Source organism: Miniopterus natalensis, chromosome 18, assembly GCF_054644295.1.
Source record: "Miniopterus natalensis isolate mMinNat1 chromosome 18, mMinNat1.hap1, whole genome shotgun sequence".
Classification (NCBI taxonomy): domain Eukaryota; kingdom Metazoa; phylum Chordata; class Mammalia; order Chiroptera; family Miniopteridae; genus Miniopterus; species Miniopterus natalensis.
In genome coordinates this window covers 16,638,496-16,882,288 of record NC_142098.1, presented here as the reverse complement: position 1 = coordinate 16,882,288, position 243,793 = coordinate 16,638,496, and the positions used below count along the sequence as shown (strand labels likewise).

General features: G+C 49.4%; 5 protein-coding genes and 1 pseudogene across 7 annotated transcripts in view; 3 read left to right on the top strand and 3 right to left on the bottom strand.

Annotated features, from left to right (window-relative positions):
- The first annotated feature begins 12,223 nt into the window (after nt 1-12,223).
- On the top strand, nt 12,224-34,956 carry WFDC1 (WAP four-disulfide core domain 1). The gene is made up of 8 exons (XM_087826726.1): nt 12,224-12,415; nt 20,922-20,945; nt 21,867-22,035; nt 25,805-25,888; nt 26,913-27,056; nt 31,152-31,184; nt 32,397-32,467; nt 34,565-34,956. Exons 1-7 carry the CDS (start codon nt 12,293-12,295, stop codon nt 32,438-32,440), a joined length of 621 nt encoding a protein of 206 aa, XP_087682852.1. The 5' UTR covers nt 12,224-12,292; the 3' UTR covers nt 32,441-32,467; nt 34,565-34,956.
- A 16,109-nt stretch (nt 34,957-51,065) lies between these two features.
- ATP2C2 (ATPase secretory pathway Ca2+ transporting 2) lies at nt 51,066-103,167 on the top strand. The gene is given in 33 exon segments (XM_087827216.1): nt 51,066-51,180; nt 54,913-54,933; nt 62,390-62,411; nt 62,629-62,648; nt 64,200-64,310; nt 66,023-66,139; nt 68,604-68,693; nt 69,814-69,849; nt 69,954-70,015; nt 73,035-73,143; nt 79,664-79,813; nt 79,902-79,970; nt 80,316-80,391; nt 84,100-84,166; nt 88,547-88,671; nt 88,819-88,916; nt 89,762-89,863; nt 90,874-90,963; nt 92,814-92,915; nt 94,452-94,608; nt 95,835-96,005; nt 96,799-96,896; nt 96,994-97,044; nt 97,966-98,132; nt 98,368-98,436; nt 98,536-98,652; nt 99,926-100,073; nt 101,370-101,468; nt 101,599-101,744; nt 101,778-101,843; nt 101,927-102,007; nt 102,009-102,044; nt 103,101-103,167. Coding segments are annotated over 33 exon segments (3,039 nt in total). The 5' UTR covers nt 51,066-51,081.
- A 3,503-nt stretch (nt 103,168-106,670) lies between these two features.
- On the bottom strand, nt 106,671-120,320 carry MEAK7 (MTOR associated protein MEAK7). Of its 2 annotated transcripts, none has more exons than XM_087826736.1 (7): nt 119,530-120,320; nt 117,638-117,868; nt 117,154-117,298; nt 115,468-115,893; nt 110,843-111,001; nt 109,131-109,342; nt 106,671-108,662 (listed from the first exon to the last, which is right to left on the bottom strand). In XM_087826736.1, the coding sequence occupies exons 1-7, from the start codon at nt 119,680-119,682 to the stop codon at nt 108,549-108,551; spliced, it is 1,440 nt and encodes a 479-aa protein (XP_087682862.1). In that variant the 5' UTR covers nt 119,683-120,320; the 3' UTR covers nt 106,671-108,548. The 2 variants fall into 2 exon arrangements, with proteins under 2 accessions (XP_087682862.1, XP_016052582.1); XM_016197096.2 differs by having other exon boundaries at nt 109,131-109,310; nt 110,883-111,001; nt 119,530-120,319.
- Nucleotides 120,321-134,505: 14,185 nt separating this feature from the next.
- LOC107525396 (ubiquitin domain-containing protein 2 pseudogene) lies at nt 134,506-139,998 on the bottom strand (annotated as a pseudogene).
- Nucleotides 139,999-171,475: 31,477 nt separating this feature from the next.
- COTL1 (coactosin like F-actin binding protein 1) lies at nt 171,476-211,843 on the bottom strand. The gene is made up of 4 exons (XM_016197110.2): nt 211,614-211,843; nt 211,266-211,348; nt 185,788-185,945; nt 171,476-172,969 (listed from the first exon to the last, which is right to left on the bottom strand). The coding sequence occupies exons 1-4, from the start codon at nt 211,688-211,690 to the stop codon at nt 172,859-172,861; spliced, it is 429 nt and encodes a 142-aa protein (XP_016052596.1). The 5' UTR covers nt 211,691-211,843; the 3' UTR covers nt 171,476-172,858.
- Nucleotides 211,844-232,656: 20,813 nt separating this feature from the next.
- The window catches only part of KLHL36 (kelch like family member 36), a 15,243-nt gene continuing 4,106 nt past the window's right edge, over nt 232,657-243,793 (top strand). The window contains exons 1-5 of one of the 2 annotated variants that reach the window (XM_087827167.1): nt 232,657-232,715; nt 234,921-234,999; nt 239,011-240,084; nt 241,596-241,753; nt 242,557-243,793. The exon at nt 242,557-243,793 is cut by the window's right edge and continues 4,106 nt beyond it. In XM_087827167.1, coding sequence (XP_087683293.1) covers nt 234,937-234,999; nt 239,011-240,084; nt 241,596-241,753; nt 242,557-243,112 — 1,851 coding nt within the window. In that variant the 5' untranslated portion in view covers nt 232,657-232,715; nt 234,921-234,936 and the 3' untranslated portion in view covers nt 243,113-243,793. Of the gene's footprint in view, nt 232,716-232,774; nt 232,913-234,920; nt 235,000-239,010; nt 240,085-241,595; nt 241,754-242,556 lie in introns of those variants that run through there. The other variant, XM_087827168.1, reaches the window with a different exon arrangement.

Sequence of the window (243,793 nt, the reverse complement as noted above, 5' to 3'; positions counted from 1 at the left end):
TTTCTAGAGGTCACCCACATCCTCTGGTTCTTGGCTCTGTCGCCATCTTCAAAGCCAAGAAGTATAGCATCTTCAAATTAATCTCTTCTCTCCCTCTCCCCCTCTTTCTCTCTCCTTCCCTCCCTCCCTTCACTGTCACGTCTCCTGACTATAACTCTCCTGACTACGACCCTCCTGCCTTCCTCTTATAAGGACCCTTGTGATTACATTGGGTCACCCAGGTAATCCAGAATACCCTCCCAATCTCAAGATCCTTGACTGAATTCACACCTACAAAGTCCCTTTGGCCACATAAGGGACATTTCCACAGGTTCTGAGGATCAGGATGTGGACATCTTTGGGGGCCATTATAGGAAAGCAAAAAAGGGGGATTCATGATGCTGCTCCCAGAGAAAACAAATGTTGATGTATTAGTGTGTATTCTTCCACATTTTTCTATGTACACATACATAAAATACACTTTTTTTGCAAAAAAGTGAAATATACTACACACTTTGCTGTATCATTTATTTTTATTTCTTAGCAATATATTATGAGCATTTCCCCAGGTCAGCACATTATGCACCATTTCAACAGCGGCATGCTATTCCAGTCCCTAGATATATCTAATTCTCTAATTGATTCCTTACCTTTGGACATTTGCCCTCCTCCCCCATGTTTTACAGTTTTACTCAGTGCAGTAATGAGCCTCCTTGACTGTTCACCTTTCCCTGGAGTTGTCTTTGTTGTTACTTTGCTTAACAAATCAAATCAGACTAAAGTCAGACTGGCTCTAATCAAATTATGACAAATTTCATTTTAATAAGGTAGGAAATTAGTTAGCAAGGCCATTTAGCTTGAAAGTAGACATTGTTACTCTTCCTTAGGTGTAAATACCCAACTTCTTTCCTCAGCAGCACCTGGCTACTTCCAGCAGGGGGCATCGTGAGCCAGCCCTACAGCAGCACTTGACACCTGGCAAGGGCTTCATGGTGGAGCCAGTCCCCCCTGTATATTCCCCAGGGCCCCTAGTTTTCTCAGTGTCTGTTGGCAACTTCAGTTCAGATACATCTCCCTCCCTTTCTCCCTCCTTCCTTCCCTCCTTCTCTCTCTGCACAGGCGATTCCTTTCCATCGCTCCAGTCTTGACAGCTGCTCAGAGGCATGTCATCTGCTCAGAGAGGACTTCCCTGCCCACCACCCTGCACAACCCATTCTCACTGCTCATCACTGTTTTATTTCCTTCATACACCACCCCTTTGGGATTATCTCATTCATTCGTTCATTTCTTGTTTGTGGTGTGGCATCCCCACCCCACCCCATCAGAATGCAAGTTCTCCACATCCCAGGGCCTAAGATAATGCCCTGCATGTAGTAGGTGCTCAGTAAATATCTGCTTAAAAATGAATGGAAACATTTCTGCTATTGCTTTGGATTCTATTAGCTTTGATCTGGTTAGAGGAAGAAGAAAGAGGAAGGGAAGGGAGAAATGAAGTCACCATATGGGGGAAGGCAGGGGGCTCTTTTGCAATGACTACCTGTCTGGTCTTGGGCCTGTTTGCCCCTAGATCCACCCTCCTCTCCCATTCTGGAAGACATTACCAAGGGGTTGACCCCTGCAGACAGCACGTTCCCAGCTCTTGCTGACCCCAGATCCTGGACCTGAAAAACACCATCCTCTCTCTGTCCTCACCAACTTGGAGCTGGGGCAGCTGCTTCTTGCCCTTGATAACCTCTGGGTCCCTTGCTTGGTTCCCCAGCCTTTCCGTAGCTTGTATAACCACATCTCTGCTTCAATCCCCTCTGTTTTAAATATCCATCATTGTTTCGATGGTTCCTTCTGATACAGATCCTGTACCTTTGTAATAAGAAAAATAAATAAAAGTTAGAAAAGTATTTAAGGGCTGATCCTTGAGGGATGGATGAAGAGGAGGGTAGGGCTGGGCCTGAGCAGCAGGCTGTCACCTTTCTGACCCACTCACCAGGGCTGTGGCCCTGCGTGCCCAGCAGGCAGAAATCACTTTCTGAATTTACATGCCCAGCACACTGTGATTTACGGCGGGACAGCGTGTTTTTGCCAAGTGATAGATTTATATGCACCAGGCTCTGCACAGTGAGGGTCAAGGACTCTTTCTCTCTCTCTTTTGTAAACTCTTGCCAAGGCAAAGTGTTCTCCGAGGACCCTGCCAGGGAGGGGAGCAGGAAGCTCAGAGTGCCCTGCTGTCCCGTTGACCTCTCGCAGCCAAGTGGCCTGCCAGAATCCTTGTCCACCAGGAGGGAAGAAGGAAGGGCTCCAGAAGAATTATCTTGTGGGCTCTGGCAATGGTTTCCCCATAGTCAGGCTCCTAGTCTCTCTTGGGTGGGCTCTTGGCTCTGGGGGACTGCCAGCCGCCCAGCAGATCAGCATCCTCATCTCGTAGGCAATGATGGGTGTTTGCCGAGAATGATAGCACTGCCACTCACCCAGGAGGCAGGCCGGTCAAGTGCCACTGCAGACCTGGGTTCACATCCTGGTCCTGCCAATTGGGATCAGGCAAGTGTCTTCACCTCTCCGTCTCAGTTTGTTCTTCTGTTAAGTGGAGTAATTGTAGCTGCTTTAAAGGGCTGGTCTGAGGATTAGGAGGGACCTAAGTAAAATGCCTAGTGCAAAGTGTGGCATCTAGAAGGTGCTCAAGAAATGTGAGTCTCCCCATCATTTCCACCTTAGCCTCTGGTTTCATAGATGCTCATTAGCCAGGCTGGACTTGAATTTGTTGTGTATCAGTCAGGATGTATCTGGTGGTCGGTAACTAAAAGCTCCAGCTCAAGTAGCTTGACCATAAGAAAGATTAGTTGTCCTATGCAACAAAAAGCCCAGAGGCAGGACAGCTCTTGGACTGACTAAATTTAATAGCTCAGCAATGTCACCAAGGGCTCAGATTTTATTTTCCATGTTGCTATTTCAGTGTTGGCCTCGTTTTCCAACTGACTCTCTTCATGGTGGCAAAATGGCTGCTGTAGACCCTGGCATCCCATCCCGATGCTCAGAGGAACCATCACTTTCCAGCGTGGCTCTCAGGTGTGAGGGCCACTTTCCCAGAAGAGCCTCACCTGACTTCCCCTCACACTTCACTGGTTCAGATCAGATGACAGGTCTGTGTTTGAACCAGTCACCAGCGAGGGGGAATGGGAATACATGATTGGCTTAGGTCAGTCGTTGGGTGGCTAGGGCTGTGGGGGAACCACCCACCCTTATCGCTACTGGTCCCTCTTTAAAATCCTGTTCCCATCACCCTTTGCTCCAATCTCCTCTGGAGGCAATAAGAACCTTCTTTCTACCCCTCAATGCCCTCGTAACTTTACACTCCAGCAGGGATTAGGGGCTGCCTTATCCCCCCCCCGCCCCCAGACATTTGGGGCTGGATCATCCTCTGTTGTGGGGCTGACCTGTGAACTGTAGGAAGTTTACCAACATCCATAGTCTCTTCCCACTAGATGCAAGAAGTATTACCCCACATTCCTACCCCACCAAAAATGACTCCAGACATTTCCAAATGTCCCCTAGTCAGGGGGCAAAATCCATCCCCCCCAGCTGAGAATGCCTGCACTGAAGTCATGAAGCTGACCATCTTACGTAAAACAGGTGGAGTCAGGATGTTGGTTATAGTTGTTGTTCAACTGACCATATCTCTTCCACACACTTTCTGCGTGTAAAATATCACAAAAAGCACCCCAGACTGGAATAAAGTCCGCCAGGAAGCACGAACCCGAGGCTAAGGGCTCTGGAGTCTAAGTTCCATTCCTGCTTTACCCGTCTTCCCACGGCCTCTGCTCTTTGTCAGGAAAGTGGAGACCATAGCAGCCCCTTGCTCGCAGGGTTACTGTCCTCACAGTGGGGGACAAGTGTGACTTATCATTAGTGTCACCAACATAACTCCAACAACCCAGTTCTGAACGTATTGCCTGGAAGATTCTTCCCACCACACCTTCCCCCTGCACTTGTTGGCCTCATCTCTGAGTTTAGTTGTCACGTCCTGTCACAGCTCCTCGCCACTCTCTCTAAAGGGGGTTACCTCCCGCACGGTGCCCCATAATCACTTCTCAGACTTTTGTGTCCTTACAGCATTTAGCACAATGTACCTATTTTTTTGGTCTGTGTCTCCCCCCTACCCCAGCCCCCCTGACCATCCCCTTTGTGACAGAGGGGATCTCTCTCCCATGTTATCCAGGCCCCACTGTGTACCAGACCCATGCCAGGGTCCAAGAGCCCTGCCACCCCCCTCTGCACCATCACAGGGCCTCTGCGATCCCAGGTATTCCAGGAAAACACGAGATGAGGAGGGATGTGGGAAACGCTTACTTCCCTGGAAGGTTGACATTCCTCTGGGGAAAGATTGTGAAATCCCCAGCTCACCTCCCAGGCCGGACATCAGCAGAGGGGAATGTTTGCACATCCAGCTTTCCTGGAGTCAGAGTTTTTGTTGTTGTTTTTTTAAATGACATTCTAGGCAAACAGCGTCTTGTATGGTTTTACCTGGCTCAGGTTTTGTGGAGCTGCGTCAGCGTCTCCCTGGATGGCCTGACGCTGACCCCCATGAGGCTGACCTTGAGCCGTCAGCAGGACCACAAATGCAGGAGGGGATGGGGGGATGGTCTGAGGCTTAAGCAATCTGCCAAAAGAAGCAATTAAACAGGTGTCTTGGTGGCCGAAACTCAAATCAGTCTCCCCTCACCTAGTCTTTTTAAATTTTTTCTACTTTATTTTTTTTTCCCATAAAAATTAACCATTTTTCGATGTTCAGTTCAGTGGGTTTAGTACAGTCAGTGTTGCACAACCACCACCTCTGTCTAGGCCCAGAGCAATTTCATCGCCCGCGAGGAAGCCCCACACCCATCCTCACTCACTGCCCATCCCTATTCCCTCGCCCCCGAAACCTCTCATCTGCTTTCTGTGCCCTGGGGTCTGCCCATCCTGGCACGAATTAATTTCCATTCCTTTTCACGGCTAAGATTCTATCGCGCGGCTCTCTGAGACTTTTAATGGACATTTGGGGGCTATTGTAAACAGTGCTGCTATGGACATTTGTTTACGAGTTGTTTGAATACTTGTTTTCGGTTATTTCAATACCTCAGAGTAGAATTGCTGAGTCATGTGGTAACCCCATGTTTAACTTTTTTAGGAACCGCCAGACTGCTTTCCACAGAGGATACCCCATTTCGCGTTCCCACCAGCAGTGCACAAGGGTTCCAGTTTCCCACATCCTCTCCAACACTTCTTATGTCTCTTTTTTCTTTCCTTTATCTTTCTTTTCTTTTTTTTGTTTTGTTTGTTTAATTCTAGCCACTCTCTTGGGTGGGAAGTGCTGTCTATCTCACTGTGGTTTTCATTTGCATTTCTCTAACAGCGGTGATGCTGAGCATCTTTTTGTGTGCTTACTGGCATCTGTATATCTTCTTTGGAGAAATGCCTACTCAAGTCCTTTGCCCATTTTTAAATTGGGTTCTTTGTCTTTTTGTTGTTGAGCTGCAAGAATTCTTCATATATCCCGCCCTTCTAAATTTTTATGCCTCGATTTTGATATAATGCCAACTGAGATACTGCAAGGAACTGAGATGCTCTTTACCCAAGTCCACCAAGGGATTACATTTTGCCCCATTTGCTCATTGCCTGCTCTGTTTGAATGGCAGTTCTCTCTAACTACAGTATGTTCAGAACTGGGTTGTTGGAGTTATGTTGGTGACACTAATGATAAGTCACACTTGTCCCCCACTGTGAGGACAGTAACCCTGCGAGCAAGGGGCTGCTATGGTCTCCACTTTCCTGACAAAGAGCAGAGGCCGTGGGAAGACGGGTAAAGCAAGAATGGAACTTAGACTCCAGAGCCCTTAGCCTCGGGTTCGTGCTTCCTGGCAGAGTTTATTCCAGTCTGGGGTGCTTTTTGTGATATTTTACACGCAGAAAGTGTGTGGAACAGATATGGTCAGTTTAACAATAACTATAACCAACATCCTGACTCCACCTGTTTTACGTAAGATGGTCAGCTTCATGACTTCAGTGCAGGCATTCTCAGCTGGGGAGGATGGATTTTGTCCCCTGATTAGGTGACATTTGGAAATGTCTGGAGTCATTTTTGGTGGGGTAGGAATGTGGGGTAATACTTCTTGCATCTAGTGGGAAGAGACTATGGATGTTGGTAAACTTCCTACAGTTCACAGGTCAGCCCCACAACAGAGGATGATCCATCCCCGGATGCCTGGGGGTATGCGTGAAGGGCAGCCCTTGGGTACAGGGTGGTGGCAGAGAGGAGTGTGGTGTGTCCCCAGCCACTAGGACGCTGTCTAGCACAGGTGCGATTGTGGGATGACAACACCGCAGGGGCAGGTGATGCTGCAGGTGCTCTCATCAGTTCAACCAAGTCTGAGGACTTGGTGCCAGGCAGTGGTGACTCTAGGACCACTGGCTGGCATTAGGAAGGTCTAGCAAAGTCATCTGGGCAGGAGCCCTGGTGGGCTTGCAGAAGAATCCATTTAGCCACGCAGTGAATGTCACTGAGCTCCTATGTTCCAGGTGCATAGTAGGTGAGAAAGAAAAACCAAGAAACAGCAAAGACACAGTCCTGCCCTTAGAGTGCTTACCATCCATTGGGAAAGTCAGGAAATGTCAGAAGGAAATGTCACTCCCACCGTGGGTTGCGTGCGTCCTGTCAAGCAGAGGTCCCCGGGGCCATGACAACCTGACCTAGGAGAACTGAGCTGGACTGGAGAACAGGGAATGTTTCTGGGAGGAAGGGACTGTTGTGCAAAGTGCTGAGGGCCCAGAAAACCTCAGCATATTGTTCCTGGGTTCCCAAAGAAATAACCTGGAGGACTGGCTGTGAAAGACATGGGTTTATGGGTTTATTAGGACTTACATGTGTACTGATGGCTTTCAACCAGTGAAGTTGAACCACTAATTCCCACCCAGCAGCCGCACAGGACTAGGATGGTGGCAGTGCTGTTGTTTCACGGCCACCCAGACTTTCCCAGCGCAAGGTTTTTTAGAGTGTAGAAAACAGGGAAAAACAGGGCATGCAGGTGGAGGGGGACCGGTGCTGTGTGAGATCAAAATGCTGTTTTCTTGACTGAAGAGCTGGCCAGGCTCCCAAGGTCTCACAGTCCACTTACTGTTGGACTTCACTATGTTTCCCACAGGGTGGGAGGGGGTTGGAGCATGGGAAGGGACCCTGTTCTCGTTTATTATATAGGGGCCGACTGTTTTGCTGAGAGCTAAGATGTGAGGAAGTCTTAACAAGTTCACTCAGAAAATAGGGAAGAGTCAGGGAGAGGGAACAGCATATGCAAAGACCCCATGGCAGAGGGTGCATGGTGAGTTTGCACACAGGGAGTCCAGCATGCTGCCGCAGGGGGAGCGAGGGGGCTGGAGGGACATGAGGCCAGGAGAGGGGGTTGGAGGGGATGGAGTCTGGGGAGAGGCCAAATTTGTCAGAGCTCCTGGCCCTGGAAGTTCATTAGAATCATCTGGGGAACTTTGGCAACAGCTGAGTCTGACTTCATTGATCTGGCTTCTGATTCATTTCATCTGATCATTTGTTCCTGCTGCGTGAGTGTTGTTGAAACCCCTGCAGGCTGGCTGACCTGCAAGACCTGTAGGTTGTGCATTTTCCCCTTTGTCTCAGAAGGACCAAGGCAAGGTTTTCAGCTTGGGAGGTAGGGCAGGGAGGGGTTTCACAATCAGATTTGCTTTGGGAGAAAAAACAAAAACGAGTGGCCTACTTGCAAACCCTGCTTTGGAGGTGAATCCAAATCCTGGAAAGGAAAAACGAAACCCAGTAAAGTCCTAGTTCTGGCTGCTGGAGAGAAGCTGAGTAGGCTGACAGGGTGGGGCCTCAGCTGGGAGAAGAGCCAGGTCATCTTCAAACCTGACCTTTCCACCCATGAGAGGTCACATTGGCCAGAGCTGCGATGTCCGCTTCACCTCACTTGGCCTGGACTGTCAGGGCAGGAGGAGGCCAGCAGACTCATTGGAGTTGGAATTGGAGTTGGAGAGAAAAGCTGGGAGCTCCCTGGCTGGGAAGACATCTACTTTAAGGGGGAGCCAGACACTGAGTGGAGGTCAATGATAGGATGGCCAGGTGCACTGAGGTCAGGGTCTGGCTCTCCAAGAACAAGGCAGCCAGGGGACATCTGTTTTCATTCACAGCCTGGAGCAGAGCCGGGCTGCAAGGTTCTTAAGGCTGATTGTGCAACTTGAGGTCCTTTTCCACTCTGCTGTTGCAGAGGACACAGAGAGGAGGGAACTGCAAAGAACGGCACCTCCTATGTGCCCAGTAGGCTTACCTGTGCCATCCATTTAATGCCCCCCACACACACACATACACAGCTTACTGACTCAGAGAGTGCAAAGGCTTGCCTGAAGTCACACAGCAGTAATTGGACCCAGAGCTGTCTTCTCCCACAGGCATAGCAGACACACTGCCCAGGGCCCACAAGATTTTTAGAAGCCTAGGAAAATGTTTTAATTTCTCTTAGAATCAGAAGAAAAAAACATCATTCAGCTTGTATAATCACCTGAAAGGGGACTTGGCCCTTAGCGGGTCTGCCTAGGGCCGGCAGTAGTGTGTGGGTTCTTGACTTTGTGCACGAAAGATTTCACTATGCAAGTCCAGGTGATTTTGTGAGAACATTTATTAAAGCTGGGGACAGTGAAACAAGGAAGCGCTTAGGGTAGAGGAAGCAATGGAGAGAGCCTAGACAGTGCTCTGCTTTGGCTCCCTGGAAACGTTATGGGAAAGAAGCCACGGTGGGGCTGCTGTCAGCTCACTGGAAAGTCAGAGAAAAGGAGCCCTTGGAGACAGGATCAGGGGCTTAGCCTGGGATGAGCTGCTGCTGCCCACCACTCCCCTGGTTGCAAGTCTCGTGGGGCCTTTTAGAGTTTAGGAGGTCCATGCATGTAGGGGAATAAGAAGGGGGAGGGAAAGACGGGGCTGCTTCTTGGAGGGAGGGCAAGCACCAGGTCCTTTGTTTTCTTTGTTTGGAGGGTTTTTAAAGGCTGGGAGCTTAGGGGCAGACTTTGTGGAGATTTTAATAGAATATTCATCAGGTTTTCCAGCTGTGCCCTTTCAGGATCCTGGCTCCACTATCTGGTCAGTGCCAGGCTCATTTGGTTTTGCTACTTTTCTGGGCCTGGAGTTGAAATACAACTGAGGCCTAGATGTTATCTCTAGGTAAGAAAGGTCAGGTGGTCTGAACTGTTCAACCAGTGACCTGCTGGAGGAGGAAAGGCCAACCCGGGGTGAAGGCCAGAGCCAGATTTGCCCTTTGCTAGGCACCAGGGTTTTCCACCCTAGTGACCTTCTGTTTTTGGCTGTAAATTGCTCAGCTAGTTTGTTCAGCTATCTGTCTCAGTTTCCTCATTCCACTGGCCAAGGAATTTTCCTAGCTTCTTACTATCCTGCCTCAATATTACTTTTGTCTTTTTATCAATGAGCTATAATAGATCATTTTAAAATATTTTGTAATATTTTGTAATACAGAAAGGAGTCCAGGTAGGCAAAAGTGCTGAGGGCCTGTAAAAAGGAGTAGCTCGGTTTGGATGGTGGTACCACCGAGCCACTTGAGTTAGGCCCACACCTAGGGTTAGCCAGCCTGCCTCCCTCTCACTCCCCCACAGCAGGGTATTCTGCCCTGGTCTGTTGGAATCTAAAATCTATTCTCTTTCAGTTCTCAGGTATGGTCACCTCCCCAGGGAGACCTCTGTTGACCCCTGTGACTAGGTCAACTGCCCCGCTTATATGTCCTGTGGACTCATGGTGTAATGACTCTGAGCACAGGCGCTGAAAACGAATGTGTGGGTTTGAATTCAGGCTCTGCCAGTTATCAGCTATATATATTTGGGCAGGTTGTTCATCTGTCTGACCCTCAGTTTCCCTGTCTGTGAAATAAGGACAGTAAGAGTGCCTGTCTAACAGAATTGTGACAGATTAGGTGAGTGGATATTTTTAAAGCACCCCAAACTGTGCCTGGTACCAAAACAGTGCCAGCTAAGTGTTTATCAAACACTTTGAAGTCCCGTAAGTATAGAGGCTGGGCCTGGTTTTGCTCTCTCTGGTATTTCCAGGCCTTGCACCTAGTAGGCATTCAAATGTAGGAGTGAATGAATGAATGTACTCTGCTCCTCCTTCTTTGTCTGCATGGAATATAAGGTTTCTGCTGGGAGTCATTCACACGTTAGTGTGAAGTATAAATCAATGCCACCCTGTCCCCTTTCCTAGAGCACCCCATGGAAGAAAATGTTTTGCGTTCCTGGGGAAGGAACATAAAGCCTTAGAGGTCAGGTGGGGGAGTTTTATCAGGAGTGGAGGGGCAGGATTTATTCTTGGAACCTGTAACTGTGAGCCATGTCATCTGCTCCATAGAGCAAGGTTCCTAAGCACTTGTGCCCTTTATATTTTTCAAGGAGGCATTTTTCCCCCTTTTTCAGAGGGCAGGAAGCCTTGGGCAGACAGTAACTGTCAGACCCCAAAGCAGGCCTCACCAGCAGACCCCTCCGAACAGAGGAGATGAAAGGCCTCACCAGCTCCAAGGTTTTCCCAGAGGATTCCTTGCCCATAGATCTGCAGGAAGCCACACTCACAGGACAGCCCACTAAGCTTGGGATCAAGTCCAGGTCACCAGAGCTCAGATAAACTAGGGCCTCTGCCACTGGGAACATATAGTTCTGAGGCCTGGCAGGAACCTGGGGGAGCTGCTGGCCCTAAAATTGTGCTGGGCCCCAAGCCCTGGCTTCCCCCTCGACCCCTGCTGGGAGCCCCCAGGCTGGCTGTTTGACCAGATCCTGCTTGTCCCTGCTCAGAGAAAAGTGGCTGCTTTCCCGGGGAAATTTGTTCCATGTTAATGTCTCCTCTCAGGGCTTTTTCATTTTCCACATAAACCTCACAGTGTTGCCGTGTTCCTGGAGTAGCTACCCTTGCTGTCCTCCAGACTTTGAAGGGTCATTTTTATAAGTTAATGTTTGCAAGAAATTAACTGACAGGTCACTGCTTGGCACCCTGAGTCCCTGTCATCCAAATGCTGCTGCAGAACTGATATCTCAATGGTAGAACACTAATTGAGCACCTACTATATGCCAAGTCATGTACTGAAGAAAGCACTAACAGGGGCTTCATGTATCTAGCCAGTACTTACTGAGTGCTGATGCAGGCCGGGGCTTGTGGAAGGCTTAGGGGTGCAGACAATAAGGTGCAGATACTTGACCTTGTAGAGCCAACACCCCACTCCCCACTCCAGGTGCATGAGCTTCCTACTGCCACTGAAACAAATGACCACAGACTTAGTGTCCCAGACGAAAGAACTAAGGGGCAGTAGCAGAAGAAGATTTCCCAGTATCACATAGACAGAAGCTGAGCTGGGACATGGCCCAGGTGCATCTGAGTCTGGAGCTTGGGTCCCTTCCACTTCACCTGATGGTGTGTCACAGTGGTCAGAAGGGTCTGGGATTGAGCCCAGCTCTGCTACCGGCCGCCTGGGCTTTTTGTGAACAGGTGATGGAATATAAGGTTGGTGAAATATTTATCCCCATTTAAGACGCACAGGCCGACACACAGAGCACACTGACGATGTGTGTGAAATGCTTCTCATGCACAATTTCATTGAGCTCTCCCAAGAAACACATGCGGTAACTGTTCCCATGCCCACCTTAGAGAGGACACCCAGGTTCGAGGGCATAGTTATCTCCCTTCGGCCACGTGCTCAGCCAGCCCCGTTCAGCGATGTCTTCCAAAAAACCTTTATGGACAGACAGAGTTTGTCAGCCCAGTTCAAAATTTGAATGAGGTAGCAACTGGAATCCCCACGCATCCTACTTACTGGGCTGTTTCCCTTGTGTGCCCGCCCCCAGCCCTCGCAGCTGCCAAGAAGCCAGCATGCCGCCCCTGGGAGAGACGCCCCAGACTGCAAGGAAGTGCTCATTATTCCAGAGTGACAAGGCCACTCCCAGCCACGTCTCCCAGCAAGCCGGTGGGGGGGGGGGTGTACACACGCTTCCTCCTGCTGCTGGCCGGCTGACCACTGCCATCTGAACTGCCCGCTTGGAGTCTCTGGGGCCAGATGTTATAGGGCAAGCTAAAAATAACCAGGCGGCGGGCCACCACAGGGGGTGGGGCTAGGGGTGGGGGCATGTGCCGGGCGCAGACACACGATTGGAGGGACCCGGCTGGGCAGAGCTAATATAGTCTGGCAGACCCTGCACACTTCTGCTCCCCACCCCACGGACCCACCTGGCCAGAGGGCCCCCTTCTCTGAGCATCTGGGAAGAAACCCCTTCTACCAGCTGCAGGATGGGCAGCGGCAGAAGGAATGTCATCTGGGTTCTGTGCTCTCTGCTGCTTCTCCTCGAAGCCAGTTCTGCCAGGAGTGTCTGGAAACGGGAACTGCATGAGAGGCCGGCTGAGAAATTCTACGTAAGTGCCGGGGTGGGGAGGCTGGGAGGAGATGCCATCCCCAGACACTGTACTTTCTGTAGACGGTCCCCAGGGCCTGCGTCTTTCTTTATCGGTGAGTGTCAAAGTGGCGCGGTGGGCAGATGGAACTCGCGCCTTCAGAAGGCTCCTTGCCTGGGAGCAAAGAGAACACCAAAAGCGTGCAAGGGGCCCGGGATGTGCTTTGCCCACCAACATATACTATCTCCTGACAAACAGCACCGGAGTCCGAGGGCTTAAAAATGAGTCCTGCGTCAACAACCAATAACGAAAGGTGTAGGAAATAGAATTATGCATTCATGCAGTTATTTACTCATTCAGTAAACATTTACTGGAAACCACTCTGGGCCATGTGTTAGGAGGTCCAGTGGGTAAAAGATAGAGACACCAGCTCCCACCCTCAAGGGTGACATAGTAGAGTGGGGGAGGCAGGTGACAGGTGATGGCAGTACAAAAGGACCGCATGACAGAGCAAGTGACAAAAAGCATGTGCCCTGGAGGCAGGTGTCTGGGTTTGAATTCAGGCTCTGCTGTGCACCAGCTGTGTGACCTCAGGCAAGTTGTTTGGCCTCTCTGAGCACCAATAATCTCATCTGCTCATTTGAAAAAGACAGAATGATATGTTTCTTTCAACAACTGTGTTTGATCTCCACTGCTTAATAGGCACTCCCCTAGGCTGTGGGGATACAGACATCAGATCCCTGTCTTCAGGAATTCATGTTATAGTAGGAGAGGCGTAGAATAAGTGAGACAGAAAAGAAAACATAGTGTGTTTGGTGACAAGTGCTGAGGGGAGAAGTAAAGCAAGAAGGGGACCAGGAGAGAGGTTAGGGGTAGGGAGGAGGGTACAATTTTAGATCCCTCCTCCCCCTCCCCCTGGGAGCACAGGGGCGTAGAAGGGTCAAGGAGATAACACCAGCACTCTCCGCATATGTGTGAGCATTAAATGACTCACTGTGTATAAAGCGCTTACTTAGCACATAGCAAGTGGTCAGCACATCTGGGTGACAATTAAATCATTGTGGGATCAGTTGATGCTTGCCTCCCCAGGTGGAATATAGGTTCCTCAGGGTACAGCCTGATTCTGTCTCATTTAAGTGCAGTATTCCTGTTGCCTTGCCAGATGCCTCTCATTAGGTTGGTGCCCAATATATTCTTGTAGGGAAATTTTGGGCAAACACAATCGAAGTGCAGAAGAACTTGTGCAGCTGTGCCCTAGGAGAGTCAGGGAGAGTTTTCCAGGGTTGGGGGCATTCAACTTGGGGCTTTGAAGGATGGATAGGAGTTTGCCAGGTAAGAGCAAGGGAGAGAGGCTGTTTAATGAACCTAGGCACCATGGGGTGCACTAAACTGTACTGAGGCTAATCTTAGCCTCCAAGCATACATTCTGCAGGTCAGGCAGGAGGCCACTGGGAGTGGAAGAAAGTAGTAGCAAGTGAAATGATGGTAGGTGTTTAGAAAAGGGAGAGCTCATGTGAGATGGAGTCACAGAAGGCGTCTGGAGGAGGCGAGACCCTGGCCCAATCTTAAATTATTAAGAATTTGGAGAAAGGACATTCCTGGAAGAAGACTCAATGTGAGCTGAGGGATGGAGGCAGAAATAGGGTATCTCGGAACTCCCTAGGGGACAATCCTCTCTACAGGAGATGGTTTGTGTGTGCAAGGAGGGAGAGAGACCCTTCTCAGGTTTGACTGCTCCATGTTTTTTGCTGGCCCAAAAGGACAATTCCACCCTCCAGGTATTCAGCGCTTGGGACCACCAAGAGACTTCTGATACATCATTTGGTCTTATCTCCACCTTGCCCTGGGGTGCCACAGGAGCAGACACTGTGACATCTCACTGGAGGAATGGCAGGGCTGGGGGATGTTAAGGGGTGTGTGCACAGGGGATAAGGAGTCTCTTTACAAACACAGGCCTGGCCCTGACCATGTGGCTCAGTTGGTTGGAGCGTCAACCCATGCACCAAAAGGCTGCAGGTTCGATTCCCCGTCAGGGCACACACTCTGGTTGCAGGCTCAATCCCCAGCAGAGGTGGGGTGCAGGAGGCAGCCGGCTGATGTTTCCTCTCACATCGATGTTTCTCTCTCTCTCCCTCTCCCTTCCTCTCTTTCTAATAATCAATTTTAAAAATCTTTAAAAAAAAAAAACACAAAAAACTGGCCTGGGTGGGCCTTAATTGCTTCTAGCCACCATTTGTTAGGAGCAAGCACTTCAAGTGTGCCCCTTGCTGCGTTGGAACTCTCCCTGGTTATCAATAGTACCAGTGGCCCAGTGCTGAGACACAGGAGAGATGTGTACCAAGAACCTGCCTCAGAGAAAGCCCCTGGGGAAAGACAGGCTGTTGCCTTGTGGCTCAGAGCATAGGGGAGGCTGGACAGGGTGCCAGGCTCAGGAATTCATCTCAGCAGCATCTCTATGAGCTATGCAGCCTTGGGCTTCTCACTGCCTCTCTCTGAGCCTCAGGTTGTTACCTGGGAATTGAAGGCAGAGGACCATGTGGCTTCCAGGGCCCCTTACAGTTCTGATTCTAACTTCAAAGCAAATGTTCAACAGGGAAGTTAAGAGTCCTAGGAAATAGACCCCACACACTCAGAGACAAGACTTTCCCATGTGGCCCCTACTGCCCACCCCCCAAGCTGAGTCAGACCTTTAGCCTTGCCCCTGGACGCTTGAGGGCGACGGGGCAGGTCAGGGTGGGGCGAGGCCAGGGCTCCAATAGCATGCTGAAGCCAGGTTGGACCCACTTGGAGAGTTAAACAGAGTCCTTACTAAAAATCAGATCATATAAACTTATACTTACATGATTTAAATTTAAAAAGGAAGGAAGAACTCATTAGACATGTATCACGTCCCACTTATTTCACTGCATCTCACTCTTCCCTCCGCCCTTGAGATTGTTTATATCAATGGTGCCTGTATGGTGGAAATAGCAGGTATTGAGCTACTGCTTCTCTGCATTCAGCACCCTCCCGATGGCAGCTGGAAACCAGCCACAATGGGAGTTTCAGCCCACGGACCCTGGCGAAGGCTGCCCCTGAGAGCTGGTTGTTAATGCTGAGCAATCCTTGGCCGCCTGCCCCTGCGTCACCACCCTGTCTCACCTTCTCAAAGCCCTGACCCTCAGCAGAGTGGCCAATGGCCCTGAGGAATTTCCCGAACGCTGTGCGCGCCACAGCCCGGGGCTCAGAGACAGTGCCAGAGAAGACGACACTGCCTCCTATTCCCACAGGACCCCTCCGGGAGGTTTGTAAGGAGAAGGCCTCTCCTCTCTGAGCCTCAGTTCCGTCATCTGCAGCACTGGATTGCCTGCTCTGCTGTCCAAAGAGAAGACCACGGAGAGCCTTCAGCTCCGTGCCTGGCGAAGAGCCACCCTCTCCACATCTGCACTATTCAAAACAAAACAAAACGCAGAACCAAATATTTGTGAGGCTAGATAAGACAGAGTGAAATGTTTATAAGTAACCTAGTGGCCTTTTCTGGGGAGCTGGTGCTCGGGGTCTCTTTCCTGGCATTTAATGAAACTAAGAACAATTCTTTCCTGAGCATTTCCTGTGCGTCAGGCCAAGAGTTGGCCAGGGGTTACCTCTCAGGATCCTCTCAACACATCTACCAGGTGGGGCCCGTCGCCACCGCCACGTCAGCCTGGGAACTGGATGTCCCGATGATCTCGGCGTGTTGCCGTGGCTGTGGGGCTATTTTGCCCCCTTAGCTCCCCCCCGGGGCAGTGGGAAGTGGCTGTGCAGTTTGTGCCCTGCCCAGAGGGGCTGCAGCAGCCAGGAGCAAGGGGCACATCTTTGTCATGCATCCTGCTCACGGGGCACCCTTTGCACTTAGTCCACCCAGAGCTGCGTCTTTTGGTGATGAACCCAAAAGCGCTGCAGGAGCCCGCAGCCGGTGCATGTTCCTCAGTCTCCCAGAGCTAGTTCTCCTTACCCTTGTTATTTCTGTGAGCTAGGGAGCCTTCTAACGCATCTCTTTTATTTTTTGCTAAGTAGCAAGAGTGGGCGAGGCAGATGGCCTGGAACTGTACATACCTCCCCTCGGCTCTCATCATTCCCTGAGCTCCAACATCTTCACTTTCGTGCATTAAGCACTGGTGCCCGTTTACAGTTCCCTTAAACGTTTCCATGACATCCTCACTTCTCCTTCATAGCATGTAGCTCCATTATTATTATCTGCATGATTTGTTTAGGTGACTTGGTTTAGTTTTTCATGAACTACTTTTGCAAATGACCCCCCTCCAAAAAAAAGCAATTAGTTTGCATCATCTGTGTAACATTTTGTTTAGTGTTTGTCACTAGTCCCAGAGCAGAGGTACCTGAAGGCAATCACAACATCATCATCTGGTTCAGTTCAGCTCTCCTTGTTCCCAGCCCAGTGCCTGGCACGTAGTCAGCCTGGGAACTATGAATTTACCATTAAATGAATGAATAAATTATGTGAAAATGTTCCAGAACAGAATAGAAGGGATGGAAAGTTCTCAAAGACTTCCAGGTGCACAGCAGCGCTCAGCGGACACCAGTGAAGGATCAGTTGAGTTTGCAGGCCTGCTCTGGACCGGCACTGAGATGGGCTTGTCCCCAGTGTGAGATCCTAGTTTTTGAGTACCTCTCCGAGGAAGTCCTCTTAGCCCTGCACTAAATTCCGCTCTCGGAGCCCAGTGCTGAGGTCCCAAGGCATCGGGAAATGTCATTTGACAGCGCATGCAGAACTCTACGCCCTTTGTTCTAGGGAGAGACATATTTTTAGATCTTTGACGTTCAAATTCCAAAGGAAGAGCCGGTAATGCTTAGAGAAACATTGGCTTTCTTCCTATACCAAGCAAATGAGTCCTGGGGTGCACTTTTATTGGTCTGACTGTTAAGCTGCTGGAACATTCCAAAGAAGGGTAAAGTGCTTGCTAGCTGAATGAATGGGGTGGGAGGGCTGAGGGAGGGACTCGGGTAAACTGGGAGGGGTCTGGAGATTGGATTTTTTCTCCTTAAAAGGAAATGGTTTCCATTTCTTCCTGATTACAAAAATGATGTTTACTGCAAAAGAAACTCAGACAAAGACTGTTATAAATAAGTAAAAATAATTTAAATTCTTCCTCTAGGACATAAGCTCTGTTGACATTTTGGGGGGTGTTTGCTTAGACTTTTTCATGAAGCGGTGATACTCCACACACATTTCTTTCTTTCTTTTTTTTTTTAAATATATCTTTATTGATTTCAGAGAGAGGAAGGGAGAGGAAAAAAGAGAGACAGAAACATCAATGATGAGAGAGTCACTGATCGAGCCCGCAACCCAGGCATGTGCCCCGACCGGGAATCGAACCCCGATCGCCTGGATCCCAGGTCGACGCTCAACCGCTGAGCCACGCCGGGCCGGGCCGCACACATTTTTTTCTTAATGGGATTTTATTCGTATTGTTTTTAAAAGTTGTTTATAAGGATAACGTTCACATAACCATTTTAAAGTGAACAATTCACCGGCATTTAGTACGTTCACAATATTATGCAACCACCACCTCTATCTGGTTCCAGGCCATTTCCATCGCCCCAAAAAGAAACCCCAGACCCGGTTAAGCAGTCTCTCCCCAAACCCCAGCCCCCAACCCCTGACAACCACCAATCTGCTTTCTGTCTCTGGATTTGTTTGCTCCGGACATTTCATATAGATGGAGTCATGTAGCACATGGAATTGTGTCTGCCTTACTCTTCCTGTTTTGTACCTTGTGTGTTTCATTGAACGATATATGGTGACTATGTTAATATGCTAGATCTGTGTCCCTTTTTCAAAGGCTTCTGTGGTGTTCCAAGGTACAGATGTGCCATTATTTATTCACCCAGCCTCCTTTGGTTGGACATCCAGGCTGATTGCGTCAGTGGATTCGGACTTGTACTAGCAAGAATTGGGCTTCCTACCCAAGAAGCCAGAACTGACATTTTCCTAATCTGCTTGCTAATAGCAGCAGAATGGCTTTGCAGATCTACAGAGGCCTCCAACCTATCTCACTGAGGAGCAGAAAATAGCCACCAGGCTGATAACCTTAAGAGTGATTTTTATCCAAGTAAGGCATGCAGTACTGGGACGCTCCCATCCGAGTTGCGCTGTAAATGTGTGTCCAGCAGCTGTTTGGAAACAGACCTGCTATACAATCCCTTAGCGGGAATGGAAATAACGGATGAAGATCACTGGTTCCTCTGGGTTTTTCATGAAGGACATTGTCAGCCTGGGGCGAGCTGCCTCATTCTCAGAGGGATTTGACCTGCCATTATTTTATTTTCAACTGGGTGGCAATGGAGGGGTGGGCTGTCTGGGGCTGCAGAGAATGTAGGTGCCCGGGACACAGGTGGGAACAAAACTGAGCCCCAAGGACAGCACGTTGTAGGGGTACAAAAACAAGAAACTGATGAGTCTGTGAAACACAGTGCCCCCATAGTGACCAAGAGTTTGGAGCTACTGGTCACTATGGGAGCACTGTGGCCAGAGCGGGGCCGGTATCTTGGGTGAGAGGTCCAGCTGTGGGACTGGGCTTTATGTCCCAGGGACCTCAGTGAGGCCAGGGCACTGGACAGGAATGAACAAGGGGAGAGTGGCGGGAGGGAGGTCAGAGACATGGAGGGGTTGGGGGCAGCTCAGGTCTGATCTTTAGGCCAAGGACTTTGGCCTTTAGCCCTTCAACATCCACCCTCCCCTGTGGCTAGGAAGTCATTGGAGGGTGATCTATTTATTTCTTTGATAAAAGTCCATTCTTTCTCAGAACTCCAGGAAACATCCTTTGTTTCAGACCTTCTTTGAATATCACCTTGCAGAACATGAAATATTTTTCAGAACATTCTGTCCTTTGACCTGGGCCCCTTGGGGAAAATCAGTTCTTTATCACTCACTACCATCTGTTGTTTCCAAGGCACCCTCTAAATAACAGGGAGATCTGACTTCTGAGGGGCTTCTCTTTTTAGTTCTCTCCAAATTCTGAGGTATGTTTGAATTTCCCTTGGAGAGTAGTGGCACATTGAAAATTGAGCTCTGCACGCCCCCGTTGGGGTGCCATTAGGGAATCACTGGACTGGGAGGCATCGGAGGTGGGTGAAAAGTATTTCACTTCTTATCTCCAGTTTCCATTAAATCTCATAAATGAGGCTTGATATAAAACCAAGCTAAGCGGAAAAACCAACTGTTTCGTCCAGACCACGCATGGGCGTTCCCATCACCCTCCTAAGGAGGCCGGGGCAGCTGTCACCTTCGATCAGGGTTAAAAAGGTGGGGTCCCAACATGAGTCCAATGTCATTAATTCTGAAGAAAATGAATTAAAAGCTAATGGCGAAGGATTTTGTCCCCTGCTTGTGGCTTGAAAGTTATTCACGATGGCACTTGGAATTAGGGGGACTGGGCTGAGCAGGGGATAGTGAGAAGGCTGGGCCAGGAGTTAGAAGTCCCGTGTTCCTGTCTTCCCTTTGTTTTGGGGAAGAAGCACCAAGCTCCTGAAGCCTTCCTTTCCTTACCTGCAAACATTGGCTTTGTGTTCATTTTTACTTTTCACAAATTTAATAACCTATGTAAGGGAGAAAAGATGAATTCTCTGGGGGGAGCTCGGGTGGGGACCAGGAGACCCACCCTGCCCAGGCTCTTTTCCTTCCCACTCGCTCACTGCTTTCTTTTCTCCCTTGCCCTCCGTCTCTGCCCTTTGTGGGGTGGGGGCGTCCCCGGGAGAAAGTTTGAAAACCACTAGTCCTTGTGATTGCACCCATTGGAAGATGCCCTGCTCGGGACCTATTCTCAGCGATCCCACGCCCTCTCCAGGGCACTAGGAGCAACGCATGGGGTCTGTAGCCGCCAAGGCAGCTGCGTGGGAAGGATTTTTATGCCCTTGACCTTCATTCTTTTTAGTTGAGAGCAGATGGCATGTGCCATTTTGTATCTTGCCTTTCCTTTTTTTACTAACATACTATAAGTGTTTTTCCTGTCATTCAAAGTTCTTCATAAGTACTTCTACAGTTTTAAATTCTTTTAATTGTCTTCCTTAAGTTAAAAAAAACAAACATGTGCATGGCAAACATATATACTCTTTTGTGCTAGTGTTATATATACAAATAGTGAGCAATGGGGTGACATCACTCTTGGCTTCAGAGCCCAATTCTTCTTTCTAAAGGCAATTCTTGATAACAGTTTCTTGTGTATTCTTGTGTCTCCTTCCAAAAACTATTCTAGGCCCATACAAATGTATACATATTACATGTGTGCATATGTATATTTGAAAACATAGGTGCATAGTAAACAAGCTGTTCTTTACCTTAATTTCCTCACGAACCACGATATCTTGGTGATCTTTCATGAGTAGGTTCAGGGCCAGTTTTGATGGCTACATACTACTCCAGTCTGCGGACAGGCATTATTTATTTGGACAGTACGGGGGGGGGGGGGGGAGGTTGAAATATGTATGCAGGGCAATGAGGGGATTTAGAAATAGGAATATAGTTGGCAGGAGCAAGGCCAGGTGGCAGGGCCAGGAGGCAGGGAAAGCCAGTGTTTCTTCCCAGTGTACCTGTTCTATCTGTGTGTGTGTGTATGAGTTTGTAGAGATGTGTAAGACCTGCCTTCCACACACCCTGCTTTCAAGTCCAGAAGCAGAACAGTGTTCCCTGCATGGATGGGGTCTGGTGTCAGAGAGACCCAGAGTGAATTGCCTGGTGTGACAAACTCTCCCAAACTCCCCTTTAACATGCTTATTTATTAGTCGCATGCCTGTATGTCCTATACATTAAGTACTGTGTCTCATTAACTTTTATCGAAACATACTACCAGAAAGCACAAAAAAATTGTGTGTCCAGCTGCACAAATCTGCACTAAGTGAACCAGTAAGAAGCAGAGCAGGGCCAGCCTCCAGAGACCCCCAGTCCCTCCCACTCATCACCCACTAAGTGGCCACTTTCACCAGACAAGAGTTTTGCCTCTTTTTGAACTAAAAACATAAACAGACCGTGCGTTCTCTCGTGAGCTGGTTTTTTGGGGGGTTTTTGCTCAATAGTATGCTTGTGAGATTTACCCAAGTTGTGTGAATGTATCCATTCTGTGTATGATTTGTAAATTCTCAAAGCCCCATGTGGATTATAAGATATATATAGAAATATATGTGTATGTACATACACATGTGTGTCTTTATATATACAGGCACACATATATACCCTGTTATATATGTATAAAATGTATATATGTATCAGGATAAATGCTTAACATACAAACTTCACATCCGTTTCTCCTTTTTGCTGCTGATGGGCTTGCAGTCATTTCGGTTGGCAGCTATTTGCAAACAGAAACTCAGAGCGACCCGCTGAGGCTGCTTCTGCTGTGTTTCCGTGAAGACTCGGAGGCTCAGAGAGGCCCCTGGACGTGCCCCAGGGCGCACAGCTCGGGGCACCCCTGACGCCGCCCTCTCCCCGCAGGAGGAGCGCCCCTGGCGCGTCCGGGAGCCCAGCTGCCCGCCCGCGCCGCTCTGGACGCCCGCGGGGGCCTGCGAGGCGGCGCGCTGCCAGGCCCACGCCGAGTGCCCGCGGCGGCAGCGCTGCTGCTACAACGGCTGCGCCTACACCTGCCTGGAGGCCATGCCGCCCCCGCCAAGTAGGCGCCCCCGCTGGGGAAGGGGTGGCGGGGGGGGGGGGGGGGGGGGGGAGGGGGGAGGAGGGGAGCGCCCAGGGGAAGCGTCCTGCCCCGCCCTGCCCTGCAGATGGGCTTAAACTTGGGCCACCTGGGCCGGCCCACCTGTGACATGGGAAGACTGCAGCTCCAAGAGCAAGCGTCCAGCTGGGTGCACGGAGAGACCGCTCTGTTCCTGGACACGTGCATTCCAGGGAAAATGACCCCTCCTGTGAAGATTTATCATAAAAATCCAGATTTCTGGCTTTTCTTAAAACACTAGACCGCATGCCCTGGGCCACCTTCTGCTTGAGCCTCGTGTGTCCCTAGATGGCATTGGGGCCCTCCAGTTCTCCGCAGACCCCAGCAGGTCCCCTTGACTCATGATGCCTGGCCCTGGGGGCATTTGAGATGAGACCTAGGACTTTAGGAGTCCAGATGGGGTGTGGCCAGAGAGTCAGGTGGATGTAGACTCTTGGGTTCAAATTCCCAGGCTAGCTGGTCGCCTCCTTACCTCCCCACCCCCACCTGTAAAACGGGACTGAAGTGAGAGTGTGCAGCTCATGCGAGTCTGATCATTTGGAAGAGCTTGGGGCCCATCAGGGCTAGGAGCGGATCATCGGTAACATGTATAATCTTAAGGCAAATCCCTTTGGGAGACGCAGTTCTCAGGGACTCATCTTTGAAAGGAAGGAGTTTCAGATCCTTCTGGAGAGGTTTAGGACAGGATGGAAGGGAGCCCCTGGGGGACACTGATCGAGGCAGTGGATAGCTATCTCCCTCTGGATGGAGAAAAAGCGTCCCTAATTGGTTATAGGGGCAGTAAAGTTTCCTCCACTCTCAGTTCTGCTTGGGCTGAGCCTTAGACAATAACAGCTTGTGTGGACCGCACCTGAGGGTTCCATGGGCTTAATGACCAAACATGGCTCTGAGAAGGTAACCCCAACCTCTCCTCCCAAGGCCAAAGCAAGAGTGACCACACTTTGTTTTCTTTGGAGTGAGGTTACAGCAATGTCAGGGGACTCAGTACCCTTAATGATGCTCATAATTACAGTCTGCTGTGCGTTTGAGCACTGTCTCTTGTTCTGAGACTGGGTGGGTTCTCAGGACCAGGAGGCTCCTACGAGGCCCTTTATAAAAAGACAACATGGTGCCCCCTCCTGGTGGAAGAAGCACATAAAGATACTTCCCTCCAGGTGGGCAAGTAAAATAAGGTGCCCCTTCCTTTGGACTGAGACAGGGCACAGAGATTCTATCCTCACTTGCCATCTAGGCTAGATGCTTTTGAGCAGTGCACAAGCTGTACAACTTGTCCATGACATTCCTGATGGCCTTTCCATACATCATTTCACTTTATACTCACACAGTCCCAGGAGGTGGAGAGACTGTTATCAGCCCTATTTTACATGGAAGACACTGAAGCTCAGAGAAGCTGAGTCACTTGCCCAAGGTCACACAGCAGGCAGAGCTAGACTTTCAATCCAGTCTTCTGTGAAGTGTCCACTGCCTTAGGCCATGAGTGCAGGGATGTGGGGCCCCTGCTCCAGCACCTGGACCCATATATGGGGCCTCTCACTTCCTGAAACATCCTAACCCTAGACACCCACAGAGTTCACTTTCTCATCTCCTTCAGATGTTTGTCCAGAGATGGTCACTTTCTCAGGGAAGATTTCCCTCTCTAAATGGCAGTCCCTTCTCCAGCCATCTCTTACCCTCTTTCCCTGCTTAAGTTTTCTTTATAGCTCAATCCAAATATTGTTTTTTATTTGTTTGTTCATTGACTGTTTCTGCCACTTGAAGGTCAGCCCATAAGGCGAATTTGGTTTATTTCATTTACTGCGGTATCCCTACCATTTAAAACAGCCTCTGGACCCCTAAAAGTTATTCAATGAATCAGTGATTCATAAAATAATGAAACAACTAGCTTTCACTGGCCAGCAGGAAGAGCGATTAGTCATAATAACAATTGTAATAATAATATTTAACACAAGGTTTCTCACCCGTGGCACTCTTGGCATTTGCAGTTAGATAATTCTAACTGAGGTTGTGGTGAGGGGCTGGCCCTGGACATTGTAGGATATTGAGCAGCATTCTTGGCCTCTACCTGCTAGATGCCAGAAGTTCCCCCACCCCACACTCTGACAACCAAAAATATCTCTAGACTTTGCTAAATGTTCCGTGGAAAATAAAATTGCTTCGAACTGAGAACCATGATCTAACATGAGCAGATGACTTGAACTGCACCAGGCTCTATTCTAAGCAGCTCACACACTTCATTGCATTCCCAGGGGGTGGAGAGACTGTTTTCAAAAGCAGAGCTTGAGATAAGGACTGGGGTGCAGGAAATTTATTTAGTAGGTGAACCCAGGAAGATCTAGTGATGGAACAGAGAGGTGAGCTTGTGGGCTTCTAGGCCTTTAGGACTCTGCAAACTGATGGGAGGCCTTAACCAAGTTTCAATATTCCAAAAAGTATAGCAAAATGTGCACGTTTCCCTGCTGCTCAGAAGCCTTTGACCAATGCAAAGGAGAGTACAAGTAGTAAATATTAATATGTTTTCTATTTGGTAAAAGATAGCATTGAAAACATTTTTTATTGTGTGGTGGGAAGAAGGGAAAAACCAGAAGACTGGAAATAGTGGTTGTGGAATGTCGTGCCATGCCTCTAGTTCAGAAATTGCAAATTGTTGGTTTGTTCCCCCACCATTTCAATTTCCACACTGTGAGCAATCATCAGCATGTTTACCAATACCATCTATGTACTTTCACAGGCGCTAGACAACACATGAACCTCTTTAATTTTGTCATATTTCTGATTCAGACTAAAGCAGAGTTCAAAAGCAAATGTAATCCCAGACTAGTTTATTTGATCTCCAAAGTGCTTAAAAATGTTTTAATTACTAGTTGCCAACATTTAAAAACCAGAAGATTTATATTTGTTAAAATACAGATCTATAGTTTAAAACAAACATGAGCTTAGAAACACTGGGAATGGCTGGCCAGAGCTGACCAACAGCTGACCCACTGAGGCAGAAACACTCTCCAGGTTGCCATATCTGGTTGTCCTACCTGGTCTGCTTTTCTCCTCTATATTACCTATCTGCCTCCTGGAGGCATTTAGGCGTTCAACTCCTGCTTTGGATTTTTGAAGACCTTCCAGTCTACTGAGTGGATCACTCTTCTGGTAAAAAATGTATTGGTTATAGAACAAGCTGTGCTGCTGTAACAAAAAGGCCCATAAATCCAGGGGTCCAACCTATTAGGTGTTTACTTCTCCCTCAGTTAATAGGCCAGGGGTAGACAGATGGTCCATGGCAGACAGATGGCTCTGATCCATAGTCATCCAAGGACCCAGGTTCCCTCTATCTTGTTGCTCCACAAGTTCAAAATGGTCCCAGCCTGCAGGAAGAGGGAGAGAGAAAGGGAAAACAACAGGCATCGATGCAGGAGTAAGAACAGAAGTTACATCATTACTTCAGCTCATATTCCATTGGCCAGAACTCAGTCACATGGCCACATCTAGTTGGAAGGGAGGCTGGGAAATGTAGTCTCCAGCTTGGCCACCCAGTGGCCAGCCAAAACTCAAAGTTCTATTACTAGAAGGAAAGGAAAGTGCATGCTGGAGAATCACCATTGTTTTTCCCCCAGGGAGACTGTGTTTGGTCATGAAATGTAGGCTCCCCCACTCCCAGAGGCTGGGGCATTTCTCAGCTGCCTGAGGAGGGCTTCAATTTAACTATGTATTATTTTGTTAGTTGTAGATTGGCTGGTAGAGCCACAACGTCTGTGGCGTGCTGACGACGGCTGGCTCGTGGATGGCCCTGAGGAGGAGTTACAAGGTACCTACAGGGTCAAGCCCAGACCTGATGTCAGAGCCAGAGTCCCTCCTTCTCAGGCTGCCACCAGAATACTGATAACAGGGGCTGTGTCTGCTCCAGCAGGCTACCTGTCCCCCAATAATCAGACCTCTTGTATCCTCTCCCACAGAAGCGTGATGGTGGGGCTTGGCCACGCGCTCAGCATCTCCAGGACAGTATAGAGTTTGACTCTCCCTGGGAATGGGGCCTCCTTCCTGGTGCAGAATTAAGAGGGAGGGGCCTTGGGGCTGGTTTACAGATTCCTAAAATCATAAGGGATTTGCTCCTTCCTGATGATGAGGCCTCCTCCAGGGTGGGTGGAAAGCAGTTTCTGGAAAGAACCACGTGCAGGCCCGGGGCCTAGAGAACTGAAGGGGTTCAGGTGTGTACACTTACATGTGTGTTTTGTGCTTGTGATTCTGCACACTTCTGTGTGTGCGACTGTGTCCATTAAGGTATGCAGCTGTGCAAGACACTGTGTGGTCATGTATGTCTGAATACTTGTGCATCTGTGTTCATGCAAGTGTGTGTAACCATAAGTGTGAATGTGTATCTGTACAGGATTTTTATGCAAGTCAACATGTGTATGGATGGCTGTATGTGTAGTGTATATATGTGTGTTAGGATTTGTGGGGTGGTGAAAATATGTATGTGATGTGTGAACATGTTTGTGTATGTGCGTCAGGATTTCTGTGTGTGAATATGTGTGTACACATGTGACTATAAGCATGAGCATATGGGTTTCAGGGTGTGTAAGTGAACATATGTATGTATAGCACTATGCATGTGAGGGCATGTCTGGGGTCATGAGACTCTGGACTGTTCCCTGTGTGTGTGTATGTGCATGTGTGTGCATATGTGCATGTGCACACACAACACTGAGTGAGACCCAAAGCACAGCCTGGAACCTGGGGGGCACAGATGAGAGGTGGCCCCTCTAGATAATGCGTTCACTGCCTCCATAGAGGGGCCACTCCTGAGACCCTACCATGTGTCCTTCCTACAGCTGAGATCTGCAGCACCACAGACGACGGGGTGGAGGAGCCGCTCCTCTGTCCCACAGGCTATGAGTGCCACATCCTGACCCCCGGTGACATGGAGAAGGGCATCCCCAACTTCGGGGAGTGCATCAAGCAGAGCCCACCAGCAGGTGAGTGTGGGTGCCCAAGCCCGGCCCCTGGCCCCTCACCTAACCTCACTCTCCTATAACCCCCCACATGTTGCAGATAAAACCACTGGCCCCTGGAGCCTGCCTGAGGGCTCCTCCTGTCCTCCTACTGCCCTGCTTGTCCTTTCAAATCTTCCATCCTTTCCTCCTCACCTGCACGTGACTCAGGCCTTCAACCCCAGCTCCGCCACCTCCTAGCTGGTTGACCTTGGGCTCAAGTGCTTCAGTCTCTGAGCCTCAGGTTCCTTATCTGTAAAATGGGGCCACTTCATGCTGTTATGGGGATTAATTTAAATCACCCATGCAAAGCCCCCAGTAAACATCCGATATTTTATATCCATCTATATATCTATGTTTTTAATTGTCTGAAAACCCTTAATTTCTGCTAGGACCATTCAGTGTGACAGTCTTTATCTTTGGGGAGGAAGACCATAAATAGACCAGCAAGGGGCGTGAATGGCATCACTTTAGTTTGCACAGCTTTCTCACGAAGGGCAAGGACAACACAGCAAGGGCTGATGGTGGTACCTAGAGCCCACCTGTGCCTCATGCAAGGCGTAAGGTCCAGAGGTTTGGTGTGGGTTTGGAGGAAATGTGTGGCAAGCAAAGAATCTGGAGCTTCAGGGAGATGCAGGGTAGCTTATCAAAAGTGAGCTCATTGGAACCTGGAGTCCCCATACCCCAGGGCGCACGTCCCCACTTCTGCACCTCTGAGCTCACAGACAGCACCCTCAGTCAAGATCAATTACAGTGACCCCACTGGCCAGAAGAACACACCAGAATGCATGGTCTGCGCAAGCTTTTGTTTTTTCTGATTTGGGAATTTATTTCTCTGAAGTGTTTCAAGAAAGACATACACATTAAACCAGTTACACATTTAGCATCATTACCATGGCAAATAATAGAAGTGTGAGACCTTAGAACTGTCTTGCGAATCCTGATTCCTGGAATTCTGAGCTTTGAAAAAAATTGCCTATAAAAGGATTTGTACCAATTAAGCATAACTGTGATTTCTCCTACATTCCACTTGCTGTTTGGGGTTATATGTGGCTCTCCAGCCAATCTGGACTCCAGTGGCCACCTGGCCCCTCAGTGCTGTGTGTCCCAAATAGTAGAATCTTTCCAGGCCCCTTTTCCTTATTTGTAAAATGGGCTTATAATGGTTAAGCTACCAGGCCTTTTGCTTCACAAGCACAGAACAGAATCTTTAGACACCAAATCAAACCTTAGGTGGCTGGGGCATGCAGTCCATCCGATGCAAAGCCCCGAGCGCGGGCCAGCCTGTAGGGACAGCTGGAGTGTGGAAGAAACAGCCTTTATCAAAAGCGCTGCAGGGTGAGTCAGGAGCCCTTTGGACTGGAATGTCCTTTTCATACCTGGGGAGGCCTGGAACGACTTTGCCTTTCTCATCTCCTGATCTTGCTCATTTATGTGCGATCCGCTTCAGGGGTGGAGATAAAGAGATCCGTGAAATGATGCCTGCTGTTGACTGAGCACCTCAGAGATACTGTCTTTAAGCTTTATCACAAGCCTGTAAAAGGGAAAGTTTAACCAGAAGGCATGTCATGTATGTTTAAGAGTGCAGGCTCAGAACCACTGACATGGGTTCAAATCCCACGGCTTTCTTCCCTGCCGACCTTGGGCAGGTAACCTAACCTTTCTTAGCCTCAGTTTTTTCATCTGTAAAAGGAACTGGTGATGATCATGATAGTAATCACTTCATGGATAGTGACAAGGCTTGAATGAGATAGCATCTGTAAGGCGCTTAGAGCAGTGCCTGACACATAGTAGGTCCTCAAGGAATGTACGCCGTTGTGTCTCTGTCTTATGGAAAAGGGGGCACAAGTTCAAGACCTTGCCCAGACGGTGCACAGAGCTAATAAGGAGAAGAGTGGGAATTTTGAGCGGGTTCACATGCTCCAAAGCCCGTGTGTGTGTGTGTGTGTGTGTGTGTGTGTGTGTGTGTGCGCGCGAGCGCGCGCGCGCGCGCTCGCCCTCCCTCAGGAAGATCTGAGCCTTGCAGATAGAAATGCAAATGAAATTTCTACCCTTGGCCCCAGGGGGGCTGTCACTTAGCAAGAATTGTTGGTACTTATAGGGAGTTTGGAAACATGGATTCCAAAGACTTTTCTTGGAGCAAAGGTGTCAGGGAGGAGAGGGGCACTCCTGAACCTGGGCAATCAAGGAAGAAGCATTTCATTTAATTTTTTTAAACTACATATTTTAACTAATTGTAGACTAACAGAAAAGGGAAAAGAATAGTGCCTTGGACCCTCTGCCCCATTCATCAATTGTTAAAATATTGTCAAATTTGCTTTATCACTCTGTCTCCCTCTCCCCACCCCCTACTCTCTCCATAGAAATCTCCACATTTCTTTTTTGGGACCATTGGGGAATAAGTTGCAGGTCTCATAGCCACACCTGAGATGCCAGTCTCCCCTGAGAGCTAACTTCTGGAGGGACCTGGTGACCCTTAGGTTTTATCATGTGTCAGCCTGGAACCCAACTTTTGAGGGGTTCACGTCTTTCTCACAAGGAGAGCGAACACTGACACATGCAGTAGATCTGGCTTTTCGGAGAGCAGGGTCAGGAGGAATGGGTGCATTTTTCTGAGTGGGTTTGGGGTCACTCAGAGGCTAAGCACCCAAGGCCGAGATGTGGGAGGTGGGGTCCGGAGCTTGCCTCTGACAAGTGACTTGGCGGCTGTGTCATGAGAAGAATAGGTAAGGTCCAGTAGCCGTGAGCAGGCATTACTGGCCCACACTTATTTTTAACAAGAGGGAGGAGCAGGAATGTTTCCGAGAGCCTCCAGCCTGGAAAAAAATCCCAAGACCTGGCTTTTTGCAGATAAGCTGTCCACCCGAGGGTGCAGGTCGGCTCCTTGGCCTCTGTCACCTGTACACTAAATGTCAGTGCTGGCCCTAAACACCCAGATGATTTTTAGGATGGCCACAGAACAAAAGGAAGCAAAATGTCCAGCTGGGCACAAGGGTGATTTTTAAAATTGAGATGTAATTGACACATAACATGATGTGAGTCTCAGGTACATAAATGTGATCTGTTAACGTGGCAGCCATCAGACAAGGCTGAGGCGCAGGGGAGAAGTGAACTAACTGATGTAGGCATTGCCATGGGAAACATTGTGTTCCGGCCAGATTTCCACTCTCCCCCAAATGTTTTAGTGCTGGGGGGGCTGAGGGAAGAGGTGAGGTTAATGACAGTCAACCAGGAGAAGTCATTTGAGACATATGAAATTGCCCAGAGTTGACCACTTCTTACACACAAAAATGGCCATTTCTTATGGTCCCCCCTAGTATTTGCATATGTATGTTGTAAATTAAATTATTTCTTATAATCCTCACAATAATCGAAGAGGTACTGATTTTATGCCTATTTCCAGGTGAGAAAACTGAGGCTCAGAGAGGATTGGTGAAGCATTTTTAGTGGAGATTCATTCTCAGGTTACTTTGTCATTTGCAGTAATGACATCTGAATCTCTTTTGAAAGGACTCAAAAACATACCACCCCCACCCCCCAACGTATTTTGTAATGACATTTGCCGAACAATAGGCTGACATTTTGCTTCCAATTCATCTGTGAAGATTGTGGTTCCCAAACCTTTTGGTCTCAGGACCCCTTTATATTCAAAAAATACTGAGGACCCCCAGAGCTCTCCTTTGTGTGACTGTAGTTTTGACCATATTAGAAACTAAAGCTGAGACACTAAAAATATTTATGTATTAATCATTAAAATAACAATGATAAACTCAATCTGTAGTGAACAAAAATAACGTTTTTTAAAAAAAACTTTTTCAATGCAAAATATATGCTAGTGAGAAGAGCAGCGTGGCTCTGCATCTTCGCAGTTCTGCACACGGATTGAGAGAGCTGGAGTCTCATCTGCTTCCCCGGTGGGTCAGCTGCGGCATCGACGCCAACGAAGCCTCTGGAAAAGTCTCCTGTGCACTCTTGATCGAATGAGAGTGAAAGCCACAAACAGTTCTTTAGTATTATCGTAGGAATGGTTTGGGCCTTAGAAACGTCCTGAAAGGCATTTAACCCTCTCTTGTTTTCCAGAAGAGCCCCTCATAAGAGACACAGAATATCCAGGTAAGGGAAGAAGTCGTTCTTTCTTTGCGGAGAGTCCTGAAAAGGACAGCGAGCATTTCTGGGAAGGAAGAAAAACACAATCCCACTGACTATTAGGAGGACTACAGTTGGAAGCTGCTAAGAAGGGAAATGGCCACATTCTCCCCAGGTGCTTCTATGCCATCAGATGACACGTGGGGGTTGAGGTGGTGGGATGCCAAGATGTTCCCGTTGTGAAAATCTCTCCTCAAACCTGGGCAGTCCTCCAGGTGGCACCTGACATGGGCAGGAGCCATTTCAGCCTGCAGGCCGGGGAGGTTGCGAGGGTGTCTGGACAGGTGACTAAGACAGGGACTGAGGCAGCAGCTCAGGGTGTCTCATAGGAGACGAAACCGAAACTAGGGCTGGTGAGTAAAGTGAAAGATTTGTTGTCGCATGGTGGGCAGAGGAGATATGAGTCAAGAGGAGTTCACAGCAAATATGGTTTCGTGCTAAACATCAGAGCCTGGGATTGGAGATGCTTCGATCCCTCCTACTTTCACTCACAGAACTGGAAAATATGCCTGACACCATCATTCCATTCACCCAATAATTCAATCATTATCCATTCATCAGCCATTTAACCATTTATTCAATCACGCATCCCTCCCTCTATATCCATCCATCCATCACCCATCCATCCATCCATCCATCCATCCATCCATCCATCCATCCATCCAGTAATTTACTTAATCACCCCGCCCGCCTGTCATATCTCGATTAAGCATGTATCGGGCATTCTGTGCATTCATTCTCCATTCCATTCTTCCTTCTGTGCTGGAAGGAAGGCGCTGCATCTGTGAGTAAGGCAGACCCGTCCCTGCTATCAGGCAGCTAATATCAAACAGGAAACTCAAACAATAAGCCCGTCTGTTTTTTTAGTAGCAGCAAGTGTGAAAGTCCTGAGGTTGGAAGCAACCAAGCCATCACTGCAGCTGGACTGTCTACCAAGCAAGGGAGAGAGTGGCAGGAGATGAGGCCAGAACTGGGGACAGGGGCGGGGCCAGGACACGCAGGTGGTGGGACATGGTGAGGAAGGGGAGAGACTGCAGGTGGCGGCTGCAGGACCTCACGTGTGGCAGAAGGGGAGACAGGGCCAGGCCGACATGCTTGGATTTAACTTTAGCAGTGGCTGGTGAGCCTTTGAGCAGGAATCGACATGCCCACCCCAACAGAGCCCTGTTCTTTTTGCAGAGGGTAACACCAAGAACGTGGCGGAACATGGAAGAGGGCAATAGAGGCCCTTTCGGTAAAGCAGGCAGCTGGTAAGTGAGAGGAGCAATGAGTCAATGGCAGGGCCGAGCTTGTGCAGCCGGGCACCCCGGGTAGCTTTAATCACAAAGGTGACCAGTGGGGGAGTGACAGTGGGGCTTTCCCTGTGGGCAGGATTTTAAACATTTTGTGTTGTCAGAAGTGGAAGTTTCTGTACCCTTGAGATCTAAATCTAAAGACTCGACTAGGTCGTAACTTACCTTTCCGTGTCCTTTCCGTTCCTTTGCCCTAATGCATCCAGGAACAGCCAGATAAATCCTCCATTTCCATGAAGTCTGTCCCTCCCTCTGTCACACGATACTATTGGGTGCCAGCTCTGTGATAGGCATGTGCCAGGCAAGACGCCCAGCTGTCATTCATGGAATCTGTTGTAAGCCAGGAGCTGTGCTGAGGGTGACTCAGTGAACAGAGCAGACAGAGGCCCTGCTGTCATGGGTTTACATCTCCTACCCCCTTCAGCAGGGGACTAAACAGGTCAACAAGTAAATCAGCCAGAAGGTGACAGACTGCAGTGAGTGCTGTGAAGGAAACCGGCAGGCGACGTGGTGCCAAATAACGGGCTCGTGCCGGGAGCTGCTGCAGACGGGGTCGTGGAAGGCTAGGGCGAGGAGCTGACATTTGAGCCGAGATCTAAGGTGGGGAGGTGCAGCCGTAGGGAGGCCCGGAGAATGGGCACCCAGGCGAAAGGAGCGGGACAGAGAGACGTCCTAATGCGGGAAAGATCTTGGCTTAGAGCATCGATTTTCAACCTTTTTCATCTCATGGCACACATAAGCTAATTACTAAAATTCTGTGACACATCAAAAAATATATTTCTGGCCAATATGACAAAAACAAAACAAAACAAAACAGGTATAATTCTGATTCATTCTCACTGGATGTCTATTGTTGCGTTGGCTGTTGTCATTTTTTTTATTTGACAATCTAAGGGAATAGAGGTCAGTGTCCGTGACTAAATAGGCAGGTAGTGCATGTTTTGAAAATTCTTATGACACACCAGTGTGCCACAGCACGCCGGCTGAAAATCACTGGCTTAGAGGAACCACGGAAGCCCCTAGGTGGGAACGGGGTGGTGGCCGGGAGGCTGGCCCTGGAGGAGGTGATGGTTAGGCCCAGGCTCTGCTCTCAGACACTGTCCAAGGTGGGGCGCAAGCGGGTGGACGCAAAGGGCTGTGGCATTGCAGCAACTAGAGCGGGTCTTAGCAGGTAAAACCTAAATACCCACCATCCCCTGTGAAAGCTGAATGTCGACCCATGGTCAGCAAAAGCCCTTAAAAGCAGGCAGTTTCCCCCGATGTCCTTGAATCAGGTTTCAGATTCCAGAATGCTCAGGTGCGAGACCTCCTGGAAAACCTAGAGCCAGTGGGGGTTGATGCCAGCGTGTCTATTACCTGCTGATGACAGGAACAGTCCTTGCAGCTGGTCTGACCCACCAGGGGACTGTGAGCCTTTTTGTTGTTGTTAAGCCTCACTTGAGGATATTTTTTTCCATTGATTTTTAGAGAGAGTAGAAGGGAGAGAGGGCGGGAGAAAGAGAGAGAGAGAAACATGAATGTGAGAAAGACATTGATTGGTTGCCCCCCACACGAGTCCCGACCAGGGCTGGAGATCCATCCTGCAACTGAGGTACATGCCCTTGACCGAGAATCAAACCTGCAACCCTTCAGTGTGCAGGCCGATGCTCTAACCAATTAGGCCACACCAGCTAGGGAGAGACACTGAACCATAAACGTGGACATGCTGGGGGCCAGTGGGGAAGGACAGACTGTGAGAGGCAGCTTAGGGTGACTTTTAGGAGCCAGCCAGACCTGGCTGTAAATTCTTGCTCTGCTACCATGTGACCTAGGCAATGACTTCAACTCTCCAGCCTCAGCTTCATCTGTAAAATGGGAATGGTGGGAGGGGTGTGTTAGGAACTAAATAAGATGGTACCCGTAGAGACTTCTCAGTGAGCTAAGAATTTAGTCTTGGCAGAAACTGGCATCTCTCTGGTGCCTGGTGGGGCAGGAGGAAGAAGACACACAGATCTGTGACCCCGTGTTCTGCCTGAGCGGTGGCTCATAGTCATTTCTTCTTTGCCTCCCTTTCAGCGAATTTGGAAGAACATTCCTCACTCTCTGCTAAGCCTTGGAAACAGATGTGCAAAAAAATGCTTTGACCTCCAGAAGTCATGCCAAGCTCAGCAGAGCAGGACCTCAGAGATGCTGAGAGGACACCTGGCTCTCAACCCCAGTGTGGGTGACTCTGCGGGAGCCGCTGACCAGCGCTGGGTCCTATTCTGTTGTCTTGGAAACGCCTAGGATCTCCTTTGACCCTGCAGCTCTACAGATGCTAGGCTGAGATAGATAGAGTTCAATGTCTTGTTATTTACAGCTTTATTTCAGGTTTGACTCTGGTGGGCATGTACCATCCCTCCCAGAGTCTCAGAATGTACCCATGTTCTCAAAATATATTCACTCATCATAAAATGGAAATGAACTTACCTATTCATGCATGATTGTAGTTTTAACTGCCTGCTGATCTTAAATCAGATGTGCTGAGGCCATTGACTCCTGAGGGTGAGAGGGAGGGTGGGTGTTGCTGGGGTTTCAGCTCAGCTCCCCCCCCCCCCCCCCCCCCCCCGCCACATGTGAACTGTTCTAGTTAAGATCCCCCTGAAGCAGACCCTGGGGGGAAGATGCAGTGAAAGCAATGTATTGGAGAAGTTTCTAGGAAAAAACTGGGCAGGAGGTGGAGAAGTGAGACAACAGGCAAGAAGGTCAGACAAGGTGAGGTGTCAGAGTCCTGCAGAGAGTAACTTTGGTGCCAACCCCTGGGGGTCCTAGAGGCAGCCTGAATCCCACCAGGGCCAGCTCCGGGGGCAGGAACCCATGCAGTCACTCAGAAGGGCCCAGTGCTTGGTATAATGAAATTCTTAGCAGTTGGTGAGCCAGAGCCTGCATGTTCTCTGCAAATGATCTGTGGAGTCTGCCCATCAGGAGGAAGGGGCGCCCTCCATGATGGGGTAGGGCTGCCCATGGGGGAGGGGCTGTCAACTCCAGGGGCAGCCGCCTCATGTGCACAGGGACCCAGGAGGAATGGTCAGAGCCCTGAGGGCATCTGTTACACAATTCAAATCTCAACAGTGTCTGCACAAAAAATGGACAGGCGCATACATAGGTTTGTGGGGGAACTGATACAATTCACCCCGTAGCCCACTTTCAAAGCGGACAGTGGTGATTGGTATTAATAAATTGTTTGGCAGGAGTCATCCTTTTTAATTCCAAATGTGGAGACAACATTAGAGTACCGGTATTCAAAAACAAGCACCGCGCCTGCCCCCGGTCCCCCTTTGCCTCCCCCACCCATGCACACACTCTTATCTCCCATACAATCCACATGCCCTTGGAAAACAGTCCACGTCCAGTTTAAAGTGGAGAATGGTGGCCTTTTGTGTGTGTGTCATTTCTGAGCAGTGCATTCAAAAGAATTCTTATCTTACTGTTTTTGTGTGTGGAATGCGAGTGCAAAGCAGTCTAGTGATTCATGAAAAGGGTATATGAAGTGGGCATCTGTTTTGACCTTCTTGGGAGATTTTGACCTTCATGTTGGTGGAAAAGAAAGACAATGGATATCAAGTCCAATAGGGGGCATTTCAGAGAGTGAGGTTTATGTCTGTTCATTCCAGGCACAAGCCTCACCGTGGAGTTTATGTATGTAATTCCTGTGGGCCGAGGCAGGGGTCACAGCTTGCGTGGCCCATGAAGTGCCCAGTGCCCCACATGCCCGGGACGGTTGATCTCACTGGTCTGGAGGGGACCTGTGCCTGGGGTTGGCGGTATCTCCTGCTCAGAAAGGGGTCTAACAAGTAGCAAGTTCGTCAGGGCTGAGACCACAGGTCTAAGGGCCTGTCCACTCCATGGCTGCCACACATGGTGTAAGCAGACAGTTATAGCCAGCAGAGACTTGAGTGTGCCCAGCACTCCCTGTGCAGGTCTCAGTTGAGGAAATGGAGTGAGTGTCAGAAATCTGAAAGGACTCATCCAAAGTCACACAGCCAGTAAGTGCCAGGGCCAGGATTTCCAGCCAGGTCTGTCCTACCCACAGCTTGGGCTCCAGAGACCCAGCTATTCCGCTAGTTCTGGCCTATCAGAGCACATCCCTCTAGCCACTATGGCCCAGAAGGGGACACTGCTAGTGTATAATCCAACATAGGACACTGGGGACAGGGCTGAACTCATCCCTACTTCTGGGCAGGGGGGCTGCCCATGAGGTGGGGCAGAGAGAGCACAGACTGGTCAGTCTGGGTTCCAATCCTGAGCAAGGGGCTTACCTTCTCCGAGCCTCAGTTTCCTCCTCTGTGAAATGGGTGTGGTAAGAGTAGCTGCCATTCAGAGTTGCTAGGAGGGATTATGAGAAATGATGAATGTATGGTAAGTGCTCAGTGAGAATGGTTATAATCCCTTATTATTATCTTGGCTCAATAGTCTTCTGGGGGCACAGCTGCCCCAGATGAGAACCTCAGGATAAAGCCCAAATAATTTCTATCACTTCATCCATCGGTAAGTTCCACTGGAGCATTTTCTCTTAGGTTCTGGGTGATTAATTAACTTTCCCACTCACTCATCACTGATTCATTCATGCATTTATACACTCATTCTGTCAATACATATTTACCAAGCACACTCTGTATTATTTCATTACTCCTTGTGGCAACCTTAACACAGTAGCCAGCACCTTCTGAGCACAGACCATGTGCAGGGCCCTGTAAGCCCTTTACAGAAACTAACAACCCACCTGAGCTCTCCCAACCCACGAGGCAGAACTATCCACAGCCATCTTACAGATGAGGGGACTTGAAGCTGGGAGAAATCAAGTTGCTTGGCCAGGGTCGCCCAGCTAGTACGCCGCAGACTGAGGGTGCAGACCAAGTAGCCTGATTCCAGCGTCCCCGGGAGGTAGGGACTTCTTTTTTTTTAAACAGTGAGGAAAAGCATTGAATTTATGTAGTTACGTGAACACATAGAGGTATTGTCTGAATTTTTGATGGAGTATCGACTTCATTCTGACATCAGAGTAGCCAGATGTTACACAGTTGTTGGTATCCTAGGAAGTACAAATTACAGGAAGCCCTTCGGAAAGCTTGTAGAAAGGAAAGAACACATTTATTTATTTACTTATTTATTGCTATTCACTGTCAGAGTCAAGTTATGTCTCCTACTAAGGTCATCCACCTGCTTTTCTTCTTTTTAAAAATAATTTTTAGAAACATTTTATTCAAAACAATGGAACATTCACGGGACATGCAAGGAAACGAACAGCGAGTCCCTATCCCCACGGTGACACCTTATGTAACTGCAGCGCAGTATCACAGCCAGGAAGCTGGCACCGGCACTGTCACAGAGCGGATTCGGTTTCCTCCGGTTCCACAGAGGGAGCTGAGAGCGTGAAGCACTCACCCAAGGCCACCCAGCCTGGAACCAGCAGAGCAGGCCGCTGGGACACCATGGCCCCACCGCCCGTTGTCCCATGAGCTGGAGGAGGCCAGCCCGGCTTCTCCCAATCCCCAGTCTGGAGTTTTCTTTCTTGCCACACAAGACCTCCCATATTGAAGAGACAAAAGAAGCCATGGCTACCACCTCTGTGGCTGCCTTAGGATGGTGTCACAGCCATGGGGGTAGGGTGGCCCAGCCTTTGAGAGGGCTTCGTCCCTCCTCACGGGGCCTCAGAGCAAGGCCGTGACGAGGGGCACCAGAAAGCCAGGAAACAACGGACAGGCCAGTGGGCTGCTCCGGCCCTGCCTGCTGAAGACACAGGGCTTCTCCAGGGCCACTGAAAAGTGGCCCTTGGCTAAAGGCAGAGGCCTCACCCACTGCAGCAGCATTTTTATAGAAGGAGCTTAATTACACATCCTCTCTGATCCTTGGGTAAACGAACAGTTACTCTTTCCTGGGGCCATTTTCCATCTGAGCTGCCAGGATTAACTAATTGCCCAAGCCCGAGTCTTTTTCCAGAACTTTTGCACACAGGGCAGCAAGGTAGTCTAAAGGGAAAGTAGGTGGGGCTCTTCCAGAGGATGAAAGTGCAGGATAAACCCCATCTTATCACCCCAGGGAAGGAATCTTGCTTCCACTTGGGAGGAGGGGAATAGGCCCTGGGGTGAGAGGTGCCCAGTCCCCAAACAGACTTCTCCCTGCAGGCACCTGTCTGCCTGAAATTCCACCATTAATTAGTGTCATCCGTGGTGGACAGTGTTGAGGCTGCTAGACTGTGGACTCCTTTCCCCCAGGAGAGGCTGCTGGCCTCTAAGCCATTGGAGACCAAGATACCTGTCGTCTGGAGGAGAGACACGCAGGTGTGTGGGTTATCACAGGCACCATGGGAAGTGCTGGGGTAAAGCCATATCTGGGCTTTCTCTCCAGTCCAGGAGAGAAGTCAAGGAGGGCTTCTTGGGGGCGGAGCTATCTGAGCTAAGTTTCTGAGCGTGACAGTTCCAGTGGTTGCCATAGGCATGACCCTAACCTGGGTGGTTTAAAACAACAGGAACTTATTGTCCCACAGTTCTGGGGGCCACAGGGCCAAAATAGAGACTGATACAATAACCTGGGGAAGCTGGGATTTCCATAGGTGAAGGGGTGTGGCAGGGCATTCAGCTCAAAGTCATGAGCAGATGTGGAACTGGGTGCTTCAGCCCCACCTCATTTAAGCTCATTTCGGTCCGTCCTTAACAGCCCCGGCGGTGGGCATTCTTCTGTCCTCACCTGTAAGAAGTGAGGCTCAGAAAGTGGAAGGGGGGGACTCCCGGAAGTCAGTGGTAGGGTGAGAATTGGCTCAGAGTGGATTTCCCCCCTAAGTGTCTTTGCCAACCCTTCTGTCTACTGAAACCCTCCCCAGTCTCCCACCAGGTTCTCTCCCCTGCCTGACTTGTCCCAAAGTCCCATGGAAGCGTGTGAAGCTTCGGGCTCAGTGAACAGTGCTCAGGTGTGGGGCTCACGTGTGGGTACCAAAGACCCCCTCCCCCTGCAGGTCTCAGCAATAACAGCCCCCATCGGCAGCACCAAGCTCGTCCACCTGCCGTCTTTGTAGGGGTTCAAAAAGGGCGCCCCCCTCTGCCATGAGCACCTGCAGGTGTGTGACTGGCGCCCCTAGACCCCTGCCCGACCTGCTCAAACCTACCTGGCAGCCCTGCTGGATCCTACCCAGGACTCACGCAGGGCTAGGCCCTCCTCACATACCCTTCATGACCACCCGCACGGTGTGGGTAACTGTGCCCCTTTTAGAGAGGTAAGAGGGGCCCCGGCTGAGACGGTGAGACATACGGTTCAAGCCCCCAGAGAAGTGGAGAAGCCGTCAGACTGGAGCCTGGGGTCCGGCCCCGCAGAAGGGCCGATGCACGGCCACCTCTGTGGCTGTTTCCCCCAGAGCCCAGACTACAGCGTGCTGGCTGTGACTTCATGTCCGCCCCTCAGCTCCAACCAAGGGACTGTGATGTTGTGCAACTGCTCCTCTCCTAGACTGTGCGCCTCCACCCCCTCTCCCTGGCTGACTCCTCTGTTCCGTTTAGATTCAGATGTGTATCAGCTCCCTGCAGGCTGACATGTGCTCCTCTGCGCCCCCACTGGGTCCTGCATGCAGTGACATTGCGACACACACGGCACGTTTGTCCCTTCTCCACCCGACCTAGAGCTCTCGCAGGGCAGGGAGCATGTCTAAGTCCTTCCCCTCCCAACATCTAGCATGGTGCAGGCACACAGTAGGTCCTCAACACCGGATTATTGAATAGGTGAATGATCAGATGGATGGGGTTGAGTCTGCCTCCCTCAATAGGCTGAGAGCTTCAGAGGAGGGGCCTGAGAATCCCCTTGGCTGTCATCAGCTCTGAGCCTGGCAGCAGGCGATGGTCACAACAGGTCTGTGAGTGAATGAAGGAGTCCCTCAGGGGATGCAGAGCAGCAGGATGGGTAGGCACACAGGTTCCGGAATCCAGCTCCAGGAACACAACTCCTGGCTTTCCCTCTTAGCTGTGTGGCTGTGGTTAAGTTACTCAACCACCCTGTGCCTCTAATTCTGTCCTGGGCCAGATTCCCCGGAAGCAGACACTGAGATAAAACTCAAGGGCATGTGATTTGTTAAAGACGTCCTTCCAGCAGCAACTGGTAGGGAAGCGAAGGGAACAGGAAAGGCAAGTGTGGTTTCAGGTCAGGTCTCAGGCTCAGCCTGGCCAGCAGGAGGCTCTGGAGGGTGAACTTGACCTGAGTTGCCCCTCTTGGGGGCAAGGAGCTGGGCTTCTACCTTGGGCTTGCCAGTCATGGTGAAGGGAAGTTCTGTGGGTAAGAACATGTCCAGGCACTTTGGTCTTGGGCGCTGCCAGGTCTCGCCTCCAGAGACCCACAGGTGCTGGATTTTAGAAAGGGGAGTCCCTCAAGATGGGATCCTGGGGGATCTGGGTGGAGGAACACACCACCACTACATTCCCTCTTCACTGAAATGGGGGTACTGCTATCACCCTGCTGCAAGCAACCTCTCCTCTCTGCAGGCTCTCAATGAATATTTGTTGAATGAGTAAACCAGCTTTCCTACTGGTTAAACTAGGTTCACAGTCACCGCCCAAACTGGTTATCAGAAGTCTCTCTGTACTCAGGCTCCTGGGTACAAATGGTAGGAGACGCAAAGGGGGGAGGAAGCTATCCTGCAGGTGCAGCTGCAGCGTCCAGTCCTGCCCCTCCGGGAGGACCCGCCTTCCCAGAGGGCCCGTTGTGCTACAAGACGGCCATTGTCCCCGGTCTTGCCTCCCTTCAGTTTCCCTGTGGCCAAGGCACTCAGTTGCCTCTGGCTATGGCTCTCTTATTTGTTTATCAATTTGGTACCTACTATGTGCCAGGCGCTCCTCTAGGTGTTGGGAATAAAGCAGGAAAGATACTGACAGATTCTCTGCTTGCCGTCATGGGGATGACAGTCCACTAGGGGGCTCTGATGGTCCCCAAAAACACATCGATGGAGTCAGTGAATAAAAGCTATGGAGAAAGTATAAATCAGGAGAGGGGAATGTAAGGTGACCGAGAAATCCTATTCCTTTTACTTCTTAAACTTTTTATTTTGAAATAGTTCTAGAGTCACAGAAAGCAACAAAGATTGCACAGAGAGGCCTTGCGTGCCCGTCACTCAGCTTCCCCCACTGGTCACACCTTACCTTTCTACTGCGTGTTAGCAAAGCCCGGGAAGTTGACAGGCTGCAGTGTGGGTGTGTGGTTTCTATGTCACTTGATCATTTGTATAGATTCATGCGAGCGCCACCTCCATCAAAACACAGGGCTGTCCCATCACCACACAGATCTCACTACTTTCACAGTCACACCCATTCTTCTCCTTACATCGCCCCAACCCCTGCCCAGCAATAGGTTCTTCTCTATCCCTATAAACTTGTCATGTCAAGAATGTTATACAGTGGCCCGGCTGGTGTGGCTCAGTGACTGAGCTTCACCCCAGGATCCAGGAGATCGTGGTTCGATTCCTGGTCAGGGCACATGCCCCGGTTGCGGGCTCGATCCCCAGTCGGGGGCGTGCAGGAGGCAGCCCATCAGTGACTCTCTCATCATTGATGTTTCTCTCTCTCCCTCTTCCTTCCTCTCTCTGAAATCAAAAAAGAGATATATTTTTTAAAAAGAATGCTATACAGTGGAATCATACAATATGTAACCTTTTCAGACTTGCATACATACTTCATCAGATTCTCAAAGTCCGCTTACAGGTGCGCACTCTCTCCTCCCCTCCCTTTTTTTCTTTCAAAAAGGGACAGAACTAGAAGACACTGACCAAAATCAGAAAATCCACATTAATACAGGGGTGGGCAAAAGTAGGTTTACAGTTGTGAGTGCTCAAAACAGAGTTTATTCTTGTATTATTTATTAGTGATTGTATTGTTTTCCATACGAACAACTGTAAACCTACTTTTGCCCGCCCCTATATAATACTATTATCTACAGATATACTCAGATTCACCAGTTGTCCCACTAATGTTCCTTAGAGCAAAAAATAAAGATATTTTTTCTGGGTCCAGGATCTGATTCAGGATCACAAGTTGCATTTAATTGTTATGACTCTTTTGTCTCTTTCAATCTGGAACATTCCATGGCCTTTCTTTTATTTTCCTAATGATGACATTTTTGAAGAGCACAAGCTGTTTATCTCCTAGGATGCCCCCCAGGGTGGGCGTGGGGTTTCCTCTGATGAGATTTGTTAAGCCCTTTGCCAGGAGCACCCCCGATGTGTTCTCCTGGGCACATCGTCTCTGGAGCCACATGATGTCATTTGTTTCATTCCTGATCGCGGAGCTCTGCCTTCTTGGCTGATGTGAGGTCCTCCACGTTTCTCCACCGGAAAGCGACTGTTTCCCCTTTGTCATTAGTAAGTATCTCGTGGGACATACTTTAAGACTGTGCTAATATCTTTTTTCTCATTAAGCTTCCATTTGCTGTATAAAAACCAACTTAACAGATTTTTTTTATTGAAGCAGAAGTTGCCTACCGAAAAGTACACCAAGTACAAGTTCCACTCGATGAACCAGCACAAAGTGAGCACCCAGCAGCGCAGCATGGGGATGCGCTTAACGGGTGCGAAGGGAAGGCTTCCCTGGGGGGACCCTGAGGTCTAGGCCTGGAGGAATGGGGGGTTGGGCCCTGGGAGTTGCTGTGCAGAGAACAGGCTGGTGGAGGGAACTGTGAGGCTCCAAGGCCAGGAGGCTAGACCAGGCTGGCCTTTGACAAACAGCCAGGAGACTGGTGGGGTGGGCCTGGGGCAGGAGGAGTGGGGTTGACAGATGGGCCCGGATAACAGGGGACCTCCTGGGCCACTATGAGGAGTCTGACCTTACTGCATGGGCTCCCAGCTCCCAGGGTGAGATCCCAGGAAACAGAAGTAGCAGAGGAGTGGGGAGCGAGAGGGGCAATAAAGGATGTGTTCTCCCAACGATCATCCTCCCTGTGGGCGACTGGATCCTGATCCTTTGGGAGGGTGCTGGGACACAGAGTAGACCGTGCCTCAGTCTATTAACTTTCTGGCCCAGGGTGCCAGACCAAAATCCTCCAAGCCAAAGGCCACCTTCATTTCACATCAAGGTGAGTGTGGACAAGTGTGTCCAGCAGCACCTGCTGTGGGAAGTCATGGAGGCCTCGAGCTTGCTCGGCTTCCCCTGTGCAGGGTCACTCACCCCAACTGTTTCACAGCGGACTGGCGGCTTGGGGAGGGTGGAGGGAGACTGCTCCCCCTCTGCTTCTTTGCCTGAAGGGATTCCAAGCCCCTTCCCAATTCCTCAGCCCTGGGGAGGTGAGTCTGGGGTTGGCCTCACCAGACCCGGGAAAAGAAAGTCACGCCCATTCTACCAGCTCGGGCACTGAGACCTAGCTCTGCCCCTTCAGGCACGGCCTAACTTGGGAGCCTTTGGGCTCTAGCAACTTTCAAAGGGAGTAACTAGGAACTTTGACCTCTCTTAATGATATTAAAAAGCCCACAGAAATCGTACATTCAACTTCTGATCAGGCTTCCTGGTTTAAATAAAATATTAACCCTGGTTTAATTAAAATATTCACTCTCTACTGAACAAATATGTACTGAGTGCCTCCTTTAAAATATATCTCTGTTGAGATAAAATTCATCGTTTTGACCATTTTGAAGTGCACAATTCAGTGGGTTTTACTGTGTCACGAGGTCCCGCCACCATCCCCTTTAATTCCAGAACTTTGCCATCACCCCAAAAAGAAACTCCCTACCTCCCAATCCCCCCCCCCCCCCAGGCCCCGGCAACCACTAAGCTGCTTCCTGTCTTTAGGGATGTGTCTGGTCTGGACATTTCAGATGGATGGAATCATACAATATGTGGCCTTTGGTGTCCAGTTTCTTTACTTAGCATGGTGCTCCCAAGGCTCATCCACGTTGCAACATGATCACCGCTTCATTTTTTTGGCTGAGTAATATCTTACCACATGGATAGGCCGTGTCTTTTTTATCTAGTCACTACCGATAGACATTTGAGCTGTTTGTCCTCAGCACCTTTGTTTAAACTTGTAAATGTGATAAAGTGCCACAACTTTGTGGAAACCACAGGGATGGTAGGGATCCCTTTGCAGGACATCTCACTTGGTCCAAGGATCAGCAGGGGCCTCTCAAGAGAAGGGGCAATTCAGATAAAACCTGAAGGGTATGCAGGAGTTATCAGGGAAAGAGTTTGGACCAGGGGACCCTGGGGAGCAATGCAGGCAGAGGGAACAGCTCAAGCAAAGGGGAGGGGACAGAGCTTGCACCAAGGGCTTTTGGGAAGTGAAGGGGTTTGGTTTGGCTGGAAGAGGAAGGAGGTGGGGAGGGAATCAGGGGCCTGGGGTCTGGACTTTAACACGAGGAAAAGGGAGTAGCAAGCGGGTGGCATCTCAAAATCGTACTGGACTGAGAGGTTTTCCAGGATGCCAGGACTTTGAGTGCTAAAAGTGGGACCATCCCAGCCAAACTCCGTGGTTGGGCAGCTCCCAGGGACCGCGGGGAGCACAGGCTGGAGAGTTTAAATATGGAAAACCTTGGGCCTCTTTGCTTGGGACTGGAATTCTCTTGACCATGGGCAACAGGTCTGGATGCTTTTGAATGTTTAAAATAAGAGTAGATTTCGAAAGAGAGTCTGGAAAAGGCAAAACTATAGCGACAGTGAAAGGATCAGCAGCTGCCAGGGTTTGGGATGCGGGAGTGATGCAGGGCATTTTTAGGGCAGTGAAACTCTTCTGTGTAGCAAGGTAACGGTGGAAACATGGCCTCGGGCATTTGTCAAAACCCACAGAATATACGACACCAGGAGTAAATTCTCCTGTAAGTTATGGACTTTACACATGGAGATCTTCTCCTTCAGCCATACCACTTTCTAGAAGGTTCCATAACTTCCCCACACGCCGAGTCATTTCTTCCTCTCCTGAAACCTTTTGGTAAAACAGGTTTATTCAGGTACCAGCTTCGAACAATTGTTGGTATCTACTTAAAGTATGATAAGGAGGATTCCCAGGCCTGTCCCAGCCAGCAGGGAAATGTCACCCCCGATGCCTGCTGCAGTGCAAGAAGGAGGTGGTGGCATCTGTGCTAGGAGCTCACCTCCTGGGATTCAGCAAGTCCCAAGGCACATTCACTTGGCACCTGGTACCATGTTCCGCAGGGCTGGGCCCCGTCTCTCCTGGTGGAATTAAGCCTCTTAGAAGCCCAGAAATGCCCCCAGCTATAGGAAGTGCTCAGCCAATGATTCCCCATCATTGAATGCATCACTTTGACAGGAGTGACAAAGAGAGTATGACATGAATAGTGCCTGGAACAGGCCATGTGTGTGTGTGTGTGAACACAGTTTTGGTGCAAATGTATGAATTGTTGCCCATAAATCGGTTTCACTGTGGTGACACAAGCTAAGGGCCTTGGCTCTTTCCCTTGTCTCTGCTTGGAATACTGTCCCCCCAGATATCCACAAGGTTCACTCAGGTCTCCACTCAAATGCCACCTCTCCTGACTGCTCTAGCTACAGAAGCCCCACTCACTCTCCAGTCCTTATTTACGTTTCCTCACAGCATCGCTCACTCTACTGGTGTCCTGGGGCTGTAGCAACAGTGACCACACACCGGTTAGCTTAAATCTATTCTCTCACAGTTCTGGAGGCCAAAGATCTGAAATCAAGGTGTCAGCAGGGCCATGCTCCCTCCGAAGACTCTAGGGGAAGACCCTTCCTTACTTCTCCCAGCTCCTGGTGGCCTCATCACTTTAACCTCTGCCTCCATCTTCTCCCTATGTGTGTCTCTCTCCTCTTCTGTCTCTGATAAGGACACCAGTCATTGCATTTAGGGCCCACCCAGTTAATCTAAGATGATGATCATCTCAAGATCCTTAACATAATTATACTGTCAAAGATTGTTTTTCCAAATAAGGTTACACTCCCAGTTTCTGGGGATTAGGACATGAGCATATGCTTTTAGGGGGGCCATTGCTCAACCCACTACCTTCACTGCCCGGCACTGCATTACACATTGACTTGTTTGCAGCCTGTGGCACCCACTAGGAGATAAGATACAAAAGTGCAGAATAAAATCTGTTGTGTTCAGGGGTCTATCTCCAATGCCGCATAGCAGGTGCTTTAAAATATTTGCTGAGTGAATGCAAGCGGCTTACCTCCCTAAACTGCAATTTTTCATCTATGAAGTGATTATATTATTGGCTGTGAGCACAGCCACTTAAAAAACAAACAGAATCGAGGGTTTATATAAAGAGACATAACTTCATACTAAGTCCTAAAATTTTAAAAATATACATGTGTGCAAAATATGCCCCTTGCATACTATACCCCTTCTTAAAAGGGTGCCTTCAAATACCAACCTTATAATTTGTGAGTGAGGTTTATTACCAAATAAATTTCAGGTGCGTTGGGATTACATCCAGGCTTCCCAACAGGGTGTACTGTTGGGAGATGATTTATGGGAAGGGAAATGACACCATTTTCCTGTAGAGAGTGAATGGGAGTTGGAGAGCACGACCTCATTGCTCAAGGTGCCCAGAGCAGATATTCAAGAAAGGCTGCTTTTGACTGAGTCCCGCCCTTGACATTCAGTGCTGGTCGTGGCTCCAGGATCACTCTGAGCTGCAAAACTCGGAGAGTTTCCCAGCAAACTGTCCTGTATGAATGGACCCGTTGGGCACAGACTCTGGAATTCTGCAGTTTAAAGGCAGGAAAAAGACTCTTGAAGGAAAATATCTTGAAGTCAGTGGTGCTGACCATGGGAGCTTAAAAAGGATGTTGAAAACAAATGTAAATAGTAGGGTGTAATTCTGGGGGGAAAGTGGAGAACACACAACAAAAAGACTCAAAAAATCATAATTTGAGTGGTTAGATTAAGTTGCTAAGAATATATGCCCGGCCGGGCGCGGCTCAGCAGTTGAGCGTCGACCTAGGATCCAGGCCATCGGGGTTCGATTCCCGGTCAGGGCACATGCCTCGGTTGTGAGCTCAATCAATGACTCTCTCATCATTGATGTTTCTGTCTCTCTCTCTCTCTCCCTCTGCTTTCCTCTGTCTGAAATCAATAAAGATATATTTAAAAATATATATATATATATATATAAAAAGGAGCAAAAGTTAGAAAAAGAAAGAAGAAAATCACAAACAAAATTCCTTTCCATCTGCAAGAGGAAATCCAAAGAGATGCTATAAATATTTCCCTCTGTTTCTGAAATGCTTTCAGACAGTTCCTGGTAGAATTTTCGGCAGAATGTTTATCCTGAAATCAAAGTAAAAGATGACAGTCAGTAGTATCAAATACCTCAAAAAGCATAGGAGTGAGGATGACTGAAGTCAGTCTAATGGCAACGACTGTAACAATGTTGACACAATACACTTCCCCATTATAAGCAAGACAGCCGAAAAGAAGCTCAAGTAGAGATCACACAGAATTAAGCCATAGGGAAGAAACAGTGGCGACATTAACTCTACAAAGTAGAATTTAAGGAATACGTTTTAACGAGATGCAGATGGCCTTAAACAGTTATAAGAGTTATAGCAAACAGGTAAATCATATGCACTAACCAACAATGCAGCATAATACAAAAGGCAAAAATTCAGACATGCAAAGAAAAATATGGACAGGAAAGCAATTAGATTGGGAAGTGTTAAATCATTAGCTTCCTGCGTCAGAGCAAGTAGTCCAAAAAGGACATAAACATAACTAAAAATTAAGAATAATTAGCTGTAGAACTAATTTACAAAAGAGCACAGCTTACCAATACCCTTACGAAGAATATACCAACTAGCCCCGGCCAGTGTGGCTCGGTTGGCTGGGCATCATCCTGCGTGCTGAAAGGTCGCCAGTCCAATTTGCACTCAGGGCACGTGCCCGGGTTGCGGCTCGATCCCCGGTAGGGGGCGTCCAGGAGGCAGCCAACTGATGTCTTGCTCTCATGTTGATGTTTCTTTCTCTCCCTCTCCCTCTCCCTCTCTCTAAACATCAACAAAAATATATTTTTTTAAAAAGAATATACCATCTTTTCTAGTGCCATTGAACACTTACAAAATGTTGCGTACAAACCCGACACAAAGTCTCAATAAACTAAGAAAATTTAGTAGTAGATGGGTGCAGGCTACATTTCCTGATCACAGTGCGACAAAAACAAAAATCAAATAAACTCAAGCCTAAGGGTACCCATTCAGCTGCTTCCAGTCGCATAGCTTATCTCTTTAACTACTTTGTAGTCTACTCCATTTGTGTCTCCAACAGGGCCAGGTGTTTCACAATACCCACTACCCCGAGTTTTCCTCCTGAATAACCTGGGTGTTCTCAAGCCTGATCCATGAATTCCAGCCTTGGCATCTCTGAGGTGGAGCAGAGGCCACAGGGATTGGATCCAAGAGGCTGGGCTTTCAAGAGAAAGGCACTTGACCAACACATCACTCCCTGGATGCGTTGCACCACCTGAAGAAATGATACCCAATTAAACACCCTTGGGGAAGCATGAAGTTCTATGCCAACAAGGCATTTTTCTTCCCTGGATCCAACACTACCTTAAAATAACAGAATTCAGTTGGAAAGAACCTGAGAAATAACTAAGCTAAGTTCCCATGTATTCTTTTATATTAATAATGGAATTTCCCAAGAGCCTGCTAATGTCAGGTACTACTAACTGCTCTACCTATACAAACATTTGCTCAGATCCGTATACACAGGGCTGTGAGGTCAGTTCCGCATATCTCCCCTTTGCTCCTGCAGACCCACTCCCCACTCTCCTCCCTTCTTCTTTGGGTTTGTGGGCCAGGAGGCTGCATCCATGGCTTCCTTTCAGAGCCATTTCCCATACTAAGTTCTCAGCTCCACACAGATACCTCCTCCAAGTAACTGATTTCTTCTCTTTTCTTCCAGGCCCTGGGTGATAGCATTTTTTCACTCTTGCTAATCTTGGGAAATTGCAGAATCACTCTGGTTTCTCTACACCCCGCCCACACCTTTGTAAATAGTCTGTTTATCAAACTCTCCCCAAAACATTCAATTTGAGGGTGCCACCTGTTTTCTCCTGGGATCGTGACCAGGTAGGCAGTGTCATCCCCATCTTGTGGATGAGTAAACTGAGGTGGAGACAGGTGAAGAAAGTTGCTTAAGGTCACACATCTGAAAAGAACAGGCCTGAGATTCAAATCTGGACTAACTCACACCAGAGTTTTGCCTTTTCCATTATTCTTGGGTCTTTGTTGAAATTGGTGGACCCGGATGGCGCAATCCTGTTAGGCTCCTTTGTTTCTGTAAAGGGGGAAGAGGCAGGATAAACAAGAAGGGCCACCAGAACTTCCCATCAAGTTGAATGGGGCTGAGGCGGCCACTCCCTGCAGTTGAGGCAGGTGGCAAATATTTGCTCAAAAGAGGCAGCACAATTTAATTTAATGGGCAAACACACATGCCATGTCCTATAGTCCTTAAGTAACCCCACTCTATAGATGAGAAAATTGAGGCACAGATGAGAGGCACAGCCCTCCCCAAAGCCACCTCCCTACTAAGTAGTGAGCCTTTGTTATGGATTTTAGTCCCATATGAAGCCAAATCCCTTACATTTTTCTATACATGCCCTTGGGTGCTGTGTGCCATCTGCGCTACACATTCGCTCGCATACTTTGGGAGACCTTTGAGCCCAGCAACTTCCCTCTGATGATGCTAATACCACCAACATACCCCGTGCCAAGCCCTGCCCTTGCCCTGTGCCCTTCCTATGCAACAATGTCCATTACATCCTTTCCATTTTTACCGTGAAGGAGGCACTATCATGGTGACCATTTTACAGATCAGTAAACTAAGGCTCTGAAAATTTAAGAAACCTGCCTGAGGTCCCACGGTAGGCAAGTGCAGAAACCCATTCTGCAGATGAGAGTAAAAGGCTCAGAGATCACCCGAGATCACGCAGAGCACTGAGGCTGTGGGGGCCTCAGACTCCCCTCCCACTCCTGGGTTTCACTCCCAAGGCCCTCCCTGGAGGTGAGGTCTTGGCCTTCTTCCCTTACAGACTAGGGAGCCCCCGCTCAGAGAGGCCACGTGGCCCGTGCAGGGGCCACAGCAGCGGTCGGAGCCTGACTCAGCGCCTGACCACCGTGCGCCCAGCGCCTGGGGTTAACCACAAGGCTCCCCAGATGAATCACCTGGGCGCTTGTTAAAGTCCAGCTTTCCGGCCCACTCCAGACCCAAGGACTCAGGGCAAGAAGGGGCCTGGGAATCTGCATTTTGAACAAGCGTGTACTCGCTCCCTTCCTCCCCGTCCCGGGCTTCAGGTGACTCTCATGATCTGGCAGGTTTGGGAAACAGCCCGGGTTCTAGGGCGCAGCTGCAGCTCCCGGGCCTCCCTAGGCCAGGGCTCTCCAGAAAGTCTCCAGAGCTCGCGTGGCGGGGTGGGGTCGGGTGCGGGCGCGCAGCCCCGCCCCGGGGGCGGGGCCTCACCTGGGGGCGGGGCCTCACCTGCGGCGGGCAGGTAGGCGGCTCCCCGGTCACCTGGGCGCGCGCAGGCAGCCCCAGCCTCGCCTGGGATCGCGACACTCGCGCAGGGGTGGCCGCCGGCGGGACGCGAGGCCGGGCGAGGGGCCCCCCGCCCGCGCACCATGGCCCAGACACGCTTCTCCAAGTTCCTGCAGAAACTCGGCTTCTCGGGCGCGGGCCACCAGTACGAGCGGCTGGAGAGGGGCGAGCTGGAACCCTTGGTGAGTCTGGACAACAGGGCGCGGGGCGTGGGCCTGACCCTGCACCTGCGCACCCCCCCGCCCCAAAGTCCCGTCCGCGTGCTGCGCTCCGCCGACCCGCCCTGCACCCCCGGCTTCCGTGGAGAAGCCGTGCTCGTAGCGCGCCAGCTCGCGCCTCCGCTGCGGGCCGGGCCCTCGCCGCTTAACCCGCCGCCTGCGGCCCATTTTGCGGGTGCAAAACTGAGCGCGAAACACGTTAACCACGTCGCTCAAAGTACAGAGCTAGCGGAGGACCTCGCTGTGGACTGAACCTCGCTGGAATTGAAATTCCCGGGTCTCCACACCTAGGCTGCTCTATGGATTTTAAAAAAACTTAAAGCTACTTGAATTGGGGGTGGAGTTGGGGGGTGGGGGAGTGATGTGAAAAACAGCAGCAGCAGAAAACGGTTGCGCACATGTTTTAGCAATAATTACTTAATGGTGAAAATCAAGGTAACAGTAGCCAGGCCTCCCAGCTTCACCTCCCATGTCTCCAAAAAACTGCCCTTTGAAAAAACCACCCAGATTTATATGTTTACTTTGCAACCTCCAGGTGACCCTCTAGGATAAACCAACAGGATTCTCGGGAAGGGGGACGGTTATTAGCTGACAAACTATGACATGGCTGTTCCAACAAAGCCCTTCCACTTGGAGAAGCCAGAGGTGATAGTGGTGACTGGTGACCCTACAACTTTCTCCTTAGCGTGTGAGCAGAAGTCACAGCCAGATACCAGAGTAGAGGGCGCTGAATTTCTGCCGAAGCTTCTCTGGGACATTGCGTTTTCTTTCTTTTAAGCTTAATCAGTCCTTGAAAAAGAAAATCTTGAAATAGTCCCCTGGAGGAGCTCATGAGACTACAAACCTGCCTTTTGGCTGGTGAAGGGAAACCTCAAAGTTACATTTACTTTTCAATGAAACAGATCATCTGGAAAATCTTGATTTAAAATATCCCCTGTTCTCCCAAAGAATGACAAGAGTCAGAACATTTTGGGTGTAGGATTCCTGAATATTTGCGCATTTTAAATATAGCATTTGCATGTGAATTCTGGCGCTAGGGTGGCAGGCCACAGCGATCTCTACTTCTCTGAAGCAACGTGTGTGTGAAACACAGATTGGGCATAGAGTCCCATTATTTTGCCAAAATCCATTTCTCTACTTATACGCCGTGCAATGTGTCTTGTTGAAGGAGTTTGAAGTTGGTTTGCCAACACAGTTACCTCTTCTGTGTTCTTTTTTCTATTTTTTTCTTTCCCTCATTTGATCTTTGCGTTAAGCTTGGTATTTTTCCAACACTCCTTATGTGTAGTTGGTTACGATCAGGTTTTATGAGATGTCCGGGTGCCCCAGGTATCATCCAGGTGTGCCAGGTATGGGGATAAAATAACATGATTAGAGATGCTGGGGTGAATTTGATCTCTGCACCAAAGTGAACTTCATTCCCCCAGAGGTTTTAAAAAGGGCCTCAAGGGTGGGATAGGTCTTCATCTTGTCTGTAGGTATGGAGGGGGCAGGGGCTCACCCACCTGGTTGTGGACCTGTGTTCTCAGCTGCACCCTGTAGGTGGTGTGTGATGACTTGGCAGTGTAGTGTGACAGGCATACTGGTGACCCAGGCAGCCAGCATCAAAGGCAGGCTGAGAAACAAGGTGTCCTGTCTCTAAAAGTGGCCTTGTGCAAACCCAGGAAATTACAGTAAAGGTAAATGGGGAGGGCGGCCAGCCAGGTGAGGCGACCTGTTTACTGCCAGCTCAGCTCATAGCCCGGACACCTCCTTTGCTCTCTCACACTCAACATCCTCCAATTTGAACTATTTCTCAACAAACTTTGAAAAAAGGAGCAAAGTTAGCTACAGTGATTGTTTCCACAATAGTCCTAACTCTTTTATGAGCACATGTTGCATGTGGCTTCCTGGATCTCCCAACCATTTTGCCGAGTCACCCAGTTATAATAGTGGTGATTATCGAGAACTTGCTGTGTCTCTTCAGTTTGAGAGGTTTTATTGTAACCCTGAGAGATGGGGACCTCAAGGCTCACAGTGGGGCCAAGCACTAATGATACAGTTGTGTATAAAACAAAGTTCACCTGGGAGGCTGACAGTCAACAGAGAAACCAAGAGATGTTTAAGATCCAGAGGTCTCGGGTGTGACTGAGAATAAAGAACAGTGTGACTGGGCAGGCGACAGGTGGTTGAGACAGGGACTAGGGTGGATGGGCCCAGAGTTAGAGGCTGGAACTAAGCACAGTTCTCATGGCCCCCCCGAGGACACCTCATTCTGGCTGCATTTCCATTGCAATGAGAAGAAAGGTGTAGGAGAAACCCCCTTAATTACTGGGAAAAAGGCTTCTCTCTGCCGACCTGATTGTTGGGTAAGGAGAACGTTGGACCAGAAATTCCTGCTTCTAGGAGGACTCTGAAAAGTATCTTGGACCCTCAGGGCTCTCACCTCTTAACTGAGACTGCCATGGCTCCACCCTGGGCTACCTACCTTCCTGGTTGGTGAACTGAGTCATCTTCCTGAGGCTCTGCAGGGTGAAGACTGGGTTCCCACAGACTCGGGTAGTGGAAGGGGGAAGGACCAGCTTGCACGGTCACTCCAGTGGTGGTTTGCAGGCGATGGGCCTGGCTCGATGGGCCTCTCCGCAGGGCTGCCTCTGGATGCTTCCCCAGGATGAATGGTCTAGCCTGTTCTTAGGGGGAGGGGGTTACAAGGGTGTGACTACGGGGAGGCTCAGATGATTGGGGGCTGCCTTCCACAGTGGTAGGAAGGAAGAGTTTCTTAAATGAGATCATTCACATAAAAACCAGAAACCTGACACATGGTCTGTTCCAGAGGTACCTATTTTTGTTAGTACTTTTATTAATCTTGAGTTCTGGTCTTTATTTAGACTCTTTTTGACTGGATTTTAACAATGCTCTTGCTGTGAATGTCTAATTACATGTACAAAACGGTATTTGAGTATCTTAAGAATTTGTTTGCTAGTTTAGTTCAGGACAAGCAGCCTCGTACTTAAGCACAGCTGCCAGCAAGCAGCCTGTGAGCCAGCGTGAAAGGCTGCCAGTGGATAACCGAACAGGTCGGTTCACTCGAGGAGGAGGTGAGCATTGTGGAAAGAACATTCCTTCACTTGGTCTTGATTCCCATGCTTGGTGCTCATCAGCTGTGGCAAGCTGTGTACAAAGACTGGATTCACGTCAAGCCCCACTAGCAATGTGAGGACACTTCTCCCTGGTTCAGCACTTTAGTGTTGACTCCCTGATGCCTCAGCCCCGTGCTGTATGATGGCTCCTTTGTTTTTCTCTCTGAGCCACTGAGAAACTCTCATCTCTTCACTATGTCGTGTGATTATTGTTACCAATGCAATTGTCCCTCCCCCAAATACCAGCAATATTGACATTTGAACAACATTGTCACTGAATTATACTCCTATTAGTTGGGGTTATTTTTAATCTACTATCTTTTATGAACCAGGAACTGTACATATTTTTTCTTCCCTTTTTTCCCTTTCCCTTTCTCAACTTGTCATAATTATTTTCATAAGCCACAAGAAAAATGTGCAATATGAAATTTTCCTTCACTTCCCCACTTTACTCTCACTTCCCTCCTTGGTGTGTGTGTTGAGGGGGGTAGGTACTGTTTGCATCTAGTCAGTTTGCAGTAATCAGATTACTGTTTGCTTGGGTGGTCCTGGCCCCTTTTTATGCAGTTCTGGAAAGGCTGTGGTTAAGAGCACTGGAGCCTGTGGGCCAGGCCACCTAGATGCACATTCTGGTTCTGCCGCTTGCCAGCCCAGCCATGAGACCTTGAGCACAGTCCTCACTTTGCCATGACTCTGCTTTGTCTTCCATATGATGAGGTCATAATGGGACACACTTCAGAGATCAATCGTGGAGTGGAATTTAGGGCAGCACCTGACCACAGTAATTATGATTCACATCCAACTCTGTATGTTTTTAAAAACTACATAGGATCATTCTGTGCACTTGCACCCTCCCCATTCCTGCAGGATGTATAGTTCAGGAGCAGTTTCCTTGCTGTGTAGGCCTTTTTATTTAACCCACCCCCTACTGATGGGCATTTAGATGGTTTCCTGTTTGAATGACTAGAGCAATGTTCCAGTGGACATCTGTGGAGGCACCACGTTATTTTGAATCCTTACAAACATCCCTGCAGAAATCTGAGGCTTAGAGAGTGCAGTGACTTTTCCAGGGTCACACCGCTCTCCTAGGAATTCAAACCCAGGGCTGCCTGAATTCTATGCTGGAGTTTTCTCTCCTCTGACTGGCCAGGTTTCTCTTTTATAAAGTTGCTCTTTTCCCCACTGTACTTATAATAAGTATTTTCTGGAGAGACTTGTTGAAACTATGTCAGTAGCCTGTTTCTCATACAGTTTTCACTCTTTGGTTTTAACATCTGCTGATGATCCTTGCCCGAATTGATTACTCTTACAATGTCTGCGAAACGATGGTTTCCTATTCTGTCATTCGTTCCTGTTACTACTTGGTGTTCTGGTGTAAGGAAGAGCTGCCCCTTTCTTCTGTGTATTTGGTCATTTATTTATTCACTCATGTATCATTGTCAAGTCATGGATTCCTGTTTTATTAAGCATGTACATTTTGTTACTATCTTTTATTTCAGTGCTCCAGTGGTCTCAGATTTGGGCAACAGGAGCCCCCTCATGGTGACATCTTGAATTCTGGACTTTTTTTTTTTCCACCATTCTTTGAGAACATTCCTACTTTCTAGTATAATAAAAAATTCCAGCCTCGTTTGGTACTTTCCCTGCCCCAGCCCTGGATCAGCCATTTCGCCCAGGATTCTCAGCTCTTTTTACTGGAAGAATGGTATCAAGAACCAGATCTGGTGCGAGGTGTGCTCACTCTATTGGGTGTTACAGCTTCTGGGCCCTCTCAGAGGAGGCGTGTGTGTGTGTGTGTGTGTGTGTGTGTGTGTGTGTAAAACCATAGACTACAATCCAATAAATTTCACGGGTCAGTGCCAGCTCTCTATATTTGTAACTCCCTTCACCAACAGTGAGAAGAGCAACTCCCATTCTCCTCAGTATACTTACTTATTGCACAACCTCTCTGTGTGTAAGCAGTGTCCTCACCTTGCAGACCAACTGTTGGCTCCTGGTGAGACTGGCCAACACCTAGCTTGGCCATCTCCCTACTTGGCCCTTGACTGCACTAACCACCTGTTAAACAAGATATGTACTCTAGATGCCTCATTTTGTCCTATTGTAGTTCTTTGCTACCTGGGGTCACACCACCATTACACACACACACATACACACACACACAGATTACAGGCAGTACCTAGATGTAATTTCAAAGACTGGGAAACATCTCTGAACCCATCTTGACCTGAGACTGGAGTTCAAGAAACCCTGCCTCAGCAATCCTCAGTATGGGTCTCCTTATTCCCATTTTACAGAGGAGAAAACTGAGGCTCAGAGAAGTCGGGGGACTTGCTGAGGGTCACACAGCTGGTAGCCAGGGGAACTAGAATTAGAACCCAGATTAGTGAGATGTGGGCCTGGTGATGCTCCCTCCCCACAGTCTGCTACATTTAGGGGTTCACACCCCCCCTCACATTAAAAGGTGTTGGGCAGACCTTCTTGAGTTCATTTGTGATGCTGCTCTTGCCCCAGGATCCAGCCTCCTGTTTCCTGTGTTCCGCAGGTGCTGGCCTCCTCCTGGCTCCTCTAGGCACAACCTTTGCCGACGCTGTGCCCTGCCTGGGGTTTTCCTTTCCTCCACCTTCCTGAGTTAACATCTGCTCATCTGCTCTGTCTTTCATTTTCTGAGCATCCATTTTACTAGGAAGCCCTCTCCCCTCCTGCACTGGCTCTGCCCCCAGGCCTGATGAGGACAGGTTTTTCCCTCTTTGAATCATCAATCCTTACTATGGTTCAAGATTCAAAAAGGTACAAAAGGATGCTCAGTAGGAGTCTCTCGCTGCCTCTGTCTTCAGCCCCCGTCTGAGGTGTGCCGCAGCACCGAGCATTTGCTCAGCCACCACCAAAAGAAACAGTGTAGTGTTAAGAAGCAAATGCTCTCCCTGGCCAGGTAGCTCAGCTGGTTAGAACACCATCCCAACAGGCCAAGGTTGCAGGTTCAGTCTCTGGTCAGGGCACATACAAGAATCAACCAATAAATACATAAACAACAAATCAATGTCTTTCAAATCAATCAAAAATTTTTTAAAAAGCACATGCTCTGTAACCCATGCCTGAGCCTTCTAACTGCTGCCCCCTTAGGCTGTGCGCACAGTCACCTGTCTTTGGCAACATACCTATTACTCACCGCTCCCTCTAGTCCTTGTGTGGCTCCCAGCACGAGGCATTGAGAACTTCCAGGCAGCTCAGAACTTGCCCCGTCTTTCCTCCCTCCCTCCCTCCCTCCCCCCCCCCTCACTCCCTCCCACAAACATTTTTAAACACCTTCTATTTGCCAAGCACTGCGCTGGGCACTCAGGTTTGAGTTGGGTAAGACCAGCCACTTCCCGCTGAGGATGATGGTTTCCAATGCTGGAGGTGGGCAAGTGGAGCAGCAGTGAGTTGGGCAGAGGGAGGACTGGAGGTCTGGGTGCTCAGAGTGCTGGATTCCTTCCTGGGACTGATGGTGGATCAGTTTCCTTGGGCTAGTGCAACAAATAACCAGACTTGGCACATAAAACAACACACATTCTCTTACAGTTCTAGAGATCAGAAGTCTCACATAGGCCTCAGTGGGCTAAAAATCAAGATGTTAATTGGACTGCATTATTTCTAGAGCCTCTAGAAGACAACCTGTTTCCTTGCCTTTTTTCCAGTTTCTGAAGGCCACCTACATCCCTTGACTTGTGGCCCCTTCCTTTATCTTCAAGGCCAGTAACCATATCCCTCCAGTTTATGCTTCTGTTGATATATGTCCTTCTCGGACCCTTCCGCTCCCTCGTATGAATAAGGACCCTTGTGATGATATTGGCCCACCTGGATCATCAGGATCATCACCCCATTTCAAGATCCTCAACTAAGTCACATCTTCAAAGTCCCTCTAGCCATGTCAGGTCACATATTCACAGCTTCCAGGGCTTAGGATGTGGATGTTATTTGGAAACACTATTCAGGTTCAGCTTATCTCCTGCTCCCACCATCCTCTCCCTCTACTCTGCTTGGAAGACCCAGAAAGTCATGTTTCTCTGTTTTCTTCCATCTGCACAACACACAAAACACACAAAGAAGTTTTCCTGCATTTTTATAGAGCAGTGACTGGAGGTGCTGGCTGGGGAGTCGGCCAGTTCAGCCGTTTCTTCATCTGTAGACAGGGGTGAAAACCACAGCTACCTCAAAGGGCTGCCGTGATGATTAAATGAGATTGTACAAGTCAAGTGCTGGGCAGGATGTGTCTGTTATATCTGCTGAATCATTGGTATTGATTGCTGTAGCTGGGGCTGTATTGTTCTATCATCATCACGATCTGTTAGCTGGTTTTGGACGCCCATTCATTGTTCATTTCCCTCCCTTTACTGTCCAACTTCTAGAAAGACTTGGGAACACCTGCTGCCCCAGGCCTTACCCTCACCTCCTCCGGGAAGCGGAAGGAGCCTTCCTGCTTGGACTCCCACGGCTCTCTCTGGAGCCCCAGGAACTCCCTGCCTGATGCTTGGCCTGTGAGCCATGGGCTTTTCTGTCTTCCAACATGGTGGCCCCTTAAGACCCCCGTGGGGTTGCTCTTTGAATGCCTCTCCCAGCCAGGGGTCCTCTCAGAATCACCTGGGGCTTTTAGGAACCTTGATGGCTGGGCCCCCCTCCTCAGCTGGCCTGGGGATAGGCCACGGCAGGTATATTTTTACGAGATCCCAGTGGTTCTCCAACTTTGGAGTCCCTGCTGTCATAACCCTCGCTTTCAGGAGGGGGAAACTGAGGCAGCCAAGGGGTGGTGTTGAAGAAATATATGTTCGTATCAGTCGTTAAGCAGGGAAGCAATCATTGGAGTCTAACGCAGTCAGTGTTTGAAGTGAACTGGATCTTGGAGCCTGGTGGAAGGGAAGGGAAAGCCCAGTTCTGGCTCGGGGAGGCTGGTCCACTCCCAGTGCCACCTGCTTGTTTTCTCAGCCAGCTCATCTCTCAGCGATGTCATGTTTGCCCTGTGCCGTTCCCTCTGGAAGCCTCCGCTAGGTTAAATATTGGCGCCGAGCTGTCTTTGCTTGGTGAGAACACTCTAAGATGTTCTCATTCCAGACTATTTCCTCCGAGCTCAGGAAGGTCCCTGCCCTGGGACACCAGTGTGGGTCTGTTTGCCATGGACAAACAATACTTTGGGGATCACAAAGCAGGCACAAAAGGTCACGTATCGTGTGATGCCATTTGTATGAAATATGCAGAGTACTTAAATCCATAGAGACGGGCAACAGATTGGTGGTTGTCAGGAGCTAGGGGGTGGGGGAGCGACTGATAATGGGGATGTGGCCTCCTTCTGGGGTGATGGAAATACATTAGAACTAGATAGAGGTGGTAGTTGGACAACACTGGGAATGTGCTAATGTCCCTGAACTCTTTAAAATGGTTAATTTTATGTTATGTGGATCTTATCTTAATAAAAAAGAACTTTAAAAAAGGAGACACAAAAGAGAAGAGAGGGGTGGTTTCCTCTGAATCGGGTTTGGCAGGAAGCAAGAATCAGGGGTGCCCCAGAGGGCACCTGACCTCCATCAGGATGTGCCACTCGTTACCAACGGAACATGCTGTGATTCAAATCTGATACATCTACAAAGTATGTGTGCTTAAGGGAGTGAGAGGGCCACATGTGAGCATCCTGTGCAGAAGTCCTCCCCATGCAGGCAGGGCACAGAGGCTCCGAGCTCAGTCCTGGGCCCAAGGGGTCTGCCCGGCCCGCCCCACCCCCTTTACCACACAGGCCTCTTTCCCCCGCTTGGCTGGCTCCCAGTGCCCGGACAGCCCTGCTTTCAGAGCCCACGAATCCTGAGGAAGGGTGGGAACTCCTGCTAGTCTCCACCCACAAGGGCAGGGGAGTGGGCTCTTTCATATCCTTGTTGTTGTTCTGGATTTTATTAATGGTGGCAAAATATATATAACATTTACCATCTTAACCATTTTAAAATGTACAGTTCAGCATTAAGGACATTCACACTGTTGCACAACCATCACCACCGTTGGTATCCAGAAGTTTTTCATTGTCTCTAACTGAAACTGTCCCCATCATATATTAACTGCCCGCCCCCTCCCGCAGCCCCTGGAAGCCACCGTTCTACTTCTGTCTCTATGAATTTGTTTATTCTAGATACCTCATGGAAGTGGAATCATACAGTATGTGTCCTTTTGTGACCAGCTTGTTTCACTCAGATAATGTCCATGTTGTAAAGTGTGTCAGAATGTCCGTCCTTTTTAAGGCTGAATAATATTCCGGTGTATGGATAGACCACCTTTTTAAAAAAATGTTGTCAATGGACCTTTTCTAAAAAGTTAAAATATAGAGAAATTGAGATTAGTGTCAAATGCAAATCAAGGGGGATTTTTAAGAACAGAATTCACAATTTTCCTACCTGTAGTTACAGCATTTATTAAAAACACATAGATTCAAATATTTATGCATCTTCTAGACCCCCTTTGTGGAATCCTTAACCTCTCAGAGAGACGCAGGAAATATCAGTCCCCAGCGAGACAAGGTCACAGAGAGACGCTGTCTCCACTGGAGTGGGGACACTACACCCCCTGGGTCCCTCTGCTTCTTTAGTTGCTGGCATTTGTAGAATATTTACTGAACACACCTGTCACATGTGAGGTACATTTACAGAGTTGGGTTTTGTTTTTTTTTAAATTCTTCAAAACTACCCGGGATACACAGACTGTCATCCCTGCTTAGAGGGCTGGTCAGTGACAGGGCAGGCTTTGAACCCTGGTCTGTGCCATTCCAACCTCTGCACTCCCTTTGTTGCGCTCTGCTCCTTCCTGTTCTTGAGTTTCCTAAACATAGCTGAGCCACCCAGGCAATGTCACCATCACCGTGTTTCCAACCAAGTGCTGGAGGTCTGGTCCCCACAGCGCGCCCAGAGCCGGCATTTACTGGGAGGTCACAGTGGGTCTGGGCTGCATCACTTACAGTACTTGATTCTGCAAAAGCATGACCGGGTAGGCATTGCCACGCCCACTTTGCAGATGAGGAAATTACAGTTGGGTAAACTGAGGCTTGTGACTGACGGCATGTGTTCAGTCCGGCGGAACTGACCGGGCGTGCATTCCCAATGGTGTCCTGAGCTCTGATTGACAGAGGCCCGGGGAGCGGCCCTGGGAGGACCAGACACTGGTCCCACCTTCAAGAGCGGCTGCGCTGTGAGTGGATAAAGGCATTTCCATGATAACCACTTGCTGGCGACTGTGTAGGTGACATCAAGGGGAAGCTAGGATGCCGAGGGTAGAGCAGGCTGACGAGTCTGGTCGGGGGGGATGTCAAGGCAGAATAGCCCCTCTATCTTAAAAGCAGAGTTTCTCATCCTCAGTACTTCTGAAATTTTTGTTCCAGATCATTCCTCGTTGCGGGGGGCTATCCTGTGCATTGTGGGGTGCTGGGAAGCACGTCTGCCTCTACCCACCAGGTGCCAGTAGCACCCAGTTGTGATAACCAAACATGTCTCCAGACGTTGCCAAGGTCTCCTGGGGGTAGGGTCGCTCCTGGCTGAGAACCCCTGCCTTAGGGTGTGGGTGGCAGCCACGAAAACGTGCCTAGGACTACTTCAGGGCCACTGAAGGGGTGCATTTCTGGGGGACACAGGACTCTTCCAATGGACAGCATGTGTCTCATGGGCCTAGGAAGCAGGCTTTTAGCTAGGCGTGCTCCTGCCCCAAACAAGACCAGGGTTCAGGATTCTGTGACGGAGGCCATAGGGGACAGGCATGAGGTGGGGCCTGCTGGAGCCATATTGAAGGCTGCTGGGTTTCCTTCCTGAGAGCAAATGTAATCCCTCCATGTGTTTCAAGCATATATGTGTGTGTGTGTGTGTGTGAGAATGAGAGAGAAAGAGAGAGGTGGGGGAGGGGGAGAGAGGACTGGATTTAGATTTTCCAGGGTCCCTCGGGATGCTGTACAAAAAGTGAATCAGGTGTGGTCAAGGCCAGAAGAAATGGCAAGACCAAGACCAGCCGTGGGGGTAGGTCCTGGAAGCCCAGAACGCCTCCGTCTGTGGTGTGAGCGGGAATGGAGCGCTTTATCTGGTTCGATGGAACCAGCTCTGAGAACAGAAGAAACGTCTGTGTCATCCTGTGAGGCACGATTGTCTTCAAAGGGAATCTCATGCAGTGACCGTAACCGTGACTTAGGGAAAGCTCACAGCGACAGAGGCGCCTGTTGAATGGGCTGTGTAATCCCCGCTGTGTTTCCTGGTCACTGGCCTAAGTGAGCAGCAGCCCCAGGGACGGATGTGGTTAGCAGAGCATTTCTAAGCAAGTGAGGTGCTTGGGAGATGCCGTGGGGGGGGGGGTGTGGCAAGAAGAAAAAGAGGAATTTGCCACCTCTGTTCCAGCTAAAGGCAGCGGGAAGAGGTTGGCCGGTGCCCAACAACCTGGTAGAAAAGGAAATGATGATTATCATGTCCTAGGGATACTCAGAATAATTTTGCAAAAACACTTCATGTTTTCATGATCCTCAGGTCTCCTCTGTGTTATGCCCTCTCATGCCCTCCAGGTTTCATATGTCTTCTCCCCAGGCCCGTCAGACGCCCAGAGCTCAGTTGGGCTCCCCCTTTTTCTTGGGCTGTTCCAAAGGACTCATAGAACAGGTTGTGATACCCCCCTGTTGCCCTCAAGGTGCAATCTCTACAGTATGCTGCATGCTTGACTGAGAATCCCAGAAATTCAAGGTTCAGGGTTCTAAACATGTGAACTGTTGCCCTGCTCTGTCAGCGTTGCAAGTTCCAATTCTGTTAAATAAAATTGCTTAAGTATCGTAGCCAATGGAGTTTATCCGAGGCATAATTATTGCTAAATGATTGCTTAAAAAACAGATGCATCAGTGTTAGCCAACAACTGGAAACAACCCAAACATCCAACAACAATAAAACAGATCAATTGTGACATGCAGTAGTCCCCCCTTATCTGCTGGGCATGTGTTCCAAGACCCCCAGGGGATGCCCAAAACCTTGGATAGTACGAACCCTATAAATACTGTTTTTTCCTGTACATACATATCTTTTCACATAAAGGAGTCACTTTATGACTTTTTTGTTGGTGGTGGTGGGTTTTTTGGGGCATATCTGAGTTACTAGCATCACTACTTTTATGCTTTGGGGCCATTATTAAGTAAAATAGAAGTTCCTTGAATGCAGGCACTGAAATACAGTGACAGTCGATCAGAGAACCAAGACAGCTGTAAGTGACTAACGAGCGAGGAGTATACACAGTGTGGATACACTGGACAATCCGTGAATACACTGATTTATATCCCAGGTGGGATGGAGTGGGCTGGCATTATATTTCATCACACGACCTGGGACAGAGAGCAATTTGAAACTTATAAATTGTTTATTTCTGGATTTTTCTATTTAATATTTTTGGACCATGGTTAACTGTGGGTAAATGAAACCATGGATGGGAAGGGGGGGCGCTATGCTTATTCAATGGAATAGTATACAGCCATAAAAATAAGCAGACCATTGCTACCTACAACGTCCTGCATGTCTCTCACTAGCAACGCTGAATGAAAGGAACCACATGTGAAAGAGCATGTGTTACATGTGACCATTTATATAAAGTTCAAACCCGGGCAAAATTAATCGATAGTGACAGATGACGATGGCCGTCGCCTTCAGGGGGCGGTAGCATACAGGAGCCCCTGGGGGCTGGTAATGCCTGCTTCTTGATTTGAGGGCTGGTTCTATGGATCAGTCTGTGAGAGTGTGATCTGTACAGTCATGTGCGCTTCCTATGTGTATGTTATATGTTAAAAAGATGCGTCGGCACAAAACCTCAACTTAACCTTAACAGTGATCCTGCTTTTTTTTGCAGTTTGATGAACAATGTGAGCTGAAAGCCATCGAGAAAGAGAAGACGGTGGCAGCTCTGCCACCCAAGGAGGCGAGCAAGTACCGCAGAGAGGATTTGGCCGAAGCGTTTCTCGTGAGAATTGGATTTGCATTCGATGCTGGTTGTGGGAAAGTTTTTAGATGCACCTGAAAGCTGCTTTAGAATTCTGTGCTATGAGACATTTTTATTATCATTGTTATAAAGAAATACTGTCGACATTGAACTGTCCCCTTTCCCATGTGGAATATTATCAACACTGATGTCAACAGAGCCACCCTCATGCGGCCCTTCCCAGAGATGGGCGCCCCCAGGCACTCAGTTACATGTTTCTCTTGATCAGAGACACAGAGAAGCCGTAGCCCATGAATCTGGGTGTTTTGACATCAAAGCTCAAACTCTTAGCTATCCCCTATTCACACCCTTCATCTTTTATCATCCACAGTGTTGCTAATTCCAGAAACTAAATTCTCACAAGTTTCTCGAGTGAATTTGAATTCCAAGCCAGTGCAAAACTAAAAAACAAAAAAAAAAATCCCACAAAAAAACAAAAGACAAAAAAACACCCCTCTCCATGGAGCTCTCTTCGGAGGCTGAAGGATGTTGCCTGTTTCATGTTTTTAATTTTCCTTACCTAGAAAGCTGAGCAAACATGATGCTGTGTTTGTGTGTTCACTCGTAACCCACTACACTTGGGGAAAGCAAATAAAAATTCACTAATAAGAGGGCACGTGCTACAATTTCAAGGAAGTTGGATCTCAGTGTTTCATGCTCCTCTTTCCTTGAGAATAATTTAAAAGTCTGTTTAAATTCAAGTCCTGCTTGTTAGTATTAGGAGAGGGGAAGGAAATATTTTTTGCCCTATCTAGAAAATACGTTTGATTTTCTTTCTCTATTAAAAGGAACCTAGAGATCAATTCAGTTTTCCCTGTCACCTCTACCGCCTGGGAGAGCTGTCCTGTCAACTTTTTAAAAACAAGGATACCTTTGCTGCAACCAGAACAACAAACTTTCCTTACACAATTACTGACTCAAATGAGCTATTTCAACGTGAGTTTGGCTAAAGAGCTTGAAATTGTATCAGGCACAGTGTGTGCGCGATGTAATAATTTTAGCTAGTATTCTTTCTAGGAGCAGGCTTTTCTTCTGTTGGTTGGTTGTTGTCTTTTTTAATTTTATTTTTAACCGTGGTAAAATGCACAACATAAAATTTCCCATCATAAGCATTTGCAAGTGTAAGTTCAGTAGTGATGAGTGCATTCCCATGGTTGTGCAGCCAACCTCCAGAATTCTCTTCACCTTGCAAACCTCTGCACCCATTGAATAACAACTCCACACTGCTGCGGCTTCCACCTTTGGGCTCTCAAGGCTAATGCTGCTATAAACACACAGCACAAATATCTCTCCCAGATCCACTTCCAGCTCTTTTGCTGTATCTACACCCAGAAGTGAAATTGCTGGATCCTGTGATAGTTCTATTGTAATATTTTGGGGAGATTCCATCCTGTTTTTTACACTGGCCGTTTTTACATTCCCAAGGCCTGTGTTTTTCAAGTAGAGAATGTGTTTCTGCAATTCCCTGCGACAGTTGCACTTGTGGACATTTAGGCCCAGGGTTGTTTTTTCCCCGCTGTAATTGTAGGGCAGGAGTGCGGTCTAATTGAAAAAGAGCTGGTCTCTCTTAGCCCCTATGTGCTTGCAGCCTTTGATCATGCAGGTGGCTGCTCCCAGCGTGGGGATTCTGTGGCCCGGGCCCCTCGGTGTTTGCTGGCCCACCCGTGAGCTTGCTCTTGACCGTGTCCTTCCAGGTGGACTTGCAGAACGGGCTGTCGGAGTTCTCGGTGACGCAGCGCAGGCTGGTCCACGGCTGGAACGAGTTTGTCGCTGACAACACGGAACCCATGTGGAAGAAGTATCTTGATCAGGTAGGACCGTAGGCCTCATTCCTGCAACTGTAACGGGAGGGCGGCCAGTCCTTCATTCTTTGCATGTTCACTGAGGGTGGCCTTGGACCAGTCCCAGGGCGTGGGGTGGCTGTCCTACAGAGATAGGAGAGGCTCCCCTTCACGCAGGCTGCTCTCAGCCAGCAGAGGGACAGCCACGACTACATCACTAACCACCCAGGCGGCCATGATCAGCAATGGTAGTTACATTCATAGAGGGTTTTCCACCTGGTAGACACCATGCTAACTGGGTAAGTAAGTAAACATTAGCTCACTTTATCTCCCTCCTAATCTCCATTTTGACATGAGAAGGGAGACTGTAAAGGCATGGAAATATTTCTCCAGGCTGTGTAGGGTTGCCAGACTTAGCAAATAGAGACACAGAATGTCCTGTTAAATTTGAATTTTAGATAAACAAAAAATAATCTTTTAGCATAAGTAGATCCCAAATGTTGCATGGGACCTACTTCTACAAAAAAAAAAGGGGGGGGGGGTTGTTTATCTGAAATTCAGATTTTACTGGGTGTCCTGTTGTTTATCTGGCAACTGCAGCCCAAGGTCACACAGCCGTAAGTGGCAATGCTGGGCAGTGAGCCAGGCGCCTGGCTCCAGGGCCCCTGCAACTTGTTCATGTTGTGGTTGGTGCAGGCAGGGTGCTGAATGCAGAGTACACGAATCAAATGCCTGGAAGCCACTAGAAAGAGGAAAGAGAAATTTGAAATAGACACGGCTACAGGTTCCAGTCTAGAAGTGAACATCCCCATCGCCCACCAGTAGTAGTTCAGAAAGCCCCAGTTAGCAGGCAGAACTTCCCAGATACCTGAAGGCATTCAGATTGCCTTGGTTTCCCCTCCCTGGCCTTCTGGGCCCCTTCTCCGGTCCTGATACCCCCCACCCCATCCAGCCTGGAGCTGCCTTCTGTTGGCTCAGCGTTTAAAGCTTTCTTGATTGGTTGGCTCAAGGGCAGTCACAGCACTCCTGCAGCATCGCCGCCCTCCCCTCTCCTCCAGTCCCCACCGCCTCATTAGCTGGCTCTCAGTGCACTGGGGATGTCTGACATTGATCCATGTTGGCAGCAAAATAGTCTTCTGGGTGCAGGTGGCTCTGGTTAGCCCAGAAGCTTCCTGGAACCCCAGTGTTGGAAGGAGGCGGTGGAGGTTCCTGGAATTTGGAGTTCAGGGAATGAGGTTGACACACTGTCTGTGGAGCACACTTTCCTCCTCAGTTCTGCCCTGCCTGCCCCTTCCACTAGGACCCACTCCCACAGTTCCCCAGCCTTCCTCCTTCCTGCCTCTGCCCTGTCAACACCTCCCACCAAGGGCTCTCCTCCAGCCTCCAGCCAGGGCCTTTCCAGAAATAAAATCTCTTTATAAGAGGCGGGGATATGTTTACTCACCTTAACCTTCTCAGTTCAGGGGTCCATCTGTGGGAATCTTTGCACGATTAGAAGGCGGCTCCTAATGGCTGTGTTTCATTCCCACCCCCTTGATGAGTATAGAGAGCCCATCTGCCCTCGCTTATTAGCTCTTCACATCCGCTGAGCACCTGTCATGCACTGGACATTGTGCTTCTCCTGTGTGTCTCCTCCAGTGACGGGGAACTCATCACTTCACAAGGCAGCTCTACTTCTCTAGCTCAGGAGACTCACCGTTAGGAATTCTTACCTGAGCATGACCTAAGACATGCTGCCCTGGAGTCATGAGTCAGGCTGTCAGGGTTCAAATCCCTCTTTTCAGCCTCGGGACTTTGAGCAAGTTATTGAACTTCCTTGAGCCCCAATTTTCCCCATCTAGAAAATAGGACTAATAAGCACTGTTCTGAATTTTACATAAGAAGAAGCTTTGCCCGCACTAAGTTGCTCAATAAAAGTTGTCCCACCCCCGTTCCATAGCTATAAGTTGGCCCTGATTGGAGCGTAGCAGTTAAGTGCACAGTCTGACCTCCGTGAATCCTTGGGAAATTCAGTTTCTTTCATAGCCTCTGGTTGCTCGCATATCGAGCGGGAATAAGCACAGGTACATGCGCCTAATGGACATTGGTGGTTTTTATTGTTACTGTTTCTCCCATGAATGACCAGTTCCCCTGCACAGTGAGGTTGCAGCAAACCCCTTGCTGCTTGTCTCCCTGTGCCTGCGAACTTAGAAGGGGGTCCACGAGCCAAGAGGGGTCTGATTACCCATGGCCAGAGCAGCACTGCTGCCACATGGTGTGTTCTTCCCGCTGGGTCTGTCACCTGTTTGCCGTGGGACCCTCAGGAAGCCAATGTCAAAGAAAACCCAGTGGGGACATTTCAAGCGGAGAACCATGGGTGGCGATGGCCCTTCTCCCCCAGCCCTTGGCCCACTGTAGTTGTTAGCCTGGAATCCTGTCTGTAAGAAACTGCATCACACATGCTGCTGCACAGTAAGAAACCCAGAGAACCCAGGCACCTGCTTTAATGTTTCAGTTTAAGAACCCCCTGATCCTGCTGCTGCTGGCCTCCGCCTTGGTGAGCATCCTAACGAAGAACTACGAGGACGCCGTCAGCATCGCCATGGTGAGTGCGCCCCCCGGGGAGCAGCCCCGGCCCCCAGACCCGGCTGCTTGGGTTTGCCGAGTGTTTGCTTATTTCTTATGCAAGGAAAAAACGAGTTTGGCTGTAGAGAAAAAGGTAGAAAATGCAGCAGAAAGAAAGGAGAGCAAATCCACCTCCCTATGGAGGTGTCCTGGCTTATTTGGCCATTGCTCCTTGGTGGACACCCAGGGGGCTTCTGTTCTTTGCTGTTGGGACCCTGTTGCAATGAGTTCCCCTCCCAGGACTTGGGATGGAATTGGCTCGAGTTGCCTGTGCATGCGGTACAAAGAATAACTTTATAATCTGTTACCTAGAGAGGACCACTGAACACCTATTTAAAATAATAATTTTTTAAATTTCGGTGGAAAATCACATAATAAGAAATCAATGATTTTAAAGTGAACAATTCAGTGGCATTTAGTGCATCACAATGTTGCACAACCACCACCTCTATCTCGTTCTAAAACATTTTCATTGCCCTAAATGGAAGCCGCACACTCATTAAACAGTCACTCGCCCATTTCCCCGCCTTGGCCCCTGACAACCACGGGTCTGCTTTCTGTCTCTGTGCATCTACCAGTTCTGGATATTTTCTATAAATGGAATCACACGATATGGGACCTCTTATGTCTGGCTTCCACCGAACACCTTTGGATAGATGTCATCTGGCTTCCTTTTATCTGTCAAGCACTCTTTTAAAATACAAAAACAGAATCATTCCACGCTATGCAATTTGCTGCTTCTGTTTAAAGGCTGAGGTTAGATCCACATCTTCTGATGTGGACTCGTGTGTACAGTATGTTGTTGAGTGAAAGGGCAATTTATAAAAGAATATGTCTGTACTATAGGACCCTATGTTATAAATGTGTCTGTGCAGAGAAATCTAGAGGGCTGCCCCAAAATGTGAACCTCTCGTGGTGGGATTTGGGGTGATTTTTTCTTTTTTTTTTTTGCCTATCTCTTTTCTAAGTTTCTGCACAGTACACTTATTTTGCATGAAAAAAGGGAATATTTTGAAAGACAGTGACCTCCCCTCACCTCCCGTGGACACTCTCGCTAGCTGCGTAGATGGGTGTTAATGCCCTTCCCGTTTGATCCCTAGGCCGTGCTGATCGTGGTCACTGTCGCCTTCATCCAGGTGTGTACTTATTTCTGGAGGGCCGGGTTGGGGTGAGCCGGGCATGGTGGGAGCTCTGTGGAATTCCCACCTCTGAACAGCATGTTTGATGTGTTTCCTGTCAGGAGTACAGGTCGGAGAAATCTCTAGAAGAGCTGACCAAGCTGGTTCCTCCCGAATGTAACTGGTAAGTCAGAGACCCCCTGGGGCTTTTTGGTTCATCAGAGGAGCCAGTGGGCTGGTGGTTGGTTGAGTTGGGCAAAATTTGTATCCCTTGTAGTGTAACAGGAGAACCATGTGTTGCTGCAGTTCTGGCCTGGTCTCCATCCTGCCAGTGGATTACCTGTGTCCTTGGGCGTGCCGCTCGACCTCTCTGGGCCTGCATTCTGTCATTAGCATCTAATCAGGGTGCCTAGCCTGGGGGCCGTGGGCGATGGAAATGGCTTCAGGAAGAGGGTGGCCCGTGAAACCTGTCATACACTGCAAAACTGTGCGTTTTTCCAAAAGAAAGCACGTAGAGGTTTCAGGGGACTCCCAAAGGGTGGACTCGGGGCTGAGACGCGGGGCTTTAGCCGGCCAAGGCATCAGGACATTGGTTGGGGCGGGACGACATGAGGAATGAACTCTGGGTGTTTGCTCAGCAGCCCTCCAGCCTCTCTCCTGCGCAGACATTTCCACGTTGCTGCTTGTCAGCACGCAGCCCTTACCAAAGATGTTTAAAAAGGAAAAAGGCAAAAATACCTGTCAGTACCTCATGGGCATTTCTGCTTAGTGCAGTGCTACGCGGCAGAACTTTCTGGAATGTCCTGTACTCTGCGCTGTCCGGTACAGCATCACTAGTCACATATGGTTACTGGGGACTTCACGTGTGTCAGGGCAAGTGTTCCATGATCTGAGGTGTTTTGGAAGGACTTCAACATACAGGAACTATTTTTCTGAAGGATAATTCTTGGGAAAGAACCTTAGCATATATTTGAGTGTATGTGGCACCACTGAGCCACAGGTCTGGCGGATAGAAAGAGCTGGTGAGATAGAGTCCCACCTCTCAAGGAATCAGCAGGCGTGTGTGTGTGTGTGTGTGTGTGTGTGTGTAACATAGGCAGAGATGGTGAGTAACAAAACAGACAAAAAGAGCATAATGTGGAGGCGTGAGAGAGGCTGAGTCAATTCTAGAAGGGTCACTGGGGGCAGTAAAGATGTCTGGGCTTAATAATGGGATGACCAAGGCTGTCAGAAATCCAGGTGTGTGATGTGAGACATAGTCATGTGAGCAAAGGAAAGCGTAAATGATTGATGTGGTTTAACGATCTGATCTTAAGCTTAAATATCAAGTCTTGACCTTTTAGATGAATAGATACATTATTGATGTCCTCAGAAGTTTTGCTTCTAAAAGACATTTTATTTTCAAAAGCAGCAGTGGCAGGCAGCCTGGTAGAGGTGAAAGAGCACTGAAGATATACAGCCTCACTCTCTGAGTCTCCAAGGCCTGTTTTACAAATTAGGAGAAACACTTGCCATGCAGACCCTTCCTGTATTACCTCCATCCTTTGTGCAGTCATTAAGTATTTATTGAACGCCTACCGTGTGCTGGGAGAAATAGTGCTGGGGCTACAATTGGTGAATAAGATTTTGGAGCGCAGCAGGTGCATTAAAGCCAAAAGACTCCCCCAACACCCAAAGCCACACAAAAATGAAAACAAAAACCGCACAGAGATGCAGTAGTGACTGGTGGAGGGGTGGGGACAACTTTAAATAGCTGGCGATCAGGCCACCCTGATCTGACATTTAAGGAAAAGCTGATGCTTAAGTTGAGGCCTGAGAAAGAGAAGGAGCCAGCCATGGGAAGAGCTGAGGGAGCAGCAGGCGTATATCAGATAGGTGCTCTTGGCTACAAGGAACAGAAAACTCAGCTGCACAAACCACAAGGACATTGTATTATCTCATGGCAAGGGATCTGAGGTGGGAGGCAGTGGGGTTAATTAATTCAAGATGGCACCAAGGACCTGGCCCTTTTATTTCTTTACTCTGCCATCCTTAGCATGTTGACTTTGTTCTCTGGCTAGTTCCCCTCATGATTCCAAGATGACTGCCACAGCTCCGGGCATCACAGCCAGACATGAAAAGTCAAACAGAAGAAGAAGCTGTGTGTGTGTGTGTGTGTGTGTGTGTGTGTGTGTGTGTGTGTATTTACAGATACATGAACCCCTTCAAATGTCCACTCATGTCTCAGGCCAGTGTTATAGACTGTGCCTGTGCACAGGAGGCGAGATCACGCCAATGATCTCAGCCAGTTAGGGCCCATCCCTAGAGCACACAGTTGTGGGGGCAGGGTGGATACCTGAACAAGACTGAATTCTGTTATCAAGGAAGAAGGGAATGTCTGCTCCAGCATTCAGGGTCACCTGAGACCTTGAGACTAGAAAGAGTTGGGTGTGTTCAAGGGCTGGCTGGTGTGGGGAGGGAGCAGCAGGAGGTAAGGAAGAGGCAGGTCCAGGTCAAGAGGGCCTTAGCAGGGCTTTTGGGTTTGATTCCAAGGTCATTGGAAAGCCGTTGGACAGTTTGAAGCGGGAGGGAGTTCTGATCTGATTTGTGTCTTAAGAGCTGTCCGTCTGCCATGTGCAGGATGGATTGAAGGAGGCCAGAGGGGAGGCCGCTACAGCGTCCGCTGTGGTGGGGTTCCAGTTGGAACCTGTGCACAGAAGCACACCCCCTGTCTAAAGGGGGATGGCCATGAGGAAGGGTCATGGCCCTGTGGGAAGCTGGTCCTGGGCTTCTCGGACCCTTAAGATGCTCCTTCCAGCTCGGACAAGGCTCTGCCATTCCTGAGATCTCAAGCCAGCTCTGCACACCTGAGCGGTGTCTTTCCTGAGGGTACAAGCTACTGGCTCCACTAAGGGAGCTTTAGAACCGCTGACCTAGCCCTGCAGAAGCTTCTGGAGGCCAAGTGGCCCAGCCTTGTTTCCCGGCAGAGTAAACAGTGAAAGCCCCATGTTTCAGATGAGGGCCAGGGTCTCCCAGAAACCACACCCTTTTCCAAAAAATCTTTTAGGCTCCATGAATTTAAAAAAATAACACCACCACAAAGGCACAAAGGTTTGTCCATAACTGAAAGAGGAAGTGTGTTTCTATCTTTGCTCAAATTTATCAAAGTGCATAAAGATGGCATGTCAACACGGTGCTTTTGCTTTTTACCATGTCAAACACAGCATAAGAGAAGGGAAACTCCAGCACCTGCTCGCCCGAGACCTGGTTCCCGGAGACATCGTGTCTCTCTCAATCGGAGACCGGATCCCTGCAGACATTCGTCTCACTGAGGTGAGGGGTCCTCCACCCTGGTTGATGGGATAGGCACACACTTAGCTTACCAGAGGCAGACATTCTCTCACGCATGCACATGTGCACGTACACATGCATGCACACATGCACGCACATGAAACAAACACGTCAGGGAGTTAGCAAACAAGCTCATTTTGCCCTGGCTGGTTTGGGTCAGTGGTTAGAGCATTGGCCCGAGCACTGAAGGGTCACAGATTTGATTCCCAGTCAAGGGCATGTACCTGAGTTGCAGGTTTGATCCCTGGCCCCGGTTGGGCGAGTGTGGGAGGCAACCAATTGTTCTGTCTCTCTCATATCGATGTTTCTCTCTCTCTGTCTCTCTCTCTCCCCCTCCTTCCCTCCATTCCACTCTCTCTAATGGAAAAAATATCCTCGGGTGAGGGTTAACAAAAATAATAATAACAAATCTAATTTTAAGCACAAAGCTCTTCAAACTGTATTTCATAAATTAATTACTCTCATTTTAACTCTAACCCTAACAAATTTTGGTTGTTGACTCTAGTTGATAGCAGGCAGCATCAGCAAATGGAACTGGGGTGGGGTCAAGGAACGAGGCAAATGTTCCTTCTAGAAACAGCCACAGTGATGTCAGAAAGAGATGCTGTTAGACTGCTCAGGAACGAGAAGGGAGCCAGAGCCAGTGGAGATAAAAAGTAGCCCAGTTTTGGGGACACGGTTGCCCAGTTGGGGGACACGGGTGTGGGCAAGCTGCTTCCCCAGCCTCTGGGTGCCAGGCCACGCAGCTGCACAGCACAGCGCCCCAGGCGCTCCCCGATAACCCTGCACTCTCAGCAGAGGTTAAATCAAGTTCAGAGGGATCCGTTGACAGGAGCCATCTATTTTGTGATTCTTTTCAAGAATGCTTAAGAGTTGTTCAAAGCTTCTAGCGATAAAGGATTAAGCGCAGGTTATCTGCCCGATTTATTTATTTTCTCGGGAATGGCAGGATTAATGGCATGCTGTTAAAAGGGTGGCGGGGAGGGCAGGGGGTGGAGAGAGGTGAAGAGCCAGGAGCCAGTCCCTGGGCCTGTGTTTCCAGCATTCTGGCCAGGCTTTGAAGTGGAGGCGGGGGCCAGAGGGCCTCGGGCTTTCCCTCCCCTCTGCCCCAACTTTCAGATTTCCAGACAGGCCAGGGGTGGGGGGAATGGGGGGGCTGGGGGCATTCTCTCTCAGGCTCATGCGGGTGCCCCTTCCTGCACCAGAAGTGATTCCTCACCATCCACCCTTCCCTGTGCCAGCATTCAGTGTGCAGGTCTGGGGCACTTGGGGCCCATTAGAGAAACCATTGTCCCCTGGGAAAGCTGGGAGACTAGTCTGAAACATTGTTCACTTCTCCACCGAGAGGGGGCTCTGGCTCCCAGTGTGGGGGTTCCAGAGGGACAGGGTGGGTCCTGATGGTGGGCAGCCCAGCGGTAAGGAGGATTCTGCCACAGGTGCTATGGAGAGGCAGTGCTCCAAGTGGTCAGTGCCCTGAGGCTGGGTGTCAGCCTGGCTTCCAACCTGATGCCTCTCATTCACAAGCTGTGTGACCTGCAGCAAGTTACTTAGCCTCTCTGTGCCTCAGTTTCTGCCTCTGTAAAATGAGTGGGGCTGGGGGGGGGGGGGGGTAATGCCCAAAAGGTGGTTGTAAGGATTAATTGACTTCATAGATGCAGAGTGCTCAGAATGGTGCCTGGCATCAGTGAGTGGTGGGCACACGTTGGATGTCAGAGGGCCCTGGGTTTCAAATCCCTGCCCAGCACCTCCCAGTGTGTGACTTTGAGGGAGGGATTGGCCCCTCCAAGCCTCGGTTTTCTCATCTATCAAAGGGATTAATGTTCATTCCCACCTTGCAGGGTTATCATGAAGAAACAAGCTAAGACCTTCAGCCTGCTTGGCATGATGCCTGCTAGGGGTTACCAGTGACCAAATATTAGCTACTGATTTTATTGTCTGTCATTACTGGTCGCTCCAACAGTTCTTTGAAACAATTTTTTAGACCCCAGATAACGTCCTTATAACTCAACTGGTTTTCTTCCTGCCCTGCTTATATAAATTAAATTATATCTGGCTGTTGACACCACGAGGGTTTAATCCAAGCTGCCAGCTGCAAACACACTACCAGTTTCCTTTTTGGTATTTTGCAACTCTGTTGGACAATCAATAGCTTTGTGTATTCACCGTGGAATAGTTTTATCAGCTCTTAAGCTCTGAGATCCAGGAGAGCTTATATACATTTTGAAGCCACTTAGGGCCAGGAAATAGCAGGTTCAAGCAAGCTCTTAAAATAAGTAACCCAAACACCTGCCCTTTTTGCATAATGTGTGGGCGTCAGAGGGCATTATTTTCTCTTTCCAGAATTAAAACAAAGGCTGAGGCCTCTGTGAAGGGCTGACCTGGGGCAGCCAGTAGAGCAGGGCCACTGCTCTTTCTTTGTCCTGCCATTTCTAAGTGAAAAGGGAATTGAAAGGAACCTGTCAGGACTCCAAGTAATGCTTGTCTCCCTTATCTGCACCTGAGCAGGAAGTGACAGGGAGCTCCCGAGCCCTGTCTTCAGGCTGAGCCACCTCCTTGGTAGCCACTGGTATTATGTGATTCTCAAGAAATATTTCTTGAACACCTGCTCTGTGCCAGGGACTGTGCTGAGTGCTGAGGAGGCAGTGAAGAAAATAGACCTGATCCTTGTGCTCATGGGTTTATAGTCCAGACTGACAGACAGACTACATCTCCTCATGCCAGGTAACTTGTTCAGTGACTGCTAGGGGAACTTGAGGGAAAAGTACAGCAAGTTCTGGATTTCCTAACCAGAACAGACTGGCCTGGCCTGATGCAGTCACAGAGGGCTTCCTGGAGGCACTGGCTTTTGAGCCAACCTAGAATCAACACAAATCAGCTGTTTTAGGTAGAGGAGGCCCAAGCTGATGCCTAGGTCTGACCTAGAAGCCAGAGGTGGTGCTGCTTTTAACTGCCTATGGTGTGTCCATGCGGCGGGCCACCACACAGTAGGGCCATTTCTGCCACTTGAAACCCTCTCCCACCATCCTTTCTTGGCTCTTCTCATTCCTGAGGTCTCAGCTCAATGTCCTCTCTCTCCCTGCCCTTGTCCTTCCCCGACCTCTCTCCTAAGGGGCCTCCTCTGTGCCCTGCCTGCCCCGTGATTCATTCCGGTGTAATTCATCCCCTCTTCTCTCCCCCCCCCACCCCGAGACTGGAGTGTAGGCTCCCTGAAGGCAGGGGGTCTTCCTGACTTGTTCCCAGAGCCCAGAAGAAGACCTGGTCCATAGCAGGGGACGGATGGACAGATACCGCCTCCGGTCCAGGGTCTCCACACCCACACGCCCCTCCCCCTCATCTCCTGCTTCTCTGGCTAGCTGTCTGGAGGGAAGTCACCTTTGTCTCATCCCTCTCTTCCATTCCTCACTTTAAGAAAAATAGACTTTAACTTTCAGAACAGTTTTAGATTCACTGAATTTAAGAAGATAGTATAGAAGATTCCCCTATGTCCCACACCCAGTTTCCTCTGTTATTAACGTCATATGTTAGTATGGGACATTCCTTACAATTAATGAACCAATAGTGATACATTAGCATTATCAATATAATGACTACTGTTAACCATTAATATGGTTATTTTATTAATATATTAATATGATTGCATATTATGTTGTGATATAACGTATTTTTATATATAAATATATATAAGGGTCACACTTTTTTCAGATTTCTGCATTTTTTCCCTAATGTCATTTTTCTGTCCCAGGATCCCATAGTACATTTACTTGGTGTCTGTGACAGTTTCTCAGACATTGCTTGTTTTTGATGACCTTGACGGTTTTGAGAAGCACTGGTTAGGTGTTTTGTAGACTGTCCCACAATTGTGATTTGTCTGATTTTTTTCACGATTAGACGGCAGCTGTGGGTTTTGGGAGGAAGACCATAGCGGTAAAGTGCCCTTCTCCTCACATCGTGTCAAGGGTGCATGCAGTCACCATGGCTCATCACGGCTGGTGTTGACCTTGATCACCTGGCCGAGGGGTGTTTCCTCACGTTTTTACTATGTTGCCAATTAGTAGCAGTTCTTTCTGTGAAGCATCCTCATGCTTTGGCAACTGGTGTGGTCACTCCAGCTGAATCTCCCCCTATCTCATCCGCACAGCCTTCGTAGGGCCTCTTCCCAGGCTCCGTGTCCACTGAGAACAGTGGAACCTGCAATGGCTCCCTGTTCCCCGTGCATCAAGACTAAACTCTGCCTCTGACCGCTCATGACCGGGCCCCCCTTCCCCATCTCAGACTGTGCTAAAAAGAATGGAGGGTGCACCAGGATCCGTCTGACACACCTGAGCCTTTGGGCCTTGGGCAAGTTTCTTAATCTCCCAGAGCCTCAGTTTTTTCATCTATAAAGTGGGAATCAGAGCAGTCTTTTCCATGGGATAATTGTGAATGTTTCATGAGAGAATGGAAATACTCTGCGAATGCTCACTATTATGATGTCAGCAGTATTATTTCTTCTCCGAATTTCTGTTCCACTCTAATTTAGCACCGTCCTATGTAGTACCTTCCATTTGTCTCACCTACAGGGGTCTTTTTCTCCAAAGTTCTTGAAGCAGAGCCTGACTTAAAATTCTTTGGGCATATAATAGGCATCCATTGAAGTCTTATTGAATTGACCAGTTAAGAAACTGGGCAAGCAGGTCACATTTTAATTAGTCTTTCTTTAATTAGTCTTTCTTTAATTAACAGTGTTTCTTAAATGTGAACAAAGTTAGGTACAAATTCCATCTACTTCAAACATACATACAACTGTAAACCTGAGCAAATTTTCAAATCAAGTACGACATATCCAAATTATTGTCACTTCCCATTAAACAGTGTTTTCTGGGAGTGAACTCTCTGTGTGCCATTGGGCTACGGTGCCAATTTCTGCTGCCCAGGGCCTCTGGGTCAGCAGCCTATGGTGCCGGGTGGCTCAGTTCTCCCATTTTTTCTTTCATTGTAGGTTAGGAGCTGCCCCGATTGGTCATTTGACTTTCCCTTGATGTCCTGGGGATTTAAAAAAAACACACATGCAAACTCTAGATCCTTCCGTGGTTGTGCTTGACTAGATTTAGATAAATATGTATATTGGCTCCAACGGGCCAGGAATTTTTTGTCTCTCACTTAATGAGAGTTCGGAAGCGGGGTGTCCATGGAATGAAGGCCTGGCCTTCTCCAGCCCCATTCTGCCTTCCCTGGTGTGGTCATCCCCTTGATGCTTGGAAGGTGGCTTCTGGAGCTCCGGCCACGAGAGCGACAGGTAGGCAGAGAGAGCGAGGAAGGTGAGGAAGGCCAGAGGGGGGCCGTCAGCTCCACTATCTTCAAAGCTCTCCCCCAGGACTACGGTGACTTCTTACGTCTTGCTGTTGTCTCATTGTGGAGACACTGAGCTACAAGGGAGGCTGGGGAATGGGGTTGTGTGCTGGGGCACAGCCCCACTCCCAGACCGGGGGTTTCTGTTAGGGAGGAATGGGAGGTGGGCGCTCCATACGCAAGTGGTAGCCCCTGCCATCTCGGGGACTGGGACCCCAAGGCACTGGGCATGTTTTTAAAAGATTTATTGAATTCTAAAATTTTGAAATCATGGAGAACACCCAGGCTCCTATTTGAGAATCGCTGATCTAGCAGTTGGTGTCTCTAAGTTGGTTTTACATGCTCATGTAATAGGGTCCGGGAGGTGGGGCAGGGTCGGGCCCACCCTAGAACACTTATCTCCTCAAATGTATCTGTTCCAGTTCTGGCCACAGGAGACTCATCTCTTGAGTGATACCTGCTGGGTCTGTGGTCAGCTTGGAAGATGGTTGAGAGTGAAGTATTTGGAAGCAGAGCCTTGGTTCAACCTCTGCTCTGCCACTAAGGAGCTGTATAGCCTTCAGCAAGTTCCTCACTGTGCCTCAGTTTCCCCATAGGTAAAATGGAGAAAATAATAGCATCTTCCATGGGGGGAGTGAGGCTTAAGATAAGCCTTGTGACACGCTCAGTGTAGGGCTTGGTACATAGCAGGTGTTAAAGAAATGTTGGCAGCTTCCCCTTCTGGAGTGTGTGTGTGACCATGTTTCTGGTGTTGGCGTAACCTTAGACCGTCGCTGAACAACCTGCCTCAGTGATGCTCAAACCACACAGGTGATCTGGGCATCCCCCAAGGTGGGCAGCATATGGAATGTTAGGCAAAAAGCACAGTTGCTTTGAAGGGCATATTCTAAATTAACCATTGCCTAAGGTTTTTAAAAAACATTATATTAAAGTTTAAAATAATATAAAAGAAGGTACAAGATTTCATGCTTTTCTGAGAGGGGCCAGGCGTTCAAAGCTTTTCCGATTCTTGAGGCATCTCGGGTCGTGGTCTGATTTTTGTCCCCCGATTTCGAGGCATTCCATGTTCATGGTCTGTGGCAATTGACACGAAGGTGATTGACAGCATCGGTGCTGTTAAAACCGGCTCACGGGGGAGGGGACAGGTTCCACTGCCTTTCCCTCTGCTCCCCAGGTCACAGACCTCCTGGTGGACGAGTCCAGTTTCACAGGAGAAGCTGAGCCATGCAGTAAGACGGACACCCCGCTGACAGGCGAGGGGGACCTCACCGCCCTGAGAAACATCGTCTTCATGGGCACCCTGGTCCAGTACGGGAAGGGGCAGGTACGCCCTGGGGCGCCCGGAGGCCTCGGCTTCTATCGAAGCAGCTTTCCAGCCTCAGACCTCACGCTTCCCTCTCTCCTGAACACAGGGAGTCGTGATCGGAACAGGGGAAAGGTCTCAGTTCGGAGAAGTGTTTAAGATGATGCGGGCTGAAGAGGTAAGGGCGAGGGGGGGCTTTGGTTTGCTTGTGAGCTGGGGTTTGAGATTATTCTTGGGCAGTGATACCGGCCCTGTCCACCCATGAGGAATGAGGGTCATGTGGTTAATGCGAGTATGCTTTTTAAAAACTAATTTTTATTTTAAGACATTTGTTAGGATTTTTGTCAAGATACAACTTACAGACAGTAAGATGCACAGATATTAAATGGAGAAGTCAGTGAATTTTTGCATGTGTGTGCCCCTGTGTAGTTGTCACTCAGCTCAAGATGTAAACGAGCCAGGCAGGAGCTGTGGGACGCTGCTGGGATGTCATCTAACAAACCCATTGTTCCCATCCTTTCAGACACCCAAAACTCCTCTACAAAAAAGCATGGACAATCTGGGGAAACAACTGACGCTGTTCTCGTTCTGCGTAATTGGTGAGTGAAGCAGCTTCTGCACTCGGGCCTGGCGCCTGGGGAGAGCCGTCCCGGGCAGCCACGGCTGTTTCTCAAAGAGCCTGCTGCTCACCTGGGAGGGGATGGGGCTTGGGGATCGGAGACTCTCTGACAGTGACAAAAGGCTTCTGTATTAGTCAGACTAGACTAACTGTGGTAACAAGCAGCCCCTGCATTTTAATGACTTAACATGGTCGAAGTTCATTTGCTCACATCATAGTCCACGGGCATGTTCTCGGCCTGGTGGCTTTCCTGGACAGCTCACCTCCAGACGCCGGCTCGGGGGCCCAGGCCCCTGCCGTAGTTTTGCTCTCCCTTCCACTGGGTCCTTGGAGGCTGGTCATCATTGTTTAGCCATAGCTGGGGAAAAAGAACATGGGAAATTTTTTGGAAGTGAAGTCATCACTTTTGTCCATTTTCAGTTTGTCAGAATGGAGTCACATGGCCTGCCTATCTGCCAGGGAGATGGAAAATGTTGGTTAGCCATGTGCCCAGCCATATTTCTATGCCACTAAGTAGGCTGTGCCTGGGCTTGTGCCTCATGGCCTTTGGCAACACACCAAAGGCAGCATTAACGTGATGCCGCAGACCTGAATTCAGGTCTTGCGCCTGAACGTCACTGTGGAGCTGCCCTGGTCTCTTCACCCGCTCCCTCCTGCTGTCTCCAGCTCTGACTTTGAGTCTGTGTCCTTTGTTCCCAGCCTTCAGGACCAACCAGTGCCTTGCCCATAGTGGATTCTCAATAAACATTTGTTGAGTTAATGAGTTAATAAAGGAACATACCAAAACCACCGCCCATAGCACAAGCAGTGATAAGAGGAGGTACTAGTGAGTCCGGCTAAACCTGAAGCCAGAGGAGTTCTTGGGAAAAACAGCTGTCCGTCCCAGCAGCAGTGTTGCTGTGCCTCTGGGCACCCAGGTGCATGAATTCATTCAGTGAGTGTTCTATGACACACTGGACCCTATAGGTTCTGGGGCCACCAAGATGAGTAAAACAGCTTCTTCCCTTTGAAGGGCCCCAGACAAATCGGGGAGAGACACCTGAACAAATACGAAATGTGAAAGTAGCAGTTAATCTGGTTGGAAGAGTTGGGAAGGCTCCAAGGAGGAGGTGACGTTAAACCAGGGCTTACAGGATGAGGAGGAGTTTGCCAAATGACAAAAGAGGGGATTGGGAATTCCAGGCAGAGGAAAAAATAAGTTCAAAAGTATGAAATAAATTTCCCACTCCTTTATAGCTTATAAGAGGATGAGCCCTGGAGTCAGGGCTCTCAATTTTGTCATGCTGGGGACAGACCTACTCACCCTTTCCTCTCAGCATTCCAGTCTAGTCTCCTTTCCAAATCCACGCTTTGGATTAACTGCTCAGGGTTGGCTAAATCACAAAGTTTACTATTTTTAAATACCACTACACCCTCTTCTCTCCTTTCTGCCTACTTTGTCCTGGAGCAGTGGTGAAAAAAGGGTTTTATCTTAACCTGCCAAGTCTGATCACAGCTAGTGGGGCTCTGTGCTATGAGAGGACTGTGAGGCTGGGCTCAGGCATGGTGGCAAAGAGGACTGAGATGGGTTAGTGACATCTGTCTTGGACACAGAAGGGGAAAGTGGCTGTGATCGCCACTCATTTGCCCTCCTTGGGGTTGCATGTTGCCCAGGCATCAGGGCAGACTAGAGTGCCCAGAGGCCTCTTTTGCATTCTAGAGCAGGGATTAGAGTCTATGACTTCCGGGCCAAACTGGATTCACCACCTAGTTTTGTAATGGCCCACAAGCAAAGAATATCTTTTACATGTTTAAGTGATTGAAAAAAATCAAAAGAATAATAATATTGCATGCCATGAGAAGTATATGAAATTCAAGTTTCAATTCAAATTTAGATTTCGGTGTTTATAAATCACGTTTAATTGGAACACAGCCACACCCACTCACATGTTATCTATGGCCGCTCTCACACTACAGTGGCCAAGTTGAGTTGCAACAGAGACAGTAAATAGCCAAAACTATTTACTGTCTGCCTGTTGTTGAAAAGGTTTTCTAATACGTGCTCTGGACAATTATGGTGACCAGAAGGAGATGGTGCTCTAATGAGTGCTGTTCTTTCTAGCCCAGGAGCCTCAAGAACAAATATCAAGTAGATGTGCTTTAAGGTAGATTGTCAAATAGGTAGTGAGTTAACAGGACTTTCTACAAGATGAAATTTGTTTATAAAAAATGAAAAGTTGCAAGTCAGGGTTCCTACAAGGTCATTGCCTTGTATAGGCCATTATTCCTCAAGTTAAATTAGAACTTAAATTGGCATGTCTGTGGCCAGGCCACAATACCCCTCAGACCTTTTACTTCACAATAAATACTTCAAGAATTGTCCTAGAAGAGTGGGAGTTTTGAAACTGGGTTCCATGCATCCCTAAGGACCCAAGTGGGAGCTGCAGGGTGGCAGTGTTGTACTGGTAAATGTTTAACACTTTCCAGGGGAAAGTAGCATTTGCCAATTCCTGCAGTGTCAATACTCTCAGCCTGGCCTGTTTCAAGCTGCCATTATGAAGTTATTGGACGCGATTTGGGAGAAGATGTGCACATAGGCTGTGTGAGCCCCTGTCAGCAAGCTGCAGCCTTCTGTAGGGAGGCCTGTGGGGCTGGGTGTCTGGTCCTAGTGGGCGAGGCCCCAGACTCAGTGCCCCACCCCTATTTCCAACAGCTTCTACTCTACAATCTTTTACATCTGAGTTCATTTGGGTTCCAGCTAAGATTTCATTTGACTGCTGAGTTCTGTAGCTAAGTATAGTATGGAAAAACCCCCACACCTAACAAATTAGAACTCATGACCCCTTACACAAACATGCACACCCCCACCCCACCCCCACCACTACTACTACTACTATCCAGCACATAACTGGTCCTGGCTCCCTGTTCCTGTGAAACAAAGCTGATGTTCTTTAGCAAATCGTGCAGTGTCAACAGGAATCCCACTCACCTTCCCACTTTCCTCCCAACTTCCCATGCAGTTGCAGCAACAGTTAACTGTGGGCATTCACTGCGGGCCAGGCGCTCTGCTGAGCACTTCAGATGTGTTGGCATGTCTCAAATCCTGAAACAACTCCTCGAGGAAGGCATGGTCATTATCCCCACTTTATAGATGAGCAAACTGAGGCCACCCCTAGTGGCCCTGGAACTTTTCCCCATTGCCGGACACCTCATGAACTTCCATGAGTCCCAGCACGGCTCATGCCATTTCTCAGCCTCAGGGGCCCATCTCTGACAGTCTCCATGTGTCCTGAGCCTAGCACAGGGCCTGGTGTTTGGTAGACATTGTGTCAGCGGTTGACACAGGAGAGAATGGAGAAGGGAATGTATTTCATCACGAACATGGCAAGATAAAAAAATTCAAGAAATAGTGGCCCATCTGCCCATCATGAAAGCAGCATCGTCTGCCACACCAGACACCTTTGGGGGGAGTTTACTTGAACTGGCTTGATCCTTTCCTAAGAAAAGTAAAACCATTCTTTTTTGTAGGTATGAGGGTATCTTAAAATGGAAGAAGTGGTTACAAGTCCTTGAGGTTATTAATCATTGCCCTGTGTCTAGACTCCTGTGAACTCTTTAAGGAAATGATTTTGAAAGGCCGCCTTGCTTTCAGATGTTGGATAGAGTGTGTGTGTGTGTACACACTTTGTGTTTTTGGTGTCTCCCCCAGGCGTAATCATTCTCACTGGCTGGCTGCAAGGGAAGCACCTGCTCAGCATGTTCACGATTGGGGTCAGGTAAGGCGGGGAGCTTGGGGAGCAGGAACAGTGTGGGAAGATGCATTCTCCTCGCCCCAGGCCACAGTCTCCCAGTAGCACACTGTCTGACAGGTGGGGGTGCCTGGGCACAGCTTGCAAAACAAATGACAGCATACGATCTGGAGTTTCCATTCATGTCACTTTTTTGCCCCTGGGTTTGGATCTTTCTGGCTAATGGTGTGGACTCCAGAGCCAGCCTGCCTAGGGTTAAATTCTGGCTTTACCACTCGCTAGCTGTGTGACCTTAGGCAAACTTCTGCACTTTTTTCATTGTTGTTATTAATCCTCACCAAAGGATACTTTCTCCATTGATCTTTAGAGAGAGTGGAAGGGAGGTGGGGGGGGGCTAGAGAAACATCAATGTGAGAGAGACACATCGATTGGTTGCCAACTGCATGTGCCCCAACCGGGGCGGGGGATCGAGCCTGCAAACCAGGTATGTGCCCTTGACAGGGAATCGAACCCGTGACTCCTTGGTGTGTGGGCCTGCACCCTAACCAGTGAACCACACTAGCCAGGGCACTTCTGCACTTTTTGTGCCTCAGTTTTCTCCTCTGTAAAGTGGGAGTGATGAGACAGCCCCTCCTGGGGCCATGGCGAGGATGGGATGAGAGCCTGTGCAGGCTCCTGCAACAATCCGGAGCTCACGGTGTGTGGCTGCTCCTATTACTCCTTTGACAAGTGGTCTAGGGCCTTCTTTTAGAGAGGAAGCTATGGGAGAGAATAGAGGACATGTCACTGAGGCCACACAGCTGATGGCAGGGCTGGGAATCATGGCCCTTGACTTTAAGCCCAAGGAACCTGCCTTTCCTCCACATGGTGATTCCAACAAGCAACAGTCACGCCCCCGGGTTCCGGGGGACAATGCGGAGATGAGCAGGGAGCTGGCTTAGTGGCTTGAGTCACCCCAGCTTTTCCATAGCTGCTTGCCAAGGCAAGGGAGGCCCAGTGCCAGGGATGGTCACTAACTGGGTATGTCCCAGCAGAAGGGCAACTGGTGACACTTCTGGGACACAGAAAAGCCAACACGTTTCTAGGCTCATGTTAAGCCCCGTGGTTTCCGGAGGGTGACCCCATGCTGTTGTGTCTGTAAGACGCTTTAGGTGATACGTGGGAAATTCTTTTAATGTCTGTGAATAAAAATATACACTTCGGACATCAAACCCATGTTGTAAACAAGCTTAGATGCCCATCGACTAATGAATGGATAAAAATCATCCAGTGGAATATTATTCAGCCACAAAAAGAAACAAAGCACTGACACCCGCTACAGCATGGGAGGCCCTAGGAAACATGATGCTAAGTGAAGGAAACCAGACACGAACGGCCACGTACTGTATAATTTCATTTATATGAAATGTCCGAAATAGGCAGCTCCATAGACACAGAAATTAGACTGTGTTTCCAGGGCTGGGCTGGGGAGTGGCTGCTAACAGTTACGGGGCCTCTTTCGGAGGTGATGGAAACGTTCTAACCTCGATTTCGGTGATGATTGCACAACTCTGAATATACTAAAAACCACTGAATTATATACTTGAAAGGGGTGAATTTTATGGTATGTGAATTATATGTCAAAAAAGGCAACAAAAGACAGCATAGAGCAGATAATTAGGAATGTTGTTATTGCAAAGCTCCCTGAGCCTTCCTAGTTTATATAAAAAAGCCACTGTTTGCAAACATTAGTGTGTAGCTATCATTACAGTAAATTACAGTAACGCACCTCACAGTGGACGAGGCACCCTGTCTGTGCTGGGACACGAGGTCACAGGGTGCTGCTTCCCCAGAGCTAACCGGTGTGGGCAGGAGGACCTTGCTTTAAGAGTTGGGTGCACATGTCTCTGGTACATGGTCAAGCTTGTCTGTGTATAAATGAAGGGACACCATTACCTGACAATTAGCAACAGAATGGATTTAGATGCAGGTCTTTAAAATGCCAAAGGCCCTGGATTTTAGTTGCAGTGCACTGTGTGCACCAATTGAGGGGCAGGCTAGCAAAATCAACATGTGGGCAGGTGTGTGTGTCCTACTACAAGTATTCAATAACTGTTTTTTTGAATCAATGGAAACTGGAAAAGTCTTTGGTTTTAGACACTTTGGCATTCCTTCAACAAACCAAATCTCGTTAATACCAAATCCTGGGGGCATGAAAAAAAATTTAAAAACCTTAAGATAAAAAAAGAGTTGGTTTTAAGGATACTATATAGTTAGGATCCAGGAGGTACGCAGGTGTGATAAAAATCATAGAAGCAAAATACAAATGGCAGACATTTGGAAAACTCCATCTGAAACTGATTCCAAACCAAAATATAAAGTCCAGGCCGTGGATGGTTTTGCTCAGTGGTTAGAGCATCATCGGCCCTTGGACTAAAGGGTCCCGGTTTGATTCCAGCCAAGGGCTCATACCTCATTTGCAGGCTTGATCCCCAGTTGAGGTGCATGGGGGAGGCAACCAATCGATGCATGTCTCTCACATCGGTATTTCTCTCTCCCTCCCTCCCTCTCTCTCTTCCACTCTCTCTGAAAAGCAATGGAAACAATATCCTCAGATGAGGATTTTAAAAATAATAAAAAATAATAAAGTCCACCTTTTCCATTAAAAAAACACACAAGTCCTATAATGAGACAGACGTCCAAGCCCCATCAGAATATCCAGTGAGGAAGAGATTCTCCAAAATAAAATGAGAGTCACTCTTTTAAACACTGTATCCTAATTTCCCCTGCTCTGAGAGACACTCAAGGTGATCCGAGATATACTTGCTTTTCCTGGTTACTCTAATCTTTATTACTTTGTAGATTCGTTTTTTTATTATGAAAGCTTCCTGGTACAAAAATCACCCTCCCCACGCCACATGGGGGAAAATGCCCCCTCATAACCCTTGCAAATGTTTGCTTAGTTAGCCTCATCAGCCTGTGCCAGAGAACCAAGGAAGCCGTCTCGCCATCGCCATAGAAACCGGGCACAGTCCCCTGACCAAATCCAGGCACCTTGGTTTATATAACCGAAGGCTCCATCGTCCCTGCGTAAAAGGCCACCATCATGTACTGCGTTTCTTTGGTTCTAAGACGTGCTTTTTCACATTTTCACTTCTCTGAAGTCAGACTTATAAGTGGCGTGATAAAGCACCGTGCTGCTGATTAATTGGCAATATTTTTTTCTTTCTTAGGGGCACAATGCTACTTGTCCTTCGCAAGCAGCATTATCTTAGATGGGATGAAACCTGTTCGCTGTGCATGACTTTGGTTGAATGGGCCTCCTCAGCTAGGCTTTCCGATTATTAACCAGCCCATGTAGAGCACTCACTATGTGCCAAGCCAGTGTGGGCCTAGACACCTGCCATGTATTCACTTGGGTGTTTGTTCACTCAGCAAAAATTTGCTGAAGGCCTGCAGGACTCTGCTGGAGGTTCCAGTGCAGACGGTGAACCATGGTGGGTGTGTCCTGGTGACACTCACTGCCCAGCTCTGCACAAAAGCAGCCTATCACTCGCTCATTTCCAGCCTCCCCCATCAGCCTGAGTCAGCTGGTCATTAACCAGCCTCTGCCCTCAGCCAGGCCTGCCCACGAATATGGGATGGGGGAGCAGTCAGCCCTGATGTTCTGGAGCCAAACTGAGGCCAAAAGAGCCCCTTCTTAACAGCCTATCACATGTTGACATACTGCCCTCAGGAAGGAGATCCATGCTCTCAATCCCAGTTCAGATTCCCAAAAACGAGAAGCTCATTGGTTCAGCCTGGATCACATGCTCTCCTCTAATCCATTCAGCCATGGCTATGGGAGAGCCAGGTCGCACGATACAGAAAGAGCTGGAGGGATGATAAAGAAGTGAGCAGATACCCCAAACAGATCGGCTAAAGGTATAGCTGGGTCACTTTGCCTCCCTCAATTTTAATTTTCTGTCTGGCTTCCTTACCAGAAGTGTCTAAACCATTAGACCAGTGAAAAGTGAAATTTAAGGGAAGATGCTCTGAACCAAAAAATTCCACTTCCTACTAATTGCCTGATTCTGGAAATTCCTTTTCTAGGGCCCAGAGACTTTTCTCTTTAATAAATGAGAGCAATTTAATGCAAAAGCATGTAAAGAGGCAAAACAACTGGCAGGCTAATTCACACTAAAGTGTGGATGTCTGATAGATGAGACCCCTTCCCAAAAGCTGGGGTTTTGGGGGGTGGGGTGCTCAGAGCAATGGATGTTGAAGAAAGAGGCAGGTGCAGCATGGAATGGGGAACAGAGAATAGAACAGGGACTTTGGGGACACTAGAGGCAAGCTTCACCAGGTAAAAGTGTTGCCAATCCCAGTTGGAATTCACATCATTTTCAAGTGCATGTTAAAGGTGACCCGTCTGGCCTTTCAATCCAGCCTGGCTGTGGCCGCCATTCCAGAGGGCCTGCCCATCGTGGTCATGGTTACGCTGGTCCTGGGAGTGCTGCGGATGGCCAAGAAGCAGGTCATTGTGAAGAAGCTGCCGATCGTGGAGACCTTAGGTGAGGGACTCCAGCTGGTTGGATTCTTATAAATTGTCTTGAATGGATGTCTTGGTGCCATGTTCGTTCAACCTGGGTATTTCATAAGCCTGAGCGCTGGTGCGATGGCCGCTTTTTCCTATACACTCGGATGTCTCCCTGTGCCAGGTTGCTGCAATGTTATCTGTTCCGATAAGACGGGGACTCTGACCGCCAATGAAATGACCGTCAGCCAACTCGTAACGTCTGATGGACTCCATGCCAAGGTGAGTGCTGTGAACTTGCAAGGTTCAAGACAGTGGTGTGCCCTGCCAGACCCTTTGCGGAATTCCCAGAGGGAGCACAGGGAATTTTCGAGAAAACAGTAGGGAGAAAACAAATACGGGTGACATGGTGCAAATTCCTCGTTACCAATAGCTGCAAGGAACATGACTGATTAAGGTTGCCATCTTTATTTTTTATTATCTTCAATAATAAGCACAGTATAAAATTTAAAAGCTAGAAGACCATTATCCATAACCTCCCATGGTAAAGTCACCTTGATTCGTCCCTTTGTAGTTGTGAGTCTCTCCTGTGCATCGGCACAGTTATAAGCTCCTTGAATGTGCAGTTTTGTATCTTGCGACTTTTTTCACAAAACCTTCCACACCAAAGGGGTCAGCAGTGACAGCCTGCTTCTGTAAATAAAGTTTTGGTGGCACCCTGCCACACCCTTTTGTTTATATGTTGTCAATGGCTCCTTTCAGGCCCCAACAGCAAAGCTGAGCCGTCACATGGGCTACAGAGGCTAAAATATCTGCTCTCTGGCTCTGTAAGAAAAGGTTTGCTTACGTCTGTTCTGGAACATCTGCACTCTCCTGTCCTGTCACTTAGTTTTCTCACCCAGATTTTTACTGGCTGCAGAATGTCCCACTGAGCAAAATTATCGCAATTTACCGACACGTGGCAGTTAGTGGGACATTCTGATTAATCCACAGTCCTGCGGGGATCGTCTTCATGCTTGAAGCCTAGTATGTGGCTAGGATTTTGTCCCCAGAAAAGATATTATGAGTCAACCGGGGGAGCATATTTTTGACACTTGGTGACATCCTTTCTGTCCCTTGCCCTGCAGGTCAGCGGAGTTGGATATAATGGCCAAGGGGAGGTCTGTCTTTTACCGTCCAAGGAAGTCATTAAGGAGTTTTCCAACGTCTCCGTGGGGAAATTGGTGGAGGTAAGTGTCAAAAGCACCATGGGAGAAACATGCATTTGAAACAAGCTGATGGGGATTCTCTCTGAAAAGAGACACAGCTACTGGACCAGCTGGTTCTTGGTGACAGCGGGGCCACCCCCAGGAGTCATGTTGTCCCAGTGGCCCCGGCAACAGATGGGAACATCAGAGGTAAGAGAAGAAAGAGAGCCCTCTGTGCTCCTCGCTGCCTGCTCGGACGCGCAGCATGTGGTGAGCGTTGCCTGCTGGTTGTGTCAATGCTTGTAGCACAAGCCGCGCTCCCCCTCCCGCAGAGCTCACTGGTCCTCCCACCGGGCAGCGCCCTCTGCGAAGCCTGAACCCAGCCGTCTTCCTTCGTGACATTCACTGTGTCACTCCTCACAGGTCCCACCTCCGGGGCCACTTAATTATCACAGCAACCTTGCGAGGCCCATCCTATTACCTTAATATTGTGCAGATTAACAAATGGGCTCAGAGAGGTGATGGGAGGGCCCAAGATCACTCAGCCAGTGGGGGAGGGAAGCTGGGACTCACCCCATGCTCCTGTGTGTGGGGTTTTTTTAATCACTATTTTTAATTGAGATATAATTTATATACCACAGAATTCACCTCTTTAAAGTATACAGTTCAGTGGTTTTTAGGATATTTACAAATTTGCGCAGCCATCACCACTATCTAATTCCAGGATACTTGGTCACCCTGAACAGAAACCCCACACTCAGTATTGGTCACTCGCCATTACCCACACTTGTCACCACCAGTCTGCCTGCCCTCCCACTGCATTTCCTTCCAAAGGCTTTAAGACAACCGACATTCAGCAGAGTCAATAAATAGTCACTGTGTTCATTCATTTTGAAAAGTAAATGTTGTCTCTCACCCCTATCCCAGCCCAGCTCCCCAAAATGAGTCAGGTCTTCAGTGTATGACTTTTTCACATTTCTGAGTGAGCCCAGGACCCCGAGGGGGCCAGCTCCGAATACTAACTAAAGGCATTCAGAAATCCCCCCTTTCAGGCAGGCTGTGTCGCCAACAACGCTATCATCAGGAAAAACACCGTGATGGGACAGCCCACAGAAGGTGCCTTGATCGCCCTGGCAATGAAGGTGGGAAATGTTTTATTTCCTTTCAGTACAGTCGTCGGTTCCAGGGCTCAGCAGTTAGCCCCTGAGCTCTGTGACTGGGCAGAAATGCCGCCCACTCTGCCCGGGGCCGGCGCGGAGCAGCTGCTCAGTGATGAAGGGGTGGCTGGCGGGCGGGCCTCTCTGCTCTGCACAGGGGACAAATAACAGAAGAGGTCCGATCAGACCCCTCTGTCGAGGTAGACGCCCACCCACGGGTGCTCATCCCGTGGGAGTGGACCCTCTCACTCCTTCCCAGCCACTCTGCTCCCGACTGCTGCCTCCTGTGCTGCGACCCTTCCTCTCACGGCCACCTCCGGCGTTCCCTTCAAGTTCACTGCCATTTCCACCTCTGTGGACGCCTCCGCTCACCCGGGCACCCTGAGCTGTCCCATTGCCCTGTCCTGTGCCCGTCCATTCGCCTGTCCCTCCCCAGCACGAGACCAGGTCCCCTCATTTCTGCCTCTCACCCATGTCACAGCGCAGAACAGGGTGTTCCAGGGGCCCGTGCTGGGTGGGCGATGAGTGGGGAGAGGGGTCTCCCTTTCAGCATATCCCTGTGAAGGTAAACAAGGCGCCTTAAGACACTGCTACGCCACATTCTTTTCCTTTCGCTCACAGAAGAAAATTCTCTCCGGAGTGTCAGTAATACCAAATGGAACTTACTGCCCCCCCTAAAACAGTGAGGGCCACCCCCACTGCCCTGCAGGGAAGGGACAGCTGGCCCGGCTGGCACAGCAGGAGCAAACCCGGGGCCGGAGTCCCTGCCCTGCTCCCCCTGCCAAACCCCATGCAGCGCAGAGAGGGCAGAGGTTCCAGACCCCTCTTTCCTTTACATTTAGGGTTTTACTCCTTCATGAGTCCAAACGATGTGGGGGTCCTGCTTTGGGATTTTAGAATATGCCTTTTAAAGTTAAAATCATTAACAGCTAACGTGTTTTAAGCGCTTCCCGTGTATTGGGCATGGTGCCGCTCCTGTTCCTTTCCTCGAGTTGCCATAACCAAGTACCATAAGCTATGTGCTTAAAAGCAACAGACATTGATTCTCTCTCAGCCTGGGGACTACAAGTCCAAGCTGAAGTTGTTGGCAGGGTTACCGTGATTGCGTGATTGCATCTCCAAAGGGCCCGTTCACAGGACTGGGGTTAGGGCTTCAACACATCTTTTGGAGGGACAGTGCAACCCATAACGTCCTCCTAAGGTGCCTTTTTAGACATTTTTTTTTCCTGATCACTCCTTCCGTGGAATTTTAATACCACAGATATACTGTATATCTGTTTGTGTACTGTATGCGTATCTGGGCTTTATATAGGAAAGTGGATTTTTTGCCTGCCCATAAGGACCCATTTTCACCTCTTATGGGGCAATGGGATGCACAGGTTAGGAATGGTGGTCAGTTGGGGAAACTGAGGCTCAGACTAGCTGGCCCCCCAAAACTATCAAAGAGCCAACAAATGTCAGGTCTGGCAAGGACCCCAGACTGTGACAACAGGCCACCCTGCTCACCCAGGGGTTCCTTTTTGGGAAATTGCTACATCCCCAAGTCTGAAACATTTCTTCTGACAGGAACCCCACAGGCTAGTGTTTCTGAGCAGGTCTCAGCTAGAAGCTATTTCAAAGACCATGTGTTTCTGCCCCTGGGACCAGAGAAAAGAGGCTTTTTTTTTTTTCCTGGTTGGGACATTTGAAAGAAATGGCCCCTCTCTGTGAGCTAAACCTTTGGATTTCTCATCTCCCTGAGAGGGTTTGAATAGTGAATAATTTAAATGGACTGCTCTTTGCATAGAAATTGCTTTAGGATGATTCACTGAAAGCTTCCCATTTTATTATCCTAGATGGACTTGAGTGATATTAAAGATTCCTACGTGAGAAAAAAAGAGCTCCCGTTCAGTTCGGAGCAGAAGTGGATGGCAGTGAAATGCAGCCCCAAGAATGAGGTGAGTGCTTCTTGGCCCCTTTCCACCGTGTCCCCCCCAAATCAAGCAAATGCAGACATCAGGGAGGAGAGTTTAAAGTTTCCAGCTGCTTCTGTAGGGTTCCAGATACATGAAAATACAGTGGGTAGCAATTAAATCTTTGACTATCTTGGATCTTAGATTTTTATCTGAATCACTGGTTCTCCACAGGGGGTTCCAGCACCAGCCCATCAGCGTTGCCTGGGAGGTTGTTAGACATGCAGGTTCTCAGGCTCCACCCCAGGAATCTGTGTTTGCTGGGGATTCTGATGCACGCTCAAGGCGAGACTCACTGGCCTGTGATACAGCTACTGAGTAATTACTACTGGAGCGACCATATGCTTCTACTGATAACGCCCCATTGCTAACTTCGGGTCCTTCCCTCACATCCCTGTGCTCAATTCTTTACACATATGAGCTTATTTAACTGTCACAGTGAGGGACCGATTCTTCATTCCTGAAGAGGGCCCACCACAGTGCTGTGAACAGTGAGCTCGCAGGTACACACACGTGCATAGACACGTGTGTGCACGTGGGAAGCAACTCAAGGAATATGTCACGAACTATTCATGGCTACCTGTGTTGTTTAATTTTCTGTAGCTTTTCATATTTTCTACAATGAAAAAAAGTTTTTTATTGCCTTCCACCTTTTCTTCCAACCTCCCCCTTCTCTCCCACTCATTCTAGAATCTATCACGTCTTGTCTGTGATGAGATGTCTCATCTCATGCAGGGCAGGCGGCTGCTCAGTCAGCTCATTCCAGGTCTTTGCCACGAGTAGATAGATGGGCATGTAAATTCTGGGTGCTTAAAAGGGGTTGTGGATTTTTAAAAAATTCTTAATACCTTCAAATCTTCCCCCAAAGGTGATTATAAATTTTCATCAAAAAAATTATGGGCCCTGGCAGGGTGGTTCAGTTGGTTGGAGCATCATCCTGTATCCCCAAAAGTTGCAGGTTTGATCCCCGGTTGGGATGCCTACAGGAAGCACACTGATCGATGTTTCTCTCTCTCCCCCCACCCCCTTCCTCTCTCTCTAAGATCAATAAGCATGTCCTTGGGCAAGGATTTAAAAAATTATGGAAATGTGACTTTAAAAATGGAAGCGCTTTATAATCTGGCCCCTCTTCTCTCCCTCCCCATCCCTCACCCCAGGTAACTCCCCTGAACGGCCTGGGATAGAGTGTTCTAGACCAGACATCGCGCAGTCAGTCGCACACCTAACACGTAACACTGACCCATTAGCGAAGCATACTGTGTGCCCTGAGTGACACTGACAAGGCGGCTTAATGTAGGGCGGAGTGGCGGGGGTTGCAGGTCAGCCCCGTTCCTTTTACAGGCCGTGTAGTATTCCATCGCGTGGGTTCCCTGTGACTCACCTAACCTGTCCCATCCTGAAGAAAGCTGACAGTCCGCTATAAGTCACCCCGCCGCGAACATCTCTCTGTGGATGAGGTGACAGTCACCGAGGGCTGAAGCACCCAGTGATAGATTTTTTTCCCCTTTTGTCTTTTTCTAGGAGCAGGAAGACATTTACTTCATGAAGGGGGCCTTTGAAGAAGTGATTCGTTACTGTACTATGTACAACAACGGGGGCATCCCCCTGCCACTGACACCCCAACAGAGAGCCTTCTGCCAGCAGGAAGAGAAGAAAATGGGGTCCCTTGGCCTGCGGGGTCAGTGCCTGTGGCCCCAGCCCCGGGCTTTCAGTTTGCACGTGACGCTGACTTGTCAAGCTCACTAATGCAGGGTCCCAGTCTGTAGGCGATGGTCAGAAGGGCAGCCGGGCAGTGTGCCAATGAAAGGAAAGCAAGTGTGGAACTTATGGGGAGCCCTACCCACCAAGGGACACCCGTGGATCCGGGTGCAGCTCGTGTGTGAGAAGAGGGGGAACCCTGCCTCCTGAGTCTTCTAAGACAGGTGGACGGGACACCCCAGAAATACCGATCTTCCTGTTCGGTCTTCTTGCTCAGCGCTTACTGTCAGGGAAACCTAGAGCTCTTTTCAATCAAAGCATTTCACTCCTTGGCCATTTCCAATTTTCTGCACCAGCGCAGGTGCCTTCCCCGAGGGGCTGAGCTTTATCATTTATCAGCCTGTTTTCAGAGGAAGTGTTTAAAAACCCTCTGGGGGAAATGAGCGCATCGGGCTTGCCAGATTGGTTTCCGCGGCCTTGGTTTTCCCCTTCAGGAACACAAATTACACATTGTTAGCAGCTCGCTGACAGTGTACAGGTGAGGACATGTCAGCCTTGGGGAAGGGAGGAATATCCCCTGTGTCACGGGCACATGGCACCTGACTTAGGGAGGCTCAGTTGGAGGCTTCTGGGCCACAGCCCTTCTCCGTTATCAGTAAGGTGACAAAGGAAGGCCAGCTCTCGTGCCACCGCCTCTCGGAGCACTCGCCCCAGGAGCTGGGCCTGGCTTCTGGGCCACTGAAACGGAGTCAAGGCCAAGATAAGCCAACAGAGTCCCCTCACCCGTGTTCCCCTCCCGCACATTTTTCTTAACCTTTGGTAGCTGCTATCACCACTCTGCTGGAGGTGACAAAGTGAGAGCAGAGCAAATGAAAGACCAGGGGAACTGTCAGAAATGTCCCATCGTAGGCCATCTCGCAGACTTTCTCATGGCCACTCTTGCTGGGGTGGGGCTGGGGTTTATACCACCAACGGACAGAGGTCTTGTTTTCAGCCAGGGACGCTGCCTCGAGCATCTCTCTGTATGTGGGGTGAGACCTGCCGCCCTGCACCGACCGTCACCTCCCCTTTGGTAGTCCGGGAGCTCAGTGCCCATGCCCCTCACAGACAGGAGGAACTGCGACATGCTGGAGGCCAGGGCTGACTGCAGATAAAATCGGTCCCTTCGCCCCCAGTGACACTTCTATGGGCCTGGTCTCTCTGCAGTGCTGGCCATGGCTTCTGGGCCCGAGCTGGGGCAGCTGACATTTCTGGGCCTCGTTGGAATCATCGATCCCCCAAGGGCTGGCGTGAAGGAAGCCGTGCAGGTTCTCTGCGAGTCTGGCGTGTCCGTGAAAATGATAACGGGGGATGCCCTGGAGACGGCCTTGGCGATAGGTAATGGGGAAGGGGGTGGAGGGTGGGGAAGAAAGGACCCGCCATCCTTTAGAGTGGGGTCGCTGCCACTGGTTCATCCTCGGCAAACCTGGTCAGGAGCGCTCACCTCCTCGGTGCTTAGGAAAGAATCTGAGATTCACGCACCAGCCTCCCACCTTCAAAAGCTGTTGTCCCTCAAATGTTGGCAGATTCTCCAAAAGGGGAAAAGACCTCACGTATAGTGAGAACCTACTACGTGCCAGGGCTTTTCATCCATGATCTCACTTCATCTTCACCCACAGCATCCATCCCAGTGTATAGTTCCAGTCTGGCTTCTGCCATCGGCTGTGTACCCTGGGCCACTCACTGAACCACTCTGGCCCTCAGGCTCTTTATCAGAAGAGGGCTAGCTAGCAGCCCTGTTCCCACTACTCTACTCATTGCTGTGAGGGTTGTCACACCTGGTTTCCTTGCCCCCGTCTTGAGGCAGCCTGGCACTGTGGAACCAGACGGAACCCTGTCAGGTCCCAGTGTTACCACTGACCAGCTCTGTGACCTTGGGGAAGTTACTTCCCTCTCAGTCCCCTGATCGTGGAAGTGGGGGACAAGGCGGCCTTATTGGAGGTCAATTCTGCAGAGAGAATTAGATCATGTAACATAGCAGGTGCTCAGTAAATGGTAGCGACCATGGTTTTATTGTTATTCTGCGGCCAGGGCAGGGGCTGATGGCAGGTGGGCGGGGTGGGGGTGGGGATAGGGACCGCAGTTGCAGACCTCGGAGCAAGCTCTCAGGATGGCTTCTCCCTCCTACCAGGAAGGAACATTGGCCTGTGCAACGGGAAGCTGAGCGCCATGTCTGGGGAGGAGGTGGAAAGTATGGAGCAGAGCAAGCTGGCTGACCACGCCAAGAAGGTGGGGTCCTCCCGGGGGCTCGCCGGGAAGCGGTGGAGGGGGCTGTGTTTCCAGCTTCACATTCATGGACTCTGCTCTTTCATGCCTCCGTATCCAGGTATCTGTCTTCTTCAGGACCAGCCCGAAGCACAAACTCAAAATCATAAAGGTAAGCTGTGTGTGGGGACAGGTTCTGCCTCACTTGTCCTTCAGGCTACAGTCCAGGGCGGCAACAGTGGCTCCGCTCAGCAGGATATGGGCCGGGCCCCAGCTGGCAGGAGCCTTGGTCATCTGCAAGCCGTGGCTTTCTCTTGGGTAATGCAAAGGAAAAGATTAGAGGCCAGCTCTTGTTAGTCGAGTGCTCTTTGGCATCTTCTCGTTAGTAACTCCAGGCCTTAGTCTTCTTGTCTGTCAAGTGGGGATTAAGGTGAATGACATCAGCTAATTCAAAAGGTTGGCGAGAGGGTTAGAGGCGGCCAGGCCTGTGAAGCTCTTGGCATAGTTCCCAGCCCACAGCAGGTGCCAAAGAGTGGATCTAATTTTCAGATTGTACATCAAAAAATTAAAGTGCTGGAATGAGAGTCCTGCAAACGTGGTTTCCCGCACATGTATACTTTGAAAATTTGCTCTTTAACTCTATTGGTAGTCATATTTCTTTTATGTCATTTTTGGGGGTTTTCATTTACAGAGTAAATCTCTATGCAAGTTATTCCTCAAAGAAAATGTTGGACCCTGCATGGCTGCAGGGAACAAGTTTATTATTTGTTAACGGTGATGGATAGCACATCTGAGCGTTTACTATTGCTAGGCACTGTCACATCCATGATCTTAGTTTAGGCCTCACCACGGCCCTGGGAAGAAGGGGCTGTTGGTCCCATTTTGCAGATGGAAAAACAGATCGAGAGTTTCAAGGCTTGCCCAGTTCCCCCAAGTAGTGCAGATGGAGCTGGGATTCAGACTCCGGCCAGCTGACTGCAGTACCTTCCAGAGTAGGGTCTCTGCTGTCAGCCACACAGTGCGAGAGGCAGAGCATCTAGAGGAAAGGAAGGGCCTCAGGCGGCCTGCCTCCACTTGCCTCCTCTTTCCAAAGGCTTTGCAGGAGTCAGGGGCGATCGTGGCCATGACGGGGGATGGGGTGAACGACGCGGTGGCCCTGAAGGCAGCGGACATTGGAATCGCCATGGGGCAGACGGGGACAGATGTCAGCAAAGAGGCTGCCAACATGATCCTGGTGGACGATGACTTCTCAGCCATCATGTAAGTTGCTCTTTAGGTTTTTTTCATGGCAAAAATGTGTGGATTAACCAGCTTCCCCCTAGGATCCACTGTGCTGTAGATACAAGGTGTCCCCAGGCACAGACACCACTTAAAGCAGGGTCATGGGGGCCACCTGGGGTTAGTGGCAGGCAGCACCCAGTTAGCAGCCGATAGAGCTGGCCGAACCTTTGCACCAGGCCCTCTTTGTGAATAAATGTTTTCTCCTCTCTTGCAGGAATGCAGTGGAGGAAGGCAAGGGGATTTTCCATAACATCAAAAACTTTGTCCGATTTCAGCTGAGCACGTAAGTCGAGGCCAGCAGCTCCCAGCACCATCAAGTGCTGCGTCTGCATCTGGCCCGCAGCTATTGGCAGTAACCTCTTCTGCCGCTTGCCCCCCGCAGGAGCATCTCGGCCTTGAGCCTCATCACTCTGTCCACCATGTGCAACCTGCCCAACCCCCTCAACGCCATGCAGATCCTGTGGATCAACATCATCATGGACGGGCCGCCAGCGCAAAGGTGAGGCCAAGATGGCTGGGACCACACGGCTTCTGCCCGCCTCTGCTGACTGCACCCCTGATTTGTACAGGGGCCCATGGCTAGAGGTGGTCACCGGCCATAAGGAACCCTAGAAAACATAAATGTGGTGCACTGGGCATAGGGGAAAGCACCTAGGCAGGCAGGCAGGGCAGGGGATGATAGAACAGTCTGCGCCTCCTACCTGAAATGCTCTCCCTGAGCCAGCCTTCAAGTTACCGCCTTCGAGAAGTCCTCCCTGATTATTCTTAACAGCAGCCTCCTCACTCTTAGTCACCTTACCCTGCTTTATTTTCCCCTAGACAGGAAAATATGTATTTCTTTGCTTATCTGGTTATATATAATCCATCTCCCCTTTAGAATGTCAGCTTCATGGAGGCAAGGCTTTTGTTTTGTTCCCCAGCTCCTACAGTGGTGCTTGGTGTATAGCGGGAGCTCAGGAAATTATTGACTGAATGATAGCCTAACTTCTCAGGGAGTTAGGCTAGCTGAATGATGCAGGAGGAAGAATGGGCTTTGGAGTCAGGAAGACCCAAGCAAACAGGGCACTTCACTATGCTTGAGCACATAGGTGTTTCAGATGCAGCTGATTTCTTGTTACTATAATTAACAAGGGAAAGAAGGTTGTACTTGGTCGTCCTCTCCCATGCCCAAAGTAAGGGCTCCCTCTTCTACATGCTCTGCCTGAGCATAGGGCCAGGACCTCAGCCATATCTGCACACAGTGGGACCTCAGGCAGCCTGCCTCCTCCTCAGTGTCCGCACATCACCTACCACTGTTTCAGCATTGGCTGAAGGCGGGTGTCCCTCAGTCGATGGGGAGCTCTGTGGTGGGCAGGGCCTGGGTCTTCTTTCTCCTGGCCAGCTGGGATCAGGCCAGGCCCAGCTTTGGGTGGGTCTCCTCGTGGTGATGGAAATTGAGCAGGGGAATGACTAAGTGTGGGTCCAAGATCAAGGTGGGAGGGGGTGTCCACATGGAGGTCGGCAGGCTGCCCTTCAGGTCCAGGTTGTGAGGGGCTCCCCAGAAGGAGCCAAGGAGCTAGGTAGTTAGGGAGGGGTCAGAAGATGGGAAGGGCAGGCTTCCAGCAAGGACATGGAGGTCCCCATGAGACTGGGAACACCTTGTCCTGGCTGTACCTTTGATGGTGACTTGAGCACTTCTCTGCCTCAGGCTTCCTGTCTAACTGCTTCATGCCTTTTAGAAACTACCCTTTTTCGGTGGTTCATTCCAAAGTTTCCCGTTGTGTTCCGAGCAGCTTGGGGGTAGAGCCGGTGGACAAAGACACTCTCCGGCAGCCGCCAAGGAACATCAAGGACATGATCCTCAGCAGAGCACTCATCCTGAAGATCCTCCTGTCGGCTTCTGTCATCATCAGTGGGACCCTCTTCATCTTCTGGAAAGAGGTGAGGAAAGTCCTCACTGGCTCTGCTTATTCAGGGCCTGGGTGGTGGCTGATGTGGGGCTGGGCATGTGGGAAGCAAGGTAGACGGTTCCTGCTGGCGGGGAGGGGGAGGAGACAAGCGTAAACATCGGGGCAGCGTTGGGGGGGAGTGGGGGAAACTAAGAGAGGGATGTGAGGCCTCAGGCGCAGAGTAAAACATTCAGATTTTCTAAGCGGGACACATGCCTCTCCTCTTTTCTGTTGTCGCCAGGAAACAATCTGCAATCTACTAAAAGAAACTGTCTTCCAGAGGTGATGGTTGGCAGGATCTTATTGGGGCTTATTAGGGGTAGTTTTGTGGCCTGCAGGTTCTGGCAGCCGTTTCCCAAGCCATCCAGTGATCCAGATGGAGATTAGGCAGGTGACTTAGGCAACTTTTAACCCCCAATTGGCGATGTCCAGGAAGGGGGATGGGACATGGGACCCCCACCACTCCGCCCTAGGAGGAACAGCTTTCCTTTTTCCCCAAATCTTCCCCATCACACCACAGAAAGTGGCCTTTGTCCAGCCCATGTCCTCAGCCTGGTGGAGGGAGACACACAGACCTTCCTGTTGTGACACAGTCATCCTCAGCATGGGGTCCCCACAACTTGGTATCAGCACCCAGGACCTTGTGAGAAATGCAGGTTCCCAGGCTCTCCGGAGTCACTCTGTTTTAACATGACCCTCTGGTCCAGATGAGCTCAGGCAGGAACAGTGACGGCCTCCTGGGACAGAGAGTGTTCATCACCAGGGTTCACCCTGGGCCCCAGCCGCGCCCCTTTGATGTCTGCCAGAATGAGACCTGAGATGGGTCCCAGCAGTAGTGCTGGAGAAGGGAGGGGTCTGTGGCTTTGTTCATTCAGCCCCCACAGGCCTTAGTTCTCGGTGGGGTCAGGGTTCTTCTACCTTCCTTGTAGGAAACGACATTCTGCCACATGGATGTAACTGTAGAGGTGTCACCACCTGGGAGGCAGTGTCACCTGCTGGAGGAAGGGACATTGCGAGGTTTCCCCCCTCTAGCATGAAATTCCAGAGGAAAGGCTAATGGCCTCTCCCAGGTGCTGACAGGGGTTAGGTCCTGGGGGTGGGTCAGGAGACACTTCTGGGTCACACCAGTTGACCCAGGACTGATGGGAGATCTTGATCAATTCCCAGTAGAGCTAGAGTGCTGTGGCCTGCACACGAGCGGCGGCTACAGGTGCTCCATCCCTGGCTCTCGTGAAGGATGAGTTCATGGCGGGACTGTGTCACCTCATCCCATGCACTTGTGTTTCAGATCCCCGAAGACAGGGCAAGCACCCCACGTACCACAACCATGACTTTCACCTGTTTTGTGTTCTTTGACCTCTTCAATGCCCTGACTTGTCGCTCTCAGGTGAGACCTGCTGCCCTGGGGCCCTCTCGGCTTCCTTCCCTGTAGAATTATGGTCGCTGCCCAAATTGCGCAGGGGCTCTCAGACTCAGGCATCCTTGTGAGACGGGGGTCCTGTCCCCTTCTCCCGCAGACCAAGTTAATATTCGAGATCGGCTTCCTCCGGAACCACATGTTCCTGTACTCGGTGCTGGGGTCAATCCTGGGGCAGCTGGCCGTGATTTACGTCCCGCCCCTGCAGAGGGTCTTCCAGACGGAGAACCTCGGAGCACTCGGTGAGTGGGAGGGGACCTGAGCACGGGATTACCAGAGACCGTGGCCATCATATACCTGGGGCCATTCCATCATCCACAAAGGACCGGACTGGTACTGCACTGGGTGGGAGGGCCACTGGCGGGGACATGGACAACCCAGGGAACTGCAGGGAAAAGGTGCTCTGGCAGGAGGATGGCCCAGGGCAGAGGGGACTTAGCATCTCGGTCCCCTCACTGCCCGCTGGGCAAGGAGGCTCAGAGCACAGACAGCAGGTACAGTGACAGTCTGGTTTCAGTCTGACATGCTGTGTGCCCCAGCTGAGGAGCGAGTTTCCCCTGTGGGCAGTGGGGGGTTCTAATAGGGGCCAGTGTGACCTGGACACCCGCTTACCTGAAGACAGGGAGTTGGCCATCCAGTAGGGACAGGATTTAATGACCAGCTCTCTGGGGGCTGAGCACACATTGCCTGGTGCAGAGCCCCAGGGGCTCTCCCCCACCCTCAACTTCCCAGGGACCCTCATTCTTTGGAAGCTGCCCAGGGGGGCTGGGCCTCCTTTGCCTGCAGCTGTGACGACAGTGAGAAGAAGTGGGAGGAGGGTTGGGCCCTGAGGGGGTGGAAGCCTAGAGAGACACTGACCACAGGGACTTGAGAGGGAGCAGGGGTAAATACCACCCCTTTCCCGCCGCCTCCTTTTCTTGTGACCCAAGCTTTCCATTGGCCAACCCCACCCCAGGGCAGGCAGGTGAGGCAGCCCCCAGGCAGAAAATGGGGGTGAGGCAAGACTGGGGAATGTGAGCTCGCTCTTCCCCAAATCTAAAAGGCAGTGACCAGATGGGTCTCCTGTGAATGCCCTGTGGGAACAGACGAAAGACCCCCTCCTAATTTTAATGGATGTTTCCATCCACTGGGAATGAAGCCAGCTCCCCAGCTCTGAAGGAAACACCGTGATTGCCTGGCCACCATTTGTCACGAATCATTAAAAGGGAGCTGGGATGGTTCTGAGCAATAAGACACAGTGGGGTCATGGGGGGCCTTTAGGAATTAACCCATTAGAACAATTCAGGGTGGGCTGGGGGCCAGAGCGATGGTTAAGGGCATCTACGGAGGGATGGGGGGCTGGCGTCCGTTCCTAGCAGGCCCACTGCCCCACAATCTGCCCCTTGCCCTGGACCATGTGCAAAGGCTCCTGGTCCCCAGCTCCTGGTCCCCTTGCCTGTCTCTCTATAACAAAGAATAGGGTGTAGGGAGCAGACCTGCAGCCACCTCCATGCTGGGCACTGCCCCGACTCTGGGGGCAGAGTCCTAGACAGAGCAGGGCCGGTGGCCAGCGGGGGCACAGCCTGTGCTCTCTGACCCTTTCCTCTCCTTACGTTTTTACAGATTTGTTGCTTTTAACCGGACTGGCCTCATCCGTGTTCATTTTCTCAGAACTCCTCAAACTATGTGAAAAATTCTGCTCCAGAGCCCGGAAAGCCCAAACTCATCATGAAGATGTACAGTGGACCCTGACCAGTGTAAAATCCCCTAAATAAGCTATATTTTTATAACTGCGGCCCCTCCCCGGCCCCTCTTCAGAGGCTGTTTCTAGGTCACTCACAGGCCTTCCTGGGAAGCCAGCAGGAAGCGCGGGCCCAGGCTCGCATCCGCACGTTCTCGCCCTCGGGGCTCTGGGCCAGACTGAGGAGCCTGTACAGAAACACCTCGCTATTTATTAAATCGCAATGATTTTTATAAACCACTGTGCACTTGTGCCATAGCTCAATGCGGTGCAGCCCACTTGTAAAGAATGCGTGGGTGCCGGGTAGGAATGGAAGGCGGGGGGCTGGGGCTGCTGGTCATTTCTCTGCTTCTTGTTGGCCCGTTTCAAGTCCCATCTCCTCCTCCACAAAAATGGGGGCTTTTTACCCACTGAGCCTTATTACCCACTATCCCAAAGACTTCTTAAAACGTGTCTGTCTTCTAGTTGAAAGATAGCAGAGCGGTCTCTGTCCCATTCCTCCGTCTGCAGCCAGGGAAAAACCACCACGGAGAACCAGACATGAAACTCCCCCTTTCATGAAATGAGGCCACAACTCTAACCCCCCAGTGATCAGCCAGGGTTTTCTAGAGAAGCAACCAATAGGTAGGAGAGGGCGAGAGAGTTGTTTTAAGAACTGGCTCACATGATCCTTGGAGCTGGCAAGTCCAACGTCCTTAGGGCAGGTGACAGGCTGGAGACTCAGGAAAGGGTTGATACTGCAGCTGGAGTCTGAGGCAGGCTTCCTTCCTTCTCAGGGAATCTCCGTCTTTTCTCTTAAGCCTTCAACTGATTGCCTTCATAATGTGGGTGGGCCTCATCCAATCTGATTTATTCAAAGTCTACTGATTTAAAGGTTGATCCCATCTGAGAAATCTCTCACAGAAACATCTAGACTGGTATGTGACCGAACAACTGGGCACCACAGTCTAGCTCAAGTTGACGCATGAAAGCAACCAGCAAAGGGCAAGTTCTAAATTATTTTCATAAAGCCAGCACAGCTTTGAAACTAAAGTATGATTTACAAAAAATCTGACCAAAACAAAAAACTACAACAGACCAATTCCTTTACACACACATTGCTACAAAAGTACCAAACACGGGCCAGCTGTATTAACACCCTGGGAAAGTGACAGCTAAAATACAGAACAGCTCAGTATCTGGAACCCTGTTCCTTAATGACTCAACAGCTCTGAAAAAATCACGGATGCTGATAAAAAGAAAACTTTTTATAAAAGTCAACATCTACTCTTGACAGAAACTCTTTAATAACAAACACAAATGGATACTTCCCTTTACTTAAAAATGTTTATATATATGAAATATCTCAAAACAGCCAACATCAAGCTTAATGATAAAAGTCTAGATGCATTTCCATTAAAGTCAGCAATGAGAAGGATTTTAAAGTTCTCAAAATATTTGCCGATATAATTAAGACAAAGGAATAAAAGGTCTAGCTGTCAGAAGAGTAGGGAAGGTATCCTTATTTCCAGGTGTGCAGTCATAATACCTGCAGTCACACAGTGTGTAATACCTTAAAATTTCAGTGTTCTCTGTCAATTATATCTCAGTAACACTAGGGGAAAAATAAATAGAAATCTTGGAAGCCAAAACACAAGACATTTTTAAAGTGGTTGGGGGAAAAATATATCAAAATATCTTTCAAAAAGCAGAACAAAAACAATCCTCCAAAAATGAAGGCAAGCCCTGGCCAGTGTGGCTCAGTTGGTTGGAGCATTGTGCATGCACTGAAGGGTCATGGGTTCAATTCCCGGTCCGGGCACATACCCAGGTTTCAGGTTTGATCCCCGGTCGGGGCGTGTACAGAAACAACTGATGGTTCCTCCCACATCAATATTTTACTCTCCTCCTCTTCTCTAAAATCAATAAAAACAAAAAAATGAAGGCAAAATAAAGATTTCAGACCAAAAAAATCTTAATACCTGCGAACTCCCAGGGAATTCATAGACAATCAAAAACAAAAAAGAGCAGTGGTTCTCAATGTGAGGTCCCAGGACCAGAAGCATCTGCATAACCTGGGAGTTTTATTAGAAATATAAATTCTTGGGTCCCTCCCTCCCAGACCTACTGAATCAAACTCTAGGGGTGGAGCCCCACAGTCTGCATTTGAAGAAGCCCTCTAGATGATTCTGATGCAGGTTCAGGATTGAGCACCGCTGGAAAAAAGTATTCAGCACAGTAACGGTTCAAAACTACGTAGGAAAAGTAAGAGCTTTTCTATGTTCAAACAATCATCTTAGGGAAAAAAAAAAGTCCACTCACAGTGCCAGCAATAACAAAAATTTATGTAACAAACTCAGATGTTCCTGCTCTGGGATAGCAAGAATCATACATTTTTAGCCAAGTGTCAGTTCTGCCTGCGTTAATCTAGATTTAGTGCTATCTCAAAAATGCTACTATCAAACTTTTTAGAAGTAAAGTGCTCCCAAGGGTGATAGAAAAGCAGGCAAGCATATGAAGGACAATTCCAAAAAGACAGTTGTCATGGGAGAACAGCTCTTACATCTTTTTATCATAAAACTCCAGTAATTAAGAGACAAAAATAAGTTCATTCATCAATTCAGTTAATGAGAAAGTAGCATTTTAAGTCAGTGGAAAAGAGACATACCATTTAATATAAAAAGTACTGGAATTTACTTTGGAGTAAGATAAGAGGTCCATTTTATTTTACTTTAATTTTTTGTTACTCCTCACCTGAGGATATTTTTTCCCATTGATTTTTTTTTTTTAGAGAGAAACATCGACGTGAGAGAGACACTCCCGAACCCATAGCCCAGGTACGTGCCCCTGACCAGGAATCGTGCCCTCAACCCTTCAGTGCGTGGGCCAGCGCTCTAACCACTGAGCCACATGGACCAGGGCAAAAACTAAATTTTAATGTAGTGTTGATGAAAACATAGCAAACAAGCACTCGAGTATGTTAAAAGTACAAATTCAGCTCAAAAGGTTAATTTGTCAATATCTAAGTAAAAAAATCCACGTACCTTTTGATCCAACAATTCCGCTTCTGAGAGTTTACCCTCCAGACAAAAATCACACCAAGACACACACACAGGATATTCACCGCCACTGTGGTTGGCTATAAACAACATTCCGCAGCGGGCTGGCTGAACGCATTGCTAGAAATGCGGCTGTATCCGCATCGTGGGACGTCACGCAGTCAATGAAAACAGGCGGGGGGGAGGGGGGGAGGCATCTGCACCCAATCAAAAGTACAGGCCACACCAGAGTGTAAACGCTTACGCTGAGTGTGCAAGGCGCTACCTCTGGAAGGAGACCTAAGTGCTTTCTCACCTGTGCTTCTGTCTCTTGGGAAGGAAATGCTGGGAAGGCCGTAGGAGGAAGACTCCCCTTTCAAGTTCTATCCTTCCAGTTTGACCTTTTTCACCATGTCCACCTATGGTAATTTAACTAAAAAATACGGTGGGAGAAAATAGCCACGTTTGTATCAGGAACTGCATTTTTTCGCCTCTTTCTTCTAGCACCTTTTTGGGTGCTGAGCAGTCTTCAGTTACAGGAAGGCCGCTGGTCCTTACAACCTGAATTGTTATTCCCGGTTCATAAAAGAACATTGGTTAAAAAGCATCGCAGGTTTCCTGGCCCCAGGTGGAGCATCAGGCCAGTGGCCTGGCCACGACGGACACCCTAGAGGTTTGTGTGCTCCGAACCGCAGGCCCACCGCGAGGGCGGCACCCCCGGGTGCCACGCGCCCGGTCTGGGCCCCCTCCTTTCCTCCTGGAAGTGTGCAGCTTTGGAAACATATCCCCATTTGTGATCTGCACTCTCAGAACAAGCGCGAGGCAGAAAGCACGCAGGACACAAAATCTAAGCCTCTCTGACAGCCACCGAGGCAGCAGCAAATGGTACGTGCTCAAGGTACAGCCACCAGTGGGCCTTTTATTGGTGAGGTATTTCATTGCATTTTATAAAAAAACACAAAAGAAAAAAACCTTCTCCAACAAACAGAAGATTTGAGACCTAATTCTTCGGACTTATGTAAGGATATTTGAGGATCCCAATATCCTGTAACTGCTACTCCATCAGTTAGGAAGTCACATAGTGGACCCGAGAGGCTATATTATACACTGGCTTTTTATAAGGAAAATCAATCACGGCCGAGTCTGTGTGTGTCACGCCATCCCAGCGTGTGCTTTTCTTTTGAAGGCTAATTTGCAGTGCCTTCTGCTCTGTCAAGGGCACTGCTAAGCGCCAAGTTTGATGAGCCTCCCGGGAGAAAATGAACCTACAAAATGCAAACAGCACAGTTTGCTATGGCTTATAATCAGGACAAACTCTACAATAAAATGTCAAAGTTCAGAGCAAAAGACAAGAGGCCGAGGCTTATGTCTGAGTGAGGCACCCACAGCTCCTTGAAGGAGAGAATTTGCACAGTGTGTTTATAGTTTTTTCAGGCCCGAGATAGCAGCTCTGCTTAGAAGCCCAGCCCACCTGAGAGGTCCTCAGCATTTCAGGATCACTGGGGTTTGTTTAAAGCGAGCCCAAGCTGTCAAATGACCAGCCCTCCCCTCTGGGAGCAGCACTGGACAGGGAGGGGATACTGACAGGAGAGTGTGAGGAGGCCCAGGACCCAGGCCAGTGCTGTGAAGTTACCACTAATTTATGTAACAGGCTACAGAAGGGCTTCCAAAGGTCCCCACATTAGATTAGTAACAGAAAGACAACTCTGCTTCTCTGGCGCTCCCATTTTCCCACTTGCTCATGGCACAGACTCATTTAAAAACAGCTGAGAAGGCAGATGTGGACCCTTACAAACACTGAAGACCCACACCGCTGTCTCCAAAACCTTCAGCTATTTCCCCCTGTAATACACCAAAAAGCATCGAGATTCCCATCCGAATGCCTGTGTCCTTAGCAGTCGAAATGGAATGCCAAGGCACTTTAACTGGGACGGCCTCGGCAGGGGCCAAGTGACCCCCAGTGGGTGGAACCCCCTTCACACGAACCCACATGCCCATCAAATGCTGATTCCAATACAGGTCTCAAGTGTCTCCGTGTCTCTGCATTTCGGCAATACAAAATTAACAAAGTATAAGAGTTAAGTTGCTAATATGAACCTCAGGATTTCTGGGAGATACACCCACTGATCAAAATATGGCATCAGAGGAATTACTGCGTTCGGATGAAGCACATCCACGACAACCTGGATGTGATCAGCGCAGCTCTGGGTTAAAGTTAGGCACGCACAGGATGGCGAGAAGGTCTGAAGGCTGTGTGCTCTGTCCAGGGGGGTCACGCTTGGCTCCAGGACAACCCTCGATCCAGGCTCCTCCTCACTCCTGGTCAGGGGCTTTCCGGAGCCCTTCGCTGTAGCGACTCCGCCCGCTGATCTCCAGCAGGGCCTGGGCCTCCGGGTCCACGTCCAGAATGCTCTTGCCTCTGTTGGCCTTGGGAAAAAGGGAAGCGGGCGTGTTCAATGACCATGATATGCAGCCCAGAGCAGGTTTCAAGCTTATTAGAGTGGACTGATAGCCTACTGTTACAAGGAGATGTGGAGGGGCTCTGGCTCCCTTGCTGAGGTCCCCCTACCCTGGCATGCCATCGTTGGGAGGTGACAAGATACAGAGGGCCCAACGATGACTCACTGCAGAACCACAGAACTAGAAGGCGCCCTCACCCACCTCATCTTGAGGACAGGGCCACCCACGCACCCCTGTTCCCTGGGCAGGCCCAGCTTCCCAGGGGTTCATTCTGCTAATCACACACACACTCACACACCCCACCCCCAGCAGGACTTTGCTGTACACCCACTGCCAGCAACAACTGACAGAAACAAATCTGGAATAAACTGTCTCTAGATGCTTCCACCTCGTAAAAGGGGTAAAGCTGAGGGTGAAGAAAGGCCCCCATCTCACCAGCTGCGAGTGGGAGGCGTCTCCAACCGCCCACACCTCCATCTTCTCAAACCGAAAGTCCTCCTGCGCTGACAGCTGGGGGCTGTTGTAGGTGGTGCACGTGGGCTTGGCCTTGCTGTGTCCTTTCCCGAAGTCGACGTCGACCCACAGCCCAAAGTAACTGTGCTGCCCGCCCATGCCCTGTGAAGGGAAGACCATCAGCGTCTCCTCGTCTGGCTATCGCACTCCGAGCCCACATCAGCTTTAGGCACCAGTCTGAGACGAGGCTGGGTGACAAGTGGATGGAATTTCCTTTTTCTAACTCTGAAATATATGGTGCAATTTATATGTCCCATTACAAGTTACTAGAACAATCGAGGTATCCGGACTCCCGCCCCATGGCTCTTTCTCTCGGGGCTACACTCGCTGGCAGCAGAGGGCGGCAACACACCACCGGGGCCCAGAGAAGCTGATGATGAAAATCCTGCAGTCGGGGACACTCGTCCCCCCACAGGCCAGGGCACTGTGCTGAGGGTGTAAGTCCCTCACCCTGTGTGTCAACGGCAAGGAAAGGAAACAGGAAGCGGACTGGGGGCGGCGGGGGCCTGGGGGGCGGAGGGGGGGTGTAATGCAGAGACGTTCTGCCACCACCCGCCACACTGCCCGCCCTAAGCTCCTGGTGAGAACAGAACTGCGGTCCACCTCCCTGGTCACTGGTCTGGGTGCCACCTCCACCACCTCTTCTTGTGTCCCTGGTGGCCGGGAACTACTTTTGAGCAAGAGGCCAAAGCAAGAAATTGCAGTAGATACTCAGAGCTACTTCTCTCCCTCCAACTGACTACTGGTGATTTCTGGGGACCTACTGAGTGCTGCTCCTGAGGCCAAAGCCCTTGCCTTTGTGGTCACCAAACTGCCCTTTCTGGGAGGTGTCTGGGGGTCCCTCAGGTGGCCCCATGGGAGGCACGCAGCAAGCCTGGGAAGGAGCACAGGGCACTCACCATCGTGACGGGGGACCAGCCTTCCTGGCCCCTGGCTTTGCAAGCATAGGGCTAGAATTTCCCAAAAGGAGCTTTCCGATAAGAAGCAGAGAAAAAAACTGGCTGGAGTGCTGGCAGGAGACACATTTCTCACCCACACTTAGCTGGCTCATAGGAGCTGGGCTCCTGTGTGCGCATGGGTGCCTGTCCCAGCCCCTCACCCACCCCAGCCCCTCTGTCTGCCCTTGGCCTTCACCCTCCTATTCTTCCTGTAGCTGTCTCCAGGCCGGAGCACAGAGCAGACAGGGGGTGCGGTAACCCAACTGGAGACCCACACACTGTTTTGTGACTCACTGTTGACAATTCCCCATGGATCCAGGGAACCCAGCCCTGGGCGTGCCCCTCCCCTCCTCTCCCCTCCCCTCCCCCAGCTCATCCCCCAGGCAAGTGGCAGGACAGCAGGGCCTGGTGACAGGTCTGACAACAACACCATGTCCAGCCATGAAGGCCACAGACCAACCATCTGATTACCAGGAAAAAACTGGTCAAATCCACCATTTGCACACAAACCACCAAAATACCCCAACAGAGGCTCTGACCTTCCACAAGAGAAATTCTGTTCTCGTCGCGGCCCTGAAACCCGGCAGAATGAACAGAACAGGACAAGCTTGTGTGACCAAATGCACACAGCTCCCCTGAGGTGCTGGGAAGCGTCGGTCTGGGTGTATCAAGGCTGATTCCACTGGGGATGGACACCACGAAGGTGGGACGTCCCCGGCCCTTCCCCAGTCCTCACCAGTCCATTGGGGATGGTCTGCTGCCCCTGATTCAGGTACATGTAGTGGTTGTTGTAGCCCGTGGAGGTGTACACGGCCATGCTGGGGAAGATGGAGAACAGGAAGCATTTGTCGTCCCCTAAAAGTGACCAGAGCACAAATAAGCAGGATCACTGATCTGAGCCAGGCACGGAGAGAGGCAGGGGCTGCAAACAAACCACCGCTCAGAAGGCAAAGCGGCGAGGACCCTCATATGGGTCTTCAGATGTGCCCTGAGCCCACACGCCCAGGGGCTCAGCCATAACAGGCCGGCAGGCAGCTCCCAGGCCCCGCAGAAGGTAAGCCTTACAGCCACCCAGGGCCCCAGAGGGTGAGCTAAGGATTTGAGGGGGAGAGTGACAATTAAAAAGAAATTTGACATCTGCTTGCTGGGGACACCTTTTTGCTCTCACCAGGGAAGCAGTGACAGGCACTCTGCCTGCTGTTCATCAGAAAAATGCATCCAAGTCAGGAAACATGGGTGGCCTTTTAACTTAGGATCAAGGAGCCAGGCGATCACTCCAGGTACTGACTTGATGTTGGCACAGCCTCATCAAGTCAGCACTGGATGCTGTGTAAGGCTGTCTCCAACCTAAAAGAGGGTATCGTCCAGAGAGGAGGGAAAACCTGCAGACACGCAGCTGCCCCACAGGGGAGGAAGGGGACAGGCAGTGAAAGGTGGCCACCTACCTTCCTGCAAGGGCACAGGGTGGGCATGCTGCCACTGAAAGAAGGTACCAGCCCAAACTGTGGAAATGAAGAGCATGCTCAGCCTCAGAGCTCCCTCCCTTTCTTGATTCATTCCAGAAGCACATTCAGCACCAGGGAGAGGAATGGAGGCCACACCTTGGACCCAGAAAGCTCTGAGCTAAGGGGCAGCCAAACCAGAGATGCACTCCCTTAGTTGAAAGAACTTAGCCCGAAGGCCTAGCCCTCCACGGTGACAGCATGAGGGGCACCTGATGTCAAAACAGGCCACACACGCCAACTCAAGATCCTGCTCATGGTACTCTGGGGTCAGGCAATTCGTGGAGCGGAAAGGAAGGTCCCGGGAAGTAAATGGAGCGCAGATGTGGAGCCTGTGGACAGACACGTAGGGGGATTCGAGCCCAAGGGGCCTCAAGGGGCAGGAAGGGCAGGAGCAGCAGAGCTGAGTAAGTGACGCTCAGGCCTCAACCCAGACAGACCCACGGGGTGCGGTCAGAACGGTCAGGGAGCTTCTGGAGGCTGAGCTTCGGGAAGGACAGCCTGGGATGGACATGGCTGGGGGGAAAGCCACTCCCTGGACGGCCCCCCTCCCTGCAGCGACAAGATGTATGGCGAATGAGCAGGGTCCCTTCCCTGTACTGAAGGGTTTGTGATCACTGGGGCAGGGGAAGAAGGGAGAAGAGCCTGGAGCAGTCACCTGAAGTCAGATGACAGCAGGCTTTAGGCAAAGACTCAGGCTTGAGTCCAAGGGCTTGAGTGGCTCCAGCAGGTTGGGCAGTTTTAGAAGCAATGAACTACCTGGTCCCACCCGGCTGCCCCCAGTGCTGGGCATAGAGCATCACTTTGCTTTGCAGTCCTATGGCTGTCTTTCGACCAATATTTTACTCGGTCCCCATGCTAAGCAAAGTGATGGGGCCACAAAGCAGAGACCCCCTCAGCTGCAATGGGTCCCACTCTAGTCCACCAGGGGGCCTCTCCTTAGCAGGGAGACCAGGTGGGGGCAGATTCTTTCTAGGACATGGAAGTAAGGACCCGTGGGATCAGTATTGCCTGCAAAAAAGTCACAACTGTGAGGCTCCCACCTCTCTCTCAGAATAACAATACTTGACAACCACCCACTGTGACACAATTGACAAGCTGCTTTCCCACAGCACCATTTCCCGTAATTCTGGGGAGCCGAGGCCCAGAGAAATCAAGCATCTTGCCCAGGACAGGAGCTGGACTCATGAGGCTCTGTGCTTGGTCCAAAGCCACAGGCCTTTCAACTGCACCACAGGCAACAGAGCAAAAGAAAAGTGACCCCATGGCTGTCACTTCACCTCGAGTCTCAAACTTTAGAAGTTTCCAAGAGGAATGGACAAGAACCCTCTGAATTTGACAGGACTCTGGTGCAAGGCTGCCCTCTGCTGGAATTCCATCCTCATATTTCAGAACAGAAAGAAACTCAAGTTGGAGAACTTGGGAACTGCATTTTTCTGCCATTCTTCAAGAAAATTAATTCTGCTTATTAATAAAACATTAAACCCAACAGTGCCAACCTGGAATTAATATTAAAGGAGCTGAAAGAAGTGAACATTTTATCTCTAATAAGGATTCTCAGGGTTTTTGTCCAAATCCTATAGCATAGCCTCCAACCACAGACAAGCAACTCGTCCTTCCCCAAAGCCTTGAGATGGGGCAGGAGGGAAGATGTGCCACCCCCGGTGACACAGTGACAGGGAAAGGTGAGCATGCAGAATGGGGCTGCTGCAGGCCTGAGACTGCAGTCCCAGAAAGGCCTTCGGCTGACATCTGGGGACCTGGATTTTGGGAGGGTCCCACCACTCCCAGAACTGATCGCAGTGGTCCCCTGTGCCTAAATGTTTGTACAAACAGAATGATTGGTGCTGAACACCTGCCTTCCCCTGGGAGTCTGGGATTTTGCTGTGCCTGGCAGAGGGTGCACACGTGACTGGCCCCCAGTAAAACCCTGGGCACTGAGTCCCTGTGGAGCTTCCCTGGTGGACAGCACTTCACACGTGTCATCACAGCCCGCTGCTGGGCGAGTTCAGCATGTCCTGTGTGGCGCCACTGGGAAGGGACTCTGGGAGCTAGTGCCTGGTTCCCCAGACTTCACCCCACACTGTTCCCTGTGCTAATCTTGCTCTGTATCTTCTCACTGTAGTAAATTGTGGCCATGAGCACAGCTATATGCTGAGCCCGTGAGTGCTGCTAGTGAATCACTGATGTGTGGGTGCTCCTGGGAACCCCTGACACAGTGGGGAAGAGCTGGTAGCAGCACCTGGATTGAAGATCTGGAACATTCTAAAACCAAGAGAAAATAAAAATCCTAGAAATAACAGGATCTCTGGGATAGAGGTAACCAACCTTCATCTTATGATTCCTTCCACCCATCCCAGGCAAAGGGTCACCCTCTGCTGCTAAAACCCCTGCACCTGGACACAGCTCCCCAGCCAGCAGCAGCTCTGCTCAGCGAAGGAAAGACAGGAACAATTCCTGAGGCGTGCAGTACAACTGAGGACCACAGGGAGCACACGGCCCTTGCATGGCTGGGAAGGCTTCCTGGAGGAGGTGACCCTGGGCTGAGTCCCAACAAGAAGCTGGTTGTGCAAACGGGTGGAAGGAGGAGAAAGCAGCATGTGCCACATCCCGAGACGAGAGGGAGCATGGCCTGTTCTGGAAACCACAAGTCCAGTGGGACTGAGCACGGGTCGTAAGGGGACAGGAGTGGATCGTGAGAGTGGAGATAAAAGGTGCACTGCCCTGAGGGCAGTGGGGCGTCTGTTAAAGGGTTTCCAGGAGAAGATCTGGGACTGGCAAATGGATTAGAGGGGTGAGACTAAAAGCAGAGGGCCAGTGAGGAGGCAGCTACACAATACTGCTGAGAGTAAGACCGAGAGAAGATGCGGGAAGGACGCAGGCAGAATGGGCGGGAGCTGATGACCGTCTGATCTGGATGGCCGTCTTCAGCCAAGGTGCCTCTCTCTCCATCTTCCGCATCTCATGTCCCTGGATCCTCCCTTCCACTGACACAGCCAGGGAGGGTGTTAACCTCGCCCCCTCATGGGGAGGGACCTACCCAGAATTCATGTAGTCCAGGGAGTGAGAGTGGGAATGTAGCTGGCCTCTCAGAGCCACTAGGAAAAGCCCTCTATAGCCGCTGGCCCCAAAGAGCCCTACTGAGAACACAGGCTCAGGCAGACAGGCCACACACCAGGGGACATGCAATGACACTAAGCCCTAGGAAGGCAGCTTCACCCCCAAGTATGCCCAGCAGATGAGCGCTTTCAACATAGTCCTTTAAAAATGTTTCTCAGAGCACTTTTCTTTGAGGAAGGGCAAGAATTCACTTAGAGCCATTCATTCGCTGCATTCGAGATCCCGCAAAGTTCTTCCAAACTCCAGCAAAATCACAAAGCCAAAAAACCATGGCAGAAGCAGTAAAGCAGACACACAAAGATTTCCAGGAAAGGAAGACAGTCCAGTGAGAGAAAACATCCCATCTGAAAGAATTGGCATCTCCCACTCCCTTATGAGGCCTCCCCCACCACCTGGACCTGGCACCATTGAAAAAAAACCTAAAATCAGAGGCAAGGATACCTGTCCTGCTTACCTGACCCTGCTGTCAGAATCAAAAGAGAAATCCGTGAAGCGCTGACCCACCATAAAGCAGCATCATGCTTCACTTTCCTCCCGATACATCTAGGCAAACACTTGGAGATGCTGGAAGAAACGCTCACACCCTTTTTAAACACTCACATCCTTTGTTGGTGCTCAGAGGTCTCCATGCTGCAGCTGTCTGACCAGAACTCCTAACAAGCCCTGTGCTACCACTGGGTTTTGGTGGCCAGGTCTTACCTTGAAACTGAGGCTTGATTTCCCAGGAGCAGGAGGCAAATCCACCGAACACGTGGCCATCGTGGTCCCTGAGGAGCACCACACAGGGCCCTCGGTGGGGGATGCGCCCACAGAGCTGTGCAAAGCTGTGCCCATGGAGCTCGGACGAGAAGAGCAGATGCCAGCGGTGCTGCTGCTCCCTGGGCAGGTGGGAGTTCACATAGATGACAGACAGGACGTCCAGGAGGCTCTCAAACTCCTGCCCCTGGTCAACTTGACGCTCAGGGAGCAGAGTGGCCAGATCGAGGGACAAGCTCAGGAAAAAGCCTCTGTGGATGACCACACTCAGGAATGTGGCCACGAGGTGGGCCCTGAACACCCAGTCCTCAATCACAGCTTGGTCACAGGCGCAGTCCAGCTGCTGAGGCCCCAGCAGCTTCTTGCCATCTAGGGAAGAGAAACAGTATTAGTGGGCGATTGCCTCTCCATATTCCTGGTCACCCAAACCTGCACTGTCCAACACGGGAGCCCCGCGCGGCTTCTGAGCGCTCGACACGTGGCTTGTCTGCATTGAGATGTGCAGTAAGTGTGAGATGCACACCCAATTTCAAAAACTTGGTATGGACAAAAGAATATAAAATATCTCAATCATTTTTGATTGACCGATTGACAATATTAAATTACATTTTGGACATATTATTGAAGTCAATTTCACTTGTTTTTTTATTTTATTTTTTAAACCCTCACCCAAGGATATGCTTATTGACTTTAGAGAGAGGGGAAGAATGGAAGTGATATAGTGGTATTATGAGAAGGAAAACTACTGGTACTTTATATATATTATGTTATATTCTTTCTAAGTTCTAAATACCTCACTTAAATGAATTTTTGAAATATACCCTATTTTCAAACTGCATTTAAAAATCCAGCTTTATAATAAAACAGTAATACTTTTATTTTTTTTAATTTAAATGTATCTTTATTGTTGGAAGTATTACAAATGTCCCCTTTTTCCCCCATTGATCCCCTCCACCCTGTACCCCTCCCTGCAGGCCTTCACCCCACTATTGTCTGTGTCCGTGGGTTATGCATATATGCATATAAATTCTTATGTTAATCTCTCCCCACCCACCCCTGCCTTCCCTCTGAAATCCCTCAGTCTGTTCCATGCTTCTAGGTCCCTGGATCTAAAGCAGTGTTTAAAGGAAAATTTATAGTCATAAATGTCTATGCTAAAAAAGAAGGTATCTCAAATCTGTAACCTAATCTTCTAGCTTAAGAGACTAGAAAGACAACCAAACTAAACCTAAAGGAAGCAGAAGGAAGGAAATAGAAGACTTGGGTGAAAATAAAATGAGAGGCTAGACAAACAATGGAGACAATCCACAAAACCAAAAGTTGGCTGTTTGAAAATATCAACAAAAAAATAGACAAACCTTTAGCTGGATTGACCAAGAAAAAAAGAGAAGACTCAAGTGACTAAAATGAGGAATGAAGATCACCACTGACCTTGCAGAATAAGGGTTATAAAAAAATGCTATGAACAGTTATATGCCAACCAATTAGACGATCTAAATAGTCCTCCCAAGGTGAAAAACTCATGCTTTCTGATTTCAAAACTTCACTGCAAGGCTGCAATATCGAGATGGTATGGTACCACTCTACGCTGCCAAGGCCTCATAGTGTGGGCACACACGGGGCACTTGCCTGCAAGCTTCATCTCAGAGACCAGCTGAGCAGCCAGAACCTGCACCGTGGGCAAGGGGCCTGGAGATTTCTTCTGGGTCCAGCCTCTCAGCTCCTGTCTGTGGTTTAGCACGTGCACTAGAGAGCCAACGAGATCCTCTGTAAACTTGAAGATTACAATTTTACCATTAGTAACATTTCTACCAAGACAAGAGACCTATGCCACAACAACAAAGGGAAGAGTGTTTTATCTCTTCAATACCAACCACAATGGGGAAATGTAACTTAGGTGGTTATTCACTTTTCTAATGATCCCCTTGGCTGGCCTGGTTTTGCCAAGGCCTCTGTCCAGGAGTTCAGACCTCCCTCGACCAGTTCTGTGGTCTAGGGTTCTCCAAAGATGGACATCTCTGTGATGCTTCCACCAGCTGCTTGATCACCCCGAGTCCCCCACCTAAGGACGCCGAGGCTACCTGGGATGACTGCAATGGTCCTCATGGCCTACCTTTTGGACTTCTCTTGCTTTCACAGGACCATCTGTGGCAGAAATCATTTTCAGGATCATGAGACTCTTCTCCTTGGAGTTCCCTTTCAGCAGGTGGGACATCGACACTGTGAACTGCTCCCGGGAGATGCTCTCGCTGGGCCCCTTAGCCTGTCCCGTCAGGTCAACCCTCCGCATGCCATCATACAGTCTGGTGATCATCTCTGGGGGAAGAGCTTGTCCAATGTGACTCTGTTAAGGACAAGAAGGAGAAAAGGCTAGACAGAGCCCAAGTTAAACATGGTAACAAGGGGACCATGACCAAGGACTGCCACGCCATGGTGCTTCTACCAGCATGTAACCTTCCTCCTAAATCCCCACGTGTACCAGCTGTTCCCCATCTAAGAGCATCACATCACCCAAGGACCCACAAACATAACGTGTCCTGGCTTGTGGCTCATCTTGGCCATCAGATGCTTCCACAATCAGTTCCCATCTCTCCAAACTCTCCAATGTCCCCAGGTCGGCCATGTCATTCCTGCGTCTGGCCACCATCTGCTCCTCGCTCTGCTTAAAGCAGCCCCTTCATCCTACACTGACAGCTGCCATTTGCATGTCTGAATTTACTAACATATGGTGCATATGTCCATTCATAGCTAATTTGGTCTCCTCTGTATTAGGACTTCCAAATATATCATTAGCTAGCTTTCACATCTATGCTCAATATGCATTTGAATTAATTTTTATTTAAATTTAAAATCTAGTTCTTAGTTAATGTCTTGCCAAAAATATTCTGTAAATATCACTTTCCTTTAGACTGACATCAGATCAAATTTGGCCCGGGGATTAAAAATACATGGTGAGAGAAAGCAAGTCAAGAGCTTCCATCACAGTAGGGTCTGAATGCTGGATTATTCTGTAACAACTCTACAGTGTTTGTGACAGCATCGATATTCTGCAGTTCTTGTAAAGCTGGTCCCCACCCTGACCTCTCTCAAAAACAGTGTATCTATTTCTGCAGGTGTTTTTGAAGTTCTACTAGAAAAGCAATCTCAGATTCCTTCCCAAAGGAAACTTTATACTGTCACCAAGGTTTTCTGGTCAACTTAAACCATATTTACCTAGATAAACACTTTTGAACATCGCCACCCAGTCTGCGTGGTGGGTGGCCAGGCAGACGGGGGTCGTTTTGGTCAGTGGAGATACTTGTGCACATGCATATACACCACCCGTGACCCACATAACCTCCGCTCATCTGCAAAGCGAGTATGTGAGGGACCCCGGTGCCCTTCAGCTCCCGCTCTGCAGAGCCAAGGAGAGGCGGCGCCTGGAATGCCTGCACGCCCTGCCACCCCGCCCCGGCCGGGAAGGCGGGCTGGTGCCGTCTTTGCCAGCGCCCTGCCTCAGTCTGAGTGCTCACACAGGCAGTTAAAAGGCCCATGGAAGGGGGAAAGAGATGGGGACACGGGCAGTTTTAACTCCTTGTCAGATGAACCTTGACTCTGAAACACCATCATTTTGTTAAGAGTACCATACAATTCCCAGGACATCAAACACGTACAAACCCTAAAGGCAAAGGAACACTTGAGACTGCGGTCGCTGGACCTACGAGACCTGCTAAGGCGGTCTGTCACCCGGAGGGAAGTCGGGAGACAACGGCCAACAGGCGGAAAGCGGGGCAGGCCCCTCCTTTCACCCTCAAGTTAGAAATGTGATCTGAAGGCAGAGCCGAGTAGCTGTGACAGAGACCACAGCAGCCCACAAAGCTGAAAATATGTACTGTCTGACCCTTTACAGAAAAGAAACTTTTTAAAGTTTAGTCTTATAGAAATGGAGAGCCGACTCTGGCCCCGGGCCATAGTTTGCAGGCTCCTGTCCTGGACTAAACATTAACTGATGACTGTGACTCCTGCCTTCAGAGCCGTCAGAGAGAAGGATCTGGGCGAGGCGCTCGAGCCGCCTTTCTCCGATGACAGGGCATCAAACAATCTGTCCATCGCAGCCTGCTCCTCAGGAAGAAACTGCGAGCAAACGCTCGGCGCCGAGCAGCTTCTGCCATTCCCCATCTTTCCTGTATCTGGCAGGACTCTCTGCAGAAGGAAAAGATACCAAGTTAGAGAGAAAACTCAGAATGTCATAACCACAGAAAATAAACTCTGATAATTATACGATCAAGTTAATAAACACTGACTTAGCTGCGAAATGCAGCCAAAACACATCACAGCCACGTAATGTTGTTTCAACGTGGTGCAACTTAATAGTCAAGATCAACGAGTGTGAAAACCCAGTCCTGATTCCTATGGTCTCTGAAAACATGTTCGTAATTGCCAAACAGCTTCGCTATTTCAAAACACAGTTCCCAAGTTAATGTAACTAAAAGGTAGAAAAATCAGTATTTTAACCTAAATATTCATTTTTTTAAAAACCTGAGTTGAAAAAAATCTGTTGCCTGGATGATCGCATGTATTTGAATAAAATCAACACCCTGAAAACATCATGGACAAAGGGCACATGCTATTTGACAAGTGTTCCTCTGTGATCGTGGCTGTGCCTCCCACTAGCTGGGTAGCCTTGGGCAAGCTACCGAAACTCTGTGCCTCAAGTTCCACATTTCTCAATAACCACAGCCCGCCCCGGCTGGTATGCTCAGTGATCACCAAAGGGTCGCAGGTTCGATTCCCAGTCAATGGCATGTACCTGGGTTGCAGGTTCTATCCCAGGCCCCCTTTCAGTATGTGTGTGGGAAGCAACCGATCAGTGTCTCCCTCACATAAATGCTCTCTCTCTCTCTCTTCCCCCCTCCCTCCTTCCCTCCCTTCCACACTCTCTAATCAATGGGGGGGAAATATCCTCGGGTGAGGGTTAACAAAAAATAAAAATAAAAAATAAATAATCACAGCCTTTCTCAGAGATCACTGTGATAATTAAATTATCCAGCCAATGAGCTCAGGAATGTTTGCAGAGACTAGTGCCCTAAAGCAAGTGACCTTTGGTGATCTTTGTACATTGTCACAGACCTCATTACAGAAAGGGGTCAAATGCCAACAGATTCGTGGATTCAAAGAGAAAAGCACAGTCAGATGAAAAAAAATCTCTTAAGAGGCTAACGCTATGACTTCTTAATTTTTGTTCTAAAACTTAATTTGCAAATTCGCATTGGTGAAATTGCTGGAGAGACAAGCACTCCATAAACTAAGCCAATGCAAGTGTCAACCATCTCCCACCAGGACAGGGAGGGACAGGACATCTCAGAGGGCGCGAAGTGTATGTAACAGGCCCATCAAGTCCTGGCTATTCAAAACCTCAAGGGGGAATGGGGTACAGTTGGGATCTTTTCTTTCCTTCCTTTTTCCCTTCCCTCTCCTCCCTCCCCTCCTTCCCTTCCTTTTTTCTATTGAGGCCAGACTTGCTTAACATAAAATCCACCTTTTTAAAGGATACAACTCAGTGCATTTAGTACATTCCCAATATTGTCCAACATCAGTTCTACCTAGTTCCAAAACATTTCCATCTCGCCCAAAAGGAACCTTGTAACCATTACTAGTCACTCCCCATTCCCCCTCCCTCAGGCCCTGGCAGCGATAATGTGCCGTCTCTGTGGGATCTGCCTACACTGGACTTTTCATGTAAATGGAATTATATGTACGTGGTCTTTTGTGACTGGTTTCTTTTCACTCAGCAGAATGTTTTCAAGGCTCATCCATGTCATAGCATGTGTTAGCACTTCATTCCTTTTCATGGCTAAGTAATATTCCAGTGTGTGGAAATACCACATTGGTTTATCCATTCACCTGTTGACGGACATTTAGGCTGTTTCTACCTTTTGGGTATTGTACACACACCTTTAATGTACTTGAGTCCCTGCTTTCAAATTTGGGGGGTACAGACCTCAGAGTGTAATTGCTCGGTCCTATGGTAATCTGACGTTTAACTTTTGAAGAACCGCCAAACTGTTTTCCATTTCTGTTCCCAGCAGCAAAGCACAGGTGTTCCAATTTTGCTCTATCCTCTCCAACCTTGTTATTTTTCCTTTTTTTTTTTTTGTTTTTGTTTTTTTAATCACTGCCATCCTGACAGGGGGACCCATCTGCCCTGAACAGAGAGGGCTCCTTGGAGAGGGACTGTGGTGCACTCACAAAGGCAGGCTGGATATGAGGCCTTAGCAACCCAGTTTAGGGCTGTCACTCACGGGTCATCTGATCTAAATGCTTCCACTCCTCAAGTTTCTCAGCAGCGTAGGAGCCAAGAAGGAAACCTCAAGGTCCAGCCTGCACGAGGCTTCCCTCATCTCTGGCACACAGCGAGCAGCACCAGCTGGTCCCTAGTCCCCCCAGGGCCACAATTCAAGCAGCCACGCCAAGACAGACCTGTCTCCTCCGTCAATTCTTCTAAGAGCCCCAAGAAACAACCTGATCGTTTAGGGCTACATTAGGAGACAGGCCATCATCACTTGGTTTTTAACCACGGTTTCCAGGAGGAGTAGGAAACAGTGCAAAGCAAATGGAGGAGGAGGGCAGGACATCATTGACTCTGCAGTTAATTTCCTACATCCCGCGTGCAGTGCACATTATGAAATGGCCTAAGGCACTGCCCAGGAGAAACCACAAAAGAAAATATGTCCATGCCCCCTGGCTAAAGACAAGCAAGAAGCTGCATTTCTAAGTTGCTGCAGTGAGGAAGCGTGGGGGGCTCAGGATGCGAGGGGGCTGCCTTCTTGGGAGGCTCAAAGGGAGGGTTCAGCCTGGACTGGGTGCAAGTCAGCGAGTGGGTGTCTTAATTTTTAAAAAGATGCAGGAAGAACAGAATGGGGCTACAGTTGTCATTAGGAAGGAATGCACTGCTCGTGTTTACTAGGAAAGGGCCTGGGATTATTTGGGGAGCTTGCACAGTGGTCTTATCTTTGTCTGTACAGCGTATTCCTGCTTTTGCTTTGTTCTGTCTCGGCTTTACATATGTCACTGGTAAATCATGACAACTTTAGTCAAAAGTATTTTTAGATTCATACTCACTACAACCACACCACACACACCACAACCAGGGAAATTCAATTCACTCAAAATCTGTGTCAATTTATCAGGTCACCAGAAAATGTGTCACACATCTCTCCCTGCATCCTCTCTTGTTATTCCGCTGAGATCCTGAAAATGGTAAATGTACAAAAATGCACCCTTGTGAAGTCCTTGCATTCTTAGACAGGGTCTTCATACAAAGATCACGCTTTTTCACGTCCTCTAGAAAACCTTAGGGCTTGTGACATGGGAAGGCCCATGACTTACCTAAACACTGGAATCGATGAAGATCTTCCCAGCACCTGGGAGGGAAAGGTTTATGACGTTAGCCCACCTTCACTTCAAAGCTGAACTCTCGAGGCCGTGCCCACTCCAGGCAGGTTCCCAAGGCCAGCCTCATGGATGTGTGCTCTACTCAGGGCATCTTGCTCTCTGGGCGGTTCCTTTCTGCCCCTTGTCTGGTTCAGAGGGCCCTCACTGTCCACCTTGCACACCTCACCATCACACTCAGTCTTCAGGTTCCAGACCACCCAGTATTTGTAATTTTCCTAGGGCTGACTGTTGTCCTAACTGAAATGGAGACAGGCCCATCCCTGCTCATTCTGCTTGCCCCATCCCCAGCACCCAGGTTCATGCCTAACTGGCTGGCTAGAATTTGACAGTCACGAAAGAGACTCTGCCCACAGCCACCTGCCCAGCACCTAAGCCAACCTGGCACACGCAGGTATGGGGGTGTGCCTGTCCAATTACTGACATTCCTTGCTGGCCTCTCGGGTAGACCAACGCATTCTCCCACCTCCTTGTGGGCTCCCATGTGTAAATCCCAGGAGGCTGACCTGGCCTGGGTCCTGAGAAGGCCCAAGTACCCCAGGTTCAGCTCCTACGGGACTCACTTCCAGGGGCCCATAGCACTCAGGGGTCCCTTGGATCAGTGCCACTCTCTCTACCATTCACAACGGGATGGCTCCAGTATGCCTCATTGCTGTACCCCCCAACCCACCAGGCCTAGCCCATGGCAGGGTCTCAGCACATACAGGATGCAGTTCACCCCAGCCCGAAGAACACAAGCCCAGAGCCACCAGGGAGAGCCCACAAAAAGGAAGGGATCTCAAGATGAAGCCACCTCTGGCTTTTTCTTAACATACAAAGACATCTAAATGCCACACCTCAGGTTCCCAGAATCCTGAGAAAGCTTCCTCCTTGCTCAAAACCAAGGACTTGCTCTCCTAGGGGATACCTGCCTCTTTAAGGGGTTTCTCACCCTCTGCCCTACTGACTGGGGCTAAAAGGACACCAACATTTAAATGCCACTCCTTAGAAGTATCTAGTGCACCCAGGGGTTGTGCCACTAAGGGGCCACAGGATCTACCTCTTGCAGACTTCCTGATGTCAACAAATGCATCTATTCCTTCTACACATAGCTCAACATCTCCTGGGATGGGCGGGTCAGAGAGAGCAGGTGACAGAGAAAAGCCTCAGGCAGGCCAGGACTGCAGGAGCGTCCTGTTTAACAGGGAGAGATAGCCAAGTGCTGTGGGGATTGGAGAGAGAACACAGGGTTCGAGATGTGTTCTGGCTGGGTCTTCAGGCACCAACAGGAGGTTCACCTGGGAAGTGGGGGCAGTGCACACAAAGGTGTGGGGTGAACATGGAGATCAGGGAGGTGAGGTCTGGTGTGGGGAAGGTACCAGAAAAGGCTACAGAGCAAGGGGGCCCTCGTCTGCCCCTCACTTCCAGCCCACACCACCTCCTCCTCTGTCCTACTCGAAGTAGATTCCTCCACTATTGTCTGAAAACAAATCAGTATGGAGCAGCCCGGCCAGACCTGCCCAATGCCCAAACACTGCGAGAGAGGAACATGCTGGGCGAGCAGCCAAGGGAGGGCAGAAATGCACAGGAGAGGTGCAGACCATTAGCATGGGGCTGGGCACAGGACAGCACCAGGAGACACCAGGAAAGACCCAAAGGCAACACCAGTTTTTCTAGTAGGAGAGAGAAGGGTGAGTAGCAGCCTCAAGGAGGAGCTTCAGGCCGATGGCGGAGGGGCAGCCTCTAACAACATGGCCCTACCCTGCCCCACCATTCCTAGTCTGCAGAGCACCGGTTTAGGGAAAGATCACAAAACAGCTCCAATGACAACCCCACCTCCTTTGGAAGAGCTTCTGCAAGGCCAGATAAAGTAATGGCAATGGTACAGTGTTCCCCAGTTCATCCATCCTAGCCTTGATGGCTTTAACCATACCAGGAATCTCTGATCGATTTTGGAAAGGACACGGAGGCATTCCATGCATCCTTACTTCTCCCCAAATGCAAATTCCTGGACTTTCTTTCAAGTCCCCAGCAATGGCTTTCTCACAGGACTGTCCCAGGTGCATCTCGCCATGCAGGACAGACTTTTTCCCCGCGAGTTGTGCATACAACCACCCTCCGCTGGCCCGAGTCACCTGTAGGTTACCCATATCAAGTTCTCTTTCAGGAGGATTGCACCTCAATATTCCTCTAAGACCTGACCTTCTGCTCCCCCTTTCTGGGAAGAGTCCAACCACCTCATCTGGACAGAAGCATTTAAAGCCCTGTTTATGGGCCAGCAGTCCTTCTGCCAAAGGTCAGCTTGGGCCGGAGCCAGCCTTCAGCAGCAGAGTCCTTGCTGGCAGGAAGGTGAACTGTCCTGCCAAAGGCTGGCTTCCTCCCTCCAGAGAGCCCCACTGACTCATCTGCAGAGGTGTCAGCATAGGAGTGCTTCCCCCCTTCCCTCTACCCTGAATTCAGTGACCAGACTCAACTCACCTGGGGGAAAGCTAGCAGGCTGCGATCAGAACACCAGGAAGGAAGGTAGGGGTGGAGGGGTGGGTCGGTGGGGGGGTGGGTCGGTGGGTGGGTGCCCCGCACTCCCATTCCACCCTAACCTCCCTGACTCCCACTCCCTCCCCACATGCTCCTCTGTCTCTCCTATGTCTATACCAGTTTTATTGCTCTCCCCTCCGGACAGCTGGCCTCCACCCTGGAGATGGCACCTGCTGGGCCACTTTTATCTCCAGCACAGGAAAGGCTGGAGGTACGGAGTGATTTTGTGCTCTAATGACCACATGGAACGACCCCCCATCCCTCGAAGCTGTTCCCACCCCCCAATCCCCTCCACCCCCCACCCCCACCTCCCCCATCCCCCATCCTCCACCCCCGCCCACCCCCACCTTCCCCCACCTAGAGCCGGAGGCATGGGTAGCCTGGGAGGTGCCGGGCCCAGGCAACTCAGGGTACCTTCGCCCCCAGGACCAGGGTCATTGCCCCTGATCCCTACCCCCGCCTCCAGGCCACCGGCCCAACGCCTCTTCCCAGCTCACCTCCGGCCTCCGTCATCGCCAAACTGGACTCACCTTTCCTGGACTCACCTTCCTAGTTTGGGCCAACTAGACTCGCCTTCCGGTCGGGTTGGCCAAGGATTTTCCCCAGCAGTGGCCAGCCCTGTTGCCAGGCGACAGTGCTGACGGGCGTCTCTCTGCCACAATCGCAGAAATGGAGGCTGAGGGGGGCGGAGTCCTGTAAAGGAGTCAGCCAATGGCAATGCACCGCATGGGGAATGGGCTGGCCCTGGCGGCTGAGGGCGGGGCGGGGCCGGGGATGTAGGTGGGGCCCGCAGGCCGCCGCAGGCAGGAAGCTGCGTGGGGTGGGGGAGGGGAGGGGGGGGAGGGAGGGGAAGGGATAGTGCTGGTGCCGCGGGACTAGGACCCGGGAAAGGGGCATGAGACGGCTCTGGGAAGGAGACGCTGGAGTGATTCAGGGGAGACGTCAGGGAAACCGACCTGGGGAGGGATGGGGTGTCTGGGCGGGAGTAGAGAACAGTAGCTGGGCTGTGGGAGAAGCAGAGGTGTGGCTGGGGCGTGGCGTGGCTGGGATAGGGGCGGGGCTGGGATAGGGGCGGGGCTGGAGTAGGGGCGGGGCTGGAGTAGGGGCGGGGCTGGAATGGGGCGGGGCTGGAATGGGGCGGGGCTGGAGTAGGGGCGGGGCTGGAGTAGGGGCGGGGCTGGAGTAGGGGCGGGGCTGGAGTAGGGGCGGGGCTGGGAAACAGGCTTCGGTGGGGGCTGAAGATAACTGGTGGAGGATAGCGGGCTGTAAAGGAGACAGAGACAGACAGAGCGAGACAGAGACAGACGAGAGAAGAGCCGCTGGCAGCCCCGCTGGGAGACCCTCCACTGCTTGGGCCCCTGCGGATCCAGACCCAGGCAGCTCTCCTCCGACACCCCTGGTTCCTCACCGCTGGTTCTCCGCCAGGAGGAGCCCCCTCCCGCCTAAAGAAAGTACAACCTCCTAACCTGAGCGTGGGCTCCTGCCCTCCCCGTGACCTCGTGTGTGAAGTTTTCCTACACAAAGTCAAGAACCCACACACTACCGGCTGGCGCTAGGCAGACCCTCTGAGCCTGGTCCCCCGTCCCAGTAACGCGGGTGACCAAGTCCTGCCTGTATTCTTTCCTCTCTCCCCTTCCCAGCAGCCTCTAAATGTGCTTAAGTCTCTCCAGTCTTGCTAAACACACTTTCCTTGACCCCCACGCCCTTCTCCAGCTAGTACCCACCCCGCCTTCACTCCAAAATGTCTCGACTGTTGTCGCCGCTTCATCACCTTCCATTCAGACCCCAAACCATTGAAACCTGGCCCCAGGGGCCGTAGTATGCCGTGGCTCCCCGGTGTCATTGCTGCCTCCCTGTTCCAGCTCTCCTTCCTGGGCCTCCAGGTCGCTCAGTTGCTGGCTCTCCTCGCCCTCTTCCTGTAGTTTTCAGTCTTTCCTGGCTTCTGCTCTACTGGATTTCCTCATGCTGCTCCCTACAGCATCTCCTCTTCTCACCCCACACGCCTTCCCCGAGATAACATCCTTCCTCATGACTTCACTTCCCACCTCTCCGCTGGGGCCCCCAAACCTGCAGGCCAGCTGGTTTTAGAGCCTGAACTGACAGGTATGTCCGATTGTTGATCAGACATCTCTCCAAGGCTACACGTCAAATTCAGCCCACCTGAACCCAAACGCAGCCTCTTCCCTCCAAATACTGCTTCTCCTGTTTACCTGCTTCCTTAGTGCAGGTCACCACCTTCCATGCCCGAGTCAGAGACCTGGAAGCATCCTGGATGTCTCCTCCCTCTCTCCCCGTGTTCCATTACTTATTAAATCTGTTTTACCTCCAGGATATGTCCTGCATTCACCCACTTCCCTATGTAGGTCCAGGCTAGACCTAGACCAAAGTTACAGCCTCCTTCCTGGCCTCTTGGCCTTCAACCCGTCCCCCACACTAAACACACAAAGACTTGTCCTGCCCCCTAGACTGAGGGAGCATCACATCAGGCCAAAATGAGAGACACAGACAAAACCAGCTGCAGCCCCGGCAGGTTTGGCTCAGTTGGTTGAGTGTTGTCCCCATGCACCAGGAGATCACTGGTCAGAACACATGCCCACATGCCCAGGTTGTGGGCTCGATCCCTAGTAGGGGACGTGCAGGAGGCAGCCGATCCATATTTCTTTCTCTCATCGATGTTTTTCTCTCTCTCCCTCTCCGTTCACTTTAAAAATCAATACAAAACTTAAAAAAAAAAAAAACAGCTGCAAAGTTCACAGGGACAGTATTCTCAACGACACCCAGCTGAAGCTGTAATGTTATAACAACCCCCTTCTTAAAACAATGACTGTTTTACTCAAAAAGAACTTTGAACTCTAAAATCATAGATTGGCAGAAACTTTGCTGTTTGAAATTCCCAGTAAGAATGAAACTTCCAGCTTCCTCCTGGAGTATGTAAGTCACTTTTTCAGAAAAGAGCCTGGATTTCTGGCCAGGGTGCCGAGCACAACATCCTGGACACAGCATCATGAACACATCCCATGGCCATCTTGACTTGGTAGCACCTAAGGGAACAGGAGCCAGATCCAATTTGCAGCCCACACCTATTGCTGTCCTCTTCACATATGGTCCTGCTTCACACCGAGCCTGTTAAAACTCTGCTTCATGTCATCTCACCTTCAACAAAATCCTATGAAAACTCTTTACCTTTGCCAGGTGAGCTGCCCAGGGTTCCTGGTGCAGTAAGCTAACACCCGATTTGTCAGACTATGGGCTTGATCCTGATGATCTTAGGCTGGTGGGGCTAGGACCACTATAAGGTCCAAAAGGGCAAGGGCAGGCTGTCCCTCCAGTTTGCAAAGACATATTGAGCACCTACTACATGCCAGGCGCTGGTGACACAGCAGTGAATGACAGAGCCCCTGCTCTCATCAGTCCCCACTCCTTGAATGAGTGGGCAGGTGATGATTAAATTAGGGGGAGAAGATGGTTGGAGGGGGCTAGCTGAGGCTGGGGGTGAGAGGCTGTCGCAGGAAAACAGGTGGGCTATGACGAAATCAACGGGAATTTCCAGGCTTAAGAACTCAGAGGCCATCTGAACATTTCCTTTCCTGTGTCAAGGGTCTCCTGCCTTCCCAAGCTCTTTCTACCCACCTTCATCCCCACCCACCTACCAATTAGAGGCTACCTGGCCATTTTCCAAGTTGGAACAGAGAAGAGAGTCCCTTCCTGCCCCAGGGCTGTGCCCAGCTGATGACAGCTCGTAAGGCATGGTCCTTTGAAGAGAAAATGGTCAGAGAGCTGAGGCCCATTGCCAAGGAGAAGCAGCTCCATGAGAGCAAAGTGTCCTAAAGCCCAGCCGACCCTGCCCTCCGGTGACAGGAGTGAATCTCCCCAGCTCCTCAGCTTGGCTCACTCAAGTGAGGTTTCTGTCACCTGCAAGCCAAGGTAGTAGCGCACTGGTACACAGCCTTGTGTACACTGCCAGTAGTGCCCGAGGCAGTGCATTCGATTCCCTGTAGGCCCGAGCGGCCAAGGAAAGGCAGGGAGCAGGAGTGGCCGTCCCAGGTGCGGGCCAAGGGGGAGGGGAAGGAGGAGTGACCTGGCTTTACAAATTAAGACAATAAAACCAACTAAAAACCCATCTGCTTTGTATCACCAAGAGCCGGCAATTCTAAGCAACATCAATAATACAATTCTCTTCCCTGAAAAGCCCTTTACAGTAGCCCCGCCCCTTATCTTGGGGGCACACGTTCCAAGTCCCCAGTGGATGCCTGAAACCACAGATAGTACCAAACTCTATATATACTATGTTTTTTCCTACATATACATATATACTTATGATAAAATTTAATTGACAAATTAGGCTTAGTAACAGATTAACAATAATAACTAATAAAATAGAACAATTATAAGGATATACTGTAATTAAAGTTATGTGAATGTGGCATTACTAAGGCAAATAAGGGTGACTTGAACACAAGCACTGCGATATCGCAACAGTCAATCTGATAACCCAGAAGCTTCTACGTGACTAGTGGGCAGGGAGAACCTACGGCATGAAGACACTGGACGGAGGGATGGCTCATGTCCAGGGCAGGACTGAGCAGGTCGGCTTGAAATTTTATCATGATACCTGGAACAGTGAGCAATTTAGGACATATGAATTGTTTACTTCTGGAATTTTCTGTGTAATATTTTCAGATGGGTGTTGACCGCAGGTAACTGAAACCTCAGAGAGTGACACCGCAGATAAGGTGGGACAACTGTACTTGGTGTCAGCACTAAACCTGGGGCTGGCAAACTTTTTCTGTGAAAGGCCCCAGAGTAAATATTTTAGATTTTTTCAAGCCACATGGTCTCTGTCACAACAATTCAATTCTGCTGTCACTCACTGCACAAAAGTAGCCAAGGATAATACACAAACAATTGAACATGGCTGTGTTCCACTGTGACTTTATGGACACGGAAAGTTGAATTTCACATAATTTTCACTTTATGAAATATTATTGTTTTAATTTCTTTCCCAACCATTTAAAATGTAAAAATCATTCTTAACTCACTGGCTATACAAAGACAGACAGCTGGTCAGATTTCACTTGTAAGCCACGGTTTGCTGACTTCTGTTCTTAACTGTTACTGCTGTTAATCTTGCACTTTAATAATATTTACATAAGCTTCAAATTTGTACATTTTTATTACATATCTTTTAAAAACTGGGTGTATTTGGAGAACCTCAGGTATAGATCTTGCCCCCAGTGCAAGAGCATTTATCACAAGAGTAAGCTTGAAAAATCCAGAATTTTCCGAGCTCACTCGTGTGCCGCATGGGTCCCTGGCTCCTGCCATGGTACATCCTGCATTCATAGAGTAGATCTGAAATAAATATCGGAAACACAGTGATTGTAAAAACCAAGAAACAGACCTCAGGCCACTTCAATGCTGTCACTATAGTCCCACATGGAGTTTTTTAAGGTTAAAAATTCTCAACTACAGAGTGATCTAAAAGCCTTTAGAATGAATCCCGAAGACATAAAGACACGAACAGTTTAGTTTTTCAGTTTCTGGAACGTACAATGGAATGAAACTCGGATACGTCTCTGTCCAGCATAGCCTTATGTTTAAGGCTTTTTCTGTTTGTATAGCTGTTGCTTCGTGAAAGGAATTTGGAAAGTAAAGTTAATAAAACATGTTCATATATATGTGATTGACTAAATAAACGTGGAGGGAGAGGCACACCTCCCTTTCGAAAGAGCCCCAGTGACTGTGTGGACGCTCTGAGAGTAACCCCCTCTCCCCTAGGGCTGTGCACAGCGACCTCCTTCCAAAGAGGTCAGAGGTCGGGACGCTCATGGGAGGGGGCCGAGCTGTGCAGCGGAGAAACCCGACCAAGGCTGCCCGGGCAGGGCATCGAGGTCAACACCAGCAGTGACAAATTACGTTGATCATTTGGGCGCTTGATGTGATGAAGTGGAAACAGCACTTTACCCCTGGGGGCCTCCCCAAACCCATACGCTAGTCTAACCATGACAGACACAGCAGTCAAACCCCAACTGAGGGACAGCCTGCAAAACTTCTGACAGCGCTCCTCAGGACTATCGGGGTCACCAAAACAAGGGAAGGCCGAGGAACTGTCACAACCGGGAGAGGTCTGAGGAGACGCGGCGACAAAGCGTGAAGTGGGATCTTAGGTGGGATCCCGGAGCAGAAAAGGGGTAACAGGTAACAAGGAAATCTGAATAAATTATGAGCTTCAGTCAATAATAATGGAGAAACAAGGACTCATTCGTTGTAGCACATGTGCCATAATAACGTGAGCCATTCCCGCTGTGGGACACCGCGCGCGGGGTTTATGGGACTGTGCACTCTCTGAAACGTTTCTGTAAATCTAAAGCCATCAAGCTGTCCTCCAGGGCTGCACCCCTGATCACCCGGCCCCATTCATGATGCCACTTTCTCTTGGGACCTTCGCCCACTCACCGTCTTCTCCAGCTCCATGCCCTTGGACATGCCGTTTCCACTGCCCTCCCGCCACCTGCCCTCCCAGAGCCCACATCTCCTCTCCGGGGAGGGCTGGTCCCCTTCAGAAAGGGGATGTGAAAGGTTCAAGGCCGTGGAGATCGGGGGGATCTGGGGAAAGGCTTGTGGGAGGGCTGAGGCCATTTCCCCAGGAATAATGGGGAGCCTGCCTCTCACCCCAGGGCCAGTGCAGGGGGGGGGGCACTGAGGCACCTCCTTGAGAGCTCCAGCCAACGTCCACGTGGCACATGCAGGAGCTGCGGGGTGGGGGCAGAGGAGTGGAGTCTGCTCCTGGCAGTGACCAGCCAGCTGCCACCCGGGATTCAGAACGCCTACGGGCACGGCAGCCCCGAGTCCTGGAGGAGGGGATTCTCCCCTGGGCCCGGCAATGACAGGCTGCAGGGGCATCGGCCAACCAGGGTGACCTGGGAGCGGGCCTCCCGAGGACAGGCTGCCCAGTCAGAGGAGTAGCCGTGGGCAAGGCGGCCTCCCAAGGATGCACAGAAGTGGCCATAGGCTCAAAATCAGCCTGAAACTGGGCCAGGCCCAGATGGCCCCAAGACAGCTTGTCACCTGTGGGAGGTGGAATAACAGGCCCCCCAAGACACCCATGACCTAATTCCCAGAACCTGTGACTATGTCACCTTACATGGCAAAAGGGACTTTGCAGATGTGATTAAGTTAAGGATCTTGAGATGGGGGATCATCCTGGATTATCTGGTTGGGCACAATGTCATCACAGGTCCTTATAAGAGAGAGGCAGGAGGGTCAGAGGCAGAGAAGGGGATGTGATGATGGAAGGAGGGGAGGAGAAGAGGGAGGGAGGGACTGGAAGATTCTACGCTACCAGCTTGAAGATGGAGGAAGGATTCCTAGAATCTGGAAAAGGCCAGGGAAGAGATTCTGCTCTAGAACCTCCCTCCGGAGGGAAGGCAGCCCTGCCAACACCTTGGTTCTAGGCTTCTGAGCTCCACAACTGTAAGGGTATAAATTAATATTTTAAGCCACAAAATGTGTGGTAATTTGTTATGACAGCAACGGGAAACCAACGAACCACCACGTATCCAGTAAAAGCCTTCTGCCTGCCACCACCTCTCCTCCCCACTCCCTGAGCCTGGAGGGGTCAGAAATAGGGTTGCCAGGTGGAACAAATAGAGCCACAGGACACCCAGTTAAATCTGAACTTCAGATAAACAATAATATTTTAGTATAAATAGCCCCAAATATTGCATGGAGTATACTTATACTAAAAAAAAAAAAATTTTTTTTAATTATTCGTTGTTCATCTGAAATATGAACGTAACTGGGCACCCTGGTCTTACCGGGCAACCCCAGCCAAGAAGAGCAGCTGTAAGGCAAGGAGGAAGCAAGGGCAAGAACAAACCACATTCCTCCTCATGCGATCCACAGCAGGCTCCAGACAGGGGCCCGAGGACTCCTTGTTAAATCCAGGTCCCAGCTTTATTAGCTGGAGCTGGACATTTGTAATTAATGAATGAGATACTCCCTCTCCTGACCCAATTTCCTAAGCATGGACATTAAAAATCATGGGGAAGTCCTGGGCTTTTTATCGGGGGACAAGAGGGTAGCTGCCTCTCCTCCCCCCTCCCTCCTCCCAGCTGCCCAGCAGGGTCCAGGGGCTACAGGAACTAAAGCTGACGTCATGAGCACGTCCCACGAGGCTGTCTTGGATCAGTGACAGTGCGATGGATCAGCTCAGTCTCTAGCCCAAGATAAAGGTGCAGATAAGTCCTAGCCGGGATGAGGAATTCTGTGTTTCCTTCCCGTTGGCCCCCAACTTGATTAGGAGCCACTGCAGGGCACGCAACAGGCCGTTTCCATTTCCCAAGCCCAGAGCTTGTGACCCTGCCTTTTAGTTTGTTTTGCGGGGACTGGCCGCAGGTAATGTAGCCGTCTGCCCACAAGGTGGCACTCGTGATCACTGCAAAATACTGTGCCAAGGCCGTGGTTTTTCAAACACAAGTTTTCAAATAGTTTTAGATTTATAAGATTGTTGAGAACTGATAGAGGGTTCCTGCATAGCCCACACCCAATTCCCGTATGACTAATATCTTACATTCATAGGATACATTTGTCACCATTAATGAACCAATATTGATTCCACCTTATGATTTTTTTTATGATTTCTGGAAAGTATATTTTATTTACTTTTATAAAAATTAAGTATTCACAAGGGGCTTACTGCTTTTCTTCATGGATACAATGTTTAAGTTATAGTCCAAATCATTTAAATACAGCCACTACATAGGTGCTGGGTGTTTTAAAATAAATACGTTTGTCTATTTCTTAACTGCCCCTCAAGTTAGAAATTGTAATTACATGAGTCTCAAAGGCTAGTTCTTTGTGTTTTATTAGTTATTTTTGTTGATCTCCATCACAGATGGAATGGAGTTTTTTCACTGGTATTTCCTCAGAACTAAACCCATTATACAGAATTCAGAGCAGTGAAAATAAATACGTCAGAGTAGGTAACAATAAAAAGGAGTGGGAGGGAGCTGGGAACCAACCAGTAGGACCAGCTCAGTTCTCAACTGGTGTTGGCTTTCAGGGAAGGTTGGCTCATGACAACCTGCACAACACAGCCCTTTGGGATCTTCAGCTCTTCCAACTTCATTTTGTGGGTGGGAGGCCTGCCCAAAAGGAGCCACCCCTGACTCCTCGGGCCCACCCCCTCTGCTGCGCAGAGCCGCCCCCCGTGGTATACTGAGTCTGTGCTGCAGCCCACAAGTCTGACATCTTCGCCAGTGGAAAGGCACAGGCGGAGCTGACGCTCGTGTCCAGAATTAGGAGGTGGCTCAGCAACATCCAGTCTCTCTGTAGTTCTTTCCCTCTGTCACGTTGATGGGTGGTGCCAGGCGATAGGCTGGAAGCTGGTACCCGTTTCCCAGCTCATCACAGCACTCTGAGTGCACCAGCGGTAACGCTCTGCTTGCACCATCAATGATTGCTTGTGCCATTTCATGATCAGCGCTCTCAAAAGCATGTGCTGCAGCCTTCGAGGCATCCCAAACCTCTATACGGCCTTCTAAAGCTGGTGCAGTATCCCAAAATTCATCCCTCTTGCTACACAGTTGCCCATCTGCCATGGGATAATCACTTTTCCACTTGGGTTTCTCGTTTTTCAAAGGCTGGCTGCACCTTGGTATGGCTCGGTTGGGCGCCGTCCCCTGACTGAGGGGTTGCCAGTTCGATTCCCAGGTATATGGCTGCAAGCTTGATTCCCTGTGGGGGGCCTGCAGGGGGCAGCTGATCGATGTTTTGCTCTCACATTGATGTTTCTCTCTCCCTCTCCTTCTTCCTTCTTGTCTCTCTAAAATTCCATTTAAAAAAGGCTGATTTCAACCCAAAGCAAATTGTTACAGGGTGGGGATCAGCCCAGAGTGGGTCTCTCTCAGGCCAGCCTGTAGTGTGTGGGGCTTTTACTTTGTGCAGGAAAGATTTCACACCACCAGTCCAGGTGATTGAGGGAGGACATTTATTAAAGCTGGGAAAGTAAACCAAGGAAGGGCTTCGGACAGGAGCAGCAGCAGGAGAGCGCCTAGGTGGTCACGCTCCGCTTCGGCTCCCTAGAAACGTTACATGAAAGAAGTGAGCCACGGCGGGGCTGCTGTCAGCTCACCGGAAAGTCAGAGAAAAGGAGCCCTTGGAGACAGGATCAGGGGTTAAGCCTGGGATGAGCTGCTGCTGCCCAACACTCCCCTGGTCGCAAGTCTCACGGGGACCCTCAGGCTTGAGGAGGAAGTAAACACTTCATGCCCAAGAAGGGGCATGGGTGTGCTCTAGAGCAAGCCCACGCCGGGTCTTTGTCTTAAGGGTTTTTATCTTCTCTGGGTGAGAATCTTAGGGAAGGGTTCGGGTAGAATATTCATTAGCTTCCCAGGCGTGTTTTTAATATGCTGCTGCATCCAAATGAACGTATAGGATTATTCTTTGGTCTGCTTTACTGTTTGACTTTTATCTTGGGTCTATGTGGCTTTAACGGGCTGTTTGTTATTTGTTCCCCTGACTTCATCCGTCCTCGGGTTTGGCCGGCACAAATGGCACTAACTGGGTCTCTGTTCTCGATTTTCCCAGCGAGCGCGATTTAAGCTGTGTCTTCTCTGGCTACGGAGGAGGGTATAAATCATCTGCTCTCAAGTGTCCTTCTGGGAAGATACCGTCTCTCGATTCACGGGCTGGCTGTACGTTGGTCAAATAGTTTGGCCTTGTTTAATTATCCTGCCTCAGTTTCCTCATTCCGCTTGCCCAGGAATTTTCCCAGCTTATTACGACCCTGCTTCAAAATGCCCAAGTGGACATTGTGTGACTCCAAATGGGATTCCCTGAGGATGACATTGTCACTTCTATAGGACGCCCACTGGAAATGAATAGCCGGAACTGAGTCACCTGCTCCCTCCACAGGTATGTGAGGGGTAGGGCTTCTGTCCTTCAGGTGCCCCAAATGCCTCCCCATCACTGTCGAGAACTGTACCTCGAAGACTTCTGTGTCCATGAGGCAAGGCTGCCCAGTAGGGAAGCAGTCACACCTTACATTTAGTTGTCACACCTCCTTAGATGTCTCTGGGCTGTGACGGTTTCTCAGACTCCCCTTGTTTTGATGGCCCCCAGAGTTTGGAGGAAAGCTGGCCAGGTGATTTGTAAGGCGCCCTCAATTGGGGTGTCTGTCATTTTTCTCTCGATTAGACTGAGGCTGTGGGTTTGGCGGATGAAGACCCCAGGGGACTCACGGCACCGTATCAAGGGCACATGCCGTCGCCGTGACTTACCACTGTTGCTGTTGACCTTGGTCACCTGAATGAGGGGCTGTCTGTCCTGTTTCTCCACTGTCCAGTTGCTCTTCCTCCTTCCCTTTTCCAGACTGTGCTCTTTGGCTCATGTATTTTTTTTAAAAAAAGTTTCTTCTTTCTTTTTAAAACCATTGCCTGCCCCTCCCCTTCGGCTAAGACGCAGTAAAGGCCAGGGCATCCTAGTTGTGTGGGGTGAGAACAGAGTGGAAACTTGCAGCCCAGCGATTTTCGAAGTTTGGAGCAGAAGACAATTACTTGGGGTTCCTGCCTCTTCCTGCCTCTCCAATTATCCAAGTAAAACTCCATCAGTGTCATTAAAGGGACCCTAGGAAGGAGAGCCCAGGAGAGGGCAGCCAGAGAACAGTGAGAAGGGCCAAGGGAGGACGTGACCTTGCCCTGTAAGCAGCACCAGGGTGCAAGGCCCCTGCGAGCGGGGCACTGCGTCTGTGTCCCATGCCTGGCCTGCAGGAGATGCTCGAGAGATGGCTGAGTGAGCGAGCAGCCTGCTGCTCCTCTCTGCCCATGCCAGCCAGCTGATAACTGGCAGTGAGATCCCACCGAGTAAGTCATATCATGTCTCCCAGCTGCTGAGATGTCTCTTCAGTGACTTCCCACTGCCTCAGGGGGCCCCTGCAGCCTCCCCCGCCCTGGGCCTGGCCATCTCTCAGCACCCATGACGATCCCCTACTCGGAGCCTTCGCACTGGCCCTTCCATCCACCTGGAAAAGTGTCCCCACTTTCTCCACTCCTTCACTCTTCAGGCCTCAGCTCAAATCCTACCTCCCAGAGACCCTTCTGCTCCCTCTCCTCCCCCCTTCAGAGGCTCAGGTGAAGATGTGGAGGCAGAGAGGGGTGAAGTCCTTTGAAGACAGAGCAGGGTTTAAGGTCAGTGTGGGGAAAGCCAACCTGGTCACAGGCCAGGAAGACCCATGGATGAGCCCTGAGGTTCAGGAGGGGTGAGGGTGGGGGCGGGGGGGTGGAGGGTTTATGCCCCATCCAAAGTCCTCCCCCCACCCCCACGCCGCTTAAATTTTGCGGTTGATTCCTGTGACTGCCTCTTGCCACCCTCAGTAACCCCGGGGCGGGCAGCCTCCTTCGGGGTGTTTGTGAGCATCTGCTCTGTGGTGAGTTACATCCTGGTTTTGTTGAAAGTGTCGCTATGAGGTCAACCTACCGTTTCTCACAGCGATAAAGCTCTGTGTTTCTGCTTTTGCGGTGTACAGGTCTTTCTTCTTCTAGACCATAAAAGGCGTCAAAATCTCCTCGTTGCTAAGTTCTGCGCACATGCTCAGTTGGAAGCGCCTTTTGGGCTTAGCTGAGTGAGACCCTGCGGTGCAGCTGCGAGCTCACCTGTGTCACCCACTTGTCAAAGGATTGCCTTATATGGCGAAAAGCAGCCGCCCTCTGCAAAGCAGAAGCGCAGCCCTGGGCTTACAGGGCAAGTCCTTAGTTTTGAAACCGGCTTTGCAAGGATCTTTGCAGAAGGCCTGGCCTCAGAGCTGAGCAACAGCCAGCTTCCTATCTTTCAGGAAGGGACAGTGTAGCTACAGCAACCAGGAGTGAGGGGCCAAAGATACACAGGGGATGTCATCCTACTTCCTGGCCAGCAGCTAAAATGAGAAGAGATACTCGAGCATGTGTTGCTTGGGGAAGACCAGCACACAGAGGCAGTGGGTATTATGACAGGAAGGGTTTCAAATATGGCAGCACTCGTAAGTGCTGACTACTCATTTAACACTTCACAACAACTGGGCAGAATAAGAACGATTTTTAGTCCCACTTTACAGATAAAGATAACTGAGGCTCAGAAGAGGCAGTGACCTAACTAAGGTAAGTAACTTTACCAGAAGCCAGAACAGGCCTCCAGGAACCCACCTCCAGGAATGCTGTGCGGGAGGGAAGAGCTACAGGCAACAGCTGTGCCGTCCACGGCAGCAGCCACGGGCCACGCGTGGCTACCAAGCGCTCAGACTGGTCCAGACTAAGACCTGCACATCAGAGCTCAGAGACTCGGTTTTTAACTTTTTTTTTTTTAGTTGAAAAATTATTTTTAGTTGTAAACTATCTTGAAAATGTTAAAATTCCTTTTTAAATCATTATAGGTTCACGAGAAGTTGCAGGGATAGCCCACAGAGGGCCCAGGCACCTGCACGCAGTTTTGCCCTATGGCGACATCCTACCCAATTATCAGACAGCATCAAAACCAGGAAACTGACATGGGCATGTGTGTAAATGATTCGGTGTCTCTTTATCACGTGTGTAGATTTGTGTGACCACCACCGCAATCAAGGCACAGAACTAGTCCCTCACCATGAGATCTCCCTCCTGCACGGCCCCGTAATTTTAAAACAGAGATGACCTGTTGAAACAATATCTTGGCCATATTGGGTTAAGCAAAATGTATCCTCGAGATTAACACATTCCTTTCCACTTTAAAACGTGGCTACTAGAGCATTTAGAATCATGCATGGGGCTCGCATCCTGTTTCCAGCACTGACTTAGAAGTTCAGACCCAGCTCAACCTCTTGGCACAGGTCACCCAACCCCCCTGAGCCTGGATCCTCTGGAATAGGCCAGGCCTTCAGGGTAAGTATCCAACTGTTGATTCATTCAGTGCATTTACTGAGTGCCTGCTGTGTGCTGGGCATTATGCTAAGGGCTAGAGACGCAGAAGCAAAGATTGCAGGTCAGAAACCTAAACTGCCCTCAGCTCCCCAGAGGAGGTAAACCCGGCAGGGGCGCCCCAGAATCCCACCCCTTCCTGGTAACCTCCCAGAACTCACTCGGAGGCAAACGGAAATGCTGGTGGCAGAAAAATAAAAACTCGGTGCTGACACACAGGAAGTGCTGGTGCCCACAGGTATCGTTCCCACTTGGAGAGCTCAGGAGTGGGCCCTGAAACCAACGCCCAGGCATTCCCCACCCCCATCTGTCCATCTGTCTTCCCATCCATCCCAGAGGTCTTTAGCCCCCACTACACCTCGGAGTCACCTGGAAAGCTTTTTTTTAATGAAAAATTTCTAACATGAGGAAAAGCAGACTAGTAAGACTAAACCTCTCACCCCCACCACCTAGATTTAAAAATCATTAGCATTTCGCCGTATTTCCTACTGTTCATGGGAATATTTGAAAGAACGTGGTAGTCATCCAGGCATTTCAGCCTCAGTGTGTCCGTCTGCATCTCATTGTAAAATATGACACTTTCTTACCCAACCACAAATGCCATGATCACACCTAACAGAATTTATAATTCCTGACTATAATCTGATCCAGTCTAGACTCTAGTTAGAAATGCTGAGTGTCAGGCCCTGCCCGGACCTAATGCATCAGAATCTGTGTCTTATTAAGGCCCCAAGTAATTATTATGTACATTACAGTTTGAAAAGCAAACTTTATACACAATTTGGTGTTTGTTGAAGTGTGTCCCCCAGAATTCACAGGTTGAAGTTCTAACCCCACGACCTCAGAATGTGTTCTCATTTGCAAATAGGGTCTTTGCAGATAATTAATTCACATGAGATTGTACTGGGTTAGGGTAGCCCTGAATCCAATATGACTGGTGTCCTTATTTAAAAACATTGGACACAGAAAGACAGAGAGAAGAGGGCCATCTACAAGCCAAGGAGGGTGGCCTGGAACATACTCTTCCCTCACTCACGACCCTCCGGGGGAGCCAACCCTGCTGAGAGCCGCCTTGATTTGGGCTCCTGGCCTCCCACGTGAGACAATACATTTTTTGTTTAAGCCACACAGTTTGAGGTACTTGGCTAAGGCAGCCACAGGACACTCACGAACAGCCTGTACTCGAAGTTCACCCACGGTGTTTTTAAAATGACCTACAGCTGAGCCCACACTGAAAGGTTCTGACTTAACTGGTCTGGGATGGGGCTCGGGCGTGGGTGCTCTTAACGCTCCCGAGGGATCCCAGCTGCAGCGAGGCTGGACTCCCCGCTCTGTTTCCCATTCATCTTAACTTAGCAGGCCCACGAAGCCCCACCTGCTGCCTGGTGCCATGTGGGGAAGGGCTAGCAATTTATCTGGGGAAAGAAATACCCAGCAGCAGGGTTGGAACCCTCTAAACTATGGTCCTCAGTATGGGGTCCTGGGCCAGCAGGTCAGCATCCCCTTGGAGAGTGTGAGGAAATGTAAGTCTTCACACCCCAGGCAGACCTCCAGAGTCAGATTGGGGTGAGACCCAGCAAGCTGTGTTTTAAGGAGCCTTCTTAGCAATTCAAGTTTGAGAAGCAGAGCTTAAAAGGAGTGTGACCCCCAACCAAGCTCCACGTGCATTCTAACAGCCTCCATCTGAACCAGCCAGGAATGTAAAGAGCGACCAGCCCTCTTTACAGCTGAGGTGCCAAGGAGGAAAATCCCGCATCGATAGCCGCGCTGGGATTTCCTTCCTGGGCCTCCTAACTAGCATCTCCACCTAGCTATGGTCCCAGACAGTCACTTGGTTAATTAACTTGTTTGTCGAAACATTAACACACGAGCACAATAACCAGTTCAAACAGTCCAAGAAAGTCTGTAATAAAAAGGAAATCTCCTTTCCACCCTGGTTCCTAGTCCTGCTCCCCAGAGGCAGCCACCGCCAGAGCTTCTTGGGGATTTTCCCAGAAACTCCGTATCCACGTCACTCCATAGCCCTAACACCCCAGGAGCCCCTCTGCCGTCTCACAGCCTGTTTCCTCCACTTAACAATATATCATGATGCCTGGCCGGGCGTGGCTCAGCGGTTGAGTGTCGACCTAGGATCCAGGAGATGGGGGTTCGATTCCCGGTCAGGGCACATGCCTAGGTTGTGGGCTCGATCAATGACTCTCTCATCATTGATGTTTCTGTCTCTCCCTCTCCCTCCCTCTCTCTGAAATCAATAAAGATATATTTTAAAAAAAACACACACTATATCACGGAGCTCGCACAAGCCTCTATTTTCATAACCTGCCACTGCTGAGACTACATAACTGAGCCAGGCCCCTACAGATGAGCGTTTTGGTTGCTTCCATCCTGCGCTTTTATGCACAACGCTGCATTTAACGTCGCGTACATGTGTGTTTATAGCAACGGCCGAAGGCTGAGGTTTCCAGATTTGTGGATTTCACAAACTACTTAAGACATCAAGGGGCTGAAACAAGGCTGCCTGCTTATGTTACCAACTGAGGACATTTTTTTTTTTTTTTAAAAAGGTAACACATTTAGCATCATCCCTGTTTCATAAAGTAAAATCATCTTAACACCTAAGTCTTACAAAAACAGGGTTTTTAAAAGGCAAATGGAATGCATTGTTTTGTAGAAAGCTGGCGTTTGTCAGTTACTACAGACCTGTGATGGCTTCATCGAGGACTGGTTTTCAACAGGACCTTCCAGGGAAGAGGGAAGCCGGGGTCACATACACGCGCTCACCCCCCACATCCCCCGGGGCGGATTTTGTAAGGGCCTCCACCAGGTTTCCCCATTCTGTTTTTAATGATGGGCCCTGTTGTCCCAGGTGTCTCTAATGTAGAGCGAGCCTTCCATTCTTGGTCACGTAGGGCCACCGAGTTGCTCATTGCTCCAAGGCGGTAATTTCAAGCATGTGCATAATGAGATTAACGAGGCAAGTGGGCAGCTGTTTCCTTTTCAAAGCAATCCATTAGCAGGTGCTCAGCGTATCTTAGTTCTATTAAGTGCCAATTGCTCTGTAATTCGATGGCTCAGGTGATCCCATTATCCAGGTGTCCAGGTGTTAAAATGGCTGGAAAACAGAATGGCGCCTGCTTGCCGTTGCTCCTGCCCCACCTCCCCAAGGTGCCTGGTCTTTCATCTCTAATGCGGATTCGGATTCGCAGATGGCCCCTGCAGGTGACTCAATCCATGTCAGGGATGATTCCTCTGAGGGAAACAGGGTCATGTCCGGGGAGCCAGGACCCGCATTTTCACGTGACTTGAAGACGCATTAAAGCTTGAGAAGCACTGGCCTTAAACAGAACTCTGCCGGGACCCAGTTGGGAGAAGGGGGGAGTTAGTCACTGTGAATTCGGGGCAGTGTGTTATCAGCCAGCCAGCAGTGGATCTGACTGTGAGCATCTGTTTATAGGACATTAAGATTCTTTGTCTCTCTGGGCCTCAGTTTTCCCATCTGCAAAATGGGGGTAAGAACAGAAGCTGCCTCCCAGGAGTTGTTCTGATGATTAAATACACTAATGAACATAAGGTTTACTATAACAGGGTGGGGCACAGAAGAGGTCCTTTAAAAATGTGGATGCTTTTTTCCCTTGCCCCAATAAGAAAGAGACTCAGACTCCCTCAGGGGCCACTGTCTTCCCAGGCCTGACTACCCCAGACCCCCAAATCCTGTGGTTGTGAGGCTGTCCTGGGGAGACGATTAAACACAGAGTACAGGCCTCTGCCCCAGAGAGGCTGATTCTGTAGGTCAGGAAAGGTGTACCCATCCAGTGAAGCTGACACACACCGTCCAAGGCACACACACGTACAGAGACACAGTCCCTGGCCTCGCTGCTCAGAGGACCATTAGCACCATCTGGGAGCCAGGTAGAGATGCAGGATCTCAGGCCCGCCCTAGACTGTGGACTCAGGATCTTGAGATCCTTAATTACATCTATTTCCAAATAAATTCACCTGCACAGGTACCAGGACTGAGGCCTTGGACATACCTTTTAGGGGCCACTTTTTAGCCCACCACAGGTCTCCTTTGTGGCTCACAGCTTTGAGCATTTGAGTCTCCTCTCTCATCTGGGAGGAAGAGATTCCAGTCCCCTGTTAGCTGGTGGCGGAGGCTGCCTTCATTGCTGAGACAGGTGCCGACAGCCTCAATTACAGCACCACGGTGGCTGTTCCCCCTCACCTGGAGACTGAGGGCCGGAGAGGGGCAGCTAGCTGGCTATAGACCAGCACCACGCCCAGGGGTGGGGATGTGCCCTGCCTGTCAGCCTGCAAATTTCACGGAATAAACTGGGCCACCAACACCCAGGAGAGGCCACCAGGAATGATCTGGCCCCAAATAAAAGTATATTCATCGGACATGCTTTTTTTAAAATATGTTTTTATTGATTTTAGAGAGGGAGAGAGAGAGAAATATCAATCGGCTGCCTCCTGCATGCCCCCTACTAAGGACAGAACTCACAACCCCGGCATGTGCCCTGACTGGGAATCAAACCGGTGACTTCTTGGTTCATATCTCGACACTCAACCACTAACCAACACCAGCCAGGCTGGACGGTGCTTTTTAAAACACAGAACACTGAATACTAAAGGATCTCGGTTTGATAAGATGCCCTGCATGTGAGTATTCCAAGGCCTCAGAGTTCATGCTGGAGGTCACCTGAGCTGGGACACATGCTCGGACACACACCCGGACTGACAGGCTGTCTGTTAGATCCAGTAGCTAGCTGAGTGAAAGAGCAAACTGCCCGTTGCTCTTAGGCTAGACCAGCAGCTCTCAGCCGGGTTGCATGTTGGACTCTCAAGGGGAACTGACGCCCAGGCTGCTCCCAGAAACAACTGAGTCAGAAGCTCTGAGAGGCGGAGCCCGGGCATCCGGGTTCCAGTGCACAGCAGCACTGAGAGCCACGGGCGTGGAACCAAAGCTGTTGCCATCCTGGCTGAGGCTTTGGGGGCAGTCACGGGGCCTGTGGTTTCCGGGGCACCTTGAAGAACCTGCAGGAAGAGGCAGTGGCCCATGTGGCAACCTGTTGAAAATTGCTCTTCTGCCTCCACCCCACTGCCCTCATCCTGGGACACCCTCCCCACCTTCTAACTGTGGCTACTGGAACAAACTTTTGCCTCCAGAACCAACCCTCTTTGGGGCTACCCTGTGCTCTCAGGCTGGTGGTGGCCATGGGGACACACACTACTCAGATATCCCTCCAAGGGAGAACCTGGCAGCATCTCTGCTCCCAGCCAGTGCGGAGCAGGGCAGGGCTGCCATTCTGGCCCATGTCAGGGCTTCTCCACAGGGACATCTTCTCCCTGGGGCTCCCCAGCAGTCTGGCCGAGACTTCCTCCTTGCTGCCCTGCAGGCTAAGGACTTTCCCTCCAACCCTCCTTCCTTTCGCTTCTCGTTTCTCGGGTGTCAGAGAAGGTTCTTCCCGGGTCCATCCATACCCTGTGCGTCTCTTGCACGTCTAATTCCAACCGGTGTCTGTTTCCTGTGGGACCTGAACTGGCAGAGTTCAACTTGGCTTCTAGCTCAGGACTCATCAGGTGGGTGTGTCTCCACACGCAGGAGCAGGATCCAAGAAACACTGGTGGCCACAACACGACGTGTGTCCTCTGTGCTCAGACCTCTCCCCAAAGTCCCACCGCAAGCAGCCACTGACTCAGTCTTTCTCTGCCTGACTCCCTTGCTCTCTCCTCTCTCTCACCTTCCCTGCCCCGGAAGGTCTGTTCTCTTTCCTGCATCTTTTCACTGTGCCCTTTCTCATACAAATGTAACCCATTTCCCTGATCAGATCTCTAAAGGTCTGAGAGCAGGCCCTCAATCAATCCTCCGTCCATCAGGAAGAGTGGAGAAGGGCATGCCTGCTTCGTGTTAATCTCTCTCCCTGTCCCATGGACTCAAACTTAATGATTACAATACCTTCTCTTTTCTGCATCACTAGTAAGCATCCTTATGTGTATTTAAAAATGAAAGTCCTGCCCTAGCCGGGTCTGCTCAGTGGTTAGAGAGTCAGCACTCAGACTGAAGGGCACACACCTCGGTTGCAAGCTTGATCCCCAGCCCTGGTCGAGGCGCATGCAGGAAGCAACCAATCGACGTGTCTCTCTCACATCAGTGTTTCTCTCTCTCTCTCCCTTCCACTCACTCTGAAAAGCAATGGAAAAAAATATCCGTGGGCAAGGGTTAAAAAAAAAAAAAGGAAGTCCAGGGAATTGCTGACCATTTGCCCAGGAAACCTAAGGAAGGCACCTCTTGACCACTGGGTGGTTCCCAGACCACCCTTTCAGGGGCTGTCTTAGAGGTGCCCATTCCATGGTTGGCCCTGGTCCCTGTTACCCCCTCTCCTGAGCCCGTCCTTGGAAATGAGGCAACAGCGGGTGCAGCCCCCGCCCCAGCCCTGTATGCACGGGAGCCCTGGGCCCCCGGAGGAGGGTCTCTCCTCCCCTGTTCTCCCCTAGGTCCTTCCTCGCCTCCCGGCCACCGCCCCGGCCCTCGGCTCTGCTTCCATCTTTTGTTCAGCAGCGCAGCCAAGCTGAGAGTTAGCAGATTCGGGGCGAATCCCCCTGAGAAAGCACAATCCAGCCTCCACCAGCCCAGCCAGTCCAACACCCAGACCTTCCCGAACCTCGGGAAAGTCGTGGGACGTCCCAGGCGGGGACCAGTGGCCCGAGTTCCAGCACAGCTGCGGTGAAGGCCATGGGCTTGGAGAACCCCTGGAATACTGTTTTCTCTGTCAGGTGTTCTTTCAATACAACGGCCAACCCCGCTGTGCAGATGACACACAATTGCAGCCCCTCGGCAGCCACTAGGTGGGACACCGGGAAGAAAGCAACTGCGACTTCTGAGACTGTGCTTTTCATGGCTCCCAGGGCTTTCCAAGGGGTGGCCTGTGCCCAGCTCAGAGAAACATGATTGCTTCTGTTGTTTCATTTGTCTGTGTGAATCTTAGGTAACTGGTTATAAAGAAGAGATTCTAGGGTCCAGCCATTGCTTTAGAGCCAGTATTTTTTTTTATTTTTATTTTTTGAATGTTTAGGAATTTTGTGGGGAAGGATGACACCTGATTTCACACATGTAAGAACTGGTGCTCAGAAAGAGCTAGTAATTTGTGCAAAGTCACACGGCTGGAAAGGGCAAGGCGGAGCCTGGAGCTTGGGTCTCCTAGTTCTAAGCAGAGCAGGTGACTTATCTGGCCACCCAGGAACTGATTCAAAGAATCTTCCAACCAAGGTCTGTTCTTTGGGCAAATATGGTTTGTTGCTATTTTAAAATACGATAATACCAAGCACACAAGTTGCATCCACTCTGGGCCAGGCACTGATCTGATCCCTTTGCCAGCATGATTCATAAGCATATCCACAGTTCTACGAGGCAACTTCAGGCGTTATCCAAGTACTACATCTGAGGAAACTGAGGCACAGAAAGGTTAATTGACTTGCTTGGAACCACACAGGGATGTCTGAGCTGGGATTTACAGTTGGGCTTTTGCTTCTGGAATTGATATGCTTAATCACTGCCCTCTGCTACAGAGAAGAGAAAGGAAACAGAAAGAAAGAAGTGAGTTTGGCTCATGAACAGGATCAAAACTCACTGGATGTAAGGGCAAAAATCCCCTTGGCCTATAACATCAAAAAGCTGGTTGGGATGCACTCATCACCAACTGGAGACAGCAGAGCCTCTGGGTAAAGAAGGAGAGAGGGGAAGGAGCCAAGCTCTGCAGATCCACTAGCTCTGTGACCTGGGCTATGTCTTTAACCTGCCTCAGTTTGCCCATCTCTAAAATGGGGATAGTAAGACCTACCTCACAATGTGGGTGTTAAATGAGTTAAGTTCTTAGAACAGGGCCTGGCTCTTCTTAAGTGCTAACAAAGATTAACTTGTATTATATCTGTTTTCTGCTCAGTTTGATGCTCCACCAAACCACCACCGCTGCTCACCTTGGAGTGAGTTTGCGAGATAATGCAGCCCCAGATCTGAGCTTCCCAAGCCGACTTAGTGACATCCATCTGTGGTCCACAGGGGCTTATGATTATGACTGATTTTTTAAAAAGTCATAAAGGAGTCGCAACTGTGTCTGTAGGTAATTTCTCTCATTTCAACACCAAAGCCCTGGATGTGAACTCCCTCAAAGAGAAAACTAGTGTCAGCTCCTCCATATGTTGACACAATGAATTTTGAGGTTTAGGAGCTGGAGACTGAAGGGGCCTATGGAGAGCCTATTTCATTTATTCATTCAATAAACGTTTCTTGGAGCACCTACTATATGCCAGGCACTATGCTAAGCACTGGGAAACAGTGAGCATAGTTACTGACACCAGAACATTTTAAATGGCCACAAACCATCAAACCATGTACCACACACATAATCACTTAATCGCAAGTACTGTGAAGGAAAATACAACAGGACCAGGAGACGGCTTCTGTGCACATTGTATTTGTGTTAATAAAACTATAAAATCCTGTCCAAAAAAACTCCCTCCACGTATCTGTCACCTCTTTATTCACACACTCTATTCTACGGCTGTATGTCCTCCCACCTGAATTGCTTCAGTGATGTTCTAATATGAGCTCCTCCTTCATTCTCTTTGCCTCAAATCCATGCTACCCACCCGTCCAATTTACCTTCCTGTCCTATGACAATCAGGATGTCATCCGGCCACTGAGAAACCTTTAGTAGCATGGGAGAAGGAGCACAGGTTTTGGAGTCAGGCAGACCTGGGTTTCCTCCCTGAACCTCAATTTCCTCATCTGTGAAATGGGCACATTAAGACTTGCCTACTTTGTTGTCATTCAAAGTGTACTCGTGGACCAGCAGCATCAGCGTGGCCTGAGAGTCTGCTAGAAAAGCAGATTCTCAGCCCCCAGCCTCAGACCTGCTGAATCAGAGCCCACATTTTAATAAGAACCCCTTTTCCACCCGACCTGCTGCCCTTTGGGGTCCTAGGCTGCATTCCCAGCAGCCACAGCTGCTCCTGCTCTCATTCATTCGCTCCTCCATACACGACTTCCACAGGCCGGGAGAGGCGTGGAAGTGTGACTGCGGCCCCTCCACCCCACCAGTTCTGGAAACTCTGGATGAACACGCCCTCCAAGCAGACAGGCCGGAGCCTGAACAAAGAAACACAAAATGTCACCAACTTGCAAATTTATGGGCAATCTGGCCGCTGGATTTGCATATTTGGCAAAGTGTCCTTTTGTCCGGTCTGCTTGCTGAAATCACCCCATTCGGATCCTCTCATTCATGATGGTAACCAAGACAATCACTGGGACAGCGAATGTGACACACGCAGTGACCTTTCTGAAAAGAATGGCCAGTCACAGCCGTCTCAGCATTACTGAGAGGAATTCCCCAGCAGTGGCTGTGGACCTTGGTACCATTTCGGGAAGCACCTTCCTCAGCTGCTCAAAATCTTGTCTCTATATTTGGGGGTTCTAGTGTTTGTCTCATGCACTCACAGCTCCCTTCCAGAGGGGAGGCCTTTCTCCAGGACACCCAGCCATTTCCTGCCTGCAGCCAGGGGAGAGGCTGGGGTGGGCTCCAACAATCGCATCATCGTGGGGAGGGATGTTGGGGCCAAGGGCCAGGAGCAGGAAGGAAGCCACACAGCCGAGCAGCTGCTGGAAGCTGTCACTGCGGATGCTGCCCAGAGGACGTGATCTTATTACTGAAATAACACCACAGCTTCAGGTTCATATGTGACAAGATTATAAAGCACGTTTATTTGTTCCTTATGAAAGTAATAAAACTACCCTAAGAAACAGAAAGCAAGAAATCACTCACACACACATTGCATTGGGGTCCCCACCCCCACAATCAGAGATTCACGAAAAAGAGTCGTTTTCTGCATATCTTTGTATGCATGACTAAGGTTGATTTCAGCAGCAGTCAGAGCGTACAGAGCCTGTTCATAAGGGGAAACCCACAGGTGAAGTATTATCCACTGAATGTCACATCCCCTCCCAGGTCACATGCTGAAGCCCTGCCCCACACTGTGATGGCATCTGGACTTGGGGCCTTTAGCTGAGGTCAGGAGGGCAGGGCTCCCTCCCACGATGAGATTCGTGTCTTTATGAGAAGAGACTACAGCTCCCCCCCTCTCCTCCATGTGAGGACACGGGGAGAAGGTGGCCGTGTACACGCCAGGAAGCAAACCTGCTGGCACCCTGATCTTGTACTTCCAGCCTCCGGAACGGTGGGAAATAAACGTCTGTTGCCCAATCCTCTCAGTCTATGGTATTTCCTTCTAGCAGCCCAGCTGACTGGGACGTGGAGTCCAGAGGAGTCCATGCACAGGTGTCCTGTGCTCTCTCTCCCGTGAGGGGTGACCCAGAGCACACGCTGCCCACGGCAACATGCGAGCAGCATCGCTGCCCGTTGGACACTCAGCGTCTAGGGTTTTCCTGGGCCTGGTCACATAGGCACCCTCTGCCTGGTAGGAACCAAAATCCCAGATTCCCATAAGGAAAACAGGTGTGCAACATAAACCATACTGTTCGTGCAAACAGATTTGTTACAATAATAAAACATCCTTTTTAGTTAGGGGATGCAGGGAACAGATCGTTCAAGTGTCCAGTTCCCAGATGCCAGCCAAGGGCCAGCCTTATAAGCGGCCTTTCTAAGGAGAGCCTCTCGGGCCTGCCAGGTTAACTCTTTTCTGCACCCACACTCACAACCATAACCCCACCCCTGCTAGCACTTCCGTGGATCGCCCTCCTTTCAACCCAGTCAAGGTTCTGCAATGCATGGCCTAGGAACACACGGAAAATAATAACAATAACAATAATTCGCATCATTACCTGCTGGGTAGCTTTTTATTAACCTCACAGCAACCTTGTGGGATAGGAAATATTATTCCCATGTTACAGCTGAGAAAAACTGAGGCTCAGAGAGGTTAGGTGACTTACCAAGGTCACACAGCCCTTAAGTGGAGATGCTCTGATTCCCATCCAGACCTGTCCTCCACCTCGCCTGATCTCCTAACCATTACACTCAGGGCAGGCATCAGGCCTTCCTCGTGTAGCAGGATTCACGGGGCCATACATCAGGGAAATGCAGCAGACACAGTGAAACTGGATGTGAAAGATCTCTCATGATCTCCTTGACATTTAACTCGGTGGATTCCAGATTATTACAAGACGGTTCTCAACAGAAATTTATTGATGCCTGGGCAGGACTGATGACAACGAAGGGGGTGACCTGTCACGGGGATGTAGGCTTGGTCAGTCCTGGTCAGTCCAATTCCCCAACCCCCTCACACCCCCTCAGGCCCAGCACGGTGCCTGGAATGCGAGGTGCTTTCCAGGCGGCAGAGACAAGCCAGCTACTGGAGCCTCTGTTATGGACACTGCCAACCTCTCCAGCCCCTTGGAGCCCCAACAGCTATACTGCCACACACAGATGGGCTTGAAGCATTCCTTCTTTTGCTAACCCGAGGTTTTCTAAAGCGTCGGATGGGAATATTTGAACTCACAATGAGAATGAGAACAGTACTCAGTTAATTGCACAGTTATGTAATTAAACATAACACTAGACACCAAAGGGCAGATGTGCAGATATCCTAATAAGAGGTGCCAGTGATGAGTGCCAGCCCCCCCTCTGTTCTGCTGCTGAGCCCCTTAGCTCTATTGGGCGGAAAGAAAGTTCTCTCTCTTTGCTCTGATCTGGTCCCGACTCCCTTTCTTCATTGTCGTGTGTTTGTGTTTGGCCCCTTTGGGGTCCTCGGGCCCCACAGTTCTACCCTGGAGCATTCCTCCCTGGACCCCACTCCATCTGCACTTGCCCAGCACCATGGCCTTCAAAGGAGTTCGCTCCCGGCTCCCGGCTCCCGGCTCCCGGCTCCCACTCCACCCCACCCCAGGGCTCTCTGCTAGAATCCTGCTCTAGCAATGCCTCTTCTCTCCCTTTATTTAGTCATCCTGGACTTTTTCTGTCCTCTGAATTTTCCTGGCCTGTAGCCGCCCCCTTGGATGCAGTTCTAGGAAAATTTTTGAAATACCTTTCCTTTGAGTGGAAAGAACACCTTCCCAATCGGTCTGTCTTGCTCAAGGTTCTTTGGCTGCAGGACCCACAAGCCTAGAGCCAGCTCCACGGGTGCACAACCTGTACAGTGGCAAGGGTCTCCGGCTTGGGAGGGGTCCCCACTTGGTCTCAGGCTCTGCCGTCACCACCTTGAAATTCTTAAAAATGTTTGAACAAGGGGCCCCATGGTCTCCCTTTGCACTAAGTCCCAAACATTATGCAGCTGGTCCTGCATAAAGAATGTGGTTAGGTACCACAGGGCCAGAGGCTGGGCCTGGAAAACCAGAAGGAGCTCAGGAGGCCTTGCTCTCTCCCTCCCTCCCTCTCCCTCCCTCTCTCTTTCTCTCTCTCCCTCTCTCTCCCTCTCTCTCCCTCCCCCCTCTCTCCCCGCCTCCCTGCCTTATTCTCTCTCTGAGTGAGACAACATGATGCCAGCCCCACCCAAGATTTAGTCTCCTCTGTTCCAGAATCAGTCCCAATGACAGTTTCACAGGACAGACACACTGAGTGGCCCAGCTTGGGTCAGGCGTCCAGCCCTGGTGCAATCGGTTCTGGCTGAGGCGACATGATCCCTCCGTACCTACACGGCTTCCATGGAGAAGCAGAAAACAGAGTCAGCAGTTGGCAAAAAACAAGTCTGCCCTGAAACTTCCTGTGAAACACATTCACCAACGCCCCCGCCCCCTCGGCTGTCGGCTGCAGGAGCCCGGAATGTGCTGCCAGGAGCTTCCCTTCTGAGAAGGAGCCCTCCAAACGGATTTGGTGATTGATAAGTTGACCTCCGACCTTCAGTCCCTTTCCAACTGAGCTACTGATCTGAGGAAAATCCTATCTGCTCTCATCATTTTCTTTCCCTTCCTGTTTAAAATCAACCCAAGCAAACAAATAAACAAATAAAACTTCACAAAGACGCTGGGCGGTGAACAATGCAGATATCTGTGAAAATGGCCAGTCCGGAAAGAAGTTTCACTCACACACACACACACGCACACACGCACACGCACACACACATGGATGCACGCACATGTGCATGCACACACATGTGCACACACACGTGCACAGTAGAATGTGTGTTTTCTAAGATGCTGTAAGCAAGCTATAGGTCTTTGGCCCCCCAAAGCCTGACCCTTAGTAACTCAATGCAAAGCATTCTCTGGGGTGCAGAGTTGTGTGCAGGACAGATAGCGGCCTCCCCAAAGGAAGCCGATTAGACTCTGGGAAATAAATCTTCTCCGTTTCCTTCCTCTCTGGGGTGATTAGGAGGAAAGTGCTCCCTTGGTCCTTGCGGGGAACAAAGGCCCTGTGTCTGGTGGGCACCCCCACCTGACCTCATGCATTATGAAACACGACCTCATGATCATTTCCTAAAGCTTGCCACACTCTGAAATGGCCACTGCTCACCCTTGCCATACACTGCAGGAGCCCCCTTGGCCCCTTCAGGCTGCTGTGCCCCCACTTGCCCCTTCACCAGCCCCAGGAGACTGCCAACCCCCCCAGCCCTAAATGCCAGCCAGGCCTTCTGCTGATGCCGCCCTGACTGATGCCTTGGGCTGCGGGGTCCCTTCTCCCGGAGGCTCCTCACTTCCCCTTGATGATCTTACCCTTCCTGTCTGAGGGAGGCCCAGTACCTAAAGGGGAGTGAGCACGGGCTTTGGGGGCAGACATGGCAGCCTTCAAATCTGCCCGATGCCCACTTCCCAGCTACCACGCAGGAGGGTTATTTCCTCTGTTTCCTTGTCTGCCAAAGGGGGGTGATGACAATAATGCTGATATCATAGGGATGCTGAAATGTTAAGTGTGATCACACGTATGAAGTGCTTGGCAGAGAACTTCTACTAGATGTCTTTAGTAGTTCTACTCACAAGAGCCCCACAGTGGAAACTACCCAGATGCCCATCCACAGTGGAATGGTTAAATAAGGTGGTCTATCTCTATAACGGAAACCACATGGGAGAAAGCATGACTTGCAGCTACACATGACAGCAGAGCTGGCTGTCACAAAAGTGACACTAAATAGCAGAAGCCAGGCACAACCGGTCATATGGAGTGTGGTTCATGCATAAAAGCAGGACCCTGAATCTATGCTGCTAGAAGTCAGGATGATGGTTACCACTAGGGGACACTCATAGGGGGCACAAGGTGAGGCTGGGGGGCCGGTAATGTCGGGTTCCTTGGTCTGAAGTCTGATCCCATGGTTGTGCTGGGTGAGTGAGCATTTGTTGAGCTGAACGCCTGCAATGTGTACACTTCTCAATAGAAAGTAAAATTTTACAATCACCTATCTCAGGGGCTCACTGTGGGGATGATCAGGAGGTTAAGGAACTGACTCAGGACCCTCCCCCAGTGTAGCCCCCAAGTCCTCTCTCCTTACACTAGATGTGATTTTGTGACACTCAGAACATCTCTCAGGGTACAACAATGGTGAGAGAGAACCAGCAGGTTCAATGCCATGAAATGACTCAGCATCCTCTTGATTATATATATGGTCCCTGTTCAAGTTCAGCTAACATTGGATGAGCACCTACTGTGTGCCAGGTATTAGGGACACAAGGATAAGAATATCTCTGCCCTCAAAGAGCTCTGGTGACAGAGAAAACCCCGGTGGCTCAGGATCAGGTAGGCCTCAATGGGAAATGGGCATACTGATAGGCCAAGATCAGGGGTCCTGTCCCTCAACTCCTCAGAGTTTCTGATCTGCGGTATGGAAAGAGTCACACGAGAGCGAAGTTTCAGTGTTATACTGCTCATCGTAGCATTGTTTAAAATAGTGTAAATATTGAAAACAACTTATGTTCCCAACAATGGAAGACTGGTCCAAAGAGTGATGGAAACGGCAAACGAGGGAAAACTGGGCAGCCACTGGAAATAGTGCTGGAGAAAACTTTTGAAGAGTCACAGGGACCGTGAACGAGCAGAGATCATCCTACGTGCAAGCCAAGGAGTCAGCCAGCATGTTCCAAGGCCTCTGGCAGAAGATACAACTCTCCTGGGTCAGAGACAAAGCACTTGACTACTCACAGCACAGCAGGCAGTGTGAGCTGTAAGTTAGCATCTGTTGCCCTCCCCCCAGGTCCCAGGGGGCAGCGTGAATGTCACACGCAGAGCATGTTCCTCCCCACTGAGGAACACTGAGCCTGGGGAACCCAAATCTCTTCTGCTGGGCAGGCAGCCTGCCTGACCTTTGTCCTGGCGGGAGGCTCTATTACATGAGGCAGAAAACTAACTCGCCCTTTGCTCAGACGGAGACACGTCTAACCACCAAGGGTGTTCCTTGTTATACAAACATCCTTAAAAGATAGTCAGTGCTTTTGCTTGTAAAACACACAGAAACCTGAGACCCACGGAGGACTGTCCCATCAATAACTTAGAGAGACATGTTGGGGTCACTGAGAAACAGGTTACAAAACAGTCCCTATGTCATACTCTTGAGTGAGGTTATACACATATGCATATTGCATAAGCACTAATACAAGACTGGGGAAATGCACCCACAAATGTTCACGAAGGGTGCCTCTGAGGATTCTAAAGTTTCTGTAATGAACAAGTATTACTTTTATAGGGAGAAAAATAAACATAAACATAGTTATCGCTTTAGCTAAGAATGAATAGCTAGACCTTGCGATTTGTTTGCAAAATGCCAAGCCCTGTTCTAAACACATTACCTCTGTCCCCTCATTTAATCCTCACAGCAGCCTATGAGGCAGGTGCTGTTTATTATGCCCACTTTCCAGATAAAGCCAGCTGAGGCCTGGAGAGGTCGCAGGGGGAGGGAATCTGTACAGCTGGGCTCTGAGCTCAAGTGGCGTGGCTACGGACGTCACGCTCCTAGAAGTCCTTTCTGCCCTGGCTGGTTTGGCTCAGGGGTTAGAGCGTCACTATTTTGAAGGGTCTTGGGTTCCATCCCAGTTAAGGGCACATAAATCAGTTGCAGGCTCAATCCACACATGCCAGCGATGTGTCTCTCATATCGATGTTTCTCTCTCTCTCTCTCCCTCCCTTCCACTCTCTCTGAAAAGCAATGGAAAAAATATCCTCAGGTGAGGGTTAAAACAACAACAAAAACCACTTTCTCATGCACCTCAAATAAAGCCTTATTATCACAAAAGAAAAACCATACTTACCAGCAGTTGTGTGTTTTTTTTATTTATAGATGTAATAATAAATCTAAAAACAGACAGGAATTGTCTTCTCTCCACCCAGAAAATTAAACAAATCGAAAACCGATCATAGTTGGATAGGAAGATGGTGTAATAACATGTAAGTGCTTATGATTAAGTCAGAAGGCAAAATATATAATTTAGACAGAGCAATATTGCAAATGTGTAACAAAAATACATATGTACGCAGGAAGAGAGCACTGACACCACGTGCAAAGATGCTGCTATATTCGCTTGAAGGGGCTGAACTGGTGATTTGTTTTCTTTTCTCCATTTCCTGAATTTTCTATAACATGATTATAGTTCTTTTATAATGAAAAGGTTATAAAAATGTAAGACCACAAAACACAGATGAAGCTAATTGTGGGCTGCGAGGGCTAATAGAGAATGTAAGCCCAGTCCAGACCAAAGGTTGACAGTGCCACCAGCGGGCCTAATCCGCCTGCCAACTGTTTTCCTTGGTTGAATGCTTGTTTAAACAAATACTGATTATTTTCTGTCGCTATAAAAAATAGGAAGATTTCAGATAAAATTTATCTTCCTCCAAATGCTTGCCTTCTTTTGACCCAGCAATTCCCCTCCTGGGATAGATGCGATAGAAATGTGTTCATGCAGCCCTGGCCAGTGTGGCTCAGTGGTTAGAGAATCATCCTCCTCATGGAAGGGTCGAGGGTTCCAGTCCCGGGCAGGGCACATACCCAGGATGCAGGTTCGATCCCCGGTTGGGGCTTGTGCGTGAGGCAACTGATCAATGAATCTCTCTCTCTCTCTCTCTCCCCTTCTCCCTTCCTCTCTCTCTGGAATCAATGGGAAAAAAATGTCCTTGGGTAAGGATTTAAAAAAATAAAAAGAAATGTGTTCACGTATACACCAAAAGACATGTTCTATCTAGAATGTTCATAGCAGCTTTATTCATAATAGCCCCCACCAGAGACCACCGAAATGCCCATCACTGTGAGTGACTAAATACATTGTGATGCACTCAACACCATGAAATTCTGTACAGAAGTTGAGAGTGAATGAGTTACAACTGGTCCCCAAATTGTAAAATTGGAATTTGGAGAGAAAGGAGCCAGGCACAAAAGAACACCCTGTAAACCCTGCAGGCAAAGCGTTAATACAAACCAGTGAAGCGGATGTCCAGTGTTAGAGGTCGGACAGTGGTCGCCTCGGGGGATGGGGTGGAACTGGGGGGCCAGGCATGCTCTGTTTTGTTCTCTGGTTGCTGAACTGTGCGTTCCGTTTTTGACAATCCATCCAGCTGTGCACTTTGGATGCGAACATCTTTTTCAGGCATGAATGTTACATGTTGATACAATGACACTTTATTAAAATGACAAAAGTCAGTATGATAAAATCTTCACATTAAAAAAACATCCAAAGTTCTGATTTCTCTTGAAAAATCCGAAGCTCCAGAAACGTAAGCCCTCGTGGTCCGGGAAGGCTGGCGTCGGTCTCCCGGGAGACTTGGCCCAGGCACAGCCTCCCCGTCTGCCTCCCCCACCTCCCTGGCCCTGAAAGAAACCTGTGTCTGCTGTCCCTCACTTCTGAGGCGACAAAGCTGAGGCTCCCAGGGAGCAGTGTAGGAGGCAGAGTGGTGGCTGGGACCTCTGTTTCCAGGCCCTCAGGCCGTCACCCCGAGCAGGTCCGGCTGACTGCATCTGGGTTGGAAGGAGGAAATGTCACATGCAGGCCGAAGCTGAATTCTTGTGACTGTGGAGAGCGGAGGCCACCTGGTCCCCTGACTACTGGAAGGGGGTGTGGTTTCAAGCCCTGTTGCTCTCGATTTTTCTCTCATGTTAAAGTAACTGGGACCCATTAAGAAAGGAGCACTGACCCCCTGGTGAGGCCTAAGCTGAGGGGTGACTTTGCTGAGAGCAGGAGCACTGGGTAGCCTCCCCAAGATCTGGGAGACAGGCCTGAGGGCACTAATGCAGGCAGGCGTCCAATGGGCAACTCACAGTAGCAGAGAAATGCAGTCTCGGGTTCAACTCCTTCCACGACCTGAATCCTATCACTGCAACCAATTCTATGGGGGCGACTGCCGGGAGCAAAGACAACGAGAGCTTAAAATGTTTCCCCTCCCTGATGCCTGAAATTCCACCACGGAGCCTCCGTCCCCTTCAGTATTTCTCTTCCCCAGGGAGACAGGGCTTTGCTGTTATCAGTCCTCCAAACCTCACTGCGGAGGCAAGTGCTCCAAGGTGGGGGGCCAGACCCTGAGATCTGGGGGCCGAGGAAGGACTGGAGAATGGGCCCCAGGGAAGACACTAGCCTCCTCCACAAATGCATAGTGAGCACTTGTGTTCTGTGAGATCCCTGTCCTCCAAAGAGGGCACTGGATAGATGAAGGACTATCACCGAGTGCCGGGACACAAATGTCCTGGGGCACACAAGGAGAGAGAGCAAATCCCACACGTGGGAAGAGGTTTCAAGTGGCTTAACCTGGCTGAGCCTCAGTTTCCTTATCTGCAAAGAGAGGCTAATATGAGTGCCTATTGAGGAGGACGGTTGTGAATGAAGCCAGGATGGGAAAGCTCTAAGCACAGTGCCTGGCACGCAGTAGGTGCTCAATAAATGTCGGAGGGAGGAGGTGTTATGGTTGCCCCTGGGGCTGGTTGGCCCCTGTCTGCCTGGTGGCTCTTACCGACAGTCTTACCAGCTAAGTATTGTTGGCCCAGACACTGGCAGCTGGCTACCCGCCCCCCCCATCTCTCCTTGGTCAGTTCAATCCCCCAGCCTGGAAGCTCCAGGAGGGCAGAAACCTTGTTATCACCCCAATGTATTCCCAGAACCTAGAACAGTGTTTGCACATGGTTGACACTCAGTAAGTACTTGGCTAACACTGAATGAATGAATGAATGAATGAATGAATGAATGAACGCACCTTTCAAATGGAACCTCCTCTCTGCAGCCTCTGGTTGCTCCCTCCCCTGGGCTCCTGTGTCCCCTGTATCCCTCAAACACCCTCATACCCCAGTGGTCTCTCGGCACCATAAAAGAATGAGTTCTTTGAGGGCAGGAATCGTGTTTTCTCACCCACCCAGTGCCTACCTCTGAGTGTGGGCTCCGAACGAATACATGAATGAAATGAGTAATGACGGATAAGGCCGGGGAAGCAGGGAGTGAAGGAGCCGAGAGTGATTACATGATAAACCACATGTTGAGCCTCTGGCTGTGGCCACAGGGACGCCCTGCTTCCTGTTTCCTCCCTCCCCGGCCCCTCATCCACATCTGCCTCTGCAGTCAGGTCTCCCTTTCCTCCCTCTAATAAGGACACGTGTGATTACCGAGGGCCCACCTGGATAATCCAGGGTAATCTGCCCCCATGTGAAGAATCTCAACTTAACCACACCCACAAGTCCCTTTGGCCATATAAAGTCACAGTGACAGGTTCCAGGGACCAGGACCTGGACATTAGAAGGCCATTACTCAACCTACCACAGATCTCCCCCAAATGCCCCAGATCTTGTAGGGACACCTCCTCAGTCTTCGGATCTCAGCCTAAACTTCATCAGCCACAGGGGCTTTTCAGGAATTTGAGGTCAGAGAGTCCTGAGTTTGACTTCTGGATTTGTCTGTGATTTCTCTCTTTTTAGCTTCCCTGAGCCTCAGTCGGCAGATAGTCCATATAATGAAATGTGTGCAGTTAACGCCCACAAAACTCCCAGCACACCCCAGACAAGCCATCAACACTGGTTCTGGCCCTGCCTTGACTTCCCCCCATGGAAAACCCACAGCTGGGGCCCTTGCAAACTAGCAGAGCCAGAAGGACTCAGAGAGCATGTGGCCTCCCGCAGACCTCTTCACTCAAGACCCCTAGACAGATCTTCCCATTTCTGGCGCTACTAGGGTGCATTGCCATAGTTTCCTTGTTTTCTATTTACATAAGGATAAGATCTTGAAGGGATGGCATGGATCCGAATTTTAGGTTGAGGTTGAGCTAGCACTGCTATTTAAAAGCCAAAGTCATCACGCGCCTCTCAGACATCTAGAAACATTGTCTGAACACACTGATCCCCAAGTCCCCTGCTTGTCAGGCACTGCTCTCCTGACTCAAGCCCCAGCTTTTCCACTGGTGTGAACCTCTCTACCACTGAGGAAGTGCTTTGGGACCTCTTCTCCCAAGGAAGGCACCGCCTTCCCTTACAAATAAACTCAGGAAAGCCCATCTGCCATTTGAGCTAACTCAGTTGTCCGCCACACAGAAGCACTGTTATTAGTTCATATTTTTAAAACCAACCTACTGTGGCTTTTCTCTTCTTAGCCTTACTGTAGGCAATGAAATCGGAATTTGATGAGCTGCGTAGATCAGTGATTAACAGCACAGACAGTGGGCCCAGAATGTCCAGGCAGAAAGCCCGTACAGCTGTGTGACCTTGGGCAAGTTACTTATCACGATGTATGACCTTTGTAATGTATCACTGGATCTGATTTGCTAATATTCGTTGAAGGGCAAGTTACTTATGCTCCTGGGACACCATTTCCACATCTGTAGAATGGGAATAACAATAGCATGTACTGCATAGGATGGTTGAAGGGATTAAATGAGTTTGTATACGTGAAGGGCTTAGAACAGCTCTGTGCTGTTTTAACAGCTGGCTCTGAGGTGAGCCCTGACTTGCAGTATTTGCTGATATCCAGTTACTTCCATCAGGGCTGGTTTCAGCTACCAATGTGAGGTCACCAAATGTGGAGCTGGGAAGGAGCACAGCTGGCTCCTTGTGAGCCACAGTAATAGCTGCCTCTGGCACAGCACTGAGCACACAGCACCAGCAGTGCTATGTTGGTCAGTGGTCTCAAAGAGGGGTCCTCAGACCTGCAGCATCAGCACCACCTGAGGCCTTGCTGGACATGTAGACTCTTGGGTCCCGCCCAGACCCACGGGATTAGAAGCGCTCGAGGTAGGCCTGAGGAACCTGCATTTTAACCTGTCTTCCAGGTGGTTCGGCGCATGCTCAAGGGTCAGAAATGCAGATGGAAGGGTCAGCTTCCATTATTGTGTACTGTATTTTAATACATTCCAGTAATTACACAGCAACTGTTCCTCGGCATGCCTTGCAGTTACCGAGAAAATCGCCAGCCTTACAACCATCACCTTTGGGGAAGATGGACCTAATCCCAGGGGACACTGAGAGCCATAGAAGCAGAGGGGCCCCCCAGGGCCACACCGCTTGTCTGAGGCAGACCCCGAATCGGAGCCAGGTCCCTGCGCTCCTCTGTTCTCCACCCAGGGACCTCGTCTCCAGTGAGTTCCTGGGGTTCATCTAATGCCTTTGGTATCTGACTTTTCTTAGTTGATGAGGTTTGTTGATTCTCAAAAGCCCCCTGGGTGAAGGCAACATGATTTCTTGTGAGAAAGCGCTGGTTTGGGGGTCAGACAGACAGCTCTCAAGTGCCACTGATACCACTTCTGGCTATGTGACCTCTGACCAGTGGGCTGGCCATTCCCAGCCGATGGGGACACCTCACTCATCCAGGACAGGCTGCACCCCGCACCCAAAGGCAAAGTGGCCAAAAGGTCACCCCAGGGTTGAAATCCGAAACTCTGAAACCGGAGCCCAGAGCAGCGTTTCAAGATGGAAATGGGAGGAGACCGTGAAAAGGGCCTTGGGCATGAGCTTTTTTTTTTTTAAACCGAAATAAAGTGCCAATCATGAATAATTAAAGAGCTGTTGTGTCCTGTTCTTATGATGGGTTCCCAGAGCATTTGGGGGTGTGCTGATGTGGCTTGTCACTACCACTGCCGGGGACCCCAAGAGTGGGTTGTCACTGCCGGGGCCCCAGCATCTTCCTCCCAACCTGGTGCCCTTACCCATCCCCTACCCTCTCTTTCCAGGTTTATTAAAGATTCTTTTTACTTCAGAACAAATAACTACTGAAGTCACCAGTTTGGCCTTTAGAGAAATCTATGCACAACCCATCTCAGTTTCCCCGTTTTCATGTCACGAAGCCTAATCAACACAAGTTTTGCACATTTCCCCACATACCCTCCCAGGCCTTGTCACATTGCCAATATTTTAGGACAAAAACTATTTGTCCTAAATATTTACAGTAGCCCCATTTACTGAGCACCCACGATGGCCCAGGTGCCCTCCTAGGTGCTAGGAATAGAGAAAGGAAGGGAGCAGGACTGTGAAGAAAAGACTCAGGAGGGGTAGAGAGGCCTGGAGGTCAGGGCAGGGGCCTGGGGGCTGCACACTGCAGGCTTCATATTCGAGAGGGAGAGGGGAGGGGAGGAGCGGGGAGGGGAGGGGTAGAAAAAGGCAGGGGGGGGGGAGAAAGAAGGGAATGGATGGGAGGAAGGCAAGAAGGGAAAAAAGACAGAAGCATGAACTTTGGAGCCCACAGACTTGGGTTCAAATCCCAGTTCTGCCACTTCCTAGCTTTGTGATCTTAGGCCAGTAGCTTCACTTCTCTGAGCCTCACTTTCCTCATCTCTAAAATGGCTCGACACTATCACATCCCTTGCGGATATAAATGATATGTGCTTGTCACATAGTAGGCCCTTAATTAAAATGGAAGCTTCTCCTGCAAGGGAAGGGTTCCTCCTCCCCTTCCCCAAACCACCTGACCAATTTCTCATCTCAGCACCAAGGCTTTAAGGCTGCGGCTCCGTGGGAGGCCTGGAGCCAAGCCTTCCAGCCTAAATGAAACCTGAGATCCTAATTTATTGCGACTGCAGACCTTGGGGCCTAATGGCTATTGTTAAGAGCCTTTTAGAAAAACTTCAAAGCCGGAGCCAGGTTTTAAGGCCCCTGAGGGCTCGTTAGAGCCAGCTTGTCAGAACCCTGGGGAGGGCTGCCAGCACCCCCTGAAACTCTCCGCAGGCCCCCTCCCTGACAGCTGGTGTGCCCCCAGCCTCCCCCTAAAGGCTGGGCCTTGCGGTCAGGGCTTTCTCTTTCCCTCTTTCTCTCAGCCCAGCCCCCAATGCCATCTCAGCACAATTCACCAGGCGGGGAAGGTCAGAGCCCCCCCTCCCTGCATCTGCTTGGGGTGCTCATAAATCCACCAGAATAATCCCTGCCTGGGACATCTCCCTGTCACACGGAGTGGGAGTGGTCGGCCCACATTGAATATCTACTACTTCTGTAGTTAGAAAAGATTACAACATTAGGGAGAAAAAGCTCACGATTTAACCACTAGTTTAACGACTGCATTTTTAAGGCACAAAAAGGAAAACTGGTTGGCCCTCACAGGCCTTTTGGTGTAATGACGCTGGGAGTCATTTTCAAAACAGACTAGCTATCTGCAGTTTTGAAATATCCCTTAATGACTCTCAAACTCACTCAGTGCTAAGTGAGAGATCCCGGGAATCCCAGTGTAGGGAGAACCTGGAACCACCCCCCACTCCCTCTGCTCAATGTTTTTCCCAAATGCCTCTGTGCAGCAGACCGCAGTCTGAAGTGAGTTGTCTACATGGGACGTAAGCAGAGCCTCTGAGATCAGAGTCAGCCTGGGAGCTCAGCCCCCCCCCCCCCCCCAGCACACACAGCAGGCAGCCAGCAGGGATGGGTACCCAGCGAGGTGGCGTGGGTCAGGCTTCACGCAGAAATGATCTAAGTATTTCCTGCAGAAAGCGCTTTGGTACAAGGTATTAGGTGCTTACAACACGCATGGCTGGAGCAGGAGCAGCTCCAAGTTCCTCTGTGGTCATCAGCCCCAGACCCCACAGAACTGACCCAGCCGGGAGCTGCCACAGCCAGGAAGATGGGGAACCAGAAGGCTGCTGAGGGGGTGAGCCAAGAACACGCCCTCAGAGCTGCAGCCCAGGGGGCAGAGCCCCACTGCGGCCTGCACGTGCTCTGGACACCCGCAGAGCTGAAGACAGGACGCCAATATCTGGACCACCTTGTTTGCCAAGAGAAAACAGGCCATGGAGAGATGGCTTCCCCGCTCTCCTGCCTTTCATATCTCACGTGAAAGCACCTTATTGGCACAACCACATTTGCACGCGGACCCTAGCTCTAAGTTCATTTTTAACTTTCCAGAATCAACAGCAGTAGAAGCAGGCGAGAGTGAATGCTGAGTAGCGAGGGTTAGTACCTAGGAGGGGGACTGCACATCCCAGGAGATCGAGGACCTAGACAGAGGCCTGGGAGACAGGGCAGAATCCGGCGCCAAGGCCCAACAACATGCCCATAGTCCCAGTGGCAAGGAGAGCCATGACATGGCCCCAGTCTAGCTTTCTTGGATGAGTCCCATGGTCCTTCATAGGAAAGGGGTTTAATGGCCATTCTGAATTGAGTGGTAGCCTTTCTTAGCCAAGCATTGTGCTGAGTGCTTCATGCATAACCGTGTTTTGGGTATTTTGCAGCAACCTTACAAGATGGGGACTGTCATCATCATCATCATCATTATTATTTATAAGGGGATAAAACTGAGGTTCAGAGGGGTCTTTTTGTAACTTGCCCATGGTCGCACAGCAAATGAAGGGCAGAGCCCAAATTAGAATCCATTTACTTAACCATGACATGACAGTAGCTACCACTATCCAGCTTTGATTTTGTTTCTAAATGAGAAAACAAATCTGTGCTTCCCTAAATGCAGTTTGTTTGGCAGACGATTGTTCTAAAATATGGAATGTATGGGGAGGTAAATAGTCAAAAGGAACCTTTTGTGGGGGAAAACCAGAATCTACAGTGCTAAATAGTCCCTGTGCTCCCATTCGGAGCTAGCACTCTATTCTAAAGCAAGCCTGCTTCCCCTGCTCAACAGCTGCGACTACATCCACGCTGCAAGTGACTACCACGGGGTAGGGGGTGGGGGGCAGGGTGCTGCTTCTTGGAGGATACTCTGATCATGCTGGAAGCAATCTACTATATGGTCCCACAGTTGCCACAGCAACTCCCCATCTGGGTTGTTTAAGTAAAATAGAGGAAGCATCCTCTGTCTCTAGGCAGTTGTAGCTTTGAAGAGGGATTCCATCCTTCATCCAACAAATATTTAAAAGTGTCATCCAGGGTGGCAAATAGATGCTTAAAGGAATCAGACCTTTCACGTAAAGGAGCTCACGGTAAAGGACGGCAGGGGAATTAACCGGAGAGTTGAGGGCTGTAGGGCCCTGGCGAGTGCACCCCACACACAATCCGCACGGGCCGTCATAACTCAGCCCCAGCCCCTCCTTGCTCGCAGGAATATAATCCACGTGTTAGTGGATCTTCGGGTTTGTCCAAAAAATGTGAGAGCTGGGATTTTATGTGAAATCTTTCCATTTGTAAATATTAGCAACCAATTCAAAATTTGGGGTAGGGCTTCTGAGGACCGTTGGGCAGGTTGTGCACTCTACAACTCTGGGGTCCCCAGTCTCACAAAAATTCACATGAACAGTGCCCCCTGCAGTTGTGCAATGGCAAATTGTGCAGCTATGCATGTGCAGTCCAGTCACAGTGGGGGCCAGATCTGGCTTATGAGTCACCAGTTTACCAATTCAAACTCCAAATACCTAGCCATAGAGGGTTGGCTAAACTAATGACTATATAACCATTTAGCATAAGCCACACACACACACACACACACACACACACACACACACACACAGATGACTATAGTAGTATTCACTGAAATAGTGCTCATCATATATTGGCGAGGGGAAAGAGCAGGTTGCAATAACATGAACACAACAAAATCTCAATTTTTGAAAATAAAATTGTATATTCTATGTTAAAATGCCTGGAAGGAAGGCTGTACTCTCAAATGTGACAATAGTTACCTCTGGGAGGTAGATTATCAGATCATTTGTATCTTTTGTCTTTTTTTAAAAAATATATCTTTATTGATTTCAGAGAGAGGAAAGGAGAGGGAAAGAGAGAGATAGAAACATCAATGATGAGAGAGTCATTGATCGGCTGCAGCCCGCAACCCGGGCATGTGCCCTGACCGGGAATTGAACCCTGATCGCCTGGATCCTAGGTCGACGCTTAACTGCTGAGCCATGCCCGGCCGGGCTCTTTTGTCTTCTTTATCTGTTTTCTGAATATTTCCATGATAGCAAGTAATGCCTATAAAATGAAAAATTTAAGTCCATTTCCAAAATTCTTCTAGAATGGGATCAAAGTTTCTTTTTCAAAGGGAGGAGAGTGTGGTCAAAAATGGTGGTTCCCAAACTCAAACATGCATCAGCATTGCCCTGAGGGTGTGTTTAAACGCAGACTTCCAGCCCATCTGCAGAGTTTCTGACTCAACAGGCCAGGGGCAGGGCTCGTGGAATTTGCCTCTCACCAAGTTCCCAGATGATGCTAATGCAGCTCCAGACCAGGCACGTGGAGAACCTAACAAGCATCATTAAGCTCTACCCTCTGTAAAGACCTTCTCGTTAGAGTATCTAAGAATCGCTTGGTAAACTTGCTAAAAATGCAGATTCTGGAATGATCCCTCAAAATCATGACCCAGTAAGTCTGGGATGGGGCCCAGGAATCTGCACTTTAGCAAATGTACCAGGTGGTTTTGCTGTGGGTATCTGGGGATGACACCCTTTGAGAAGCAGGGCCCTTTGTGGCGCAAGCCCACTTATTTAGGTGGCACCCACTTATTAAGTGAGCATTCACTGGGCTCCTACACTACGCCAGGCCCTGTGCCAGGAGCTGTAGGAGCTGGAGAGACGCCAGAGCAGCCAGCATCCCGGAGGAAGGCTTCTGAGGAGACTGATGAGATGGGGGTGCAGGGCTACAGGAGGCAGGAGCCTGGGCAGTGGGTGCCCCGGGGTGTCACTGGGGGAGGCGACCTGTAGGAAGGCACTGGAAGCATCTGGGGACATCCTTCCTCTAGATCTTTCAGACCCACAGCTTGGTTCTCAACATCATCCAGCCTCGTTTCGGTTGGCGTTTGAATTGTCAAACTCAAACTGGTGCTACTGAGCAGCATACATCTGGTTGGACCCCCACAAGCACTCACCCCTTTTTCCTTAGCTCCCGCCTGCCCCTTCCATCAGCTCCGGGCGAGCGGTCTACCTTCCTCCCTGGGGCTGCTGGGTGCGCGGTGGGCTTTTGCTTGCCTGTTTCAAAACCATTTCTAAACTTCTAAACCAACAGGAAAACAGAAACTAGCCTAACAAATTCCCACCTGCCCATTACAAAGATGCTTACATTTTATTGTATACATTTCCTTCAGCTCTTTTAAAAATAAATGGAACAGACACAGCTGGAGTCCCACGCTGACACTACCCTTCCCTCCCCAGGGCTCACCACACACTCTCACGGCATCGATGTCATTTTGCTCACGTCTATATACTTGTATTACTTTGTTTGAGAATTTGGCTTCGGTGTTCTCATTCTGACATCATCACCGTTTTTGCAAATTGCCTCTTACACGGCCTTTGTGCTGCGGGGTTTATCGGAAGAATCGCAGCCTGTCTCGCCTGGGCATGCCATCCACGGCTTTGCACGTCCTCGGCAGTGACACCAGACACGGGAATTGCCAGGGGTGAGCCAACTAGAGAAGTACCCATGTCGAGATCTGTGCTAGTTCTCACAGATTTACCAGAAATAACCCGCAGCTGACTGTCAGCCCTCCATTCCATTCAAGGGGGCCTCTTTCCTCTCTTACCCCCCAGCTGCAGGGGCAGTTCCCCCAAACCAGGTCTCCAGCAGAGGCAGACAGCCTCCCCCCAGGCTCACGCAGCGGGAAGGTGTCCCCTTCCCGAGGAGATTTGCAAGGCTCTGCAGCCAAGCCCTCTGGAGCCCCAGACACCCTGGTTTGGCCGTTGGCCACCGCGCCACACCTGCCCCAGCCCTGGAGCTCCAACCTCCCGGTGGTGTCTCCAGAGACTGAAAAGGGGGAAGGAGTCACAGGAATGGGTTCTGGCCCCTGAAGGTGCAGGAGCTGGACAGGTGCTTGAGGCAGGTGGACAGGTACACAAGATACACACCTACCCTCCGGTGGAGGGACTGGGGGCGAGACGGAGGTGGGAGCCCGCTCCCAGGTGGAGGAAGCCGGGAAGCCTCTGGCCGCTGTGCCTAGTTCAGCACAGAGCAGGTCTGGTCCTGGCCTGAGAGGGTTGTGGGTTCTGTGTGGCTTGCAGACCCGGGCAGGTCCCCTCCTGCTCCAGAGAAGTCCCGCTCACCGACTTTACTGAGAACCTACGTGCCAGGCACTGAGGACACGTCCCTGCCCTGGAGAGGTTCACAGTTAGTAGGGGAGGGGAGAAGCCACCGAGGGAGGGAAGTTTCCTGGGGCTCCTGACCACCAACGGGGGGGGGGGGCTGAAAACAACAGAAATGTGTGGAGGGGAAAAGGTTCTATGGAAGTAACCTCACAGGGTGACTGATCATAAATTCCTGACTGGGCAGGCCATGGTGGGTAGTCATGCCCTAGGCCTATGACTTTTTTTCATTGATTTTTTTAGACAGAGTGGAAGGGAGGGGGGTGGAGAGAAAGAAACATCAATAAGAAAGACATATCGATAGGTTGCCTCCCGCATGTGCCCAACTGGGCTGGGGATAGAACCTGCAACCCAGGTGCTTGCCCTTGACCGGGAATCAAACCCACGACCCTTTGGTTCAAGGGCCAACACTCTAACCACTGAGCCACACCAGCCAGGGCTAGGCCTATGGCTTCTTTATGGAAAGTTTTAAATCAGCCCTATTGTTCTTGTGTATCTAGGTTAAGACACCTTTGAAATACCAGAAGTAATACCCCTTGAAGGGGTTTACTTTTCCATCTCATGGCACATATAATTACTAAAATTCTGTGGCCCACCAAAAAATATATTACATTTTTTGCCAATCTGACAAAAAAAAAAAAGTTATAATTTTGATTCACTCACACTGGATGGCTATTGTTGTGTTGGCTGTTGTCATTTTTTTATTTGACAATCTAAAGGAAAAGAGATCAGTGCTCCTGACTAAATAGTCAAGTAGTGCATGTTTTAAAAATTCTTGCAGCAGTTTGCAAATCGCTGCTGTAACCCAATCCCCGCCTTGTTTTCTCCAGCCTTCCTTACGTCTCCTTCTTAATTTCAAATGCATAAAAACTGCTGCAAAACTGTTATTTTCCAGGGCATTTGAGATCTTGCTCTCCAGCATATGTTGTCACTTTGGTTCAAATAAACTCAAATAAAAATTCTCTACAGGTTTGGAAATCTCTTAGATCCACACACGTGTTCTGAAGGCTGGAAGTCTGAAATCGAAGTGTTGGCAGGGCTGAGCTTCCTCCAGAAGTTGAAGAGTCTGGGGGTGATCTACCTGCCTTTCCAGCTTCTGTGGCTCCAGGTGGTCCTTGGCTTGTGGCCACATCACTCCAGTCTCTGCCTCCACCTTCACATGGCCTCCACCTTCTTGTGTCTGACTCAAGCCTCCCTTTGCTTCCTCTTATAAGGGACACCTGTCTTTGGATTCAGGACCCACCCTAAATCCAAGACAATTTTATCTGGAGAGCCTCAACTTATTTAGGTCCACCAAGACACTGTTTCCAAGTAAGGTCCCGTGCACAGGTTCTGGGCCACAGGCGTATCTTTTGAAAACCACCCATCAGCCCACTAAGTGGGGTGTGGGGGAACCTTCTAGAAGAGGCAGGTCAGAGCAGAGACCATGGACTAAGATATGGCCCTGGTTTTCAGAGGAGGAAACTGAGGCTACACTACCTGGCTGGCTACCTCCGACCTGACTCAACCTACACACTGAGCTGCCTCCAGTCCCTTGATGAGTCATCTCCTTGCAGCCACCATTTTCGTTCTCGTTTTTACCTCTCTCTGTGGCTCCCTGAAGCAGCAGGGAGACTGTCATGAGGACAATCTGTCCTGGGGGTGGAAGCAGCAGGAGGCCTTCCCCCACCAGGGCGGCACCTGGAGCTGGGGCTGGGCCCCCCTTTCTAGCCTCAGATAGCCCCTGGAGAGCAAACGCCCAGCAGGAGAGCCCGCAAAGTTGAGAAAGAGATGCCTCCCCTGGGATCAATCAGCCAGGAGCAGCCACTCCCCTGGGACACAGGGATACCCGCTGCAATTACTGGCTTGTTTTACTGTACATCTCTGCCCCACCCCAACCCCCTTGCAAGCCCCACAGCATGAGGGCACCGCAGGCCTAGCATGGTGCCTGCTCACAGCAAGTGTGGGGCTTTAAAAAGGTCACACAGGTCTTGACACTCCTCCCATTGAGAGGGAAGGCCAATATCCCCTCCCCTTGAATTTGGGAGCTCATGACCACTGCCCCCAGTAGAGTGCAGTGGAAATGCTGCCACATGACTCTTGAGGCTTGGTCAGAAAAGGCCACACAGCCTCTCCTTTGTCCTCTGGGACACTTGCTTTGTGCCATATAGAAATCCACAATCATGACACTGTCGTGCAGAAGACACCACGTTGGGTGCTTCGATCCCCAGCCCAGCTGACCGCCCCGGACGACCGCAGCAGCCGCAGCCGCTGGCCGCATCCAGCCCAGGCAATCTGAACACAACCCAGTGAGAGATCCCCGCTAACGAGAGCCACCTCCCTGAACCCCTCCTGAATTCCTACCCCAGAAAATCAAGGGCAAGATAAAATGCTTGTTGCTTTACACTATTTAATTTTGGGTAATCTAGAACAGCTGCTGAATGACCAGCATGTTAAGTAACTCAGAATGTGTCTAAGCAAGCAGGCCGAGTACCCAGAGCTCCATCTCTAACCCCTGCCAGGCCCTGATGGAGGCCAGGTTGGGCAGTCCAGGCCTTGGGCAGAGATAGGAGCAGGTGGAGGCTAGAAAACACCAGACACCTAGCAGGTGCTAGTTACCTGGAGAAAGAGAGTCAAGGCAAGGCCTCTCTCTGCCCTTGAAGACCTCATGGTCCCATCGAATGTCCTCTGAAATCCCAGCAAAGCCCTGAGCTGTCGCTTTCCATTGACCAAGCTTCTTGACACACAAACCCAGCTCCACCTTTTGCTCTTCCCCTCAGCAAACATCCCCATGGAGCCTTTGTCCACAGCCCTTGCCCCTCCACCCCTTTGGCTGCTCCACTCCTTTTCTCCTTCAGTTCTCAGGTGTCACTTCCTTGGGGAAGGCCTCCTGGATGCCTCTGACCAGGCCTGATCCCTCTGTAATTTTCTCTCATAGAACCTGGCTTTTCTTCTGGAGGAGGGTTTACCCTCATCCGTAACTGCCCCGAGTTCTCTGACCGGAGCTAAAAGCCTATAGGCCAGGAAGCCAGAGACCCAGTTTGGCTCCCTCTGTTCTGGGTGTAGGAAAAATCGGGGCACGCAGAACTCGTAAGACCTAGTGGCAGGCATGATATAATAACTGAGCCCCTACTGGGCACCCTCAGAATCATGCTGCTCCTTCAGCCTTCCCACCTATCAGTAGGTTATATTGTTGCTGATTTTGCAGGTAAGGAAACTGAAGCCCAGAGAGGTTAACTGACGTGCCTAAAGCCACACAGCTGTGAGTAGAGAAGCAGGTATGCGGACACAAATATGGCTGGCTTGGGCCATGGGTCGACCTTCAGCTCTGCACTGTTGTAGGGCAGCTTAATCGTGGACTTGCCCAAACCTCGCAGGACCCCTTCCCTCGGACATTGGTTTCTGCCCTTTCCCCAGCCCCACCCCACCCCACACTCAGCCCCTCCAAACCCAGCTGTGTGAGTGTGAGACTCCTCTGGCCTGATTCTGAGTTCCCACCGGGTCTGGCATGCTGGAAGTCCAGCTTTTAAGCTCTAGCACAACCTCAGAAAGGATGTCACAGCCCAGCTGAGGAGGGTTTTTCTCTCAGCTTTCCCTGAAAAGACAGAGGGAAGGCTCCTGACCACTCAGGAAATAGCCACATCCTGCTGTCCCATCATTCTCAATTTCCTCTCCACTCCCTTCACAAGCCTCTGCACAGGGGCATCAGGAGACCCAGGTTCGAATCCCAGCTCTGCCTCTTTCAAGCTGGGTGGCCTCAGGGGAATCACTTAGTCTCTCTGAGCCTCAGTTTCCAGAAAATGGAGACACAAACAGCACCTATTTCGTAAGTTGCTTGTTAAAAATTAAATAAGATTTTCAATATGAATGTGCTTAGCCCCCAGTAGCTCCATAAATGCCTATTACACCTGAAGATGACAATGGCCTTGGTTTTTACAGAAAGAAAGAAGCTTTACAAAACAATCAGACAAACTTGTTTTTGAAAAACAAAAAACCACATTTATTTCTGTAAACTGTTTGAGTGCAGATGTCCTTCACAACCCCAACACAGCACAGACTTCCTCCCCCAAAATGAAATGAGCAAGGGAAAAAGAAAAAGAATATAAAATATGCTCATGAAGAACCAACCAATCTCATCTTTCTTTGAAAAAAACCCCACACAAACCCTTTGTCTGTGTGGTGCAGACGTAGGATTAAAACCACAGGTGTTCTGGTCCCCTCCCTGCGCACACAGCGAGGGTGGCAGAGGGCCCTCGGGCCCACGCTGTCCTTGCTGCCAGCAGAGGACCTTCCCCAGCGTAAAGCATCAGTTCCCAGCTCTACCGAGATTCCTGTTCCGCACCCCGGGCCTCTCCCCATAGCGTCCTCCTCGCTTTGGGGGCCTCCGAAGTTAACCCTGAACGACTCCTGTCAAATCTGGACTCAGACCTCGGCCCCCACTTCGTGCCACAACGAGACTTCCATCGAAAGGGCGGGAGCAGGCTGTCCCAGGCCCTGCGGCGAAGCCAATGCCAGGCAACTTTTAAGGCAACTTTTCTCTCTTCTCCTTCGGTGTGAATCAGGCCTAGACTTCCCACCACCGAGCACCATCTCTGTAGCTTAGGCAACTTTGAAGGAAGTGGGGGGGACCCTGGAGCACATTCGAGGAGGTCTGGGCCTGCCACAGGGTGAGCGCGGGTGCTGACCGAGGCCGCCGTCGAGGGTGCGGCTCGGGTGCAGCCGCCTCCTCAGCCGCAAGCAGGTGGCCGGCCAAGGAAAACGGAGGTGGCAGCGCTGGCCTGGTGGAAGCAACATGAGGTCGTGGCGGAGGAGGCCAGGCAGGCTAAGAGAAAGGCCAGGAAAGGGGGTCACCACAGGAGGCGCCTCAGATCTGAGGATGTGCGTGATCTGGGCATCACAAGGATTCTTCTTCAGAACGAGAAAGAGGGAGACAAAAGACAAAGAAGATAAAAGAAAGATGTTCCATGAGCTTTGCGAGAGAGGACATAGCAGGACTCGGGAGGGAAGCAGGGAAGGGGAGTTGGGTTGCAGACAGGGTGGCGGGTGTTGCCTCTCATTGCATCTCCTCTCCCTGGTGGGCTGGTGGGCTGGTGGGCTGGTAGCTGAGGCCGAGGTCCCCTCCCCTGGAGAGCAGGCAAATGACTTTGGCAAGGGGCAGGGGGAGGGCTGGGGTTACTCGGCCTGGGCGTCGTAATTGGCTCCCCCAGCCTTCTTGAGCTCGGTCTTGATGAAATCTTCCTCCAGCTCCTTCCGATCACTGATCACAAACTCTTTAGCGAAATTCTGCAAGAACAAAATAAAATGCAGTTTCCGGTAAGAAGGGGCAAGATCTAAACATTGCTCAGGCAACATGCCAGGAAGTCTTGGCTCCTGAAATACTAGGAAATGATCAAAATAAAAATTTGGTGGCAGAATGGCTTGACACAAAAAAACATGACTAGAGATCAGAAAATGGGTAAAGTCAAGGTACTGTGTAATCTCAAGACCATGGAGGTGGGCCAAGGTCAGATGTGGGTTTGAATTCTGGCTCTGTCATTTTCTGGCTGTGTTACCCTGGGCAAGTTCCTTCAACTCTCTGTGCTTCAGTTGCTTCATCTGTGAAAAAACCACTGTCAGTAGAATAACGTGAGAGGAGGTTGGAAAGGCAGGCTGTTATGCTGATAAATGTTTAACAGGAGGCTCTCAAAAGAGGGGGAGAGGGAGAGGAGAAGCCCTGATTTGTAGCTTTTGCCCATTTCCATTGTGTAAATATCCCCATGGTGGTTGATTTCAAGCTACCAACATGACATCACTGTACATGGAGTTGGGAAGAGACACATGACTGATTGGCTCTCATGAGCTGGTATAAGTTAGCGTCAGGCACCCCTGGTCATAACAGTGCAGGGCTTCCAGCTTGAGGTCTGGGTGGTTAGCCCAGGCACTGAACTCACAAAGCAGTACCAAGCCCTCCAGCGACATTCAGTTACTTGAGGGCAGGGGGTTCGCTTGCACTCATTTAACAAACACCATGCCATGTGATAGGGCTATAGCAATAAGCTCAATGCAGTCACCATGCCCTCTTAGGGTGCACAAGTTTCAACCACAAAAGCCCACAGGCCTGGCACACATGAGGCACTTGGTAAATACTTGTGGCATGAATGAGTGAAGCAGGTGACCTCACTTATCAGATAACTCTGAGCTGTTAAGAATCAACAGTTACTTTAAAAAGACTTCAATAAACAAGAAACATCTCAGAATGGTGACAGACATAGAAAATTTTACCTAAATATAAATAACAAGTCTGAAGGTCAGAAAGTCAACCACATTAAAAAAAACAAAGTTCCACAAGAAAATAATGTAAACAATTACCACCATTTATTAAGCACCTATTTGTACAAGGCGCTGCCACACATTAGCAAACTTAATTCTTTTTTTAAAAAAATATATCTTTATTGATTTCAGAGAGAGGAAGGGAGAGGGAGAGAGACAGTTGAAACATCAATGATGAGAGAGTCATTGATCGGCTGCCTCCTGCATGCCCCGGACTGGGGATCAAGCCCACAACCCAGGCATGTGCCCCCACCGGGAATGGAACAGAGATCTCCTGGATCCTAGGTGAATGCTCAACTGCTGAGCTATATCCGGCTGGGAGGCAAACTTAATTCTTAAAACCCTTTCATATGACCCAACAATTCTACTCCTGGAGATCTACCCAAGCGAAATGAAAGCATGTGTTCACACAAACACTTAGACACAAATATTCCTAGCAACATTATTCATAACAGCCAGAAAGTGGAAACAATTCAAATGTCCATCAACACATGAATGGCAAAACATAATCTATCCACACAATGGAATATTATCATTCAGCCAAAGAAAGGAATGAAGTACTGATTCACCCTACAACATAAATGAACTTGAAAACCATTATGGTAACTGAAAGAAGCCAGACATGAAAGACCACATACTGTATAATTCCATTTATATGAAATGTCCATAAAAGGCAAATCCAGAGAGAAAATGTGGATGAGTGGCTGCCAGGGGCTGGGGGGGTGAACAGGGAGTGATTACTAATAGGTCTGCAGTCTTGGGGGGATGAAGATGCTCTGGGCCTAGACAGAGGAGGTAGTTGCACAACACCGTGACTGTACTAAAGGCCACTGAGTTGCATATTTTAAAATGGTTAATTTTACCTCAATTAAAAAACACATGAATGCCAACATATGTCACCATACCTCCAAGAAGAACGACTAAACCAGGAGGGCACTGAAGGTCAACTTTTACAGTTACAAACAAAAACCATCTGCCATGTCAAGCGGCTGAGAATATGAACTGGGAGGGAGAAGGGGGAGGTTAATATTTATCAAGCAGCTAGTATGAGCCAGGCGCCGCTGCACACGTTTTCCCGCCTATGATGAGACCTGGCAAGCTGGGCGCAGAGAGATTGTGTAATTATCCCGGGATGACTAAACATCCTCTCCATCCCCTACTGTGCTGCTCGGGGTCTGTGTGTCATGAGCAGGAGGAGACACAAGCTGTATGGAGGAGTCAGAAAGGAGAACCGAGAATGAATGTGTTTCTCAAGCCTGAGCCCCAGCGGCGTGGGGGAGGGGCAGGGGGCAGGCCCTGGAGAAGGAAGCCCACAGCCCAAGGTGCCTGTAGAAGGAAGTCCAAAGTCTCACTGCTCCGTGATAGCTATATATGGCAATCTAAAGCAGTAAGGGCACTCCTGTTTTGTCAGTTAGCCATTAGGTTTAGATTAAGAAGAAGTTTGTTTGATAAGGCTAAGAAATCTACAGAGTGCACAGTCCAACCTAAAACCATAAGTATATGGGAAATCAAATTATGGCCAGAATAAGGAAAACAGGATAGCAGAATCTAATAAAAACATAACATAACAATAAATGTAAACGAGCAAAATTACCTTTAAAAAAGGGCTCTCTCAAGATCCAAAAAAAGGTAACCCCCAAACCCTAGGCTATATACCGGAAATATATTTAAAACCAAAAGATTAGCAAAAAATTATTCTGTCAAACAAAGTACACAGAAAAGCAAACTCATCCACCCCCACTACAGGGATCAGCAGCCCAAAGGGCAGGCAGGAGGTGACGGCCACACAGAGTCAGTCCCAGTAGGCCTCACAGGCCTCCCCACACAGACGCTCATGCACCCCCAGAGGCTTCAAAGGGGAGAAGATTCTCCCCGTCAGGATATGGACTCTGCAGAAAGTTCCCAGAAGGTCTGAGTCAACCTAAACCCAACTCAGAAAGACCCTCTCGCTTCTCCACCTCCAGCAGTCCTCGCACGTGGACTTGGCAAGGGAGACGAGAGCAGCCCCAGGCGTGGACTTCGTTGCGTGTTTTGAAAAAGAGGCCGAAATGAACAAAACGGGCTCTGTGGGCAGCCAGACCTTGAAGAGGAGACAAGGCCTGAGACCGGAAGGAGCCTGCGAGGACTTAACCAACCAGAAAACCGCAAGAACACGCCTGCACAAAGCAGGCCGCCTCCCCACCACGCTCACGCCTCCGCGCTCTCACTCACTGTCCCTGGCACCCTCCAGGTGCTCTCAAATGGCTACTGGGGCAGGTGCAGGGGACACTACTCAAGAGGCAATTCCTTAGAAGCGAATTTCAGATTGTCTAGTAGCCCGTTTGAGAAAAGCAAGAGAGAAATAGGTGATATAAACTGTAATGATATTTTACCTAACCCTATATATTCAAAATGTTTTAACATGTGCTAGATGTACAAAGGCATTGACGAGATTTCTACATTCTTGTCTCCACACTAGGTCTTACAAAGCCGGTGCCTGCTGGACACCTGCAGCCCATAGCGACAAGCCAAACCTCAAGCGCTCCGCAGCCACAGGTGGCCAGTGACAGTGCAGGTCTACGTGGAGCGGAAGAGAGTCTGAAGGAACACGATGCTCAGTCAAGAAGAATCATTAATCATAAAGCACTGGAGCTGATCTGAGTCGGGGAGGGGGAGCCTTCCGGGGGCTGGAAATGTTCCAGGTCTTGATCTGGGTGGTGGTTTCACGAGTATGTACAAAAATTCAAAATTTTATCAACCTGTGCACCTGAGATTTGTTGTTTTCCTCTACGTAAATTACACCTTGGTTAACAAGAAAGGAGAGGGAATAGAGCTGAAAGAGCCTTTGAAAGAAACCCTGACATCCAGCCCCTCATTTGATAGAGAAGCAACAGAGACTCAGAGGCGGGGATCAATCCACCCCAGGGCACATGGCAGCCCCAAGGCCCAGGCCCTGGGGGTGAGGTCCTGACCTTGGTCTCTCTTGTGTCCTCTCTCCTCTGCAACCCACCTCCTGGGCTGCCCCAGACTGCCCAGCCCTCCCATGCCAGCATGTCAAAGTTGCCTAAGCCAAATGTCAAACACTTCTAAGCAAAATGTGCAGGTCTAGGGACATTGTCACATGTGCGTCTAGAAAGACCTTCGTCATGTCCAGGAATGCTGGCTAATAGCTTCCAGGCAGGGTCTCTCCCTTTTCTGCCACAGCAGGACTTGTCAAAGGAAGAATCCCCTTCTAGCTAACATGACTCCAAGATGGTTTTGAAACGTGCACCAACCACATTTAGGACTCGTTTTGTCCCTGTGACTTTTCTCAAGTGCACATATGCTCCTGCTTCAAAGATATGAGGCAGACATCAGTCTGCTTCTGAGGAAGGCAACTCAAGAGAAGAACTGGGGTTACTAACGTGGGGTCTATTTACATAGTCGAGAATCTATTTGCAAAAAATTTCTATGGTTCACAAAGTACATAAATATTTTCCTATCCTTTGTTTTAAATCATCTCATTTTCGAATGGCTCCCAACTGCCTGAGTTTAAACCCTAGCTTCAGCCCTAAAGCATGCTGGGAGTAGATTTGGGCCAAATCCAAATAGAGATAGTTGTCCATGTGCATCTCCAGCAGCCTGACTTGCCTGCCCTGAGCCTTAGCCTCCACATCTGCAAATGGGGAAATAAGAGAACCCACGTCCTAGGGCTGTGGCGAAGATCTGATGAGTGTGCAAAGGGCTTGGACACTCTGAGCATGCTCAGCACAGAGTAAGTGCTCAAGGATGATTAGATAATATTTTAAATAATCCACCCTCACCCTCAAGATTGTTAGGGAGTCTGAGATATAAAGGAGTTTTCTGAAACATTCAGAATAAAGACCCAGGGAATGGCTGGTCCCTCTTCTCTTACCCCACACTGATTTCTCCATCCCTACCATTTATTTTTTAATGAAGGGAAGACTGGGGCATCCTCGGAATAACCAAGACAGTGACAGTGCCACCTCCTTGCCCTTACAGAAAGAAGATGGCAAATCCGGCTGCACATCCAAAGCTAGGGGACAGGGTTAAGCCATAGGAAGACAGGGAGGAGGCCTGTTGGGCAGAACTGTCAGGTCTTCTACCTAGAATATTAGATCTATGGTGGGTGGCTGACCTATGCAGAAAATGTGGGGAAGGCTAGGAAGAAAAAAACGAGTGGGGAGCCTTTGACAGTTAAGTCTGTGATCACAGCAATGCACGTTTCTACAAAGTGGGGCCAGGTAGGAGACATGACCTTCACTGTACCCAAAGACAATGTGAGCTAATGCAATTTATTCTTCCAGCAAGCACATGCTTACTGAACACCTATTATATGTCAGGCACTCTTTTAAGTCCTGGGGAGTCAAAATTCTGGTACTTCGGGGTCTCTCTGAAAGCAGAAAAAGAGAACCAGGGGCTCTAAAATGCCCTGAAGGAAGCAGTCAATGGCTCTGGGCCCTAGTTTCCACCTCCGTGAAAGAAAAGGGCTGGACAACTGGTTCTCCCGGCCGTTTTCCCACCAGTCATCCATGTATTTGCACCTAGAGCACGTAGGACAACATTCCAATTTGGACACCATAATCCAAGGGGCAGTGGAGAAAACTGGCACAGAAAAGTCAACTTTGGGATCAGAGTCTGGCTTTCAAAAGGAAAGCTGTGCACTAGCTACAGACCCATCCCGGATGCTTGCAAAATAGTGCGTGGATAGAATCTTGTGAGAGATGGAGCAGGGGGTGGACAAGACACCTGCTGGCCACAATAATGTATCTTTTCCCCAAGTGGGCAAAGATTCATTATAAACCAATGACCTTGGCGTGCTGAAGAAAAGCAGTCGGTCTCTAGCAGCTGGAACACGAGCCAGATGAAAATGCACAGCATCACACCTGCTGGGCATTCAGCTGCCAACCCCTCCTGGGCCTCCTACACTTCCCTCCTACAACTGTTCAAAAGTGCTTCAAAGACCAAGGTTTTAAAAACCCTTCCAGCAAGGTGTAATTTACTCAAAAAGAACAGGTTCTTACAATAGGCATGAGTCATCACAGAAAAGCGAAACACAAACATCAAAATGGTGTGGTCTCGTGTTTGACAGATTCAGTAACAAAGGCATCTGCGTCACCATCATAGTTCAGGAATGATGAGACCCAGCTCCACCAAGGAGAGAACAAAGGACAAGAGAGAGGCATGCGGTCACATTTTTGATGGGCACAGGATAGCCGTCCAATGCAGACGGAGGGCAGGAGCCATGACATCCTAAAGCAAGCTGTGGATAGGTTTGGGCCCAAAGCTAATAGGGGCAGCCGTCACATGCCTCGAATTCTCACCCCTGCAGGGCCACCCACCTCTTCAGCACTTTGGGGACTGCCTGGAGTCTGACCCCTGCTTTCCTGACCACAGACATTTCTAAAGCTCCAACTCCACTTTGCCTGAGTGCTGACTATGGCTCCATCTATATCAGGGGTGGCAAGAGTGTGGGAAACATACTCAGCTCTCTCCTCCTGTATCCATGGCAGACATCACAAATCAATCATGCGCTTCTCCCACTGAGTTCAGACTTAACCTCAGAATCCTTCTTAACCCAGAGCTCCAACTAGCCCTGCTATTAATCAATGACAAGCAAGATTAAATCCAGGGTTAGGCCTTCAATTTCTACCTGGTCAAGATAGTGCCTAGCATTTCTTGTTCCTTAGCGTACCCACTTTGGGACACTTTTCCCAAAGAAATAATTCAACGGATTTCTTTTTAAAGTACAACTCATACTCACAGATGTTCACTGTCGGCAAATAGCAGACTGTTTTCACTTTCAACAAAAGTTGAATAAATATAATTTAATACTACCTATACTGAACACTTTATATACATCAGACACTTATTGTATACAATATCTTATTTAATTTTTACAATTCCATGAGTTAGATACTATCATCCCAAATTTTCAGAGAGCTTGGTTAAAAGAACTCTGGATGGAGCACAGAGCTGGCTGCAGGGCTGACTGCCCACCCCACCGTTAAAGAGGGAGCCAATTCCCCACCATCTGGCTTCTGATTCAGCACTCCCCTTGGCTTTAGGTCTTGTCCCTCCAAACCTTGATTTCTTCATCTGTATATTGGGGGTAGGAACAGCACGTGACTCATGATACATAAGCCTGGCCCTCTACTCATGACACCTGGCACCACCCTTCACAGGCTGCCGAGGAGCTCTGTATTTGTCATCAGGTGGTTCGTGTTTTAAATACATGACACGAACAACAAAGAGCCCATTGCCTGCACCCAGGCCCAGGTGAAATGCACCAACACAGAAGGCCCTTTCTGGTTCTGAGAAGAACAAGGGAATTTCCACGAACTATGGGCTTGAAGAAGTGTAGACACAAACAGCTGAAACCCTCAGGAGAGCAGTGAGGAGTCTATAGATGTGCTGGGCAACAAACTAATGCTTTGCACGGGGGAGCAGCAGCCCATAAATCTCATTAAACAGAGGTGTGTAGGTTCTCCCAGCTGACCCAACCAGTGCTCACCTCACTTCTGCTTTCTACTGAAACAAAAGCAGGGCCTTTGGAAATCCCAATCAATGCCCATATCCCTCCCTGAGTGTAACTGGCTCCCACAATTTAATTCAACCCAAAGGGCATTTATTGAAGATTTACTAGCCTTTGTGCTAGGAATACATAGTCTAGAGCCTATGTGAATAGATTCATTTCTTCATGGTTTTATTTTAAGTCAGCTGTTATGTTCTTAGTACAGAATAAAGTGGCCATGGTCCCTGCCCTCTGGATTACTTTCTACAGACACTTATTTATAATTTATAATTTATGGAATCTAGATGAAGAATTAATTAATTCTGATTGAGGCAGAATTTAAGGTAGAATGGGGTAAAGAACTGGAGTTTTGAAGGATGATTAGGAGTTCACCAGTTACCAAAATGGAGAAACTTTTTTCATAGACATTACTTTTCTTCAATCCTTCCAACAGCTCTGTGAAATTTTACATTCTCTTTTTCATAAGTGAGAACAGATTCTAGAGATAAAGTTACTTGCCCAAGGTCCTCAAGCTAACAGTTGATGGAGCTGGAATATCAACTTGGGCCTCATTCCCACTAAGCCCATTAACTTTTCTATTTGACACAGCAGCATTTTTTTTTTCTTCAAATAAGCACTGAGCTACCATGTTTAGTGTCCATTTTAAAAATAAAAAGGTTCAATCATCAAGAAAAATTTAGAAGCAGTAAATTTAAAAATAAATATAGCCCTGGCCAGCGAGGCTCTGTGGTTAGAGCGTTGGCCCACAAACCAAAGGGACTCACGTTCAAGCCAGTCAAGGGCATGTATCCGGGTTGCAGGTTCCATCCTTAGCCCCAGTCGGGGTGCATGTGGGAGGCAAGCAACCAAGGTGTCTCTCTCACATCGATGTTTCTCTTTCTCTCCCCCTCTCCCCTCCCTTTCACTCCAAAAATCAATGGAAAAAACATCCTCGGGTGAGGAATGAATGAATGAATGAATGAATGAATGAATGAACGAATGTAAAAGGTCTGTTTCCTGCAGAACTTCTCAGAGCCTCTTGGGTGCCATGTGAGTCTACAAAAATAGAGTTTCTAAAACGCATGTGGCCTCAGAACATTTTACTTGGTGCTGGAGGACTTTGGGAAACATGTAATAAGGTGAGATGATCAAGTCGGGGCTTTGGGACCAGTCTGAGCTCCAGGCAGAGCTCCACCATGTCTAAGCGCTGGGACCCGGAGCAAGTTACTCAACTTTCCCAGGCGCCGGGCTCCTCATCTGTAAAATGGGGATAATGACAGAGCTGGCCTCGTTGCACATAAATGATTTAATATGTGAAGAGTCCTTAAAAGTGTCAGATTCATGGTAGGGACACAATAAAACTACTGATATTAATATTATCACACTGGCACACATAAGTGACCCTACTGGAGGAGCGCGGGCACATCTGGTCCTGGGGGTGTGAGCAGAGGTCCAGAATTTAAGCAGACCCTGCCCTGAGGTTCAGAAGCCACCAGAAGACACACTAAGCTGATCACTGCACACCATCACTGAAATGTCTGTCCTCCAGCCTCCACTGCTTCTGGGAGGAAATACTCTGCTCCTCTCTTTTCCCAACACTGAAAGCTGAGATGTGCCCTCTGGTTACTTGGCTCCACGGACATTCATATAATGTTAAAAAATAAATAAAAAGATCACACGAATAAAGTCATCCTGCAAGGCAAGCGTGATGCATCACCGACCAAGCCTGGCTCCAAATCAAGACGGCCTGGCCTGGCACAGGCAGGTCTCTAATGGTGGCAACTGCATTGTCCCCATAATCCCAGAGAGGTGCCAGAACAATGGGATGGGCGATTGTCCTCAGCACCAGCCTGGCACTTCTGTGCAGCAGATGACAGCGGTGGAGAAGCAGCCACGGGTGCTGTCTGTTCGCCACATTCCCAGGACTCGACTCAAGTCCAGGTGTCACCATCACCCAGCCCAACGGCCAGGCAGCCTGGTCTGTCCTGTTTCCCCCAGCCACTAACATAGCTCAGTCTCTAGGCCTGGCTCTGAATACAGACGGAAGATTTCAGTGTATCTGCATCAATGTACATTCTCACAAAACACAAGGATGTGGTTACATTACTTCTATTACAATCAAAACCAATCCACTTCTTTACATGGAAATCATGGCAAAAGGCAGCTGGGAAAGTGACCCAGTCTCCAAAACATAGAATCCAGAATGACTCATCTGGAAGGGCATTGAGAGGACATCTGGTCCAACTCTCCATTCAACAAAGGGGAAACGGCATTTTAGTGACTGTCAAAAGACACCATTATGCCAGCAAAATGAACTTAAATGGCTATATTTGCAACTGTAGTATAAATGTGAGGTCTTGTAATAGCTTCAGGTAATAAACCCTTTTAAATACATAGGTGGAAATACAAAATGTAATGGTCAAAATATTACATTGCACTTGTAGTTCAGGATGCATCCCCGCTCACCCACTGGAGTGGACATCTGTGCTTTTCATCTAGATACCAGCATCCCTTTATTTTAATTGGAATCAGGCCAGAGCTGCCAATCATGAAGCCCCACCTCCCTACCCCAAAGGATGTGCCTGTGACCTAAGCTGGGACAATCGGGGTCATTTTAAATGACTGACACTGGGGGAGGAGGGCTCTCTCTTCCCCTGGGATCAAGATCCAGAAGAACCATCATGCCTGGACCATTTCTCCTGCTGTACAGAGGTCACCTGAGGCCAAACCCAGAGAAAAGAGAGACGAAAGGAGAACACTGCCTCAGCCCTGGATCCAGCCACCCCTAGAGCCAGCACCCCCTGCACTCCCAGGCTGGAGAGCCAGACAACTTCCCTTTTTGCTGCAATGTAATTGAGTTTGCAAACAAAATAATTATACCCAATACTCCCAACTAAAGGTTCCCACCAAAAAATCCTATTTCCCCAAATCACCCTCATTCACTGGCCCACCTAACCAAACTGAGAAGAGTTCTAGATGAAAAGGAACTCAGCTGACTGCTAATGGGCACAGGGTTTTCTTTGAGGGAGATAAGAATAGTTCTGGAGCTAGACAATGGTGATGATTGCACAACACTGTGAATGTACTTAATGCCACTGAACTGTATACTTCAAAATGGCTAAAATGATCGATTTTACGTTATTGTATTTTATCAATACAATCTGCATGATTCAAACACTGCGCTCATTGGACACATCCTGGCAAACATTCCCTTCCCTGCTTGTTTCCTTTTCTCCTGCCCACCCCAGGCTGGCCAATGAAGAGAGCTAACGAAGTGTGGATGGCAGAATTCAGGAGACCTTGGCTGTGGAACATGCATTCTTTTGTATTTTCCATTCTCCTGCCATAAAGAAGACCCCCTCCCCCAAAAGCTGGTTAACCATTAAAACCATTTCTTGAACATTTACTATGTCCCAGGAATAGTGCTAACCCTTTTAGAAGGTAATCTGGCCCAGCCAGCGTCGCTCAGTGGTTGAGCGTCGACCTAGGATCCAGGCGATCAGGGTTTGATTCCCGGTCAGGGCACATGCCCGGGTTGCAGGCTGCAGCCGATCAATGACTCTCTCATCATTGATGTTTCTATCTCTCTCTCTCCCTCTCCCTTCCTCTCTCTGAAATCAATAAAGATATATTAAAAAAAAAAAAGAAAGAAACAACTCATCAGAAGAGAGAAAGGAGCTGCGTGTATTAAAATGTTGGTTGAAATATTGTTTATAAAAATAAAAATGGGAAGCAACTCAGAGACCAACAGGGGAACAAGCGGTACATTACAGTGCACTTGTGAAATGGGACAGTCAGCCACCAGAAGAGCTCATTACAGAGGCTTTGCAGTCGCATAATTTACGTAATTATGTTAAGTTAACAACAAAAAAAAGAAACCAGTTAGAGCGTGATTTGCAGGCTGTGACTGCATCAATGCACAGAGGTGGGTGAGCTCGCCCACAGAGCTGGTAGGGAAGGTGGAAAAATAGGCTGTAATAATGGAATGATACAAATTTTTTTCTTTCTCATTATTTTTTAAATAAAAGATTTATTTTGGGATAATTGTTGATTTACGGAAGAGTTGAGAGACAGTACCAAGAGTTCTCATATACCCTGTACCCCAATTTCACAACTGTTAACATCCTGGGTTACTATGGTATGCTCATAAGAAGCCAGCTTTGGAACATGGAGACAACTAAACTCCAGACTTCATTGCGGTTTCACCAGTTAGATTTTCTGTTCCAGTTTTTCTGGTCAGGATCACCAACCCAGGACACAGCGTGGCACACAGCCTATTTGTGTGTGTGTGTTTTGGGTTTTTATTTTTTATTTTACAATGAATGGCTTTTGGTATATTCATAGATATGTACAACCATCACCACAGTCAATTTTAGAATATTTTCATCACCTGAAAAGAAACCCCCTACCCATTGGCTACCACTCCTCCCTATCATGGGTTTTGAGAAATCCTTTTGCAAAATGGAGGACCCTTTGGTGAGAAGAGAACTCGCTCCCTCAGCTCCCTTCCCTTGGCGACTCTTTCTGGAATTCAGATTTTCTTTTCTCAGCATGACCCTATGCCTTAGACCCAACTTTGAAAGTTTCTGATGCTGTCAATTTTCATTATGTCCAGAATGGAAAAAAAAAAACAACCTTTACAATAGAAAGCTCTACCAGTAGAACTGTTCAGAAGCTCAGAGACAAAACCAAGGGCAAGTCCACCTGTCCCTCTTTCTTTTCAGTCAGACAGGGGCCTGGGAATAAGTCGGCCCTGACCAGTGCCCAGCTACCCAGGCTAGGAGTCTGTGCCTTTGCTGATATAGCCTTTGCCATTCTATAGCCACCAAAATTATCACAAAGCACCTGCTGGCCCTCATATGATTGCCATTTATTCATTCAACAAGTGTTACTGAGTACCTACTGTGTGCCAGGCACCGTTCAGAGAGGGCACGCATGAACTCTCACATTGGGTCCTCGTGGCCACCGCTGGAAGTCAACCACGGTCATTCATGATCCAAACAGGCAGTGGCCGCCATTGCAGCCATCCCCGCAGGCCCCTTCTCCACGAGCCACCTGCCCCAGCCTCACAGGGAAACTGCAATGCTTCTGTTAGGCTGTGGTCAGGATCACAGGCACAGCTACCTGGCCCCTGGCCTGCACGCTGAAAACAATGCTGGCAGCGTTTCACCCGCGGCCGTGGTGGTCCAGAGACAAAGCACAGCTTGCTTGAAGCCACCGACCCAGGAGCCAAACTCAGGCCTCTCTGTCCCCGCTGGGTGGTGACCCCTTGATCCAGAAGGAGCACAAGGCCAGTTACCTGCACCACCTCCTTCACCAGGGTCTTGTCTGTGCCGGTTTTGGCGCGCTGCAGGCCGCTGACGTTCTCGCCGATCCACGTGATGAGCGCGAACTTGGACCTCTTGCTCATGGCGTCCCCGGTGGTGAAGCGCACAAAGGCGAACAATCTGATGTCATCTGTGGCCAACAGCAACAAGAGGGCACAGGGTTCAGTTTAAACACCACAAAACCAGTCTCCAAGGAGAGGTTATTAGCCACGAGCGCACCCAGGGGGGCGCGGCAGGGGCCCAACACCGACCTTGGCCAACATTCTGTCCTTTGACCCCGAAGGCAGCACCCAGGCTCTGATAACCATCTCACAGAAAATAGAGGTTCAGAGGGGTCACGTGACACTCCCAAGGCCGTACAGGCCATCGGAAGCCACGCTGGAATGTGAACCCAGCCTCTCTGGCTGCTACACCTGCACCCTCCCATCCCTCATCTAGGGATGTCAAGGCTCAAGTGCTGGATGTCATTTAGGGAGAGAAGCTCGTCAGCTCTTCCTGTCCCCAGCCTTTGACTAGGAATGAGAAAGCCACATGGAGGTGGGAACCGGGCTGGGGCAGGGGTTGGGTAAAGAGGTAGTGGCCCTTATTTTGGCCTGGGATACAGCATCACACCTCCCCAGCCCGTTATGACACCAAAATTGTGTCCAAACATTGCCCAATGTCCTCTGAGAGGCAGAACCACCCCCCGCTGAGAACGAATTTCTAGGTACAGTTTGTGTCCCCATTTCATCAGGATCCCCTTTGTGTTTTCCACCAAAATTCTGTGCTTTTCATTAAGAAATCACATATCCTTGCTCTGCTTAATTCTTAAATAGTTCATATTTTAGCTGTACGGATCAGCGAGGTCTCATTACGGCCCCTAGCTGGGGGAGGCTGGCACATGGGGATGCTACTGGCTTGGGTTACTTATTTTGTACACGTAGCTCTGCTCAGACTGTGATGTTCTTTAGGGCTTTTGGTTGCTGGCCCAGGATCTCTCAGATACCCAATGACAGTGTAGAGCTGTGCTTCTCCAACATTCGTGTATATTTGAATCTTGGGGGTCTTGCTAAAATGCAGACTGATTCAGCAGATCTCGGATGGGGCCCTGGGGTCTGCATTTCTAACTAGCACCCAGGTAATGCTGATGCATTTGAGGTTTTTAACTTTCTTTTTAAATCAGGGTGCCTTTCTTCCTGGAATCTTTCTAGGTGCCTCCATGCTGAGTCCCACACAATGTATAGGTTTACATTAAGACCACTAGCCCTCTGAGTGTGAAGGAGACACAAAATGGAGCTGATCAAGTTCATTGCCTGGTTAGTACCCGAGCACCGTCAGAAAACAACTCCGCTGTCTAATAGGGACCCATCTTTTCCAGGGAAGCTAAGAAACAGCCCTCAGCAGGCCACAGACTCCTGATTCAGACTCTACCGTCCAGGCCAGGGGAGTCCACAATGTTTATTTCTTAAAGGAAACAGATTACTATGGCCACTCACACTGGCATAGCACCTCAGTTTATAGAGCACATTTATGTTTTACTATCTCACTTGGTCTTCATACGATGCTGTATAGTGAGTGGTAGGGGGAGGGGCTGTCATTATCTTCATCAACATCCAAATGATAAATGAGGCTCAGAGTCGTGTGATGTGCCCAAAGTAACATACTAATGACAACACTGGGCTTGAAGCCAAGGACCTGGACAGCTTGGATGTGTCTGCCCACCGGCCATGGGAATCTGGTGGGTGCCCATCGGGGGACCTGACCATGGGGGTCAGTGGATGACAAAGCAGAGGGGACAGAGAAGAAAGGATGGTCTCAGGGACACTACAGGCCAAATCTACAGGGTTTGGTGACCAATTAGCTATGGGAAGTAAAGGAGTCCAGGAGACTCCCATATGGGGGTGAGAGCGCTGTCTGTTACTCCCAAGGACTCTGACTTAGTCCCCTAACATAGGAGCCGCAGCTGTCTCATCTGTAAAATGAGGTGATTTTTTGTCCTTCTGCTTTTTTTCTTTATTGAAGTCAAAGTCACATAACATAAAATTCACCATTTTTTAACTATTTTAAAGCATCAAATTCAGTGGCATTTAGTACAGTCACAATATTGTGCGATCATCAGCACTATCTAATTCCAGAACATTCGCCTTACTCCAAAAACAAACCCCATCCCCCAGTAGTAGTCACTCCACACCCTGCCCGCCCCCAGCCCTAAGCAACATTAATCTGCGTCTGCGTCTGCCTCTGGATTGGCCTGTTCTGGGCATTTCACACAGATGGAGTCATACACCATGTGGTCTTTTGTGTCTGGCTTCTTTCACTCAGCACGTTTTCAAGGTTCATCCACATTGTAGCGCGGTCAGGACTTCATTCCTTTTATGGTTAAATAATATTTCATTGTATGGATATGCCACAATCTGTTCATCCATCCATCTGTTGATGGACATTTGGGATGTTTGCAAAGTAGGGTGATTTTATAGCACCCTCATTAGTGGATCGTGAGAATTAAATATGAACCCCTGGGGGTCAGGCCTCCGACGTGGTAGAATCTTTCCCCTGAAGCTGCAGCCACAGGGAGGTGCTGCCCGTGGGTAGCGAGCACAGGAAATGAGGCTGGTGAGACTGAGGAACTGAAATTCACAGCCACACGTTGGCGACACAGACAGAGCAGGCAGAGCAGACAGCGTGGGGGTGAGTTGCTGAGCATTTCCCAGCATTCAGGGCTGTGTTTGGGAAGTCAGCGCATTGTTTTGAGTAGTGTTATTGGAGAGAAAGGAGAACCAGCACCAGAGTGTTTAATTAAATTGCAGCTTTGACCTGAGGGGGAGGGGGGCCGCACATCAGATGCCAAGGCAACACAAGCAAAAGAGCAGGCAGCCTGTTTCCATGGGAACCACTCTAGCTCCCAGTTCCACGTGGGCCAGCCTGGACATTTGGGTTCTGTGACAGCAATTGTATCCCAACCGCCCCATCTCTAGCCAAAGCCTCCATGTGGGAAAGTTGCAAATCCTATGTCCCAAGTATCAGCTCAGGACCTGGCACAAGGTAGGTAGCTCAGTCCCTCCCACCCCAAGGACATGGGGAACCTGGCCTCCGTGGACCTTCCAGAACCATAGGCCAATGTCACTGAAATTACCATGGCAGCCAAGGCTGTTGTCCTGAGTGGCTGTCAGCACTTATCTGACAATGATTTGACCAACAAGACTGTATTTTTGAAAATCCAAGAGTCAATGTTATGCTTACATATGTTTGCTGCTCAAGATATGGCCCAACATTGAAAAGTCACCTGAGCCCTGGCCGGTGTGGCTCAGTTGGTTGAGCACCATCCTATGCACCAAAAGATCGCCAGTTCCATTCTGGTCAGGGCACATGCCCAGGTTGCAAGTTGAGTCCCTGGAGGCAAAGGATTGATGTTTCTCTCTCACATTGATGTTTCTCTCTCTCTCTCTCTCCCCCCTCCCTTCCTGTCCCTCTAAAATCAATTTTTAAAAATATTAAAAAAGAAAAGTCCCCTGAGTCTAAAATGAAAAACCTATTCTAAGCAACATTTTCATAGCTGCCCACACTGACCTGAAGCCTCTCCCTCCCTTATTCACCCTAAAGGAGGTTGTAAGGTCATTTTGACCTCAAACTGGTCTGTGCAGGAGGAAGTTCAAGATCTTAGACACTGGTTGGGCTGCCTTTCCTCCTCTGGACAAACTAGGCGGACCAAACACAAACACATAGCCACGGCACGCAACAGAAGTGAAAATATTACAGCCCCTCATTTATCTCCTGCTAATATCACTCTCACACACAGGAAAAACGAGGGCATGTCGACTGAGAAAGGCATAGCTACATCTCATCACATATGTGTATGGTATGTGTATTATGTGTGCATGTGCGTGTGTGCACATGTATATGTGTAAGTGTGTACACTAAGATGGCAAAACTGGCCAGGAGACAGTTAATACTTGAGGTTGCTGTCACCCCCATGGTGCCACTTGGCCCCCAATGGGGCCAATGGCACATCTTTTCAGACTGAGGTTCAGGAGTTGAGGGTGCAGCTCTGTATGATCCCAGTGGGAGAAGCCTAAACACACCAGGAGAAGACACCCTGAGCCCCGTCCGCCAGAGGACCTCAGCACAGCTGTCTACAACTGCTGCTCACTGGGCCGTTCACCCTCAATCTTCGGCTCTATGGCATCCAGGTGGACTCCAAGTTCCAAAATCCATTAGAAAATCACCCCTACTTTGTACCAGCTCTGTGACTTTGAATGTCTCTAAGCTTCAGTTTTGTCATATGAAAAATGGGTCACATACCTACCTCCTAAGTTGGTTGTGAGGATTAAATGGGAAAAAAAGGAGAGGGCCTGAAGGGCTTGGCTGATGGGATGGTCACTATCTCACTGTCCTACCTCTCCAGAGAAACTGTTCTCAGAGTCTACAATGGTCTAACTGCTGAGCCCAGCAGAGAGCGTCCCAGCCTCTACCTTCACTGGTTTTCTGTATCCACCAAACTTATGCTCACTGCTCCAGGTTTCAAAGGAGTATTTCTTAAAGACCTACTATATGCCAAGCCCAGCTAAGCACTAGGTGGTACAGATAAGACCAATAAGACTCCTAAAAATAGCAGAGGCCAACATTTATTGAGGACTTACGATGTGCTAGGCCCCGTTTTAAGCACTTACACATATTTGCACATTTCATCTTAACCTCTCTGTGAGGTCAGCACTGCTCACAGTCCCATTTTACAGGTGAAGAAACTAAGGCTCAGAAAGGTGAAGTGATATGGGGCCAGATGACTCTTTCCCTGCCCATTGGAGAATAGGTTCAGTTTAGACCAGCAGTTCTCAAAGTGCGGTCCTCAGACCAGCAACATCAGCATCACCAAGGAACACACTGGAATGTGAATTCAGAAACTCTGCAACTGGGGCCTGGAAACTGAGTCTAAAAGAGTTCCCAGGGGGATTCTGATGCCTCCAAACCTTGAGAACCACTGACCTAGAGGAAGAGGAGAAAAGAGGAAATAATAGGCTTTTAGCATGGAGAACTCGCTCCACTCCTGGTAGGGCAAAGGGTCAGGCAAAAGGTCTCGTGGGCAGAAAAGCTGAAGTGCCCAAAGTTCAGGCTCCACCCCCTTCTTCCCACCTGCACACCTTTCATTTTAAGGAAGTGATCATGTAAAGGAGCTTCCTGTGTGGCCTGGCTTCTCAACATTATAATTTACAGAATTAGAGGCATCTAGGTGTGGTTCCTGAGTATCTCACCATCAGAGACCATCAGGACTTCCCCTCCAGAGACTCTCTCTCCGCCCCAATCCCACAGCCCAAGAAAGAGCAGAGCTGTATTTAGAAAAAGAGCTACTGAACCATGGCACTAGGTACCAGGGACTTCTTTGTTATATCTAAATCATCTGTTTGACATAAGCCATCATTACCAAGGATTCCCAAATGCATCACAAAATCCCATGGAGCCTCATCTCAGGGAAAATGTCAACCAATAACAAAGCAAGGTCAGGAGCTCCGTCCTTGAGGACTGGCAGCACCACTGCGCTGCCTCTTGGTCAGTGCCATGGGCTCCAAGTCCAGGTTGACCTCATGTTAGGTGTCCCTGACTTGAGGCTGTGGACACCCTCCCCTTCCTGTCCTATGAAAGACTTGTTCATGAAAACATGGTCCTCACATGTTAATGAAACTCCACTCTCAAAAGAACTTGACCCTTCGGTTGGTCTATGAAGCCTCATTACAGGCAATGACAGGTTATCAGCATGAAAGAGCTCCTGGGCCAGCCAATCCTGCCAGCCTTAAGGACCTCTTAGAAACCCTACGCACGGCTCACTTGGTTCAATGTCCTACTTCTCCCTTCAAGGCTCCTCGCCTTCATTTACTAAGCTAACATACAGCATAAAGTCATCACAGGTAAAGTTCTCAGGCACTGCCTGGCACAGAGTAAGTGCTCGTAAGCACCAGCCGTCTTTGTGTTGAGTTCCCTCTCCTGCAGCCCCTTCCTACCTCCAGCTCTCCCCTAAACCTCCTCCCTCAGAGACCCTACATTTTCCTTCTTTCTCTCCTGCCTTACCACCCCCTCACCTCCCTCCCATCTGTGCCTCTTCCTCCCCCTCTTCCCTCCTCCTGCACCTTCTGTCTAGGACCAGAAAGGAGGGGGAATTTCAGGAAGAGAGACAGAGAAGGCAGGAAGACCAAAGGCGTGAAGTTAAACAGTTATACAAGGAAATGTGGGAAGAAACAATAACACAAAGAGGGGAGGTGACCACCGAAGGCCACAAGAAGAAGGCTAAGAAAAAAAGGGGGGCGGAGTCAGACTTCTCTGGAATCACCAAGGCCACCAGGATGAGCTGCTTTAATATTTTCACAAAAACTACGAATGGCATATAATCCACACCACCCTATCAAGGACTTCCCCTGCCTCCCTCAACCAGACTTGACATCTCCCGAGGCTCAGGGAATCCCTGAGGGGCAGATTCTGCCCAATCCTACCCATTATTCTCACCAGGGTGACACCGACACAGGATCCACATTGATCAAGGGCCCCTGCTTTCTCCCAAAGGACACCTACTTTTCCCCTCTGCCTGGCCCCAAAGCCAGCCCTGACTGGAGAAGGGCAAAACCCAGAGGAGACTGAGGATCTGTGATGGGCCAAGCAGTGGACAGATGTCTTGCACATTTGCAAATACTTTAGACAATTTTGTTCATTACACACAAAACACATACCAGGTATAGAATAATTAGAAGCATAAATAAGCAAAAATAAGGGTCTCACCACCTAAGTACCTCCCGTAAACACTGTGGTGTATGTTCTCTTGATCTTTTTAACTAATTTCATATTTGTATAGTTCCTGTTATATCCCACAGTGCCAGGCACACAGTAAGTACCTGATAAATATCTGCTGGCCAACAGAAAGGAGCGAGAGCGAGAGAGAGAGAACTAATCATTTCATAATTTCCATCCAACACTGAACTTCAGAGCGAGACAAAGAAATGGGGAAGGAGACCACAGGGAGGAAATTGCCCCAGAGCTCTACAAGACTGCAGCTTGCTCTAGAGCTGACCTTATCTTATACAGACTCCCTAAGAAGTTATGCAAACAGGGCTCGGTAAGGAGAGGGAGAAAGTAACCACACACCAAAAAGCTGAGCTGTCAGCTTCCACCAAGTGAGCTCCCTGGAGGAGGCAGGAAAGGAACCGGGAAAGAATTCTAACATCCTGCCACCCGGGGCAAGGCGACAGCTGGAAGGTAGCCACACCAGCACTCGCTTCCAAAGGGCTGCGAACGGGGGGTGCTCAGGCAGCGACAGAATGACAGGAGGAGGAATTAGGAAGCAGAAAATGTCCTCTCAGGGACAAAGAGGACACTGGTTGGGTGCTCCCCCCAAGACTACAGGCTGAGGGCGAAAGAAGCCGGTTCCTCCCTTGAAGGGAGAGCTACCATCATTGGAAAGCCCCGTATCATTCGCTCTCTCTTTTCCAAAGGGACTTTTATTGTTTGCCCTGATGGATAAAATAACAAAAAAAACCCTCCTGTCCCACTCAAAAAAAAAAAAAGAAAACATTATAAAGTATAAAAAATAAAGAATACCCACCCAGGGAATAAAAGCCCTGTGTACATGTTGGTGTGTCCCTTCCTGAGCGAGGATGAATGGAGATTCTGTTTACGGATGTGACCTGTTCTCTGCGTGTACCTGTGTACAGTACAGTCTGCCTTGAGATCACACGGTGCATACAGTTGATAACTTTGTTCCACTCATTCCTCAAAGCAGAGACTTCCCAAATGATTCCTTCCTTACAGAATTTACATTAAATGCAGGATGACCCAGCTTCGCCAGTTTGACAGAGAACATCAGAAAGTGGAGTACAGGATAGCCAGAGGAAATGAAAGCCGATTACTTCAGAGGAACCCCCCGGGAATGGGCTGATCTGGATACCCAAATTACCAGGATAGCTAGCGGTTTCCCCTAATGACACAGCACCAGAACCTTGTTTTTAATGATGACTTTTACTTCCTTAAAAGGAAGGCAGTGTGTTAGACCCGACTCCACCTTCTGACTGAAGGGATCAGTGGCTGTACCAGTTCCTGGAGGCCCTCAGTACATCACTATAGCATCTACAATGAGATACTCTGGGGACACCGAAGGAGTCAGGGGCTGATCGCTTGAGCACTAAATGGCCCTGGTGTGCACTGCTCTGCATTCTTGCATCTGCTTTTTATAGTTTTGCTGTTTTTTCCTTTGCCCTTGGTTAGTCACTTGGCAAACACTTATTGACAATCTGTGATTCAGAGAGTTTGCTGAAAAAGACATAACCCCTATGCTCAAAAAAATATACAATCTAGCCTGGGAAAAAAACCATACCAACAACCAAAGTATGTGAACACATGTAGTTAGTGCCATAGCAATGAGAGTTATCACAGGGTGAACAAAGATAAAGAAAGAAGGAAATCAACTCTGCGTGGGGTTGGTGATCAGGGCAGGCTTCAGAGAGGAGGTGATGTTTGATATGGGACTTGAAGGATGACTTGGAGCTCATCCAGCTACCAGGGTAAGGAGAAAAGGGGGTTCATGTTAACAACCTGAGTGAGACTCTGACAGAACTTCACAGACAAAGGCAACAGGTTCTGTGGGCAAGTTGAAAATGCCCGCTTCCACCAGCCCTTCTATTTTTGACTTGCCACAGGTTACAGGGGCATATAATTAGCTTATTGCTGTGTGTAAAATAAGAGTTTAAAGGATCAGAATGACTCCCCAGAGGGCTCCTCCAGCTTGCTCACACCTATTCCGGGAGGGCAGGAATCTTGTTTTCTGCTATACTTTAAGTGCCCACACGGTGCCTGACACCCTAGTCATGCTCAATAAATATTTCTAGAGTAAACGATGAGACTTTGGTCCATCTTCTGTAGCCATTTCTCAGTCCCCAATCCTCAGCTGCTTTCAGTTCAGTGGGAGATGCCATTTTATAAGAATAAAGCCTGAAGCAGTAATCAAAAAACTCCCAGCGAACAGACCTCCTGGACCAAAAGGATTTACAGGTGACTTTTACCAAACATTCAAAGAAGAATTAACAACTATTCTCCTCAAACTATTCCAGAAAATTCAAGAAGAGGGAAAACTCCTGAGCTCTTTTTATGAGGCCAGCATCATCCTAATCCCAAAACCAGATAAAGATACTACAAAGAAAGAAAATTACAGGCCAATATCCCTGATGAACATAGATGCTAAAATCCTCAACAAAATACTAGCAAACGGGGTCCAGCAGTACATTAAAAAGATCATACAGCCCGGCCGGGCGAGCATCGACCTAGGATCCAGGAGATCGGGGTTCGATTCCCAGTCAGGGCACATGCCCGGGTTGCGGGCTAGTCAGCCGATCAATGACTCTCTCATCATTGATGTTTCTATCTCTCTCTCTCCCCCTCCTTTCCTCTCTCTGAAATTAATAAAGATATGTTTAAAAAAAAAAAAAAAAAAAGATCATACACCACAACTAAGTGAGATTTATTCCAGGGATGCAAGGCTGGTACAATACCTGCAAATCAATAAATGTGATACAACACATAAACAAACTGAAAGATAAAAATCACATGATCATATCAATAGATGCACAAAAAGCATTTGGCAAAATCCAGCACCCATTTCTGATAAAAATTCTCAGCAAAGTGGAAATAGAGGGATCATACCTCAACATAATAAAGGCCATATATGACAAACCTACAGCCAACATCATCTCAATGGGCAAAAACTAAAACCATTTCCCTTCAAAACAGGAACAAGACAGGAATGTCCATTTTTACCACTCTTATTCAACATAGCTGGAAGTCCTTGCCACAGCCATCAGACAGGAAGAAAACATAAAGGTACCCAAATTGGAAAGGAGGAAGTAAAACTGTCATTATTTGCAGATGACATGATACTGTACATAGAAAACCCTAAAGTCTCCACCAAAGTACTACTAGATTTGATAAATGAATTTGGTAAGGTAGTTGGATACAAAATTAAAGTCCGAAAATCAACGGCATTTTTATACACCAATAATAAACCCTCAGAAAGAGAAACTGAAAAAAAAATACCATTTACCATTGCAACTAAAAAAATAAGATACCTAAGAATAAACTTAACCAAGGATGTAAAAGACCTGTACTCAGGAAACTACAAGATACTGAAAAAAGAAATAGAGGAAGATACAAACAAGTGGAAGAAAATGCCATGCTCATGGATTGGTAGAATTAACATCACCGAAATGTCCATATTACCCAAAGCAATTTATAAATTCAATGCAACTCCTATTAAAATACCAACAGCATATTTCACAGAGCTAGAACAAATATTCCAAAAATTTATATGGAACCAAAAAAGACCCCGAACAGCAGCAGCAATCTTGAGAAAGAAGAACAGAGTTGGAGGGATCACTTACCAAATATCAAACTATACTACAAAGCCACTATAATCAAAACATTCTGGTATTGGTACAACAGACATAGATCAATGGAACAGAGCAGAGACCCCAGAAATAGACCCACGCCATTATGGTCAGTTAATATTTGATAAAGGAGGCAAGAGCATCCAATGAAGTAAAAACAGTCTCTTCAATAAATGGTGCTGGGGAAATTGGACAGGTACATGCAAAAAAATGAAACTAGATCACCAACTCACTCCACACACAAGAATAAATTCAAAATAGATAAAAGATTTAAATGTAACTTGCAAAACCATAAAAATCCTGGAAGAAAACATAAGCAGTAAAGTCACGGACATCTCATGTAGAATTTTCACTGAAACATCTCCTAGGGCAAGAGAAACAAAACACAATAAACAAATGGGACTACATCAAACTAAAAAGCTTCTGCACAGCAAAAGAAAACAGCCTCAAAATACAAAGGAACCCCACGGTCTGGGAAAACATATTTGCCAAGGATGTATCTGATAAGGGGCTAATTTCCAAAGTGTACAAAGAACTCACATTACTCAGCAAGAGGAAGACAAACAACCCAATTAAGAAATGGGCAAAGGGCCTGAATAGACACTTCTCTAAAGAGGACATACAGATGACAAAGAGACATATGAAAAAATGCTCAAGGTCACTAATCATCAGAGAGATGCAAATTAAAACCACAATGAGGTATCACTTCACACCTGTCAGAATGGCTCCATTAACAACTCAACAAACGGCATGTGCTGGCGAGGGTGTGGAGAAAGGGGAGCCCTAGTACACTGCTGACGGGAATGCAGACTGGGGCAGCCACTATGGAAAACTGTATGGAGGTTCCTCAAAAGATTAAAAATGGAGCTGCCTTTTGCCAGTGATCCCACTTCTAGGAATATATCCTCAGAATCCTGAAACTAATCAGAAAGAATATATGCACCCCTATCTTCATAGCAGCACAGTTTACAATAGTTAAGATGTGGAAACAGCCCAAGTGCCCATCAACAGATGAGTGGATAAAAAAGCTGTGGGACATTTACACATGGAATACTACGCAGCTGTAAAGAAGGATTTTGTACCCTTTGGGACAGCATGGATAGACCTGGAGAATATTATGCTAAGCAAAATAAACCAGGCAGAGAAAGACAAACATCACATGATCTCACTTATATGTGGAATCTAAAGAACTTAATAAACTGATGAACAAAATAGATTCAGTGACAAGGAAGCATGGATCAGACTGATGAATCTCAGAGGGAAGGTGGGGGTGGGTGGGGAGAGATTAACATGAGAACTTACATGCATATATGCATAACTCATGGACACAGACAATAGTGTGGTGAAGGCCTGGGAAGGGGCGTGGGTGTAGGGTGGAAGGAGTCAGTGGGGATAAAAGAAGACATCTGTAATATTTTGAACAATAAAATAAATAAATAAATAAACCAGTCTCCTTCCTGGATTTTAAAGGTGTGGCTTCCACCTGCAGAGGACAGGAATGAATAGAGCTGCAGAGATGAGCAGATGTGGACAGAGAGGTAACAGGTAACTGGTCTGGACGAATTTGCCCATTAAACCATGTGGGAAGGGCAGACAAACAACGTGGTGGTCCTAGAATGAGCGATGCCTGCACGATGCGGGGGGCTCTTCTTTACCTTTCCATGCTCACACCGCCAAGAATGACATCCAGAGGAGCAAAGCAAACTCTAACCCTCAGCAGCCTGAGGGAACCAAGAGACTGGGTTCGTGTCCCAGCTGCCTCTCCTCCATCTCTGCCTCAGAGCCCCTGGGTGGTGGGGACAGACACACAGACAGCTTCCCATCCCCCTGGCTGTTCACGACGTTCCCAGCCCTTGAGTTTGCCCACACATTTACAGCTGACTCATTTTGCTCTACTGATTCACCGTTTTATGAACCCACATGAATATCCAAGACAGAACCTCCGCTTTTCTTTAAGTACTCATTTCGGACACAGGGGACTAAGGCAATGAAAGACATCCTCAGCACCAGCTCCGAGCCAGGCTGGATCGGGAGGAAGGAAACGCAGCCAAGGGTGCGGTGCTGTGGCTGGGTGTCAGTCCTCAGCAGAAATAGTAGCCAAGGTAAAGCCTCAGAACTAGGCAAGTGGAAGGAACCGCTAGACAGTGATGATGATTGGGGCAACGGTAACTATCAAATGGGGGCAGCGGGGAAATGAGAACACAGACCATCAAGTCCATGCAGAGTGGGGGGCACAAGACGGGGGCGTGGGGTTTGAGAGGCAGGTCTGAGATGGAGGGGAAAGTGACAGAGCTAAAAATGCTGACCTAGGAAATAGCCACGAAAAGGACCAAGGTGAAAACCCAGAGTCTTCATGGTGTCCTGCAAGGCCAGTCATGCTCGGGGCCCTGCCTACCCTCCGATGCCACCACCTCCCTGCACACTTGGTGCCACAAGCCTTCTAGGCTTCTGTCCCCCTGCTCACCTCTCCTCTTCTTTACATTTTAAGAATTGAGATATTATTTACATTCTATAAAATTCACCCTTTTTGTGAACTGTACCCTTTAAGTGTACAACGCATTGGTCTTCGGTATATCCACAAGGTTGTGCAGCCATCACCACTGACTAGCTCCAGAACACTTCATTACCCCAAAAGGAGACCATTAGCTGTCACTCCTCAGCCCCTGTCCCCACCCCTGGCAACCACTAATCTGCTTTTTATCACCATGCACTTGCTCGTTCTGGAAACTTCAATTAAGTGGAATCATACAATGTGTGACCGTCCATGTCTGACTTCTTTCACTTAGCATAGTGGTTCTGAGGTCCATCCACGTTGTAGTGTGAATCAGTACTTCGTTCCTTTTTATGGCTGAATAATATTCCATTGTGTGGACAGACCACATCTGTCTATCCATTCACCCGTTGATAGACATTTAGGTAGTTTCCAGTTTGGGGCTATTGGGAGTAACAGTGCTGTGAGCACTCACGTACAAGTTTTTGTGTAGACATGTGTCTTTATTTCTCTTGGGTGTATACTAAGGAGTGGAGTTGTTAGGCTTAACCTTTTCAAGAACTGACTTGCCACAGCAGCTGTACCATTTTCCACCCCCACCAGAGGGTTCCGATTATCTACATCCTCACCAACGCCTGTTATTACAGCCTCCTGGTGTGTGTGATGTAATATCTCATTGGGGATTGATTGGCATCTCCCTATTACTCATGATATTAAGCATCTTTTCATGTGTTTATTGGTCACTTGTAGATCTTCTTTGGAAAAACGACCATTCAAATCCCTTGCTCATTTTTTAATTGGGTTGTTGTCTTATTATTGAGTTGTAAGAACTCTGTATATATTGTGGACACCAGACCATTATCATATATATGATCTGAGGGCCTTCCCTTTTGCTGGACCCACTTCTCATCCAGATACCTGCATGTCCGGGTCCTTCCCATTGAGGTCTCTCCTTGGTATCACCTCCTCTTTCTCCCTGGACCAGCCTTGCTAATGGTGGCTTCCCTGCAGTCCATTTGTAGCCCATTGCTTCATTTTATTCTCTTTATAGTGCTCATCTCCCGAAATGATCTCACTTGCTAGCTTGTCTATTATCTTCCCTCGCACTTCCACCAGAATGTACCCTCTGTGACTTAGATCACTCAAATTCCCCAGGACGCAGCGTTCTTGGCACATAATAGGTCCTCAGTTTCAATTTGTTGGATGAATGAATAATTATAAATCACCAAAGAAGAAAGTGAGTTACTTTCCTGGAATCAGACACATGGCAGTAGGCTTTGCCAAATCAGGAACAGAGCAAGTGGCATCCGGTTCAGGGCTGCAAGGGCTCGCAGAGTGAACACAGGCCCTCCTCTGTGGGCAGAGGGCCAGAGGGGATGTGACTGCCTGGGCTCACACAGGGGCTGCCCAGAGCCGGGCTCTTCTCACTCCTCCCCAGAAGCCCCAGTGTGACCCAGAGGGGCCCCCCTGGCCTGCCTGAGGCAGCAGCTTCCTTCATTTGCAAACCATGAACAATATGCTCCATTCTATAGTCAGGGTAGAATTATAGCCAAAAAGAGAAGAAAACTACTTCTGGGTCAGATCAGATGACCTCCAAGGGACACCCTTTCAGACCCAAGTAGTGAAGTCAGAATTTTATACTGAAAAAGATAAAGGCGTCCGAATCGCAGGGTGCTGCTCCCCAGAGACCATCACAGGTTTTCCAGTTTAACAAAGGCAGAAAAATTACCTCTGAGCTGTGTATTCCCAAAAATATGACACCAGCCAAAGGCACAGGCCTTAGGGCTGTCCCTCAGTGGTCAAGGAAAGAGCCTGTGGAAAGTTGTTCGGAGACTAGATCCTAACAATTCTCATCACAAGGAGAAAATTTTTTTTTTCTTTTCTTGGTATTGTATCCATATCAGATGATGAATATTAGATGAACCTGTTATGACAAGCATTTTACAATACTGTATGAAAATTAAACCATCACGCTGTACACCTTAAAGTTATACAATGAAGTATGTCAATTATTTCTCAATAGAACTAGAAAAAGAGCTTGCCTGTGGTCTTCCCTCCTTGCTTCAAAAGAATTTCAGCTACAGGCATCAGGAGGCAGCAGGGTGCCGGGAACGCAGGCACTGGGTGAGGAACGTAGCTCAGCCTCTGTGCAACTCTGGGCCAGTACCTTCATGTCTCTGAGCCTCAATATTCCCATCTATGAAATGGGAATAACAACAGGGCCTACCACACTAGACCAGAGCATAGATGAAATGAAATCATGACTAGATGACTATAGCTGGCAAAACAGTGGCCCCAAAGATGTCTGCATCCCCCAGAGCCTGCGACTGTGTGACCTAACAATGCAATAGGGACTTTGCAGATGTAATTAAGGTAAGAATCTCAACATGGAGAGATGATCCTGGATGATCTAGGCAGACAGAGGGAGGTAGGAGAATCAGAACCAGAGAGATGGCATTGTGAGAAGGGCTCAACCTGCCATTGCTGACCGGGGTGATGGAGGAAGGAGCCATGAGCCAAGGGATGTGGGTGGCCTCTAGAATCTGAAAAAGGCAAGGAAATGGATTTCCCTCTCAAGCCTGCAGAAGGAACTGGTCCTGCTAACACCTTTATTTTAGCCGAGTGAAACTAATTTTGGGCTTCTGACCTCCCAAACTATAAGATGATAAAATTAAGTTGTTTTAAGCCACTGAGTTTGTGAAACTTTATTATAGCAGCCATAGGAAATTCATACAATGCCTGGCACAATAAAGTTTCGACATTATTTTTTAAAGTATTATTACCTATTTTGGGGGAAAAAACTTACACAAATGCATAGAAGATAAAATAAGAGCACAAGAAAAAAATGAGATAGATGACCATGAACTATGTCCAGAACTAAAACAGGTTAATTTCAAAACGTACTGTAGAAATAAATACAAAATGCTGAAGTAACAGCCCTGCCTTCAGACACAGGCCTCCAGGGACCTGTCCCTGCTGTGGCCACTGAGCTAAAGCTGAAAAGCCAAACAAAATTAAATCGGTGAGGAATGCAGTCATCCAGTGGCTCTAGGCAAGAGACCTGGGCCAGAGGCCAGTGAGGGGTGGGACATCAGCCAGGGAGCCTCGTGCTTGAATCAGGGGACTGGTGTTCATTCACTTATGTTCATTTATCTGTGTCATTTATCTGTATTTATTCATCGATTCAACAAACACCTGGGGGGAATGCAAGGTGCTGTGCTAGGTGCTGACAGCGCAGCAAACAACCAAACATACCAGGATTCTGCCCCCACCCCCACCCCACCCCAGGAGCTCACTCTAGCAGGAAGACAGATGACAAACACACATGAATGCTCATGTGCATATAACTTGGGGAATTGGTAAATCCTACAGCCCATGATTTGGGCCCACACAGGCAGCAACCATGAGGGGTGGAGATTCTCCACTGAGGATACCGCCACCAGAGTGACAGTCCCTCTTTCCGGGACCTTGCCACAGAATTGAAGAGACAGACAAGCACACAACCACTGCACAATGAGGTGGCATCACAAAGGCAAGGAAGGCATCTGAGCAGAGGGCACATTTACACTGGGCCTTGAGGGATATATAGAAGTCCTCCAGGAAAGCAAAATGGATGAGAAAGAGTGTGGGAAGACTGCCCACAAGTCGTAAGAGAGGGGAGGGGAGGGCAGCACCGTGCGGGGAAAGCTGGGAACCTCGGTCACAGATCTGGGTTTAAAGTCCAGTTTTTCCACTTACTGTGCCATCCCAAGCAAGTGACTTTGACTCTCTAGGGAAACCATCAGATTCCTCATCAGTAAAATGGGGATAACTCCTACTTACGGGTGTTCTTGTACTCTTCCATCCCTCCCCCTCATGGATGAGAAAAACTTTAGATGAGGTAACACATGCAAAGCACCCACACGCGCCTGGCACTGGGGCATTCACGAGGTCAGAATCCTATGTGTTGGGGCCGTGCCTTTTGCGGGGCGGGGGGCCGGGGGGGTAGCTGATGATCATCTGTTGGGAAGATTTCCCCAGGTGTACTGGAACTGACCTCCAAAGTAGGACACAGCAAAGAGGCCGGAGAAAGAGGCTGTGACAACTCCAGAATTAAACCAAATGGTTTAAGGGAACTTATGGACAACTTAGGCAACAGCAAGATGTGGATCTCCACACCCAAAGGGCTTGATATGTATGGCCTCCGGGAACACAGATGGCTTGTAGCCAATGGGAGCATGCATGTTAAGAGCTGCATATTCCAAAGCCACCCTTCCTGGGATGACCTGAAAGTCACTCAAAGAAATTTGCTTTCTTAGATGGCACTGGTAACACCATGCATTGGAAACTATTTTTCCTAATACTATCCTGCTATAAGGGGCATCCATGTCATCTTTAAGGATTTGGACCTAACAGGCAAAAGCTACAAAAGGTTCTTAAGGGGAGAGGAGTTAATGCAACCTGATGTGTAGCTTAGAAAGCCACCTCTGGCCTGGACTGCACATTCACTGGAGTCAGGGAAAGGGTCCGACTCAGCATTCAGCAAAGGGCTTGGCACACAATAGGCATTCAACAAATGTCCTGGAGAAGGAAACACCATGAACAAGGGTGGGACCCTAGGAAACACCTACACTTGTGGGGCAGGAAGGGAAAGGAGAACCAGCAGAAGGAAGTGAGAACAGAGAGACACGGAAGAATGAAGGGAGCACTGCAGGGCAGAAGCAACAGGAAGGAAATGGAATTTTCAGTAAGTAGAGGTCACTGACGAATGCTTAAGAGAACTAAAGTGGAGTAAAGATAAAGAAATGTGCACTAAATTTGGCAACCAGAAGATAACCAAAGACTTACGCATGGGATTCATGCTCTGGTGTCAGGGTCCATTAGAATACAATAAGGTAAAGAAAGGAGGGAAGGTAAGCAAGTGGACATAATATCTGTACAATCCACAAGCAGTATTTTCGAAAAGTTTGTGTTAACTCCTAATGAGTTTCAGGATCAAAAACTCAATTAAATGCAACTAATTGAACACTTTTTGTGAACAAGGGACACCCTACTTACCAGGAAGATGGACATCTAGCAACCTTCCCCATGGGAGATGTGGCCAGGAACTCAAAAGCAAGCACAAATATCACCAAGAGGCAATCCAAAAAAGAGCTGTCACCAGCCCACGCACTTTATGGCACAAACCATGCAACGTGGCTCAGGATCCCCAGTAATAGGTGTGTGGGAAAAGAAGGCAATGGGAGACTGAATGTTGCAGAAAACTATGAAGGCAATGGCTCAATAGCCCTTTAGAGTTCTACTTAAAAAGCACAACAACACTGTTTCTGGAACAAAGCCAGTGCTCAATGTTTGTTAAGAAAACACATAACACACTGTTCAGCGCTTTGCAATGTCCAAAGCACTGCCACAGATTTAAAGTTTCCTTTTGACCTCATAGTCCCTTAGACTCACAAGACACTTTCTCCCTTTCCCTTCTCACTCAAATCTCTGAGCACTATACATGTGTATGAACTGGGGGGGGGGGGGGGGGGGGGGGTGTCCAAGTGCAGAACAGCATAACACACAGAGTGCCAATTGTACATGTGTTGTACAGCTACACACGCTGAGCTATGGACAGCAAGTGTATTTGTCTCAGAGCATGGAATCCCACCCCCCTTCTTCTGGTATTGACAAAGATTCTCAACTTGACCAAACTCTAGTCGGGCTCTGCTGAGCTCTTTTCCAACAGGTTTCAACTTGTGGACTTGTGTGTTTATCTATGCATTATCCGATTTTACCAACAACCCTGCTAAGTCAGTTTAGCCAGAATCCCCCACATTCTGTATCTGATGGATCATTCTTGATATCTAAGCATGTTTCTCATCTTCCACAATCCTGTGGATGTCTGAAGACCCTGGCCTGCCTTCAGCAAGAATATCGTTAGGTTGGTTTAGCCAGAATACTCCTTACCCGTGATGCTTTCTCTTGGTAATTTTCCATCTACTGACCCCCACCCTTGCTCCTTGACTATAAACTCCTACTTTTCCTTGTTGTATTCGGAGTTAAGCCCAGTTTTTCTCCCCTACTGCAAAATCTCATTGCAGTGGCCCCTATACCTATCCCAACAGTCCCCCTGAATAAAGTCTGCCTTACCATTCTTTAACAAGTGTCAGAATGAATAATCTTTTCTTTAACAGTAAACACACTCCCATTTTCCTTAGGAATCATCCCACTGCAACTCTCAGTACCTGGTAAGGCTGACCCCATCCTAGAGGGGAATCACCCAGGCCCATGTTAATGCATTTTGTCACTTCTCCTGATGGAGACTAGACCAGAGAAGGGGGCTGTGAGGGAGAAGAGAGAGCTCAGTCAAGGAGGACCTCTTTCAACCCCTTTCTTTAACATCTATGTCAAGTGGCCGAGCAACCTCTCCTGACATCACTTTCATGATGGGGGTCTCACTACCTCACTCTAACGTGAGCACAGTTCTTCCTTACGTGAACCCCAAAATCTAGCCTTGAAATTTCTACTGTTTGGCCCTCTTCTACCACATGGGGTTGGAGAAGTTCATATCTTCCAAATGACCGTTCTTCAAACATCTAAAGACAACACGCATGTCCTCCTGAGGTGTCATACTCCACCAGGTTAATTAAATATGCCCAATTTCCTCAGTCAGTTCTCACATGAGAGGTTTTGAATTCCTTGCCCAACCTGGATTCTCCTCTCTTAGTCTGTTACCAGCTGCCTTCCCTGGGGACTATGGCCAGGACTCTTTTAGATGGAAATGATAAAGAACTCAGTCAAGCTGGCTTAAGGAAAAAATTCAGTTGGCTCCAGAAAGTTCAAACGGCTGGATCCAAAAGTTTAAGCCATGTCATCTGGTCTCCATTCCCTCTCTCTGGCTCTGTTCCCAAGTTCTCAGACAGGTTGTCTCTCCAAATGGTAAATGGGTCCTGTAAGCTCCAAGCTTTCATTATACTTACAGGTCTTAACCCCAGAGAAAGATAAAGGGGTTCTTTCCCAATAACTCTATCCAAAATCTCAAAGATGAGTCCGATTGGCTTGACTTGAGTCACATGGGCCCAACCCTGAACCAATCAGTTAACAGAGGAGATAGCTTACTTGAATTGACCAGGTCTGGGTCTTGTGCCCTCTCAGTGGGGAGAGGCAGAGTCAGTCACACTGGAATTACATTGGCTGAGCAGGATTATTGTGAAATAGAAGGGATAAATTTCCCCAATGATGGAATGCTAAACAGACAAAACCATCAAGCACTACATCTCTGTGAGTGACATTTTAAGATGAACATTCTAGGCTTGGCAGAGCATTGTGGGAATATCAAATGCGCCAAGACTATCATCCAGCCAACATTACAGGGCATCTACCCCAAATCAAGTTTCATGCTGAAACTACCCTCTATGAATGCACCTTTTCTGGTAACCACCCAACACAGGTTTATTTCAACTTATTCATTGATGTACAACACCTTCCAAGAAGGCGCTACATTAACAACAGCCACATTTATTGAAAACTGACTCTATATTGAAAATTGCCCTACAGGTTTTATATGTATCGTGTCAATTTATCTTCACACTAACCCTGGGCATTATGAGCAATCATTAGCCCCATCTTACAGATGAGGAAACAGAGATTCTGGGAGATTTGCCTAAGGTCACACAGCACAGCAAGGGTACATACAAGTTCAAGGCAAGACACCCTGGCTCCACCATTAATGCTCATAACCAATCACCTCTAAAATTTGCACCAACAGAAAACTGGATTCATTCCCAGATGCCTGGGTTCTTTCCAAAATAAAACTGCTTACAACAGAGTACTTGAGGTCCACCAATAAAGGAATGATTAAACAGTGTTACATTTATATGGGAGAACACTATGTAGCCATTTAAAGACTGGGCAATTACAGTAAAACATCAGCTCCATGAGGGCAGGGACCTGCTCTGCTTCAATATTTATTCTCAGTGCCTATAAACAGTGCCCTGCAGAGTAGCCACTGGAGGGAGGGAGAAAAGGGAGAGGAGAGAATGAATGTAAAATGAACAAATAAACAAATTTCTGCATAGTAAAACTCTGATTTTTATTCTCTTATTTTTTTCTTAGTCTTGGTTTCTGAATAGTCTACAAGGAATGGGTATTACATGGAAGGTGGGAAAACAGAACATGATTTCATAGATAGCCCAAGCTACTGCCTCGTCACACGTACGCGATCTATAAGCCCTTTCTGCTTCAATCAGAGAGATCATGTGCCTAGTCAGTCTGGCAAATGGCTCCTTTCCTATGACCTTAGATAGCTCAGCCCTGGCTCCTCCTGCCTCCTGGTGGCTTGGTGACTCTGTCAGGGGAACCAGAGACGCCCCAGCAGCTCAGTATTCATTTCCTCCCTATCATCTCTTCACCCTCCCACCTTTCTGGTGCTCTCAGACCACTACTTCAACATTGATTAAATTCCACCAATAAGGTAACCACAGTAACGAACACCTATGGAGCACTTACTATATCCTAGGTACAAAAGACTTGCTTCCTTACTCCTCCTAATTATAGCAGAAGGATGACCAAGGATCGGGTGGGTAACTCACCTGCTCCAGATCACATGACTGGTAAGTATGGGAACTCAGGCCATCCATTACAGCCCAAACTTTTAATTACTGTGCTAACCACCTCTTGCAATGCACTGAGCACTTACTACATGTGGAACTTGGGTCAAAGATCTAATGTGTGCCCACATGGGACCTGATGCCTTCTGCATGCCAGCCTGGCATCGAGTGCCTACTATGAGCTAACCTGGGGTTGAGGGCCTACTGTGTGCTGAGCTGGGGCATGCAGAACAGAAAGCACAATGTCATCATAGTGCTATAAAAATAAAAACAATGATATAAAGTAACAGTAAGGATAGCCAATGTGCATTAGGGGCCTGTGTTCTCATTTTAGATGTAATATTTCCAGCCCTCCCAGTCACCCTGGGACTGTCAGGATCCCCATTTTACAGACCAGAAAACTGAGGCACAGAGGAAAGGATGTCCTTGCCCAAGGCCACACAGCAACTGAGAGAGGCAGAGCTGGGATGTGAATCTAGAGCTTTTCTGATTCCAAAGTGTCCTGGCTGTTGAAATAAAAAAGGGCTTGCACTAGGCTGGGTGGGCGGCTGAATCCCAGATGGGCTGAGATAGGGAAAGGGAATTCCAGCTGGAGGGAATCTCTACAATCAAAGTCCTAAAGGCTGGGAGTATTAATGTCAGGCTGCAGGTGCACACAGAAGGATGAGGGGAGCTATTGGGCAGAAGATATGGGTGGAGACAACCTGATTGGAATGCAGATCAGAGAGCCTATGCTTTAATTCAATGGGCAGAGGGGAGTCAAAGAAGGTTAATGAGCAGAGGAGTGACTTGATTAGAGATGTGCGTTCGGAAGAGTTAATCCAGCAATGGGTGGGGAGGGGGCAGAATGAATATAAGGCGAGAAAGAGCAAGGGTTAAAAAACTATTGCAAATGCCCTGGCTGGTGTTGCTCTTTGGTTAGAGCGTCAGCCTGATCGCTGAAGGGTCGTCATTGCACCTGAAAGATCTCTGACCACAAGCACTGACTGAAGCATGGGACAAACGCAGGAGCAGAGATGGTGACAGAGCTGTTAGTGCAGGAGGAGGGGCCAGGTGTGTCCACACACCAGAAGAGCCAGTGCAAGGCCACGGAGGGTCCAGATCCTGCCAGCAGAAAGAAACAGGAGAGGAGGGCATAACAACTTTCCAGACGGGTGACCTTCCAGAAAAGAGCTGCAGGGGACAAGGAGGCAGGTTTGGGGGCTGAGGGGAGATGAGAGTGGGAGCTGGACAGGCAGATTCCATTCTGGAAAATGCTAGGGAAAGACAAGAGAAGGAAGACAGTAGCCAGAGAAGAGAGAGCGAGAGGAGGGAGCAAGAGAGATAATAACTCAGGAGGAACTGTCAGAGAGGGGAGAGAGCCCAGGAGGAAACCCACACTCCCATCCCTACAGCCCAGAGTGATGGAGGCAGAGACTGGTACCCTTTCCAGACTTCCCAGTCCTCTGTGCACCTTGTGAGATGTTTGGAAACAGGAAGCCTGTTCTAGAAGGGACCCTCAGGCCTTCAGGACACCTAGCTGGAATTAGGCCCATCATGAAAATGGGTAAACATGCCTTCTGTAACTGCAAACAATCCCAAAAACCCCAATCAGAACCTGTTGTCCCACTGAAGAAGCCCCAAGACTTGGAGATGAGAATCTAAACCACTTCCTTAGAGTGAAGAGGCCAAGAGGATGGGGCTTAGAGCTAGTTTAGCTGTGTGATCTCAGGCAAGTCACTTAACCTCTCTGGGCTTCGGTTTATACATCTGCGGAAGGGGAAAAATCTCAGTAACAAAGACAAGGCATGCAAAGTGCAGTGACTGATGGATAAAGTTACTAGTTGGTGTTCCGATTCTTTTGACACTAGGTTATAAGGACATAGCAGTGGGAAGGAACAAGCTTTTCTGAGAGGGGCAAGAGCAGACATAGCACCCATAACTCACCTATACATTTATCCAACAGATGGGTGGGGAAAGAAAGGCAGACTTCCAGCCAAAGCAGATGGAGCCTTGGGATCCCATGGTCCATTCATAAGATCAACAAGCAGCAGGGAAAGCATTTTTAGTTCCCCTGCCAGAGACTCCCTGCTCCCATCCCTGTGCTTGGGGGAAGGGTCAGAGCAGAAAACCACAAAGCCCAAGGGAGGAAGGAAGTGTTCTCTGACCCAAGCAAGCCCTTCCAGCTTTCCAGGCCCAATAGCCAGGAGCATCTGTTAGGAATCTTCTGACCGGATGGTCTGTCTTCCCCAGGTTACCTTCTCCTACTTGGTGGAAAGAACAGTAGCTTCAGACGGAGGGTGGGATGGATGGCCAGCAGGAGGAAAGAAGCTGCTAGTTTACTGTCCCCAAGTCCAGGGAGGAAGAAAGCTGGCCTGTGAGACAAAGCTTCCGAACTGGCAAGGCAAAAAATACTGCTGAGTATCCCAGTTGTACACCAAGTCCGGGGAAAGTCAAAAGTTTGCATTTATTCTACTTGCAACAGCATTTACCACTGGGGTGGAAGGAGGGAAGTGGTTGACACAGGGCTCCTGAGTTGGGGGCCTGGGTCCAAATCCTGACCCCACCAACTCTCTACAGGAGGCCCTGTGCACCTTATGAAGTGTGAGTCGTTCGTTATAGCACTTTATGAACCAACCAATCCTTTACAAAAGCAATGAGTGAATGTCTAGAGGCAGCTCTCAGGGAGACATTTTAGTTGGGAAAACATTAAAAAAACAACACACCACACACACACAAAGAACCTAGTACCACCCAGCCCATGGCATATACTTCATAAATATTCTTTGAATTAGACTAAATGCAAAATATCATTTGATTAAGGAAACAGTTAGGGAAAGGGGCAGTCATGTGATGCTCAGCTCAATTTTTGTGTTTTTATTTATTCAGAAATGACCATGTAGTGTGTATGGGCATGTTCCTGAACACGTGGCACACACTGACTCACTTACACTCACAACAGCCCTCCAAGATTACAGGTGAGGAAACTGAGGCACTGAGAGGTTAAGGAACTTATTTGCTCCAAACCATATACAGCTAGGAAGTGGCCACTCAGGGATTCAAACCCACCCACCAGGCTGGCTCAGGGTCCCCGCCCTAACCTTCAGGCTGCACAGTCTTTGTCTGAATATGTTTCCATGCTAGAGACCAGAAGCCAGGGAGCCCACTCCCCAAACTCAGCTAGAAAGGGCCTTATCACCAATAATGCTGAACCTTTGCCTCTATTGAGGAGCTTATGGTTAAACACACACCCCGTGTTCTTTCCTTTGAATGGTTCAACACACCGGGGAAGTGCACAAAGTTTTAAAATCTTAAGTATTTTGCTTGATGTTTTCTTACAGATGTGCACACCTCTTTAACCACCCCCCCATTGAAATACAGGACCTTTCCACCCCCACCCCAGCCTCTGTGTGCCCCCTCCCTGTCACTGGCTATCTACCCCAAAAGGTGACCACAGTCCTGACTTTTCACAACACCCATCAGCACTGCCTTTTCTACAATCTCATACAAATGGGATCCCACGGGGCGTACTCTCTATATCTGGCCCTGTGTTCTTCAAATAAGAAGCACATACATAAGCCCGCACACGGCCCACGACCGTGGCTGAAAGGAGGGTGCAGCTGATCGCTTGTGTCTCTTGCAGTAAGCTCCAGGATTGTTTTTATTTTGGCTCACGGACCGATCAAAGGGGAAAACGGGAGGGCTGAAGACTGGCATTGGGAACCTCGCGAGTGACGGTAGAAAACCAGTGACCCACAGAGGGCAAAAGGACCTGTCCTGCCTGGAGAGGGTACTGCGGAGCCAGGGAGCCAGGAGGTCACCTCTGGTTGCTCTGAATATCCAGAGGAGAGAAGGCAGCTTTATGAGGCTTTAAAAGGCTCAAATCTGGTTCCTCCAAGCGCCAGAGGCACCCAAGGTGGCCACAGGCCCCTCCCAGTTTGGCCCCCGCTGCTCCTTCCCCAGACGTTGCTCATTTCCCAAAAGAGCAGTAATTTCCCCCCGAAAGGCGCGTCTCCTACCTGTACACTGTTGGATGAAGTCCTGATATTCCGCTCCCTGCTCTCCGGGGACGATGGTGGAGCCGTCATATTTAAAAGTCACCCTTTGGGTTGGGAGAAGAAAAAACACACACACACACACAGATCAGCGCTGGCAGCTGCATGGTGCCGAGCTTCCAGCAGGACAATCTAAAAGATGCTCTGGCTGGGGAGAAGCCAGCGCTGGCTTTCCACGCTGTCCCGGGTTAAAGCTGCGGAAGACAGCCCTGGGTGACCCTTAATCCGTCCCATCTGGAAGACGGCTCCGTGCACCAGGCCCATCGCGAGCTCGGGGAGCGGGGCCTCGGAGAGCAATGGAAAGCTCCTCACCAGATGACGGCCGAACCGTCGTCGCGCACCAGGTTGTACGCCTCCCGGCAAGCCTCTTTGTCGATCTTGGTGGCCATAGCCGCAGGGCCGCAGAGGGGACACTCCGCCCAGAGAGACCGAGCGCGTTCCGGGCCGGCTGCAGGGATGCGAGCGAAGCGGGGACGCGCGGAAAGCTGGCAGGAGACGGCGGCGCCGAGAGCCACGCGGGGCGGCGAGCTCCGAACTCCCTGCGCCTCGGAGGCTGCGAGTGCCGCCGAGCGCGCGCCGGGACCAAGGCCGCGCCGCCCCGCCCCCTCGGCCGCCCCGCCCCGCCCAGGTCCTCTCCGGCTATTGGCCGCCTAGGCCGCGGTCGCCACGCCCCTCCATCGTCATTGGTCTCCGGGCTTAGGGGGCGGGGCATCTTTATTCTCCGGCGGCCAATCTCAGCTCGTGCGGGTTGCGCAACTCCTCATTGGGGGCTGAAGAAGGGGCTTTTTTCCGCCTCCCTCGCCGTCCTCCCCCCTCCTCTTCTCTCTCCCACTCCTCCCGGCTTTCTAGTCCCTCCCCCTCCCGCTCCTCTCCTCCCTCCCCTCCTCGCTCCTCCCCTTTCCTCCCCCTACCTACTCCCTCCCCCTCCTCTTTCCACCCTCCTCCGTTCCCCTTCCTTCCGCACCCCCAGCTCCTTCCTCCTCCCTGCTCCGTCTTCCTGCAGCTCCCTTCTTCCCTCTCCTCCTCTGTTCCTCCTCCCCTCCCTCCCTTCCCTCCCGCTTCCCTCCCCTTCCTTCCCACCTTGCATCTTCCTCCCTCTCCCTCCCCCCACCCCCTCTCTCTCCCCACCACCTCCCAGCTGCAGAGCTCCACAGCTCCGCGGGGACCTCCCAGCGGGTGACTGCATGTATCAAACCAAAGGAGACACCCCACCCCCACCCCGGGTTTGGCTCCGAGGTTTCTAGGTGGGGAAGGAATTGGAAGGAATTAGGCGTGTTAAGCAGGAGGCGATAGAAAGTGGACTGCTTGCAAAACGCTGGTGGGATCCCTGTTCGCTTTGTATGCTAGTTTCTTGCCTTCAGGTCCTATCTCCCCCTTCTGGGTTCCTGGGAGTGCAGGAGCTGACTCACTCTGTCTTCCCCATTTCCTCCTCCAGTCATTCCACAAAGACCAAGGACAGTGTCCAGGCAGGTAAAAGGGCCGGACCCTGGGCACCAGCCTCTGGAATTGCATCCAGCGCTGTCACTTTCTAGCCCTGGGTCCTTGGGCAAGCCTCAGAAACTCTGAGATCACTTTACTGGAATGGCACGATACAAGCACTGACACTGTAAGGTTTCTTTATGGTTTCATTGAAATGACATGTATAAACAAATATGTTATTAGCTATTCCATAAAAGGTCGTCACTGTTAAGTAATTAAAATAAACCTAAATAGAAACCCAAAGGGTTAGGAATGAGGTCCAGTTCTCAGCGACAAACAAAAAATAAATTAATTGATCGGTGGGTAGATGAGACCACATTTCCAGGAAAGTAGGAGCAGGTATCGCTATTTGTGGGGGAGGAGCAGACTTTCCTCTGCCCTCAAGGTTCTCCTGGCTGCTCTAATCATCAAATGGACGTCAGACAGTTTAGCGAGAGAAAATAACCAAATTTAATACAAACAAATGCATGAGAACCCTGCATACATGAGAGAGTCAGACCCCATAGGCACAAGATTCAGAGAGAAAGGGAACACTGGGTATATAAGACATTCTGGGCTAGGAATGAGGTAAGGTGCCCTGGGGGCTTCAAAGTATTATTGCAAGATGATAAAAGCAAATGCTTGGCAAGTAGAAGTTTGTCCTGCCCTATAGATAGGTCAAATGAGGTCATCTCTGATAATGGCTTATTATGGTCAAAGCCCTTAATTCAAGTTCTACTAGGTAGTTAATCGAGGGACAGTTTTTCTTGAGCCTAAGGCTACAGTTGCCTTTAGCTCAAAACAATCTTCACACCACAGAGACTTATCTTGAGGTACACTTGTTCTGAACCCCACACTGTAAATAAAAAGACCAAAACAGAAAATTCCAATTTAATACAGCCCAAAGCAGTTTCTACCTTACTCCCTGATCAAAGTAGTAGGACAATTGGCCATTGGAAAGAAAAACAAAGATGGATCCGTACATACATCATGCCATTGATTGGGGTAAATTTCAAAAGCATCAAAAGTTTAAATATAAATAATGGAAACCACACAGTTCCAGAAGGAAACAAGGGAAGCTTCCATTATAAGTCTGGAATGGGAAAAGTCTTTCTAACTATGATCAACATTCAGGAGACATAACAAAAAATGGATACATTCAAATATTTAAAAAGCCTTGTCCTGGCTGGTGTGACTCAGGTGGTTGGAGTGTCGTCCCATACAACGAAAGGTTGTGGGTTCCATTCCCAGTCAGGGCACATACCTAGGTCACAGGTTCAGTCCCAGTCAGGATTCATATGGGAGACACCCGATCGATGTTTCTCTCTCACATCAATGTTGCTCTCTCTCAAATCAATAAAAACATATCCTCAGGTGAGGATCCAAAATAAGATAAATAAATCAGTCTTCTTCAAGAGAAAAAACATATTACCTCTGTGTAAAGTGTGAAAACAAAAAACAAAGCAGTGAAAAGTGTTTGAAACTCAAATCACAAAGAATTAATCTTGCTGACATATACAGAAGCCAACCTAAGGAAAAAGAATATAATACTCTCAATAATAAAATAAATTTAAAAAAAATAGGCACAGAATATAACCAGACAGATCAAATGACTCTTAAACATATGAAAAGATGTTCATGTGTTTTTCAACCCCTAATAACAGAAATGCAAATTAAAGCAGGACTGAGATACCTTTAAAAAAATTAGCAAGTTGGCAAAAATCAAAGTGTTATGAGCCTGCTTTGTAGGTGAGATTATGAAGGCCAGGCCCTCTTATACATAGCAGGTGGGAGTGCAAGTTAGCACTCTGAAAATCATTTGGCAAGATCTAGCAGATTTACCAATCTCTGCACTCTTGACCAATCAATTTCCCCTAAAGAGTCAGTGATGCCCAACCCCGGCTGGACACTGGAATCACGAGAATGCCGTGGTCCCACTCTTAGAGGTTCTGAAGTAATTGATCTGAGGTGTGGCCTGGGTATTGGGATTTCTAAAGGCCCCCCTAGGTGACAACCACTGCTATAGATACACTGGTGTGTGTGCAAAGTATATTCAGTGTTATTCACTGAACTTTATTTCTAGTAGCAGAAGATTAGGAATAACCTGAATGCCCATCGGTAGGGGGCTGGGTAAATAGCAAATGATACAAGTATACCAGAGAGAACTATGCAGCTGTAAGAGAGATGATGATGGAGAGAGAGAGAAACTTCTATGTACCGATATGAAATGTTCTACAAGGTGCATCACGAACAAGGGAAAGCAAGGTACAGAACAGTATATTCAGAACACCTTTTGTTGTCGATACCTTTTGGATAAAGTGGAGGGAGTTGTAAATAGATATTTATATTTGTTTGCATGTACATAGAAACCTCTGGAGGCACACACAGGAGAAAAATAACAGTTGTACCTGTGGGGGAGCTTAGGTAGGAAGCCAGGCACAGGGAGAGGGGTGGGAGGAAGTTTTTACCACATACTATTTTATTTTATTTTATTTTATTTTATTTTATTTTATTTTATTTTATTTTTTGAACCATATAAATGCCTTATCTATTGAAAATATTAAATAACAAGCAAAAAAAGTGGCCCCATCCTGAATTTGACTCCAAGCCTCAGCATTACTAGAGGAAGACCTTGAATGTATTCCACCCCTAATTCCCCTTCTATTCCCCTTCTATTTGTTGTTGCTGTCGCCCTCTGCTGGACTGAGAACGTCAAGGGTTGGCTTTAAAGAGAACCCTGATTTTAAGAACCCTGAAGTCAACTTGCCTAGTTAAGGCAGAAAAATAAGCTGCACATCAGAAATAAATACTATGTGTAAATATTTGTTTAGATTACAATCCACACAATGTAAAAGTAGTCTAATTCAATTTGTTTCTCTAGAAAAGAAATGAAATATTTGACACTGTGTGCTATGTACTATATTGAGGATTGGGGGAATGGTATAAACTTATGCATGCATTCATTCATTCATTCATTCATTCATTCATTCATTCATTCATTCATTTCTGGCACTGGGCCTATTATTGTCCAAGGGGCTCACAAACTCACTTGCCTGTAGGGGGCGGACACGTACTGTAAAGGAGCCAAGGATGCAGCCTATAAGAAAACTTTTTCTAACTAGGATGATCCTCTCTGGTCTGCTCCCCCTGGAGATGAGTCCAGTTTGGGACCCGTGGCATCTGAGCTGCTCAGGGGACATCGGAGTGAAGATGTCCAGCAGACCCGCAGGACAGAGACTGGGTCCGAGATGCATTTCTAGAAGCCATGGTCTACGGGTGGTGATTGAGCCAGGGATGTTTGATGGCCGAGAGAAATGCTTGGGTAGGAGACGGTCTGTGACGTAGCCCCAAGGATCACCAGCACTTAAAGGAAAAGAAATCTACAAAGTAGACTGAGTTGGACTTTCCAGAAAGGGAGAAGGCAATATCTCAGGAAAGGGGGAATGATCAGCATCACACAAGCTAGGACCACCCCTGTAATATTAGTCAGGGGAGAAGAGGGGGGTCAACAAGTAGGGAGGGGGGGAGAAGTCCATATGTAAATGTTTAAATCTGCTATTGACCCAGGAAATGAGCAATAGATAGAGACCAGTGTGTGTGAGGACCTGAGCTCTCTCCTATTATTGCCTCTTTTGAGCCCCACCCCCTGGCCAGGTGGGCAAGTTATTTAATATATATGGAAGCATGATAATATTATATGTTATCAGTAATTATAATTCATGTCACATACCTTATATAGTAACTAGATTATGCAGTATTAGCAGCAGGGATGTCTTCCTGTGTATTGTACTCTATGTGCCTGGTATCATGCTATGAGCTTTACTACTATCTCTGATCATTCTCATATCCACCCAAGGAGACACTGTCACTAACCCCTTGACATAAATGAGGGAACTGAGGCGCCCAGAGGTGAAGCCGTCTCCCAAGGTTGCACAGCTAGAAAGGTGCAGAGATACTACCTGAACCCCAGCAGCCTGACCTCAGGGCTCTGAGCCTCCCCACCAAGAAGCAGAGTTTGGAGACCATGACACTTGACCCAGGGTAGCTCAGTTACCTGTGCTCTGAGACAACCAGAAAAATCGATGCTGGATTTTTAAGACCATCATTTTTCCATAGGCTTTATTTCTTTCATTGCAAAAACCTCACAGAAACGTTAACGTCAATGTCCTGGTTTCCACATTTTCCTTGGGGTTATAAATTTAAAAGAAAAAAAAAGAAAGAAATCTTACCTCAGCGGTAATTAGAGATGGGAATAAAACAGATCCCTGAAACTTGCTGTTCTCAGCAAGGTGGCTGTCACTCTGAAGCAGGTGCCTTACACGAAATGAGTATTTATAGAAAGTGATATTTATAGAATCGGCGCAGAGCTCACCAATTGTCAAATCTCTGAAAAGAAGCTCCCAGGAACGTTTGGAAAATGAAGGTGCTGAGCCACTGACTAAGGGAACGTAAACCAGAGCTCCTGAATGGCCTGCCTCAGGAATTAGCAGTCTTTCGGAGAAAACTCCGCTTGTGTTCCAGAAATCCAGCTGGAAGACGCTGGAAGGGCTAGTGTAACCTGGAGCATTAGCTGCCGGTGAGTAAAGGCAATGTGGTTCCAAGTCACTGAGCAGGGCAGTGCGGTCTAATGGTGATGGGTTTGGACAGCGGCTTACCCAAATCCTGGCTCTGCCATACCCTTCCTGAGCCTCAGTTTCCTCTTCCATGAAATAGCTACAATGGTGGGAGCACATGTGGGAAATGCATGTAAAAGGATATAACAGCAGCTGGTGTTTCAGTGCCAGCCCTCAGGATCTGTACGCAACCTTAAAGAGCTTTACTGGAAGTAGCGCACTGCACTGGCGTCCACTGGAAAACAAAGCTGTGTAAGTACATAAGCCGGAAGAATTGAACGCAGGGTATTGGCGGCACTAGGGAGGGCAAGCTGAGAAGCCCAGCAGGTTGGTGAAGGACCCAGAAGTTAGCCACAGCAGAGACTGGCTGGAGGGACAGAGGAAGGAGGAGGGGATACTAGGGTCCTGAGGCTGGGGTCACCCAGGGGAAGCTGCAGCACAGGGGATGTGTGGCTGCTAGAGTTTTGCTCAGAGAACGGTAGATTACCCCAGCTTTTTCTTCCCTCCCACCTCCAATCTCCCACCAGTGTCTCCCTTTGGTCAAATCCAGTGAAAGGAAGCCATTGACCAGGGAGCCCAGGAAATGCAGCTTGTGGGGGGGGCTCCCCTCATTCCACTCATCCCCCACAGTAATTCAGAGCAGAGGAGGGCAAGAGGGAGAAGCAGATCTAACAGGCTCCAGAGCAGCACTAGTGCCCAGAACTTAGGGAAGAAATAAGGGGGGGAAAGCGCTCTACCTTGAGCTGGTCGGGCCACACTTTGAGAATTGTGTTCTGAGGTGACTGGCGGCCGCTCTTGAAGGAGGCCCTGGCCAGTCCAGGGCAGTGCTCAGTCTGGGAGGGGATGACAGGCCACAGATGCACTATTGCCCTGCAGGAGAGAAACTTCAGAAATGACCTGAAAACTGTCTTTCCATTTTGTTTTTTGTTTTGGTTTGGTTTTTTAAAATATGTTTTTATTGATTTCAGAGAGAGGAAGGGAAAGGAAGAGAGAAATAGAAACATCAGCGATGAGAGAGAGTCATTGATCAGCTGCCTCCTGCACGCCCCCTACTGGGGATCGAGCCCGCAACCCAGGCACGTGCCCTGACCGGGAATTGAACAGTGACCTCCTAGTTTATAGGTCGAGGCTCAACCACCGAGCAACACTGGCCGGGCTGCCTCTCCATTTGGAAGGGGCTCTCTCGCAGCCCATGATAGTCTCTTATATGAACCCCCTGAGAGCAGATCAAAACAAGTTATAGGAATACAGAGTTGGAGTTAACATAAAGAAGTTCTTTCTAATGGAGATGCAATAGGCTCCTCTGTGAGGTAGTGAGTTCCCTGTCACAGCAAAGGAATCATGAGAGTTAATTCTTGATCTAGTGACTGTTGCTATTTTGAACTAGTTTCTACTTTTGGCATGTCACAGAAGTTTCAGTAACGGAGGATCTTGTATCGTCCGGTAACCTTTTCAACTTGCTTTGTAAAAACTCTGTCTTATTTCCCCTTAATAGGCTGTAAATTCCTCACAGACAGGAACGTGTTTGTAGATCTGCCTGACTTTACTTTAAGCAAACACAATATATAAAAATCTTGCTTCTTGGTTTTACTATAAACAACGAAAAAAAAAATCTACCATAGAAATCCTTTAAACAGTAATTTCCCCTAGAACATTTAAAATATACATTCAGGTTTATGTAAGATTTTTTTCCGAGATGTTTATTTGATGCTGGAGAAGAGAAACTATTATAGGTCCACAGAGAGAAAGAACTTAATATGGACAATATGCAAATAAAAAGCCACAGTTGTCTGCAGTATTTGTGAAAGTAAGCATCTCTCTGGCTTTAAGTGACCCATAACATCAGCATGCAGTGGGTAAAGAAATATCTTTTAAGTTAATTAACAGAGAATATTCTATTTAATTCAATAAATGTAATGAATTTAAAATTAAATAAATTTAAAGATAAGTTCCATATTTGGGCATTTAATAGACAGAGAAAAGGGCAGGGGAGGGGAGGGGAGCAGAGAAAAAGAGAACCTGGGAGAAGAGAAACAAAGGAGACAGAGAACTTCAGAAATACGAGGAAGCTTTCCTATCCTCTAAAATCAGGACTTGGGTCAATCAGCTAACTGTGGATCCAGAGGTCAGCTATCACAGGGAGTCACCTTATCTTCATCCATACTCTAGGTAATTTGCCTGGCCTAACACATACGAGCGTACATTTTACGGGCACAGGCTGGCTGAAATAGGCCTGTGTCTTTCTTCTCGTCTATAACCCTCCTGCTTCCATGTCCCATTTCCTCTTCTTTACAGTGGCTGGAGAACCGAAAGATGATTTCCAAGGAACCTGTCTGCAGAGTCATACCCTCCACCTAGGGCTCACAAGTCCCTTCTACCTAGTCTTCCCCAGCGTCCGCAGCAAATTCAATTTCAATTTCCTAGTCACTCACTTCAAGGCTTCCTGAGTTTCACCTTAATTTTCATAGAGACAGTACTTTTTACCCTCCTGTTCTCACGATTTCTGTAACACTTAATTCAATCAATGACAATAATAAACACAACTGCCACCAACAAGTTTGGGAGCAAACAGAACTGGCTCTAGATAAGCATGTAGGCCAACTGGTAGGGGAGGAAGTATATTGGTGGAGAGTTCAGCCTGCTAGTGTGTTTCGCAGAAGAAATGGAACATGTGTGTTAATCTAGTGAGTCAATTAAGTGGAAGTCGGTCAAGGGAGCATCTCAAAAAACTTGTTGAAAAATTTAAATTTTATCAGATATTAGAAGTTAGAGGTGACTTTTTTTGCATTAGCTCGTTTTGTTTGGTCACCCACTCATTCTCTCATTCAATAAATATTCCTTCCCTGATCTCACAATACTACACACAGTGCTTGCTGCAGGCTGATTGGCAGGGTCAGTGTTATTGTGCCCATTTTATTGATGGAGAGACTGAGATTCAGCCATTTGTCCATTGTCACACACACACACATGGCAAGTAATGGAGACAGGCCACAAGCCCAGGACTCCTGATTGTAGATTCTCAGGTGCTTCCTACTCTGTAATGCTGTGGGTTCAGATTTATCTTCCCCTTAGACCAGAAGTTCAGGTTCTCCATGTTAATAGTATGAGGTAGAAAGCATACAACTAAAAGCCATTTTGGTAAATGACAGATAAATGGATGGAAAGGCAAATTTTCCCAGTGTAGGGAGCCAGAGTGCTGTGAGCAAACAGAAGTCACATCTGATGGGATTCTGAAGAGAATTTAAATAAGGGACTATTTAGAGAACCAAGTTAGAAGATCCTTCAAAGCCTATGAAGCACCCAGGGGCTAGCAAGAATGGAGCTGACATCGCCCTAGGCCTAAAGATGCAGAGGCAGGAAAGAGTGTTACCGGAGCCTGGGGGGCTGGAGCCATGGACAAGGGAGGGGTTGCAGACTCCTGCTTAACTGAACTTTAGGCAGGCTCCTCTCAGCCCTCTTCTCGATGAGGCCTCTATCTTGGCCCAATCCTGTCTTTGGCCTGCTGAGACAAGTTTTAGCAAAGAATCATGCTAAGTAAGTTTAGAGAAAATCCCCCTACCCTTGACACCTTTGGCCTGTCTTTAGCAAGAATCCTCTTAAATCAGTTTAGCAAGGATCTCCCTACCCTTGATGTAGCCTCTTCGTGATTTTCCATCCACTGACCCAACTGTCTCTGCTATATTCAGAGGTAAGATCAGATTCTCTCCCCTATTGCAATAGTCTTAAATAAAGTTTATCTTGCACCTTAAACAAGTGTCAGAATAATTTCGCTTTAACAGGATCTCCTGGCAGGAGAAGTGTCCGTGGAAAGAAGCAGCCACTGACAGAACCTCAGCCCAAAGCAGGGAGTGTGCGGGGGAAGAAATGCCCCAACCTCTCTCCTCCCACCTTCTAATCTCCTGACTGAACCCAACAGTCAGTCAGAAGGGAGGGAGCCCAGGTGATGCCGACCATCGAAGCCAGACTTCCAGGACACAGCGCAGGTAGATAACAGACCTGGGGAGCAAGTAAACGGGGAGTAATGAGCCCTCCCTGCTTGCCAATGGGTGGTGCAGCTGATAAGGCCAGAATTCAATTTTCCTTTACAAGGTTGAGAATTCTCTGAGACTGATTCAAGAGGAAGTGGCAGGGTGAAGACATGCCAACAAGGGCAGTGTTGGTGCCAGCCCACCAAGGGTGTCAGAGGGAGTGGGCAGGGGCAGGGAACTGATAGGCAGACTCAGGCTTGCAAACCTCTTGACTTCTAGAAAGGGACGCCTATACCAGAAAGGGACTTTGCAAGAATTGAAGTTCAACAAGGTGTGACAGAGACGACTCTCCCGTTCTCATCCTGATTCAAGAAAGTCCTGGTCACGGTGGACTGTGCTTTTCAAGCTGTTCGATGACAAATGGTCATTTGGTAAAGTGTACACCTTGCAGATCCTCTCTCCCCACCTTTTACCCCTGTTACTGCACAGCTAGAAATTCTGCACAGGCCTCAGCTATTTTGTTCAAAAGCAAAATTAGGGGTACCCCCAGCCAGGACCACGTACACCTCGTCTTTGGCCCCTGGGCTTCTCAGACACCATGGCATGTAGTGCCACAGAGCCTCCTGGGGACTCACCCATGCACAACCCAGAACTTGGCAGTGGGGTTAACTCCCATGGGCTACCGTTGACCAGTGGGGGGGGGGGGGTGCAGGAAATGATTAAACAAATGGGTCCTCTTTCATCTCCTGCTTAGACAGTTTTGAGATTAATTTCTTGGGTTCCTCAGGAGGTCCCATGGGATCAACTACACAGTCACCCCAGCTTTGGACAACTTGGTATATCCCTGGCCTGGCAACCTCTGAGTCCCTCTTTCATACTCCCATCCTGCATTCCTACTTTCTGGAATCATATGTATTATGCAACTTGGAAAAGAAAAACATGAAGTTTTCCAGTTGAGCTTAGCCTTCTGGGAACCAACAGCATGGGAATGGCCTGGCCTCGAGTACTCAGACTCATAATGCAAGCAAGATTCTTGGTCAACAAATATGTCTTCATCCCTGAAATGCTGCCACTTCTGAGTCTGAGGGGTTGAAATATGAATAGACTCTGCATTAGCTAGGACTCACTTGTCGCAAGTGAGAGAAAAAGATATCATACCAGCTTAAGCCAATAGTCTGGGGGAATTTACTAGCACATGTGAATTCAAGGTACAATGGGACCAGGGGTTCAGCATCATCATTGTCATCCTTTCCCTCTGTCTCTCTCGGTTCTGTTTGTCTGCACGTTGGCCACATTCGCTTCCATTGCAGATGAGCTACTTCCGTGCAAAGAAAGAGAGAGAACTTCTCTCTCCCAGCAACTGTATAAAAATCCCAGGGAATGATTCTGATTGGCCCTGCTTGAATAACAGGTCCACGCCTGGAGCCAATCACTGCAGCCAAGGAATCGGCTACTATGATTGGCTAGACAACGGGTCCTGTGCCCACACTTGTGGATGGGGCCTGCGGGGTCCTCAGATGGGCAGCTTCAATAGACGCTTTTGGAAAGGACTTTGGGGAGGAATAGCTCCCTAAGGGAAGGTGCGGCATATGCCATTGGTGTTCCATCCATACTCCCCAGGGCTTACTTGTTCGGCCGCCCGTATCTGCCGCTCTGGGTTAAGGGCTTTATCCTAGATGCACAGAACATGCTCTGCCTGCCGGCCCAGCAGGCAGGAAGTGCGAGCTGATTAACTGTGTGAGCAGCTGTCAGCCAGAAGGATATACACGTACCCTGTCAAGGCTCTGGGGTGTGCTTCCCAGAGTTCCCTGGGCGTAAAGCTCCAGCCACCCTCAGACGCGGGCTGGCTTCACCTGTGCTGTTAGGAACACTTCCCTTTGCTATTCTCCTTCCAGGCAGTGTGTCCTGCACTCTCCAAATTAACTACTTTACCTTGAATCCTAGCCTCAGGGTCCATTTCTGGGGGAACCCAGGTTGGGGGAAGGGGCAGGAGGATTGGAAAGGACAAACACAAGATTTATCATCCACAGCTCTGCCCCTTCATTCACTTGCTCATCTGTGGTGTCTTCGGTCAGGTGTTCTGAGAAGCAGCCCCTGAGACCTGAATTCGCTGGCAGGCCTTTATGGAGGAGAGCTCTCAGGAGACAAACCGGGCAGGAGAAAACGTGGCTGAGGGTGATCTTAGCTTAATCCCAGAAGGAGCTCTGGAGTGTGAAGAGAGCCACAAAGTTGTCCCCTCGACCTTGAGGCAAGGGAGCCAGACCTTGATACCCGGGTATTGGTCAGCTCTTGGCTGCCCTCAACAGGAAGGGGCTGAAACCTTTCAGGCAACCTAGGGTAGGAGGTGCCCACATTCCCAAAGGGGAGAATCTGGGCGGGGCTTCGAAAGCTTGTGGATTGCAGGTTACAGGAAAAAGGAGCCACAAAGCCGCTGAAACTTTGATACAGGCAACGAATACTTTAAATACTGAGTGCCACAAGGAATTGGAATAAATGAGCTTTGCCATCCCAAAGTTCACGGTGCACTTGTGGAATTTAAGAGAAAGCTACCCTGTACCAGACGCCCAGCTCAGTGCTGAAGGGTTTCTGTCCTCCTGGAGCCCACGATCTCCCTTGTGGACCCCATTTCCCACTGTTCCCTGCAGCGCCCCATGTTCTAGCCAGTCTGAGCTCTTCCTGGGCTCAAGCTGCTGCTTCACCGTCTCTCATCTGCCTGCTGATCTCCCACTTATCCTCTCAAACACAGCTCAAACACTGTCCCGATAGTTATATGTCATGAGCAGATAAGCCTTATCCCACAGGTGCCAGGAAAGTTTCGTGTTTGTAAAAAAAATTCAGTTCCTAGAATTTACCATGGCAATAGAGTAAAAGAGAATTCTAAATCTCTGGGAAACTGGAGATGAGTGCGTGACTGACAGTGGCAGTGAGCCAGTATCAGGCACTTACTACAGCGCCCCAGGCACCATGCTAACCCTCTCCGTGCAATCACTCACCAAATCCTCCCTGCAGCCCTTGGGGGGTAGGCTCTATTGTAAACCACATTTCACAGAGGAGGAAAGCAAGGCACAGAGAGGCTAGGTAATTTGCCCAAGGTCACACAGCCAGTACATGGCAGAAACAAGTGTTGAACTCAGACCACTTACACCATGTGTCATTACCGAACACTGCACTGAATGAATGTGACCAAAAACCAAAATGATGCAAGATCCAGAGAGAGGACAGCTCTGCCATTCAAGTCAATCCCTGAAGTGGGGGAAAGAAGGGAAAGGACAGGCAGTTCAAAGGGTCTGGCTGCCAAGGGTAGAGAAGGTGCCCAGCATGAGCACCCCCTCCGTGAAGCAGATTCCCAGGGACCCAGTGTTCCTTCCTCCCCTGGGTCCCCATAGCCAAGGGCCAGCCTCACCCTCCCCCCTCCCCCTTATCTCACCGTATTGCAATTGCATGTTCACGTGTCTGTCTCTCCCACTTCAGATGTGAGGCCAGGTTTCACTCCGCCCTTTTTGGCCAGAACTTGTTTGCCCAGCTTCGAAACAATTCATTTTTCTTGAATAAAGAAGAGGGACAGGATTTGAGACTCCAGGAGCTCTGGTGAGAACACAACCAGACCCCACTCCAGGAGGCAGGGAAGCAAGAAGCCAGTTACTCGCACGAGGTCAGAGCAGGACCAGCAGCTCAACCGACAAGGTACTGACCAGGCACTTGCTCTTTTCCCTAAGGAGGGGCAGACCTGGGCCTGGAGTCTGAACTTCACAGGACCAAGGGGTCCCCGCATCCAGGAGTGCGGGCGCCAGGCAGTTCGTAGGGGAAACTCAAAGGTAATGTGGAAGAGGATGATCGTGAGTTCTGGAAGGAAGTGTCTGAGAGTGCTGCCTGTTGCTCTGTTCCTAGAATCTCACAGGTACTTCTGGGCTCTGTGGGAAAGTGTGCTGTAATCGATTAGCTATGTCTGCCATGGATACAGGATTGGAAGTGGGAGCATGATTATTATGTGTTTCCTATGCCAGGTAGCAGGGCTATGGGAGAACGGAGCTGGGCACATTACTAGTAATAATAGCAGCTAACACCTATTAAGCACTTACATTGCGCTAGGCACCATGTTAAATGCTTTTTCCTGCTCTATTTCATTTAATTCTCAAACTAATTCTAGGAGATAAGTGCCGTTTTTGTCCCTCCTTTAGAAGGTCAGCTCCATGGGGGCCATGATTTTGTTTATCTGTGTTATTTAGTGCCATAGCCCCAGAACCCAAGAGTACCTGACATAGGGCAGGTACTCAATTAAGTATTTGCTATTGAATAGGTTAATTCCCATTTTGCAGATGAGAAAACTGAGGCCCAAAGAGGTAAGTATCTTACTCAAGGTCATGCAGCTAGTAAGTGCTGCTCTAGGACAGCGTCTCCTCTAGAACTTTCTACAAGGGTGGAAATGGCCTATAACCTCTGAGGTCCAATATGGCAGGCACTAGCACATGTGGCTATTGAGGACTTGAAATGTGGTTTGGGTGACTGAAAAGCTCAATTTTTAACTTTAGGTCATCTTAACTCATTGGAATGGAAAAGGCCCCATTGCTGGAGCTGATTATTTAGCAAAGCACAGTTCTAGAGCCTGAGGGCTTGGCTACTATATGTGGGATTCAGAGAATATGCAGCCCAGGTTCTCCGAAAAGAGATTTTACGTGATAATTCCATCGGGGAGGGCAGGGGGCGTATCCAGTGCATGACTCTATAAGCAATTGCTTTAGTGCTCTCCCAACCACAACAATTCTGGGAAGGCTTTTATCCATCTCATCTAGTTTTACACATGAGAGATTGGAAGGTTCCAGAGGAGGACAGGTTTACCTGCTGGCCTTGGACCCCTGCCAAATCTGCAACCTTGAAACCCCAAGCACTTCACTTTAACAGTTGGCAAGAGGAGAAAGCACGTGGCTGGCCTGGCATGCCATGGAAGAGTCAGGCGATGCCAACTTAGGGACCTCAGCTGTAAGGGACGAGCAGTTCTGACCCAACAGGTTCTAAGACGGAGACAGCTCCAGGTCAAGCCATGCCGTATGGAGAGCCTCCGGTACATACTACACCTGGTGCCTGCTTCCCCTCTCTCCTTCTCTGAGCCTCCCCGGGGGCTGGTACCTTCCTTTCCCTCCAGTCACAACACGATCTGGAGAAAGATCATGCTCCTGATGCTGATGAACGCCAAGATGTAAAATGACGAATAGCAAAGTGTCCATTTCCAAACGATTTCTATTGTAACAGGAAGCAAAGGCTTACACCGGTGGCTCTTTAATCTTTTTTTTTTATATATATCTTTATTGATTTCAAAGAGAGGAAAGGAGAGGGAGAAAGAGAGACAGAAACATCAATGATGAGAGAGTCATTGATCGAGCCCACAACCCAGGCATGTGCCCTGACCGGGAATCGAACCCCCATCGCCTGGATCCTAGGTTGACGCTCAACAACTGAGCCACGCCTGGCAGGGCCACCGGTGGCTCTTTAATTTGGAAGAGCGTCAGGCAGCATCAGCAGAGTTCGTACTGAGTTCATATTTAGTGAGCTTTGTGTACCAGGCAGGCACTGTGGGAAATGTCATCGTGCATTAAGTCATTTAACTCTCCGTCAACACTGTGAGAGAGGAACAAGTGCCACCCCATTTGGAAATGGGAAAACTGAGGCACAACAGAGCTACGTAGTTAGTTGGTCTAGTTCATACAGCTGGGGAATTGCCAGGCTGGGGCCCAAACCCAGCCGGGGCTGGGGAGTTAAGTATTGGGGAGGAAGAGGGAGGAAATTGGCAAGTGCCAACTGAGGGAGGCGTTTGTTCTTTCATTTGAGATTAGGGACCCAAGGACTGGGGCCCCAACTCCCACTGTGGCTCTGTCCATTGTCTGGTCTGCTACTCCCTGGGCATCTGTTGCTTCTTGTCGTCTGGTCTAAACAGTTACAAACTTAAAGGAGTGAGCGGGCCAAGAATTCCGCTTACGGACGTTATACGGGTTGGCCCCGAGGCCTGCTCGGTTTTTGTGGGATTTTTTTTGTTTTGTTTTTTTGCTATGCTGCAATTTTTCTAGATTACTCAGCCTTTGGGAGGGAAGCTGGGCCAAGGACAACGTTTGGTGAGAAGAACAGTGTTTAAAGAACAGGCCCCACCTCCTCCTCCCTCCCTCCCTCCTCCAGGATCCTGGAAACTCCCTGGGGGAGGGAAGGGTGCAGCTGCAAGTAGCAGTTCTCATGATCCCGCCTCTGTCGGTCACGGGAGCCTGGCTGGCAGCTCGCTGACATCTCTCCTTGCCACCTTAGTACCAGCTGCCACTTCCTAGGCAACTCGATGGCCAGCTGCCACCTCCTGGGCACCAGGCAGGTCGGAGCCAATTTGATGGCCTGAAAGGAAAGCAGCTTGCAGGCCCTTCAGTGAACCCTCCAGCATGCTAGTTAACTGGCTGTTGGGGTGCTGGCATACAATGGCCTGGGTTCCTCATGCTGGTTGCTGCACTTGCAAGCTGTGTGGTATTAGATGCACCATCCAATCGTTCAAAACCTCAGTTTCCTCATCTGTAAAATGGGAATAATAGCATGGACCCATTAGGTTATGGTGAGGATTCCACAGAGAGAATTTGCATGTGGCGTATGCATTACCCACGATTAACCTTGGCCTAGCTTGCCTGGCCCACCTCCCCTCCCCTCTTTCTTGTGCCGTTCTGTGTGTCCAGATGTCATGCTTCTTTACAAGGGTGTGACATTTGTTTTTGAACTGAAGTATTGAGAATGGAAATAACATGAACCTCTCATGTTCCTCTTTGGTGACAGTTCTAACCATACCATCTAAGGGCATAGTCACACAGGGTCCCACACTCAGAAAGGCCCCCCACTTGGGGTTTACTGTTCTGTGACTATTGATTTAAAATCCTTAACGATCCTATCTTTTGAATTTGTGCTGTGTAAGTGAAGCCCAGTGGGACAATAGAGCATGTACTAGGGGCTGGGAGCCTCAGTTCATATGGGATCCCACCTCTCTTCACCCCCCTGCCTCCCCAGAATGGTTCTTGGCTACTGGCGCCTTTGCCCCAGTCCAGCGGTCAGTGTCACCCAGAGGGGGCGTGGATGCAGGTACAGGAAGGCTTGGGGCTGGGCCTCTGAGTCCAGCCCACCAAATCATAGGGTGGGGCCCCAGGTGCCTATGAGAGTCTGCCTGAGTCCCACAAGTCCCTGTGCCCAAGGGAGCCCGGCATGAAGCAGCAAATAAAATGCACCATGACAGGCTGAGAGAGAGATTGCCGAAGCAGAGAAAAAGCTTTTTTCCTGCTTTGTGAACAAGGAGACCCCTGTTTTCATTTTTTATGGGCCCTGTAAATTATGTAGCTGGGCCCTGGTTTCATATGATGCTGCCTGACTCTCAGCAATGACAGGATGCTAAGTCACTGTCAGGGGGTAACTACTAGTCGAGTCTTTGGCAGAGGGGAGGTCAAAGCCTTACAAATATGTATTCCTCTGACCCAGCAACTCCACTTGGCCATTGGACATGTGTGCAGAGGCGTGAGTGTAAGACTGTTCATCTGGCATTATTTATAGTATGAAGCCAGCCAGATGCCCAACAACGCGGGAGGATGGATGCATGACCCAAATCCAGGGATCAGATGCACCATTACCATCGTATTGTAGGCTAGAACTTATTGACAAGAGAAAAACTCATGATATTTGCAAAAGGGGGAAAAAAAGCAGTTACCAAAAGGCCTGCACAGCATGACTTCATTGTCATAGTTACGTGGAGAATATATGCCTGGGGAAAATACTGGGCTGATTTACACTTAAATACTGGCAGCTGTTCTCCTCGGGTGGGTGTGTTTTTTCCGAACATGCCTGCTTTGCAAGTTCTCAGCATGGAGCATGCATCCCTTTTATCATTGCACTGAGGCATGACAGTGCAGAGAACAAGGTTAGGCTGGCAGACTGTGGAGCCAACTGCCTGGGTTCAAAGCCCGGCTCTGCTCCTTATAAGGGCTGCGACCTTGGCCAAGTCGTTTAACTTCTCTGGACCTCAGTTCCCACATCTGTAAACAGGGAAAGTCATAGTACCTCCCTCAAAGGGTCGAGGAGGGAGATTAAATGAGTTAACGTGCAGGGAGCTTTGAGCAGTCCAGCATGTGGTGAGCTGTATGTAAGTCTTGTTATTGTAGATGTTGTTACAGTATACAAGGGGAAAATAAGAAGAGACAACAATATTGACAATTATTATTTCTGGATGATGCAAAAGTGGGTGGTTTACTCTTCCTCTTGGACCTCTCTGTGTTTCCCAAGTTAAGCATGCATTACTTTTCCACTTTGAGAGAAAATGCTAATTAAAGAAAAGAGTGAAAGGCTGGTTCCCTAAGTCGTGTTGGGGAAGAAAGGATGAAGCCAGGTTGGCCAAGTCTGCATGTTTTCAGGTCAGGATCACGTGTGGATTCCTGAGGTTGTCCAGGCCCTTACTGCAGGCTTCTTCCCAAAGTTGTACATCTTCTCATTCATAAAGAACCCAATTATCTGAGAGAGAGAGACATCAATGCCAAGCTATGGGCTCTTAAAATATAACTAAATCTCTCTAGATAGATAGGTATGTCTATATACACAGAGCGATCCATATATATGTGTGTGTGTGTATATATATATATATATATATATATATATATATATATATATATATACACTTTATCTATATCCATATTTATCTATTGCTGGAGAATCTTTAACTATAACTGAAAAAGAATACATTCCACCCACAGCACTCTGAATATAACTCTAACACAGAATCAACCATAATTTGCCTCCTTCCCTAAGATCCCTGAAAGTGTCTTCTTTCTATCCCTGGCACCTACTGAAGTGCCTCACACCTAGCAGGAATTCCGGAAAAGTCTGTTGAATGAATTAATAAATGAAAGAGCACATGAATTTGTGTAATAGTGGAGATATGTGTGTGTCAAGATACAGGCATAGAGCAAGATGTGGGATTTGCTTTGTTTGGGGTGGAGAGGGGTCAAGGAAGGGTCAAAGATGGGCAAGTAAGGCTTCAGAGTACAGACGGTGCTTGAATAAAGTATTGAAGGGCAAACATGGAAAAGGGGAGAGAGAGAGGGGACAGTGATCCAGGCAGCGACAACACCATTTAAAAGATTCTCTAGGTGATTCTAGGGCTAGTTTTACCCTCACTTCCTTTAACTAGTGTGTATATACATATATATATACGTACACATATATATGTACATATATATACATATACACACACATTCTGTCTATACTTTTGTTTCTGAACAAATTAATGATATTTAATACAAATTCCAGTCATCAAAAGTAAAAATAAATAAATAAATAAGTAAATAAATAAATATTCCATAAATGTAACACTTTTCAGAGAGATACAGGCTGTGGATGGGCAATGGACTGAACTAGGAATGGGAAGGCCAAGGAGACCAGAGCAGGCTTTCTCTGTCTTACTGACCCCATTCACAGATGAGGACACTAAGGCTAGGAGGCAAAACTCACACAGAAGAAAGTGATGGAACTTAACCTGTGCCAATCTGCCCCTCTGTAGCCTAGAGACACAGAATCCTCCCACTGATGCACAAATCCTTGTTGCACCCTTACTTTGCATCAGAGGCGACTGAGATCCACCCACACGCCCAACCCAGAAGGCAGCCTCTATTGAGAGGCTCTGTGGAGAAGGCGGGGATAGAGCCAGGCCCAGCCTGCTGAGGGGCTACAAAGTACCTTGGGATGGAATGGGCCAAGTTGAGTGTCGCGTCTAGAACAGAAGAAACAAAGAAAGGCTTTGAGGATGTGCCTGGTCATGCTGACTCCTCATGTTTATTTCTTCTTCTTTTCTGACACATCTTCAGTAGCTGCATCTAGTCATGCTTTATGGGGCCCTGAAAGATACTCTAGATCCTTTCAGGAGAAGACGGGGAATAGAAAAACAGGAAGAAAGAGAAGTTTTTCGTTTGCTTTTGGTTTTGTTACAGCTTTGCTGAGATGTAAGTCACTATAACATGCACCCTTTTAAATTGTACAAGTCAGTGGCTTTTCGTATATTCACAGAGTTGTGTGATCATCAATAAATACTAATTTCAGAACATTTCCATCACCCCCCCAAAAGAAATCCCTTATTCTTTAACAGCCACGTACACCCATTTTCCCCTCCCCCGCAGCCCCTGGCAACCACTAATCTACTTTCTGCCTATGGATTTGCCTGTTGGGGACCGTTCATGCACATGGGATCATACAATGTGTCCTTTTGTATCTGGCTTCTTTCATGAAGCATAATGTTTCAAGGTTCATCTACGCTGTAGCAGGAGACGTTTCACAATGGACGGGCTGATCGGTGATGGTTAGAGTCATTCATTCCACAAATCTTCACCGAGCGCGCACAGTGTGCCAGCCCCGGGGGCTCAGCCCGAGGCCCTGCCCTGCAGGGTTTCTACGGGGGGGGGGGGGGGGGACAGCAAGCCAATGAAAAAGAAAACGATTTAGAATATTAGCAGATGGTAGGAGCTAAAGTGAGGTGTAAGGCTGGGAGCAGGGTGAAGAGAGAGGGTGGGACTAGATCGAAGGGTCAGGGAAGGCTTCCCCTTAGGGCGGCCGCAGGGGACTTTCCAGCGAAGGCTGAAAATGAGGTGAGAGCGAGAAGATGCCACCGCGACGCCCCTCCGGCTCTCAGCTCCTGGGCACCTCTGTTCCCCGGGCCCGGACCTTGCCGGTCCCGTCCACGCCGTGTCCCCGCGCCTGGCACGGTGGGTGACACTGAGAAAAGCATGTCGCGCGGCGGGACTGTAGCGGCCCGGGTTCCGCGGGCCGGGCGGGGGCGCGGCCCCACAGCCCCGCAGCCGCGCAGCCGCGCAGCCCCGCAGCCCCGCAGCCCCGCAGCCCCGCAGCCCCGCAGCCCCGCAGCCCCGCGCGCGCCGCCCGCCCCGGGCGCAGGCCCCGCCTCGGCGCCGCCTGAGCCCACCTCCTCCCGGCCGCCGCCATTGGCCGCGCGCGCCTCCGCCCTCGGCCTCGCACTTCCTGGCGGAGCCATGGCTGCGCACCGGGCCGGCCCCGGGGCTCCGGCGCCCGCGCCCCGCCGCCCCGCCCGCCCGGCCTCGCCGCCGGGGGTCTCCGCGCCCCGCCCGTAGCGCGCCCCCAGGGGGCCCCCCGCCAGCCCGCCTCGGGCCCGGCACCGGCCGGGCGCCGCCGCCGTCGGGGGGCGGGGGGCGGGCCTGCCCGGGGAGGACCCCAGCCCCGGCGAGCGCTGCCCCCGCCCGGCCCGCCCGCGGCGGCCCTTTGTGCCCGGGGAAGGGGTGCAGCGGCGCGGGGGAGGGGCGCCGCCGCCCCCGGAGGCAGGACAGGTGCGGCCTGCGCGGGTGGCCCGCGCGACCCAGGTGAGTGTCCCCGCGTCCCGCCGCGGGCGCCGGCCCGGGTCGCGTCCCGACTCCGCCTCCGCCGCCGCCGCCGCCGCCGCCGCCGCCTCGCAGCCGGCTCGAGCCCGCCCGGGCGGCCGTTGTGCCGGCAGTTCCGCCAGGGGGTGCCGGGTCCGAGCGAGCGACAGCAGCGTCCCCGGAGACCCTGCCGGCGACGGGTGAGTGCTGGCGGGCAGCCGTGACCATGTCCACGGCGTCGTGTCTCCCCGGGCGCTGAGGTCGAGCGGGTTCAGGGTGGAAACGCGGGGCAGCAGCTTGGAGAAGAGGCTCCCGGGGGGCCCTCCCGTCCGGACGTGGCCTCTGTCCCCGTGTTTACGAAAAGATCTTTTATGCATAACTGGGGATCGTCTCTGTCCGCGTAGGTGGCCTTGACCCCCCCGTCTGCTTCCAGAAAGCACGGAGGCAGGGGACACACACCACTTGTAGAAAGCGGCCCCACACCACTTGCCTGGAGACAAAAGGGGACCTACATAAGGGGAAACTCTCTCTAGAAATCTTGGCCTAGAAAAGAAAGCGTTGAGCACTCCGGGCGAACGGAACCGTGGGTTGCTGCCTGGAGCGGGGGAGAGGGGACCCGCAGCTTCCCGAGGTGTGACCTTGGGCGAGCCCCTCCTCCACCTGAGCCTAGGCGTCGGAAAGGATGGTGCCGCCCGCCTCAGAGGGAGAAGGTGAAACGAGGAGTCAGGGGTGTGCAGCAGGCACTGCATCAATGGTTTTCTTTTCCCTCTCTGAGCCTCCCCAGCTGCTGAGGTTGCTTCAGGAAGGATAGGGGTGTGTACAGCTGGCCATTGTCACAAAGTTGCTAATTTGTCCAGAGAAGTCTATAGTTGTCCCTTCCTTCCCCTAGGGAGCTGGACAGCATGGACTGTGCCCGAAGTTATTCCTCCCTTGGGAATACTGGAACCCCCCCCCATCCCCCATGTGTCCTAGATTATCTTGAAACAATGCTGACTTCTTGTTACGTTGTTTTTTATTTGCAAAGACTGTTTTGTTCAGTAGGTAACAGATTGACTCTTCTCAACTCAGCAGGGACGAAAATTCCTCCTTAAACCCTCACTCCCAGTATGCAACTTGTGCTGGCTCAGGCCTTCCTCTGCGCGTCCCCCAGGTCCCCCAAAGCCTGGCTCTGTGCTGTCAGTGAATTGCTTGGCATTTCACAGCTGAAGAAACCTTAACATTACCTGGTAAACCAGCCCGTTTTATAAACGACCATAATGTAGAGAGAGGGTTAACTTGTTTATCCTCAATGTTCCAGGCAGGACAAAGGCCCCAGCAGGTTTCCTGCCTGCAGACTTTTTCTTTTTTAACCAGGTGGAATAGCCTGGACGTTAAGTGCAGGGGAGCCGCTCCGAGCTGGAATCTCAACTGGAATCTCAACTCTTTCGGCTTCTTCCCGTGTGACGCTGTCTAGTTACTTCCCCTCACTGCTATGAGTTTCCTCCTCCATGAGCTGAGGATAATAATAGTGCTGGCCTCATGGGGTTGTTGTGGGGATTAAATGAGGAAAGCACTTAAACCAGTACCTGTTGCTCGAACATGCTTTATATGTAGCAGTCATCACGGCACCACGTCCTCAGCTTCATCATGATGTTTTAGAAGCGTGACACTCAAAGACTGGGTCACATTCAGCAGAGCATCACAATGAAGGGCGCAGGTTTGCTTCTTAGCCACTTACTGCCTTTGTGACCTTTAACTCAGTATCCTCATCTGTAAAATGGGATAAGTGACATCAGCCTGGCCAGCTAGTTATGGGGGTTAAACTAGACAGCACATGTAAATAAAGCCCTTATCTTGGTTCCAGGGTCATCGTCTGGGCTCTGAAATGATAACTCTTGTCATTATAACCTTAGTCTAGCTCAAAGGCCTATGTGAGATCAAGCTTCGAAAGGTAGGTATTTGTAGGAGGTGTTTTAGCTAAAAGACACGGTGTCCTCGGATTTTAGATGCCAAAGGAACACTTGTTAAATGTTCTCTCTGATTCTAACAACCTGATTTTTTTTCACCTTGCCGCAGGAGTTCTTTGTAGTACACCGCTTTCTCTCCTTCTGTCCTCTGTGTGACTGTCACCTTTGTTGTCATTGCCATCGTCCAGGAGAGCCTGCCGTTAATGAATGCACTAGCGTCATTACTATCGCTGTGTGCTCAGAAGTCCTGTTCTTGTTGTAGGACTGTGACCTCTTTTATGATGGAGGGAAGCCGGCAGACGCGAGTGTCTCGACCCTACAAGATCAGCGAATCTTCAAAGGTCTGTGAATGGTCGCTCACCACCTGTGCAAATTGCCCGGGAAGTGGGATGTTTTTCTGATGAGCTCGTTCTTAATGTACAGACTGGTGTTCTGGTCTTGGTGGCAGTGTTCATCTCCTGATAGCACGGGCCAGGAGAGGAGGAATCGTAAAATCAGAGCTCTGCGAGGGTGAGGGATGGTAGAGACACAACTCAGCTTATATATTCTGCACCACAACCCTGAGGTGGGTGGGACAGGATAAAAGCCATGGGATTGCCATTCCCCACTTGGGGGCTCAAAAACTCCAAGGACAAGTCCATTGAGAAGCCAACGCTGACCTTATAGTGGGGTCAGCATGCTGCGTACCTGGATGTGAAGGGCCCAGGGTCTTCCCCCATCGTGACTTTCTGGGGCCTGAGGAGTGAGTGAGGATGGCTTCCCAGGGCTGGGTTACCAACCTCTGTCACACTGGATGTATCAAAATCACCCTGGGAGAAGGTGAGGGTGTCTCATTAGATGCATATCTAGCCCCGCCTCAGACCTGCTCAATGAAACTCTGAGAGCTGGAAATCTATACCTTCATCAAACTCCTTGAGGGCCTGGGAGCAGCAGCCCTTGTCCTCACAGCTGCTATAAGTAAGGATTGGGGGACCGATTTTCAGGACAGTCCCCTCTTATACCTGCTTCCTTATACGTATCAATAACACCCCCTTTTCTTTAGAAGTGGCCCTTTTTGGAGATCACAGTTTATGGTTACCTTAGATCATCCTTTTCAGTGAGGCCGATATTTTCCCCAAGGCGGCAGAATTGGTTTTTGGGGTATGGAGAGAATTTTACTCTTTTTATGACTATAGCACAGCTATGCATATAGCACATGCATGGGCAAACAGAATACATGTGGTGGTAACATTTTCATGGGGGCTATTAGAAAAAATGTTGAGAAAGATTGAGAAAGACCACATTAGATAAAGGGAGTTGTGCATATACTACAGATTTGAGGAAAAAATGAGAGGAAGAGGTTCTACAGATGCGCATAAAACAAAAACGGGGTGTAGCTTTCAGGAGAGGTTGGTTCTCCTGAGAAGCGGTCTCCTATTTCCTTTTACATTCACTGAGAAGGCTCTGCCAAGCCCGGCTTTATCTACTGTGAAAACCCAGGAAGGTTTCGCTGCTGTCTCAAAGGGGCTTTGTTCCAGAGCTTGGCTGCGGAGACAGTGTCGCTTTCTAAGTTCGATAGCGCTGTAAGTCTTTGTCCCTCGAAGCCAGACTCTGAGTTGGTTTCTTTCTGAATCGAAGCTTTTAGGAGGAGGGTCCTCTATCCCTTGGTTGGTTATATATATGTTCCTAACTATAAGTGTACCTTGATTTCTCTAGACGTTAACAGACCCACGTGGCCTGTACCCAGATTTAAAAAAAAAAAAAAAGAAATTATCAAACCCCTCCAAGTCCCTACATTGCCACTCTCCTGACTTCCGACACTGCAGGTTTGCTTGCCCTTGAACTTGACGTAAATGAACCAGAGGGTAGGTGCTCTTGTTGTGCCTGGCTCCTTTCACCGAGCATCGTGCATCTGAGATTCACCCAGGTGGCTGTGTGTAGTGGTAGATTGTCACTCCTCAGTGCGGTGGAGTGTCCTGTTGTGTGACTCCCACTGTTCACTGATCTATTCTAACTTGCGACATAGGAAACAAATGAGTAAACAGGGTCGATGCCATCAGAATGTTGGGGGAGTCGGGGCTTCAAAATGAATACGGAATGCTGCGCCTCTGTTATGGACATCTCTTTAAAACTGGGGAATCACGCTTGTCTGTTTTTTTTGCAAGTTCTCATCTCTGCAGCTACACTAAAATAACCAGGTACAGAATTAAATGCGCCTACTTAGCATGGAGACCCAGTTTTAGAAGCAGCACTGCCCTTTTCCCTGCCCCTGCTCCTGCTCCCTGCACCAGATGGTTCCCCTTGGCAGCTGTCATCCGGGGCTTTCCCCGATCCCCGCCCCTTGGGGCTGCTTCCCTTTCTACTTAGCAGCCTGGGGTCATGTGCGGAGTCCCTGCACCCCCACCAGCTTAGGGACAACCAGGGGCTCAGGGTGGGCAAACAGCCCACCTGATGCCCTTCACTTGCTTCTCTCGGGACGCGGAGCCTTTACTGTTATGAGAGCACCTGCTGCTGCAGGGCCTTTTCATTTCCTTTCTTCAGTCCACACCTGAGAGGAGCCCCAAGCCAGTGTGTGTCGGTGCCCAGACCATTCCCGCTTAATGAGAAGCCAAAACCAGGCCAGCCCGGCTCCCTCTGCTACCAACCAGAATAGACGTAGCTATCCATGTATGGGACCTAGGAGGGACCACCCGGTAATAAAAGAGCAGTCGAGTCTAGCTCTCTAAACTCCAATGGGAAGGAAACTTGGGGCAGTACCTATCTGGGGTCCTCATCGGAATGCAAGGTCCTTGTCCGCACCTGTAATGTAGATGGAGCCGTTGATGCTGGAATTAGCCGGACGAGGCAGAACCACAGGGAAATTAAGGACCTCAATTACAAATGTGTTGCAGGCAGTAAGGAGCAGATTTGGAGGGGAAAGAGAAATGAAACCCACTGCTGTAGGACCCATGTTGACAAGTAACCTGTAAGAATTCGGGGACCTGTAAGCCAGTCACACAGCTGCTCACACCTACTAAGCCCTCAGTCCGCCTTCCTCTCTACCCCATTTCCCTTTTTCGGGCTTAGTGCCCAGCCAGCCCTTTTCCTCCATCGTCCTCAAATCGACCAGCTCCCTAGTTGTTATTTCTGAACGGCCTGTTTTCCCCTAGATTGAATTTTCTTGTTGTTTTTATAGTGAGGAAATAAAGGAGTGTGCATGCAGTATCCTGAAAGCCCGAAGCATAATTAGCCCTCCAAGGATTTAGAAACTATTGTCTAGGTCTGACATATCTTATCTTCAAAAGCACATGGCAGACATATAGCGCTCAATAAATGCCTGCCAGCCTGAGTTTATGGAATTGATTCATATCAATTGATTTGTTAAATCTAGTCTAGCATGGTGATTACAGGCCTGGCCTCTGGAATCAGACCTGTGTTCAAGTCTAAGCCCTGCCGCAGTCACTGTGGGGCTTGGGGCAAGTTTCTTAGTCATTCTGACCTCAGTTTTTCTCATCTGGAAAATGGGGATTATAATAGTAGACATTCCTTGGGAGCGTTTTCATGTTGCTCAAATGAGAGCATATGTCAAATGCACAGCAGTGCAGGGTACACATATGCCCCCAGGAAAAGAGCATTTCTGCATTTTACCCTAGCAGTGGCTGGTGAAGCCATGCTTCTGGAATTAGGGTCTCCAGAGCACCTTAGTTTGGATCACTAGAAATGGGGGTCTCTGTAGCATAACCCACGTGCCTTTCTAAGACACAGAAAGCAGCCTTCCTCGGCACTGAGTCTCCGTGGGGCCTGACAGTCACAACAGCCCTCCTTGGGCAGGCTCTTTGCCATGACCGTCTCGGTACCCCCCCACCCCACTGCCACCCCGCCCCGCCCCCGCATGGTGAGTACCCACATCCTCACAGTGAGATGAGGAAATGGAGGCTCAGAGCCTCCTCGTGGCTCAGCCAGGATCACGCAGCTGGGAAGTGGCAGAGCTGGGTGCGAACCTTGATTCTGTCTGACTTTAGAGGCTGTATCTGGATCCACTTCTCCATCCTGACAGGACGGCATTTTTCAAACCCATTTACTCATGACCCACGGGAAGGGTGGGAGGGAGGGAGGGAAGAAAAAAAAAAACTTTTAGGAATTTTATTTATAAAGAAAAAGAGGAAGGAAGGAAGGATATGTCCAATACACGCACACACACACACACACACACACACCCTTATTTCCAACAATGCACCCTATTTTGTTTCCCAGTCTCCTTCATTCCACTGTATTTAAAATCCTGGCTGTGTCCCACTCGATTGACCCCCGTGGCTGTGGAGGGACAGGTTGGCGCGTCTCCCCCCGCCCCGGGCCGGGGTGCGAGCGGGGCCCTGACACGTGCTCTCCCGCAGGTGTACCGCTGGGCCGAGCACTCGACTACAGTGCTGCAGCGGCTGAACGAGCAGCGCCTGCGCGGCCTCTTCTGTGACATCGTCCTGGTGGCGGACGAGCAGCGTGTGCCAGCCCACCGCAACCTGCTGGCCGTGTGCAGCGACTACTTCAACTCCATGTTCACCCTGGGCATGCGCGAGGCCTTCCAGAAGGAGGTGGAGCTGATCGGCGCCTCCTACATCGGCCTCAAGGCCGTGGTGGACTTCCTGTACGGCGGGGAGCTGGCGCTGGACGGCGGCAACATCGACTACATCCTGGAGACGGCCCACCTGCTGCAGATCTGGACTGTGGTGGATTTCTGCTGCGAGTACCTGGAGCAGGAGGTGAGCGAGGACAACTACTTGTACCTGCAGGAGCTGGCCTCCATCTACAGCCTCAAGCGGCTGGACGCCTTCATCGACGGCTTCATCCTGAGCCGCTTCGGCACCCTGTCCTTCACGCCCGACTTCCTGCAGAACATCTCCATGCAGAAGCTGTGCGTGTACCTGGGCAGCAGCGAGGTGCAGCGGGAGTGTGAGCATGACCTGCTGCAGGCCGCCCTGCAGTGGCTGACGCAGCAGCCGGAGCGCGAGGCCCACGCCTACCAGGTGCTGGAGCACATCCACTTCCCGCTCATCCCCAAGAACGACCTGCTGCACCGCGTCAAGCCGGCCGTGTGCTCGCTGCTGCCCAGGGAGGCCAACTGCGAGGGCTTCATCGAGGAGGCCGTGCGCTACCACAACAGCCTGGCGGCCCAGCCGGTCATGCAGACCAAGCGCACGGCGCTCCGCACCAACGAGGAGCGCCTGCTGTTCGTGGGCGGCGAGGTCTCCGAGCGGTGTCTGGAGCTCAGCGACGACACCTGCTACCTGGACGCCAAGAGCGAGCAGTGGGTCAAGGAGACGCCCCTGCCGGCCCGACGGAGCCACCACTGTGTTGCTGTGCTGGGGGGGTTCATCTTCATCGCGGGCGGCAGCTTTTCGAGGGACAATGGAGGGGACGCGGCGTCCAATCTTCTTTATAGGTATGACCCCCGCTGTAAACAGTGGATCAAGGTGAGATTAAAGCCAGAATCTTTCTTTACTCTTGAGGACTTTTGATCTCTCTAACCTAACCTTGACTGCCCCCTCCCTTCTCTCTGGCCTTGACCGGTTCCTGCCTCTGAACAAGGTGTAAGGATAAAGTGACGAGCCACCGAGTTCCCACCCTCCCCTCTGCCTGCACCCCGGCTGTGGGGAGCGAGGGCTGACCTTCAGGGTCAGCCTAGAACTTTCGGCACCGATAGAAACCTTCTGCGTCTGCGCCGTCTCATGCAGTGGCCACCAGCTCTTGAAATGTAGCCAGTGGGACCGAAGGACTGAATTTTCCATTTGCTTTCACTCTAATTCACATTTGCATGTAAACGGCCACACGAGGCTGGTGGCTACCACATTGGATATCGCTGGTCTAGAGATTTGACCCATAGTTCAAACATTCTTCCCCGTGGCTCAGAGTCTCAGCCAGGCTCCTCTTTTGGAAAGGTCTGGAGCTGGTTTAAGGGGGCCATGAAGGCTCACATCTTTGGCAGGTATGGTGGCTGATTCTGGGAAGAGCATGGGTCTTGGCGTCAGACCTGAGTTCACATCCCATTGTAGCTGGGAATTTCGGACTGGTTCCTTGCCCTCTCCAAATTTCAGTTTCTCCCTCTGGAAATGGTATGTGTGGGGGGGCACATTGACCTGCCAGGGTCAGGGGTTGTGTGTGGCTCCTGTTGGTTGACAGGTGCCTGGCAGAGGCGAAGAGGTATTCCTTTTCTCCCACGAACACCTCTCCAGACCACATCCATGAAAGCCAGTCTCAGTCTTTATACTCATACCTCAGTGATTTTACTTAACTTGGTGTTTTTCTGAGCTGAAAACTCAGAATGGACTCTGACGATCTTTTGATTTTTTTCCCCTCAAAAATCTGAAACCACCTACCAAGGTGTAAGTGATACCACTAGAAAGAGGCTCCCTGCTTTGGAGCCCGTCCTCAAAAACTTAGTGTCGGTGGCAGCCTGAATGTATGGCCTCCTGCAGGACTGTGTTGATCTATGTGTTCTGCTTGGATTATTTAAAGAAAAAAAAAAAGTTGGGTCTTCTGCTTTTTAATTTCCTGTCGAGCGCCACTTTCTGCCTGTTAACACCATGGCAATCAACATTAATTAAAAAACGATCCGATGGGGTTGACAAGAGGAAAGATGAGTTTTTATTTTAAGAAGTCACTAAATCAGCAATTATGAACTGTGTATCCTGCAGCATTCAAGTACACAAGGCTGGCCACGTGGCCAAACAAGTTTGGGGAGCTGTGTTCTCCAGTCCCCTCTTGGGGACTCGCAATGTCGCAGGGGTCCTTGGGGACTCCAAGAAGTCCCTCCTAAAGAACCCTTCTTTCTTCCAAGTTTGATTCCCTTCCCCCAAACTCACTTGGCCACTGCCTCACCTTCCTGGGCTGAGTGTTCTATAGGAACACCTTTGGGAAGCGATGCTAGATATTGACATTATCCAGGATTTTGGGAAGGGAAGGTACAGGTGTCTTGCCTCCGCAGGTGGCCTCCATGAACCAGCGCCGTGTGGATTTCTACCTTGCCTCCATTGAAGACATGCTGGTGGCCGTCGGTGGCCGGAATGAAAATGGAGCTCTCTCTTCAGTAGAGACTTACAGTCCCAAGACCGACTCCTGGTCCTACGTGGCCGGCTTGCCAAGGTGATTGGAGGTTTTGTGGCGGCCTTTTGGGTTACAGTTCAGTCCACCTCACCTTCTGGATTTTTTGGCTTCTAATTCCAGGAAAAAAATCTCCTGGCTTGTTAATAACGGGAGGTAGACCAAGAGGGGTGGAGGGCATGGTGGCGGTGAGTCAGGGCTCCTGTTCTAGGCCGACCACGTGCATGTCAGCTCTGCCGTTAAGACAAGCACCCCTCCGTTTCTGAGTCTGTTCCCTTCCTGAGCTTCAGTGGATAGGTATCCACCGTTACAGAGCCATACGGAATTGTTTCCCTGCCCGAAGGTTCCTTGTGCCCCATGCCTCATCCCTCCCCACTTCCTCCGCACCGCCGGCAGCCACCGGCATGTTGCAGTCTCTGTAGCCTTGACTTTTCCAGACCGTCTTACGGTTGGAATTGTACTCTGTCTCATCCCCTGTTGCTGTATGATTTGATCAGGTACATATGTGTGCCTCAATAGCATGTTGTTGCTGTCTTCTGATTATGCCCATTTCTCAGGTGGGGAGACGGAGAGGGGGCAGAGTTGGGAATTCTTGCCCGGGCAGTCTGACTACAAAGCTGTCTGTTTGTCCGCCCTGCTTTGCCACCCCCTGTGACAGCTGCCATCTATAAAGTGTTCGCCAGGTGCCTGCTCGCTCCCTGCATTATCCCCTCAAATTCTCACGAGCCCCTGCGAGGACAGGTTGTGCCCATTTTTTCAGAGGAAAAGACTGAGGCCTCAGCTCCTGGGGGCCCAGCCCAGGACGGCACTGAGCTCCCTCTGTCTCTCTGTCCACCCCTGCCCAGGTTCACATATGGCCACGCAGGCACCATCTACAAAGACTTCGTGTACATCTCGGGGGGCCACGACTACCAGATCGGCCCCTACCGCAAGAACCTGCTGTGCTACGACCACCGGACGGATGTGTGGGAGGAGCGCCGGCCCATGACCACAGCGCGGGGCTGGCACAGCATGTGCAGCCTGGAGGACCGCATCTACTCCATCGGGGGCAGCGACGACAGCGTGGAGTCCATGGAGCGCTTCGACGTGCTGGGCGTCGAGGCCTACAGCCCGCAGTGCAACCAGTGGACCCGGGTGGCCCCGCTGCTGCACGCCAACAGCGAGTCGGGCGTGGCCGTGTGGGAGGGCCGCATCTACATCCTGGGCGGCTACAGCTGGGAGAGCACGGCCTTCTCCAAGACGGTGCAGGTGTACGACCGCGAGAAGGACAAGTGGAGCAAGGGCACTGACCTGCCCAAGGCCATCGCCGGCGTGTCCGCCTGCGTCTGTGCCCTGAAGCCGCGGCTGGAGGACAAGAAGAAGAAGGGCAAGGCCAAGAGGCACCAGGACCGGGGCCAGTGACCCGGCCCGTGCCCCCTGGGGCCTCGTCCCCGCCGCCACCTCCCAGAGTGTCTGCAGACCAGCAAGCGACTTCATTAGAGCCCTGGAACCATTGTGTACCACTTAGCAGCTTTTTTTTTTTTTTTTTTACTTTTATGATTCTTAGTATTTCTATAATATCACCGTAACCGATTAAATATTCTACATAACTTTATATATTATCTTGCTTGAGTAATTAAACCTGGGCCTGGACAGGAACTATCCCCTTATATCTGTGCAGGGCTTCTCCCCACATTACAAACCTTTGGGGACGCTCCCAGCCATCCCCCTGAGAGTAGCCGGGGCAGGGGTTACGTAGAAATTTTGGTAGTGAAACGAGAGGCTTCGGTGGGACATTTCAGATCCTCTAGTCCGTGCCTCCCCAAACCTGGCTGAGCTTTTAAAAATACAGATCCCTGGGCTCCACCTCAGAATGATTGAATCTGAAACTACCAGGAGTAGTGAGGGGAGTGGCTGGAAACTATTTTAACCAGCCCCTGGAATGACAGCATCAGCCACGTTTGGGAATCACTGGCTAAAGTGAAGTGCGTTCGTTTCCATAAGCGGGGACACAGGGACCTCGAGAGGGCGAGAGTGACCAAGGCTCGCCAGCTCACAGGCCCGCAGGTGAGACCTGGGGCTTCTCACCAGGGAGGTGTCCCC

What these genes read in the sequence shown, in the direction of transcription:
- MEAK7 (XM_087826736.1), bottom strand. Translation starts at nt 119,682, where the DNA reads ATGGGGAATGGCAGAAGCTGCTCGGCGCCGAGCGTTTGCTCGCAGTTT. An exon ending in AAGCAAGAGAAGTCCAAAAG is followed by an intron (nt 117,299 to 117,637) that starts GTAGGCCATGAG and finishes GTAATCTTCAAG; the next exon opens with TTTACAGAGGATCTCGTTGG. An exon ending in ACGCCTCCCACTCGCAGCTG is followed by an intron (nt 108,663 to 109,130) that starts GTGAGATGGGGG and finishes CTTTTTCCCAAG; the next exon opens with GCCAACAGAGGCAAGAGCAT.
- COTL1 (XM_016197110.2), bottom strand. Translation starts at nt 211,690, where the DNA reads ATGGCCACCAAGATCGACAAAGAGGCTTGCCGGGAGGCGTACAACCTG. An exon ending in GACGGTTCGGCCGTCATCTG is followed by an intron (nt 211,349 to 211,613) that starts GTGAGGAGCTTT and finishes CCCAACCCAAAG; the next exon opens with GGTGACTTTTAAATATGACG. An exon ending in CTTCATCCAACAGTGTACAG is followed by an intron (nt 185,946 to 211,265) that starts GTAGGAGACGCG and finishes TGTTGGCCACAG; the next exon opens with ATGACATCAGATTGTTCGCC.
- WFDC1 (XM_087826726.1), top strand. Translation starts at nt 12,293, where the DNA reads ATGGGCAGCGGCAGAAGGAATGTCATCTGGGTTCTGTGCTCTCTGCTG. An exon ending in AGGAGGCAGGGAAAGCCAGT is followed by an intron (nt 20,946 to 21,866) that starts GTTTCTTCCCAG and finishes CCGCAGGAGGAG; the next exon opens with CGCCCCTGGCGCGTCCGGGA. An exon ending in CAAGCAGAGCCCACCAGCAG is followed by an intron (nt 27,057 to 31,151) that starts GTGAGTGTGGGT and finishes CTTGTTTTCCAG; the next exon opens with AAGAGCCCCTCATAAGAGAC.